The following is a 234,125-nucleotide window of genomic DNA, read 5'->3' on the forward strand; positions in this document are numbered from 1 at the left end:
GCATATTATTATTTATAATTTTACTTTGCTACCAACTAATTTATTCTTTGCCTTGTCCAGCAACCTCCCGATAAAACCCAAGTATGCTTTTGATTATAGTTTTTACTCAGCAAGAATTTAATTATACACAGCCTCTGGCTGTTCAATGAGCCACTTAAGCCACTTATCTGATTGATTCCTACACAGAAAAGCTTGTGGCCAGTGTATCCAATGTTTGTGGGCTCTGCCATTCGCTTCGTTCCCCGTTAAATCGTAAACAAAATTCCCGCCAATGTTTATGTTTCAATTTTGGAGCTATAAACGTATGACAGCTGCCAGAAGTATCTAGCGTAGAAACAGTGTTGAGACACGCGGTAAATCAACGCTGCATTGACGACCCACTTTGCCCAAGGCATCGACAGCTCATCATCTTGGGGATCGTTAGCATTAGCACGGTTTCAGCACATTGGCAGCAGCCTCAACTGGCATCGATAGCTCAATTCCATCCATGCCAGTGCAATGCGATGCTTCTAACCCAATTCACGGGGCCATGCAAAGTTTTTTTCTGACATCTGATTGAACCGGCTCAGTGCTGGCTCTGGATTTACGCTCCTCTAGCTGCCACATACACACATGCATGTGTAGGTTTATGCATGTATTTATAGGGTATGACCATTAAAAAAAGGTTTGCCCCGTTTTCGAGACGAGACTGCTACGCTCTGACATTTGTCAGCTGCCAGTTGACGGAACTTTTGGCTCGGAGTCAAACCACCCATATGGCAGTGCTGCTCCATCTCTGTCTCTGCTCTCAGCTGACCCTAATTACATTCAAAGCGTGCATGCATTAGAGACAACAAAGCGCCGGGTATTATAGATCTGAGTTATTAATGTACAACGAAAGCTCAGTTGACACCAAACTTTCAGCAGGCCAAATATTAACACTGTGCAACAAATTAAAGAAAATTTCCAATCAGATCTTTACTTTTTTCCTTACTTAACTTCATGAGAGGGGAATGAACTGAATATTCGATAGCATGTAAACGGTAATCTGCCACTCGTTTTGGTTGGACAGTGTTAATAACAAGAGTGTTGTGCAGCGTTTGTGTTTGTTTCGAGCCCGCTAGTTGAGTGATCGAGTTGCAATTTGCTCGTGTTTAATTGCACTTCTCAGCGATCGCACGTCGAAAATTAAAAGCAAACAATGGTAACTCCCTGGGGTTGCCGTGGCCATATCTCCGCCATAACGGTGCCTGGCCTCTGTGTGTATTGCGGTATGTAGAAGAAATTCGAAAAAGTGCAACGGCAAATTGCAATCCGCATGCTCTGCGATCATCGCTTTGCCTTTCCCCCACAACACTCCCCACTCCGCTTTGTATACCCGCTACATCGACAGCACTTTCATTTTCATGCTCACCCAACTCACTCACTCGTACACTCACAATGAATGGAGCTTATTAATCACATAATTATGTTGCACATACATACATACATATGTACATATGTGCACCTGTGTGAGTTGGGGCTCTTGATTAATGCGAGTTGTAGAATTAAGTTAGTAAAATGCTGCATTGTGCGCCTTCAGATGATGGCTCTGTTTCCCCGCCCCCCTGCCTGTATCATTTATTTGAATGGAAGTGGCTGGAGGGGCTTCGGCTCTCTAAAATCGGACACAGCTGGATACGGCTTAAAGATTTGATAGTGAAATGAGGGCTTGAGTAGGGCACTGAACAGTAGGAGAAGGAAAGGGCCTCTTGGGAATTCAAAGTGAAAATTCTTGGAAACCCAAGGCTTGAGAAAGTTAAAAGTTTGTTGGATTCAATATGCAACTAAATTGTGAGAAAAGGAACGTACATGCATTAATTGGTTAGTTAAGGGAAATTCTTGTTCTGGGAGAGCGATTCCTTCTAAGGTACATTAAAACTTAACCTCGAGTGCTGCTGCATTCAATATATTTCATTCCATATCTAGGAATAGCCTGCTTTGATCTGCTCAACATAAGCACGCTTAATTGTGCAGCTTTCGGCGATTATCTTGCTTTCAATGGCTCTCACGGCGCACGAGCACCCATTAAAGTGTGGGCCTGCCCCCCGCTTTTTGGAAATCGTTAGACTCCGAAAAAAACTACAAAAGTCTCAAATGAGATTCATCAGCGAACCAATTTAATAGCGCAGACCCATTTAAGGCGTACTACACTTTCGCCCTGAGCCCAATTCCGTTTGCTTTTCTTTACTTTTTGCGCAATTATGTTGCGGGGTCGGCGCTTCGGCGGAAGAACTGGAAATTGCAAGCAAATAAAAATTAGTAGTACCCAAACAAATATATAAATCGGGGGAGGAGAGGCAAAGGGAAGCACGAATACAAAGTAGAAGTCGGAGTCGGAGCATTTGTGTGGGAATCTGGAGCAACCTCAATGGGAAAATGACTTAATGTGGCCAGCGGCCCATCGCCCGCCGGAGGTACGAGAAATGGCACAAAGATCTCCCACAATTTGCACAGCTCGGGGCGGAGCGACGGCAATAATATGCTGAATCTAACGGGTGTCACATAACAATTAGAATTAACTAAAGTACGAGAGAACATTTCTCCTTTTGGCTATTCTTGTGCTGGTGCTGCTGCTGCGGATGCTGTTGCTGGCAATTCTTCGCTGTTCTTTTTCGGTTTTTTCCTTCCATATTTTTTAGCAACGGTAAATGGAAATACGCAGTTGATTAGCAGCGGCGGAGGAGGCGTGACTAGTCGGTCTCGCTGGCTAGCTGTTGCTGCTGTTGTCACTCAGCCCGCGCCCGGAACGCACATCGGCATTGGCCAGAGCAACTAATTTTCAAAGGTAAGCGCGTCAAGAACAGTTATGAGCTTCGAGCAGAAATGGAATGGCTATGGGATGGAATGGAATGGGATGGGGTCGGACGCTGCGTCTTGGGATGCGCAAAGAGAGAACAAGAAAGAGACAACAAGAAAATATGCCCAACAATGTGCGACAGCCAAAACTGAAACTGAGAGAAGAACAAGTGCGAATGGAACGAAGGCTGATCGACTGTTAAATGTCCTGCAATTCACCTAGAGAGCAAATTCTTTACATATTTAAACATTAACTAAAATAATGTTGTGGTGTGATTTTATGCATTAAAATATTTTGTATGTATGTGTATTTATGATCATAATTAAGTCTTTCAGTGAACATAAATCAATTGCGTACAGCTGCACATACCTCATATACCCTGTAATACGCTCTTGGAGATGGCTATATAAAGAGAGAGCCCAAGTTACACGCGCGACGCATTTCAACACCGGGAACGAAAGACGCGTTTTGGGAATGGGATGGGGATTGGGCTGGTTACGGTTACCACAGTTGCTGCAGTTGCACATAGTTTTGGCTGTACTTGTACTTGTACTTGTAGTACTTGTTGTGGCCAGCGTTGCGCTTCAACTACGGCCATACATCAAGCCGCCAGGTAATAGCGAATTCTGGTCGGCGTCAGATACAAATACTAAACTTGATAGAGACATAACTTGCATGCAGCGATGCAGGAAATCACCAGAAAGGCAGAGCAGTCCGTGGAAGACCATTACACTACCATAAATACCAATACCAATGCCCATTGCCATAGCCATACCCATACCAAGAGCCAGAGCAGGTGCAGGCGCATACATTAGAGCAGAGCCATGCCCAAGCCGAAGAACTTGTGGTTTCAGCCTGGGCCAGGCCTCAACACTTTTCCACTTCCACTTGTTATTCTCCGATTCTCTGATTCCCGCTGGAAAGCGTGAGGGGAATGGCTGAAAAGTGGAAAATAAAATTAACCGAATGGCAGGTTTTTATTTACGCTAAACTATTTCTCCCAGCCTGGACCAGGTCCATGAGCAAGTAGTTCTCTTGAGTTACACTTCATAAAGCCTGTGCGTAATGGTTATTGTCATGCTACGCTGTCTGACATAGTACACACTCGTCTGTTTATGTCTTTAATTTGCAAATTAGAAGGGTATTTTGCTGGTGATGTCATCAGGCATCTGCCAGTTACCATACCAGTTTCGGTAGAACAATTTCTGCATGCTCCAAGAGGCGTTTCCACTGAACTTAGTTGGGGTTCAACAGACAATGGCGAGTCCTCCATTATTTGCATTGCTTTTACCTAAGACATTTCTTGTGTGTTGTAATATTATACATTTATAGTTATCCAATTATTTTCTATAAAACTCTCATTCAAAGTAATTTCCATTGAAGCACAGGGAAAGACTGACTTGAACTTCCCCTATTTGACACCAATCTTTTACCATTTTACCCTTCCCCCCTGTGTCTACTCAATAACCGCACAACATTAATAATAATAATCATTAAAAGTGCGACTGCCATTAGCCCAGAATCGGAACCTAAAACCCAAAAGCAAAACCAAAGCCAGAGCCAAAACAAAACGTTCGCTGATGATGGTTTTGATACAGCGAAACAATGAGCTCGGCGGCTGTTCCAATTCCGTGGTTCTGCCAGATCACGATTGCCCAAAAGATAAACCAGTTGCCCGGGGCCGGGGCGAAAGACATTTGGCTGCAATTTGCCACAAGAACTTTCCTCACCCAGATGCACCCCAGATCTGGCAGATCTGACACAAATCTCCCCCCGCCATCTGAGGTTCAAATCGTAAATAATTAGATGTAAAATGGGTTTAGGACAGAGGGTTTCCCCCAAGCTGATCTTTTGAGCATTTTCAATTGTGTGGCTGATGGACGTTAATTATCCCCCCAGCCAGAAGAAAAATGATCTTGATGTGCATGGCTATGGTGCGAGTATGGTTTTTGGCAAGACGGAAAGAAATGAAAAACTTTCACAAAGCATTTTACTTTCGTCTTCGTCAGTTTTGCTCGCATTCTAATACAAGACAGCAGCAGAGCTCGAGGCCAGAGCTACTTGCTGGCTTGCTGCATGGTGGCTCATTAAGTTGTTTGGCTGGCTTCTTGCTGGCCAAGATCGTTGGCCTCATTATGCACGGGTCCAAGTCTCCCAGCTCTTCCAGTAATAAGTGCAGCGCCGAGCGTTATGCTCGCCTAAACAATCTCCCGACCGGCATCTGGAGTGCGTCAGAAAAGGGAAACGGAAGCCAAATCCACAAGATTTATGTATGCCACATGCTAATCAACGTCAAAACGCAGCTGTGGGTGAAATTTGATACACTGGAGGTGCCGCGGCTCAGTCTGCTGCAGTGGGTGAAGGTGAAGGCTTGGGCCTGGGCTTCGACTTGGACTTGGACTTGGCCTTTGTCTTGGCTTTGGTCTGCCTTGCAGATGAGAAAGTTTATTTATTTTTTGTTTTTGGTTTATGTTTTCGCGATCTTAACGCTTACTTGGCTTTTGTGTTCTAATAATACTCCAACGAACGACGAACAGCGAACAGCGAACAAAAGCCAAGACAAACCTTTTGTATCTGATGATGATGATGATGAAGAAATCCGGCCTAATGGCTTTTCTATGCAAAAATCCATTGAGCACTTCCCCTTTTCCTAAGCCAAGCTCCCAGCTCCGCGCTGGGTCCAGGCACTTCAATCAGAAAGTTTTCAGAACGCCTTTCGCCGGGGGTCTCCCACCGCAGGCACGTCCCATTGGAGTCGGAGCCCAGGTTCGGACTGTCTCTAGCCAGCTCTCCATATTGGGCAACCGACAACAATAACAAGACCCCGCGAACTGCAGTTGGAAGTTCAGTTGAATGTCTTGTGTCGGTTATTCTGTTTTATCTGCCGGCTTCCGTTCGAGAACGAACCCCCCGGCGAGTAGTCAAACGCCAAGAGGTGGAAGTCGCGTTGACAACTCTTTGTGCCACTTTCATGCAAATCGCTGTCGCAGTCCGACGACTCAACGTCTTAACACAGTTTCGTAATTCAACAGAAAAGAACATTCGGCACTCGATAGAAGCATTTAAAACCTATTTCTGAAAATAACGTGCTGCCAGTTATGATGGGTTCTTCAGCTGCTGATTATGATGATGATTTGGAGAGTTGAAGCTGAGGTAGGAAGCTGGAGCTTGAGTGCTTCCTATTTGGGCAGCTTGACCCATTGGTTGACATTCGTTGTGGGTCACGAACCAGTTAGCTGTCAAAGAAACAGCTTTCATTTCCAAAACTAAACTCATTTGCATTTCGGTTTTTAAAGTAGTTACACATACAAAATACTCGTATTTATTATTATTATTCTCTGGACATCATAAATAGTTTATACAAAAATAAGTACAGCTAAAGTCTACGAACTAATCTCGCTCTTAAAAGGAAGTCAGAATTGCACAGTTCCAAGTTAAAGCTTGGGGCAGAGACACAGACACAAGGATGGGCTTACAATTAGATGTTTAAATATTGAAGTTCAAGCTGGAGTTGGAGTTAATTTTGGCTCTGGCTATGCGCAGTCATCGGCAGCTAAATGAAGGTCTGTGCCATTCAGCAGGACAAGTGGGCATAGCCAGCTGGAAAGAGTGGGAGACACCTACAAGGTGCACTGATACTGCTGCTGCTGCAGGGCGCGGGGCAGCGTCTTGTGCGGCAGATGGGGCACCATCGAGGCTGTGGACGAGCGATGGCCTGCTGGGGTCTGGGGGCGCAGCCGCTGGCGCTGTCGCTGCAGCAGCACAAGGCAAATGCTGATGATTATCACAGATATGGAAACAGTTACCAGCACGCTGCTCAGATTCGAGCTTATGTAACGCAGTGTGGGGGCGAAAGCTGCGCAGAAAGGGGGTAATGGCTATCACGAATCACGATTGTCGCTGACAAGTTACTCACCCTCATCGCCATCGCCATCACCAACGTCTGGGCCAGCCTCGCGCTGGGCGTGTCTCGATCTGGCGGAGCTCCAGGAGTTGGCTGCCAGCTGCGGCGTCTGATCGACCACCAGCTTGGCATATTTGGTGTCCATCTGCTCCAGTGTCCGACCCTGAGCCGGCTCCTCTGCCAGACTGTTGACCTCTGTGAGGCTGGCCAGGCTCAAAGCTCGTCCCTGCTGGCGACTGTTATTATTGTGGACTGCTGGCAGGGTGGTCTCCTCCAGCGCCTCCTCCACCAGAGCAGCTTGCTCCACGGACTCAGACTCGGACTCGGACTCCCTGAGCACCAGCTCGCTCTTGTTAACGTAGCGCATCTGGCGCAGCTCCCTGCCCAGGCGCTGGTCATCGTCGGGCTCGAAGGGATCGTTGGGCTCGTAGGCGGCGGCCACTCCGTTCTTGCCGGGCACCGTGAAGCTGGCCCGCACGGTCTGCATGCCCGACTGATAGCTGCAGACCACCACAAAGCTGCAGGAGAGGAGAGCAGGGAATTGTCTCACAAGATCTGGTTGGGGTTAGATTCAAGTTACCGCCTCGTGCTGTGCGTGAAGATGCCCAGATTCTCCTGCACCGTGATGAAGGTCTCCACGGTGTTCGTCTCCGGCTTGACCATGCTGCCGCACTTCTTGTGATCGATCCGCATGGTGTACTTGTCGGCGGCATCGCTGGCATCTCCTTTCACGCCACAGTTGCCGCCATCCACGACGATGCGTCCGCCAAAGTAAGGGCCCGTCTCCACCTCAATCTCCGAGGCATGCGGCAGGCATTGCGTGGCATGAGCGGAGACTAGCGAAAAAGTATTGGCATAAAAGACAGAAGAGGGTCCAAGTCCAAGTCTACTTACAGCCCTTTGTGGGTATGATGATGCTCTGGCCGGGCAGGTGCCCCGAGCCGCCGCTGCTTTCGATCTCGTTCTCATCGTGCAGCTCGGCGCGTGCGTTCGACCTGCGAGCAGCGCCCGCATGGAGGCGTCTCTGTGTGGCAGGGCGTACGTGGAAGCTGTACCTAGTGGCCATCCTCAGGTTGTCCACGGCAGCGGCAAAGTGCTGTACTTGGAGGCTAGAGAGGCCAAATGGAAACTCACTCAGGGAGGAGACTTTCCCGGATGGTGAAACCACTTACCCCATGGGGACTTCGGCAGCCTGCTCCTCCGCCACCTCAGCGGCTGTGCTGTTCACCAACTTGACGCGGCAACGCTGCGGCCCATAGTTCTGCATCTCGCAATAGAAGATCTGGAATGCCTTGGGTGGTTCCACATCGATGCTCATATTTGTCACATTCACTGGGGACCCAGTGGCTCCAACTGCGACTCCATCTCCACTCGTATCTGTGTCAGCGTCCGACGGCACGAACTCCACTTCCCAGGTCAGATTCACCGATTTGTAATGTGGTTCACCAGCAACGCCGCGTATCTCTGTTGAAGGTTACCAAAGTAGGGGGAAATGGGGTTAGAGCCGAGCCACAGCAGCAGCAGATACTCGTGGCAGTTGCAGTTGCAGTTGCAGTTCAAGTCGCCTCTTGCATGCAAATCAACAGCCAGGGCAGAGTGTGGGCTTGGGGGGGGCAAAGAACTCGTTTCCAGGCACAGCCAGACACGCTTTTGGATTAGTTTTGTTTCATTTTCGAAGCTCTTTGCGGCACCCCAATGCGCCACTAAGTGGTTGTTTCCAAGCCAGCGAAGATCTGAGCTGGGGCTCGGATTCTCTGCACTTTTTCTACTTCAGTTGATGGAGGATCTGAGTGGAAGTGCGACGTGTATTAGCCAGGGGGAGCCAGCAAACTAGATTGAAGATGAGGCTGGGCAGATGGGACTGCGATGGATGGCGGCAATTGCGGCAGCAACGTGCGCTCAAAGTGAGACAAATGGAGACTCAGAAATGGAGACTTTGGTATTCGCAGAATCTGTAAGACTTGTGCTCATAATTCGAGATTAATTTGGACTCGTAGCAGTCGAAAATTGTAGCCTGGTTACGACTATTAGCTTGGAGATTGAACGTAAAATAGTAGTTATAGAAATAATATTATAGAAGGCTGCGGTTCCTGACATGCCGAAACATAAAGAATTTACTATTCTCCTTGCCCACTTAGCCTCGATTTCCCAACGATTTTCCCAGAGTCTGGCGCCTCTTTTCCTAAGCAGAACCTTGCATAATCCGCAATTAGAAATGCCATTTGCCGCAGCCAGGCAGCCAGGCGGCAACACAAGTTGTGGCTGCTGCAAGTTGTTGCAGGCTGCTTTTCCCATGTTCAAACCATTGACACCGATTTTTGTGGATTGCCGCTGCTGTGGCTTTTAGGCGAATTTCACACAGAGAACAGGGAAAAGTGAAAATTCTGCCATGGCACAAATTCTGACATCGGGGCTAGAGAGAGATGCGACTGCAGTCGCCTGGCCAAACACTGATTAGAAAATGCCACGGCCACGAGGGGGAATGACTCCAATTGCAGCATCAGTGAATAAATCGTTTTGATTGATGGACGTTTCACCGCCAGCTGAAGTCTTGGGAAGTCCATCGATGACACTGCACTCGACTCGGATATCTATTCTCAGCCAGTCATTGCCTGTTATGTAAGGAAATAAAACTAAAAGTCACACCAAGAATAATCTTCTCCGGGTTGTTCCATTGAACTTCCTCTGAGCGACAAATTGCCGCAATCTGCCGCAGATCCATCTTGATCTGTCATCGCTCGGGTTGTAATTGGGGGTCTTGGCAACGCTTTGGCTGATTTGATTAGCATAATTTGTGTGTGTGCATGCCACTTTTGCTCTCTCTCTCTCGAAAATCCTGATTTCCCAATGCAATTTCCGCTTTGCGGTGCTCTGACGGCAGTTCTGGGGCGGCTCTGTCTTTGACTCAGGACTGGCCGGGAGGAAATGTTTGCCCATTTACCGCTTGCCTACTTGCCCGCTTGATTGGCACTGAATGGGGGGACGGGGCAGGGACTGGGCAGCAGAAATTAGCTGCCGGACGAGTTCGTTGTCTAAGTCTTTAGATGCCAGAGCGTGAAACAATTTCACTGCCAAGGGCAGACCCTCAACGGCTAGGGAAAATACTGCTTTCAGGAGCAACCATAAATAGGTACAGCAGCAGCAGCAAAAAAAGAAAAAACTGCATACGTCGGGCAGCACAGATCGTGACCAAATGCAATTAGGCAGAGTCTCCGACTCAGGCTCAGACTGCAACTCCAACTGCGACTGCGACTTTGAGTCTGACAGAGGCAGAGAGGAAACCAAAGGAAGGAACGCCACAACTGGGCCCTGGCTAGGTCTGGCTTTGTCTTTACATATAGATACATGTAAGTTGCATTTATGCTCCTCTGCTTATAGGACTCACCATACTTGCTACCCGCTTTGTTGGCATTGTTGCCACGCTGCTTCTCGCTTCTGTTGCCTTCGAATGTTTTCCCTTCTGCGGCTGCTGCCTTTGACGTGGCCTCGACCAGCGATATCGATGCATTGTTGTCGCTGGAACTCTTCGCTATTCGGGCACTCTGTTTGGGGCCTGGAGATGCTGCCAGCAGCAATGCCGGCAGCAGCAGCAGCAACAGCAACAACTGGCTGCAGCTGCTGCCTTGTATTGATTTCGTTGACATTATTTTGGTTGATTTATTTCGCTTTGCTGTTTGTGCTCATCCAATGTGTGTCAGTCGGGAGCTGCGGCTGGGATAATACGTGGGGAAAATGCAAGTGTCGCTGGCGGTGGGCCCCACTGGTTCGAGGCACAGTTTGTCTTGTGGCTTGATGGTTATTTGATATTTTGATTTATGGAAATGTAACTGCTGCTTGAGTGTAGCTGAGTGTCCACCAATTGGTAGTTGCTTTGCGTACACTTTCTGGTTTCTGGTTCTGTTTTCTGTGGCAGAAGAACCGTTTCTGCTGGCTTTTATTACACTACGCTTGCCCACTAAATCCCATTTGTCACGGCACGAAATAAATAGAATCGTCCGCTGCGTTGGATGTTACTATTCCGCGTCGTTTGGTGCATGAACCGCGCGATGCCAACTCTTTTCTTCGACAGAAGAGCCGGTCTCGGCCGAGACCCGAAACCCGAAACCTGGCCAACCCAGCCCGGATCAGCTGTTCCCACGAACACACAAAGCCAAGGCCGACCAAGCGCCAGAGCTTTCGCAGCGAGAGAGCGCAAAAGCTCGCTCCCCAATCGCTCGCAGCTGGTGGGGCTTCTCCATTGGGGCCTTATGCTGTGCTTTAAATGCTTAATGGAAGGTTGGCTGGGGGTGGGCGGCCTTATCAGCTGTAGCTTATCAATTGATGAACGGATGGACAGTCTGTAAAATGTCTCTTTTGCTGCTGCTTCTGTTGTTTTTTTACAAAATTAGTTATCCACAGTTGGGCAAAGCTCTTTCGTAATTAAGGCCTATCCCAATGGAACCCCAATAAATTAAGCATTGTTGAAACCGTTAGTTCGGCTGCTTATTTTAAACCAGGTGTAACCCGAAGAGCTACATTTGGAGCAGGAGAAAGAGAGAACCACTTTCCCTTTTTCTCCGACAGCCCCGAATGCCCATTGTCCATTGTCTTTTGTTTTTATTTTTATTTTCTTTCTCTTTATCCCGTCCCCGCGTTGATTAATGCTTAATCAACAATATTATTGTTATTAGTTTTCTATAGTTTCCAATAGTTTTCCAAAGCGGGGGGCGGCGGCAGTTTCATAAATACATTTTTCGCTCATCGCTGCCTCCGAGCCGCGCTTCGAGTCCAACGAAAATCAATTATAAAGCCGCACAAAAAGTTTCTCCATCACAAACAACAGATCGAACAAAGAGCTGGCAGACACATTGACCATCTACGTACAATATCTTTCAATTATTACGAGTATTTGCACTCATTGCATAAGCGAACACTGAATAATGGCATTTTATAGCAGAAAATATTGAGTACATAGAGAGATATGGACATTTGGTACCTTTCGGTTGTTATTCAGCGGCAACAATATTACTACAATACATTGTAGATTATTATATGGTAATCTAATCCGAGACAGAGACCAAACACTTAAATGTCAATAAAAACACATTTCCATATTATTCTGTTGCTATATTAATTATCCAAATTTAATTAAATAATAACTAAATAATTTACTCTCTTGACATATAATTTCATTATCTTTGATGTGATAATCTATTCAAATTAGCTAACGTTTTTTTGCGCTAATTATCGCTTTTTAACAGCCTTTTATTTCGATCTTTCATAGGAGAAATAATTCTTGTGCAAAATTGTTCTAGCACATAAAATTATATAAATAAGAATATGGGGAAAATGGTTCAACCTCTGCTTGGCTGTATATTTTACCGAGGAATTTCTGAATCATATTTGCATAAAATTATAAATACAGAGACATAAATTCACAACCAATATACAATTAGCTGTAATTTCATTTTGAATTAAATGCCGGTAAATTGTAGTGACTCAAAAGAAAATATTGAAAATGAATGACACAAAAAGGTGCTTCAAACTGAGGGAATAGTTTGCAAAGAAAGAGTTAGATAGAAAGAGATAATATCTGCCGGCGCCTAGAAGTATGTATAATTTATTTAGTTTCTTGGGCACCTTTTTTGTGAATATACTTTGGTCATTTTTGCGTACCTCACTTGCGAGCATATAAAGCAAAACAGCACTTCGAGAGTCGCCAAAATTAATGTTCATAATTTGTTCTTCATTAGGGATAGTTTAGGGCTAATTTGTATCCAGCCAAAAAGGGCATGGTAATCGGGCACTTGCCCTTTGATCAAGCGAACCATTTAATATCGCCTCATTTGCATCAACTTCCGCTCCTAAAAAGGCATTAACCCAGCGACACGCATGGTCATTTCCTGTCTCATGAGGTACCTTTTCCCTGGCCAGCTATTCATATGTTAATTACACATTTGCGATGTGACATAAAGGACAGAAAGAAAACTATTTTTGAGGCCGTCAAGGCCAGCGTTAGTTAAATATTTCCTCTGGCATAACTGACATTAGTAATGAAGTGAGTCGAGGAGCCGTACTTTGTATCTACTTGTACTTGTACCTGTGCAGTGGTATCCTTAGACAGGCTGGACTGGTGGCCAGGTCCCAGCTCCATAAAAAGTCCCTCGACATTCGTGCGCACTCAGCGGCACAGTCCACTAATTTAGCTAATTAAAAATTTAATGAAGCTTTCCAAACTAAAAATACCTCCGACACGAAGGTGGATTCGAACACCTGTTGGCGCCGTAGAACTCTTTGTCTTGTTTCCCAGCGGCTTAATACCCCGAAAACGACCCAAAAAAGAAGTAGAGAGCCGGGGGCAGAAGTAGAGCCCAAAATCGAAATCGAAAACGTTTTTTCGGTGGCTTTTTAGTGGGTGCCTGGAAGAAGGCAAGAAAAGCCGTTTCCTGCGCTGCGCATAATTGAGTGGCGGCCATCATTGCGTCGACTAAGTGTCCCGATTTGCATACAACTGGCAGTCCATGCTGCCATGCGGCTCTTAGGAGGGTTTCGGCTCTCGCTCTTGTCATTAGCAGCGTGACGGGGGGAGCAAGGACAGGACTGCGTCGTGCCGGTTGGAGACGGAATTAACATGCCAGCGAGTGACACACACGAGGAGTATGCGCAACGTTCCTTGACGCCAGTTCGTAGCCTCCGCCTCCGCCTCCACTTTATTCCCGCCTGCTGCCACGCAGCGTTTGTTTGACTTGCCCTTCCTACCGCTCCTCCTCCGCCTGGATTACATGTCTAGAGCACATCAAACAAGCTTACTTACCAATGACCTCGTTAATGACGCACATAGACACACACACACAGTCACACACGCAAAGGACACACTCGCACTCGGGTGCTGCCCTGTGTGCGTTTGCCGTGCTGTTGAGTTTACTTTGTAATTTTCGCTTATCAGATTTTGCTTTTGTTTTCATTTTTGATTTTTTGTCAGCTGCTACACATTACGAGTCCAAGCGTGGTAGGGGAAAGCTATGGTTTTTGTGGGAAACGACATGGGAAATGCCCTGGCAACATGGAATAAAAGAGAATATAATAGAAATGTTAAGGAATTATTATTCTTATTATTCTATTTCCATTTCGAATTTCTAGTTGACTTTGCAGTCTTTAAATAGTGTCATTTGAATTTAAAATTACCTTTCTATGCAAGTATAAATTTAAATAATTATGATACAGAAATACATATACTGAGGCGATATTATTAATTATGATCGCAAATGGAATCTGCTCAGATGAGCAGCGCTGGCGTGACGGCAGCACTGTTAACAGCCCAGTTTAACAGCTCAATAGCTCACAGAGCTTGCAGCCCAATATAACAGCGCAGCTTAACAGCTCAGTTTAACAGCCTGCTTATGCTGCCCGCTAACAGCACCCACAGCGCACCCGTCTACAGTGCTGTAAGCGCTCTCCGGCTGCGCTCACGATCGATTCGGCTCGCGAGCGGCTTTACGCTGTAAGCTTTTTAGCATTGTTTCCACCCCCGCACTGTCACAGCAGCGACAATGCATTTCGCTGCGGCATTATTCCCACTGCAATACACAATAGCTCTTTCTATGCATTTAATTATCATTAAACTGTAGTTGACGAAATTTCGCGTCTCTAGTCGTTGCCCTTAAGCTCGGTTGCCCCATCCTCGATGCTCTGCAGAATGTTACGCGCAGTGGGACGATCCTCCATCGATGCATTCGTGCACAGAAAGAAGAGAGCGACGATGCTCTCCAGCTCCTCGCTCACCTGGAATGCCACTGGCAAAGCGGGACGCGTGCCGCAAGGCAGAATGAGGTTGCTCTTCGTAAAATCGGAGAGTTCTTCTATCAAGTCACCATCCGTCTGCTGGTTCTCCTTGTCATCAGCGAAATCCATATTCAGGGTGTGCGGCGGCACCAGTGCCAGCGTCTCGTAGATGACGAGGCCAAAGCTGAAGATGTCAGCCTTGCTGTTCAGGATCTTCGATTGCTGAATCACCTCCGGAGCCGACCACAGATCCGATCCCTCGTAGACGCGACTGCCATTCACCTGGCCATGCTCGTCCAGCGGTAGAGCCACACCAAAGTCACAGAGTTTGCAGTTCTCGAACTCCCCATTGATGAGCACATTAAAGGATTTCAGGTCGCCGTGCAGCACCCGTGCCTCGGTGTGTAGAAAGTCCAGGGCTCGGGCAACGTCCGTGATCACTTTTTTGGTGAGTTTGGCGGGCAGCGGCCCCAGATCCTCCTCGCGGCGCTCATCCAGCACGGAGCCCAATGAACTGCCGCACATCTCCAGGACCAGGGTGTTCAAGCCTTCGCCCGTGGTGACCAGCCCACAGAATCGGACAATGTTTGGGTGCTTGAGTTTCTTCAAGATTTCAGCCTCGTGCAGGATGCGCTCATTGAAGATCAAGTCCTTCTTCTCCCACGCATCCTGTGTGATTCTCTTGATGGCCCAAGGCGTGCGGATTTGGCCATGTCGTGGCGAACGGTCCAGGCGGTACACCTTCACTCCGCTGCCAAAGCCCAAGGTCTTCATCATTGGTGATGCCGGAATGCGAATCGGGGAGCTGATGTCCGTAGACAATTTGCGCGACTTACGTGGCGGCGTTTCCATCTTCAAGGGGAGGTTGGTTTTAGTTCAAGAATATTTATGGAAATATCGAAATTATTTACTCTTATTTGAAGGGTTACTAAGACGGAAATGAAAAGTTATTCGAGTTCCAAACTGACATAAATATCATGGCAAATCGGATCCAGAACTGGGCAAACCTTTGACTGCTGGGTATCGATACCCATTCTGCCTGCTGACGTAGTCCTGTTTCCCGGACCGAGGCACAATTAAAGTAATTGCCCATCCACTGTGGCAGCAGGCCATAAAAAATCGCTCGATTGTCTCTGGCTTCCATCGTTCCCATTGCGCGGGACGCGTCCTTTTAATGAACGCCTTTGCTAATAACTCTGACAATATGTTTGCTCGATAATTACCATTGACATCATTGCAGTGACGCTGCCATTTCCTCCATGTTACCTATTGTTACCATGTTACCTGCACCTATTTTCATACCCATTCGGGCTCCCTGTCTGCCACAATGAAACAATGCGCGGGCATAGCTTGTGTGTCATTTCGATACTGTATTTATCTCATCATCATATAACCATTAACACATGCTCTATTATAATTACAATACACTAGTTTAGTTAACTATTAGTTAATTGGTCGAGCGCTGGCCACGTTTCGTATTCGGTTTCGGGGATGTTCGCATTTCCTTCTCGTTTTCTCGTTTTTCTTTGATCTCTTTCAGGTCCCCCGAAAGTAGCCCCAAAAGTTCATACATTTAATATTCAGCGTGTACATTATAATTAAATAATACTTGTGTGTGTTTGGGTGTGTGTGTGTGGTTGCAACAAAGGAATCTTTTCTGGCATAACTTAACAGAGAACTACATGCTAGGGGTGACCATTAGGCTGGTCCTCAACAGGAGCCGATCTCAAGTAGCGCATAAAATGTGCGACTAAAAATAACTCGTAAATCAAATAATAATTATCGATTTCTGCTAAGGAGCAGACGAGTATCTAAACAAATAATTACAACAGCTCTGATGAGTTTTCACTTAAGCAACATTGTGGAGCTCCTAAAACGGATTTATGTGGATTTATTTACCTCGGGTTTCTGGCAATAAAGCGAAAACAAATCCAAATCAACTTCAAAACTAATTTCGTGCAGAAAAGGGAGAGGAGAGGACAATACTGCATGGCATTTACACACATTTAGGGCCACATCAAAGACATTATAATAAAAGGAAGATGGAAATAATGCAATGAAGTCCGAATAATAACAATAATGTCTAGGGAAACTTCACTTTTATGTGCCCTTCGTGGCAGCTGGGGGAATGGGCATGGAATACATTTTTCTAACAAAATCAAATCAACATTTATTTGGTGGAATTTCGTCTCTATCCTTCTGGGCGATAACAGGGACCAGCCTAATGCATTTTGCTATATTTTGGGGGAGGAATTTCATTTGCTTCGGCCCCATTATGTGTTTAAGGTGTAAACTGGAATTTGCTTTGCTATCAACTAAAACATTGACTAAATTTAATTGCACCTATGAGGTCCCATCCGGACCGATTCCGATTCTCTAGCTGTGCGTCTTGCACAATCGCAGCAGCTGCGGATAGTGCAGATCCTCGTCGTACAGGTCGGAGTCGGCCTTGAGCTGGAGGTGGCGCTGCCAGATGGTCTCGTTGTAGCGCGTGGCCAACTCCACCGTGAACCCGCGGGCAGTGCACTCCTCCTGGAACACGCTGAGAGTGCGACCGCGACTCGGGGCCATGATCAGGGCCACACCCTGGGGCGCCAGATAATACCAGATGGTGTCCACCAGCGCAGACCGTGCCTCGTCGAAGAACAGGCAGTCGGCGCACAGAATGAAGTCGAACTTGGCCTGCTCCGCCTGTGCACGAGCCGAGCACTCCTGCCACTTGAGCACCGAGCACTTGGTGTAGCAGCTCAGCTCGTTCAGGCAGACCGTCTTCCGCACATTCTCCACCGAGATCTCGTTGCCGTCGGTGAGGTGCACGGCATAGGGCTTGGCGTACTTGGCCAGCATGAGGCCGGCCAGGGAGGTGAAGCCGCCGCCCAGCTCCAGAATCCACTTGCCCCGATACGCCTCCACCTCGGACAGCACCAGGGCCGTGAGGGCCTCCTCCGAGGGCCACACACAGATGTTGCCCGTGTTGTTGAAGCCCATGAGATCGCTGGCGGTCAGCTGCCGCTCCATGTGGTGGATGTTGACGGAGTACTCCACGTCGTTGTCCAGCAGCATGCGGTACTTGTACCAGTTCTCCGTCTTGCCCAGGCACTTGAGGCTCACGTGATCCTCGAAGCTGTCCTGCCGCAGCAGGTCGAAGCTCTTGAAGCGCCGCACCGACGCGGTCTGCTCCTCGCTGAACTCGTCGCTGGAGGAGGACACAGTCTCCTCGGAGTCCTTGCGCAGCACCTTGGCCAGAATCTTCCAGCGCTTCTGGGCCGTGCTCTGCATATTGGGCGTGGCCGGCGGAGTGGGTGGCATCACAGCTGGGGGGCACAGTCCGATTTGCTCGACCTCTAGCTCGGAGGAGTCCCTTTGCCCAGCCGCAGTCATGTTCAGGTTCAGGTTCAGGTCTTTCTCTTGGTTGTTGTTGACTGACAGAGAACCCGCTGCTGCCACTCCCACTCCCATTCCCATTCCTCTGCCGTCCAGCGTCATCCTGCGGTGCTCCTTGAACGCATTCAGCGTGTTGTCAATGTCGTATTGCAGCAGCAGGGAAATGGTTGCCAGATGGCCCACTTCCACCTCAGGTGTCTGCTCTGCCTTCCGGCTTACTTGCTGTTGCTGTGCCTGGGAATTGAGTGGAGTTTCTGCTGGCAACTTTTGTACTAGGGTTGCTGACATTTTACTTCAGTTTCGGGTTGCTTTTCCGATCTATTTCCGGACTTGTTTCATATCTGAAAATGATGGGAGAGGCAACGGAATTAGTCAAAGTTTTTGCTCTCGTCTTCTTTCGGGCCCATTATTTTCCAATTGTGAATTTTTAATGGCATTCAAAATGCAAATTAGCCGACCATAAAATAAAACATATTATAATAAGCGAACCCAAAACAGTTTCCCAAACTCTTTGGCTACATTTTAATGGGCCAGACGGCAATGAGTGCTGCTCGTGCTTGTGCTGGGAAATTGGTAACGAATACGCTATACCCTGATAAATTTATTAAGCATAAGCATGCTGCTATGTGGATTGCATTCATATTTTCTCTGACTAATCTCTAAGGAATCTTCCATTTTCACTTTTCGCTTAATCAAAATTGTACAAAAGAAAGAGAGAAAGTTCATCGCGAGTAAACAGAGTTTATTTTTGAAGCACTAGCCATAATTTGATGTTGATAAAAACAACTAAAAAATGTACCAAGACGTAAATAAATCAGTAGAATATTCCCTCGTGCGTAGCTTGGCCTTTATTGTTTTGATTGTTGCACATTTTCCGTGTGTATATTTTGATTTTCTGTTGCTTGCCGTATAAATTCATCAAAATTAACAAATTTTACAGCTCATAAAAATGTTAATTGTGCTGACGCGAAAGCCAAAAACAAACAGACAGACACCTACTCATCGCACACGTACTCAGATGGGCGGGCGGTTTTCCAGCAAAGTTTTCCCGCCAGCGCATTGCCAGTCGACCCAGCAATCACCCACAATGCGAACAGCATATGGAGTCTGTCTGTGATAAGAGGGCGTTCAGTTCTGATTAAAGGCTTGTTTTGGCATTTGGCTATGTTGTGGGTGCGCCCATGGACCACTGGCACCTACTCCGGGCAGGCCACAGTGCGGCTGAGTAATTAAAGTTCAACCGAAAACATTCATCTTTCCTTACGAATATCTAATTTTGTGGGCATGGGTAATACACATGCGTATGCACCTCCCTCGTGTTGTATTCGCACTTGTGTTAATCAATCCAGTTGTCGCACAGCAAACAACAAATGTGCGCCCCAATGTTATCCGAGCATTGACAGCTGACACCTGTGCCGATAAGCTGCTTTGGACAAGGAAAGCTGTGTCTATTGGCTTCATTACGACCATTCGTGTGCACATTTTAATAATGTATCAAAATCCGAACAATGCTGAATGCTGGTAATAACAAAACTGACATAATTCCGAGCTTGATTAGATAAAACCAAATCTGACTTTGGGCAGAGATGAAGCCAACAAATGGGAGGAACAGCAGGCCAGCATTTGCGGTTAGCTACAGGGCGATATTATATGAACAAAATCCCCATTAGTTATTATGAATTGCACGAAAAATAAACATCAAAGTCGAAAGCAGATCAAAGAGGCGCCAGCGAAGCAGAAAATAATCAAATCTTCCTGTGTTGCCGGAGTGTATTCCAGAGGGTTATTTAACTTTATACATTTACATACAGAGATGTGGCAGCCCCAAGGCAGTAGCTCTCTAGTTTGATGAAGTACCAACCCTGGCGGACCATAATAAATGTCTTAATCAAACTGCAAGACCCTTTGTGAAATCACACTCCCAGTTGTCAGCATTCCATCACAGTCCACTTTCCTATCAAACATTAGCAACTTTGAGGAAACTTCTCAAACTACAGCCCCTCCCAGACTCCTATGCCAATGAAACTTTGCCCTGTCGAATGGCCAGCTGAAGAATGTGGATTTGCATTCGCCGAAAATGGGGGAATCATGAATATTGAGTGGGCTCTGGAAAACGTGCCCCGAAACCCGCAGCAAAAGTTTACTTCGCTCAAACTTTAAAGCCTGCCCTGCAGCTTCGACAATAAAAGCCGACAATGTTTGCAGGACGCCCGGGGAAAGCCCGCAAAAACACTCTCTGAAAACAGTGCTTCCCCTTGCTTCAGCTTGCGTGACCCTGGTCTTAGCTGTAGACCAAAATTCATTTGCAAGTGGTACACCGACCAGGGTCGGAGGAGGCGGGTTCAGTCATTGCAAAATTAAAGTTTTTCGCTAGCAAATTCAAGCAATTCGATTTGAATCAATCACTCGAGAAAGTTTTCTTTCATTGTGGCAACTGGAACCGTGCAAATAAAAAAAGTTGCCGAAGAACAAAGTGAAAAGCCACGCCCCCTGAAAGACAGCCGTGCGTGTGCTCCTGCATTTCGGTTTGCTCCCGAACGATGAGGGAGCACGCGATGCTCTGTGGGAGACACTCGTGCGTGTATCCTCCACACATCTGCGCGCTCATTGCTCGCATTAACTCTTATAATTTATTATTTATTGCAATCTACTGTCACAGCAATTTGCTTGGCTTTTCTTTTTATGTTTTCGCTGCGGGTTTTATTTTTCGACTCTGACCTTGGGGACACGAAGTGTCAACAGACACATGACTCGAGACAGACGGGTGCTGGTGCTGGTGCTGGTGCTCGAGCTCGAGCTCTCCTACTCGCATGATAAAGACTACCAACTGTGAAAAAGAGTTATGCCAGCGTCGCTGCCGAGATAATGAAGTCAAATTTAATTATGCCTGACTCGGTGGTGGTTGGGGGGGAACTTTTACCATCAACGATAATCTAATACACTGCCAAGATGGGGGGCAACACACTTTGCTTAAATAAATTCAATTTAGATAGAAGTTAGCTAGAAATGCTAACTAAAAACTAAGCCAGAAAACAGCCAGATAGACTCTTGCTAAGGTAACCAATAGAAAAGTGCTGTGGGCATATAGAAATGAATTAAGGTAGCCGAGAGCAATTAGCTCGACATACAAATGGTTTCCTGGAGTGACAAAAATCATCATTTTATTGACAAAATGATCGATAAATCAAACCAATGCTTCACTGTGACGACAGCCTTGATTGATTGATGGATTTGTGGCATTTATTTGACGTGGAACAGGAATGCGGCCTATGCCTGAGCACCACTCAGCGCTTAATTAAAGACAAATATAAGATAAAAATGTTGAGGTTTCTGAAGCTACAGCCTTAGATTGATAATTGAAGTGAGCAAAGACGCTCTTCAGCATACATTAATCATAATCTGTGCTCGCTCGACACTACGCCCGCTGATTGCCTGCCGCATACATGGCGTATGCGTAATCGTCAAAAACTTTCGAGCGCTTCCTCATTCATTCGCAGTGTACATATGTACATCCACATACACATACCTACATATGTACACATGTATATGTATATTTTTCTGCGCTAGTCTTAAAATTTTATTAGCGCACATAATCCCCATCGATTTATGGCCATCTAACTATCCGAAATGTCTATAATGTTTGCACAAATGTATGTATTTATGTATGTATTTGCATCTATGTGTGTGTGTGTGTTTGTTTGTGGCGATTTGTTTACTGTTTACAGGCTGTAAGTTGATGCCGACTCAACGTTTTTTTCATGTTTTCTAGATTTTTGACTGCAATTCAACGTTGGCGCATCTGCCTGCCCACCAACGAGCTCTACATACATAAATACATATGTATGTACATATGTATATGTACATGCACAACTGCTCGGATTTAATTTACGCTCGCATCTGTTTTTATTGGGCATTTTCTTCTCAATTCAATGCCCATTCAGAAATCTCTGCCCTGCCCGGCCCTGGCCTGCACCCGTCCTCAGGCGAGTTCAAGTAAGTGCAAAAATGTAAATAAAAATTCAATTTTCTTCCGCTTCTGGCGAGTGCACAGGGGACGCCGAACGGGACTCGGTCTGAAATAAAATATTAATTAAATTATTTGCATAGCCCAGGGCTGCTCCTTCGTTGCCACACCCGCGGCTCCCTCTCTGTCCAGCAACATTTCCGGCTCGGCCGGAAGTGGTCGGGCCAAGTGTCGCCTCCAATTTTTATTGCCTGTCACTCAACCAACAGCTCCACCCTTCCACCCTGCCGCAGTTCCTTAGCTCTACTGCGGACCGGCAGAGATATTTGTGGAGGGAACAGTGTGGGGGCTGCGTGCGAGAACTGGGAATCGAGGTGAAAGGGGAATTCCCTGATCCGCTGCACTGTGCTGCAGCCGAACAATAATGACGAGCTAACCACAGGGAACGGAGAATGAGTTGACAAAAAAGGGAGAGAACTTGCAAGAAACTGTAGGAAAAGGTTTATTGATTTATTTCTGCTTGAACTGAAGGAACTGTCACTCGTTTTTTGTTCAGCTAATTTGCTTTGTACATTTATTTGAGCAAATAATTGGGTAAAGTTGAGACAGTTCAGCCTGCTGCCAAACCTGCTTTTATCTGAGTTCCTCGACTCTAAGTGGGTTAATCTTCGTAGTCAGGCAAAGGCCATGAAACGAAATATCCAGCATATGCAGAGTGCATGCAGAGTTCCCAGCTTAAGCAGGAATAGCATTTCTGATCCCTTTTGGCTTTGGTTTCTGGCATCTGCAAGCTATTCTGAAATTGTGATAACAATTTAAGCCACGTACCACAGGAAAATTTACATATTATGCCAAGGGGCTCCCCTTCCTGCCCTGCCCTTCCCCTGCCGAACCATATGACATAATTTTCCTGCATACACAGAGACACGGAGGATGCAAAAATGGCAAATATGTAAAACATTTTGTGCAAATGTGTAGCTGGAAGTCGCCAACTTGCCAAAAGCCATGGAAGGGCTCCCTCTAGAGCTGGGTTTTCCAAGAGATGTTGAGCAAAAATTGGATTATCTACTCAAGAAACTGACCACACCGTAGCAGGAACACTTTCCTAGAGTCATTGCAGGGCTCTTAATCATCGAAGAACTTAAAAATAACAGAACAACGCCTGAACGAACATTAGAGACGAAAAGGACAAATCCTGATGACCCTTGTTTAGCATAACAAATCCGAAAGACAGAACAAAAGCAAAGTTAAGAATATGGATAAATAGAATAAAATGAGAAAGTGAAACGAAGCTCCACGTATCATCCACTTTGCGGGACTCAAACGGGAAAGCGGGAGGAGCATGGAGCACGGGAGAAAAGGGCAGAGCCAATTAGAAGCACATCCGGCACATAGAGGACCCAGAAGCACCATCAAGGACTGACCCACTGTTAAGTGTTTTTTAGCCGAAAACTAAAAAACTGCAAAATCTAATTTCCCCTTGCCCCTTGCCCCTTGCCGATCACAAGGCAACAATAACAATTGGACGCTACGCTTCAATAAATAAACAGGAAAATAGTTTGCGCCATAAGCAGCGACACAAACATTTCGTGTAGTTGATATATGTACAGTGCAGAACAGTGCTGTATGTCTGTGTGTGGCATGGAGACAGCTCTCGCTTCAGCTAGCAACTCAGTCAAATGTCTGGGCCAGAGGCATCCTGGGGGGCAGCAGCGACAAGGGTGTACGTGGCAACATGGCACACACACGGACACTCGGGCCAGTCTATAAATAGTCAGCCACCCGTCCTGTGTGTGTGTCACAAGAACAGGAGCAGGAGGGGAGAGGAGAGGAGAGCGGCAGGTGCAACCCCATGCCCTACAGCCCAACCGCAAGGCAACATTCTGACGTGTGTCAACGCTGGGATTCTGCTTCAACTTAAGCCCCAAAAAATACACAATTCCCGGAGAAGCAGGAGCAAAGCACATGCCAAGAGGTGGCCAAGGGTAGAAGTAGAAATAATAATTCTAAAACAAAAACCCACGAGGTATCAGCTAGTTGCTACCACACAGTGGCAGCCATTGCTCTGGCTGTCTCTGGTTAGGTACTGCTGGGGTGGAGAGGGGCCCAAAGGATGCCAATGTCGATGCCGGAGAGCTGCCTCTGCGTGCCGCATAAGTGGTCCTTTGCCGAGCACAAACTGGATGGCACAGCGTGGGCCTGGCTGGCGGAGGGACATGACGGAGTCTGCCTAAATGCTTTCATCACTCAGCTGGAAAGGCGCACGCACGCCTCAGTGCCTGCACGCACAGCTACCAGAGGGGAGAGAGGAGAGGCAGAGCCAGAGCCAGAGCCAGAGACAGGGTCAACTGACTGGGTAAACATTGGGCTGGAGGTTGCTGCTAATTTGACTCAAAGCATGCTCCCAAATCAATCTCCTCAAGTGTCTACTGATTGACCCACTGCCACCGGACAACCACTAAGCTTATCTTGATTTTGATGTCGTTGTAGTACCAAGAGTCGGCCCCTAATCTAGACACTCTTTTTGGGGCTCTAACGCTGACAATGTAATACATTTTTTGATGACGATAATATGTGAGGCAATGGGAGATATTTTTAGAAAATCGCGTCAGCTATCAGCGATAATATGACGGTAATCGAACATGATAATTCCAATTGAAATATTATTGCTGTAGATTTTGATTTGTGGGCGGGGCGATAATTTGAATGAAATTGTCAGCGGTGCACTGAAAAAAGTATTTTTTCTTGAAATTATTCCATTGAACTTTAAATTAAAAATAACTTCTCTATGCTTACTCGATGGTAAGGGAAATTTCTTTAGATTTAAATATTTTAATGTTAACCCAAGAACCAAGTTCTCCATTAGAAGAAATGCATCCAAATGCTTGAGGTAAATGTCAATTCATTGGTAATTCTCTTCCCTGCAATCCATCATACCTGGAGGCAGGAAAGCAATCACCTATCGCATCGGGTAAAAGTTCAAATGGCCATCCGAGCAGCCAGCAGACAGCCAACAAGCATTGGCCCTGCCATAAATCTCTGAACAGTAAAATATAATATTGAAAAACAAAGAACAAACCCTGTGCTGTCCATAAATCAAATCACAATGCACAATGCTCCAACTCGTACTCGTGCAGTAATCTTTGCCCATTGAGGCAGAGCTCTGATCCCTTGCATTTTATGTGCAGGAAATTCAATTTATTTTTTGGTGTCCGATTTTATTTGCAATCTCAAATGTAACAGAGGTGAAAATTGGAGCAGCAACGAAATACATTTATTTGAATTTGTACATTTTGCACAGATACAATTCCTAATGAACTTTGACACATGGCTGAGGGTGGGCTAGATGTCCGTGGATGCCCGCTGAACCCGTTCGCGTGTCCGTGTCAGAAGTCAAGAGGAAAAGCAGCGACAACAGAGTGCCCCCAGCTGCAATGAATGAAAAATCAGCTTGACGCATGCAACTTTTTTGCAAAGGGCACTCTGGGGGGGCCGCTGAGCGACAGGGTAGCTGACTGTTAGATCAGCTAACTGACGGACAGAGTGACTCACTGACTGAAGCCACAAGAGCAGCTTCAGCTGGAACTTGGCCTTACACTAATTTAAATTATCAATCAATCAAAAAAATATTTTAACCAATTATTCACGTACATAATAAGCAAATGTTCAAGGGATAAATCCATCCACACCCTGACTCATTATATCCCTTAAGCTGCGAAACTTTTGTTATTTTACTCCTGCTGAACTTGGCTAAGTTTAGGCTAAGGATAATTAATTATCGATCAGCTAAGCCCTTAACATTTCCCACACAAATGTCACCAGGCACACATGTAATTTCCGCCCCAAACCAACCCTCAGCATGACTGCGGCAAGGGCGACCACAGAAAGTAAAACCGCAGGTCCGTGCCAAGGCTTATCGCCAAATCAGAACTGCAGCAGTGCAGAAGTTTAGCTGCAGCAGAAAATAGAAAGAGTTAGTTGGTTCGTTGGCTGATTATTATGTGTCCTGTCACGCGGCGACTGTCCTTTTTGCGATGCAGCACTGCAGTTGCTTATCGCCGCTTAATGGGTTTATATTTTGAGCTGACGCTGCGTATGCGCAATTCTCTGTGATTACGTGTGCGCCGCACCAGACGGGGATGGATGCCGTGCCCCAAATACACTCCAGTTTCGAGGCGGCTCACATTATGCAAACTTGGCAATAAAAATTCAATTAAGTTACAAGGACGCGCTGTCAAGTGCCCTCACCCCCCATGGCAGTGAGGCACAGGGACAGGGACAGGGCAGAGTCATGGATGATAGCGCTGACTTTGCCGATAAATCAAAAATGTTTTGCCAGCGGTAGCAACAATGGGCGAGGCAGAGGCAGCAGCAACAACAAATTGTGACATGCTGTGCGGCCGTTTATGACTTTGATGCACGTTTTAATTATAATTTTGACGCCAACTGTTTAAACACAGTTGCCGCCGCAAATATTCGAGACACATGTGCGAGCCAGGCAGGGCGATAACAAAGCCAGGGCCAGGGCCTATGGGTAATTGCGTCTCGCCTGCACCAGACCCCAGTGGAATGGGATCTGCCCGAGGCAGGACATGCAAACCCCACACGAAGGCACACAAAGAGCTCACATGGTCAACATAAGTCACGAAACCATCAGCCGTCAGGCCCCAAAGGCAGGAGAATGCAGAAAGCGGGAGAAATTCTCGGAAAATTGAAATGAAACCAAAGCAAGCCAATGGATAAAAGGGAACTCTTTGGCCATTTTGTTGTCAAAGTTTGCATCCACTTCAATTTGCAGCTCAAATTCATTTCGGTTTCTGGCTGTCAAAGCTAACCTACAACTCACCCAACCAACACATGACAACTATAACGACACGGAGGTGGCTCAGAGTCAGCTCTTTTTTATATCGTTGCTTCTTCAGGTGTTGCCAACTACAGCACACATCAAGAGCAAAGGGAAGAACAACACTTTGGAGCTCTTCTCCTTTAGTTCTTTTACTTAAACAGCTACAAATGTAGAGCTCTGGGCTGCTTAGTCCATTAAGCACTCCTCCAATGGCCAGCTCTTGAAAATTCTCTATCATTCGCGGATCCCATTTGAGCCACCCCTTTTCGCTTGATGTCCCACTGTGCAACGGCAAATATCAAACTGGTCTCAATGCACATAACTCTCACCCCAAAAATGTGATTAATCACGGATTGCACCTCTAATCTGTCCCCTCACTTTTCACAGTGCATTCAAAAGACGGCTGGCACATTTTTAATACCTGGCACACGAAGAGTTCGAGGGGTATATACGATTTTTGCTCGAAGTGGATGCATTTAATGCATAATTTGCAGTAGCTACTTCCCTCCTCTTGCTGCACTGCTTGCTCATTCTCGCTCGCACTCTCTCCTAATAGATTAATATATCCAAGACGGTACGATAAAGCTAGAAGGTGTTCAGGTAGAACCTATGGCCCCATTTAATCAGTTTTAAGATACCTTAAAATCGTTAAATTAAACTCCTTTTCAGCGGGGATGAAAGATTCTTAGAATTCTTCGTTTATCCCGATTCTGGTGCACGCTTCCACTTATAAATACATATACCCTGCCTGAGTACCGTGTATAAAAGTAGTGACGCGTTCAAGCACTCCCCACAACGTTCCTTCTGGTTTCGGCTTGGGGTCAGACGTATGTATACCGTATGCCGTTTGCCGAATACCACTTGCCGCATGCCATGTCTGTGGCTGTGTCTGTGTACGTTCCGGCGACAGCGACAGCGACTGTGACGTCGGCTTAGCCACGTGTTTATGTGGGGTGTTGGGGGTGGCCGACTAGATTTATAGTCCTCAAAGCTGTAGATCCGTGGATAGGTGTGGGGGCGAGAGAGAATGTGCCTATGCCTGTGCGGCTGTGCATTCTGTACTCAATTAATACTCATCTGCGTGACATTAGTGGCATGTGCAGATGAGAAGCGGAAGCAGATGAGAAGAGAGGAAATCAGCGGGGACAAGTGCAGGAAAAAGCAAAGATACTCGTACACAGAAAAGACAGTTGAACACGTGCAGCGGCCAATTATTCGGCATACTCAAAGGACATACATAATAGCCCCTCCCACCTATTGGTGTTTCGCTCGCTCAATCAAAGCTATTTTGCGAGACGTCTTCTTCAGTCCATCAACGAATCAGGGCCATAAATCTCTTTCAAGTGCGCTCGTCATCATCAACAGACATTTTTATACCTTGCCTGAACTTTAAACTAAATAAATAGAAAATGGTTCTGGCTCCTCTGCTCTTGCAGCTTTTTATGGCACAGCAAAATTTAATGCGACATTCGACTTTAATTAGCCCATAAAACTGGGACTGGGACTGGGTCGGGACTGGAGCGATAGCAGCAAGAAAACTTTAAACAGTGGCCAAGACTTGAGCAAACAGAAGCAGCCAAAGAAGGTCCACGAAAAGGGAGGAAAACCGCAGCATAAAGGTTGACCAAATGCGAAATGCCTGCAAATCATTGAGCGTAAATTAAATGTAATTGAAAGCGATTGACAAATGGAATCTAGCTCTGGCAGACCACAAGCAAAGTGGAATCCGGAATAAGAGGGGATTTGTGTGGTGGCTACCAAGCTCAATTGAACTCTGAAGCAAAAATCTAAATATGTTTCTATAGCCTCAAAAAAGAGGCTTCCAAGCTGCGAGTACTTATGAGAGATGCAAAACAATAGAAAAGTTTTGCAAAGTGAATTGCTTCCTATGTACGAGTATCAGTAGATCCTTCTGCCTATAAACTTTAGATGGAAGACAAATGATTAAAAAGGTTCCCATAAATACTTGGAATTACTCAAAAAAAACGTTCTATAAGTTATTTATTTTATTCTTCTGCCTCAAGGCATTCTGTTGGGATTATTCGACTAGCACAAGACTCGGATGCAAACTCTCCAAAGTCAGGGAGTGTGAAATTAATTAACCTTTAAAGTTTTTTGACAAAAACAAAGCGGACTTGCCACCAGCTACCAGCAAGTGAAAAGTGCTCTCAAGGTAAATATTTATTTTAGTGCAAAGTAATGCCTAAAGCGTTGGCCTTACGTTCGGCTTCACTAAAAGTCAGCTGTAGTTAGATAAGTAAAATTATGCTCCACTGATATTGATAACGAAATGGCATTTGGGGGGCATGAGATAAGTGTGTACCTAGCATGGGAAATATTCTAAAATTCAGTTGTGCTCCGACACATTTCTCAGTTCCCAAGCGAAACGTTTGTTAACCTGTCGAAAAGTTTCACAAACAAATCAAAATGCAGACAATAAATGCAACACATATTGATGAGCTGCAAAATATTGCTTACAGAATGTTCACACAAAAGATTCGAAATGCTTACGTTGAAAAATTGTAAATATATTCTCGGCTGGGCCATTAAATCGCGAACACTATTCAAACTCTAAATGTTTGGAATCTCTTCATTAACGATATGTTTTGTCTATGCTTTAGTGTTTTTTAATGTATTTAATACTCAACAAATAGCACATTCACTTTTATAAGTTACTTTCTGAAACTTTATTTACATAATTTTGTATTTATTTATTTGTTGTAGTCGTTCATGGCTTTGCTTCAGTATTTTTGAAACCACGCACCATATTTTCCAAGCACACGCGCCCCGAAGGCAACAACAAATGCCGAAACTGAAGCCGCCAACGGAAAAACGGGAAAAGCTATATATTTTAACTTTTCGCACGGCCAACGCTGCGTATGAGCAACGACTGAAATTGAAATTGAGCGCACAAAAACTTCTCTGCCGAAAAATACGTTCGAACACGTTCGCGCTCAGCCTCGAACCTCGAACTTCGAACCACGAACCTCACCTTCGAACTAGTTAGAAGTAGAATAAATGTGGTGGAGAGAGGGTAACAATGTATTTACATACATATTTAGGCATGATTATGAGTGTGGGAGTATGCGTAAAAATTGGTCATCAGAAATTAATTTCTATGCTGCAGATAAATAATGAATCTGAACACAAATGCTGATCCTACCGAGTTGAGTTGTAAGTACAAAGAAATAAAAAGTGCGTCCCTTGTTCGATGGTTCAACCTTCGTATGGCAATGACCAATAAGAGATGAACATATAAGAACAACTCTCTATCTGCGATCAGCAACTGTCTCAGACAGTATTAGCTAATAAAAGGGGTTACAAATCATGTAATCTGGAATGCCTTCCAGTGCTATTATGCATAAATCCACAACAGAATCTGGATAAAGTCAGAGGAAGTGGCAAGCAACTTTAACTATTTGAGAATGTGACATTCAGTTCCCCTTTCAGCCACTTTTCCCATACCAGAAGGTGTCCCCGAATATCTGTTGGTTATTTTAGACATTTTCCTGGCTTGGCAGAGTTTGAAACAACAAAAAGATATCGAGATAGTTTCGCACGACTTTGGAAACTGTTGCCATAATGTATCTCCTGTTACCAATTCCAACTATTCCTTCCCCCTCTGGGCAGCTCCTAGAATAAAACTAACAGAAAAAACAGAAGTGCAGTGGGTGGATGGTCGCGTGGGCGTTTTGACGTGTTAATGTTTCTTTTTGCTAACGATTTGCGACGCAAGCTTGAAGCTTGAGCTGTGTCCTAGGACACCAATACTCACTCGCTCTCTCTTTCCCTCTCACTGATTTGTTGCTTATAAATGATTTTCCATTTGCACATTTCACGCGTCTAAATGTTTGTCTTCTGCTTGGCGCTGTTGTTGCTTTTTCCTATTTGCTTTTGTGTTTGATTTTTATTTTTGCGACTTTTCTTTTTGCCTTTTTCCCGAACGCCGCTGGCAAAATTCACATTCATTCATAAAAAAAAGGAGGTGGATGGGCAGGGGGGTGCGACTTGTGGTCGTGGAGAACAGAAAACAATAAAGGCCAGAGAACCAGCGCCGGCAGAGCAGCGAGCCAGAGACTGGCCAGACAAACAGGCGGGAAAAGTGAATGGGAAAGGACTGGAAAACCATTCGGGATGGGGTACTCGCAGAGGAGGAGGTTCTCTTGGCTCTTTACTCTTGGTTTTATTTATAATAATATATGTGTTATCTGTGTATGACTGTGTTTGTGTCTTATTTTTATTTATTTTCCTTTTACTCAACGCTTCTGACAAACAAAACACAAAACGAGGAACAATTCTGTCCGATTTTTGTTACTTTTTACGGCAAAACAAAAGCAAAAAAGAAATTTTCAAGAAGAAGAACCTTAAAAAGCGAAAGCTGTGGCCTAACGACTGATAAAATTCGACTCGACACTGAGAGAAAATGTAGGCAACAATTTGGGAACCCAACCCTCTTCGTTGAATCTTTTTATCAGCATTTATTAGCACTTTATCCATTTACTTTTTAAATAAAATAATAAATTAACCCGAGCAAAAGAGACCGTTATGGGCAGGCCAAGATTTTCCTCCAGATACCCAGAACCAGATTCCACTTTTCACACAAAGTTTTCTGGCAATGTATGTACAAGGCGCCCCCTCAGCCAGTTCCCGTGTTCTGCATTTTCTGTGGTTTTTTCTTCGGGTCTACCCGCCGCTGTAACGGAAAGAACAAAACAAAAATATTCCAGCTGAAAATGTCAACCGAAGGGGAAGAAAGGAAGGCCAAACTTTCAGTCGATAAGGTCGTCCAAATCAGAGCACACACAGGAATCGGGTTATAGAACTGACAGAAAATCTGCCAGAGGTCAGAGGGAGTTGGAAAAGGGTGGAGGAGAGACAATGGTGATACCACAGCAGCGATTACCCTAATTCCTTGGCAGGATTCAGAGTGGCTTTAAAGCTGGAGAGTTCTGTCACCCTACCACGAAATTGGGAATTGGTTTTCCCATGATTTATCTGTGCCACTGGCGGTTGAAGGCAGCGAACATGACACGATGCCGATGAGGATGATGTAAAGTAAAAGCAGGGAACGGGCATGGCAGGACTGTGGATAAGGGTCTCGGATTAACTGCATTAGAACATACAAGGATGAACACTGGGAGGTTGCTCCACCCAAAAGAAACCAAGGAACACATTTATTACTCCTTCTTAGAGACTTTAGCTAACAACTAGTACGAGTCCCAGGCGCTTGCTTTTAACCTTTCCAAGGTCCCCACTTACATAATCATCCAAGGGCTGCCTGATGCTTGATCTTTCACCACATAATTCGAGCCAAAAACTGGGGTTTATTTATAAACGAAAAACGCTAACCGAAATTACAATTATTTATGTGAGAGGCAAATAATTCATGGCTCATTTGGCGCTGCACCTGAAGGCTTATTAAAATAGAGCGAACGAACCCGAGAACCCCAAGCAGCATAAATAGAAGTGAACCTTCGAGTGTTGCGACTACGGGATACCCACGCTATGAAGACCCATTTGATAGCCAAGGATTGGGAAATTATTTTGGATATTATTTTTCAAGTAAACCTTCCTCCACACAACTCTCCTATGTTACCCAGAGCCAAAAATCACACCAAAGGGGAGACGCAAGTCATACGCTCCCCGTCTGATATTGTTGCTGCTGTCTCTGTGGCCGTTGACAGGCAAACAGCAAAACCAGATAAAAGACAGCAGCAACGGCAATGGCAACGGCAACGCAAAAGTGAAATAATGATACCACAAGTCGGGGAGGAGCAACAAACCGAGCGAACAGTTGGCATTTTCGATTTGCGTCAACTCTGGTTCCTCGTTTCTCGTTCCTCGCTCGTCGTTCCTCGCTCGTCCGACCCGAAGACTGGGCGCTGGGCGGAGGGCGGGCAGACCGCTCATGTAAAATTGATGCACACAACGATTCGCTGTCGCTCTGTGCCGTCTGGTGTGCATGTGAAATAATTATTAATAAAAATAATGTGCCATGAAATGTTTTCGTTGTCGTCCTAGCAGATGCACTTCCGCCTGCTGTGCTGCGGCTGGGCTCCTTGGATGTCAGTGGGGGTGAAGGGCAGGCAGACAATTAACACACAACGGGACACAGAAGCCAGAAGAAAACCTTTTAGTTTTTGTGTTAGCAGCAGCAAAAGTAAATGCTTGAAATAGGAAGAAGTTTCTCACAATTTTCCTGCTCGTTTTAGGAGATGAAGCAGATACAACGCTCAACTTCTAGTATCCACATTGAAATACTTTGAACAGAAGCCCTGCCATGGATTATTGCTAATCTTCCCTTCACGCTTTCCCCTCTTAATCTGAAATATTTCTTCGTGCAATTACTGCCAAATGCTTGGGAACGGACAAGCGGACAGCAAGTAGCTGATTAGCCATTGCGCCTGCCACTTCAATTAGCATTGAATGTGATTTCGAATTCAACTAAATTGGTTATTTTTAAGCAGCCAGTATAACTACATTTTATTTGGCATTAATCGCTCGCTGCCTGCCTGCCTGTATGTATCTTACATTTGCTTATATCTTGAAAAACTTGGCACAAGGCGAAGCCCCACAATGTGCAGTGCATGACGCAAGTGACACGACGACGACACCCGAAAGTCCGAGACATGCCCGTATGCGCGGGATCTCCTCTCAGTTTTGTTTGCCAACAAATTGAATATCGTCTGCACACAAAGTTGGGGTAGCGCAGAATGTTTCGGTTAACGTTTGGATTGCAGTCATTTGAAGTCATTTTAATTACTTGCAAATTAATGGCGCATATTGTACGCTCTCCCCCGCCCCGTCAAAGTCCCCGCTGATAGTTGAAGATTAAACAAAAACCACTCATAATTATGCGAATGTGGCTCATAAATTTTTCAGGCTGCCAGGGAGCAGGGGCCGTTGGCTGTTGGCCGTTTGTCGTGTGCTCAGCGCATAATGTCACGAGGGAACTTAGCCGTGAGCAGACGCTAAACATAGATGCCCGAATAAACAAAGTCAAAAACGTTCACCGAGTGGACTACCTTTTAAAAGCTTCGTTCCTTTGCAAGGGTAAACATTATGGGAAATGATCGCATGCGGAAAACGAACAGCAGCAGCTTTGTGGGCGATAAATGTTGGTGAAGGAAAGGGAACAAACATTGACACTACGATTTGTGGAAATAGCTAATTAATATGCTCTATAATGCGTTGCTCTACAAATCAGAAGTACTCCAAAATCACATGTCCGAATGCCACAGAATGCAGCACACAATTCCAATCCGAAAATTGTTTAAAAAGCAGCGCCGAAGGCAGGCATCATTTGGCTGCCCAAAAAGTTGGCAGCAAATTCTCGCGCCGTTTTTCAAGTACCTTTTTGGCCGCTGTCCCTGTATCTAGCCGTACCCTGCATCGATGCCCCCCGCTTTGCTGCCTTTGCTTGCTTTTTGGTGAAGTGCTCGCACTCGACTATATTTTTTTTGCAGGCGCTGGACGCCCCATCGACAGTGTTTGTGCCATAACTATGGCAGCTTGGGCATGGCCCAAGTGTATCTGTGTGTCAGCTGTGTGTTGGAGTCACTGCGTGAGTTTGCACATTTCATTATAAAATATGCAGTAATAATATTCGACTTGACCCTGTCGCAAACGCCAAGTGCCACACGAAACTGCCGGAGGTTTGCATTTAAGGACAAATACGAGAAGAGAAGAAGCTCATTTAAATTCTGGAAAAATAAATAAAAGTGTATAGAAATCATTGAAAAATATTTGGACATGTTACGTTTTTTATGACATAACAACACATCCATGTAGCTCAACTTTTAAAACCGCTCATCAATTATTTGTCAAGTCTTCACTTGAAATTCCAGGAGAATATTTTAATATATTTGTTCAGGCTTCTCTGCTTTATCTCTCTGCATCTCTCCCCTGGGATTTAAATATAATAAAAACCACAACAAAATCGGAGCATCTGCAGTTCACTGGCCGTTCCGTCTCCGCGAAACTTTTGCCATAAACATTGTACAATATTTCTCTTTATTGTCTGCATGAATTTGATTAATTTATTTTTCTCTTGTGCATACATTTGCCTTGTTAGCCATTTTCTTTTAGCGCCTTTGTCAGAGCACTTGAAATGCTTTTTTATATCAGCCAGACAGCGGCTAGCTACAGATTTATGTACTCTCAATTCAGTATTGTGTTTGCTGTGTCGAAAATGTCGAAAACAGTTGGCCATTAAATGGACAGTTGGCCATTAAATGGCCCCGTGCTTGCTGTGTGCTCATCGTATTTCATTTTTCTCAGCTTACATTCAATTTGCTCTCGGACATTTGGCCGAGAAGTCGCTTGAGCCAAAACATTTGGTTTCACTTTGCGCATAATTAACTTTTTTCATTTGGCCGCCCAGCAATCAAATGCGGAAAATAGGCAAAAATTCGGTGTACATTCTGCAGTGCTTCTGCCTTCAATTGAATATTTCGGGGATTATTTTGAATGGCTGCGATAATTATGCATAAATCTCGCTTATAATGTGCGCGCGGGGTGAGACACATTCTGAGTTATGTAATTTATGTACTTTTGCCGCTTTTTGGCGCTTGGTTGGATGAATTCAATGTTGATTGGGGGGGGAATCACAATGTTGCATGGCGTAATGGCAATTGCGTATGATTCGAGGAAGTTAAAAGGCTAATCCGTAAATTAATTTGGGATTGAACCCTGGGGGTGTTTGCTTAAGCTGAATTGTTGCAAGCCGATTTATCCGCGATATCAGAAAATATCCCCAAAAATGGAGTCAAAAGTAACAGCAAAGAAAAGTAAGTTTTTTTTTGGTACAAAAGTTCTTCCATTACTTTGGTACACTGGGAACCAATATTTAAAGTTTATTTTTGTGTGTTTTCTTCCCCCGCAGCGTTGATGGCGCACACGCTGCGTATGAGTAATGAGCAGAGAGGCGTTGGATTTCTTGCTCTTGAAACGATGCCAAGCGTGCTCAGACAATGGACCATAGACTGGCAGCAGACGCCGACTTTTCATTGAAAATGTGTGTGTGTGGCACGTAGGGAGCGTGGGGCGCAGTCAAAGAGATAGACAAAGACACAGACGCAGCGACAGCGACAGCGAAAGAGAAAATCCATTTCCAAATCGTACAACTTATGCAGGCAGATCGAAAAATAGTACATAAATATGTACATACATATTTACATATTTACATACATGCATGCCCATGCCTTAGTGTTGTACATATGTAAATAAGCTTTCATTTTCTTGTTTCCTTTGTTGACAGCAGAACTCGCACGCCGAGGTCTGATGAGGCTGCCGCTGCTAGTTCGCATTTGGGTGGATCCTGCCCCGCCCCAGTTGCATGTTTGTGTGTGTTTGTGTGTGGCTAATTGTCAGCCAAGTGCACTCCTTTCAGTTACTTAAATGTAATTGCACACAAGTGCAATTAAGCAGCTTGACACACGCGGCGCAAATTTCCACGCCAGCAAGGGGGCCTGGGCCCGCTGTCATTCCAGGGCATGCCCAACAGTGCTGTCCGCTTGGCTTTTATTGGCTCACTTTATAAGACACCCCCAGCAGCTCATTAACAGCGTGAAAAAGTGCAAAAACTATGCAAAAATGTCACCTGTTTTGCGGGTATGATTAAACTTCCAATGGGAGTCAAAAGGTGTGACTTAAGTGCCACTGCTGAACCGCCACTAAATTCGAGTTCATCTTCCTTTTGATTCAATTGCTTGGCATCGCTGTTGCCCAGCCACTACTCAGGCCGCTCCTGCACTTTATCTTCATTCATTTCGAGGCTGATTCGCCTTCAAGTCGTAAATTTTAACTGCTTTTGTAGGTCATTGCTGCCAAAAGGGGAGGGAACAACGTAAAAGCGCCAAGAAAATAAACGAAACGAAACGAAACGAGAAAAGAGCAAAGCGAAAGGACGCTTGTAAGACGAAAGTTTGATCTGAACTTTTGGCAAGCGAGTCTTTTGAACTGCAGTCTCCCTTTAGAAGGGAAATTTATGCGCACGACTGCGTTGGGCAGCGACGGAGATGGCGGCGCCAAAGTTCAAAGCTCTGGCCAAAGGTTGAGCAGAAAAGAAGACGAATTCGGGTGCCACACGTGGCCCTGCCAGAGCCACTTAGTGGCCTACTCTCCCTGCTGCATGATTGACTTTTGGCCATGGCTGTTGCTGTTGCTGCCTGCTGCCCCTTTCTGCATTCAATTTTATTGCAAATTGCTGGCAACAGTGTTTGAGGCCCTGTAGCTTGGACATGCAGAACATGTCGCAACGTTCGAGGCACTACAAAAAAAATGCTGCTGCCGCTGCTGCAGTGCAGTCTGGCACCAGAGCCCATCGGCAAGGATATGGACACGCACACAAGGAAGCAATCAGAGAGCGTGGGGAGGAGCGCAGGGTGCAGAGCGGAAAAGTGAAAAAGTGCTTGCCCATCGCTATGTACAATGTGTGTGAAATGTGTTATGTGAACGTAACACAAACGAGGGCTGCCAATAAAGTTGTGCTGCGGTAATGAGGCTTCAACTGATGCAGCTGCAACTGCAGCTTATAAGTCCTCCTGAAACTATTTGTAAATATCTTTCAAAGAAGAGAGGAGCAGCGGAGGTTGGCCTTGATCTATCGAGTTCATGGAGTTCATTCGTAACTAAAATATAATTCATGCCTTCCAGCAATTTCTTTACCATTTATCATAATTAAGAGCAATCTACCAAGTGCATTGTTCTCCCATTCAGCCAGAGGAACTTTACTCATGAATGGGTTGTGCAGACAACTTTTCAGCCCTCGCTGCAGACACACAGCAAAGAGATTTGTACACACATTGCAATGCACGACGGCAAGCATGCAGGCATGTACACATGTACACATGTGCATACATATTTATATATTTACATATGCCAAAAAACAATGCAGACACACCAACACTCTAACACACAAAGCCGCACACACACAAATGTACAGACAACTCGAATCGCTCCTCCAAATGCAAAGCGGCGAACCGAATGTGGTTTGGATTTATTGTTATGCGAATCTAGCCTCTAAATATATATATATATATTTCTATACGTGCATTGCATTTGTGTGTCCGTTGGCACTGCAGCGGCAATGCTTTACAATTAATTTGGCACACACGACGTATGCGGAATATTATTTGGTGCATCGTCTGTAGCGTCTCTGCAATCGAGTAAATCCGTGGCAATTGGCAATTACACAAATTTTCTTCATACACAATTGCCACTGCAAGTGGAAAATAGACCAAGGAGTGCTGTGTGCTGTAGGATGCGGCACCAGGAGGGGTGCCTGTCCTGCCGCACGTTTCCGCCGTTGCCACGTCCACGGTGATTGATGGTTTGACCTCCTGCAATGATGCGACAAAGTGGCAGTTCTATAAATGTTTCAGGCCATAGAAGGCGTGACACATGTGCAAGAAGAAGTAGAAGTTGAGCGGCGTGGAAATGGATCGGGTTGCAGGTCAAAGGTCGGCTGAACTTTAAATGTTTCAGTGACATTTATCAACATCGGTGACAAAGAATTCTGCAAAACTATGAGTTGATGGTCTGCCAGTGCACTTACCAAGTTCCCACTTTAAAAGAGACAGCAGCAAAGGGTAGAAACAATCAGGAATCACTTACTTCCTGGCCGCCGCTCATTGACACAAGCAGGGGGAAAACACGCACAAAAATGTGAAAGAAAAAGAAGGAAGTTCCAGCAGGTGTCACAACATTGGCGCACTTTTTTCATGTATCAAGCGACTCATCGCATTCCATTAACACCATTGAAACACACACAAAATCCCGAAATATTATAACTTCAAACGATTGGCCGGCTCGTTTATTTATACAAAATTAGTTTATGCCCCACGGGGTGGAGGGGAACAGCACAAAATCATTTGCAGACACTTAAAAAGCGCTTTTGTGCGGCTGCTGCTCGGGTCTGGTCTGGTCTGGTCTGGCCTGGCCCCCGTTTATTATTTCAATAATTCTTAATGTTTTTGGCTGCTCTTTGACGCACAAGGAGGAGAGGAGAACAGCGCAGAGCGGAGCGGACCGACCAGCCAACAACTGCAGCGTGCGAATAGAGCGTGGAAACTAAACGAATTCAAATCATTGCATGCCCAGAGATTTGTTTAAGCATTTTTTGAGTGTCTGCTGTGTGTGTGCGTGTGCGTGTGTGTTATTAATTGCAATTAATGTTCGAGCGTGGGTGTTATTGTTTTTCTGTGCGTAACGTCTCGTTTAAATTGCTTCAACGCCCTCTGGCGGATATCGACGCAAGCAGCTGGCATTCGATAACAATAATTCAAAATTCCAACAATAAATCGATAATTCATTTCTTATTCATACTTATGATAATACCCTTCCGAACCCTTCTTAACAATTAAACACTTGATATGGAGTGAGATCTTCGATCACCTCTCCCTCCAGTGCCTTGATCTGGCAGTGATGCACGAACTGTCCTATCTTTCGCATCGCACTCGACCGTTGATCTGGGCTGAGTCCGTCCAGCAGCATCTGTGCCTTGTCCAACAGGCTTCTAATGGCGGGTGGTTGTTGCTGCTCGTGTTGCAGCTGCGTTTGTAGCTCCCGTGACTGCTGCAGTACAGTCTCCATGTTGGCTATAACATGAACGAGCAGCTTATCCGATGTGGGGGCGGGCGTCTCATCCTCTGATATGCCGGCCACGTTCCGCACAGCGCTACTCTCGCTGTGCAGGTCAAAGCTCTCATTGTATGGTAAGAGCTCAACGCTGACATCTTGCGCCATCTGCTGCGAGGGAGCTGCTGTCTGGGTGAGAATGAAATCGTAGGCTGTTGTTTGCTCCGGTTCCGGTGCGAACTCAATATCTTCCGGTTCATCGTAGCACAGCTCCAGATCGTTCTCCTGCTCGTCATTATCTGTGCTATAGGGATAGTCGGCGCCCCATATCTGTTCGCCATTTACAATGCTGACGCTAGTGGGCTGCTTAATAGGACTGCCGGTCTGATTGCTCGCCTTGGGTGGGCGTCCTCGTTTCTTGATGTTCTCTATGACCAAGGGAACTCCCTTACGAAAATGCTTGTCCAAGAAGAGCAAATCATTGAAATACTTCCAGGTAATAGGCGTCGAATGATTAATCTGCTGGTTGCGGTACTCTCGCGCAAATCGTTCACGCAACTTCTTCCAACGATTGAAACAGACCACCTCTATAAGTGGGTTATATTAGTACCAATTTACTTGTAGGCGCATCCAGCCACTTACCCGACACATTCAAGCTCTCTGAGATTTCCCGCCAAGCTTCGTTTTTGGCAGACAGGTTTTTGGAAATGCGTATCTGGTCTTTATCATAGAGAACGGGATGCATTTTGACCAGCTCAATCAGCTCGTTCAGCATATCACCCTTGCAGTCGTCCTCCTCCTCCTTAGGATTTTTCTCGTGTTCCGCATACAATCTGTTGCGCCTTCTCCTCACTTTGGGCTCAAATTTGATACCCTCCAGACTATCGTGCCTGACCTGGCCATGCTTGTAGTGGTCCTTGAGAAACAACAGGTGCGGAAACATGTCCCAGTACGTAGGTACGTCAGGGTTTTCCTGGAAACGACGAAACTCCTTGCCGAAGCGGTCCCGAATACTCTTCCATCGCGTGATGCAGGCTCTTTCCGAGGCACCAATCTTCTGGGATATGGACTTCCATGCTGCGTCTTTTAGCGCTGCATTCTTCACGCTGCGTGCACTGTCCTTATCGTACAGGATGGGGCAGCTCTTTATTAATTTGATTAGTTCGCTTTCATCCATTTGCGGTAAATAATAATATAAGAATACTAGTGTTGGGCAATGAATTAATCTAGTTCCATGAACTTTACCGAAATATACCTTTTCGTTTTTTAAATATACCGTCACAATACCAAGGAAAAATATGAACTAGCCCGCTTAACACCCCTCCTTAAACCGGCCTAACTCAGATGTGCAAAGCTTAGTATTGGGCTTTGCTCTTTAATTGACTATTTTATTAATAGATAAACCCTTGATTGTGTGGACAAAATTAGCCTATTTTAGCTGATCGCTTTATATACGGTATATTTTGAAAATGAAAAAGTGTATTTCGGTATATTTTCGAGGCCCTGACGGGTATATTTGATCGATAAATCCGCGGTCACACTGAACAAGACTTACTCCCACGACGTTTTCTTAAATTATTTTTAATACAAGGTACTAAAGCTCAGGACCCATTCTATAAACGAGTAAATTGTACAACTAAACTCTTAAACCATTTCACGGGGTAGCAGAGAAAGAGCGAAGCGTTTTTTTCCACTTTGAGAGTGCTGCGATTGTGTGTGCGTGTGTTGGAATTTAATAGTGTGCGTGTGTGTGTGTGACACGACCAAAAAAGCCGACATCAGCGCCCATTTTTTGTTGTTGATTCATTTAATACGCTGCGCGCACACACGTACACAGCTCACACGCGGAATCTGCCTGTGTTGGTGAGTTGGAGCAGCTCCCCATACACAGCGCCACTGGCAGAGAAACAGTTACCGCACGAAGAACCACCGCAATCGCAACTCGAGAGCGGCGAAAGACGTCGACGCCATACCATTTGTCATCGCTTTGCATTTGAGCAACCTAATTCTGCAAAAATATCGTCTATAGGCAGCCGCTCATCATGATCTTGCTGGAAATCAATAATCGGATTATAGAGGAGACACTCCTGGTCAAATACCGCAACGCCCAGGCCGGGTGAGTGTTCCATCTAACTGTAACGCAGTAATGTGACCTTATTGCTCCACCATTTTGGTTTATCTATGTATATATGTGCTTACACTACCCCTGCACTCCCTACCGCGTGTTATCAGCACCTATTTCTTTATCAGTCCGTACATATTCTATTCTCTCTTTCCCTGAAGTAAAGTTTCGGGTGTTGCTCGAATGCTGAACACTCATCCACTCGTCATGCAAGCTCTCTCTCCTACATGCACAATCCAACGTTCTTACGTGCCATGGCCCGATCCCCTCTCACTCTCGGTATCCGGGCAACGCATTTGTTAATTCATTACAGCTCATTTATCGCATCATTTGTGCATCATATGCGGCAATGCCTTGACCCCGCTAAACCTGACTCATCGCTGCTAGCAAAACAAAATACAACGATACTCGTTTTAAAGTCGCTTGAAAACTCAATAATAATACATGAGACCTGGTTAAGGCCGTTAAATTTGGTAAAGCCTTTCAGGTCGAATTAGAATCGTCCACCTGTAAGTTCTAGAATCTATCGAGCAGCCAATAGATTTTATTCTCTTATACAGTATTGTTTTCCGGGAGCCAAAGTGGCATATTTATGAACGAATCTTCAGATTTGTTCTCCGATAATAATACGATAGACGAACGGCATCCTGAATAATCCATTATATTATAACAGACGACTTGTGTTCATGTACAATTGATTTTATTCTCTTATACACATAGTTTTCTGGAGCAAAAGTGGCATATTTATGAGAAAAACTTCATTTTTGTGTCTCAAATACTCCAATAATAACACGATAGACGAACGGCATCCTGAATAATCCATTATATTATAACAGACGACTTGTGTTCGTGTACAATAGATTTTATATTCTTACACAGTATTGTTTTCCTGGAGCAAAAGTGGCATATTTATATGAAAACCTTCAGATTTGTGTCTCAAATACTCCGATAATGAGACGATAGACGAACGGCATCCTGAATAATCCATTATATTATAACAGACGACTTGTGTTCGTGTACAATAGATTTTATATTCTTACACAGTATTGTTTTCCTAGAGCAAAAGTGGCATATTTATATGAAAACCTTCAGATTTGTGTCTCAAATACTCCGATAATAACACGATAGACGAACGGCATCCTGAATAATCCATTATATTATAACAGACGACTTGTGTTCGTGTACAATAGATTTTATATTCTTACACAGTATTGTTTTCCTGGAGCAAAAGTGGCATATTTATATGAAAACCTTCAGATTTGTGTCTCAAATACTCCGATAATGAGACGATAGACGAACGGCATCCTGAATAATCCATTATATTATAACAGACGACTTGTGTTCGTGTACAATAGATTTTATTCTCCTATAAATTATTGTTTTCCTGGAGCCAAAGTGGCATATTTATGAAAAAAAACTTCAGATTTGTGTCTCAAATACTCCGATAATAACACGATAGACGAACGGCATCCTGAATAATCCATTATATTATAACAGACGACTTGTGTTCGTGTACAATAGATTTTAGGGTGTTAAACAAATTCGTTTTCCTCTAGCCTATGTTTCAAACAAATAAAATTTCAAATGGAAAACTATTTATATATGTACATACATAGTATATTTGAATATATATTTTGTTTTAGCTGATAATGGACTGCTTGGTGTGTGGTAGCAATGACTAACACTTAGTAGTAATCAACCTGAATGTTATCTTTGAAATTCTTCTTTCAGACTGAAGCCAGAATCGATAGACATACGAATAGCAGACTTCGATGGCGTACTCTACCACATTTCGAATGTGAATAACGATAAAACAAAAGTGAGGGTAAGTATTCCTAGTCATTCGGCTAAGAGAAAACTATAGTGATCGCTGTTTTCACCCACTAAAATAGATCAGCATATCGCTAAAGTTCTACAAACAGCTTCAAGAGCATGGGGCTGATGAGCTGCTGAAGCGTGAATATGGCAGTCTGCTAACTGACACAGAAGAAGGTTGGTGCACGCAACCGAGCTGAAGTTCTTTGTTCCTATGGAATTAATTGGTTTGCGTTTTTTAGGCTACAATGTTTCTGTACTTATAAATCTGGAGGAAATTCCCGAGGACTGGGAGCAACTTGCAAAGAGAATTGGACTGCTGAAGCGCAACTGTTTTGCCTCTGTCTTTGAAAAGTATTTCGACTTCCAGGAGCAAGGAGAAGAGGGACAGAAGCGTGCCGTAATTAACTACCGCAACGATGAGACTTTGTAAGAAGCATTCGATAGCCAATGAAAAGCTTGACCAATGGCCAACTACATTTCATCCATAGGTACGTGGAGGCCAAGCCAGATCGGGTCACCGTTGTTTTTAGCACTATATTCCGTGATGAGGACGACGTTATAATTGGAAAAGTATTTATGCAGGAATTGAGAGAAGGGCGACGTGCTTCTCACACAGCCCCACAAGTGCTCTTCACGCACCGAGAACCGCCACTGGAATTGGCCAACACGGATGCCAGAGTGGGTGACAACATTGGCTATGTCACATTTGGTAGGTTGAGCTCATGCGGCCCTATTTTTTCGTTAAAATTATTTTTAGAATTATTTTGTCGAGTAGTGGGATTTGTGGCGCTACAGCGTTGTCTTGTGGCCTTGTCGCTGCCAACAGCAGTATCAATATTCTTGTAGCAGATATGTAACTTATTTGTATTACTCCCAAATCAATTTGTGGAGTCAAAGTGGCATATTTCTAAACAAACCTTCAGATTTGTGTCTCAAATACTCCAATAATACCACGATAGACGAACGGCATCCTGAATAATCCATTATATTATAACAGACGACTTGTGTTCGTGTACAATAGATTTAATACTCTAATACTGTACTGTTTTCCTGGAGCAAAAGTGGCATATTTATATAAAAACCTTCAGATTTGTGTCTCAAATACTCCAATAATAACACGATAGACGAACGGCATCCTGAATAATCCATTATATTATAACAGACGACTTGTGTTCGCGTACAATAGATTTTATTCTCTTATACACATAGTTTTCTGGAGCAAAAGTGGCATATTTATGAGAAAACCTTCAGATTTGTGTCTCAAATACTCCAATAATAACTCGATAGACGAACGGCATCCTGAATAATCCATTATATTATAACAGACGACTTGTGTTCGTGTACAATAGATTTTATTCTCTTATACACATAGTTTTCTGGAGCAAAAGTGGCATATTTATGAGAAAACCTTCAGATTTGTGTCTCAAATACTCCAATAATAACTCGATAGACGAACGGCATCCTGAATAATCCATTATATTATAACAGACGACTTGTGTTCGCGTACAATAGATTTTATTCTCCTATAAATTATTGTTTTCCTGGAGCCAAAGTGGCATATTTATGAAAAAAACTTCAGATTTGTGTCTCAAATACTCCGATAATAACACGATAGACGAACGGCATCCTGAATAATCCATTATATTATAACAGACGACTTGTGTTCGCGTACAATAGATTTTATTCTCTTATACACATAGTTTTCTGGAGCAAAAGTGGCATATTTATGAGAGAACCTTCAGATTTGTGTCTCAAATACTCCAATAATAACTCGATAGACGAACGGCATCCTGAATAATACCTCATATTATAGCAGACTACTTGTGTTCGTATACATTTGAACTTCAATTGTTATACCGTATCTTGGCAAAACATCTGTAATATCTTAAGAACTATTTGAATTCCGAATAATATACCATTACCCTTGTATTTTTATTTCACAGTGCTCTTCCCTCGGCATACCAACAAAGAAACGAGGGACAATACCATCAATCTAATACATATGTTCAGAGATTATTTGCATTACCACATCAAGGTGCGTATGATCCGAGTTTGTTGGAAGTTACCAGGCACTGACCGTTTTATTTTTCAATAGTGTTCAAAGGCCTACATTCATTCCCGCATGCGTGCAAAAACCTCGGATTTCCTCAAGGTGCTAAATCGGGCAAGGCCTGAGCCCAAGAATATTGAGAAGAAAACCATAACGTGAGTGACAACAGGTCCGAGATGTGCTGGGGCTGTACTAATTTCAACGTTTCTTTTGCAGGGGGAGAACATTTAAACGAATGGAATGATGCGTGCAGTATGTTTAGTTGTTTTTATATACATAAATATAAAAAAATAATAATTGTCTATTAAAATGCAAGAAGTGAATGCAACGCGTTGCTTTGCAGCAGAGACAAATATGTAGAGAAAAGAAAGTATTCCAAACTGAAAGTTAAGGCTAAATGTAAGCTCAGCAAAATAATGAACAAAGAATTAATAGTTATTCGTAAATAATTGATAAACTTGTGAGTGTTTTGTGTCGAGCCAATGTCAGTGTCAGCCTCGGCAAACTTGTTACAGTCATTAGCCAGGTCGAAGCAAATTTTAAACTAATAAATGAACTAAACTTAAGTGCAAAACGCAATGAAAAATATCATGACATAACAGATCAAACGAGTGCGTTGCGATATTCCAACAACTTGTTAAATAGTCTCAATTGCGGGAAACAATTTCCCCAACAGGAAGAGAAGCCCTAAATAGCCAACTATGTATGTATTTATGTGTAGAAAACGCATTTAAAAAACATAATCCTGCAAACAAACAAATTATTAACGATCCTTTGATACCACAAAAAAAAGAAGAAAGCAAACAGAATTAATAAAACCAGCAGTCCAAATTGCAATTAATATAACTTTTGTTTTATTGTTTGCATAGTCGTATAACAGGATGAGGAGACGTATGATTAATGTTCTTCAATATGAAAATTCACTGTTTGTCTAGTTTATAAGCTTTAATCTTTCTAGAATTATATAGTATAGGATACCAACACACTTGACTGCACATCATATCTCATAGTATAACAGTTCCGTGTCTAGATCTTAAACTTAACATTTTGCTTCTCGTTCATGCTCTCCACGCTGGCCTGGAGATTCAGTAAATCGCTTTGAATTCGAGCACAAACTGCAATCGGAAGGAAGAGAAATATTGCTGATGGCATTAGTTAAACGAGCTGTGGTTGGATGTGCTACTTACATTGGCAGTGTTCTTTGGGATACAGAGGCTAGTTCTTGGGTACTTCCAATAGTTTGTACAGTGTGCTAGTGAATTTACAAGCCCTTAGGGATCATCGTACTGTTCCAGTTTGATGTAAGCAAGTGCTGTGATAGAGAAGTGGCAGCGAGATAGAGGAGACAGAGTGAGTATAAAGTATAACATGCTCGTAACTAGCGTGCAAGCAGGTCCAGCTCAAGGAATCGTTTATCATTTTCATTTTTTTGTATATACAAATGCGTGAGTTCGTGTGGGAGGACGAAAATGAGGCAGAGGCAGAGACCAGACAGACACAGGAAAAGGGCTTGGCCGCATAAGGGTGACAACAAAACTGGGACAGTTGGTACACAAAACTTCTACGCTATGTATATGGATGTGTATATACAAGTGGAGTGTGTGTATTTAGAGCAGATTTAGATTTAGAGTAGCGAGTGCTCCTCACCCTTCTGTAGGTCCATGTCGTCCATTTCCGAGTTCTTAATTTGCTGTAGCTTCTCGCGAAACTTTTTTGTGATTTGCTTGCGCTGATAGTCCGCCTCGATCTCCTGTTTGGTGCGCGGTATGCGGAATCGTATGCAACAGCAGACCATAATCACTGAGAGAGATAAAGATACGACAATATGCTCAAGCTTTTATTAGCAAGCACGGCATTGTTCACTCACTGATTCCCATAAGTATGCCCAGGACAGCGGCTATTATGTGCCAAACACGAAACCCCCCAATGGTCACCGTCTCCAGCCAAACGTCACGGAAGTCTGTATTGTCATCCATTTTTCGGATGATTTATGAACTGCTGCAGGCTCGAATCCTACGCCCGAATACGTCTGGCTGCTTTGCCAATCCAGTGCAGACTGCTGTCCATGGACAGAGCTAGACAGCTCGATCCCTGGAATCCACGCAAGGTATTCAAATAAGTGGAACGGGAGTGGGACACTCACCCTGTATGGGGCAAAATGGCAAACTTGTAAAAAAACAAACAAAGAAATAGAATAACCTCCCCTTGACACCGCCCCAATGAAAGCTGGAACGTTAAAATGTAATGCTAGATATTTCACTAGCAGGTCCTCCCTTGGTGGATGTGGCTGTGGCTGTGGATATGGATATGAAAGCGAAAATGACAACAAACTCGAGTCTAGACCAAGAAACTGGGTGCGGCTCCGCGTGCCTCAACAGCACGACACAGTAAAGTAATTTTTGCTCTGGTGCCACAAGCTGGTGCTAGGCAAAGCGAAGAAAACATGCATATGTACATACATATATGTATATGGTTAGTTAGGCGGCCACCTGCTGGTCACACCCAATTTGATGGGATCCTTGGACGATGGGTTGGTATCTTCGGAGGTATGGGCGGGATCCGGAGACGCCAGAATTTAGTCTAATGACTGTGACATTTAGCGGTTGGCGTGCTTCGGGAGGGCGTTTGGAATTACATATGTGTGTGATTGCAATTACTTGAATTGCGTTAAGGGAGAGTGTCCCTTCGGATGACTGTATACAAAATAAATTAAAGGGAATTCATTAAAAGTGTAGCACTTATAGAACTGGAGAAATCAACATTTACACGAATGGTTAATATTGTGTTAAACTGTCCCTTCTTACGAGTATAAACGAAAACAAATTTAAATTCAAACTAACATTTTATCGGAATATCGACAGTCGACACTCACTGGAACATCGCCTACAAATGGCAACACCATTGCCAAAGATTGTGCGCAGGTGCGGGAACATTACCGTTAAGAGAACGAGTGAGCCAAACTCATTCAACAAAAATATATCTTAATATCATATATAATTTAAGGTGTATTTTATACTTTTCAGGATATTTTGTCATCCGTCTATTAAATTCCATTTTTAAGTTCTATTCAATAATAAAGGGGATCCAAATTCTAAAAGGTTAGAAGGTTGATGTTGATCGATGTCTAAGAAAACCATGTTGCTAAGGTATGTACATGAACCATGAACTAAGGTTTCAGTTATAGCGATAGCGTCAAATTTAAAAGAGGCACTTTTGGAGAAATGGAGAAATTAAATATATTTTAATGGAATTCTTTAGTTTTTTTAAATCTTAAGGACAGTAACTCTAGGATTCTGGGTAGAATCTCTAGGCAGAAATTCATGCATTATAGTGTGCTCAGGCCATGCAGGCGGTTCCAAAGCATTGGATACAAGAGAATCGGGATGGCAAATGATATTTTATTAGGCGTGAGAAAGGCTTTCCATTTTCTTTTCTCTTTTGTTGCGCGCGCTATTTTTCAATCATTTTCAATGTTATCTGTTAACATGGCTCATCCAAATGTTTCTCTGCTAATAGTTTACATACTAAAGACGAATAACAAAATACAAAAATATACTGAAAAATCCATCTTAAAATGCGACCGTGCGAAAGTCCAGTTACTTGAAATCGTCGCAGAAAAGTATCCGAATATAGCAGAAAACATAACGAAAAAAAAAGAAAAAAATTGAAAAAGCAAAGAGAAAAAGTCAACACACACAGGCAAAGTTCTGTTGGTTAGAAGAGGACGTCAAATTGTGTGCTGTTTTATCCTCGCATCGGTCTCGTGTGTATGTGTGAGTGTGCACGGAGTACATATGTAATAGGGCCATGAAGTTTTATTGAAAACCGGAGCAGAGACAAGGGTAAAGGCAGGAATATCGGGAATCCATTCCGCCCCTTCCGAATGCACCCAAATTGGTATTGAAAACGGGCTGAAGGCAGTGAAAAATGTTTCATGCGAAAACTGTGCCCATGTGGCCCATGTTGATGGGAGTCACCCATTTGGTAACATGCAGCTGCTGCGGATGAATGCAGCAGGAAAATCCCCCACAAGCATCCGTCAAGCAGCAATCAAGAAAATAGGATATGGAGCTAACCTACATTACCAAAAAAAAAATCTCTATGGTGTACCACTAAAAACAAAAACAACGGGCAACGCTCCCGAAATTGCTGTCGAGAAGGAGGAGAGGAAAGGAAGTGTGCGAGAAGCGAAAAAGAAAAGAGGAAAACGTGCCAGTGTGTGCGAGCGTGAGCGTAAAGCCCGTGGGTGTATGTGAAAGGTGTAAAAAATGTACATTTTGTGAATTGGCCACATAAAAAACGAGTAACGAGTGTAGCGCCAAAGCCAAACGTTATATTTAGCCGCCGCACGCAGAACGCAGCATTATTCGACCTACTAACGACCATATCTCCGTAGTTGTTGTTGCATTCGCATTGCCACTCCAAAATGCACAAAGATCCCGATATCGGCTTCGACAATAGCTTCAGCCACAAACTAATAATCCCCAGCAAAAGTAAGCACCGCTTTTTGGTTCGTTTAAACACACATGCAAAATCAGAACACATTTTAAATGTAAATAAAATTCACAAAAGCGCTTTTACTTGCACGCCTATCGCCGCCAAGGTATCGATATCCAAGTGAAAGAAAGCTGAAATTGCATTAAATTAGATTTATTTCATTTGTATTTAATTTCATTAAATATTTTCATCATTCGCAAGATAACGGTATCAAAATTTATCTGATAGTTTATTTCTTTTTGCTTAAGAAATTTCTATCGATTGTCCCGATATTAAAGATGCAGTGATTTTTTTTGTAACTTGTGTGAAATACGTACAAGACGTGTGCTAAAGTGTTTGTGTAAATCACGAAAATTCAACATAAATACATTTAAAATTGACTCCCTACGAAATATGATGTTACACAATATACGACAGTTTTGTTAGCCAATGGCAATTGGTTTGAAATTTAATTGAATATAATTGTTTAAAGTTCTCCGGATACTCTGTAGATAATTCAATAAATAAAACTGTGATTTGTTTGGCAAGCAACTCAGATCCGTGACTCGCTACTTTAAAATACATGACCCGGCTATCGCTCATCTCTAGCTTCACGGTTTGCAGCAGCGGCACTCTTGCCATAAAGTTACAAAAGCAAAACACGAATTAGATGTAATTAAGTGCATTTAAATTTTATGCCTAACGTGATTTACGTGTGCTGCCGATTCCCTGTGCTGAAGGTGTACGTACATACATGAGTTCGTTCGAAGAATCGCCAGGAAGCAAAGCAGAGCAGAGCGCCAACGGTGGAAAATTATAAGCTCTAGTTTCGGTCTGTTTGTGTTATTCTCCTCTTTATTTAAGCAATTTCGCGTGTGCTGCTGTCAACGTTGCCGTCATCAGAAGGCGGAGTGAGTGCGCGGAAAGAGCGACGGAGACTTCCCATTTGTTATGTCAATAATTAACAGTGTAAAAATAAAAGGCCGAAAGGCTGCAAAAAACTGCGTTCGCCCGAAGGTGTTTCCCAGAGCGCGTCTAAAGTTAAATTATGCTTTGTGCTTTTTGCTGGATCTTCTGCTTTGCATGTTCTCTTCTCCGCCTTGATTCCTTTGCAATTGTATTTGGCAATCACACGGAAAATTGATTTTTTGCCAAATGCGCGAACAATTCTGTGTGTTGCCTTGATGGCAGTCCCCTTGCTATGCCTCTGGCTCCATCTCATGGTGTCGGGAAGTCCAATTGGACTCCGAGAGGGCAAGCCTTGTCCAATTGCTGCTGCTGCTGCTTCTGCTGCTGCGGCTGGCACGATACTTGTCTCCTCTTTTTGAATTACATTAAATATTTAAAGCATATGCAAATTTGAACAGTGGCCCCGTAAAAAGTATAAAGTACCTGGCTGCGGCCTTAACGCGCTTCTCATTGTAGTTGTTGGTTGCCCGCCCATGACGGGAGAGAGAGAAGCTTTGCTTCCCTCTTTCGGCTTGCGATCCCAAGTTTCGTGAACATTTCGTGATTATACAAGAGCCAACTGAATGGAGCCTTTCTACAGCATGAATTCAGGATAAATGTTTGCTGATCCAGATATGTACTCGTGTCGCCTCAGTTTTCCATCAGCTCATCTCCATCTTGCACCTCTTTGGCCTCCACCCCACCCCGCCCATGCACACTTCCCACTTGTCGAGTTCTTGGCGTGTGGCCGCCTTTAGTGTCGTGTAAATCGTTTGTGTGGCAAGTGCTGCCTTTTTTTTTTGAGGGCTGCTCGTGTGTGTGAACTTTTTTTTTGTTACTACTGCTACTAATACTACAGGCGTACGAACCCATAGAGGGTTTCCATGTGCTCTGGCAGCGCCTTCAATCTTCCTTCAATTCAAATGCATTTCGATTGCTTTTCGGTTGTATTTGTGAGAGCACTCAACTCGTAAGCCACGAGAGTGTACCAGAGTGTAGAGAGAACATAGGAAAAGAGGGACTTTTAAACACCATTTTCCTTGATTCCGCTCTATATTTCTTTTCCTTTTTTTTGGCTTCTGTTTCCCACTCGCACGAGCGCGCTCCTAGGCCAACAATCCTAGGCCTGTCTCCCCTCTGGCCCACTTGGCGACACGTGCTCATTATTCCGTTTCGAATGGTATTACACATTTTGTACTCTTCCCAACTCTTTTTCTTCACACGAGCCGAAACATTCCCTTTGAGATGAACAGACTAAGAATTTTTTTCTTTGGTTTTTCATACACAATAGACTAAAAGTCTGTTTTATATTTCTTTTATATTTATATTTGAGAAAATTTAACACCAGCCGCACACTTTTCATTCAAGCTAAGTTCGTTATTTATTCTAATTAAGGCAACTTTATTTATTATGACTAAAATTAGGCCTACATTTTGCACTGAACACTTAAAGCAACACAGAAACATATGTATGTACATACATATGTACATACATACAACATATGTATATAGTACATGTGTAGACTTCCAGAAGGTCACCCCTGGCGTTCTGATAACTATAATAGTTGCTGGCTGGACGTGTTTGCTGTTTACGTTTGGCAATTAATAACTTGTTGATTGTGGGCGCTTCTCCCTGGCTGAATATACTAATTGAGATGTAGAAACAACGCCTAAGCAATAATATGAGTATTTGACTTATGTAGTCAGTAGACCGGTGAATGGGAGGGAAGTCAACGATAGATAGTACTGCCTTATAAGGTGACTCTGGTAATTAAACTACTTGAAGTTGGCTGGACATAAAAAGCAACCAAAATAAATTGGTAATTGGACGCTCAATGATGTCACGTCTTTCTAAGGAAAGCCTGTACGACACTGACGTAAAAATGTACTCTGGATTGGACTAATCGGTTTTATTTGGAGTTCTTTAGATGAAATATGTGAAACTGTTAAGGCCTTACAAATGCTTTAAATAACATTTAAAAATTTCAAAACTCATTTCCTGAGCTACTTTATCAGTTTACTGATGTCACACAAGCAAAGCGGATTTTAAACACCGTGTCGCATCTGGTCACACTGGGACATTGTTTTAATTTCCATTAATTCTCCTGCAAACGAACGGTTCTACTAACACCCTCTCTTTTCTCTCTCTTGTACTCTTGCAGGTGCTGATAACGGTAACAAGTGGCAATAATAGAGAATAAATTAATACAAAGAAGGGCTTGGCCTGGCGGAAAAAGGAAAAGTAAATATCCGGAAAAGTGAAACAAGTACAGAGCCAGCCAGCCAGTCAAGAGCACAAGCTTGTGGCATATCGAGTCCTGCCACTTCGAAAGCGAGTAGCAGTGCCAGTGCCAGTGAAAGTGTGTTAGTGCGCGAGTTTCCTGAGAAGCCACAACGTCGTCCTCCAAACCAACGACGTCGTCTGCTGCCGCCGCCGCCGCTGCACGCCAGAGCCCACCGACAGGAGCAGGAGCGGGAGCAGCTGCAGGGAACAATCAACGCAGCGGCGGACGCAGCGGCCAGCGACGTCGCAGTAGCAGCAGTAATCCCCACGCCGGCACAACGAAAGCGACTAGCGGCAGCGGTGGAGCTGGCAGCGCCGGCGGAGGCGGTGGCGGCGTCAAGCAGAGCGTCAGTCGCAACAGCAACATCCGGAGCAGCAGCTCCAACAGCACCATGGCCTCAGCCAACCATCGGAGCGGGCGCGCTGGCGGGGCCGTGGCCGGCGCTGGCGACGGCAACGCCATCGTGGGCCTGCAGATCGGCTCAGCGTGGTTTCAGCGCAAAATCAATCTAAGGCCACAGCACCGCGGCGTCCATCTGGTAACCGAGGAGATACTCAGACAGATGCCGGAGCTGGCTCACTTCTCCGTGGGACTATGTCATATGCAGAGTGAGTAGAATACAGCAACACATCCCCCCAAGAGGTTATTGATGGTTTACCGAGTGCATATGTCAATTAATTGTGAACTACATCTGTAGCTGTTTTCCCTACACATCTCACACTCCCCCTCCATAACGATTTATGCTCTTCAGTCTGTCGAGCAGCTGGCTCGGCAATCGGAAAGTTTTACGGCACAGTTCGGGTTCCCACTGTCACTCGTTTTGGCATCACATTTCCTTTGTCCATGCTCCCCCCAAATATCTCTGGGATTGGATTACTCTCGGGGAATCTCGGCACGGCCAAGGCGTCCACATTTAGTGCAAAGTTCACTTGTACAAACAGCAGAATGTGGGGCTTGCATAGCAAATCAGAAGTGTACACCAAAAATAGTAGCTGAAACTTTCATTTCGTTTAAATTGGGAGACCAGAACAGGGTGAGCGAATGGAGGGTATGTTAGGGGCTGCAGCTCATCCATATTACTGAGTAACTGGGTTAAACTACAGTTGGTCATCTATTGCACTCCTTATGGTCAGTCTCCTTGGATAGATGCCGAAAATTACGATTGACATTCGACGGAATTACGAAAGGAACGAGTCCTCTGACTATGACCAAACATGGCTAAACTGTGTGGACTAACTGCGTTGACCCTCATGGCAAGGAGACAGAAGTTTTCTCAAATTAAATGGGAGATGTCGTGTTGAGGCTTATTAAGATGCTCGGAGTAGAGATGTGACAAACGGAGGATCGATGGAACGAAACCCCAACAAGGGGTGTCCTAAAATAAAGATTGAAGTTAATATCGGATGAGAAGTACATAGTTTCTGAACGGTTGAGGATGTACTCTAAATAAATGTATATACTTGGAGCAACTAGCAAAGTGGGTTCCTTGGTTTTTTGATCCTTGCATTCCGCAACCGAAATGCATTCGCAATAACCTCTGGTTTGCAGTTATCCAAAGTATTTTGTTTTGTTGTGCTCTCTTCTCCATGCACACTAATTCTCGTGCGTAATCCTTGCTTTGCACTACTTCTGACATCCCCCAAAACGCACACGAAACACGAAGCAGTGGCACTGGATGATGGGGGAGGAATCACGGCAATCTGAGAAGAACCTCCACAGTTGCCTGCCTCTCTGCCTTCGGGGCAGCTTCTTGTTGACAGTTCGTATTACAATGCCAGGACGCGAGTTCGGTGCTGCGGCTTCTATCGCCCTCTTTCTTTTTCTCTCTCTCTATCCATTCATTCGTGGGCAAATAAATAAAATCGTATCATAAAACGGCAGTAGACGCGCGAGGCCAGGGGCGCTGGTTCAGGGGTCGCTGGAAGGCTGAAAGGGAGTTGGAGCTAAAGTTGACTAAAGTGAAAAGCAATCGCCGTCGTCTTCATGTCATGGTCTGTGGCTATGGCGTGTGAATACTCGGGGCGAACCCCTGCCTCTCCCTTCAGATACCCCATTGCCACGTCTCTGCCCTACAAATCGTCTTAGCCAGCACATTGCAGGCAGGCAGGAAGGCAGGTCTTTATTATTCTGTGCCCTCTCTTTCTCTCTCTCTCTCTCTGTATCTCTGTTCCGTCTCGTTTTTACGTTCTCTCTTTCGCTTCGCCTTTTGGCCAAATCAAAAGCACGTGTGTCCCTCAATGGCCCCTGTTCAGTGCCTCCCTTCGTTTCTTATTTCTGTAAGATCTCTTGTGCGTGTTTGTTGTCTGGGGTGCTCACTGTAATACGTGTATTGTTTTGTGAACTGTAAGCGGATTCTAATTGAGGTCAAGACATGTTTATTGATTTTCTTAAAAGGACTTCCTAATTAGACACACTTTACTGTGAGGATACTATGCAAGGGGCGAAAGGGAAAGGGAAGTCTCAGACGATTACTACCATCCAAAAAAATAAATGCAATCTTTCCATTTTCAATCGTGCTGTTCCTAGCAGAGGCGGAAAAAAGTTAATTTCGAAAAAAAGGAAAAAATAATTTCAGAGCAACCTTGCCATATGCTGTTGTCTTTTACTATTGACCTGAATACCCTACCCTCCCTTTCCTTCTTCTCTGTCTCTGTCGAGCCGCCCGTGTCCTCCATTGTTTCTATGGGGAAATGCACAAACAATGGAAAGAACGGATCGGGCGATGAGGTATGGAGAAGAGGTGCCAGAGAACACACAAATCACAAATACTGAAAATATAAGCCAAAAGTAACGGTAACTTGTTAAACACAAAAAAATGAACGAATAAAAACGAGAATTAGAAATACGAAACACAAACAAACGAGAAATATGGCGGTGTAACGGAATGCGGGGAAATATTAAAATATGATATGTACATACATACAAACAAATGTACATATGTACATACATACATATGTATATCCACCAGAGTAGAGTTCGACTTCCACATGGATTGGATGGAGAATACATACTACTTACATATGTACATATGTAGTTCCCCGCAGTGACTTGCTTCCTTTTTCGCTTTATTATTGTATTATTAAAATTCATATGTGCCGTGTTTGAGGAAAGGAAAGGTCGGGTGCCACAGCGGAGCAAATACTTATGAAGTCTCTTACTTGTTTGGCCACACAATGACCATTAATTTGGATGCATACACTCGAGTACTGGTATATGTAGAAAGAATCTCGCCATTTCCATGAAAAACAGATAGAAATTGTGCATGCTCCCGTATAGAAAAACCAATTGGTCTGGTTGCACTCTAAACTTTGGCTTGGTCTTTTATTTAAATCTTATCTTCAGAAAAGTTAAACTGGTATGGGGCCTGGCAACTATAATAATAATGTTCATAATCGCAAAATCATAGGAAGATTCATACGTACATACATATATACATATGTATTTATTTATGTACATTTACATACATATGGTATGTACATACATACATACATATGTACAATTTAGCTGTGCAACAGCGAAACGCTGCAAAAGAACAACACGGAAAGAACTCCCTCATTCAAAGAATGTTCTTTGCGGGTGGATGTGTGCGTGTGGCGAAAAAGGAACCACACACCAAATAAATCAACAGAAAGCGAAACCAATTTGTGGATTAGAGCAGCAGAGAGGCAGAGAAGAGGTGCCGAATGAAGTAAGGATTTTCGGTGGAGCCTTCAGCATTAGGAACATACATACATACATATTTGTGTGGGCGTCCTCCGCCATTTCGCTTTCTGTTTGGCTACAATTTCGTGACGAAAACGCCAAACGAGAATGAGAACGAGAATGCATAGAGAAAGAACAAACAGACGAAAGCACTCCAAAAGGAGGCAGCTAAAAAACGTGCCATGTGTGTGTCATACTTTTGGCTTCCGTTGTGTGCGTTTTGTTCCGTTTTGTTTCATTCCTTACTGTTCTTCTGTTCTGCCGGTGTTGGTGGCTTTCTTAGCATTAAAATGGTTCGCTTATGAACCGCAAATGCTCTGCCACCAATAAATCAATATTATTTATGCAAAAAGGTCTGTACCTGATTTCGGGTGCAGCAGCACCTGCCACTGGGATTTTGCGTGTTTCCTGTTCTGCCACCTCTGCAGAAGGAAAATTTGGACTGGAAGGAATTTGAACTAGTTCCGATCAGGAGCAACTCCACTCATCGCTGCGAGCTGCTCCGTGATTCCTGCCTCTCGCAACCATGCTGCAAGACGGTTGACGGTTCACCAAGCTAATATACCCTATTTATGCGTTGAGTACCGTCACTAAGCAAACAACACATAGAGACTGCAAACTTAGATAAAACTGGCTGCCTAATCAGTATAGTGGATCGGCTCCCATTGGCTTCGGCTCTTGGTGAGAGAGCCTTCGGCTGAGAGAATTTGGCGTTGGCTCTCTTGAACATTGAACCCAAAGCGACTCTCGCAAAAACAAAGTTTTGTTTCCTCTTGAAGTCTGCTTCGCAATTTCATGTGTGCGGTGACACATATGTACATATGTACATACATACATGATGGCAATGCGTGTATCCATTCTCGACTTCAATTTTTAGCGTTTGAGCAGACGTTTGGCATTTTTCTGTTGTTCTGAGATCACATACCCTTTCTTTCAAACTTGCGACTTTATGAAGCAGCTTGCCCCAAATAAAAATAAATTGATTTTGAGTATCCCTCTATGCTCATATATTTCTTAAGTACATTTAGGACGAAAGGGATAAACGGTTATAAACATCTAAATATGTATACATATAACAACAATTGACTTGGCGTTGCAAATATTTTCCATTAGAGTATTCAGCGTACACTGTGTGAATAAACATAGATAGACACACACGAGACTGCGAAAGCGAGTCATGGCAGCTGTGCCGAAAAAGAATTTATTTGTTTATCTTTTCAAGTCGCTTTCGCAGTCTCGTGTGTGTCTATCTATGTTTATTCACACAGTGTACGCTGAATACTCTAATGGAAAATATTTGCAACGCCAAGTCAATTGTTGTTATATGTATACATATTTAGATGTTTATAACCGTTTATCCCTTTCGTCCTAAATGTACTTAAGAAATATATGAGCATAGAGGGGATACTCAAAATCAATTTATTTTTATTTGGGGCAAGCTGCTTCATAAGGTCGCAAGTTTGAAAGAAAGGGTATGTGATCTCAGAACAACAGAAAAATGCCAAACGTCTAGACGCGTCTCCTCAAACGCTAAAAATTGAAGTCGAGAATGGATACACGCATTGCCATCATGTATGTATGTATGTACATATGTACATATGTGTCACCGCACACATGAAATTGCGCTAAAAATTGAAGTCGAGAATGGATACACGCATTGCCATCATGTATGTATGTACATATGTACATATGTGTCACCGCACACATGAAATTGCGAAGCAGACTTCAAGAGGAAACAAAACTTTGTTTTTGCGAGAGTCGCTTTGGGTTCAATGTTCAAGAGAGCCAACGCCAAATTCTCTCAGCCGAAGGCTCTCTCACCAAGAGCCGAAGCCAATGGGAGCCGATCCACTATACTGATTAGGCAGCCAGTTTTATCTAAGTTTGCAGTCTCTATGTGTTGTTTGCTTAGTGGTACCGTGTATAAAAATACATCCATATATGTATATGTGCATATGTATGTATGGCTAAATATGAGATTATTGCGGTTGTGTGTTTGTGTACGTGTGTGCTTTGTGCTTGTGTTTGCGCCGTCAGAATGTTTGACTTTGTATAATAAAAAGGCCTCTTTAAAAACATTAGCAACTTTTGTAGTGCCTAACCGCCTGCTACATGTGCCCGGAACACAGACAAACCATCCCCTCCTTCAGCACCCAGCCTGTTAACCCCACCCGGAACACACAACCCGACACAGTCGAACAGCCGGCAAAAACGATGGCACCTGCTACTTAACGATGTCTTTTCTACACTGAAACAAAATATTGAGGTGCAGAAAATCTGGACCATATTACAGATTATCGAATTGAGCGACTCTCACTCTTCGGAGCAGTAAGGATAATGATAAACCACAGATGGACCAATATTCAGAATTCCGTATGGTAAAAACGTACGTCAACGTACTTGACTATTTTGTTCAGCGCACAAACGTTTATTAGCCTCCGAGCCATGGCTGTGGTCTGCCGTGGGCAAGCAGAGCCTCTGTTCTGCAGGACCAGGGCTAAATCATATTAGAGGCAAACCTCGACCGACAGTCAACCACCGCTTACCACTCTTCCGCTTCGTGCCCTGCATTCCGTTTATGGTTTGGTGCAATGGAAAAAAGTGTCACTCGAGCACTATTCCAGGCGGTTGCGCCGTTTAAGCGAAGAATGAATGTGCACGAAGCTCCTGCTCCTGCTCCAATGCCACTCAAACGCCGCAGCGCAGACAGACACACAGAATTATGTTTAGGCCATTAACTTATTTAAAGCGATGCGAAGGGGTGATATATGCTGTGATGCGATGGGGAATGGTGTCATCGTGGACATTTATGGATGTTTAGGCAAGGTTTTGAGACCGACTTAAGCGTTGGGGCTTGTTCCCCTTTTCTAAATCCTTTCCACCGCTTTTCTGCAATAATTTTGTACACTTTTTGCTGACAGAAATTTACTCATGTTCAACATGACTTAATCGTTTCTCGAAATTTAAAACGAAAGAACGTTGGTTTGCACGTAAACATTGACAAAGGGAATGTGGCAGTGGGCCATACAATTTATCTCGGGGACTTGACTAATCTAATTCACTCTTCTTGTGTCTCTATCTTTTATTCATGAATACGCAATTAATTTGGAAAACTTAAGTGTTTTTGTGTGGCTCTTCCACTGATATTTATTATTAACACTAAACTCAGTTTAAACTATTAAATTTCGACTCTGCTTGACATTTTCGGCGTTGGCAGTTGGCCAATTCCGGCCACGAGTGTAGGCAATTGTTGTTCGATTCCGATTCCAATGTCCACACATGCTCATGTCAGGCTCTACCTGGGCAATACCCCGACATGAGGACGATAAATGTGTCGGAAGAGAAAGTGATTCGAAATAAGACATGGACATTGGTTACGTAGAGAAGAGGGGACTGTGAGGAATTGATTTAGGGTTTGAGATGATTATAAATTTGTTTGAAAGCTTACAGTCCAGATTACAGTCGACTGTTGAAAGTAAAACCCAAATCCACGCACATCCACCCAAATGGTAATAAAATTCATTGAAGCTTACACTCAAAAATGAATTCGAAATCCTCACGGCATACGTGATCTTGCCTTGTCATATAATTGATGTGGACTATCCATGAATATCCATTAACATTCCCTGACTGACTTTCATTAGCTGGCCTCCCACTGCAGTGGGTCCGCTGCTGGGTGCAAGTGTGAGGACTAATTGGCGTTGCAACTCAATTGGAAATGCATTGGGAGCCGAGCCGAACCAACGCCTGCCTCGTGCTGGTCTAATAACCAGGAGGCCAATCACTCCGCACAGATTATGATTATGATTACGATTAGTCGCAGAGCACACACACTAATTGACTTTGTTTCTCCTCTGCCTTGCAGTTCTTCACACCTCGGCGAGTTTGGCGTTAAACGAAAGCTGGGATCCAGACGTCAGGTGAGTGAATAGCATCTTAAAAATCTATAAATGAATATCAAATGACAATCTGCATTTGCAGAGACGATATGGAGATGATGTTGAACAAAATAGTTCCCGAAGGCTTGCCCTACAGACACTCGTGCGAGGGACCCGACGACATGGTGAGTGAATCGGAATCTCGGAAGCCGCACATTAACCTAATGAACCTCCTTTATTTCTGTTAGCCCGCACACGTGAAGGCCTGCTTTCTGGGCAGCTCACTGACAATCCCCATTACGGACGGCAAGCTGTCGCTGGGCACGTGGCAGGGCGTCTGGCTGTGCGAGCATCGGGACCAGGCCGGCTCCCGCAAGCTGGTGATCACGCTGACTGGCTGCCCGCGCGAGCAGGCCCGCAGCCCGCTGTCACCCGTCTCGCCCATCGCCAGCACGTCCAGTTAGGGGCGGCCTCGCTCCACCCGCGACAGCCGGTAATCGCGGGGGAGCGACAATAATGACATCATTTCGTCGAGGAGGTTGATACTACAAAAGAATTTAGCTAAGGCAACGGCACAGCAGAGGGCAGCGGCTGTCATAGCCGCCGGCCGTGGATTGGGAGGAGGAGCGGGCGCACCACCAAATGTGCCTGGCATCGAGACAAAGACGAGCCGCCTGCTGCTACGGCAGCAGCTCCACCTCAATCTCAATTTGAATGTGCAAGAGACGTTGCAGGATGGCGTTGATATTGATGATGTTGATGAGGATGTCTGCGATGACGATGAGGCTGATGCTGAGTACCAACTCAATGAGGAGGAGGAGGAGGAGGAGGAGGAACAGCTTAGCTCAGCTCTCTCAGTCGTCGCTGATAATGGTCAGGGCAGTAGTGGGCGTTGCCATCGTGCTGGTGATAATCTACGAACCGTCACAACAGTGCCTCAACTTAACGAACAACCTACAACTAAGATCACCGCAACCAGAACATCATCGGCAGCATCCAGTTCATCGGCAGCCGCAGCATCAACAGCATTAGCTAAATTCAATCGCATCATTGACTCAACACTGGAGAGGCCCCAAATGGCGGCACTGCCAACGCTGCCACAGCTGAGCAGTGCCACACTGCAGCAGCGCTTCAATTTGGCCTATCCAGAGTTGATTCCCCAACAGCAGCAACAGCATGATGCGATCAGGACGATCAACAGCCTCAAGGGGACACCAAGAATAGATCGTGGCTCAGGCGCCGTTGCCAGCACTCCATTAACATTTGCAGCACACAAATCGATAGCAACGGCGCAGGAGGAAGAACAGGAAGTAGCAGCAGAATCAGCTGCTGAATCAGGAGAGGAAGATAACGAAGCGGTCGCCCTTCACGACGATGATCATCCCCACCACGACGAGGATAATCAAATGAAACGAAATGATGTGCATTATTTGTTGAAACAGTTAAATAGTTTTAGTGATATAGAAGAAATAGAAATTGTTGATATGAAGCAAAGACAACAGCGTCCGCCTCCGCGTCCACGTCCACCCATGGCGTCGAGCTCGCTGATAATGATGCCTGCGTCGCCGCCATCACCATCCACGCAGTCCCACAAGCAGGGACAGCGTTTTGCCTCTGGCGGTCATAACTCCAGTACCGCCAGCTCGGTGCGGCTGCAGCAGTTCGACGATTATCTGTTCGAGTCCTGCCACTATCTGGAGACTAACTACTTTGCCGCTACCTATCGCACTGCCATGGTCGAGAGCAGCTCGCACGAGTTTCGGCCCTCGACCAACAGCAGCTCAAACAGCTTTGAGCTGCACGAGATGGAGCCGCCCAGTGTCATCTGCAAGGCGGGTGCGCCCCTGGCCACGACTCCGCCGCCCCAGTACCAATACCAGTACCAGGCGGAGTCGCGGCTGACCACCAGTGGCGTGCAGACGGAGCTGACCGTGGAGTCGCTGGCCAAACTCAGCAACAGTGCCAGCAGCTCGTCCAGCACGCGGGCGCCCCCCTTCTTCAGGTGCTGCTACACGCCCATCGATCGCTGGCGGGAGCGTCGACTGGTGGCGCGCCAGCAGAAGACCTCCGCACCCTCGAAAAACGGGCAGGCGAGCCAGAGTCATCCAGTCTGACACTGGGACACAGGCTCTTGTTCAGAGATTGAGATTCAACATGTGCCTGGCTAATTTATTTTGGTCGCTGTTCTCATTTGCGATATCAACAAGAGATTCCATTTCGAACGACAGTCGTTACACGAGCACCCCAAACCCAATTACAGTCCCAAATCCAATTATTCGCTGGAACGTCATTCCGCTAAACGTAAACAATTAAAGTAACCATTTTTTATACGCCAGCAGACAGCAGACACGAGCCACACACAGATAGACATAAACATATGCACATTTTTGCGACACACGGGAAAACTGCGTAAAAACTGCAAACAAAGTTTTGTTCACATAAATGAAATGTTTAACAGAAAATTTAAAAACGAAGAAAATTATTACTAAATGTGAAAACTGTTCAATCGCTTTCCCAAACTTCAGCAGATGCTTTGAAGGATTTTGTAAATTCTCTGTCAGAGATTTCTTTCAAGTGAACGCACCTTGGGCCGATTTGGGAATGTTTCAGTACACAGATTACAGATTATTGTTAAAAGAATTAAGCAAAGCGTAGACGAGAGAGAGAGAGAGAGAGAGCTTGTATAGTAAAATGATAACTAAAGAAATTGTGAATAATGTTAATTAAAGCAGAAGGAACGCGCACGCTGTACATTTATTTGTGTTCAAACCTTTCCTGTCCGTTTGTCTGTCTATTTTACTCGTAGAGTTTTAAACCCCTGGCGTGCGCGTCATAATTGTTGATACATAAACCAAACAAAAGCAATTGTTACATCAATTAGACACAATTTTATTGATTTACACTCTAAGCAACCGACCGAAAATCGTTCTGTTTATGTTTGAACTAGACCTTCGTTTTGGACTTGTAAGCTTATAAGGAATTGTTGTTACAGCACAAGAGAAGTAAACCACAAAAAGTACGACTAGACACAAAGGATCGCTTAACACTTAACTCGTTTAACCAAGAGCAATATTAGTTTTTAAACCAGTTCGAAAAATGTCAATTTATGTTTGGAGCACGAGTGAATCGAAATATATCATGCGCCTCAGATCACGCTTTAGTTTAACAAATAAATACAACACATGGATTTTGTTTCGCTCCCTGACTGAGGTGCTGGGTTTTCGGCAGAGTTGAGTTCTTCCAACGGAAAAGTAAGCCCCCTAGGACCCTCGTCTATAAACATACAAAAGTGCGAGCATGTAACCAACCGAATGTTTAAAATACAAAAATAATTTTAGAAAGAGAAATCACAGAAACCGAACAAATGCCTTTTACATGCCCACACACGTACACTAACGAAAAGTCTCCCGAGAATGGTAAATGATCAAATGAAAATTAATTAATAAAAAAGAGGCGTTACTGCTTACATGATGATATGATAGAGATATTCGTAATGTCTGCGAAACTACAAGCGAAGCTAACAATTTGTTTAGAATATATATCAACCTGTTGATTATGTTAATCATTAACGAAAGACATAACAAGATATGTTTGTTAGGGTCGATGAACCATAACCGCCAGTAAAACGGCCCATTGTTGTATGTTTTATTCGAAGCGCACGAAATGAACTAAACATAAAGAGTTTTATGATAAAACATAAAAGGAGAAGAAAAGGATGAAGAAATACTAGCTAAAGTGAAAATTTTTGTAAACTTTTTGATATGTGATGATGATTTGGATAAAATTAGAGCCACAAAGGAAAGAATTATTACCTTAACATAGCCCTAGATATCTAAACTAATTACAAATGTGTAGCGCAAACGCATGTAGGCAAAGCAAAGCAAAGCAGAGCCAACAGAGCTAAGATGGATGATAATATTGTTATGCAATAAGTAGTCTCGGCCAGCCGAAGCACCAATCAGGGTTCCTTTCGGGATGGAATGGGATGGGATGGTAGAAGATGGTAGAAGAATGGTAATGGATGGCAGGTCTATTGATCTGGCCTTGGATGATCCTTGGAAGGAACTATATTAGCAATATATTCATGGCAATTCAATTGTATTAACGACATTGATAAATCTGATGTGTAAGCAAAATAGTGAATGCATGTAGGAGCCTAGTTAAATGGTTAATGAAGATGATGAGAGAGCAACTCAATTCGATCAAATTGAAATGAATACTAAACGTAGTTAAGCGATTAAGTAGTAAATTATCCAATTGTAAATAGGATTTAATTTACACTTTCTTTGAGTTTTGATTTTTGGTTTTGGTTTGTTGAATGTTTTTTGGATTCGATTCGGATAAAATTCAGTTTTCTCATTACAAATATAAACAATTTATTAGAATCAAGATTTAAAACACACACAAACACAGACACACACACACACACGAAAAAGCTTTAATTAATTTAATTACAAGACGAAAGAAAAAGAAAACCAAAAGGAATGTAATGTAAGAATAATCAATTTTGATATCATTCCCATTGATAGCGAATTTCCATTGTAGATACCTATTGAGCAGCGATAATTAATTATTTCATTAATTAATTAGCTAAACATGTCAGCTATGTCGTCAATGTCAACGCCTATTGTGAGTTCTAAATATTCGCATCTGATAAAACAATAACGAAGCATAAGTAGATATAAATCCAACAAAATAAAATGCAAATAAAAATACCAAACAGAAGCGAACAGGAACTACGAACCGAACACCACGTACATACATAAATACATACATTACATAACATTGCATACATAATCCACGACAGAACCACAAACACACAACTCGAATACAAAAGCTTTTATAAAACTATTTAACAACAAAAATATATTATATATATATGTACTATGGAAAATAATAATCCTGCCAAGTAACATTCGAATACCTGCTTGAAGAAGATACACCCGCTTTTGCTAAGAAAAACGAAAAAAAAACAAATAACAGAGATTTAATAAACAAAAAACAGAGAAAGAAAGGAAAAAAAACTAAAATAAAAATTAAATATGAGAGAAACGAGAGAAAAGAAAGAGTGCATACATATGTACGGCAAATACGATTTTTATACTTTCGATATAATGATTTTTTATACTAAACGTAAAACTCTTTGAACGAGAGAACGCAGAACTTTTGAACTCGAAGCTGAGAATTGTTTGGGGTATGGTATTGATTTTGAGATCGCATTGATTTGAGTCAAACAAATGTACGTCATACCTTTAGCTACATATAATAGTATATATGGTATATACATATGTAAACCCTAACTGCAACTATGGAACGAGAGCACAAATTTTGTTGAACAAAGACAAACACCCAAAATCAAATACTAACAAAAACATTTTTTAAATGCAACTCTCAACAGACTCACAACAGAGACACACTTTACAACACTGACACACGCAGGAACATAAAATCAAATATATACCAAAATACTTAACGGTGTATGTATATATTTAGACAAAATCAGTAAAAGTAAAGGACACCCGCACAAATTGATCACCTAACGAAATATAAAAAGAAGAATAAAATAATATACGAGTAATATGCTTTGCAAGCCCCCAGAGGAGAGAGCGAGAGCCCAGCCCGCAGGCAGCCACAATTTCAACGGAAAATGTCCACACTTTAGCATAAAAAGCTCAGCGGTTTTTGTATGAGAAGGAGACAATTTGTAAATATACATGCATATTTCTTGATTTTATCTAAAAGCCACGTGTAGGACACGCAAATCATTCAAAAAAACTTTAGTTTTCTCCTAAACGCAAGGGAACCAGCTTCCCCCCTTTGAGCACATGCTGTCCGCGGACACTTTTCTCAAGTACCCGACCCAGAAGCGTGCATAAGTGCATAGAGCATACCTTAAATGGATATATACCAAGAGTAAACAACAATGTCAACTACAATAAATTAGCAAAGGTGGAGGGGAAAGTGAGAGAATTAAATACTAGTGCAATAAAAACAAATTATTCGGTACGATTAAATGGAAAAAATATGTACATCTAAGTAAACGCTTTGTAAAATACATATAAACAAATGATCTATTAAAAATGAACATGAAAAACAATAAAAAACTAAGCCAGAAATGAAATGAAATGAAAAAACGATGAACACTAATGAGTAATAAAGAGCGTTATACATTGACATTAACATTAACACGTGATTCGATATCTCATCTTATAAGCATACATCAATAAGATAACAATAAAGAATAAATTAAAGAAAATGCAAGTTGCAGGACTCGTTGCGGGAGGGATGGAGAGCGAACAACTCTTTTCGACTTTGTGCTACTTAAGCAATCACATTTATTTAACATTAAAATTGGCATTAATTTGTTCGTAACTTTGAAACACTTCAACTTCACTGTCTGACTACGGCTGCGAAATGACAGTGCGAACGTATTGGAGAACATCTTCATGTGATAGAATCTTCATGTGGTCCACTCCTTGCAGTGCCAGTGTCGATATGGGTGAGCTCGTGTAGCCCGACCAGTAGTTGCACGCACGTAGGGAGCGTTGGTTTACAGTGCCATCACCTGCGCCCATCACTAGCTTGGGCGTTTCTCCAGCAATATCGTTCTTTTTGTACTGCAATCTGTTGAATATAAAATTGTTTTAGAATTCTTTAAAAATCTGCTGCCAGAGACAGCGTACCTCTCCACTGTGTCTATGCCATCGCCGTAGAGGCAGTGCAGCTCCACATCGGGTGGACTAAAGTTTTGTGTATAGCGCAACGTGTCCTTGCGCATTTCCCAGCCCGTCATGTAGTCAATGTCGTTGAAGAACTCCTTGAGCTGTGCCATTGTATAGTTTCGAGAGGGTGTCGAGGCCAGCACATCCGAAGGCTTCCAGAACAAGGGCGATGGCAACAGCCAGGCTGACGATGGATGTGTAATCTGCTCAGCCCTCAGGATCTTGGCACTCAGAGCGAACGAGTCCAGATCATCGCCCATGGCAAAGACTTTTACCGCCTTTATGCTGCCAGCCCAAGCGCCGGCCAAACTTATTTGCCGTCTCACATATTTATTCTTCCACTCCAGCGTCTGTTGCTGCAGGAAAACAAGTGTCATGGGACTGCCCATGCTGTGCGATATGAAGGTGACGGCTGACTGGTTGTTCGCCTCATAGGTCTCCTCGACAAGCTGCTTCAGGTCGATGAAGAATTGTTTGTTCTCATCTGCAGAGATGTTTTCAGTTGTTTAACAAAGTGCACTTGGAGTTTGCATACAAAAATTAACTCACTTGGTGCTTTGCGGAAGTCGTAGGGTGCTCCGTGTATGTTCAAATTCCGCACATAGCCCATGTTCACGAGCACGTTAGCGATGTCCTTGAAATACGCTCCAGCACTGTTCTTCGTCGGATCGATCCACTCCACCACCTCGGGATTGCCCCAGCCAGGTATGCGGATCTCCACACCCGGGGTGTTGTGCGTCGTTCGTGTGGCCTTGTCGTAGTACAGCTTGACATTGTCTATCCAGCAGTACACCATGGGCACCACCAGCTGCTCCAGATCGAGCCAGAGATTGAACCAGTCGTGGGTCTTCTCGCACACGAAGTAGGGAGCACTCGACTTGTTCAAGCGCGCGTCGAGCTGGGAGCCGCCATCGCCAGGCACTACAAGACACCGAAGAGAAGGTCAGCCTTGGTCATCCTTGGGCAGAAAATCAATAAACTCACCAAATATTACTGGAGACATTTTGGGCTCTGGCGGTGGCGTTGGTGGCGGCGGTGGCAAGTTCTGCTTGTGCTTCCTGGTAAAAGGCCAGGGCCAAGAGCATTCCGCCGTTTCCAAAAGGATGGCCAGGAACAGCACCAGGAAGATTCCCGAAGTGAGTCTCATGGTGCGATGGTTCTTGTGCGTTGCAGAGTTTGCGGCGATTGCTGACTGTCCAATCGAAAAATCGCGCCACTGACTCGTTCACAGATAAAGGTCTTAGCAAGTAAACAACATCAGTCGGTAATAAATGAATCAGCCAATAACGATCCGCAGTTATAATTCATTTAAATATTGTTGTTTGTTTGCGCAGTTTCAAGTTTCACATAAACAGGAGAGGGAAAGAGAGGGAATTCGGGCAACAAAGAAGTGCTGACCTTTCACACTGGCCGTGATGCGTGTGCAGGGGAGCTTTGGTTATTTGATTCTCTTCCTCGATGACACTGGACTGCGCGTTTGTATGACAATATAATATTATTAAACAAAGAGACAGTTTTTAATAATATTTGTTGTTGTTCCTTATCGTTAAATTCTATTTTTCTTTTTGTAATGGAATTACTGCACACTGAACGAATAGGTGCAGTGATGTTATTTTAGCTTATTTCGGGCTAAGTCTAGCCTTTTTTTTGGCTGAAACCGGTTGACAAGCAACAAATTGTCAACGTTTTATGCTATTTTTGTTGACATTACAACAAAAAGAAGTCTTGAAAACTAGCCAACCTTGTGGATACCTGATTGATAAATCGGATCAAATTATTGTTGTTGCGCGGAGACTCCTAACTAGTTGGTAATGTCAAATAGAAGATCAATATCGAGTAATATGTTTTAAGACTACGATATATTTACAGTACATTTTTAAAAGGTATTTTGTGGTATATTCGATAGCTCGATAGCTCGTTATTGCACCGCACTCATCACTACGGCCACCTAAATTTTTAAATTTTGTTTACTAAATTACTATAAAAAGAGTTTAGCGACTTGTGGTTCATCCAATTCGCTATAGCGATTAAATACAAAAATCAAAACAAAACACACAAGTTAAAATGCAGGATTTCTTTAGCGTGCTGTTGCCGGATGTCAAAAAGGAGTTGCGGCGCGGGATTATCGAGTGCTCCAAGCGAGGGCTGCTGCACAGCACCAAGTGGCTGGCCGAGATGCACCATGGGCTGAATGATGTACAAATTGATAACGAGGCGCCCGATGACGACCACACATTCAGCCAGTGCCAGCTGGAGGGCATAGCTCCTGCGGAGTACAGTGACTACTTCCTGGCCAAAAGCTACTACGATGTGCGCGAGTACGAGCGGGCAGCACATGCCGTGAGGAACTGCGAGTCGAGTGTGCCGCGCTTTCTGCACTTTTACTCGACCTATTTGGCGCGTGAGAAGCGACGCCTGGACTCCACAACCGATCAGGCGAATCTCAATGAGCCAAACCAGATGCGTGACCTGGCCGATCTGCTCGCGACACTGAGAGCGGAGTACGGCAAGAGCCGCCTGGATGGATACGGAATTTATCTCTATGGCGTGGTGCTGAAGGCCCTCAATCTGAACCAAGCAGCTGAGCAAATGCTGGTCCATGCCATTCGTCTGGTGCCCATGCTATGGAGTGCCTACCTGGAGCTCTCCCCGCTGATAATGGAGAAGAAAAAGCTGCTCGGCCTGCAGCTTGGCGGCCACTGGATGCGACACTTTTTCATGGCTCACACCTACCTCGAGTTGTACCTCAACGATGATGGCCTGAAGATCTACGAGGATCTGCAGACTTCGGGCTTTGGCAAGAGCATTTATTTGATTGCACAAATGGCGCTGGTCTATCACAATAAGCGGGATGTGGACAAGGCCATCGAGCTGTATCAGGCACTGCTGGAGAGCGATCCCTACCGACTGGACAACGTGGATACTTACTCAAATTTGCTGTTTGTCAAAGAAATGAAAACCGAAATGGCACAGCTGGCACACAAGGCTGTCAGCATAAATAAATACAGACCGGAGACGTGCTGTGTGATAGGTAAGAGCATCTCGGACGCATCACATTGAAGTTATCCATTCATAATCCATCCATAACCATTCCCCAGGCAACTACTACAGCATACGCTGCGACCATCAGGTGGCCATTTCCTACTTTCAGCGCGCTTTGAAGCTGAATCCCAAGTACCTCGCTGCCTGGACACTGATGGGGCACGAGTTTATGGAACTGAAAAACACAAATGCTGCGATACAAAGCTACCGCAAAGCGGTGGAAGTAAACAAGCGCGACTATCGGGCATGGTATGGCCTGGGGCAGGCCTATGAGATCATTAAAATGCATTACTACAGCTTGTACTACTTCAAAATCGCCCATCAACTACGCCCCTATGACTCCCGCATGCTGGTTGCCTTGGGCGAGACGTACGAGAAGCTGGACAAGTGTGAGAACGCTGTGAAGTGCTACTGGAAGGCCATCGACGTTGGCGACATCGAGGGCATAGCCATGTACAAGCTGGCCAGTCTGCACGAGAAGCTGGGCGACCACGAGACGGCGGTCCATTGCTACATCATGTACTGCGAGGATGAGCGGGCAGCCACAGACAAGCAGAGTCTGTACCAAGGCTTCATGACGCTTGCGAACTACTACGAGAAGAAAGGAGACTACGAAAGGGCAGCCTACTATGCGTACAAGTGCTTGGACTCTGATGAGGTGGGTAGAGCCCTTAAAGTGGGAACAATACGAATAATTTCAACTGTTTGCCTTTCAGCGTAAAACGGAGGCCAAGGCGCTGCTGAAGACAATCGACTTGAGGCGCAGTGCCGAGTGGCAAAAGAAGTCCAAGACTCCGTCTGCAGTGGCCACTGCCGAGACGAGCTCCGAGGAAGAGGAGGAGGAGGATATGGAATGGGAGCTGCCAGATATGCGTGTACGCGTGCCCTTCACCTCCATAGCAACAACAACCACCTCCACGACGGCTACGGCTGCTTCAAGCAGCTTACGTGCGGGCCGAGCTCTGTCGGAGGGTATGCGTCGATCGCAATCCAACCGTGCAAGCCTGACCTCAGCAGCGAGCAGCAGTACCACCACAACGACAGCCACTGTGACCACACCGACGGTTGGGGAGACGCCTGGAACGTCGAACCTTGCAGCCAATCCCACCGAGCGGCCACCCTCGGATGATGCCAGTTCCATGGACATATCCAGTGTGTCTATTGATTAGGTACCAGCTCCTGTAGAAATACTTTATTTACATGAATTACATTGAAAAATCCAAGAAAATTGTCACCTCAGTGCACGCCTTATGCAAACGTTTAGAGTCACATAAAATGAAAGCAAAAGCAGCAGGACATACACCGCCAGCACAGCGAGATCCCAGCCGAACTCATCGCCACCCATGGCAAAGTCTGTGAGAAATTGATCTGCTGTTCTGTAGTAGCAAAATGTCGCATGGCAGTCCAGTTCGCCGCGGCCATAGCCATAGATGGCTCGCAGCAGACCCTCGAATATGTAGCGAAAGAAGGAGACATCGCAGATGGGACGCAGGAACCAGGAGAGCTCATTCAAGCGAATGAAGAACCCAGAGAAGAGGAGAAACGGAATCGTACAGCTGGGCACCAGGAAGATGGCCAGCTGCATAGGGAACAGCGTGCCGGCCACCACGCCTATGAAGTGGCCAATAAAGGCGGTCATCAGGCAGATGGCCCAGCTCATGGCAAAGCGATTGAACTCCGGCGGCTGGCCAGTCATGAAGTAGCTGATGCTGATGAACATTGTGGGGCAGGTGAGCTGCAGGGGTAGATCCGCCAGCACTTTGGATATGTAGTAGGCTCGCAGGGAGTACCAGCCGTTGTAGTATTCCCTGATAAACACCGCAGAGTCCTGCAGGCACAGCAGGATCGAGGGCATGGCATTGCCCGTGAACACAAAGAGAATGATGAAGAACAGACAAGAGACATTGGACACAATTTTGGCGGCATCGCTGCCTATTTGCCAGTACACAACGCCAAGCAGCAGACCGATCACCACATGCATAATAAGTCGCAGCTGGACGGCAAACTGCGTGGAGAAGAAAGGGTTAATTGATGTAAATACAGAGAGATTGATGTGCACCCACCATATCCCTGGACATGGACCGCAGATGCCGCCGCAGCAGCACTCGCAGCTGGAAGCAGAAGCCAACCTGCTCCTTGACCCTCAGCTGGCTCTGATCCAGCCAGGCAGCTTGTTGTGGCATCTCAATGAGCGCTGCTGAAATGGAAGATAGCCAGGCAAAAAAGTGCAACAGGTAGAGCAGTGGAAAGGACAGAGAAAGTGGGGCAGAAAGTGTGCAATGTGGAGGGGTCTGTTTAAGACATGCTTAGCTTCCGGTATACCCTGTGCCACTTACCCTCCTCAGCCACATTGAGCTTCTCGAAGTTGGTGCCGTTGCTGTGGCAATGCCTGCCTTTATTCTGAGAGATCAGCGTATCGCAACGCTGCGTGGTGGAGGACTCGCTGCACACTTCCAGCACTGTGGCCAGAGACTTGAGTTAGATTTCCCAATAGAGAATTGTAATCTATAAGTTAACGTTACCAAAGTCTCCTGGATTATAGTACTGTGGACAGGTGAAGCCAGCACCTTCAAAACTGTCCAGCATATGTCGCTGCTCGCCGGCGTACAAAACCTCGCCATGAGCCAGAACCAGAACATCGTCGAACAGTTGCATCAAACGCGAGCCTGGCTGGTGCACCACGCACACCACAATTCTGCCATCATGGGCGAGCCGTTGCAGGTGACAAATCACCTGATAGCTGGCCACACAATCCAAGCCACTGGTGGGCTCATCGAAGAACATGATGGGCGGATTCGTAACGAGCTCAATGCCAATGGACAGCCGCTTGTGCTCACCGCCTGAGATGTTGCCCACTAAAGTCTTTCGGCAGGACTGCAGCTGCAGTATGTCTATGATGTCATCTATCTAGGGAGTATTTTTGATGAACGTAATTAGCAGGGAGTCTGCCTGTCGATCTTTGCTTCTACTAACAATCTTTTGCTTCTCCTGCGCGGCTGTTGCACTGGGCGTCTTCAGGTCTACCGATACCCACAGGGTTTCCTCGACAGTCAGCAGATTCAGCATTACAAAGTCTTGGGGAATGTAGGCCGACATTTTTCTGAATGCCATCAGATCTCTGGGCCGACCATTCAATAGAAACTGCCCCGAAACTCCTCTAATTCTGTTGGATTAATCATGATTGTGCTCAGTCAGCTGCAGCTGGATTGTTTAATTGGTTTACTCACTTGAAACCCGCCAAAGCATTGAGCAATGTGGATTTACCAGCACCTGATGGACCCAGAATGGCCGTCAGTCTGCCAGATTTGAAGCTGCCGCATGCCTCGTTCAGTATCTGCGTGCAGCCATTTGTGGCTAATGAAAGAGACACCAAATTGTGATGAGTGGATAGATGCTTGATGGCTGCAACTTACCACTCTTCAGGTTGTAGCTAACTTGGCTGAAATGCAGCTCCAATGCCTGCTGTCTGGCGTGGGCCAAGCCATTTGTCTGCCCTGCGCCAACATTGTCGTCGTTATCGGGCATTGTACGCCAGCTGCTCTTTATTTATGATCGATGCGATCCAGTTACTCATGGAATTCTGTATAGAATGCAAAAGTTTGTTTAGAGAGATTGCAAGCTCAACAAACCACCAAAACTGAGCATCCGTCTGCTTGTATCAACTCTTATTGAGTGAAAAGTTATTTTTTTTAAATTCCGTTGCCTGTGAGCTTCGGTAGATAACATAACGACTGCGACGCTCATGGGTAGGGAATTATGGATAATCTTATCGCCCGAGTTTGATTTAATCAAGGTCGTCCAACCCGGCTAGACCTGTTGCCCAGGAACCAGACTGAGCCTCGCCTGCAATTGGATCTGCAGCAGTGTTCTAGGCTTAAGTTTGTGGATCTTGTGGATCGTGTGGATCTTGTGGATTAGCTGTTGGCTAATCGGAATGCATGCTCACTGGTGGCAGCCACTGCATTGACACACTTGCACTATCAGCGAAAAAGTATTTACCCTTCGTGAAACGAATAATTATTCCCTTTGTCGCTATCATACATAAAAAGCCCGGCAACATGCGAGTAACCCGGGTGTTACAATTAATTGGGTAATTGATACAATTTGTCCAACAAGAAACAAAGACCGCTAAATTTGTGAGTGTGTGTGTGTGTCCAGATCAAACTGCGTAATATACAAAATGAAAATTGCACTTGGGAACGGATCGGAACTTTTTAGCTGTGCATAAGCAGTGCCAGCAACTGCTTATCAGTGAATACTTTCGTGCAAGGCAATGAGCTATTCCCATTGCTCTTATGCATTTCCACACAAAATATTTGCAGCGTTTGCAGTTGGTCATTAAAACTGGTTTTTGCTCATTGGCCCAAAAGGTTTTCCCAACGGATGCAAATTTGTGTACTTATAGACATACGGTGTAAGCATTTAAACACCTCCAGGTTTGCACTTTTATTGCTTTTGGATATGGTCATGGAAGCTTAAGTAAACAAATCAACTTCGTATCACTATTTGCTGTGCCCCGTAAGCATCAGCTTCAGTCAATTAAGTTTCCCGAGAGAGAGACGCGACGCACTCCCGATGGCCAGCGGGCGAACTTTTCATTGAAATTCAAAACACAGCACAACTCGCAACGTTTTTTCGATGACTTTCAGTTGGCATTTTGACCACTGTGCAACGCGGGTTTTTGCCGTCAGGTGCCGCCGTGACAAATGCATCTTTGTGTAGTTGCTATGTAGCAGCATTAATTCAGAGCTGATATTAGCTAAATCGGACTCAGTCGTATATTTGCAACTGCCGATCTAGCGGATAAATTTCAAACTTGAAATCTCGCTAAATTTGAACTAAAAATCTCTAAATTAAACAATTTATTTAATTAATTTAGAGATTATAAAAGCTTTCCCTTTTATGTAAATTCAAACAGTAGTAAATTCAAAATCATTACATTTTTTCAGAAAGTATTTTAATAAGGTCTGAAAATCAGACTCACATTAAAACTAGTCAATAAATCGTTCATTAATACAATACAAAAATACAATTGTGTGTACACTATGTATGTATGTATGTCATAAAAATTGTATACGTATATACAGACAGTATTGATCTCTGTGATGTATATTTGTATGGGCATGGGTGTATGGGAGGAGGTGGCGTTATTTTCAGTAAAATGTATCACGATTTCCTTACGATCTACTCTAGACTTCTTCAATCTTTGGCACAAAAGTTCCTTTCAAATAAACGCTTCAAAAGAAACCATAAATTTAAATCCAGCTTCAATCTGTCATCGGAATGTGGCAGGAGGAGTTTTCCATTCTCTTCTGCAAGCTCTCATCTAAACAGTCGGAGTCGAAACGACATAATGTAGAAGGCAATGATGCGGAGGAAGATCAACAGGCAGAGTAGAAATATTATGGCTAACTCGTAGTTGGCCTCGGCCATGTCCAAGTTCTTGAGTATATATTTGGGACGCGTCAGATGGCAGTACATCTCCTGGCAGTCGAGACGCTCTCGACCATACCCGAAAATGGCCATCATAGCTCCATCAAGACTGTATTTAAGAAACGATATGTCAAACATCCAGCGCATATAGCTGGGAGCATCCTTCTCCATCAAGAAGAAGCCGCTGAACTGAAGAAACGGGCAAATGAAGAACGGTCCCAGAATGGAGCCCAATTTCAGGCTCAACGCAGCGCCCACCGCCAGTCCAATGCTCTGGGCCACCAGAGCTGTGAGGAACACAACCAGGAAGAACAGACCAAACCTCCACAACTCCATGGGCTGATGGGTCATCAGATATGTGGGCACTATGAACAATGCGCTGCATATGATCTGTATGGGCAGATCAGCCACAGTAATGGCCACGTAGTAGGCACGCAGGGAGTACCAGCGGTTAAAGTGTTCCCTGGAAACAATCGGGAACTCCAAGGGAACTAGAAATTATAAAAGAATTAGTACAAAAGTTTACACAATAAATTGGCATGGGTGGGGCCTTACATTTTACGAGTATTCCGGAGAAGGCGCAGTACATGATAAACATAATCGTGTAGAACACATAACGAAAGATGTTCAGCGTGTGTGCGGCATCATTGCCGATTCCGAAATACAAAGTTCCTATCAGCAGGCCGGTAATCAGGTGTATCCCAAACCGCATCGTGGTTAACGAACTGTCCCGCCAAATGAGCAGAAAGGCTCTGAGCAGCAGTATGCTGAGCTGTCGATAGAAGGGCGTCGCATAGATATTATCACGGTTGCATAGATGACTTGGATCTAGCTCTAGCGCTGGCTTCGTCTTCTTTTTGTTTTTCTTTGGCTTTGACTTGCTGCCGACATCGCCGCTGCCAATGCCCGGGGCCGTTTGGCCATCCCAGACCCGCGAGGAGAGCTCCTTTATAGGCGTCAGCGGCCTAAAGCTGTGCGACTGTTGGTGCTGGTAGTGTGCGGGAATGCCAGAGGTTGCCATTATAGATGCTGTGACGGGTGTGATCAGTCCAGCTGCCATTAGTTGATCTGAAATACAGTAAAGAGATTTAGTGAAGAGCTGTTTCCTTATAGATTTTATTGAATATTCTTACCAACTTTTTTCATGGCCGCCAATTGAGCAACGCGTGCGGTTTTGTTCTGTCTGTAGTCCTCATTTCGTCCATTGTCTATGAGCGCCACAAGCTTGTCCACCTGATTCTCATCTTCCGTATCATAGTCATGCGTTGCTATCTCCATTACTAAAAGAGATTACACTGATTAGGCTTAAACTTATAATACAATGGGACAGGAGTGTTACAGTAGTCCGCTGGATTGTAATACTCCGGGCAATGCATATTGAGGGCACCCAGGAAGGGCAGGAGGTTCTGTGAGCCGCCCGCGTAGATGCACTTTCCCTCGGCAATGGCATACAGATAGTCGAACATGGCAAAGGTCAGCGCTGTCGGCTGGTGTATGGTACAGATGACAGTGCGTCCCTCGATGGCTAGTTTCTTCAGCAGATTAATCAGCTGATTGGAGGTAAAGCTGTCCAAGCCGCTGCAAAGTTAATTCCGCTGGATTATGGTGTCTGATTTGAGGTCTGTTATCCAACTTACGTGGTTGGTTCGTCTAGTATTAGCACAGGTGGATTGTTCACTAGCTCTAAAGCAATAGCCAGACGCTTCTTTTGTCCTCCGCTCAGCTGGCCTGTCCTTGTGTGTCGATTCTCATACATCCCAATGGCCTCCAGAATGCTCTTCACTCGCTCTCGCTTCTCGCCATCCGTCATGTGTGTGCCAATCTTGAGGTTTGCCGCAAAATGCATGGCCTCCTTCACACTTAGAAAGGCCTGCAGACTCGTGTCCTGCCTGATGAACGCCACATTTTGCTTGAACGCCTTCAGGTCCCTGCGGTTGCCATTGATGCGAAAGTCTCCCGTGTAGCCAAATGTGCTAGAGTGGGGATAGAAAACGTATACTGATGAGCATGGATGCAAGGAAGGTTAAGGTGCGGGGTTACATTACGTGTAGCCTGAGAGTACGTTAAGCAGCGAGCTCTTGCCAGCACCAGAGGGTCCAATGATGGCACTCAGCTCACCAGACTTAAAGTAACCCGTCGGACCCACGAGTACGTCTTTGGTTTCTGCAAGCAAATGAGAATCAATGTTAATTCATTAATTATGTATTATGTATGTATATTCCCTGAGTTCCATATAATCAATAGGGGCAAGAACAACCAAGAAATTAGGAGCGAGATTAGTGCTTATGATACAGCTGCGCCCCAGAATCTCTCTCGTCTCTGTTCTCCCACTGATAAGCGCAGCGAATCTCATTCATTTACGCCTTCAAGGTGCTGGCTAATCGCCTTTTGCATGCGTTTCATGGTGTTTCCATTTGGCTTATGGGAATTTAAGTTCAATTGTCGAGTAGTGGATCATATCGGGATCCGCATTGGCAGGCTGCCACATAGGGCAGACTACATTGTAGTCGACTTAATCTACCGATTAGCCATGGCTACTGGCCAATTTAGATTCCAGGGGTCTGGTGGGGATACTTATCAATCAATTTCTCGTCAAATCTTATCGCAACACTTCCACGAGTATGACTAAAAGTCGTTTTATTTCTTCGCTGTTATGGGCGCTTGGCCAGATGGTAAGCCAATAGCCAACCATGGAACAGGTGTCCCGCAGCCACATTTATTGCAATCCCCCACACTGCGCTCGAACTGACTTATTCTTATCGGTGTCATGCGGCTGGCCTTGTACTTGGTAATGCATTTTCCAATTGGGATTGGGATTATGGGCATATGACAGACACAAAGCAGTGAATTAGTTCGTCAACTATGTAAGTGTGCACACAGTGCGGTTCGGAAGTATAAGGTAGTTCAAGGTTTAAGGTTTATCCGCTGTCACGATGAATGAGCAACAAATAATCGTGGCTATTGATTGAAAGTCTGTAATGTGCAAGGAGAACCTTTGGCCTCTTCTTCCTCAAAACTTAGCAGCCATAAAAAATATAAATTATATATGCTATGTGGGTTGTTTGTTAATTAATTTGAACCATCTTCTTGTGCATTAGACTTGTATTTGTTGAATTAGATAAATTATAGCTACTGAGGGTCTCTTTCTTGTCGAGTGAGAACAGATTTAAAAGAGAATTTCAGCAAGCATGAGTAATTGTCACGCTCTTGTAATCATAAATGCTTCAAATGCCCCCGTCCCTGTCTCAAATTTTGAAATTAAGTCGCACAGCAAATCTTCCAAAGCAATCTAAAATCTTTCCTCTAGATCACGCAAACTTCAAACAGTGCAGCGGAAGCCTCAGCTGTCCACGTCAATTCAATGTTGGATTCAAAATCTGCTTTGTAAGTGCGAATGTAAAGCTATATTTTTGATGGAATATAATAAAATCATAGAAAGGGAAAGCTTGGAAAATGCACACACACACAGACAGACACACAGAGAACGACGACAATGACGACACGACACTGAAAACTAGAATCAAATCCATTTAATGGATCTCAAGTGATATCAATTAAAACGTTTGCGCCTTTTTCATGTAGCTTAGAATACTGTTTTATCGGTAGGTCAACAGATCCTCCCAAGTCATTTGGTCAAGCTGATCTCTAATGTTTCCATCAAGTGCGTGCAAGTCATTGTGTCGTACTTCCGTTTTCGACATTGCGTTACGTATTACATACGTATGTATTTACATATGTGTTCATGTATGTAAAACACATCTCCAACATGTGTCGAAAAGTTTAAACAGCAATCGCTTGAAGCTTGAAACAATTTTTACGTTACCAAACCTATTGACTTATTTTCGCACGCTTTTTCTATTAATTAATGTGAATAAAATTAATAGTAGTGTACATATGTACATACATACATATTTTGAAGCATTCATTATCAATTCCCACAGCTGTTGGCTAGGTGATTAAAAAAATCTATAGATATGGAATACGAGCAACATTGTACCTCAAATGTTTCAAATGTTGTCGGATAGGTAGGGGAATACAGTTGTTCTAAATGGCCTCGGTCAAAGTTTTCTGGTTGATTAGAGTGGAGAAGTCAGGGAATAAAAAGAGCCCGAGTATATGTGATTTGTTTGGTAACACCTCAAAGGGTATTTTATGAAGAGTTCTAGTTGGATTCATATTATATCTCGTTTACAATTTCAAGGCTCGAGCAACCTTCAACGAAATACCATGCATATCTACATACACGCAGACATACAAACATACAACATACAACATGTACAACGTATAATCAGGGTTTGTCGCGTGTCATAATTCGTATTAGGACACCAATGAAATGAGTCAACCCATGAGTCATTTGGGAGTTTATTGCCTGCGGGTCTACCTGTATCACTTAAATGTCCATTAAAGAACATTTATCTATCGAAACTGCACACGAATGATTCATTCGAACGAGTTCACATAACTATTCAAATCGCTGTCCGCTTAGTTGTTTGAGCACCAAAAAGATAAGCGCAAACATTTATTGTATGCAGTACGTAAAAACGATATCTACTATGTTGTAAGCGTCAGTTCCTATCGTTACTGGGAACTGAGGGACTGTCAATGGTATACAAATAAGACATTTACACCCAGAGAACTTATGCAAATACATAAAAGTTCTACACACTATACATGCGTACATATGTACATATGTATGTACATATTTCTCAATTATAATAGTAACCTCCATATTTGGCCCTGACCATGTAAGTAATTGAAAACTATACTTCCTTTATTTCTGCAAGCATTTTGTTTAATTGAATTTAAAAAGCTCTTTGAACTCTCGTGATTCGCTCAATCAGTAACTTGTCAATACATGTACATATGATGACTGCTGCTGAATACAGATGTACATATGTATGCATGTACATATGTATGTATTGTGTTGTAAGCACTGATTGAGCCTCCCAAGTAGATTCATTGAAATTAACCGCTGGTTCTTCGTACCTGTCTTAAGCATACATATGTACATATGTATGTATGTACATACACATGTATACGGTTTGTGTTCCTATTTCAAATTCCAAGTATGAGGAAGGCCTACAACCTAATTTTCGTCTCGTGCAAAAGTACAAAATAACTGTCTGTCCATCTGTTCAAGGCTGTTTAGGTCACACTTTAAAAATTGATGAGCCGAGACTCTCGGAAATTGCATTTTATTGCCAGGTGATGGTTCAGATAATTATAACTTAATTCGGAGTTTTATGATGTCTAAATGAACACGCTTTTAACAGTCCATAGAAAAAAGCTCTCTACACATTATACATTGTACATATGTATGTACATATTTACATATATTCAAATTGTCGACGAATAATTATAACTTCTAACAATGCGTAACTGCGGCTTGGCAATCAAATATATGTAGATATTTACATGTAAACGTACGAGTATGTACATATGTATGTATGTATCTATAACCTTGGGGATGTCCCTCTTGATTGTATCAAGAGTAATTCGAAATAAAGCACAGAATGAATCCTCTATGATCGATTATCCGCTTACCCCTCTTGAAGACACCAAACTTGGTGCTGTAGCGAACGTTCTCAAAGCCCATATTGATCTTCTTGATGGCTTTATACTGCTCGTGCGGGAATATGGACCCGCTCGTGCTGCTGCTGCTGCGATGGCTGGTACTGCTGGCGGGAGAAGCAGCCGATATTGAGGCAGGCGTCGCACCCAGAGGCGTGCCGTAGATGGATGGGCCCCCGTCCGACAGAGCACTGTTCTCGGTCTCGGCCAGCGGCGCATCGTGGGACTGGGGCGGGGCAGCAGCTGTGGGTCGAATGTGCAGCGTCAGATGTGGGGGACGCTTGGAGGCCAACTTCTTGGCGGGCACAGGGGTCGTTGGACGGGATGGTGCTGTCAGGTTTGAGTCGGAGCGCGAGTTGAGGTTGCTTAGCCGGATGACGTCAGAACCTGTTACATTCGGGGAGACGGCACTGGCCAAGCTCCAGCTGGACATGGTTTCAACGGTGTGTGTATGTGTGTGTGTGAGGAGTATGTGGTATCACTTTTGATCTTTGGGCCTTCCCAACCTTCACATTAACGGTACTAAGGTTCACTTTTACTTCTCAAATTTTTAATTCACTTGCAGCCTAATTCGTGCTGTTAAACATTTTTGTTGTTTTCACTTAAATTCCCTTTTCGTTTTTGCTTCTCGTCTCGCATAGGCCTGTATTCGGGAGCGGCGTCAACAATTAAAATAAGTTAGATTTCAGCGTCGCGGTTGTGTTTGCGTGTGTGCGTGTTGTGTTGAGTTCTCATTTGAATTTTAATTTCGCTCTTTAACTGGGTCTGTGTGTGTGAGTGAGTTCATTCGCTTATTGAAATGGGGAATGGGAACAGAGTGGGGAGCAGACATCTCATATAATAAAAAGTCGAACAAGAGAATAATACATATGTATGTATGATGTCGGGGGCGGAGGTTGTTTCTTGTTGCTAATCAGACCATGCCCCAAACAAACCAGAACATCCACTGTGAGGGTAGTTGAGAGCTACAAAAACGCATGCATATGTACATACATACATATGTATGTATGTATGTTTGCATGTATTTTTCTTCTTATATTTCTTCTGTTTATATCTATTTCACTGTCTCTCTCTTTGCTACACGTGTTGCTTTGCCCAGACAGCTGTCCCACATGGAGAGCGAAAGAGGGAGATACATAGACAAATCTACTTGCTCTCTTGTGGTATAACGCTAATGGTGACAGTTGAATGCCCTGCAAGTACACCACTCTAATAAAAGTTTTCCGCTTTTAATGCTAGAACAAATTTATATACTCTTCAAAATAAAATTATAATCGTTCAATTCATTAACAGCACTTGGGGCGCGTCTGAAAATTTCTTCACATTCGCAATGTATTGGTCGCGTCACAAAGATTTTCACAAAGTAAATATGCCTCAGATTTTTGTTTTGTTTTGTAGCGTACGCCGAATGCACTTAAAACCTCATTTTTAATGCAAATTCATATATGTATGTATGTATGTACATATATGTGTACACATCTAGAACCGCGTTGTTCTCTCTCGCCTTTGTTTCGACTCAGCTCATCTTCTCCTGGGACGCGAGTACAATTACAGCACGAATATTAATTAATTGATTAATTACACATAGCTTTTGTTAAAGTCTTAGCTTATACGCGCACATTCGTTAATAGTTTTAACATATGTACATTTGTTTCCAAAAGCAAAACGATCGAGCCTACAAAGGCCAGCTGATATTTCTTTCGGTGTATGAGTGTTGGCCTATCCATCGTCTTATTTTCCCCTTTGCCTGCTCCAACGTTCGCGATTTATAGTGCTTTTGTGGGTTCCGTTCCTCCTACTAAGTAGTTAGTATGTAGTTCTCAAGTGTCAGGGTCTAACGCTCCCCTCTCCGTTGTTTGCGGCTTATCAACACATGTGATAATAGGAGTGGGGAGCGCTCCGTGGAAAGGGGTTGTCTGAGGGGACAAAGGCTAAGTCAAAACCCTCAACTCAATGTAAACCACAAAATATTTTGTTCGATTGACGAAAGGTATACTGATTAGCTCTATATGTAATAGCTGCTCTTGATAAGAGCGCATAGAGCTGCAAACACAAACACACACCCGCACTGCACATTGCAAAAATTAACGGTTGAGCATACCGCGCGTAATTATATGTACATACATACATGCATACATGCATATGTATGTATGTCTCTTTAGAACACAACAAACGAAAATAGGAAAACGCGCGTTGGGTTGGACCGCAGGCACGAAATGTTTTTTTCCAACTGAATTGTGAATCCAATTGTGGGGTGCCGCGAAAGAAAACTGAAAAATATGAACGCTTGACTAACTGATATATTCTCACTTTTCAGATAGGCGCGAGAGAGAGAGCGCGCGCCAGAAGAGCATAATGTTATCAGCAGCTGTCTGCCATTCCACTCCCTTTTGGGTTTGGTAATGATTCTTGCCACTGCTCACAGTGGTGGGCTGTGTGCATTGTGCTCAATGCATTTCGCTGTTATTGCTCTCTTGCTGCTGCCACCCTCAGAGGGTGGCCTGTAACGACTCCTTTGTGCCACGGACCACTTACAATCGGACTTCCTTTGTATTCAAAGCCCAGAAAACAAAGGCAGGCTAAAACTAGTCAAACCAGTTTCCCTGATGACTACTGTTGTGCCATGAAAAGCCATTACAAAAGTACACGCCCAAATGGTAGGATATGAACGGATATATACATATTACCACAAAATCGGCTAAAAGTTTATAAAGCGAAACGTTACGGTTATAGAATGTTTTTGTGTAATTTGAATTAAATCGCTTAAATGGCATCACAACAATCTGGCAGCACTGCATATCGTTTCGATAGCGATCTTAGGTTTATTTTAAAAAATAATAAGGGTGCTCACGTAAATACATTTGGTGGGTTCGCATTTTTTGATAAAAAACCCCGTTCACCGCCGGTTTATCCCATGGACGCCAAATTCCTCGTACTCGTCGCGCGTGTAGACTAATTCTTCGAAATTGGCACTCTTGGCCACCTTCCTGCCGCCGTACCAGGCATAGCGGACTGGATCCTTGGGGCAGATGTACGACACCTCCAGATCGTGGGGCACCAGGGCGCGCAGATCCTTCTTGAGTCGAGGCAGGAAGCCGGGAAACTGAGCACTGCCGCCCACAATCAGAATGTTGAGCAAGAGCTCGCGATGGGCCCGCCAGGGACAGGCCTTGAGGCAATCGACCACCGCCTCCGGTATGCCCACCTGTTTGATGCCAATGTTCGAAGGATTGAAGAGCAGCTCGGGCACGGTGAATCGTTCGTTGCAGAGCGGCACCGTCTGCATTGTTTCCTCGTCCATGCGTGGCTGTCCCGGTATCCGGACATAGCCACGCTTGTTAGTCGTAAAGTCGGGCAGGACATAGTCGACGGCCACCTCCTTGCGCTTCTGCTCGCACTGATGCACCCGCATGGCCTCCTTGAAGTCCTCGGCCACAAAGCAGACATCCTCCTTGATCTGGTTCACCACGTGGCTCTCGTCCATCATGTTCAGCTGCCTGTAGGAGATGAGTTCCTTCAGGTGATTAGTCAGCGCCTTGCCACCCAAGTCTATGCGACGAATGCCCTCGAGCACGCGCCTGCCCAGCACAAACGGCACAATGTGGGTGAAGCTGTAGCCCACATCAATGATAATGCAGTTGAGGGTCTGCATCGTGATGCGCTCCTTGCTGTCGGCGACATAGTTAAAGGCCGCCAGATCGGCTGCCGTCGTCTTATATACACCGGCCACATCAAATTGCTCGAAGAGCATCTCCAGCATTGCCTCCTGCACGCTGGGAAAGTTCATCTGCGGTTCCGTTATGACTATGCTCCGATTGTTTAGGCTGCATCCGATGCCCTCCTTGCTGAAGATGTAGTCCCACACCGTCTTCTGGTTCTCCCAGTTCAGCAGGTAGCCACGCTGAAAGGCCAGGATGTAGAACAGGGCCGAGGTATCGAGGCAGTCTTCGATTTGATTACCCACAAACGCCCGCCGTCGCTCGCTCTTGGCTTTCATAATGCAATTTGGGACAACTCGCGGCTCCTCCTGGTTGGCCAAGCCCACCTTGGCTGTGTATGCTCCATTGTCAAGCACAACAACTGCGCTAGCCATATCTTGTTATGGACGTCTTTCCACAGTAGCCGATAGCCTACAGGGCTGGAGAAGAAGAGCAGACAGCGGCCTCTGGTGTGGATCCTGGGAGGCTGGAAAAGGGTTGCAAGGTGGCAAGGAGGAGGAGAGAAGGAAACGTGGCCGTGGAGGTAAGATTGCGACAGGCAGTTTCCGGGAAGAAGGGAGATAGACCAGGGAAGTCGCAGGCAACACTAAAAAAAAAAGATAAAAAAAAAGAATTAAAATAAAAAAATAAAGAAGAGAAGAGCCCACTACACCAAGGGACGACAACGAGGCGACGGCGGCTCAGCGGATTCCAGGCAAGGAGCCGACAGCTGGGTCAGCGCCAAGACTGGCCCGGCCGGAGCATCTCTGGAGGAGCACGGCAGGGAGCTGCAACTAGCGCGAACGGAGGCCACATCCATGGGAGGACCCCTGCACACCACACCGCATCATCGCACACCCCGTACACACACATTATACACATCGTATACATCATACACAGCCCCATCACATATTCACACACCATACCCATTCTTTCTCTTCAACCTCCTCCGCACTTCATATATTTATTCCCGGAAACAATTATCACTTTACTCTTAGCCCACATACATCTATTTTTTTGGATGCAATATTCCATACACAACTCATATCACATATGCTTTCTCAGACTGAACAGTCCACAGCACATGAATTAAAATAAAATACAATTTAACAATTTAATTTAAAAACACCTAGTGTTCGTTCGGCAAACAACTCTTTTTTGAGTTCAAAATTTTCAGTAACTTTTTTATAATATTCAACACAAAACTGAAGTACCTGGTCAATGCGGACTCATCTCTGCGACCAACCAATTTCGCAGTAGCGATTAAATATCAAAAAAAAAAAAAAAAATAAAATAAAATAAAAGAAAAACAACAACATGAAGTATTTTAGGATAGTTTTTTTGTTCATTTTGTTAGGTCCTGTTTCGTTAATCTATGTAAGCGGAGTCTACTCCCCCCCCGCCCCCGAACGACACACCACTTTCTAATTTATACACATGCAATAACTACTAACAAGAGCTCTTTTAGTTTAAGTTAACCATTTAAATTTGCATTTCAATTACAGCCGGTTTGTTTACATTAATTTGGGGATGCCACCTCGGGCAAAAAAATAGAATCCGTCAGTATTTTTCTTTGAATGTCAGTATTTTTTTGTTAGTATTTATTTATTCCGCAAGGTAAAAGTCTGTCAAGGTGAAAATGTTTTAGGAATTAAGTAAATTTATAAGATGAAAGGAATAATTAATTATATATGAAGAATTGAAAAGAAAATGAAAATGGAGTAGAAGTCCTTAGTTTGGGTGGGACGAGAGTGAACCAAAGGTTTTGTAATGGGAGCGCTCAACAGGTAGAAGTAGGTTGTTTTTGTTAAATCCGTCCCCTGGCTATCGGGTCGGAAACACCCTGACTTCCCCGAGAGCTAGCTGGGAACGATAGACCAGGGCGGCAAAAAGGTGGATCTTAACATTCTATAAACATTATCTTTCAAATTTTGTTGTCTTTCAATGGTTTACGATTCGGTATATTTTGAAAATGAGTTGGTATATTTCGGTATATTCTTGTGCCGATATATTTTATCGATAAATCCATCTCGTAACAAATTGTTAAAATTGGCTAAAAATGAATAAAATTACGCGTGCATTTATAAGCGTGCTGCGGCAAAACAGCTCAACTTGCACCAGCTCCACACTCCTGGGTCGCCAGTTGTCCTACAAAAGCGACTTGTCCCTGGACAAAATTTACCCAAGTGCACGCCTGCAGCTCTATACGCCGCCCCCGCCGGTAAGTGTTAGATTTATTTATTTCCTCGAGTGCTTGCTAATAGCGTTGTATTACAGCCCCCAGGGAGTGCAAACAAGTTCAATGGCTACATACCCATGGATAAGCTGGAGATTACCTATAGTCGCAGCTCTGGACCTGGGGGCCAGCACGTAAACACCGTGAACACCAAAGTGGACGTTCGCTTCAAGCTGGCCGAGGCGCAGTGGATACCAGAGGATACGCGCCAGAAGCTGCTCAAGGTGCTGGCCAACAAGATCACCAAGGAGGGCTACTACTACATCAAGAGCGACGTCAGCCGTTCCCAGCAGCTGAATCTGGCTGATGCCTTGGAGAAGCTGCGCACCATCATCCGGGCCCAGGAGGTTGAGGTGGCAGCGCCCAGCGAGGAGTCCCTAGAAAGAGTGCGCCGGCGACAAGAGCGGGCAGCACGCGAGCGTCTGCAGCTCAAACGGGGTCGCGCTCAGGTCAAGGCGGATCGACAAGGCCCAGGGGGTGTGGACTTTTAATTGTTATTGGAAATTGTTGCACAAAGATTCATCATTACACGTAGACATTTAACACAAAAAAAAAACTATAAATTCTCAGCGCTCCTCTCGGGCAGGCGTGACTGTAAAGCGCTTGGAGCTGGCCACCTGGATGATGGTCTCTTCTGGCAGCTCGTTCTTCCTCACGCTCGAGGGCATACTGGCAAAGCGAGGACGCTGGCATCGACATCGAAAGAAGTGAGAAATTATTTAACGGGCCAGCAAGAAGTATGAAAGACTCACGGGCTGTGGTGGGCTCAGATGGTGGCTGTTTTCGTTGCTTCTCTGCGATGGCCGGCTTGTGACGCTGTGGCGCTGGCGACGCTCTGCGGGAGGATTCCCCATTCGATTCGTGTATAGCTGCTCCAGCCGATGGATGGTGGAGAAGCCAGGGGGATGAATAGAGCTGTGACGATTGCTGAGCGGCGACCATGTGTGCTGGTAACGTGTTTCATCGAGGTGACGCAGGATGTCCCTGTTGAGGCCCATCGCTTGCTTGTCCTCCGTGGCCAGGTTGGCCAGCAGCTCGTCTATTATTTCAGCATCCGTTTCCACCTTGCACTGACGCGCCAGCTTGATGTCGTGCTTCCAGAATTGCCTGTTCTTGCGTCCTATGACCGGCGCTATCTCCTTTACCTTCAGCACCAAAATACCCACCGAGTAAACGCACAGAACGTTGGAGAGGGTCAGGCACATGCTGATGCTGCCCAGCACAGCCAGCTCCTTCGCTTGGTTCTCCGAGTACTTCCTTGACTTTATCACGTCCACATAGAGCGAGTCGTCGTTCTCAAAGAACTTGTAAATGCAGGCCAGGGCCCACAGTAGACCAGAGTTCACGGCAGGTGGCAGCAGCGAGGCAGATATGGCCACGCCCACCAGGGAGCCAATATTCCCGCCGAGTATGGCAATGGCTGCCGCTGCTCCAGATGGAATCGCTGTGAAGACGCCGACGATCAGCGAGTGCAGGTCACAGCGCGACAGCATCTCCTCGGTGAGACCTTCCCCAATGCCGTACTTCTTGTCCGTGGTGCAGACGACCAGGCCAAAGAGGAAGCCCACAAGTGTGGCTATCAATATGCCAATCAGTTCGTTCAGCATGCCCAGGCGACGCAGCGAACGATCCTCGATTACCGTGCCAAAGATAGCGGCAATAATGGGACCCATAAGCGGCGAAATCAGCATGCTGGAAGCCAGAAAGATGGTGCTGTTCTCCACCAAGCCGAAGCTGGCCAGAATTCTGAAACGATTTGTAAAAAGGTCACCGAACGGCATTTCAACAATCAATCAACAGTTTCTCACGCTGCCGAAACGAGAAGTACGCAAAAGTCGAAGGTTATCGCCGCATCCTGACGAACGTCTCGCAGTATCTGGGCCACATTCAGGCGAGACCGCACAGAGTTCATAAAACGATTCCAGGCACCAGTCTTCTGGGCATTTATGTTTCTAAAACGAAGACAGGGGAGTTGTATTACTATGATCCGTCCATTGCCTATGCGGAGGTTATTACTCGCCGCTGCTCGTGGTGGAGTCCGCCTCCTCGAGCTGCTCGCGCTGCACATAAGATCTGTTGGCCAGACAGCTGACCACAGACACCGTGGAGCCCTCACGATCGCCTATGCCCCACTCCTGTAGCGCCTCGTAAAGATTCTCAAACTGCTCATCGAAATCCATCGAAAAGCTGACGTGATATCGGGTGCCCTCGATGCTGCTCAGCCACACGGCATGGCTGATGTGAAATTTGCGAAGAATCTGCTGCAGCACGTGCTCCTGGGCGGTGTCCAGTGGCATGTCCAGCAGCTGATCGGCGGACCCCGCATTTACCGTCTCGATTTGAATGGTGGGCAAGACGTCGCTGCGTCTCTTGTAAAAGCTGTCCATTTGTCTCGGCGTCTCATTCCGCGAGTCGCTGATGGGAATGGTGGACAAGGTCTCCACGGTCGAGACGGAGGATGTGGCCCCTGCGGTAGCTGTATGTGCATCCCTTTTCGGTCCTTGGGAGTGGGCATCTCTGAGACGCTCCTCTTCCGCCTTTGTGGGAATGGTAATCGAGAAGAGCACCGCGGCAACAGTCATCGTTGCAGTTGAAACAAATTTTGTTATTGCAGCTGACTTTGTGCCTGCTTCGAAATCGAAATAATAATGCACACGGCAGTACGTCAGATCAGATGCATAATCTGTTGCCCAGACACAGAGACACACACACAAACACACGTGTAGAAATGCAACTGCAGACGAGTGCGTTTCAAAGCCTCGCTTGTTGTTGCCTTTCGCTTGGCTGAACTGATAACGGTTCTTGGCTTGGGCTTGCTGGAAGTGCTTTCCGGTATTATTTAGGGTATTGGCAGTTGGAAGCTTTTAAAGCTCGCGGCTTATTCAAGCTTATAACTTAAATCTCCGTTGGATGTCAGTGAAAATCTGGCGAAAGTCCGAAATCCGTGCGAAATCTGTTGCTTTTCTCAAATTAAAACTTTTTGGCGGCAGAGTCGTGAGTGGTTTGTTAGTCAACACAGAAACCCAAAACGATACCAATCGGTCGTCATATCGATATTAATCGGTCGAGACTTTAAATTAACACCTAAATGGTCATCCGTCATAAAAGCGACTACTCTTTCAACTGCTGCCACCCAAGCCACCCCCACACGAGGGGACCTTTGGCGGGAAAAAAGTGGGATATATTCACACGTCCCCCGACGTTGGGGGCAATCTTTAATGTACCGCTAGATGCCGATGGATACCTGGACTACCAGAGCCTTACTTCAACTCCACTTGGCAAACCTCTCTCTGGTTGGACAACATAAGAAACGGTGAGAAAACCGAACCGGAACCCACCTCAAGCAGTGCACAATGAAATATTACTATTTGAGTCTATAATAATTATGTATATTCGTTATAAGACGTACATAAGACGTTCGTGAAAAGGCGTACATAAATACATATGTACATATTTTAATACATACATATGTACATATGTATGTACGCACTTCTGATCTAAAAAGTGCCAAATAAGATGGAATTAATATGTTAATAGAGCTTCCTACTTAGTACGATACAAATCTGATTGACTTTCCCATTAATGGGGCGTGAATATCTTGTTTGGGTCATACTATTTTATTAAAAATAATTACTACTTGATTGCCGGTTGTTTCGTTGCGGGTTTCGCTACGATCGTTTAGCGATTACGCTGGAATAAATTGAGGAGTTCTATGCTATGATATTATCGTATATTATTTAATCAACTTAACCGAGACTAGAACTTTGTTCTAGAGTGGTACTATCAAAACTATGCATGAATCACAGGTGCGGATTATACAATCGTCTCATTAGCGGGGATGCCTTGGCTGCACTCTAAAGCTGAATGCCAGCAGAGTTCAAGTTTCCCACTCACACAAGCACACCAATATGAACAGTATGTGTGTGTGAGTGTGTGCTTGTGTGCGCATTGTCAACGCATTCGCCTCTACAGCTGTCTGGCGCTGCCAATTGAGCAGCGCATTTGTATGCAGGTGGGGAAGCAGTTCCCCCCTGATCATTTAAATACAATCATTATTGAAGAAAAAAACTTTATTTGATACACAAGCATCAGAGGCGTTCGCCATTGACAAAGCTTCTCTCGTATGTACAGAGGCAAAAGGCGAAAAGCAGCGCAAATGGAAGTGTGTAATGCCACTAAAACTGACTAATAATAAGAGACGAACGAACGAGAATTGCACTTAACAAGGTTCTTTTAGCAGGCTAAAAGCATTCAAAATGCGTATACCAGACTCAGACTCAGACTACGATTTACTATAATATATAAAAGATTTGCCTACAACAAAGTGCAAGTTGGCCTGGAAGAGGAGTGAGTGCCTGGGGAGTGAGTGAAAGACTACAATTTACTCGCCTAGTGGCCCATCTCCAGTGCTGGGTTTTCAACTAAAAACTAAGTCGACTCGCGGGAAGCTTACATATTAATTAACAGCATATCGGCAAAAGGCAAAACAGACACACTAAAAGCGAATCTCGTTGCTCTGCACCTGCGCATAAACTTGCGGCGTGAGCAGCTCGTAGCGTCCCTTGGACGTCTGGTAGTACAGCGCGTCCTTGACCACACTGGGATCGTAGCCCTCCTTCTGCAGATCCACCTTGCGCAGCTTGAACGTGCCAGTCAGATCCACTTTGGTCAGCAATCGTATAATCTGGGGCCGCGCATATGCGGGCAGAGTTTTGGCAAGATTGGCGGCAAAGACGTCCAGATCGAGTTCCCTTTGGGGATCGTAGATGGCAGCCATGCCAGCCCTGCCTTCGGTATGGGGAATGGTTACGCCGTACACAACCGTGTCCTTGTAGCCAGCCACATTGCTGACCTGAGCCTCCACCTCACTGGTGGACACGTTTTCGCCCTTCCAGCGGAAGGTGTCGCCGGTGCGGTCCTTGAAGTACAAATAGCCCTTCTCGTCGGCCACCAGCAGGTCACCGGAAAGGAAGGCCATGTCGCCGTGCTTGAAGACATCCTTGACAATCTTCTTGGCTGAGGCCTTGGCGTCCACATAGCCCAGAAACTCACGCGACGGATTGCCCTTGACAATCTTTCCAATGAAGACGCCCGGCTCGTTGGGTGCGCACAGCTCGCAGAGCCCGTCCTTGTTCCTTATGGGCTCGCCAGTGTCGGGATCAGCGCGAATGATGGAGATCGGATAGATTTTCGGCAGAATTCGCGAGACGAATCCAATGGCGCCCACAGTGTTGTCGTGGTTCATAATGTTCGCATTTCCCTCGGTGGCTCCGTAGAACTCTCCCACCTTGGCGATGCCGAAGCGCTCGACAAACTGCGGCCAGATCTGCGGCCGCAGTCCATTGCCAAAGACGAGGCGCACACGATGCTTCTGATCGTAGTCCGAGGGCTTGGTGGCCAGTATATAGCGAGCCATTTCCCCAATGTACTGACCAATCTGGAGAACATAATACAGAGGTGTAAATTATAGCCGTGAAATTATGCTTAAGTGAAGGACTTACTGTGGCATTGAACTTGGCGCAATCAGCGAAGTAGTTGGAGGCCGAGAACTTCTTGCGAATGGAAACGGTTGAGCCAAAAAGCACGGACTGGCCCATGCACATGATGCCGCCAGCGGTGTGGTACAGCGGCAGCGGCGTGTAAAAAGTGTCGTCATCCTGGAAGCCCATGGTGTAGTGTATGCCAGCGGCAATGAACAGATAGCTACAAAAGTATTTATGAAAATATGAAACAGGAGACAAGCAGGCAAAGCAGACGGGCTACCCACCGTGAATGGGAGATGACAGCCGCCTTGGGCAGTCCTGTGGTGCCGGAGGTGTAGATGTAAACCAATTTATCGTGATGATTAACTTGCGTCTTGTTGGGCTTCTCCTTGCTGGCCGTGGCCAACATAACATTGAGATTTTTGGCCTGCTTGATGTCCGTTTGCGCCTGGCTGTTGTTGTTCTCGTTGTTGTATTGGAACAGCGTCAGATCAGAGGGCAAATCCTTGGCAACATCAGCCAACGCCTCCACGAAATCCTCGCCGTAGATCAGTGCCGAGCAGTGGGCCACTGTGATGCTGTGCAGCAGCGAGGGTCCGCGTAGATTCGTGTTGATTAGCGGCGTGATCACGCCGATCTTTGACAGACCCAGCCAGGTGGCCACATACTCGGCGCGGTTCTCCAGCAGCAGGGCCACCACATCGCCCTTCTTGTAACCTTGCGCCTGCAGCACATTTGCCACCTTGTTGGCGTGCTCGTTCACCTGCCGGAAGGTCCATCGCTGGGTCTCGCTAACGACGGCCACCTTCTCGGGATGCGCTCTCACATTCCGCTCGAATACGTCCGCTACCGTGTAGTTGAGTCGCTCATGTCGCTTCGTGTACCGCAGCAGTTTGATGTAGGCCCACAAAGCACTGGAGTGGGATTTTAAAGGGGGAAAAAAGCCGATTAGCAAACGATAAGCAATGACATGGCCGCTCGTATCTCCTCCTATCGATCGCAATGTTTTATGGTCAATGGTTGAAAGTACTAAAAATAGAGCAAACAACGAAATCGCAGCGGCATTTCACACGAGATAAATCGCCGCGATAAACCCAATCCCCAATACTTAACCCCGGACTATCCGCCGTGGCACGAGGTTGCCAGACAGATGCAAAGCTCAAAATGATGTCGAGGCTACAGTGGGAAGGGGGCCTTTAACATGTCTGATATCAAAAGGCAGACTGTAATTATGAATCCATAAAAGATTCAGGCCAGAGTGTGATACGATCAAGACACACGTAAACCTTTCTACAGAAGAAATGCACAACTAAGGCTTCCCAGACAATCATTCGGAGCTGCAACTAGCGCTTGGCTTAGGGGAAATCTTTCATATTGAACTTTGCACTTGATACCTAAAGCGACCCAAGCCAAACTGGTCTAAATTTTAATCAATGAAGCGGCATTTCGTATAGGAACTATAAAGTACTCCAAGCAAGTAACGTGTCCGGTCTGAAACTCAAAACTAATGATATAAAAGCAATTCGATGTGCTCTATATGCAAACGTTAAGGTATTTATTTTAATTTATGGCTTAGGCTCGCAAAGAACACTATCCAAAAGGTAGGTGAGGGCACTACTCTGCACTCGACTTGGGACTCGGAACGCTTAGGCGATCTCAATTTGAATTTGCTGTGCACTCGACGTACTTTGCACTGCTTGAGAGGCAGCAGCATATCGATAAGATTGTCAGCCAAACGATGGGGATTACTTGCGTTTGTTGGCCATGTTTTCAATGGGCTTTAATCAGGCCTTATGACCCCCCTCGAGTGGCTAGTTTTGGTATTTTTGGCATTGCTGAGCATGTTTGTTCGGAGATAACTTCGACAGCAATCCAAAAACTTGCCAAGGTTGTCCAGCCCGACTTGAAGTTGATCTTAAGAATCTGCTGTGTCGGTTCCAGCATGCTGGCCTTGTCATGGAACTCGATCTGAGACTCGGCTAAAGCGAAATACGCTGAGTAAACTACATGTGAACAAAATGACTAAAAGATTTTCACGGCTGAGTCCGAAATTTCCACCGATCGCAGCTGGAATTTGACCTGCCAGCCCCTAGCCCTAGACATTCAAAACAAAGACAACAACCGAAAAGCTAAGCTTGAGGCGACACTTCCGCCATTTTAATTGACTTTGCACGAGTATTAGTTGGCTACGTTTTCAAGAACAGCCGCTGATATATCGAATGGGTCGAAGGCGGTAACTGTGCCAGTGAGGCTTCCGCCTGACGCACCCGACAAATTAGTATGCGCCAGCGCCACTCGATGACGATCGTATTGGATACGATGGTAAATAAAAGTGAGTTTTGTTGCTGTGGCTACCTACACATATCGACCTTGAACCTGAAGAAGTCAATGGACTTGTTGGTACCAACGTGTAATGCGTATTATTAGCGAATCTATGGAAAATCCATAATTTACTAAGCAAACAGACAATGAAATCAACTTCAGACTAGCGGAGTTTTAGTTTTCTCTTTACAGTTTTTCCGTGAAAACTTGATCTGGCTGCTGGAGACGGGCGACCTAGATACACGGGAAACAAGTTTTCTGTGTGTGGCCAGCAGGCGGGGTACAAATGAGCAAAGTACTCGACACTCGGCTGATTTCTCAGGCGTTCGGTCTTGCGGTTAGACAGCGCCTCGATTCAATGGATTCACAAAGGAAAAACACACATGTGAAATATGTGAATTGTGTTGAAATGCACACCAGTTGGGGAGGTATTGTAAACTTATCATCAGCATCAGAGGCTGCGACCACTACGATTTAGACTCACATTAAATCTCGTTGGGCTGTGGCTCCCGCTATGTAGAACCAGCGCCAGCCTGGCCGCGTCAGCAGCAGGGCGACGAGCGCCAAGACCACCGCAAAAATCCAGCCCATTGTTTGTAGCGCGAAGATGACGCAGGCTAAAGCCAGACCAAAAGCGAACGTCGCGCGAAAAAGCCGAAAGATGAATAAAAAGCGTTCGCGTCGTTGTTGCTGGCGCTGGTGCTGCAGCGATCGATGGAGCAGCGAACGATCAGCTGTGCGCTGTGTGGTTGGGTTGCCACATCAGCGGAAAAAGAAGATCAGTTGTCAAGCGTTTAATCATTTTGAATAAATTTCCACTTACACTGGTACTGTACGGAGCGCAGTTATCTATATTTATTATCACGTTGCTGTTTACATAGTTGTCCAGTGCGCTGTTGTGCTAGTGCAAGCAAGTAAAGGCAGAGTTAAAGGCAGTCCAAGCTGCTGTTGCTGCAATCTGCACTTACCATGAGCTCTCGCCTCTGATTTCCATTACTGCTGTTGTAGTTGTTATAACGCAAGAGTTGGTAACGGTGTTCGTTGCGTTGTCACAAGAACCCGTTGAACATGTAGAACGGAAGAAAGTGTCGGCGAACCTTGCGGAATAACATTTTCTTGTGCCTAAAGAGTAGTTACGTCCCTCTTTAGCAATTATTGCAACAAATACTGCCTACAATGCAATCCTTTGTTTTGGTTTTGTAACTTTTGCGAAATGTAGGCTGGCTTTGAGCTTTTATGCTGCATCTGAGCTTTTCTGTAGAAGTAAACCAGCTCCACAGAGCATGCGCCAAAGCAAAGACAAAAAGTCAGCAGTGGCAATCCGTCCAGCTGATCTACAACCAGCCTGGCAACTCCAGCAACAAGCAATTCACAAATTCCAAATGCTGTTTTGACGCCAAATTAAGTTTTTCTGTTTGTTTACTCACTCGCCATGAAAATATTATGCGAGGTGCAGGTGGTGAACCGCACAACACAGGCGAACCGGACTCCTAGGCCCGTAAAGTCGACACTTGCCATTGGCTACAAGCAGAGCGCGTCGGACTCCAATGGAACAACGAAAAAAGAGCTGGAAATGCTGCTGTTCAGTGGCCAGGCCAAGACCGGCACCCGGTACAAGGTGCGGGACAATGTACAAGCCGTGCACACAAAGTTTATCTTGGACGGAAAGGCCACTATTGGCTTCCACCAGCCTGCGGATAACTTGCTCATCAAATGTGATCCCATCCAGCTGAAGGGATTTCTACAGACCTTGAAGCTGGGCATGGAGGGCAAAGATGCCATTAACCTAAGACTGAACATAGCGGCCGCCACGGCCATACCCCAGAAGTCGCAGCCACAACAGAGGATGGTCATCAGCAAGCGCAGCGAATATCCCATCAAGGGCTTCCCGCGCACCCTCAAGTCGCTGACCATTAACAACAGCCAGTTGGTTAAACTCAGCTTTGAGATCTGCACGCTACGCAACCTCACAACTCTGGATGTCGGGGGCAACAAGTTGACCAAGGTGGGTGAATGGACTTCACATTGCGTGCAGATTCTAAATTATGCTTATTTTATTGTCAGATTCCGCCAGAGCTAGGCCGCCTGTCCCTGACCACGCTGCACTTGAGTGGAAACTCTCTGGGCGAGTTGAATGACTGGTGTTGGATGCGTGGAACGAAGCTAAGTCAGTCTCTACGCGAGCTGGACTTGTCGAGCAATGGATTGACCTACTTCCCACCCGCTCTGGTTAAGTTTGAACGTTTGGTCACGCTCAAACTGAATCACAACCAGCTGACCCGACTGCCTTTCGCCATTAGGAGGCTGCAGGGTCTGCGCTCGTTGCACGTGTGCAGCAACAAACTGGAATCCCTGCCCGCAGCAATTGAGGATCTCCACATAGACCAGCTGGACGTGTGGGGCAACTGCTTCGGGGCCTTCAATGTCGAAGCTGCTCAGCTACAGGCCCAGCGATTGTCAGCGAGCAACATCCCACAGCCGCTCTGGCTGCAAGCAGCTCGAGCCGTCGCCAACTACAAACTGCCCCTGTCGGCAGACTCTTTGCCTGCCATTCTCATCGAACTCATCTCGGAGTCTCCCAAATGCTTATGTGGAAAGCTCTGCTTTGCCCTGCGCAAGGAAGATGTCCTCCAGCGCGTTGTCCAGCCGAAATTCACCAACATCAAGAACCTCACTTACAGCCGCGAGCACCAGATCTACGCGGACGTGGTCATATGTGGGCCCAACTGCAGCGCCTCGCAACAGCTGAAGGCACTCTTTGCTTTAATGTTTCCTGTCCATTAATGGTTTTTATTATTTACCTTTTTTTATTTTTATATTTCGTTTTCAAAGAATTTTTTAATTTATTATCCTCCCACACAATCCCATTGTTAAGCTAAGTGTCAATAAATCGCATTTAAATAGAATTTAACATTTTGTTAGCTAACAATCTGTCTCATATTTATAAAATATCTGAAAATGACCCACAAATATAAAGGATCCATATGTACATTTATATTTACATATATTATATAAATCAGCCTTCATTTAGCGAAAACATTTGCCCCACTCTTGCCGCTACTTGTTGTCTCGTACCTGCTGCAGGGTGGGGCTACGTGACGTGCAAATCAATGGAGCCATTGCTTCTGGTATGGTCCTCATTAAGCTCAGCTCTCTCTTCCAGGAGAGTGTTACATTTGAAACACACGAAGAGTAATACATAAACATTTTATTCCCTTACTTTTAAAGTCAATTTCAATTTGGTTCTAATTTTCCTCGAATATTAGTCAAACATCTATCTGTCCTGCATTTCCGGGCTCGCAAATTATCTTATGAGTTTAAATCTGTGGTGGCTCTCGCTAGGAAACCCTTCCTTTAAGGAAAGTGCTAAGGACTATGGACTATGGGACACTTTGTGGCCCAGTCCTGGACCCTTTCACTTTCAGAGAGTCATTCGCACGCACATTCACGTCGCTGGGTTTGTTTTCATATTACACACGCTTGTTGTTTTTATTATTAAAAGCTCGCTGCGTATGTGACTTGCATAAATGATTATTTTTTATCAGCCAGCGCGCCTACTCACCCCACTGTGTTTGTTTCTGCAACTCTCACCCACCTACCCACACATACACATAATGTGGCCTCTTCCTTTTCTTTTTATTTCTCTGCTCCTCTTACGCTTTATCAAATCAAAACTTGGCAGCGCTGCCACTTTTTTAAATAAGCATAAACAGTGATACTTTCTTTTTTCTGCTTTTTTTTCTCTCTGTGCTGCTGAGCTTTAATGTGCAGCTTGGGAATAGGAGGAAAAAGAAGAGGTTGGAAGGAGAGTTTAGGAGATGGAGAGATAGCGACAGAAAAGGATGAGCCATGACTTGTGGCAATGTTGGGCCTAACTATAAAACTGTTTATCAGCATTTGTGAGTGCAAAAAGCGGGGGCAGCGGTCGTATTCCAAATCCAATTTTGAGCAGCATTTGAGCATGGTCCCTCTCCTCTCCACCACCTATCTTCCTTCGTGCCATCGTTTTTGTTTGCTATGCAGATGTGTGTATGAGAGAGACAGCGTCTGTATGGACATGTGCGTGCGTGTTTGCCCTCAAACGTTGTGCTTTTGCCGGCCCTGACTTTGTCGCTTTGCGTCTGTGAAAATGTGTGTCTACTCGAACTCGTAAATGTGTGGGCAAATATTTGGCGTGACTTTGGTTTACTTGTCGAATTGCCAAAGTCTCCCTATGGCCCCTGAAAACACATTAATGGAAGGACATTGATATAATTGGTGGAGATACTACACACAATTGATCGAAATGAATACTGAACAATGGAAAGGAGCTTGGTTGCTGGTTATCAAAATTTATTTTACTGGTAACATTAAAAAAACAACAAGCTTTGCTTTTTCGAAAAAACATTAGAATTAAGATTTTGTTACGCAGTTTGGAAATATCTTCATAAAATTTCAAGATTTTTTGTTCCCCTACAAGCTTCAACCTCTGAAAAGCGTGCTACAAATTTGTATATTTTATGTGGGCATAAATGAAGAGTACGTCTCATAACGCGCAATAAGCCATCCAGACCATATAAAAACGTTTCAAAAATTTTGCATGTCTGCGCTCCGACCCCAAAACGTCTAATAAAATAAACCAACCCCCAATCATTGGCACTGGGACCAGCCCAGCCTAAAACAAAAAGGACCCAGCCAAAAAAAAAATGTGCCAAGTCAGGCCAGGGAATGGAAGTTTAACAAGTCCCCCAGCAAGTCCTTCCCATAAAGTCCACGCTCAGAGACAGTAAAAACTCCATTAACCGTCATCAAAAATGCATTTCGCATGCATCAAACCAAAAATGGTTGGGCCAAGCCACCATCAAATAGAATAGGATGAAATGGCTCGAATCAAAGCACATTGGAATAAATCAAAGAGGTCAGAGAGCAGCGGGGTGGAGAGGGAGAAGAGAATTCTGCGAAAAACATTTTTATGGCTAATCAACAAAGAAGAGGACCAGAGTCTGATCCGAAACAGACCCCAACAGATGACTCCCCTGGCAACATTTTTATGCACAAATTAACTTTGCAATTGCTGGAATGAGTAGGAAAGCGGACGGGGTGGGGGGTGGGATGGGGCAGGATGGTGGATCACTGGGTGTTGCTGCTGTGCTGCGTCACTCCCCCTGCATTAAGGAGACGAATCGGGGAGTGAATTTATCCCCAATTTGCGTGCAGCGGGTAAACATTTTATGTGCCCCGTCTGGCTCTCTGCTCCACTTTGGCTTATCAAATTTTATTAGCAGGCCGGCAAATTGTGCAACAACAACAGTAACAGCAACAACAACAACAAAAGCCACCACATTAGCAGGACAAACAAGGTTCGGGACTCTTGGAGCCACCCTCAGAGTGCAGCCCCAGCACCGAATCTGACTCCGTCTCAAGGTATGATTTGTCGTCCGCTATCAATTTCTGTGGCACAATGCCACAACATCCCCCAAATGGCGTCAGGCAGGCAATCAGAGGCCTAGAAGTCGCTTTCAAAGCTAGAAAAACGACCGGAAAAGTGCAAACACACGCGAAACTGTCGTCGACACCGTGGGGGAAACGAATCTCAAAAGGAACTCCCGACTATCCTTTGGGGGCTTGTCGCCCGCCCCAGACGCGTGCAGGGCGCTAATAAAAACGTTTTCACAGGCTTATGACTGGCTGCCATGAGGCAAGGTTTGTGTTTGTGTTTGTGCCTCTGTTTTCGTATTTGTCTTAATATTATTTCAAATTTACTCGCTAACTGGTACGGCAAAAATTAAGATAAGGAATAAGAAAAATCAAAAGAAACTCTTAAAGACTTTTGGGCAGTGCGGTAAATTAAATGTTAGGTTAAAGGTTTGCTGCGTGAAAGGGGAATTATGCCATGAAACTTGAAGGAGCATTCTGGGAAGAGCTAATCATGGGGGATGTAACCATAACATTTGAGTTTCAGTAAGACGCACTTATGTACCTGCATACATGCATACATAAATAAATACATATGTATGTATGTACATTTACATTGGGTTCCTTGGAGAAACCTTATTTAAATCCCACTCCTTCCTTCCCCCAACGTTTATCATAAAAAACGCTTCCGGGCAGCGCTTTCCAATCTGTCCGCTGGGCAGAAACGAAATCAATCGCAAAAAATTGACCAGCCAACGCAAAGCAAATCAAAATCTAGTCAAGCAACAAGGAATTGCGAATACATTCGGAAAAATCAATTTTCAATTTTAAATGTAGATGCCTTTCCCTCCGCTCCGCTCCAATCCAAACCCCTCATCCGCAGCCACTCGCCTGCCACGAGAGATAAAGATACAAATGCGTTCGAGCGCAAAATGTAAATACAACTCAAGTTTAACCGAGGACCCAGAGATGCGAATGGATGCCACAGGTTGTACGTATATTTGTATTTGTCTTTGTGCCAGCCCTGCTCGGTGGAGGCTGGTGGCTGCTGGCTGCTGGCTGGGCCACGAGCCGATTTCAAAGCAAAGCAAAATATTGCCGCATAAATCTAACGCAAAAAGTTTGTTTTGCGGTCAGCAGAGGCGAGTTTCCGTATATACTAATGGGTGGACAGCAAGTGAAGGGTACCATCGACCCATCGACCCATTTGCTGTCGCATTTATAAAGATTTCTGTTGCTGTTTGTCATCCCAAACTACATTAATCTCTGTACAAAGGTTTAGCAAAATAATTTCTCAAGAGATTTCTGAGAAGAGTTTCGCTGTTCCCAAAATTACAAGAGGTAGCCATCAGTCGACTCGATTTAGTGTCTGACTCTTAACACATTGTATTGAATTTCTGCTGGGATGATTCTTCTCTTTGATTTTTATCGTTTGGTGAGTTTTTTACGAGCTCCTTTGCCGGCGGTACGTTTGTTTCAATGGCCCCCCTTATTGTTGATGTTTCAGAGTTGATTATTTGCCAAGCCCTGCCCCGGCAGGCCCTGTGGCCCACTCGGGAAGGGCATAGCGTGCATTTCATTAGCCGAATGTATCTCTGGGTTACATCTCAGCGCTGTGGCATTCGGCATTTGGCAAACGATTTCATGCCGCATCGCTTGGGCAAACAAAATCAAATCTGTGACTAGGAAATTGCTTTTGCCTGCTTCCGACTGCGACTCTGGCTCCCCATCTGTAACTGCCTCTCAAAGGGACCGGCCACCCCTTCGAAATATTTGTTAAATGCAACTATTTAGGGAATGTATTCAATTCGAAGAGCTCCTCCCCTGTGTAAACGGAGCAGCAAAAACGATTAAAATGTAACCATATCAAATATCTGGAGTTGGCTTTGATGGGTTTGCCAGAATGTTTAATAATAATATTAAATGCATAATTCATTTTGCAGCTCCAACCTAATAAGAGTTCATTCAATTTAATGCACTTGCCCGAATGTCTTTGGGCCAATGAAGATATTTAATATTTTAAGTAACAGCAGCAGTTCAGGCAGGACGACATGCCAGGGAAGGAGCAAAGTAACTTTATTGCAAAGTTCTAGCGAAAATTAATTCATTAGCATCTTATTACTCCCTCACAGTGAGACGACAGCAGCAGATGACGAAGATTCTCCCACAGGTCCATTGATTGCAAAGACAGTCAGCCACCCACCCAGCCCCCCTGTTGATCGTCTTTGCTGCTTTGATGTGTAATTAAATCAATAATCACTTTGGAGTCTCCGCCGGCATCGGGGAGTTTATTAGTTGATTGTGCCAGCAGGCGACACAGGTGGAAAGACAATGCCCCCGATGGTGGGTGCGCAACATCACTTCTGGGCGGAACTTTGGATGGGGGAATTGCTTTTTGGGGTTGCGACGCTTAAAGTGGAGTTCAGGAAACAGTTTTTGGCGGAAACTAAATTTATATTTTTATAAATTTTATAAAGACAGACACAGAATCATCAAATAAAATAAGAAAAACATTTACCATTGGCCCCAACCCTGAAAGATCCATTTAATGGCCAATTAACGTATTTGCCACTTAACATTCAGCGAAGCAAGACCTTTGTATACCTTTAAAGAACACGGGAAAAAATGGGACCATGAACGTGCCACAAAGCAGAAGAGGCTGCAGAGCGTGATGCCCGCAGAAGGGTACGGGAGAGCAGGTTTAGGTCCCAGTGTCGCAGCCACCGCAAGAGCTGGCGAGACGTTTGTGGAAATGAGAATGCGCGGCATTTGTCGCTCGGCTGCAGTTGCAAGCGGAGAGAGTGGCTGGGGAGGGGCCATTGCAGAAACAGGAGCTGCACTTCATTAAAAATATAAGCAGAACGGTGCAGCGGTGCGGAGTGAGGAAGTGGGGAACAGGAATGGAGAAGCAAGTTGGTCGTTAGGAAGCTCCTGACTTACAATTACAAACACACATACAGGCACGGACATGCACGGCAAGCCTGCTTCAAAATGAGTGATGTAATGTGCCTAACAAGAATAACTCTCCCTCTTCCCCTCTTCCCCTCTTCCACTCCCTCTCAGCAGTCTCTCAGTCGCTCCCTCTCTCTGACTCCCTCTCTTATTGTTGCTTGTTGACATAACGAATGCCTTAACATTTTTCGAGTTGCCTTTGCCTCACCGCTTCCCCCGCCCCATCCCACAAAGGCTGTGTGTATGCTGTGTGTGCACTTCCGCTCCACTTACACATAACTCGCCTCTGCCAGCATCGACGTGCCCACGTCAGTGATGCGAATGTAACGCTGACGATATGTGTTCGATATAGCGATTATTACGATAATTCCTACATAAACATATGTATGTACTTGGGTATTCACATGGGTATGACATTTACTTATTAAGATATTCCAGTAAACTTACAATTTGGTTGCTTACGTTTCGTTTTCTTTCGGATCAGACAGCGCCCGAAATTCTACACTCAACTGGCAAAATCTCACGAATTCCGTCTGCCATCACTGGCTGCTAGGCTAACGGCAACGCGGTTTGTCGAGTTAATGACTTCGGCAGCCGAGAGAGGAGCCAGCAGTGGATGATGGCTCGGGGCTCTCGGCTCCTGGATGATGGCTGGTTGATGGTTGAGCCTGTCAACTGCTCTGAGGCGTGCAAAAATCATTTTTCTCGCACATTTTTACAAATCACCCCTGTCCCTCCGCCCCTCCGTAACTCTAGCTGCCACCCATGGCTGCCAAACAATCATCAACATTTATTTATATTTTTCATTTTTCACATTTTTCGGAATGCCAAACGAAAATTGCCTATAATTTCAACAGAGTTGAGTCGTGGGGAGTGGTTCGTGTTGTTGCTGATCCCTCAAGGTGTCGCTTAGCCGGAAGGAAGGGGAAGGTATGCGGAAAATTCCGCCAGCGGACTGCTGCCTGCAGTTGACAGTTAATTATTTGTATAAATCGCTGGGAGATGTTGCGGCCACTGAAGGGTTAACGCAAGCTCAGACACATTGAAGAGGAAACAAAATTTGAATGTGAAACATGTGTGCGGGAAATTTACACGTTGCAAAAAGAGAGCAGTTACCTGAATAGCAAAGAATTTCCAGGTTTTGGTCATCAATTGGGTTTTATGAGGGAATCTACTGTGATAGTGCCATTAACTGTAGACAAATGATCAACATAAAGCAAGTTTAATTGAACTTCTCTACGTGCCTGTTTATAAACCTTGAAAGCCAATCCAAAAATCCTTTCTTCTTTGATTGCTCTTTTGAAATTGAAATTGATTTCTGTGTTCGCCTTTATGCTCCAGGAATAGACGGGATATGCAGCGTATTCTCATTTAAATTTCGAATTTAGCATGAAAATAAATTCTTATTTAAAGGTAATATTTCACGGTTCTGCTCTGCCCTGGCTCACCCAACTCGTATCGCATTACAGGATAAGAAGCCGGAGCCGTGTCCTGGTGTGCGCCACTTAGCCCCTTGTTCCTGTTGCTCTTTGTTCAGCTTCTCGACTGGCCCCTCACGAGTATCCTTGGGCCTGCCCTCATGCTTATCGGGATGCTGCTGCTGCTTATCAGGGCCGTGCAACTCGAAAACAATAAATATTTTATGGCCCCCTTTTTGGCAAGCGCATAAATCTTGTGCTGAAAATTGATCCGAGCAAGCAGCGAGCGCCGGGCGTCGAGTACGTGTTCGGAGGGTTAGCAACGAGGTGAATATACACAAAGATACATTTGCCACATTGACACACTGAGCACTTACAGCTCAGACTCGCATATTTGCTAAATTTTTCTTCTCTCACACGACTCCCAGGGGCCTCAGACGCCCGCATCCCACATTGATTTCTTTTCCCCCTTCCAGCTGTTGAGTGTTTAGTAGGTTGCCCGCCCTTTGAAGGCTTTCAAGTGGCCGATTTTCCGGTGTTTTGCCACGAAACTTATCCTTGTTAAAGTATTGGATATTAAAGCTAAGAAAATAAACTTGTTGCTGGAAATTCTGATAGATTTTATAGGTGTAGTTAAGAAAATACCACAATAAATAATCGTCTCAGTTGGTTGGCTATGTCCTTGATGGAATATCGTTAAATATGAATTTGATTTGTTCGGATTTAAGTTATCTCAAATCTCTATCAGGCTGAAAATTATTTTCAAAGAATATTTGACTTAAAATCTCACCAGCTCCCTGGCCCCTTCTCTCTCTCTACGTTCAACTTCCGCAACTATTAAAAGTTTGAATAGAACTTTTGGTGGCAACATGCCACTCTTTGCGTCAGTCGATTGTTTGCGGCCTGCGGTGACGACCCCCCCAAATGCCCAGATGGCTATTTGAAAGGCTAAAAATGTCATAGATTCGAGTGGTTAGCTTGGGAATTCGGATATTTGCATTCGATTGCTAACCGCAGTGTAAATAATGTGAAAATCTATTTCAAATGTCATCGGATTGTCCAGAAGGGAGTTTGATTAACTCTCAGCAACATCGCTGGGTGGGCAGCATGTTGCCAGACCCGAAAACAAGTTTCAAGCCGAAACGCTGTTGATATGATAATGCTGCAGTCCGTAGGAACGAAGCGGCTGACATTGCAAAGGTTGATTGGGTGAGGGGAAATAATATGCATATTTATGCTCAACAGCTCATTTAATGAACTGCACATTGTTTGTGCTATTTTGCATATGGATGGCAGAGCAGAGAAGTCGCTGCTGCCACCATAAACATGCATACATACATGTGTATGTATACAATGTATGTATGTATGTACATGTGTATATACATATCTCTGGCTATGCTTGGGCATGCGTTTGTTTGCTCGTTAAATGCAGAATAAGCCACACTTAATAATTGAATAACGCTCGGTTCGGGTTCGGGCTCGGGGTCGGGTTCGGGCTTAGCTCCACTCAACTCCCCCCTGCTGTGCAGTGCGATAAGCCGACTCTCAATCCAACTGTGGTTCTCTCTCGTACTATCTCCGGCTCATCTATTATTGCATTATTGTTTGCAGTCAGAAAATGAAATATGTCTAAAATTAAATTCGTTTGTCAAGCTCCTATTAAAGTGCGATAAATTGTGCACAAACATGTGTACAAAACTGTATGTATGTAAATATTTATTAATGACTGGAAATAATACCTACACGGCTTCCATTCTAGCGTAGTTAATTGAACTTTGATCAGGAAATAATCACCAAGTAATCTTTTTTATTTTGTGGGCAATAAATGAGTAATTTAATGAGTGGACTGCACAGCGACATTCATACACGATTGCGGGAGGTTCCGCTTCAGTGAGTAAATAAACAAGTTGGATAATATGCGAGCTTAAGAATAAAAATAAAAACTATTAATGGGACCTTTCAATCAAATTCAATTAGCACTAAATTTTAGTTGCAAACTATTGAGAATAAATAATTTGGCTCAATTTCAAGGCATTATAGCCTCAGCTGCGAACTTTGTTTTCTTTCGAGTGAATTTACTCACTACTAAAACATTTGACCTTATTAATCATTTTTCTAATCAGCTGGGAATGGGTTTATTCAAGATTATAATTATTAGGTCAAGTGTTGGGCAGGCTGCAGCAATTCCATTTATATGCGGAATTATATGTACCCTATAATAAATACTCGTACCCTAGACATAATCAATTAAAAAAACGAATACACTTATAAGCGAGTTTGTAATAAATATAAAAAATACAACTTGTTACCGTCCAGCAACAACAAATGTCTATGCATCGGTATAGGTAGCTGATCGGGAGAGCTGCTTAGGGCAAAACACAAATATTACAAAATCAATTGGCTTGGCAACATGTTGAGTTGTTTGTTTATAGATTTTGTTTATAGGTCGGGGCAAGGTAGCCAAGGTAGACTGCCAAAAAAAATAACATCTTCAGTTTTTGTTGATTGTCGAGAGGCGGCTTGACATCTCGTGCGTAAGCGGAGTCAAAGTCAAGATCGTCGAATCCGAAGCCGGACTCTTCGGCGCGGCTTATCAGCAAGTGACGAAGGCAGCCAAGGCAGGGGTTATCGCTGAGCCTGACCAATATTTTACTGTTTCGGTGATTCAATTCAATTGAAAAAAGTATTGTACATATGTACATACATACATACATCAGCAAGTACAAGTACAAATATTCAATCGTGTGTGTAAGTGTCGAATTTCTCTCTCCCGCAGAAAGTTTCTTTGTCGCTTGCAAATTGAAACTGCCGCCAGTCGACACTTGTGACTCGAACCGAGCGCAGCTAACACATCCCACAACGAGAGGGAGCACAGAGTACAGTTACAAATATGTCATTATCATCGTCAGCGAATCTGCTCATCAGCGCCCTGTGCCTGTGCCTGCTGCAGCGGGAGATCAGCGCTGGTTTGTCCATGGTGCTGGGCAACCTCACCCTCTTCAATGTCCAATTCAAGTCCCCCAGCTGGCTGGGACGCTCGATAGTCGGCGACAGCAACTTGCGCATAGAGAGCGATGTGGATCCAAATATTTTGGAAGATTCGCACTTGGACACGGTAAGCAAACTGAAGTGAAACTAACTTTAAACAGTAGCTAAAATAGTGTTGAACATCTCGTTGTGCGCATCTGATTTGTTTGATCAATCATCGTTATATTTACGTCGAAAGTATTTATTATTAACTGCCATTATGACGCCATAGCTGTGGGAATTTGTAAAAATTTCAAGTCTAAAGTACAGCGACAGTTATTTGCCTCAAAAAAAGTACTCAAATATTCGAATATATTTTAATTTATTTGTATATATTGATTTTTATGGCCTAGTCTAAAGGTGAGGACGTGACAAAGAGCAATGTTCCTCCGACTTGGAGTTAAAGATTAATCTGCAATAGTCATTCACTGATAATTTATATTCACAGTCACTTGGCAATCGATTTAGAGGAATATTTTATAATTGCAGCAATTATCACATAATTCTCACAAAATTTACACACTTTTCAGCTCCATTTGATACAAAAGTATGGCTACCCCGCGGAGAATCATACCGTGCAGACCGACGATGGCTACATACTCACTCTGCACAGAATCGCGCGGCCTGGCGCAATGCCCGTGCTCCTGGTGCACGGCCTGCTGGACAGTTCGGCCACTTGGGTGATGATGGGACCCAACAAAGGCTTGGGTAAGCGGCCAGCACTTTGCTCCATCCAACATTCAGATATAACTGTTCTCTCCCCACCCAAAGGTTACCTGCTCTATGAGCAGGGCTACGATGTTTGGATGGCCAACGTGCGCGGCAATACGTACTCCAGGAAGCACGTGAAGTACAGTACGCGCCATGCCAAGTTCTGGGACTTTACGTTCCATGAGATGGGCAAGCACGACATACCCAGCACAATAGACTTTGTGCTCAACCACACGGATGTCAGCCAATTGCATTACATTGGCCACTCGCAGGGCTCGGTTGTGTTCTGGATCATGGCCAGTGAGAAGCCCGAGTACATGGATAAGATCGTGTTTATGCAGGCTCTGGCACCGGTGGCCTTCCTCAAGCATTGCCGCAGTCCTGTCGTCAACTTCTTGGCCGAGTGGCATTTATCGGTGAGCGTAAGTTACCCCTTCCTATTCCTGTTCCTTATCCTATCCACAAACCACTTCGAAATTCGAAATTCGAACTCACTTTTCGACTCGCTCCCTCTCCCTTTCAGGTGGTCCTCAAGCTGATTGGCGTCCACGAGTTTCTGCCCAAGAACGAGTTCATCAGCATGTTCAATCGCTTCATTTGCGACGAGACAACCATTACCAAGGAGATCTGCTCGAATGTGATCTTCCTCACCACTGGCTTCGACAAGCTGCAACTGAACGAGACGATGCTGCCTGTGATTGTGGGCCACTCCCCGGCCGGCGCTTCCACCAAGCAAATGCAACACTTTGGCCAACTGAACAGATCGGGCGCCTTCAGACAGTTCGACTATGGCTGGCTGCGGAATCATTGGCGTTATGGCCACATAGATCCCCCCTCATACAAGCTGGAGAATGTGCGGGCCAAGGTGGCGCTTTATTATGGCAAAAACGATTGGCTGGCGCCGCCCGAAGATGTGGAAATGCTGCACAGCAAGCTGCCCAATGTGGTGACAAAGTATTTGGTGGACGATCCGGAGTTCAATCACCTGGACTTCATATGGGCCATCAATGGCAGGGAATTGCTGTGGGACCGCATGCTGGAGAATATGCGAAATCAGGAGAACTCGGTTATATGAGGGGTGGAAACAAAGCTAGAAGTAAAAGTAGAAGTAGAAATTATAGTCTAAATAATTACAATATAAGCAGCGTACAGTTAGGTATTTATTTGGATTTACTTTACTTTGGCTAACTTGTGTACATACATATATAAAAATATAAATAAACGAACGTTTACCCATCAATTCTGATCATTTTCTGTGCTGTAAAATTGGGAAAGAGTTTCCCCAAGTAAAAGTCTCCCCAGCAGCGTTCATGCAACTCAATTGGCAGCAGCTTCCATCAGTAATAAATGTAGAAATAAATGCTGAGAATCTGTTACAGATATTTCTCGCCGCAACCTCCATAATATAAGCCTAATAATAGCTTCAATTTAGTGTTAGTAGCAGCTCTAGTAGCAGCTTCAATTGCATCACACATCCAGTGCCAGTGTCATAGCCGTCAGCTTTGCACAATTATTTGTGATTTACTCGTTGATTGGAGATTTTGCCCGCTTTCGCCCAACAATTTCGCCCCGACCTTAGGCGACTGTTAACTTGTTCTACTGCCGCTTCCAGCTACCCCACTGGGTGGCAAACAAAACTTGTTTAATGCATTCCAAACAATCAGAATTAACAATATTATGCATATTAATTGCCCTGATTTGCTCGTGAGCAGTCGGCAATGCAATGCGGGTCAAGGAGGGGAGAGAGAGACTTAATAAGCCTCGACAACTAAAATTAGTTGGCATCAAATAAGGCATCCCACTGGATACGAGCGCTCAGTGGCAGTCGATCGCGCAGCGGGAATAGTTCTGATTCCAAAATAAAAGCAACGCTTAAAAAGTGAACACTCCAGATGTAGAAAAGGATATTGGAGACAGGCAAAAATATTTCATTATTTTGGTACATCAAAAAGTACTGATAACCGAATGAAGTTCACTTTTCAACGATTTATTTGCAGCATAATTGAATCAAATAGCAATAAATATTTCAAGTGAAACAAGCAAGTGCAAACACAGATGTGGCATGCAACGTTAATAGAAATAGATCTTGACTCTAGCACTTGATTGGCCAATTAATTGTGCTCTGCCACAAACTCTATTCCGGCTGCCGCTCTCTCGGTTGACAGTGCATGTGGAAAATTGCACCAACTGAAGGTTTTCCACAGACCAAAAAAATGATAGCCAGCAGCGGGAATTTAATGTTATTTTGTGCTACTTTGTGCTGGCTTTGCTTGAGCGTCACTTCGGATATCATCAAATATGATAAAACCATTTTAGAGGATGCCAACTTGCCGGCGGTAAAGCGAAGAGGATAGAAACCTGCGATCCGCTAATAACATTTCCCCTTTTAGCCAGATCTGATCCGGAAGTATGGCTACAGCGCGGAAATACACAAAATAACGACCAAGGATGGCTTTGTGCTCACGGCACATCGCATACCGAAGCCGGGCGCGCAGCCCGTGCTGATGGTCCATGGGCTGGAGGACAGCTCGGTGGGATATCTCATACTGGGACCCAAGAAGTCGCTGGCCTACAGGCTGAGCGATCTGGGCTATGACGTTTGGCTGCTCAACACGCGGGGCAATCGCTACTCGCGGAAGCACAAGCGCTACCAGCGGAATATGCGCGAGTTCTGGGACTTTTCCTTCCACGAGGTCGGGCTGTACGACCTGCCGGCCGCGATTGACTATGTTCTGGCCATGACCAAGGGCTACGAGCAGCTGCACTACATTGGCCACTCGCAGGGCACGACATCCTTTATGGTAATGGGCAGTGAGCGGCCCAGCTACATGAAGAAGATCAAACTGATGCAGGCGCTGGCTCCGGTCGTGTTTTGCGATTATGTGGGGTCACCCTTTGTCCTGTTTGCCTCGAAATACGTGCGACCTTTGACAGTAAGTAGAATCATCCATCCAACCCTTACTTACCATACATCTATGACTATTTTCCAGTTCTATGCCAGAGCTCTCGGCATCTACGATTTCCCTCCTGAGGGCGAAGTCTTTCAAAGACTTTTCTATCAGATTTGCAGCTTTGCCTTCCGCAACACCTGCAACTACTTCCTTTTGCAGCTGATGGGCGTCGATGCCCAGCAACTGAATGCCACACTCGTGCCGCTATTTGTGCGACACGTCGCTGGCTCCTCGCTCAAGTCCCTGGGGCACTACACACAGCTGGTCCACAGCGGTGGCTTCTACAAGTACGACTACTACAGCGCTGTGGAGAATCGTCGCCGGCACGGCTCCGACACCCCGCCACAGTATAATCTGTCCAATGTCGACTGCAAGGTGGCTCTGTACTACAGCAAGAACGATCTCCTCACAGCGGTCAGGGATGTGGAACGCCTGCGCGACGCGCTGCCCAATGTGGTGCACGACGGTCTGATTCCATACGAGAAGTTCAATCACGTGGATTTCATTTGGGCAAATGACATCAACAGCCTGCTCTACGACGGCATGGTGGAGAATATGAAGAGGTCCGATAGGGGAGAGTTGTAGGGTGGCCGTTGGTATGGGCAAAGGGAATTTGAGGCTTTATTTTGTGTAGTAAATTAATTAGCAAATAAATAATAGTAATAATAATTTAAGAATATCAAGGAACAAGCGAATCTTGATGCAGATACTTGAAGAAGTTCCAACAAATTTGGTCTAAAATGTAGTGAATAATATTCCAATATTGCTGCCAATCTTCGCTTAAATTGTATGCAAAACGTGGCCTAAAATCCCTGTGATAGACACAGTTTCAATTTACTTTTAAAGTGAACTTTAAATACATTGGAAATAAATGACTTCTCTTGTTAATGCTCTACTCAGAGCCCCAAAGTGGCCATTCATTAGAAATTTGTAATTATGAGTGCTTCAAATATTTGCCGTAAATTCCACATACGCTTGGCCATAATTTCCCGAGCAAGCCGCTTTATTCCAGAGTGTTTTAGGTGCAATTCAAGTGGCTACCAGAAGACACTTGAGGGAGCTGCAACAGCATTGCAAAGGCTCTTGTACTCAGCATTATTGTGAGTTTGCATTGCAACGCATTGAAACATGAAATCAGATTAAATATTTAAATCGGACGAGTGCCTTGTGGCTGGCCAAAAAAAGGAAACAGGAGCTGCATCTGTGAAGCTGTGGCAAATTTATTGCAAGTACATTTTATTCAAGTTGCCACTGCAACTGACAGCCGCGGGCAGGGGGAAAGTCTCTGTGGAATTGTGTGTGTGGAGTTGCCAAAAAACTGAAAATTGCCACTGACATGGGGCACATGTTTTTGTACGTGTCTGCTCCATTTTTTGGGTGTGCCTTTGGCCAGCCACAAGCAAATAAAAGTGTCAAGCCACGGATGCAAACTTAATTGTTTGCAGTCTGAGCCCGAGCCTCAAACAAACGCATTTCAGTTGTGGCTGGCACAGCCTTTATGCGCAATGAAAGCCACACAAAATGCAGATATGGAACACACACTTTGATGGCACAAAAGTGGGTGTATTGCCCGTAATGGGTAACCGATGCTTCCGCACATCTTTTTCCTTGGCTCACAAGTTCCCAGAGTCTCGAGCAGACTTTAAGCGCCGTTGAGGCTGCTGTTCGGTTCTGCAACGGATTTAAGCTTAAGCCTTTGCCGCCTCTGGCCTCAAAAATCATTTTACAAACTTTTGTGTGCGCTGCAATGTGTTCCATATCTCAGCGCTGTCTACTCCACCTCTGTCGCCAGCTCACATATATGTAATGCTTCCATCTAGCTCCGTTGCATGTCCTTGTGCCGCTTGTGGTTCGTGTCGCCGTCTCCTGCTGCTCGTTTCGGCGTGTCAAAGCTTCTGGTGTTGTTCTTACGCCCTGCTCCAGCCCCGAGGCAACAGGCTTGGCAATGCCCAGGAATCAACCAGACGCCCGACGCCCCAGAGTATCAATCATGTCACTTGACCAAGCGGAAATCGAATTCCCACACACAAAATGCAAATGGAAGCTTCGCTCATAAAGTTTTCGAGCCCGAACAAGGCACCCAGACACTTGGCTCCAAATTAAATTTCTCCTCAATTCTGTTTTGGGAGAATTCGTTAAAATGCTGTGCGGTCTGCCGGTCTGGCCATTGTTTTAATGCATTTACATGTTTGCCCTGAACTCTGATTAGGAGTGCTCCAAGAGACCCAGCGGCAGTGTCCTCAGCCACAAACAAAAGCCGAAACCAGAAAACCAATCGAAGTCATTTGAAGATTTGCGCACGGATTTGCATTTGAATGGGGCGAATGGGTAAAGTTTGTGTGCCTGCCTCTTTTTTTCCCCCCCCAGTTAGGCTTAAGTTAAGGCCCAGGAGTCTTCACACGCCCACCGCATTGTTATGCAATTGTTTGGGGAACAAACAAAAACTACAACCCGAGAGGGACCACCGCCAGTGCACTGGGCCGCTGCCTGCTTTTGGGGTTTCAGATAATCGAATCCAATTGAGATTTGAGCACGGCACAAAACGGGCTTTTTAATGCAAAAAAGTGTATAAATAGACAGAAAACTAAGTAACCAACTAATTGATATTGGAAAAAGTGTCAGCTTTGGACATCGCTCATTCGAAATGCGTTCAGTCAATAAACATGTTTGGCAAACAAAGCTCCGATATGCCTATGCCTGGTCACAGCATGTGTGCGCATAATTTGTTGGGGAATTATTAAAACATTCAATCAGAACTTTGGCACACTAAGCAACAAGTTTTTGGCTACCAAAGAAGCTTGCATTCTGCAACGAAATATTTATTTTATTGCCTAAATTTCCTCTTCGAAATTGATTGGCTCTATGTAAAAATTGCATTTGAATGCAATAATTGTATTAAAAGCAATAATAAATGTTTCTAAATGGATATTCGGTAGAGCTATTACTGAGCATATTTCCAGCAGAGTTCAGAGTTCTGCAGGGTTAGACATTTTGTTGCGCAGTTTAGAAAATAATTTCAGTTTTTGACCAATAGGTTTTTGGGCTTTTTATCACAAACAAAATACATGTGCACATAATAATATTTGTTTTGGCTTCAAGGAACTAAAAGTAAATGCATTCGAAACCAGAAAAAACATCTTCGATGTTTGCTTTGGCTATTTGCTATTTTTTATGCATTTTAATACCCAAAGCCACTGAGAAAATAAGAAAAATGGCAAGGAAAAGAAGCAAGCGTAAGACTGTGGCCCATCAATTTGGCTGCTCCGCAGTCATGTTGCCGGCTAATTGAAAATAATTCTTACTAACGATACCCAGAAAAAGAGGAAAAAACTTACGCTGGTGCTTCAACAGGGAACTTAATGAAAAATCAAACAGCGAAGAGAGAAAGGAGAGGGAGAGGAAACACGGAGTGAGAACTGTCAGAAGCCAAAAGGTGCCAGTGCTGGTGGAAGCCACAGAGGTCTCGCAGGTGGCCAGGAAACGCATGTCGGGCAGGAGCCGAGCAGACCAAGCGGCAGTGCTTAATGCCAACACGAACAGGAGCAGCTGCAAGTCCCGCAGCATGAAAGTAAGCAAAAATGGGAGAACACAAAGCTCTCAAGCAGGAGAAGCTTCCTGCCCGTCTTCGATGGAAAACTTGCTACAAACTGAAGCAAACAAAAATTATTTTGTAAATACACGAAAGGTGGCTTAAGCTTACATATGTATTCGTACACATATGTATACATAAATCAGGTCTGTGTGTGTGTGCTTTGCCACCTGTCCTGATGCTGCTGCTGCTGCTGTTGAAGTGCCGTAAAGCCAAGTTAATACTTGGAAATAATTTATCGAGTGCATTTATAATTGATGCTGTGTGGTTGCTGCCGGAGCCAACTCCACTCTTGGTTTTTCAATATTGTTGTTCTATTTGTCAGTCGCCGAAGGATACACAAGGGCTGCTGTGAAACGTACTTTCAATTACATTTCTAAGGGAATTTATACTCATTCATTCAATTAAGTTTTATGGCTTATTGCTAGTTGCAGGAAAAGCGGCTTTAATGGCTGACAAATTTTAAGAGCAAATCGAGGCAGCTTTCAAGTAACTTTAGGACCCAATTCGAAGTAGAATACAATAAGCTAAAGTACAAAAAAAAGGAGCGGCTACAACCCTCAACAATTATCGAAATTTAATGTGTTTTGGCTGCACTTAGCCATCTCTGCCACAAAAAAAAGGCATCTGATTTCATAATCAAAAGCGCAATTTGATTTCAGGACAAACCTCCCCAGGCCAGAGTAGAAACCTCCCCAAGCAGCCGCATTTACATGTTCCATGAGAGTATTCCCATATCATGGACACTCGTCTCATGTTCTGCAAGCCAAAACAAAACTTTTCTGGCCACCAGCCATCACATTGTGGACAACAAAAGGAGGGAGAGAGTGAGAGACAGTGCATAGAGGGTTGTGGCTGAAATGTCTGAAATTTCATAATTGCAGCAACGTTTTCTCCCTTGCCGAGCCGAGCCCCGAGAAGCGAGTCTTTTTTTGGGCCGTGGTTTGGTTCGCTCCCCCGCAATGGGCTGCACGGAATGTATTTAATTATACGAGCACTACGAGTATAGGATTCTTTTCTTTTCTTTTATGTTATGCTGAGGTTGGCCAAGAACTTGCAGCAGCTGTTTGCGGTCTGTGTATCTTTTCATTTGATTCATTTAATTTCAAATCTTCTCCAGCGATCACACATAAAATTTGGTCTTTAAAACCAACTTTGGGCTGTTAAAATGAGTTGCCCTTAAAGTTACCTTTTTCTGGAAATGTTTTACCAAGTTTTAGTCAAAAACTTTGCCTCTGTCTGTGACCAAAAGAAATCGCTTCTCTCCGTATCTGAGCTGAATCTTTCCCCCGCCCCAAAATAACCATCGAACAATTTGTCAAGGCCCATAACTTGCTCTTTATCTTCGCTTTAACTCGTTAACAAATGTGTTTGTCGAAGGACCAGCCAGCCGGGCCCAAGTTGAGGCGAGTGTCGGAACACAGAAAACCTCAGGCGCTGGACACGAAAAAAATCTCCATGCAAATGGTAGAAAAAAAATCAAAAAATCTAATTAGAAATTTGCAGCACAGCCCGCGTCCCAGCCTCGTCTCGTGGCTCGCGGGGACAAACAAAAAAGCAATTACAATGCCTCAAACTGTTGCAGCTTCCTGCAATGACAACAGAGGCGCTAAGCGCGGTACACAATATTAGCAGGCAGGACCCAGTCGCTCCCTCCTCCTCCCCCACTCATATATGTATTCCCCTGTTGAACATTTTGGCGAAAAACCCCACCGAATGGACCCCCTGTGGAGGGTCTGTACTGTGCGACTGTCTAACAGGCAGTCAGGATATCCTACTGGTTACCAGCTACACAGACTCTCCTCTCCTCTCCCACTCGGGTCTCTGTGTCTCCCTTCGAGTGCAGCTGCGGACTCCCATTGGGTAGCAGTTTCAGTCTCTGTCGGTCTGCCCGTGTTAAATACGCGAATGTCCTTCCTAATCTCATTTGCTGATGTTATCCTGAATGAGTGAACGGAGCAAGGACTCGCAGAAGCAACAACTGTGCGGCTGTAGTTCCTTCTCCCCCATGCAAACTCCAGTCTGCATTTCACTTAAACTTTACACATATTGTTCGCAAGTTAAAAAGAAAACTGTAGAGATACCCTGCCAGTATTTGCAGACAATTTCGGGAGTTCTAGAGGAATGTTGCATGAGGTTTATGCCAAAATATTCGTAATTTTGTGGTTCTACTTCCAGCAGCACCTAAAAGATGGCAGCTAATCGCTTGGAAGTCAGTTTCTACATCTAAATCCGAATATCCTTTAGGTTTTAGGACATTTTTCACAGCTCTGCACACAGGGAACTCCCCGAGTCCATGCCAGTTTCGGGATACTCAGCGTTATTATAGCCGAAACATTTCTTTCTCCTGTTTATATTCCTCTTTGCGTGTAGGTGGATGAGTGGATGAATTGGGTTTGGTTTTGCTTGTGTTTGTTAACCCGACAATGACGATGGATACCGAATCCCCCAGCTTGCTCTTGCGTCCGTCGCGGCCGTTGCAGCCACACTTGCCGCACTTGCCGCACGACAAAACGCATGAAAGAGACTTTCGGCCGGATGGGAGTTGCCTTGAATGGCTCGCAGCGCAAAAGAGAGTGGAGTGGAGTGGAGTGGAGACAAACACACTCACAGCAAAAGCCAGGCTAAAGCGCCCCCAGTCCAAAAATGTGCTGCTTTTTCTGGCTTTTCCCTTTTTGCTTCAGCTTTTCCCCGCAAAAAAAAGAAGGGAAAAGTGCAAAAAAATGTTTCGCACCCGCGGTGACCAAAGTATTTCTGCTATTTCGGATGCTTCTACCCAAAGCCAAGGGGCGGCAGCGGGGTGGGTCTGTTATTATTGCGTTTTTATGCATGCTCGCATATGGTGAATGTCCTTGGCCATGGTTACACCACATGATATACGGCATTAAAGTAGACCAGAACCAGTAGACCAGCCGGAATGAGTGCGGATTTTGGGGGTGCTAAAGGGTTTTTGGCTGTATTTGGGTGGTGCTGGTCTTAGTGCGGGATAAACGTGTCGAAAGTTTTTAAATATTTTAAACTGCAGTGAATTATGGACTCGCCAACGAAAAAATGCGTAACGTAAAAGTATTCCAAAATTTAGATAAGGAAAATTAACGCAGATCAAAACTAAATGTTGGGTGGGGATTGGGATAGAACTGGAATACCCTTGGTCGTGGAATGCATCTGCAAATTTTCTTTTTGGAGAATTTATTGGCTTCGTTTTGGTTGTTTTTTTTTTTAGGGACTTTGAAACTGAAATTAAAGCCTTCTAAAGTCCGAATGGAATTTATAATCTGTGTATGATGATATTCCGCTCTTAAAGCATTCCATCAAGTGTACAAATGTATGTCCATAATCGCATATAACATTTCAGCTCTCCAACCCGATAAGCTGATAGTTTTATTTTTCCCGTTTGGCGCCATCCCAACGCACCTCCTCCCGTCTCGCCATAATTCACACTTAGAGGCCGTAAGGAAAAAACAAAAATCAATACACCAATTAGGCGATATTCTCTCCCTCCCTCCCTCTCTCTATGCCTCTCTCTTCCCAGCACTCTGTCTAATTTTGTGATTTATTACGGAACCAGAAAAGGAGAAAAAGTATGTTGAAGAGAAAGAGAGAAGGAGAGAAAGGGGGGGTGCCTAAAGACAGATAGAAATGCATGGGGGAAAACGTTGAGCAAACAACAATAAATTGAGGCAAATTACGCACACGAATGGGCCGCCTGTCAATATTTGCATAGGGAAGTGAGACGTTCGTTAGGGGGGGTGTTGGGGAGGGGCACTTAACACCTACCGATTCCAAATCCAGATCAAATAGTTGGACAGAAACGTGGCTTATTAAGTCGAAGGGATTACGCATAGCTTGGGAGTCAGGCGGTGGGTAGAGGGAGAGGGTGGAGTCGCCACTTAGATGGAGCCACTCTGAACGTTGCACGATTTGCTTGTTCTGCCCCTCGCTGCACCGCTGCAGATAGATAAACAAATAGAGCAGGTCACCTTATTGTTTTTGTTTTGCTTTCGGATACGTATCAGGTATCGGATATCGAACTGTGCGCGGGCCATTGGCCGCTCCCGCCCCTCCTCCTACCGCTTCTCGATGCCCGCCCGATGGCCCGATTGGATATCTAAACAAACAACCAGCAGTGGAGTTATTCAGAGCCGGGTTCTAGCCATACATATTTGTTGATCGTAGGAACTTCGACACTCTGGAATGTCGCCATGTGCGTGCTGGTCTTATCAGCGGTGCACCGTGGGGACATTTGGAACCTAAGCAAGCTAAAGTAGAATTATTTTTTCTTGAAGTACACTGAGGTTGAATGAGGATTGGTGCTTGCAACTCGAACCAATTCGCTCATTCAAGTCTTTTGCTTTTTGCCACCTCTTTTCTCGCTGGCAGCCCACTGTGCGGCGGTTCACGTTGACTGCCGTTACCTGTTGCCTTTCGGTGGATGTACCTGAGTATGTGTGAAAGTTAGCTCTGCGTTATCGGGTGCAAGAGGCTTGTTCTACAGTTGTGGGGGAAGTCTCCGATAAGGCAGTGTCTCTGCAAAGGTAAAAGTAGTTTTGTTTTCTTGAGTTGTGCATTGGTATATGGGTGCGATTGGTTCAGGAAACCCATACATTATGTTCATATTTGTTTCTATAGATAAACTATTACCCAATTGCCTTTTCTACCTTTAAATAGGCTTGGTAATATTTCGGATTCATGCCGTTAATGTGGCGAAGCATCATTACCGGCTACAAGTATTTTAATATTTAATTTAATGGGCCGTAAGAGCTCGAATTATTAACTTTTTCAATAATGTCAATTTATTTCCTTGAATTTTGATGTTGCAAGCAGCCCGGTTTGAGTTCGCTGTGTTTCCCGCCAAGCATGTTGGATGTTGTATCAAACGAATCTCGAACTCCTGTATATGCCATGGAGGGGTATGGACAATGAGGAAGTACGCCCCAGCAACATTTCAAAGTCAGATGTACCCAACCTCACCACAGCAACACGCGTTTGTTGCCGAGCAACATTTGAAGGCGAGCCGAGTTTGTTTCTGTGAGACACTCTTATAACTGGATATATTTTCATATATCTTAACTGAAATACACACATATTTGATATTTTTTATGTCCATAAATATGTATTGTTTATTATAAAACTACGGGCTTTTTCATCAACTTGTCAATGCAAATCAGAATTTGTATCTTCAATAACGTACGAGTGCCGTAGTGGGTTAAGAACCACAAACCAACTGAAAACTCAACTCAGCAATGCAACGCAAAAATGAGCACAAACATGTCCAGACATGTCGCGTTCAAAGCAAAAACAAACACAAAATTTCTCACGCAAAGCGGTTGTGCAGCGGGGGCTCGATTCAATTTCAAATCGTCGTGTTTACCGTATCGTATCGTGAATTGGCTTGTGCGGACAAATTCGTGAATGAATATTAATAAATAAAAACTAAAAAATAAATACGTTAAAGGGACAATTTTTTAAAAAGTGGGAACTTGGATCAATGTGGATAATTATTAAAATAAATCAAGCAAAAAGTGAAAAGATTTAAACCAAAGAACGAACCTAAGAAAGTGTTTCAAGCCCATCAAACATATTCGAGCCCAAGAGCAAAGCTTAAAAAAAATTCTAAAAATTCAACCTGATTGTGAGGAAATTTGTGCAATTTGTGAAATTAAAATTGAAACTGAAAAAGTACCAGAAAGGGCATAAAAAGGACTCAAAATAAAAGTGAATTACGGACATTACAAATTCGAAATAACAGAAATACCAGAAAAGTGAAAAGTGAAGCCGTGAAAGTCATTTGCCAAACATGCTCCTCCAGTGCCCCAATCCCCACTAAGTGACCAACTCGAAGACCCAGAGAGAGACCAGCAGAGATCTCAGAACTCAAGCGAAAAGCGCATCGACAGAGCAGAGCCACTGCGGAAATGGAGGACGAGCTACGTTGTCCCACCTGCAAGCAGCTGTACGCCAATCCCGTGCTGCTGCCCTGCTTCCACGCCCTGTGCCTGGGCTGTGCCCTGGACATCCAGACGCCGTACACGCCGGGAGTGGCTCTGGCCGTGACCGGGGGATCGGGCTCCAACGCCAGCGGCGGACACAACGGACTGCACAGCCAGGCCAACGGTGGCCCAGGATCGGTAACTGGAGTGGGTGCAGCCAACGGGGTGGCCAACGGGGCAGGGCCGGGCACCCGCCACAGTTCCCACAGCTCGGCCGCCAGCACGGCCAGCTCCAACACGGGCAGCGAGAGCGTCACCTCCGACCAGGACCAGTCCGACAAAGTGAGCATCTTCAGCGAGGCCGACTCCGGCGTCGTCTGCTGCTCGAACACATCCCGCCCGGTCTCGTACGCCGGCACCGGACAGCTCCAGGGACTGCTCCAAGGATCCGTGGTAGCGCCTCCCGGCGCCGCCTACTGCCTCACCTGTCCCCTGTGCCGGAAGCTCGTGTTCTTCGACGACGGCGGAGTCCGCAATCTGCCCACATACCGCGCCATGGAGGCCATCGTGGACCGCTTCTGCGCGCGCGAGGCGCTCCGCTGCCAGATGTGCGAGACGGACCCCAAGGTGGCGTCGCTGATCTGCGAGCAGTGCGAGATTCGCTACTGCGAGCCCTGCCGGGAGCTCTGCCACCCGGCGCGCGGGCCCCTGGCCAAGCACACGCTGGTCAAGCCGCGCGGCGCCGCCCAGCAGCGGGAGTCGGTCTGCGGCGAGCACGAGGAGACGCTCTCCCAGTACTGCCTCAACTGCAAGATCCCGGCATGCGGCCAGTGCATCGGCGAGCAGCGACACCAAACACACGAGGTGCAGTCCATAAACGTGACTTGCAAGGCTCAAAAGGTGAGTCGAGCTCTAACAAACTTTTAGCCCGGCAACCGACGAGCCAAAGAAGTCTCCGCAGCTACAGATATATCGTGTGCTGCGCCATCGTATGTCCTGACCACATCCTGACTCGCCTCCACCCTGCCTTCTCCTTCCTTTTTATTGTATTTCGTGTTTTCCTTTTGGGGTTCGTCTGCTGTTTTGGGCGAATATTTATGGCTTTTCGCTAGCAGCGAACATTTCCCATGCAGCATTTTGTTTTCCGAGGGTAGAAATTCGAATGGGAAATATTGTGGAATATTGCTGGCGGTTGCCACTGCTCGTTGGAGTTATTTTGAAGGTAAATTCAATGGCAACAAGCTGCCATCGATTTATGCCATAATTTTCCACTGTCAGCGCTCACTCGAGAGGTATTTAAATACTCGCTAAACATTTCATTTGTCAGATTTCTTGCACAACTTCAAAGCCCTTTCCCCGCCTCTCGCTTTTGCACGCTAATTCCGGGCTAAGTTTTGTGAGTTGGGTTGACTCCTTCGGAATTTAATTTCACAGAATTCTGCTACCTTTGCCTGGCTCTCTCTCACCTGTAGTCGTTGTTCGCTCTTGGAATGCCTCGACTGCCGCCTCGACTGTCAAATCACTGGCAATTGTCAGCGCCATGCAATTTTAATATGGCAAATGCCTGAAGTGCCTGCACTTGCCGTCATCTCAGGCAGCCAAGACAGGAACAAGGACAACAAACAGACACGGCCAGAACACAGGACAGTGCTGGACGGACGGACAGTGCTGGACGGACGGACAGTGCTGGACGGACGGACAGTGCTGGACGGACGGACAGTGCTGGACGGACGGACAGTGCGAAAAGTGACAAATTGCAGCGGCTGCCAGAACAAAGGAGCGGACAAAACTGCCATCAACTGTCGGGTCAAGGAGGATATTGCTCGGAAAAAAAACAAGCCAAACGCTTGGCATTTCTTGTGTAGAGAAATAAAGGCGACAAATGTATTTTACAGTGGCTGGGTTTATGCAGTGAAAGTGTACAACTTGGGGGAGAGAAATGCTCAACTGAAAGCAATTTAAACGCTTTGAAATAACTGCTGGAAAAGGCCAAGAAATAGCTCGAAAATGGATAATTTCTCATTGAAAATGTTCATATTTATGCACACAAAAAGCTGTGTTAGTTGTTCCTTTAGCAGCTGGATGGAGTCTCGAATCGATATGGAAAATGTTTGCCACACAACACACAAAAATATCTGCAGACTTATCTGTGGCATATTGCGCCCTATTTTGTATCTACGTATCTATGTGGGTTGCGTTCTCCTCTATCTATCAATTACGCATTCTGTTATCTGTTATCAGCATTGGAAGTCGCCTTGTATTTTTGAGGGAATAACATTTGCCATTTCCTGTCTGCTTAAATAATTGTCTGGCCTCCACCCCTGACGCATCATGCCATCAGCTGGCTGGCTGGCATTCGATTTTGGCATTTCATTGTGCTGCTCCTTCGCCTCAGAACAAAAGACAACAAATCTGTGTCCGCAGGCAGCTGGCAGTAGCATCGCAGCATCGTCGGGGCAGCTGCATGTCGGATAATGGCACACGCCAGGTGAGAAGTCCATGCGGGATGACACACGCAGTCCGCGGTGACGCCTCCCAGCCGATCGACTCCACTCTGGATTCGCGCCACAGAACTTGATAAGATAAGCGAGTGGTAGTCATCGAGTCATCCAGCCAGGTTCAAGACTCGTTTTCGATTGGATTTTGGCCTTTTTCACACCCACTGGGTCGGGTCTACCTGTCGCTACCTGTGGGACGGCACTCGCTCCTCGCTCCTCGCGTACTTTCCCAACCTGTTTTCGCAGAGCTCGAGAGCTGCCCTGCCCGTAAATCATTAATTTAGCTGTTTATTATGCAGTGTCTTATGTTGTGCTCTGTCCCGAATCCTGGCAGCGCATCCTTGGCCTGCTTTGCCGCACCTTGGCAGCCATTCTTCATTGTCGCTTTTCTCGCTCTCTGTTTTTCCGTTCCTCTGAGATTTATGACACCATCCGAGTGCAGTTGTCGCTCTGAAATATTTTGCAACATGTTTCGTGTTGTACCCACCACCACCGCCATCCCTTGCCACCCCGTCTGCCCCTCACCCAGTACTGGCAGATCCTGCCAGTTGATTTCACTGCATTTGTTCCGCTTAATGTGGCAGCATTCCTTTGTTGCTCAACCCTGGGGCAACGTGCTTTTTGGATGGATGGATGGATGGATGGATGGATGGATGTATGTCGAATCCATTGGGAACCGCCCAGAGTTCGAGTTGCTCTGTGGATCTTTTAGGTGCTCAACAATGGAGAGGCCACAAAATGGGTTATACACAAACGTATTTGGCTCTGATTCGCGGTTCTGTTGTGTAAACTTGGAGCGAAAAATATTATACAAATTCCAACTTAAGTCAGGGTGTGCCTCAGTATTTTATGCATATTATTTTGAAGGGTAGTCAACAGCATTCCCTTTGCTTAGCTTAAACTGCCCCTCATGCCACATATGTACTTCCCCTTCAAATTGTTTATGTATCCCCAGTCCCCACTCTACCAATAATTATGTGTGTGTTTTTCCTACCTCACATTATTTCCCTCAGCCAAAGTCTTCCATTTATTTAGACACAAATTCCTGTATCTATGCGGGAGTCACCTGCCGGGAGTACTTCCTCCTGGCCCCAAGAGTCTGTCCCGTCAGGCTGTTCAGTTAATTACGGTCCAATTACAGGACTTTTATATGTAGATGTATGTGTTGTATCCTGATGTTGGCAGCAGGCACGCGGCGGCGCCTTTCTCAATATAATTAAGCAGAAAAATGGATTACATAATTAATAAACGAAATTCGGCGGCAGACTAATTAACAGAACAACCAGAGTCTCCCCAGCAAGTGGGAGAAATTAGAGCCCGAGGCAAGGCAAAGGAAGAGCTCGAAGCAAACAAAGCCCGCAACACGACAGGATAACGCGTGGGAGGCAGAAAACATGCCAAATGCTAAAGTTAATTGCAGAAAGAGAGAGTGGGAGAGAGAGTAGAATAAATAAGGCAGACATACAAATAAATAGAAGAAAATGCGTGGCAATAAAATGAAATAAAATCGCAGAAAAAGCAGAAAGCAAAATGAAAATGCTGCTTCCAAAATATACAATAAAATGGAATAAAAAGGGTTCGAGTACCATTTGCACTCTCCTTAATTCGTTTGCCCCCTTTTCGGTGGTGCTAGAGTTAGTTTGTCACTAGGAAACTTTAATAATAATAATAACAGACCAGAAACAGAACCCCAAAGATAATTTTTACCTGTCTGCTGTTGTGTTTTTCCACAAAAAACGAACGAGTTTTCCCCAGCGGATAATTTACAGGCGTTTCCCAATGCTTTCTTGGGTGTGTTTTCCACCAAAAAAAGGGAAACGAAAACTGTTCGAAATAGGGCATAATGGGGAAAGGAAGCAGCGCTGAGTGGCAGCAAATGTTGCAGACATATGCAGGATACAGAGTCACGTGTCCAGCGCCAGCACAAGTTTAATGGCCAAAACCCCTGACCAGAGAGTGGTTCACACATTCCCAAGGGTCTTACATGGGCACAACTTGTCCTTAGGCCGTCAGCGTTGTCATCATTCCCTCGTCCTCGTCAGCACATGCATAATTGGCACGCACTCGTCGAACGGATAAAGCCCTGGATAATTGATATGGCCAGATCTTGATAAGGCTTGTTGGCAAATGGGAATAAGGAAAGAGCTTGGATGAACAGGCAGCTTTCATATATTTAAACGAGCCTTTCTTTGTGTTCCCAAAAGGGCAAAGGAAAGGCCGCATTGATGGCTGCAAGAGGAAATGGGCATAGAATAAATTGTGTTATTCCGAAAGCTAAAATATCGAAGTTCCTTGTTCAGTTTACTAGCATATGTACACAGTTATGATATACATAACCACGCGCATATGTTATGTATTTGTACATTTCCCTAAATAACATTTTCCCTTACCCCACGAGGCTCCCAACCACTTTCACGCCGCATGCCGCGCTGCCCTCCTGGCACGACCCGCTGTGAAAGCTTCTAATTACTTCGACAATAAATGCCAAAGCAGCTGTGTTGCCATGGCAGTTGGCAGTTGGCAGTGGGAGTTCCTCTCCACTCCCGCGTATCTGGAAAATTACATTACTTCGCCGCCAAAGCGCCAAGTGGGAAAAATTTCCACATCTCATTTTTGTGGCTCTTGCTGTAGTTGATGTGCGTTTTGCATGTGCCCGCGCCATTGTCAAGGTTCTTTTTTGTGCAAATGGAATTTTGCGTTATAATTACTTTTGTTTTTACACCCGCCCATCCCCGCACCAGCCACCGGCGGAGCAGAACTTTGACCGCAAAACTTTTCTGGTTGTTAAAAAATTATTGGATTTTGTGGCTCATTTTTAGTGTCAGTGACAGCGCGGGAGGGACGGGACACTCTTTGAGCCGCGTAATTGTGAGGGCATGGCCGAGGGCAGCCCGTATCACGCCTTCGATGTGGTGTCTGACCCCCCGCCCCATATTGATTTAATTTAATTAGTTTTCATTGCCGCTGACCACTTCTCTGATTTCGGATTTCGTTTGTTTGTCCGTCTGCGTTTTTGGTGTTTAAAATTCTCCGTTTTGATTTGGGCGCTGAGCGATGAGGGCTCTGGGGTGACCCGCCCAAAAATGGTTATAAACATTTTATTGCCACTGCCTGGAACTTTCCCATTTTCGAGTGCAGTTTGTGGAGTAGTTTTTATGGGTTTTCCTTTGAGTATATTTTCCATTTTGTGGCCTCGTGTGACTTCTGTTGATTGCCTTTGAATGCGTTTCTGGTGCTCTGGAAGTAAATTGAATTCTATTTGGTTTTCTCGAACAATCAGTGCTGCCCGAGAGACTGCAGCTTTAAAGTACAATATTTAAAACATTCTCCTGCAGAGTGAAGTGTGCAAATATTTAGAAACAAATATCTGGCACAATAAACAACAAAGTGGCAACATATTGCCCACTCGACACAGCCATAAATAAACCCGATTCGAGGCAGGACAGCTGAAACCGAGTGCAAACTGCACTTAATTTATGCAAATTCCATTCCGCACTCTGCACCCCCACAAAGAGCAGATTTCCACGTATTTTAATTGCAGAGCATCGCTAAATGTTTATTCTTCTGTTTGTTTAAGCACTAATTCGAATGATGAATAAATAAATAATGCGGCCAGCGAGTGCTGCTCGTTGGCTGAGGCTTTTTCAATATAAATAAATTATAGTTTCGGGTTGGAGTTTATAGTGTGCGAATGCGGTGCCAATCGGTGTGTGTTTTTTATGTAAAAATATATGCACAATAAATATTAATTGACTACAAATTAAAACACAATTGGCTGGCACTTCGATTCGCTGATAAAAACAGCTTTAAACCAATAACAAGTAAATATTCCGCGTCAAAATGTGCTCTGAGTGGTAAATACTTTTATTAATCGAACGGCAAGGTCGCCGTTGTAGCATTAGTAATTTGCAAAGTCGCGTCTTATCAGCCGGCCATCCATTGTAGTGAAAGTTGCAGCGCTATCAGCTCACAGCTGGCGATAAGGTCTCTGCCCGACTGCCCGACTGCCGCTGCCTCCCCCCGATGGTGTTTGCTTTTGCAGTCAATGCCTTTCCCTCTGTGGCTGTGTTTGCTCTTCTGATTTCTTGAGGTGGAACTCAATTTGCTGATTGATTTCTTCGATTGCCAGCCCGGGCTTAAAATCAAATTAGAACATTGCCCATAGTTCTATAATTACTGTAATTAGCAAAATGTAGCAAAATTGCTTAAAGAATTTCGATAATTTATTCTGCAATAATTCAATGAAGCTGCAGCCAGCTGTGCTGAACGATTTCTCTGGCCGTAAATTAAAATCAAAGATTGCCCGCAGGCCAGCAACATTTACAAGCGATTTGGCAATAACATTTTCCAACCATTTTCACACATGCGTTCGGTATGCAAATTAATGGAAATAATATGCAAACAATTCAATCTCCGGTGGGGGTTGAAAATCGAAAAGTGCCCAAATTGTTTTTAATTATCTGTAAAAAAAACAAATACGACAAAAAATCAATGCACAATTTTTGCATTTTTGCATTTTTGCATTTTCCAGCTCCTTTGAGTGTCAAAACGGAAGTTTTTCATTTACATTCAAATAGCAAATTTTCCAGCCAAATGAACTGCGAAAATTCCAGCAGTCAAATAAAATGTTTAAAGTGAAATTACATCAATTACATTACATAAAACTCTTTGTTTAAACTTTAAGCACATTCAATTGCTGTGTGGGGTTGGTGGTTGGTGGGGTGTGGATTGGGGGGTGGGTGATTGGGGGGGGGGGGTCACTTTTATGACTGTTAAACGCTTGACGCTCGCTCTCATTGCGCCGCTTAATGGGGCAGTAAAAAAATAAATATTCTCGCTGTTCTTTTTTCAGGGTTTCATTTTTTAATTAGCCACCACATAAAAAGTCACCCCAGCAGCCAGCCGCCAGCATGCCACATGTGGCACGAGCAGCAGTTGTAAGGTGTCGTTAAAAACTACAATGTGCGCACTCGGTAGGGGATAAAAATTGTACAAACACATAGCCCATCCCTCCATAAGGTGCTCCATCCATGCGGCGGCATTTTTCCTTTTTTTTTTACGAGTCCTGCACAGCGCCAACTGTCAACGGGCTGGTTGACGTTTTGAATTTCCTTGCACGCTGCGTGTGTGGCCTGCGCATGAAAGGACAGCCAGGAGCCAAGGACTGAGCGGCGCCCGAGCGTCTGGTCAAGTGTTAATGGCATAGTTAGCCGGGGGGGTACTTATGCCAAGAGCGATTTGTGGCTGGAACAAGAGCCAAAGAGGTGCACAGACATAGAATGGGCATTAAGGGAGCTCCAATTAATAGAAAAGATCAACAGCAGCCACTACAAGTCCAGCCATTTGTGCTCCCAATTCAATAGTTCTACTTCAGAGCGCTGCACGTAGACCATTAAATATATTTGACACTCCCAAACTCCTCCTTCCATCTGTCCAGATGTTTATCAACTGCGGATTTTATTACATTTCACGTGAAGCAAACCATAAAACTGATAAGGTGACAAGCTCCCATGGTTGGGAGCAATGGAAAAGCAAAGAGCGAGCTAAATCGGAGCAGCAATCGATAGCGAGTGCAGCCAACTTTAAGGTTTCAATGGAAAACATTCGAGTGCTGCCACAGTTATTATGTGGCGGAGATAAACAGACACTTTGTCATGCCGGACACGTAGCGGCAGAAGGGTTACCAGAACTTGCCCACCGTCTCGAACGCATTACCTGAACCAGTGTCAATCGAAGTGTCAATCGATGGAGTGGCAGTCGATGGGCGGGGCACGATGTCAGACACCTAACAGGCTGGCTGTCTGTCGCAGGGAAGGGCAACTTCAAGACTCTGCAAGGACCACAATTGCCTCGCTGCTAGTTGGTGGAAGAACTTGTTACTGTTACCCACAACGACACTGTCCTGCACTACACTGCACAACACAACACAACACGAGACACTGTGACAACTTCATGAACTATTCAATGTGCCTGGACTTGGCACTGGCTTTGGCTCCGGCTCCGGCTCCTGCTTTGACTCTGCTCCACTCAGGCCCCGAGCTGGGCCACTCACTGCCTCTGCTGCTGGCCAGCAATCCATTTCCCCCCCAGTCCTCCGCCTCCGCCTCCGCCTGCGCCCTGTTGCTGGCTTGTCCTGTGGCCAGCGGGCGTGAAGCCCTCTACGGATTGCGGCTTGTCAGCTGTCAGCGTTTTGTTGACCGTCTCTGGACATTGGTCGGGCGGGGCTTAAGTCCGCTTACGGTCGAGCCATCTCCGTTCCATTAGCATGTTCCACTTGTGCCGAGGCACAGGCTGCATTAATAATTCAATGCCGCTGATTTCGAATGCAATAACAATTTGATTTATTTACAGATAGGACCAACTTGCTAGCCGTTAACGTCTGGCCCATGGGCTGGGGTTGGAGTATCAGAAATTGTTGGCGAAATTCAGAAATTAAATAGTTCAGAGCATAAAACTTTGCCTGCAATTTGCTGTAAATATCCCTTAAAGTCGTAACTCTCAAAAGGTTTCCCTCTTTTCCAGCATTCCATTTCAATAATTTATTTTTTTAAGCCACCAAAACGAATTTCAATTATATTAATATTCCCTTTTCTCTTTCTCTTTCTCTTTTCAGGTACGTAAATCCCCTGTCCTCCCCCTCTCCCTTTGGCCACTTCCTTTGCTTTGATTCGTGAACCGCAAGTAAGTCCCCGTTTGCCTTTTGGTCATTTTGGTTTCCTGAAAGCCTGCGCCAAAGCTTTTGAGTGTCATCATAATCAGATTTCCAACACGTGGCTGAGAGCTTGACAACAACAAAAAAGCTTATTAATCCCCACGACAAAAACTGCAAAATAATTTTCATTAATTAAATGTTGGTGCGGCTTCCTCTGTGGCCAAAGCGGCTTAAAATCAGAATTTTTGTAAAGTTTTTCCCGCCACATCGAGGCGGCCTTTGAACTGAAATGATGGCCCGGGGCGTGGGGCTGTCAACAAGTGCATGTGGACCGGGAGGGACAGGACCGACCCATGCTCAGCTTTCGACATTTTTAATCAATACACGACCTGCGGCCATTGTTGATAAACATTATGACGTGCCCTCTGCAGCAGATACGAATTTATATCCATTCCATTGCCGGCAGCAGTTTCTGTTAATATGCGCCCAAAAAGCAGCAGGACGGCGGCTGCAAATGGAAGGAGCGTGGGTAGAAATGAATCTGGATACATATGAAAATAAATACATGTAAAAATATGAAAAGATCGAAAAGAATGATGAGAGATTTCTGATTGAAATTGATGAATAAGAAGTGGAATGATTCTTGCCTCAAGTGCAGCAAGCTTCCACCTTCAACCATGCCCACAAATTCATTAAGAAACAGAAACATTTGTCAATTTATTACAATGCTTTCCTTGGACAGAGCACAACTTTGAGCTGGCAAAATGTTTTTCATTAGCTAATTTATGGCAAACCTTTTTATAATTTGAATTTATCTAAGCAAAACTGACTTCAACTTGCCAGCTAAAGCCACTTTTGCATCCTTTTACTTCCCCGTAAGTGAACTCCAACGCTGGAGAGTCGGCTCGAATTTATTTCCAAGTACACTTAATAAAGCAATTGGTTTGGGGTTTGACGTTTGCCACAGCCCCAGCCCCAAGACCAAACAATGCGTTAAAAATAAACACGAAAAACCTTTTTGCCAAACACCTGCCCAAGCCCAAGCCCTTACCCCGAGCACCGTGCCCCTTTTTGTAGCTTTGCCAAAGGTCAAACATTTTTTAATTTGTTGACTTTCGTGCGAACCTTTGACAAACATTTATTTTAATTTGTTTGCCCAGGCCAACGAAATAATTTAGATAAATGCGGCGAAAGGTTGCACCCCCCGGACATGAGATCTAATTAAGCGAATCCATGCCTTGGGATTTCCTTGGGTCTAAGAGTGTGCCTGCCACCAGGATTGATTACCCGTTGACCCGTTTCGGCTTGACAATTTCTTTGAAAATTGCCCCAAAACATTTTAACTGTTTTTTCACCATTTTTATCAGCTCTCCCCAGTCCGGCAGTCTTTTTGCTCTTCGCTTATTGCTGTCCTTTCATTCTGTCCTTTTATGTCGTTCCTTTATTCTGTGCCATGTGACAAAATGTAATAACATTTTTTATTTATGTCGACCGCTTGACACATTCAGCCACGACAGAGAAAAGGTCAATGCGGCTGGGGGAAACTTTCCTTATTAAATTATTTGCCATTTTTTGCCTTCCCACCCTGGGCTAGTTGTTGCCTTATCTCTGGCCCCTAAAGCGACCAGCGTAATGTGAGTGATCTGAGGAGGTTGGGGAGAGCTCCGACAGGAAAGCCTCAGGACAATGGGCGAGGAGAATGACAGCGGGAAAACTAACGAAAGTATTTTAATGGTGGGTTTAAGGATTAACATTTAACACAATATTATTTGATTTAAACTCTATAAACGCCGCCGATTTGTTTGCTTCAGAGCATAAAGCTTCATTTAAAATTAGTTTCTCGGGAATTTAAATTTTACTTTTCGCAGATTTTTATGCAGCAACTGGAGAAAACATTTCGGTAAACTTTTCGCCTCGTTTATGCTAGCCAAATAATTTTATTTTTATATTTTTTGCTGCCCACTGAAAGCCTTTCAACTATTTTACTTTCTGCTGACTCGAATTTGGAAGGAGTTTTGCCGGGATAGACAGACCAGACTCACACGCAATTAGCCAGAGAGGGAATGGCATCAAAGAGTTTGTGGCATGGAAATGCAAATAAATGCGCATAAAAGATGAGGGTGGCCGAAAACAAGCCGCGTGCCATTCAATTAAAAACTGCTGACCCCGAGGAAGTTGAGTGAACAAAAGGATTCGACGGGGAGCAACGGAAGAGTGCTGCTGACATGACAGAGAGCGGAGGCACGACTCGAGCTCTGTCTTCAAGTGCCCGACAATTTCTCTCTAATTATATGTATAATAAAAGCCAGGAGGGGCTCGGCAAGGGCCATAACAACAAATGGGCTTGGAGCTGATTAGGCTGTGATAGGAGCACACAAATTACATGAAGGCCAAGCTGATGTATCGACTGAGGACTTGGACTTGGACTTGGACTTGGACCTACATGCGAGTCCCTTGATTATGCAATTTTAATTAAAGCCAAAGAATTCGTGGAGAGTACGAGCTAGCTGCCGACATGTTGATGTTTGGGACAAAAGCTGAGCCCCAAACTTCCCTTTGTCCGGGCAGCCACTTTTAATTCAATTACGTTTTTCCTGCCATCGAGCAGAATGGAGCGCTGGAAATTAATGAGCGCTAAATTAGTGGAGATTATGCCATTAGGGGTTGGTGCACCCCGCTACCCGCTACACCCCGCCACTTCTGTATCTCCGATGTCCTTTTGGCAGCATTGTTCCCAGGCTGCGCAGCGGAGGAGCTCATCAAGTCTCGGCCTTGTCTGATGATTTTTATTGTTTGCCTGACCCAATTTTCGCCAGCGCCGCCTTTCATTTCCGGCCATTGCTGCTTGGCCTATCTCTAATGTCTGAATTGCCCACAAAAGAGGAAAGAAAGACATTCCAGAATGCTTTCCTTTTACCCCCACTCCCCCCCCACACACACACACACAAATGTTTATGAACAAAAAGCTTCGGCATCCCTTTGTGGCCGCCTCCAGCCATCGAAATTTAATATGAAAAATAGCCAAGAACTAACACAATATGGACTGCAGATACATTCCTGAAGCTGAACCTGCTGCAGCTGGCAAAGTGCCTGGCTCCATGCGAAAATATTTTAATTTGCTGCATTTTGGAACTAGACGCAAAGGTGAAATTGAAGCTGACAGCCAGAGTGTGTGCGGGGGAATTTTCGGGGGCTAACAAAGGAAGTGGAAGAGGTGGAATATTGCTTGGAAATGTTTGCTGAAAGTAAATGGAAAATATTTCAGCAAGAGTAAAAATGAATTCGATTTTGTTTAGGTATTTTGTTCATTAAAGTTTCATAATTATTTTTACTTTTTGTACAGGAATTTCCTGAGCGAACCGCAAAGATTCTTTGGAGCTTCACATTTCCATCAACCTGGCAGCTCCCCTTGCTCCATTTCCCAGTATCCCCAAGCCCATTTATCAAGCGCCTGCACAGGGAATTCTGCCTGCAACTTTACATGCGAAGTTCATTGACAAAGTTCATGTTTTGATCTCTCCGAAGGGGGCCTGCATTTCCCGGCAAGCAACCCCTGACAGGAACAACAATGAAAGGCAAAGCCAAAGCCAAAGCCAAAGCCAGAGCCTTAACCCATTGTTCTGCCTGCAAAGTCGCAGTTAACATTTGAACCTTTAATTTTCGAAACAATTGCGTCTGCTTATAAAAAATAGATGCGAAACGAAGCGAAGTGCCAGGAGACATCTCTCCGGCGGAGTCTGGAATGGAGTCCCATGGTGTGGGAGAGAGGGAGAGAGGAGCAAAGACAGGCAGGAGCCCCATGCGGTGTGCCAGGACTCGCTCACTCAAATTAAAATGTATAAAACAGAGCACAAGACTGATTCGAGTTGTGGCATGCAAATGGAAAGAGGAACTGGTCGAGGGAGAGGCGAGTGTTTGGCATGCCGTTCTGCCTCGCATTCGCATTCGCATTCGCATTCGTATTCCCAAAAGCAATAACGATGACAGTCGAGCAGCAGCTTAAGCTCCGTGTAGCCACGGTTAACGATGGAGAGCAAACACAGAGAGAAACATTTTGGGGAGCAACTAAAGTCAAAGATCTGGGATAAACTTTGCGGGAAAGAAGGTGCGGAATGTGGAGCATTTTTGGTTTCAAATTGATGTTGATAAATTGCATCGGTAAGGGGTCTGAAGTTTCTCGCAGTGCAGCGATGATTTACTCGACTGTGGAGCCACCTTTGACTGCCGATTCCCCACGCCATCCGACTGTCTCTGTCTCTGTGTCTCTCCTGCTCTGTGGGTTATGTGCATGCCATTGCTCTGTGGCTAACATTTCAATGCATTTCATTTCATTCCACAGCAGATGTGAAAATTTGATTTCGAGTCGCAGTGTCTCCAGGTTGGGCCTCAGATATGGATACTTATTACTCGTACGCACGCCCTCCGTTGACATATTTCCAGCTGGATGCGGGCCGGAGCCCACCTGGGTCCCTGCCCTGGCATGCCTTTGTAGGCGAAAGACAGAATGCATTTCGCACAAGCATAAGGATGATGCTGATGCTGATGCTGATGATGCTGCTGATGGTTCATCCTTTCCTTCTTTCCTCCTGCTCTCCCGCTCTCCCGCTCCTTGTTACTTGGCTGTTTTCATTTGCGCTTTGGCACAAAAACTTTGCATACTTTGTGGCGTCTGTGCCACTGCCTGTGGAATGTTCATCTGTGCTACATGCACGTCGAGTATCTGTGTGTGTGTGGGTGTGTGCGCTGCGTCTGTGCCTGACAAGTGCAATAATATCATAAGCACAGCGGCAACACAACACGTCGTCCCCCTGCCGCTCCCCCTGCCGCTGCCCGACTTCTGTTTTTCTGCATTGTTTGTTGTTATTTTGAGCTTGTTTTTTGTGCTGCCCCTGGCTGCCGTGTGGTGCCACAAGTTCACAAAACCCACAAGTGCAGAAATCTTCAGTCAACCCCACGTTTGGGCCCTGCTTGAGCCTCTGCGTTATGTGATTAAGGATTAAATGCATTGCCGGCCCCAAGTGGAACCGCAAATTAAGCGACTGACTTGAAACGCTCTCTCCTTGGTGAGGAAACTGACAAAGGAAAGGATAATGATGAAGGTAGAAATGATTTAAAGGCAATCACCAAAGTTCTAGTTTGTATTTATGTGCTGAGAATTTATCCACAAATGCTGCTAGAGTATTTCTACAGTTGCCAAAGAATTATGTTGAAAACTGCCCACTAAGTTTATTCTGTTTCTATTTTCCTTCCAACTGCTAGCCTTTGCTATGCTCTCCATGGAGTCTGGAGAGCATCGGAAAACAACAAACTGCACACCGAATATACTCTTTGAAGAATCCAAAAGGGACTGGCGCTCTTTCCCAATTGATTTAGGCCAAAACTAAACCAGTTAGTTGGCCATCTTCCACTACATAAACTTTGCCAGCAGCCAAGGTGGATGCTGGCAAGGCATTTTAATTGAATTTTACTCGTGTCGCAGTGCATTTAAATTTACATTTAGCTACCATCATCATCATCATCATCATCATCTTCATCCTTGCTGGTGTTGAGTCACTCTGCTGCAAGTGTAACTCCAGACCCTGACGCCGACGCCAAATTGTTGTCAAGTCACCTTCCGACATGGTAAACTGCAGGCGGGGGCAGGTCGCTCGTCCGCCCCCTTTTAAGCGCTTTTAAATTTATTTACTAGCAGCAAGTGGCCGTTGTAGCTGTGGCAGACCCCACGGCAAGCGGCAAAAAAGCCCAGACACAGACGACACATAAATTGCTGGCATATGTGTGCGATGACAGGAACGAATGAATGAACGAATGGACGCGTGGACGGGTGGACGGATGAATGAATGAACGGAGACTGGACTGAGGGACGGTCAACGCCCCAGACATACATATGTGGCCGTGTAACGACGCTGCCGACACCATTGTGGGCCAGAGACGTTGACAAATTGATTGCATTCTTTTATTTTCAATGCACTACACGGCGTATGCGTTACGGGTCTAGGGTCTAGGGTCTCCTGCCGGTGTCAACTCCTGGCCCTGTGCTGGAGGTTCCTTTTAATATGGTTAGATGCAGTTGATTGAGTTTTAAGTGCCGTTCCAGGACAACATGTGCCCTGCCTGCAATTAGGATGCAACAAAATAACCCATAAAATGCCTGAAAGGATGCAATTAAGTTGCAGAGTCCTTGAAGACACACAACAGACACGGCATAGAAGCTGTGATTGGAATAATAATATAATTATGACTGCAAAACCTCAAAAGTCATTCCTCACACAAGGGGAAGCAGCTGCCACATGTTTCTGACAAGTTCTCAAAAGAAAAGCGACGGATCCATCCAGCTCACATTTTCATTTAATATATCATTAATAATTTATAAGTGAATGCACTGCTTGAAAGGCAGAAGGCGAGCCTCGAGTACTTTTCTTCCAGCTCAATTCACAATTGAAAAATCTCAAGGAACAGCCACGGACTTCAGTGGGGAGTCGGGGGAAAATCCGCTAAACTGTGTGATTAATTCGTTGTTTATTTATGACATTTACAGATGGCGGGCAGAAATAGAAAATCCTTGTCAAATCCCGACCCACTGCTGCGCTGTCAGCGGCTGTTCAAGGACCAAGAAAAACAGCAAAAAAAATACAAGAGAATTCTCCAATCTTTTGGCCTCGACCTCGGCACGCATCATCTGACGGAGGCGCCCATCTCCCATCTCCCCGCTCTCACGTTAATGTTATGCAAGCAAAGAGCACCTCCATCACTCCCCCTCGAACACCCCCATAAATATGCATAGAAAATGCCTAAAAGTTAATTACCGTCAACATTGTGAGTGGCGGCTGCTGGGCGCAGCGTCGGAGGCAGAGACTGGCAGGCAGGGGCGGGCGTTGATTTTAATTTATGGCAGGCAAACTTTTCTTCACACACCCACACACACACCACACACCCACCCACACCACAGATTGGGTGGCTGGTTGTGGGCTGTGGGCTGGTAATTTAATATTCATGACCGTGTTAAAATCAATGCGCAAGATGGAGTCGAAGCTGTGGGATGGGATGTGGTCGTAGCTGGTGCTGCTGGCTCTGGGCCTCCACCAATCTAATTAGCAATATTTTATATTAACGACCATAAGTGCTAATTTTAATTGAAACTCCACACTTGGGCCTCACATTTTTTCTTATCTTACCCCTTTTTGGGTGTAGCCCACCAGTACTCGTAATTACCCACATCAAATTGCCGTACTTTCAACTTCTAATACCGAGAATCGTGTGCCCCTATAAGGGAAGCCTAAGGGGGGTTTCAAATGGGATATGCTGCAGGCCAGGACATGCCTCAATCGATCCTTTTTGGCTCCATGTGGGCGCCCGTAGGGATGGTCTGCCCTTAAGTTAGAGCATTCAAGGTTCGTCCTGCAGCTCGTTCCCTTTATGTTTTTTTGGTTGCTCTTTTTGCTTGTGTAAATCCTCCCACATACACACTCGTGGGGAGCACTCCCCCGCACTCAGACTCTTACACATTTTCCCATTATGCCATTTGACATTTGCATTTCAAATGATTTTGCTTGTTGACTTTAATTAGCTGAGATTTGTGTTGTTCTTCCCATGGCCACACCCATCCATGGACCCGCCTCCTCCTTGCCATCATGCTAATAGCTTTTTCCATTCCGTTTACCCCAAGAGAGGAGTCTTCCCAGCTCCTATCTCTTTTTTCTGTGCTTCTTCGGGTAATTGAACCAAAGGACTAAGCTCTGGCATTTGCCTAGAATTTGCATAGTTGCGAATTCCACGAAACGAACATGCAAAAAAAAAGATACACTGGAAAATGGTGTTTTCCCCCCGTTTACGTCGCGTGGCCTGGCCCGGGGATGTCTCATTACCAGAGCAACAACCACAACACATCGATTTCCTGGGTTTCTGCTCTCTCCCGGCCACACGCCCAAAGCTCATACAGGTGGAAAATGCGCAAAAATTCATTGTGCAGAAAAAGTTGTTACCTAAAAAACAGGGCGGCAAAACTTCGCCTGCCATCGGCTGCTGCTTTTTGCTGTTTCTTCTCTCCGTGCCGCGGGCGGTGTGGCGGGAGGCCAGAAAAGTGTATTAAAATGTAAGGAAATGCTGTCTTCTTTTTACCGCCACCCTCCCCACAGCTGTGCCCAGCTGCGTGGAAACAAACATAGCCGACAGCAACTCCAGCAAGAGGTACCCACCGTTCCGGGTACGGTTGGAGTTCCAGGTGGAGCCCCTTCTCAGAACAGCCTGGGGACTCGCCCCTTTCCCTGTTCTGCGGTGAGGCTGAGCAATAAAATTCTTTAAAATTGGACTTCAAATATTTAAATTCAAATTGTTTCAGCTTTAAGGCAGCTTTTTTTTGTGCTTCCATTTAGATTTGCATTTCATTGCAATTTGTTTGATATTTGCTGCTGCTGCTTCTGCTCTTATCCTGCACATAAATTCCCCGTTTTATTTTATGGTATTTTATGCATTTGCCTTTTATTACCCTCCCCTAGCAACAGTCATTGGAGGGGGCCCCACTTGCCCCTCCGGGCTACTCCTCGATCTGTCGAAGGTATTCCTTTTCCTTGCTGTTTCGGCTCAACAAATGATAATTTATGCAAATGTCGGCAGTCCCGTAGAACAAGACACAGCGGAAAAAAAATCGCTGAGGGTTGCAACAAAAAGCCTCCCAAATTTCAGAGAGGGAGTCCCACTCCCATTCCCATTGTCGATCCCATTTTCCATTTCCATTACCACTGCCCGAATTTTGCCATTTTAGTTTGCTTTTTGCCTGCTCCGCTTGACTACACCACTGCGGCGGGTTCTCCTTTGGTCCTCTTTGTGCTGACATGCTTTTGTCATTTATTTTGTTTATCTCTTTTACGCTCTGCTCTTTTACATACAAGAATAACAAATTATTATTATGTTTTAGCCGTTTCTCGCTGATCCAAGCGATTCCAGGGGCCGGTAAATCACAAACAGTCGGAGGGGCGGTCGACCCTTTGGACCTGACATTTGCGGGCTTCCCATTCTCCACTGAGCTGCATTTGAGTAATGAACTGCTTATCGAGATGGAGGGCCAGAGGGTACTATATTCTTGTACTGTACATCCCTGCTCCGGAAAGTTAATGATACGACTTCATCTTCTTTTACGCTCGTCCTGTTATTCCTGAGAGCTTGGCATTTGTAATAAGTAGGGGAAATGCTCATAAAGCTGAGCTCAGGGATCGAATCGGAACAAAGGTGTTCGCTTCCGATAAAGTTGTGAGTTATTCAACTAGCCGCTGCATAATGTGTATTCACTACGAAATTGCTTGCAGTGTTACCTTTCGCTGTCTTCTTTGCCATTTACCGTTTGTTATTGATCACAGCTTTTACCGTTGCTATGCACGCACCGTCTTGTCCACTGCAGTGGACAGAGCACTGTCTGCGCTCATAGCTGCGTTGGCGTTAGTGTTTCAGAGAGCGAGCAGAGTGAGAGCGATGATGTTCAAGTACAGATCAAAAGGGAGACGGTAATTAGAGTGCGTCGTACGAACGTGCGAACGCCAAGAGAGAGAGGTAGGGAGGGAGATGACTTGAGAGAAAGCTTCAAGCTACACAGCTACAAGCTGCAGGCAATGAGAGTTTGAAATTGATGGTTCTCGATGCTCTCAGAACAGTTATGTTATGGAAGCTTGCAGATGCTCGCAGGGGAACTTTGCTAATTGTATGATCTCAAAAAAGGGGAGAGAAACGAAAGCTTGAATTAATTCACTTATGTAATTGTATGTGCAAATAATGATATTTTGCATGGCTTGGACACAGCACTTAGCATTGGTGCTGTTAGTAATAGTCTTAAAAGGATTATTTGTATTAACATATGAACGCATGCTGAGTCCATCCATGAGAGAGAACTCAGACAGAAAATCTCTCCCTTTCAGGGAACTTGCTGCCAGCTTCCATCAGTGGCACTCTGCCAAATTCTTACATTAGTTTCGTTTACTTTTCAATTGCTACTCCATTTCCCATTTCGCCTGTTCGCTGTAAGCTCTCTTACCCGTTGCACTGAGTAGCCAATTGACAACTACAAATTGAACATTTATTTTGCCAGCTCAAAGTGCAGGGGCGGCAGCGTGCAGAGGAGAAGGTTCTGCATAGTTGGGCAGAAGAAAAACAGAGCCCAAAGGTCCCAAGTCCCAAGTGGTTGGCTGTTGGTTGGTCACCAGCCGAAAAAGTGAACAACTTACTCTCAGAAACTACTATCAACACGACAACTGCAGCCGGAAGGACTTTGAGCGAGCAGCAGCTAAAATAATAGAATTTTCCTCTAAATTTAGTCAAAGATGCCACAAAAATAAAAAGCAAAAAGCGAACCGACCGACCGACCGACCGACCCCCGTATGAGCGCTTCAAGACTCTATGCAAATGTCTTAAACTTGGGAGAAGGACTATCATTGTCGTCGTCATCCAGGCAGTTTCCCCACTCCTGAAGTAGACTGTGAACGAAAGGACCCTCGTCATACTCGAATCCTTTGTTTATTTGTTTACTTTTTGCCATTTTCCTGCATGCAAGTTTTCCCCATCCATTGCCATGATTTCTTTTTCTCTTTGGTTGTCATTATTTTTTTGGGTTTTCCCTCTTTGCCATGAATATTTCCATATTTTCATGTGACCACTTCAAGTTTTCCTGCATGTTACTGACTTTCCACTAAGGCTCCTGCCCGGCCCTTATCCCGGCAATTGTGTGGAAAACTTTCGGCTGCTGCTGCTGCTGCTTCTGCTGCTTCCTTCCTTCCTTGCTCAAGAGGACGCATGTGTAAGGCCATGTTATTTAATAGGCTTTTGTGACTTGAAAGACGAGCACAACGAAGCACCAAATGGCTGGCAATGCGGCACAGTGGGAGACATCAAGCCAAATGGCTCACAATGTTGCAGCGACCACAACAGGGATTGTTCTATGCTGCATTTTGGGAGTAATTTTCAAAGAGGTTAAACGTATTCCTGTGTTATGTTTAGCAGCTGAAACATTGCCATGTTTCGATCTATTTTTCCCACTGTATCTCCTCTCCTATGTTTGCCCAGCACAACTCTCGCTTATTCCCTCTCTCTCTCTCTCTGAATCTCAACACCCCATGTTTGTTTTGTGTCTGCCTTTTGGAGTCTTCTACATGTGTCTGCCGTTTTCTTTCGAGCCGCGCAGACAGACATAGACCCCGACCCTAGTGCTCCCCCTTTTGTATGCACAGTGGCTGCTGTTTTGGTAATGCGTTTAGATTATTAAACATATTTTCTGATGCCTGACAAATGGCAGGACAAACGATGGAAAACTTTCAACATGAAGATGCCGCAAGAGCAAACACAGAACGACTTTCGCTTCCCTCAAATATTTACGGCTGTTTCGGTCTTCTTTTGGCAATTAAAAAGAATAGAATTTCTTCTCGCTTAAGGAGCAACTTTCTTGGCTTTAGGTGTTCGATAAAGTGGAGTAACAGTAGCAGTCGGCTGTAAGTAGGTCAGGCCATTAAAATTGCCACAAAATATATCCACAACACGAGAATATCTACAGCACACCCCCAAAGGCAGATTTATGTGTACAATGTGGATGTGGCTGCCTGTTCCTTGTTTAATCGTTAAAGGTCTCATGCTTTGTGTGTGGCTTTTCTTTTGGTGCGTAGTTAAAGTGGGACACACAATCCCATACACATACACACGTTGGTAGGGAGCCAGCCACCTGCTGCCCACCCGACAAGGAAACACACTTTGGCTGGCGCTCCCGTACTCCCGCACTCTCGGGACTCCCCCTGGCTGGCAGAGGCGGGTTAGAAGTTGTTGCTAAATGCTTTCTGATTGTTATTTTTCGTGTTCTCCCCCTTTCCGCTTTACTGCCTCGATGTAGCTGCGAAATTACAATTATTACATGGCCCAATCCAAGTTTTCCGCTCTCTTGCAGTTTGCTTTCGCTTCTCCTCCTCCTCCGAGAACATCCGAGCAAAACTTTGCTTCTTGCTGCTTGCTCCTCGTACAAATGCAAAATCTGGTAATGTAGGCGTGTTTAACACAAAACTTAAGTTGTTCGTAATGACTTTGCAGCGTTTTTTGGCAGGAATGGCATTGAATCAGATGGAATGAAATGAAACGGGAGGGCAGACTGGGGAAAGTGAAACTTTTGTGGGCGTTCTTAAAGCTGTGGTCCGAGGCGGGACTTAATGAAAAAAGTTTGCAACTGAAAATGGACAACACCCAAGCAGAGAGTGGTCAAGGGATAAGCTGAAACCAAATAACAAGTGAGTGGCAAAGCTCCGAAAGCGCTAAACCAATTTCCATTATGAGAACAAAAGTTTTTAGATTTATTTCATTATACTCACAAGATCGTGTTGGGCATTGATATTCGTTTCATTCGCCAAAGGTTTCCAGTTCATAGTCAAAACCAAAGCTAGACAAGAGCTTTCCTTGTTCAAAATTCTCATTTCCTGACAGCACCCATGGACATGGAAGACGACATAGAGTTCCTCATAGGCGCCTTATCCAAGCCGAACGCATCGCAGGCCATGCCTTATAGCGGCGAGAAGCTGCAGGAGATGCGGGACGCGTTCGTTGCCCTGCGGCAGCTGCTCCGCAATAAGCCATTGCAGGTGCGCTCCATTCCGCGCTCCACAGCAGGCGGAGAGGTGCCACGGATATTGCAGGGGATGCATCCGTCCACTCTGACCACTGACAGCGAGCTGGACAGCATTGCCGTGGAGTGCAGCTCAACGGAAAACGAAGCCAAAACAACTGTCAGCCTCTCCAGCAGCGACTCGTTGAATCTGGAGTGCAAGGAAACAAAGTTTGAAATGATTCGGTGCAGGGATATCTCCAATTCCCAGCCGGCGGCAACACTCTTTGCCCAGAGGCTGCACACCTCCACGGTGTCCATCAGCCTGCCCGTGAAATTGGTTTGTCACAGCCACAGCCACATCCCAAATAGTGATACCACGATAACAGCCGATGGCATTCGGTATAGCCTCACGGAATAGGCCACAGCCAGAAGTGACAAACTGAATTTATTCCGACACATAAGTTCTACATTTTCAGTACTCAAAGGGAAAACTTTTCTGTAATTTTGGTAAAAAATTAAATTTAATTCATAAAAAAACAATCAGCAAGCATGGAGGCAGATTTAGCGTTTGTCATCAACGCCTTGTCCATGCCGAACACTCAGCTGACGAGGCCTTATAGCGCGGTGGAGCTACAGGAGATACGCGAGTCCTTCCTTTCCCTGCAGAGACTGCTGCGCCATAAAGCTTTGCCAGTCACAGAGACATCCCTGTGCATGCCGCGCTCCAAGGCTGGCGGAAACCTACCGCGGCTACCAAAGGATAAGGTCTACCCTGCGATGCGGGTGTCCCTTGAGCAGTCGCCTGCTCCTACCAGCAGCGACGAGGAGCACAAACAGACTGTGAGCCGGATTATCCGGGGCAGTGACACTTTCAGCTTCTGGAGCCTCAATGAGGACACCTACGAAACGAGAACGACTTTGTCCGGTGACGGCAGCTCGGAGGTGGTCGTTACCAGGCGGAAGACACACACCTCCACGGTCTCCAAGGGCGCTGCGCCAATGGAGTTGGTTTGGAGCAACAGTGGCTACACATCGCAGAGCACGGACAGCGACACGACAATCAGGCCTGATGGACACCGGTTCAGTCTTCGCCAATAATAGTCAGAAAAATTGAGAATTATATGTGTCGAAATTCTATCAATAATCAACTGTTGGCGGGAGGGTTCCCTCGTTATTTTTAGATTTATTTTAGCAGCCTCTTTTGGATCTAGGGATCAGCGTCATCAAATTAGAACACATGACCTGGCGCCAGACGACCTTTTAATGAGCGCGTAAGTCGCAGAGTTTGCTGGCATAAAACTTGTAAAAGTGATTAAAACGCAAATGTAATTGAAATGCGCACATTTGCGTAGGCATTTGCCCATTTCCGCCTGGCTGGGCTCCACAAAACACTCTCGAAAACACTCCCACTCACAGATAGAAAGTGCCTGCGGTCATTTGGCATGTACATAAGCCCCCTGTCCGTGAGGTCGGCCTTTTGACTACCATCAGATGGAGCAGATACTCGTCCGTTTGCGCAGATATTTTTGTTTTGAATACTACAATCCTGTGTGTGTAATTTCAATATTTTTTGTGGCTGGCTCTGGCAGTTGTTTGCGTGCGTGCAGCAATTTCCTCGACTACCGAAAAATCTAATTTAATTTCGAATGAAATTTGCCTTTGCCTTTGCCTTTGCATTTGCCCTTTTGCCACTAACAGGCATAGGGGAGGCCTGGCAGTTTTCCATTTACATTTCCATTTCCACTTCCATTTATATTTCTATTGAAATGTTCTCTCGGCACAGGTGGGTTGTGGCCTTCGAGCAATTGGCTTTCGCTTTTGCCGCTTTTGATTTTTGTTTTAGTGTCGTTTTAGTGTGGGTCCAAAAGCTCTTTTATCAAGTTTATTTTTGGGGTTGAGTGTCTCTCCATGAGCATTTATTGTTATGCATATTTGGCAGCGCCATCGGCATGTGCGGAATGCAATAACCAGCAAAAGGAGTCGCCAATGCAATAAAAATGTTGTATGGCCAGCAATTAGTTTGATAGTCGAAGTGGGTATGAAATTCTCAAGTGGGATCCACTCTTTTAGCTGCTTTGGATTGGGTTTATATATTTCCATGGCGAATGCCTCTTCCTTTTATTTCTTCTTTCATTCATTCAACTTTTGTACCCCCAGTCTGCCCACATTCTGCCCTGCAGTGGGTTAGACTTTGGCTTGTTCGGGCCATGTAGCTGCAAATCCAATTAATTTACGAACTAGTCACAGCAAATGTGCCACTAAGTAAGACATAAATAGCACAAGCAAATGCACGTGTCGCTGCCTTGGCTCGATGTCTGACGGAGAGTGTCTCTCGAGTTGGGTTTTGTCGTTGGTTGGTGGTTGGGGGTTGTAGGTGCTTCGGGTGTAAGTCGATGCCAGCGCTGCTTGACAAATGCCCAACAATTAAACCGAGTAGTTCCTGGAAATTTATGTTGATGAAGATGCTGCTGCTGCTGTCATGGAAATTGAAAAGCGAAACTTCGAGCGGGTTCCCTGTTGGTTTCCCTGCTGCGACTAGATGAACATCAATTTCACTTTAATGTTTCCGTGCAGCGCATTAAAAACAAAATGCAAAAAACTTGAGCAAGAGAAATTATGCTAATAAATCGCAGCGACACGTGTCGTTGTACTCGCAGTCCTCCGCTCAGCTCGGTCTCGTGTCCTGGCCCCACTAATGGACCTGCGCCACGAAATATGCATCGAATATTCTTCAAACTGCCACATTGTTGCACTGCGCTGGATTATCGGCATGAGCTGGGAGGAGGCTCGGCAGCACGTGGTGTTTGCACATCATTTACATAAAACGGGCAACAACATTCTTTGCAATTTCTTAACGAACAGCGAGCGAGGAGCAGGAACGAGAAAAAACGAGCACAACAAACTTGTTAATTATACTTGACTGGACGACACGGCGCTTGGGCCTTTGGGCGTTTGTGTTTCCCTCACTAAAAAAAGGCAGCTCTAGTCCTCGCTCTGCTCAGTCAAGCTTTGATAATGGCTGAGGGCTGGGATTTCCCAGGACCTGCCCGTTTATGACGTGCACGAAGAAACCATTAATCAAAGCTGCACGGCAGTTCTCCATATTCCATATACATTTATTCTTTGAGCACTTTTAACGACTCCAAAATGGGAAGTTGTTGTGTCCGTTGTTCCGGGTTGGGGCGCTGGTCGCGTGCGTAACATTTATCCACGAAAGCGGGAGGAATACCCCCGAATGGGAGTGCGACCCTGAAATGATTTGCAGATTAAACAATATGAGGCAAAGCGGAAAAAAATGAGTATTGCCTAATTGTAGTAATTAATGGGTTTAGTTTACGGTTTTCGATGGCGTCTGGAGGCGAAATTATGCGATGATTAATAGCGACAAAGAAATACGTTACAGGTTCTATTCGATCGGTTGCTTTGCTTTGACTCATCGTCCCATCGCTCTTTGGCACTCACCGTTCTCGCGCATAATCCGGTGCACTGCCTTACTCTCACTCTTGCTCTCACTCTCACCATACGCCGCCTGCACTCTTCGTTTGTGGACCAATATCTCGGCGTCTCTGCTTTGCTTTATTGGCGTTCGCCGTTAGCTTTCGTCACTTCGCTGCGCCGCCTGCCCTTTATATATGTACATACATACATACATACATACATACATATGTAAATACTCAACTGCTGATCATCGTGCTCGTTCTGCTCGTTCTGATCAAAACGGCAAAAACGAATGGAATAACATATTGAAATTCCATAGAGGCAGAGGAGAAAGAAGTTGACTCTAATTTAAGCTCAGGAGAATGTTGCTTTCAATTTGCTCAAATAATGGTAGAAAATCGACCGACACTATAAACACAATGTTAGCCATCAAGCCACAGCCCTTACGTTACCCATAAGGGGATTACAAGTTACTCCGTCAGATGGAGAACCCTTCCAGACAGTGCGCCGGAAAAGGTACAATCCAAAATTTTAATTACACGCCCCAACGAATCGTAAATAAATGCCACAGCGAGGGTGAGAGTGAGAGCGAGAGCGAGAGTGAGTGTCCACAGACAATGCACGCTGCAGATACGGATGCGGATATATGTAGACAAATATTTTTAATAAGTGGATAGAGCAGCCCAGAGGGCCAGCACGTGCGTCGTAGTCCCTGGCAACCTTGGGGTTCTGTTCCGCATTTTTCACAAATTTTGCAATAAAACGTATGGCTGAGCAATTGCGCTGCGGACGAGTAATTTATAAACACTCTCGCCACCCGGGAAACTGTAAGCTGCCGCTAAACAGAAAATCCTTTATTCTTGTGATGATGCTGCTGTTGTGCTGTACTAATTTCCCGTACAAACATGAAACAGCCCGCGACTGCAACCCCCTCGCAAGGTGAGTCTGCGAATCGCTTTTAATTCCTGCGATATTTCGGGGGTTGCTGCCGGGATGCGTTGCCATGGAGGGTACGACGAGTTTTCCCTCTTACTAAAGATTTGTTTTTTTTGTCCAGCTCGCTTAGTTAATTTCCACTGCAGCGCAAGTTGAGGCACTGCATTCAAAATGAAATGAAATGAAATCCCCGACGGGCTATTTGTCATTTTTGACAGTTCAAACTGTTTTTCCGAGGGGAGTTCCGCAGTTCAGTTGACTTTTCCGCAGAAATTGTGGCTTATGGTGGGACATTTATTTGCTGTCCCTCCGCGTCGCAACTTCTGTTGTCAACGCGATCTGTTGTTGTTTGTAATTAGAGCGGCATCAGAAGACGTGAAAGTTCTTTGGAAAGTTTGCAGATTTAAAATTAGACAAAATAAGCGGAAAAGGTTGTTTTTCCATGTGAAATATGAAGGAAGTTTGGGCAAACTTTTGATTAGATTTAATGTCAACTAATCTTAGATACATTTTGGTACAAGTCTTTGGATTTCTTTCTGCCTAAACACGCTCAATGTGTAAGCTGCACGACCTCTGCCTTGGTGCGCATTTAATCTGCGTAATTTCCAAATATTTGCCAACTAATCTCTTCCGTTTTTGTGTGCGCATTTTCCCAGGGGGTTGTGTGGAAGATTCAAAGCAAATCAGGCCACAACTCTTTACTGCCAGCAAAGGATATTAACGCCTTGAGTCTATCTAATGCCCCTGTTCGGGGCAGTCATAAATCACATATAATAGACAGGGGCGGGCATAAAAAATGAAATTGAAAACGAAATTTGCATTCAGCATTCCGCCTTGAAGTGCGCCACAATCAAAAATTATGGTTTTATATATTGGGAGAGGAGAACCCTTCTTCTTTGAGAGGATTACGAGCCCTCGAAGCTGGCAACAGTTGCGAATCGAAACGAAACGAGTCGTAGGGCAGGGCGCGGCCACAAATGTTCTCCATTTCTATTGTCAATTGTTGAATGGAACGGGGGCTGGGCTCCCCAGTGACGCCGGCACTGCCATTGGCCATTAAAAACTTTTCTGTCAAGTTAAATTGCCAAAAATTGCAAATTGCTTGGATTAAACACGAAAACGAACACGGACAAGGACATGGCCACTTTCACTTCCTGCTGTGGACCAATCCAGACACCAGGCCAGACCAGACCAGACCAGACCATTGTGTGGCCAAAGGATTCCATACACTCAATATAATTAAGGGTTTGAGCGCCCCCAGCCTTGGGCCTTGAGCCTTCTCCTGCCCAGAAAACTTTGTGTCCAGGCAACAATTTTTGTCGGATGAGTTTGGGCATTGTGTGGTGTGGTCCGAGTTGTTGCCTGATTTTGTCGCTGGGCATTCCGAATTGTATGTTAAATTAAATTCTACCACAGAGACCACTGGACAGCCAGGGTTGGCTTCACTGGCTTCCCTGGCTTGACTGGCTTGTGGCATTAAGTTGTCTGTTTGTTGAGCTTGACAGATTTTCCAACTGATGAGGTCAACGGGGATGGCTGCCAGAAGTTTGTTGGCTCCTGGTCATAGATACAGCCATATGGAATTAATAGCATATAATTTCGAGATGTTTTGGGGCTGCTTTTCACACTCCCAAGTACAAGTTGGGAGTCCCTTTTTGCTTTACTAAAGATTTTACTTCCCTCTTTTCATTGCAGGTAATTACTTTGCGACTATTCCGATCCGATCCGCATTCGAGTGCGTAAGTAAAACGTCTCAAGTGGCTGCCCCCATTCATTGCAATCAGCTGTGCGCCTAGTGCGCTCCTATAAATCAATAAAACAATGAAAGAGAAGATGCTCTCCTCCCCAGGCTGTAATGCTCTGCAATTTATTCGGCTGATTGTCATCGGAGCAGAGCATTTTATTTAACTGCCAACAGTCGCAGGCAATCCACTGAGTAGTACAGACTGCGGCACTGTAGTTCCATATGTGAAATTGATGTCGAGTGCGGTCGGCCCAGGAGTAAATAGGAGGCAGCGCTTTAATTTAATAGGCGCACATGAGACTCCCTCCCCGGCACATAAGAACCAATTTCGCGCAAGTGATAAAAATGCAATGAGCATTCGCATTCGGGTCCAAGTCCCACACGAGACCAAAGATGATGATGGGGCTTGGGAGTGTGATTGCGATGGCGATGGCGATGGCAATGATGAGGAGTACAATCATCATCAGCTGGTGACGCAGACAGTTCCGACTATGAATTTAATTTACGATTGCCCAGAAGTAGTTGTGACACACATTTGCTAAAGCGAGAGTCGGCGCCATTAAACACTTCTTGTCTTTCTTTTTAATTGCTTAATTTCAGCAAGCAAATTCCGAGCAGAGTCAGTGGAAAGTGCGGGGAAATTACGAACGATGTAAATGTGATTCGAGTGACCGAAATTGCACCTCCTTGGCGAGCATCTTCTTGAACACTTTATGATGATGACGAGTTCGATAGCTCAGACGCGTCGTGAGTGTCACGCTGCCATGTCTAGGAATGTTTCGCTCTGCCAACCCATCCAGCTTTCAATCATCATCAATTTCCCATAAAAGTGTCGCCCACTCGTAGCAGTGACTGGCGGACAGGCTCCATTCCGCTTCTGTCTGCCTCGGGTCTGTAGCCTGTGGCCTTCTGGCGACGTAATGACGAGATCATATCGACAACGGGGAGTCGACGCTCTTCGGAGTCCCTCTGCCAGTCGTGTGTTTCCCGGGTGCTGCCGCTGGCTTTTGTGTAATCGTGAGAGCCTTGTCATTGTCATTTGCTGATGTGGTGTCTGCGCACTTTTCAAGTTCAATTCCAATTCCAGCTCACCCGCTTCCAGTTGCAAATCAATCGGGAGGTGGAGCGGGGGAAGAGCGCCTCCAGTCAGTCAGTCAGTTGGAAATGGCAAATGACCAGCATGGAGTGGAAGACGATGGTGGCGGAGACTTGCTTGTCATATTTCCTGTCTGCAAAGTGTTGAATGAAAGTTTTATGGCCTTTTGATAGTACTCGCTGATAAGAATAATATATTGAAGTTGGGTTTATGCCACAGGAAATTCACACCGTCTCTCGTTAGCTATTTCTGCAAAGTTTTGCCCTGCAGCTCTTCGATTTCCGGCAATCTTTTGTTTACTTAATCAATGCCCAATATCGCCGACTGCACAATCCCGCCTCGGGGCACCAGTCCGACAACTGTCAACAATTTGACACTGAAAACATGCGCCGCAACCACTGTAATTACCCAGTTGTCAGTTGGCTCAGTCGTAGCAGGAATCGATGAAGAGGTTTACATGGAAAGTGACACATTTGTGCGAAATGTTGAAATACATTTGGCCACACTCCTGCGAGCCGCTGGGGGGGAGGGCGTGCCGCTGACATAATTGAAATTGACATATTTCATTGTCGAAAACGGAGAGCTGCAAGTGAAATTGCCAAAGTAAATTTTCAATTTTCATCAAATTTGTATACGGGATTGGGGGCGCGGGGCAGACGCATTGATTTGCTTTGATTCTGATTGTGATTTGAATTCAAATTCAGTTTGGGCTTCGGCTCGGATTCCATTCTGCTTTCCGTTTCATCGCCCGCTGCCAATGCTTTAGGCTTTTATTTGCCATTTGGCTTTGTTGTAAGTCGCCGCAGGGAGCAGGGAGCAGGGTGCAGGGAGCAGGGATGTTGCAACAGCTCTGCCCTGCCACGAGTGTCCGTCACTTCAGCCTTCGGGCCTCACACTTTTTCTGTGTCTGTGCCGCCGTCGAACGCGTTGAGCCTTGGCGGGGATTTTTGGCAGCTTTGAACGGATTAGCCGCCCCGGGGAGCGATTCACTTCCTCACTCACTGATGATGATGATGATCGAATTTTGGGCAAAAGTTTGAAGTTTTCTTAAAGCGGAAATGTCGGCAAATATTTCCATTTTCGTAAGATTCAGCTTTGAATTGGTTTCGCGCTCCTTTTTGCCGCTCGACTGGTTGCAGCCATTTCCCTTTTTGCAGTCAAACAATTTCCACCGCCCTGGGAGGGTCCATAAATTACAATGCCCAAAGAGTGGACAGTGGCGGGAGGAGGCGCTGGAGGGTCAGGTATCTGGGTCAGCGTTTCATTGTCTATGGGCTTGGGTGGTATTTTTATTATTTTGTTTCTTTTCAACGTGCAAAAACAGAAGTGGCACAAATTTAAATTTTGCTCCGCAAAAGTCAGCGGACAAAGCTGTTGCATACCACCGGGAACTGGCTGTAGTCCGGTTGTTTCATTACAACGAAAGTGGGTTGCAGCACTCCTAATGAGATGCAAGCTGAGTGTTGTGGCAAGTGTAAGCGGCGGAGCAAATGCAAAATGAAATGCGCATTTTAAATGAAAGTAAGTCGGGCCAATTCCCATTGTTCGGTCAAGAGCTGAAATGAAAGTTATTCAGGGGCTGAAACGGGTTGTGTTTCCACGCTAGGATCTTCCATAAATTCTCCGATCTTCATTTAACTTTGAGTCTTAAAGAATTTTCAGAGCTTTGGAGGTCTCATCTGTTTGTACGCCTTGCGGAGCTCTTCGGCCTCGCTCTTGTAATTCGATTTCATGTCCTGCTTGAGCTTCAGCAGCAGAAGTTTACGATAGTTGTAGGTCTCCTTGAGCACTTGCAGCTGATTCTTGTACTCCATTTTGGCCGAGCGACGCAGAATGGCGCGCACCACCGTTCTGGGCTCCGAGGAGAGTTGGGATGAGCTGAGGCTATCGGGGGATAGGAATTTAAGTGTTATTTGTGCCCCAAGGAACTGTCAGCACTTACCTTGCGGTGGCCACCGAGAATGTGGACGTTTGGCTCAAATCCCTCAACAAGGCTCTCCAGGACGTCATATTTTCATCATTCAAGACAATGTCAAGCGCCTCTTCGGCTTCCTGTCTGTCCTCCCCGCGTTGCTTCGTGTCCAGCGACTCGATTCCGCTTAGAAATTGTTGCAGATCCTCTTTCATTTTGACACTGTCCACTTTCCACTTGGCTGCCTTGGCCTTTTTTGGCTTTTTCAGATATTTCGCTATCCAGTTGGGCGTTCTAATCGTGTCCTGTGCTGCCTGCACCTTGGGTTCAGCTGTGATTTCGCTGTCTTTGATCTCTGTCTTGGGGCTCTTGAGACTGGATTCGTTTCCTCTTCGAGCCTCTTCCATTAAAACGTTTAGCTGTGCTCTTTGCCTCTCCTCTTTGGTTTGCTTCTCTTTTAGTTTTCTTTCCTCCTTGGCCTCTTTCTCCTTTACTTTTGCCTTGTCCATGCCTGTCAAAGATTGTTCGCTCAATGTTTCCTCAAATCGTTCCTCGGTGGCCTCTTCGTTCTCGATCATTGTGCTGGATTCTTCTTTGTTGGGTTCGGGGGTTTCTGTGTCGTCCTTTGTTTGAGCATTTTCATCATTTGTGTTCGTTTCTGCTGGGGCGTTCCTTACACAGTCCTGTCCTATCTGCTGGGAGAGAACTCCTGTTGCAGTTTTTGTTTCTGCCGCTATTCTTCCATTCTCCAAGTGTTGGACCCTGTCTCGGGACTGTTCCTGCATCGTCCTTGGACTTTTCTCCATTAATGTGCTTGTGTCTTGCATTGCGTTGCCCATTCCTCTCACAAAGTCTTCCATTCCTGCGGCACTCTGCTTTGCCAATTGAATGCATTCCTTTGAGATTTCCATGCCCATGGCATGTGCCTTCGCCTGGCCATCGCGAAGTGCGCGCGCTTCCATCTTGCAAGTTGATTTTCTGTGTGTGTTTTGTCTGTGTGAAAAATTAACCTTGATTTACATTACACAAAAGAGACTGGGGATTTGGAATGTGAGTTGAGTAGCAGCTCAAAGGCTCTGCTGTGGCCTTTGACATTGGGCTATTTGTTTGTTGTTTTTGAGAATGAAATGAATGTCTACTTAGCCGGTCTATCTTCAAAGGGAAAACCAAACTTGTACACGCCTGAGGCGTTTGGGATACGAGGCTCCTAGTACCCAACAAAAATCAAGGCTCGGGAAATATTTTCTCCAACTAAGACCCAAATTCCTTTGGAGGCAGCAGAGGGTTGGAGTCATAATCGGAAGGGAGCGAGGTCCACTCTTATCGTATTCATTTATTATGCAAAGTTTTCCCGCTGTCCAACTGCATTCGAGCTGCCTTCAAGCTGATACGCAGATGGGAGGGCAGGACCTGGAAGGACACTCATCAAAGTGGCACGAAACATGAGGCACGCAATTCATTTCCCATATCCCATGCAGAATTAGTTGGCTTGGATTTTCCAATTTTCAAAGCTGAAATTGTGTTTTTGCGGCTTCGGCTGTAAAATATTAATAAGTTTCGTTTTTGGGCAACTGCTGCTGCTGGCTCGCAACTCTTCCTCGTACTCGTGCTCGTCCGCACCATCTGCCACACTCCGGAGGAGTTTATAATGCAACACTTGCGCAACGAGCACCATTTTTTGGAGGAATAGAATGGTTTTGCGTCTAGACAACGCCCGGGGCGGAGCTTGGACTGGGTAGGAGGGAAGCGGGGGGAGCTGGTGATGCGGCAATTTCGCCACACGTATCAGCCTGTGTCTGGACGATCCGCGTGAGCACGGACTGAGATTTGGAGAACAGTCTGCTGTCACTTTCGGGTTTCGTACATTGCTTAGCAGGGCTCCAAGAAACATGGTCTGCATCTGTAATAAGCCTCGCCTGGTCGTGGTTCTGGTCCTGGGCCTAAGCCGGGGGCTTGGCTGCAGTGCTGCAGGGGAGCATGAGCGGAGATGTACTTGTATATGTGAATATATGCAGTGCTCGCATATGTACATATATAAATCTAAATTTGAAACAGAATTACAGGCTTTCCAAACCATATGTACATGTGGACTCTCAATGCAAAAATACAATATGTAAATACTTTGTATATTGGATTATTGTTTGCATTGTATGCTTGGTGATTCACTTCGAAAAAGCTTGCGGTGTTCCCTCTCATTGTCTTCTTTGCACTTTACCGTTTGTTTTTGGTCACTGCTTGTACCGTTGCAATGCACGCACCGACTTGTACACTGCAGTGGACAGTGCACTGTCTGCACTCATAGCTGCGTTGTTGTTAGTGTTTGAGAGAGCAGGAGTTGAGAGAGCGATGATGTTCAAGTACAGATCAAAAGGGAGACGATAATTAGAGACCAACGTGCGAGCGTGTTGCTCTGCAGCAAGCTGCTTGGGTGAAGAGAGAGAGAGAGATAGAGATATGCATTGAGAGAGAGCTTCAAGCTACATAGCGACAAGCTACAGGCAATAAGGTGGATGGTTCTCGATGCTCTCAGAACAGTTGTGTGTGGCTCCCGTCAAGCGATTCCTGCATTTGAATGCCAATTGCATTGGTGGTACAGTGACAAAGTTAATTTTGGTCTTTGATTAGCATACCCGTTTAAGCCGCCACACTAACCGCGCTAACCCCTAAGCTCATCACACATCCAACTGCAACTCAACCGATCAATGGCAGGAATCAATGTGCCCATGAACTCGTCAATGAACTCGTTATTTATCAACGCTTTCTGGCAGCTAATGGAATGGCTTTTCCAACATTATCCGACATGCAACCGATGGCAGAGTACGCGCACGCGAACCGAAAAGTTTCAACAGCCATGCAATCCGTGCTCCAAGGCCCGCCCACCAAGCTGTCGGCGCTGCTAACCGTACTCCGATGGGGCGTACGAAATTATTACAATTATTATTATTTTTTTTCTGTGTTTATGCTTATATTTGGAGTCACGCACGATGCGGCAAACTGTCAGCCGGAAACGGAATTGATTATCGGCGCTACTGAATCCGGCTTTTAGCTCCAAACCTTCATATCTATCCTTCTACATACATAATACATACATTTGTACATAAATACGTCTTCTGTTTCGTTCTCTTCCACTCCGTTCTTGTCCCACCCCCCGCCACTGCTCCATCCTGCTGCGGCAACCTCTTTTATCTGTTTGCGTGCCGTGCTGCCGTTTGCCTACTATGCATTTCAAATTCGGTGGCATTTAATGACTCAATTTGGTGCCCCGTTTTTCGGCTCTGCTGCAGTGCAAAACGAGAGCTGCCGGCGGAGAAAGCGCTCTGTAATTAGTTCACAGAGGGTGCAGGCTCTGGTTCCGGGTTTTGCTTTGGTTCGTGTGGAGTTCGATCTAGATTGCTATGAGTTTGCCTGTTCTCGAGCTGGGTTCTATTTCAGTCTACAAAATTTACTCAACATTTTAACATAAGAAATTTATTTTAGTTTTGGGCAAAGCTGCTCGCTCGGTGTTCCTTAATGAGTATCAAAAAGGAGTAAGTTAACGAAGAATGCCATCACATCCAGCACACTTTTTACCCTTTTCTCTACGAAGCTCTTCGCGCGGTGCTCCGCCCGGCATACAGTTCAGCACGCCCGTCGGCGCACCCGAAACCAAACGCAAGATGCTGCTCTACAAGCGGCTTCTGTGCAGGGAGCTGCTCCGCGCTGAGCGAACTCCCCAGCAGATCCGTTCGGCCCGGTGGCGGAGAGAGCAGCAGGAGGCGGAAGGAATGTTTCCAACCTCTTGATCAATGCAACACCCAACAGGAGCCGGGCAACTGTGATTTGGCCATTACTCAATTTTATTTCATTATTCAAAATTAATATGCAAAACGAGAAGGGACGTGTGAGACGCTTCTTACGCGTCACAACTTTTATACCCGGCACTCAGTACTACATCTGCAACTTAGCGGTTATTTGTCAAATTTTACATTTTTTCTTCATCTGTCATCTACATCAACAAGACTGCTCACGCCAACACGCTCCTTTAGCTCGCCACCCTCCCCTATAGACACACACTGCAGAGTCGCGGCAGAGGCAGCGGCAGAGGCAGAGGCAGAGACGTGTCAGGGGGAGAGGCCATAAACAGCGCTTAAGCAGGACGGGGTGGGTTTGGCCACTGATAAATTATTATCATTGCGGCTATAATAATGATCCAATCGGATCCCAATTTGGTGATCTGATAGATATGGTCATTCCCTAAGGAATGGCGTTTTTAGTTTTCTGCTATCTTCAAAATTGTAGATTTGGGAGGTTTTCGCCCTTTTGCGGAGGCGGAAGGGGGCGTGGCTCATTTTTGAAATACACTTGTAACAGTGTGAGCATACAGAAGTCTGGATGCAAAATTTGGTGGCTCTAGCTCTTATGGTCTCTGAGATCCAGGCGCTCATAAGGACGGACGGACGGACGGACGGACGGACGGACGGACGGACGGACGGACGGACGGACGGACGGACGGACAGACAGACATGGCTCAATCGACTCGGCTATTGATGCTGATCAAGAATATATATACTTTATGGGGTCGGAAACGTTTCCTTCTGTGCGTTACATACAACCGTTATCCGCACAAATACAATATACCCTATTTACTCTTCGAGTACCGGGTATAAAAACTGGAAACTAATGAACTGCCAATTAGCTCAACAATAGGTTTGATTAAATTTAAAGGTGAATGCCAATTAAATTGTTGTTGCACTCATAATAATTCGGTATTACAATCGCCCGTGAAAAGTTAAGCTTCAAATTTAGCGAAATCAATTTGGACAACGGCTCGAACCGGTCGAAGCGCCAAATGGGCAACCAAAACAATTTGTTTAGCCCGTGCACTTCTGCGGTTTCAGCAGTTTATAATAAAGTGTTTGCCAGACACACACAGAACAATCAAAATAAATACCAACAAGAGCAGCAGCAACAACAGCAACAAAGTCTGCCAGAGGACAGCTCCTCCCATCCCCAAAACAGGGCAAAAAACAAACCTTTGGAGTGGCATGGCACAGAGGCTTTTAATTGCCATCAGGCGCCAACTGTTACCATTGTGAACTCAGTCAACTTTTATTTACTTATGCAAATTCGTTTTTGGCTTTTTTCGGTATGCAAAATATTTGTCGCAAAATTGGCAAAAGCGAGCCGAAACTTTTCCCCGTTTCGGGGTGGGCAAAACGCAAACATTTTGACGACTGGAACAAAAATAAATTGAAATTGTTTTGACAATTGGCAGGACGCTCGCTGGCTCGGTGTAAAAATGGACAGAAAAATGTTAGGACTGGCAATTTATTTTGGCTCATGGCCTAACTAATTGGCTCTCCAGCGGACATCCCCTGGAGGGATACTTTTCGACAGAGAAACTTTTGGCCCAACTTTGGCCATTTGTGGCTTACACATTATCGCAATTGTTTAGCGAGCCCATCGAGGATGGTCGCAACGTGCTTCCAGCAATTGTCACGTAGGTCACAGAGAACTCTCTTTTTGTTCTTATAATTATGGGCCAGAACTATTGCCGGACTCTGTGCGAGGGACTGCATCAGCGTCGTATTGAGAAAGTCTCGAAGTTGGAGCTGACCAAAGGCTCGTTCGCCGAGAAGACAGCCTTTTGGATCACTGAACGAGGACTGCCCTTGTGCTGCAGCCAGTGCTTCCTGCGGGAGAAGGAAAATTAGGAAAGTCTTTCCACCGTTTCTGCTCACATTTCAATTATGTTCTCCAAACTTCCTTCCATGACACCCTTTACCGAACCCTCATCAGTATTCATGCACCACCCGACCAGTGCCAGCTGTTTTGCCTTGTTATTTGTGTGCTGGAAAGGCTGACAAATAGTGCCATTAGGTAATTAAAAGTGTACTCAATAAATTACCTTCCTAAAGTAGACGCCTGGAGGGAAAGATTTAGACAAAAGTTAGAGTCAAAGAGTTGCATTTTCGGGCTCTTCGCTTACCCTGAACCTTCCCAAAGACTTCGAACTTGCAACCAAAAATGTTCTCCTCGTCGGTGCGCTGCTTGGCTGCGGCTGTTTTTCCCTTTAGAGGAGGTGTCACAGGGGGCGTAAATTTGGACTTTGTAATTTTGTTATTCATTTTGGAAGAAATATATTTTGGGCTCACAGAAAACTGATGGAAATCTCAACGATTCCTGGATTATGGATTCCGTAGAGCCTGAAACGGTGCACCCCTTAGTGCCTACTTGTGGATAAGTTTTTCCTGGCATTTCCCCCGCTATGCAAATTGAATTTCTGCGTCCATTAAAATTAACAACAATTTTTCATGGCAATTTGACAGCGCAGAGTACGATTCTGCAGCGCACTCGTATCAGCTCGAGCACTCGAACACGAGGACCTTTAGCTGCCGCTCCTTTCTCGCCTTTGCCACTTCCGGTTCGTTAAGTTTAACGGCTGCCCAGCAGAAAAGAAGCTGCAAAAGGTACACCAAGATGACGCACATTTCAGAGTGTATTCCGAGACAAACTCCCCGTGCCTCAGTCAGTGAAAACTTCAATAAAACGCTTGACGCCAGAGGCGAACTGACATTTTCCATTAAGTGCAGACAGCTCCGAAGCGGAGAAAACAGAGAAGCAGAATGCCAGCGGCTCATTTGCCAAAGGGCAGGGGGGGCAGACTTTTATTTCCCTGGGAGTTTCGTGGCGTAGTCACGTGTGGGTCGTTCTTTTTGTGGACTGTTGATTATGATGATGCCCTGCCACTGACCGACTCAGTCCACAAATGCTTCCAGGTCACGGAAGACGAAAATTTGGGATGGAAACTATCAGCGAGGATCCCGGTAATAGAAGCCGACCAAAACTCTTCCTCCGACAACATCAAAGTGCCATCAACAGGCACCGCCGAGGGCAGCACTTCCCTCAAGACTCTGTCCCAACTTTTCTTCTCCCACAATAACATTTATTTCGAAGATATTCCGCGCTGCCCCTCTGCCTGCTGGTCTTCTTATCTTTGAGGACATTGTGAAGTGTTGCCAGTGTGGAAAAGTAATCAAAAGATATTTTGTCAGCTTCAGCGGCAGACTGCAGACGCTGCTGACAAAACTTTCCACTTGCCTCTGCGCAATTCTTTAAAGAGAATTCCCACTGCTGACGAGCGGCTTTTGGCACAACTTTGAGTCAAATATTGGATTAGAGAATTGACATTTATGCAATTTGATTCTACCACTCCAGATCGCCCTGCGGCGGCTTTTTCCAAACAGTTTCACATCTCAAATTCGTTACAAATTGCTGACACAATGGCAATTTGCATAACATTTCCATATGCATTTGTCGAGAGCGAACGCAGAACGGGAACCCCGCATAAATTTGGCCCAGCCTCCGCAGCAAAAAAAGGTGAAAACGAGTACGAGTATTCCCGTGTGTGGCATTAAAACTCGGCCAGTCCAAGGTGGCTAGAACAGGGCTCTGTTTGGGGTTGGGTTTTCACTAAGGGTTAGGGCAGAGCAGAGTTAATTTATTTCAAACTCCGTCTCAGCAGTCGGCACCTTCTTTTCGCCACCCTCAGTTTATCAACCAATTTCCATTAAAGCTTATAAATTGTTGTTTACGACTGGCGGCCCATGCCACAGACAAACGAAAACCCATAGCCCCAAAGGGATCTCTGGCCATGTCTCGCCGTCGGCTTTTGACTTCATTTCATATTCATGGACGCCAAATTTTCATTCCGCATACTCCGGGCTGCAGTCGGGTCCTTTGTCCTTTCGTTTTTTTGCTGGCGCTAATAAACTTTGGCAATTATCTTGGCTGCCTGTTGCTGTAAATTACAGGGATTTGCTGCGGAAAAGTTTAGAAGGCAGAGGAAAGGGCAGTCATAGATTAGATAGCGCTTTCAGTTTCATTGTGCAAAGATTTTGCCAGAGTTTTGAGTGTGTATTATGTACACCATTAAGGTTGTCGGAGCTTGCTGCCTCCGTTTACCTTTTTTATTTCATTTAGCAGTCAGATTTCGATTTCATAAAGCGACAAATATGTGCAGGAAAAGTGAAAGAGAGTGTGACACAAAGCCTGCCTCAATATAATTGCATTACACGTGGCTGTCAGGAGCAAATGGGAAAAACCAAACCAAACCAACAGGATGTGCGGAGGGACCGCAAGGACCGCACAACCGCAGAGAGACCACAATCCTCACCTTCGCAGGAGATTTCCAGCTCGGATGTGAACATTCTTTGGCAGGACGACTTTTCATATTTTCAACAACCCGTCAAGGCGTGAATCTCCCCTCTATGTGCGGTGTGTGGCTGCCTCGAACAGAGTGGGGAGGAGGCGGGATTTTCTTGGAGCTGGAAAATCCTTTTTCTTAACCCAAGCGTGCACATACTTCAAGTGTGCTTAACCCACACTTAGTCTCTGTCTGAGCAACTCCACACCCACTCTCCAGTCCCCTTTCTTGTCGCCATCTCCCATGTTTGATGTGGTCTCTGCACCACAAATCACCGGGGCGGCAGTGTCTGGAGTTTATGCTCCTTCTTGGGGAGCTGCGCTGAGTGCAGGAACAACTCTGTGACTGTCCCTGTCCCTGTCCCCCTCCCAGGGTTAGTGTTTGTGAGTTGTGAGTGCCGGTTATGGCTGTGATTTGGCCCTGCCACGCCCTAATCTGACACTGATGTACACCATTTGGTGTGGGAGGCGAGCAACCATTCAAGCGCAACGCAACGAAACGCGATGAGTCGGGACATCTTCCACTCTGAAGAGCCAGCCAGTCCCTGGACTGAACCATTAGCTTTTTCCCCATTTGCTTGCTTCGTTTTTTGGGTCTCGATCTGGGTAAATATTTTCACAAAATTATTTCACGCTTGATTGGAACGTGAAGCGGAACAGGAAATCACTTATGACATTTTGTGCTGTTCTATTGATTTTTGATTTGGGGTTCAAATTTGTTGCCAAATAATGCTCGAATGGGAATTGACTTTAAATTACAAATATTTCATGCGACTATTTCGGTGCACAACGGCAATGAATAATGGATGAATGTGAACGCCTTTCCATGTGTCGATAACGTTTCCAAATTTAAGTTTTAGCATGCTCCAATAGGAAGGACTTTGAGGTCTGCAGCCTCCATTGTACGCCACAGCTGGATAGCCGCTACAAAGTCCCAGCTTTTGCCATGTTACATGTTAGTCAGGATACAAGGTAGCACATCTGGTGGTAGTGGCTGGGGGGTGAATCTATCCTGCAGCAGGCCCATACAATAAACTGATTGTAACTGCATTCAGTTAGCAGACAAAAGCTGGAGCACTCGGCTGGAGCCAACTACAAAGGCGACGACTGTTTGCCAAGTTGTAATAAAGTTTGGTAAACAAGTTGCCAACAAAGCAGAAGGAGTCGAGTGCAATGGAAACCGAGTATCCCAATTCTGTAGCTGCAGCTCTCTGCTCCTTTCCCATTTCGATTCCCCACTGCCATTACTCACACTCTCTCCCGGTTGCTGCCAACTTCGAACTTATCTTAAATTCTAATGCAATTGCAGCAAGCAGGAGCAAATTTTCAGGTGTGCTCTGCAAAGATTTCCCACTAAAGCTAACTCTCTTCCTTTTTGTTGTCTATTTGCAGGTATGTGTATCCGCCATTTTGTTATTCCTTTGTGTTACGTGCACGTGTGTGTGTGTGTGTGCTTGCGGGTGAGTGTGAGTGGCAAACAAATGCAACGTTCTACTCCATAGATAATAAAGTAGATACTCGGCACCCGGTTGGCCCAGCTCTTCGCTCGAAAAATGGCATAGCACACTTTTTGGCGTGCGGTACGTGCCGCTTATCAAATGCATCGGACACAGACCCAAAGCGGCAAAAAGGCACAAAGCACAAACAGTGAGAGAACTACAGCAACAATGAGGATGTAGAGCTTACACTTTCCCTGGATTTGTAGGGCATGGCAGACAGGTTGCACGAGCAACACAGGACAGTCGTGTCTCTCTTCTAACTCGTCGATAAGATCGATGTATCTTTTGCCATTTTAAATGGATTACTCAGAATGAATTGTGCTCTCCTTTTGCAACTTTTGATACATGTTAAGTCTGAAAGAGTATTTTGTATGTTGTCTGAAAGTTGTGCCCAAGCAAATTCCGACATTTTGCTGCGCAGTGCATCAGTCCTGTAGCTGTTGCTCCTGCCGGCGTTGTTTGCTGGTTGCTCAGCTTGCTCCTCAGTTTGTTTATTTAATGTTATTCACTTATCCTGCATGTGCAGGCTGTCGAAGCAGCCAACTGGCTGACTCACTGACTCACTGACTCTCTGACTGACTGACTGCTCAGTGATGTTGAAACGTGCAGCTCTCCATAGCCCTACTCAGGGCTCCTTCGGCTGACTGGCCGTTGTCTGATGCTCATTTCGATGGCCGCATTCATTAGCCAACTTAACGCCTCTAATTAAATGCCTCCAGACGGAAGTTCTTCCTCTCCCCCCTACCTACCATAGATAAGTGTCTCAGTCACCTCTTCTAATCCGACGATTACACGATGAGGGCATCCGTAATTATGCTCTGGCCTTTAATTCCTTGCCCATATTTGCTAATGCAATTATTGCGGATAATTATGCGTTTATTGAACAAATGAAATCAGTGCAAGGCGTGGGAGGGGAGCAGCCCAAACCCGTCTGCTCCCGATGGGCAGACTGCCAGCCCAGCCATGGTCCATCGTCCATCGTCAGTCCTGTTTGAAATTCCATTTAATAGGCCCTCCAGGCTGCTGCTTCTGTTTTGCCAGCCGTGGGACCTCCTCCCTCTGATTCGTCCCATCTGCCTGGCCATTGTGTCTGTCTAGCTGCCTGGCGGATTGTCGGCCGCAACCGAAATTGCATTATTGGTTAAATATTTTCGGGGCACCCAAAACTTGCCTGTAAGCTGGGCAAGCGTGGGCGAACGTGGAGCACATTGTCGGACCAACTCTGTTGTTCCCCCTATTGGCAAATTGCATATTAATCGCGTTGCTTTTTCGCAGAAGAATGGGCAGAGATCTGTTAATGAAGTGGCAGCAAAGTGGAGCAACAACAATGATGCGGCGGGTAACATTTTTGGGAAGAGAAGTATCAAACAGCAAAGAGAGGGCCGGAAATGTGGCTAAACATTTTGGGTATTGATATTTTGGAACCATTTGTGTGCGTTTTCGTGGATGCATAATTCTAAAAATTGTTCTTCCATTTATGAAAATTGTTTGAAGGTGAATATTTTAATTAGTCAGAGATTAGTTGCACCATACAAGCGATTCTAAGCAATATATTTCCTGAGCGGAAGGTCCATTTTTGTATACTTATGTACATATTTATGTACATACTCTGTACTATGTAATGTAATTTAATGCAATGTATTATTGCTTGCAGTGCATTCTCTGGTGACTCACTACGATATTGCTTGCGGTGTTCCCTTTCGTTGTCTGCTTTGCACTTTACCGTTTGTTATTGGTCGCTGCCAATACCATCGCTATGCACGCACCGACTTGTCCACAGCACTGTCTGCGCTCATAGCTGCGTTGTTGTTGGTGTAAGCGAGAGCGAGCGTAGATAGAGCGAAGATGTTCAAGGAAAGATCAAAAGGGAGACGGTAATTAGAGACCAACGTGCGAGCGTGTTGCTTTGCTGAAGCTGCTTGGGTAGAGAGAGAGAGAGAGAGAGATGTGATTTTGAGAGAGAGCTTCAAAGCTACAAGCTGCAGTCAATGAGAGAATGAATGAAAGCTTGCCCAAGCAGTTGCTTGCAGGGGAATTCTGCTAACTGTACGAACATATAAAATGTAGAACAACGAAAGCGCGAACCCTGGAGGGAACCCTGTCAATTATTCTATTCCCACATGTACATATGTACATATGTACATACATAACAAAAGTACATACATATATATGTAAGCCTTTACTTCTGATATCTCTGACAGAAAACATTCACTCGTAGAATACTCTTAGCATTACGAGTAGTTCAAAGTTCAACCGAAGAGGATACCTTGGGAGATCATCAAAAATGCATTACTTGGCACATTGGCAGATTGCAGCAGCAGACTCCACTGGCACCATTCCGACCACCTTCCGACTGCCAACAGCCTCTCCTCTTTGGATGTGTAGCCAAAGAATATTCTTTTTTTTTTTTTTTTTTCCTGCCGCAGCCACATGTGGAGCAAATTTCCTTGGGCAGAGCCCATTAAACGGTCAACGGCGAAACGGAAGTTTATTTTGTGCATCAATCGGATCATTTTGCGCAGTGGGGGGCAAAGTGTTGGATAGTCTGCACTTGGATGGACTCCAGCTGAACGGCAGACATGGGTAGGTCTTCGGAGACAGATGTGAAAATTGTCTAATGGAGCAGCATTTGGTGTGCTCTCTCTCTCTCTCCCCATCCATGGCTCCTCCGCTATCTTGTATTCATGAAGTGCAAATTGTGAGGAGAAGGAAAAATCAACGCGAATTGAAGATTTGTGTGGTGCAGAGGGGAGGCAGTTGTGTGAAACATGCGGAAATAACATGAATTTAAGTGAATTTAGTGAAAGAACACATCAGCAACAAATCAAGAGACAGACACAGACAGAGACACACAAAGAGACCAAAATAAAACTGCAGTTAGTCGACGAGACCTTCACTTCACTTCACTTAGCCGAGACTTGCAGAAGTGTTGCCAATGCTCCTCCTCTGGGTAAAGGCAAAGATAAATCTTTTCTGGCCCCAAAAAACACTCCAATTGGATTTGGTCTTTTGGCTTTTGGGCTCTCCATCTCCGTATCCGGGCTAATATTTAAACATGTAAGTGGGGATAAGGATGAAGCTAATTGTTTTGCAGGTGATTGAGTGGGTCATGGGACTTGCGTTGAAAGCGCCTGGATTATGGCCAGCAATTAGTCAAAGGGGAAAATGCTGCAGGAATATGGAAAGTTATGAATGATGGCAACAGCAGAGAGAGAGAGAGAGAGTGAATTCAAGGATGAAGGAAGTTCCACCTATATTTTCTACACACACCAAAATAATAACTGAAAAACATATTGGGCACTTGCTGTGTTGTCAATATTATAATATCTCTGTGCATGTTGCTGTTGGTCATATTTCAAGAAAGTTCTCATTTCCACACATTAAAACTGCTGCTGCTGGCCATAAATATCCGAAAGTGCCGAGAAGGGTACGAAGAGAGAAGGAAAAGGAATGAGGGGTGCGGACGAACACCACAAGCAAATGGCAAAAATGTTTTTGGCAAACTGCAATTTACTGAAAATATCGCATCATCCATCCCATGTGTCTATGCCTCGACTATTGTCCATCCGCCCCATTGAAATTTACATATTTTTCCACTCAAAAGGCAATTGAAATGGAAAATGCAGTGCATTTCCATACAAATATATGTATATATATTGGCCACAGTTCCTCGTTATTTATTTACTGACTCCCAAAAACCGAACAACAAAGCCAAATCCCCCCTCCCACTTGGCACAAGTTCCGTCTGCATTTTGCTTTTTTCTGCTGCTGCTGCCGCTACTGCTGCTGCTGCTGCTGCTGCACATTGGTCTTTGGGCATTGGGCAGCAACTGATTCATGTGACCCACTAAAGCAAAAAAGAAACAGAAAAGGAACACGCTTATCACTCCGACAACAAAAGGAGTCGATTGCTGGACACCAAATCAGTGCCAGATTTATGAGCCTCGATTATTCATGCGAAGTTTTTGTTTTGAACAATCGGGCGGTTACCATTCACCGATGCGTAGCAGATCCAAGCTGCTGGCTTTAGCTGTTCGCTAAGTGGATTATATTTATAGTAATTTTAGTTTTTAATATTTTGAGGAGTAGTAAGAAAATAATTTAGGTGATTTTCAGTGCTTTTGGGGTTGTCTGCATAGTTAATAGTCCCACTGCAATCTTCCATCTATCGAGCTTGACTGCATTTGGAGGTGTGTCCATGCCTAGAAGTGCATACGTCATCACCGGCGTGACAAGTTTGGGCCGCCACGCATGACTTGCCAAAGCTGCTCCGACACAACACGACACGACGCGTCGTCGTCGTCAGCTGAAGCTAATGCATCCGATGCAGCAGCAGCAGCAGCAGCAGCAGCAGCAGAGCTGACAGTGGGGAGCCCGCACCCTGCTGCACACGTACACAGCACACAGCTCACAGCTCACAGCCGATATGTGTCGATACTCTCGTAGGAAATGTCATTAAAATTGCTCTTCATAAATCACCCACAGAAGCGCACTCACAGAGACTTTGGGCGAGTAAGAAGTGCTCCATGTTCCATGTTCCAATCGCAGCAGCAAGACGAGGCAGCGGCCCGAGCATAACCTCATTTTACGGTCCATGAACGGCAACGGCCACGGCAACGGCAAACTAGAAAATGGAACGATATGAGTCAAGACTCCACCTTAGAGACATCGAGTGCTCACAGATTTTGGGGTTTTTTGTTACATGACTGAATGTCTGCCATTGCAGTTTGGCATTGAAGTGCAGTTTGATTGTGGCACATGTACAGAGTGCGTTATGATTTTTTGGAGAGGCTGCCAGGGTCCAAAAGAACTGGAGACCGGAGAGCCAGCTGCAGCAGAGACAGCTTGGAGGGGGAGCACAAAGCTCCAGTTGGACATGGCAACGGTGGCCAACTGGTACTTGGAAATCGCACTCAAGAGTGCAGGAAAAAGCGATACGTAAAGCCAAATGAGCTAAGAAGCAAGGAGGAAAAAGTTACTCCTCAATGCTCGAACTTTATTTCAATGGCAATTCCATTATTTACCCTCCCACAGGTTGCCAGCTATGTTTCGCACTTAAATGTTGCTCTGAAAATGTCTTAAATGAAATGTCTCGCAGAACAATAAATAACAATCGATGTTCTTATCGCATTATACGGGAGCAGCCCCCCAGCCAGCAGGGCGATAAATCAAGTGGAAGCCATCGCTCCGCTCACACTCTCCGCAGACTGTTTTGTATTGTAAAATCCAAGAGTTTGTTGCGTGAATAATTAAAATGAATGGCCGCATTATAGATTTTTAAAGTTATCTAGGGGGAAAAGTTTTTGTCTTCCACAATATTTTGATGGCCCCAATGCCGGAGCAATAAATAAATTAACACCAGGGAGCGGGCCTGATTTGCATCTCCCCTCTGCCGAATATTCTCAAGATGAATGGAATATTTGACAGCTAGCAGAGAGCGGAGAGCCGACCGCATTTAATAAGCTTTTTGATCTCTGGATTTCGTTCGCATTGAACGAATTCCGCAGAGAGCGGAGAGCCGACCGCATTTAATAAGCTTTTTGATCTCTGGATTTCGTTCGTTCTGTTCGTTGTTCGATCTACCCGTCAACCCCATCGAGAGTCACCCAAACAGTGGCTGCAATTTGTTTCGTGATTGACTTTCCTTCTGGTTCCCATTTGGTACTCTTTCCCCCCCTGCCATTGAACCCCATTAATCAATGGTCGCATTTTGTCTCGCTTTGCATATTGCAATTTGTGCCGCCTGTGCGGGGGGAGTGTGGGACTGAATGCCTCGGTTGTGCGTAGTTTTTCGGCTGCCACTGTGTGAGATTTATGACCCTTCAAAATGCAATTAAATTTAATTGAAGCGCGAACAAAAAGAAAGCAAAGAACTCCACGTTTTTCACACTTGCCCAGGGCAACGCCCAACCAGGTCCTTTGGCCCTTTAACTAGTGGGTTGGGCTCTGGGAAACCAGCCTCAAAAAAACAACAACACAAATAGACAAATTTAACAATACAATTCAATAAGCAAATATTCCCTTTCCCTTCCATTTCTCTTCCTTAACTTTTGTTTGTCTTTCCTCTCTCTTATCGCTTATCATCCATGGAAGTAAATGCTCTTCCTATCTTTCTGCGCTAGTTTCCCCATTCATCCGCTCACTTTATCAAACCGCTAAGAGCTGCAATGTTACATTCATGTCTGGCGCTCTGGGGAAAGCAGAAGAATGTCCAAAAATGTACCTCCCCATCATCCCGTGCCAGCAGTTTCGTTCATGCAGCGGCCGCATTGAAGTCTTGTGTCAATATTGACGCACAAAATCCTTTTAATTTTTCGAAAAATATTCCCTTTTTCGGGGAGTTTGAGTGGGGATGCGGAAGAGCTTTTTTGTTTAATTGAGAACTCTGCAAATAGTGGCAGAGGAGTGGAGAGGGCGCCAGACACAGCCGGTGGCTTGTCTAAGCCTGTAAACTGATTAAGTTTTGATTGCAATTTGCAATTCGATTTTGCCAGGCCCCAAACTTTGCCCAGTTTGAAGCTAGCTCCCGCCTTTGTGTAACAATAATGCTGAAGGTCATTAATATTTCAATAATACTGTCTGGAGTCCGGAGACTCCGCTCAGCTCTGCGGATGGCAGTTCGAGTTTATTAAAGCATAACGCAGGGCGCTGTGGCCCCGTTGTGTTTTCCACTTTTCCATTTTCCTGTTGCCTGCATAATTGACTTTGTCGCTTTTTCTTTGCGCTATTATTTCTCATCAGGGTCTCTCGGTTTTCCCTTGCTATTTCCTGTATTTATTTAGCTGGTTTTTATGATAAAGCGAATGTCCTGCCATGCCCTGATCCTGTTTCTGCTCCAAGTAGTCGGCCATGATTTATTATGCTGCTTTTCCTTGTGCTCTTGTGCGTCTTATTTCCCGCATTTCCTTTTTCTATTAGCCATGTTTTCCCCCATCTCTCTCTTTGTCACTGTGGTCCCGGCCGCTTAACTTGTCCTTTTCAATTTCGTAGACTCCAACCTCAACTGCACGTGGGTTTTCCTGTAGCTCCAACCCATGGCTGCCTTACCTTTGCTCACTTTTCCGGCTGAGGGCGTGTTTTTCTGATATTTATTTATATTTGCTCTATTTTCTTTACATTCATTTCTACATTCAGTTCTGATCACGCGCTTTTCTCTCTTCATTTCAATTCGAATATTGACTGCCAGAAATAATTCAAATAATTCCGAGCTTCAATCCTTGCATCCCATAAATAATTCTAATTGTATCTTTATGTATTTTTGGAGTATCGAAGAGCTCCTAATTTATGGCTTCAGCGGCAGCAGATATTTCGCATGAAGCACAAGGCCCAAGCTGCACTCGTTCCTCCATTGACACCTGTCAGTTCTGATTCCAAGCGAAATCCCTTTGGAAGCTCAGAGAGCAAATCTCTCACTAAATCGCATTTATCCAGCTGGCTCACACTCCCCGCTCCCCCCACAGCACACACAGACGTGGGCTTTTCGTAGTACATTTTCCACCACATTATTTACAAGAAAAAACAGCAGCGACGTGATGCGATTTTTTAATATCAATATTTGGGGAGCGAAGCGCAGAATAAACACGGAACCATTTGCCGCCAAGAAGGCCAATTGGGGTATGAGCAGAGGCTCCTGTTTGACTTTGACTTTGACTGTGACGAAAGTCGGCGGCGGGGCTCAAATGAGTCAATGAGGAGCTGGAGATGGAGTTGGAGGCGTCACATGTGGCGCTTGGCTGCACGTTCGGCACTCCCGCCCTCCCGCCTTCTGTTCGCTGTCAAAGGAAAACTGTCGCGGGTTTTCAGTTCCTTATTTTATTTGTTCCTCGCACGTTTGCCACTCTACCCATTGATTCATTCACTCACTCACTCATTCATTTATTGATTCGGCTGGGGCTTCCGAGAGCCGCTTCAGTTCCGCTCTGCCGCTGCCTGAATATTATTTCACGTCCAGACAACGACATCGAAGGTCTACCCCTGCCCGCAACGTCTGCCACTTTTTGGGTCATTTATCAAATTTTCAAAGTCACATTTGGTATTGTCACGCTCGTTTTTTGTTCGGCGCAAAATCGAAAAGGCTTTTCAGAGTGGCGTGAGGATTCCGATAAAAGTGAGACGTAAAGCGAGACAGAAATGGGTTCGGGTTTGGGCTTGGGGGAAACGGCACGGAGCTCGGTCTAGGGTCACATAATGAGTTTTCATTTCAGTTTTTTCTCTGTTTTGATTAGGGTAAAACGAATTCGAAGGTTCGCAGTGCCAATAAAGTGAAACTGAAGAGTCACACACTCCCACCAGCTAATAGATTAAAAGTTTTGCACAGTGACACGTTCGAAAAGTGGGCCAGGGATGAGGAAAGGAAAGAGATGCCTTGAATTAGGGAACTTTATTTAAGATCCGCTGAACAAATAGGCTCTCAGCAGTGTATCTGCAGAGCTAGACATGTCCCTGCATAAATTGTCTGGACCTTCAAGTCTCTTCTTGCGCTGCGGAATGAATAATGGAGCAACTTTATCACCTGCGCGAATGGCGGACATTAACATAAAATGGCACAGCACAAAAAATTAAGCTATATAAGAACAAAAGCGGGACAGCGGCAGCAATAATTTTTAATTTATTGCAGAATTTTCATAAAAATGACAGCGGAGCAGGGGCTGGCAGCTGATGACTGCCGGAACCCAAAACAAATTATGAACGCGTGTTCCTCCTCCCTGGGTGGTACTTTTATGAGCTGCTCCTCGGGGTGCGCGTTAATTACCTGGGGAGTGGGCCAAGAATGCGCCAAGGATGTGCTGTTGTCAGGCAGCTGGATGGACGTAATAAGTATTGTAATTAGTTGACAAGTCACGTAACCACGTTGCTCGGCTGTCGCTCATTTTTTAGACGCCACAAGGCAGTATTTGGCTGACTTCAATGATTGTTTTCCCTGACTCGGGAGGTCGATCGTTGAGTGTTCAGCTGATGGCTGAATTATCTTTAAAATTCAGGCTACTGCGACATTACTTTGGCCACTTAAAATGCCAGTCACAGAGCAGAGAAAAAATTAATTTCTCCCTTTTGCTGGGACCTAAACTTTTTGCTCCCTCTTCAAGGCCTCGCTGGCCTGGCCTGGCACCCTCATCAATATAATTACACTGGCTATTCCGAAATGTCGCACACGTATTGCTGCAGGGGGGAGATTGGCCAGAACCAAGTGGGGAGCACGTAGCAAAAGGAAATAATACACATACGCACTGTGAGCAGTTGAGCCAAATTGTAGGCAAACATTTAGCCAGGAGACAGGAGACAGGCAGACAGGCAACAGAAAGATGGAGAGATATTCAATGAAGAGGGGCGCGGGACAGCAACTGCTGTGTCAAGTAATTGGCAAACAGGCCACATGCCACTAAACACAAATTAGAGGCCCTGCCAGAAAGGACTCGGCAATCAATTGATTTTGCTGAAGGAACGAAGGAAGGAAGGATCATTCGCCGCTGCAAATGGACCTGCCATTGGGTCGCAAATGTCAATTAGGAGGCAGCAGCCACAGATACGGATACGCGTGTTGCATTTACATTTTTGTCAGTTCTTTATGGCGGGGCCAGAATGGCCGCTCAAAATGAATTTTATGCAAATTGTATTTCCTGTTTCCGCTGCTGCTGCTGCTGCTGCCTCCAGTGTGCAATTTGATTTAAATGTCCTCAAACATTATCATTCTGCCAAATGTGCGCCATTTCGTTGCTCCATAAAGACATTACGCGCCATCAAATAATTCATTGTGCGTCGGCGGGCGCCCATTGTACATGGCTGCTGCTGCTGCCAAGATCCTCCTGCTCCTCTCGGCATTTGTCTGGTTTTTTTTCCCCTCGAGCAGAGCCTGAAGTCCGAGCGGCTCGTTTGTCAAGGGGAGCGGCGCAGCGGAGTGGGTAATCGACCCTCCGTTGACCCGAGTTGTGGCGCTGCCAAATTGCAATATGTCGTCGTGGCCTGCATATCCGGCCAGCTCGACAAACGTGTTTGTCCAGTCACCAACATTTCCAAACAGAGCCAGATAAATGTGCCTGTTTGGGGCTGGCCGAGAGGGGTGCCTCCCGGTGGGTAGACTGCAACTAATATCCGCTTCCGCTGTAGACAAAATGTGTTGCCATTTGTAGTGGCAAAGTGTTTTGGTGGAGAGCGGAACTAGGGCCAAGTTTGGTTAAGGAGCAGCATAAATAAATGCGAAAATAGTTGGGCCTTCGATTGAGGCAAAGCGGACACGGAGGATTCCCAGTTGTAGTTTGATTTTTTCCCAGCTAAAACGGGAAACATTTGAGAGGGATTTGTACCTTGCTCTCTTTGAAGTTTCATCTATTTATTTCGCTTACCTTAAAGCCCGTTTTAATATAACTCCCACAGTGATTCCCTCTCTGGTTTTGCCCACTTATCAGCAGCTGCTTGCACAGACACTTGCTGGGATATCCCAGACAAATCTGCCGGAGACAGAGACAAATGGAGTTATTGAAACCTCATTACAATGGAGCGAAGAACGAAATGAAAACGAATAGCAGCGCAGACGCGAGGGAGGGCAAATTCAAAGCGGAAAGTGTGGAGCAATGCAATGCATCAAATGTCAAAATGCACTCGAAAATCAACAGCCATGATCGGAGCATTAATCACCCAATACAATTGGCCAAAGAGTCGGAGAGCGGAGAGCGGAGAGCGGAGAGAGAGAATAACTTTGCGAGGAGATGCGCTGCCGTCCGCCCACCGTCTGCCACTTTGTTGAACAATTTCTCAAAATTAGCCAAAGAGTCTCGCCGACGCCGTCGGAGTTTGGCCAGACAAGATGTTACCGTGCGGCGGAGGCTGAGGGACCGACCAATCGAGCACGTCGAAATCTAATTTCTCTTGATTACGCGCTGTCTGGGGGATATGCGGATCCAAATTGGCTTTGCCGCTGTGTCTGCTGGCGCTTGAGTTGCACTGCGAGCGGCCTCTTCTCCCTGCCAGCGCCTGCTCTGCTCCACCAGCACTCGTCATAATGTCACTTGCGGCGTCAGACGCGACACGCGGCCCGGCCCGTTCCCCCCACTTAGCGACTGTCGCCACGGGCACAGGCAGGGGCACAGCTGCAGCGGCAGCGGCAGCACTTTAAATGTATTAAGGAAAATATGAAAAATCATTGGGAGTCGGTCTGCCATCCTCGAGTGTCTGTCAAAATAATTAAATGGAATGGAATGGCCCCAAGACAAAACGCAGCCAACGACTGCGCGCATCTCATCTAATCAAGGTCTTTGGCTTGACTAATGCTGCACTCAAGTTGGGAGCCATTCAAGTGCGGAAATGCCAGTTAATAGCCATAAGGAACGGGAGCAGAGCTACAATTTTGTATGACTGCGCCTTGATTAATGGAGGGTTACGTGATTTCTGGCATAGTTTGGCGATTAGCTCCAGCCCGGCGCTGCATGCGGGACCGTCGGCTGCCTCTTGACTCCGCCACCGGTTTAACGAACTTTTGGCAGCCCGACATGTGGGTGGGCAAGTGACTTTTAATAATAGTTATGCAGATGAGACGCGCCCGAGGCTGCAGCCACTTAATTGAAAACTCTGGGAGCAGAAATCTGTGATCTTAGGGCTCGGGTGTTTAGTGATTTAATGACAAGGCCCTGGGGCGGAGCTTCTGTAGGGTTCTGCTGTGTGCTCATTATGAAAGGAAACAGACTCATTGGCAGCTCCATAAACTTCAACTTTGAGGGATCAAACAGTCAGGAGGAGTTTAGAGCTGCCAAAGCTATCGCTAACACAGTCCCCAATTATTACTAAGTAGCGTCAGCCCTGCACGAACATTCCTTAATCGCAACCTTCTCTTATTTCTTTGCAGGTACATTTTGGCAGACAAAACTAAGCTTGAACCCACGATACAAAGATCAGACTTCGACTGGCACCTGCAGTGCCAATGTTTACACTTCTCCCACCTGCCAAAGCGTCGCAGAACAAACAGAAAGGGGTGACAAGGTTCACCCTTGCAGGCTACACTTTGACCCCCCGTCGTCCGGGCAGCTGTTAAGCTGTGCGTTAAATTGCTAAAAGCCTTTTGCGGAGCTTCAACTAAAGGCTTACCGGATGGCCAGACTCAATTCTGAGGCATTACCCTTCGCTTTTTTGTCGTTTGCTGTTTCTGTTGCTGTTGCTGTTGCTGCCGCTCTGTGGCTATTAATCAACTAAACGTTGCAACTATTTGGAAACGGTAAACACAGACACACACACAGGGAGACGGGCACAGTCTGGTCAAAGTTGAAAATAATCAAAATTTGAGGACGGGGGCCAAGCCAGCCAACGGCAGATTGTCAACTGAAACGAATTTTCAACTGAATTTTTCATGCAGTCTGCCGAAGGAAAACAAGGACTGTCAGGACTCCCAAAAAACAAAGAGAGGCGGCAAAAAAGTCATCCCAAAATGCGTTGCACATGTTCATCAATCAAAGCTATAGCCAGTTGTTTCAACCCGACTCCCCGCTGGTCGAATATGCAAATATAGTTAAATATTTGTTGCTGTCTGGTAGATGGCAGACAAATCTTCTACTGGTATCCGTCCTCTCTGCTGTTGGGCAATTCCCCGGCGATTTGTTGGCGTAGTTTGCTGATGCGAACTATTTGAAAGGCGCAAACCGAGATTTGGCTGGCACTGGCACAAAGGACAAAGAACGCTTGTTAAAAGCCGCTGCCACTTCCTGCACTGCCCCAGAGTCGCAGTGCTTTGTCGCGTTTTTGTGTCATTGTCACCGCACTCTAATTGCGCCAACCATCAGCACACCTCCGCTCTCGTGTTTCCATCACATCACGGCACAAAAGCGAAGCAAAAAAGTGTTGAAAAGCACTTGAGTATCGGGGAATAGTTCCCTCCGCTCCGCTCCGCCACGGAGCAAAAGCGGAACAATGCGAACGTAATTGTGTGCGGTTAGTGTGTGTTTAGTGGCCATTGTACTCCCCTCGGAGTACCCCCTTCGGGGTCAGCATATTGTTCTTCGAGTCTCTCGACATTCTCTCTGTGTGTAGCTGTGAGTGTCTGTGAGTTTTATCGGCTATTAAATCACTTTAATGGCTTTCCCCTGTTCGAGCATTTTCCCTGCTCTCTTCGGAATTGATATGATTAAGTGGCAATCCAATTGAGCTTGAGATGGGCGATATCTATCCCCGATGAACGTAGAACTTTTATAGTGCGGGTTCTTTATGGCAATAGGTTGAAAGATATGTTTTAAAACATTTAAAATCTCCTCCAAGCAGAACAAGCCACAACTTTTCTGCAGGTAAAGCCTAATCCCATCACAATTACAGTCCCAGAGCTAGCATATGCTCCTCTGCTCCTCCTCTGCTTTTGCACCTTTCCGTTCTGACAAATCTAAAAGTTTCCTCCACCATTATCCCGGCTGCCACTCGGTGGAGTCCCTCCCCGACCGCACAGCACTCACACACATAATCCCTTCTTATCTTTGTGCGTGTGTGTGTGCGTGTTGGGATGTGCCACAACTATGACAGGCCGGGGCACAAAAATATAATCCACGCGGCACATTCTGCTGCTCAGCAACAATGGACAGGCAGCAGAGACAAGCCATAAATGAAAAATTATGAAAACACACAAAACACAAAACACATAATTCATAATTCGTTTTTAATAACACGAAATTTCAGCACACGTGCAGAGGGGAGAGAACTCAGTCCGCTCCTGGCACAACTTTAATCCGTTATCTTTGAGCGTTGCCAGATGGGTGGAGGTGGCAGAGAGGAATAAGAAATGATTATGAGGAGTTTTGCTTGTCTTTCTTGCCATACATCTTGCGTCACAGGAGCTGCCTCTACAGTAACTTCTTGGATGGCGTTCCCTTCTGCTCAGTCTTGCTCCGCGGCTAGACACATTTGTCATTTTGTTTGCTTTGTCTGTAGCTGTAGCTGCTGTGGCGTTGCCACCTCAGACGCCAGTCCGCCCAGTTTGCATTTTCCGTATTATTTCGCTATTTTTGCATATGTTTTGTCGACTCCGACTCGTACGATGTTGGCGTCAGTTGGTGTTTATGGCGTCTTGCAGATTGTTTATGGCACTAACCACAAAGGAACACCCAGAAGGCAGTCCGTCTTGCTCCCTGTGCTGATTATTCTTACACATAATCGATCGGCTTCCTGTAAGTTTGGTGTGGGATAGATGTGGGGCAGTTATTGAGTTAGTGTCCGAGTCTCAATCAACCCCAGTGCGGTGGTTCCTCCTCTGGATAATCTATATTTAATCTTTCAATATCGTTAACTGCACAATGGATTTTCCCGTAAAAGTGCTGCACTTTGGCACACCCTCGTCTGGAATGGTTCACTTTATGCATCATCCACATCGTCATTCAATAGCTAACTGTTCAGCATCCCCGCTCCGCCCTCAATCTAATCAATTTGGTAAACATCTGTCGATGTCGCTGCTACCTCTCCCCAGCCACTGCTGGCGCACGCGTTCGCTGCTACTGCGCGGCGCTGGCTGCACATTATCCCGTTACGAAATGCACACGCTGCCGATGCCGTTGCCGATTCCGATTCCGATTCCGACTTCAATTCCCAGATGTGGCCCGTTTCGGATCGGCTTCTGTCTCGAGCGGTGATGGAGGAGGGTTGATGACAAAACGCTGGCCGCACATTTTTCAATGCTTCTCTCCCCGCTGTCGCTGCCGCTGTCGCTGTCGCTTCCTCTGCCACGGATCTGTGGTCCCTCGTCATCGCTCCCTCTCCAAGATTTTAGTTTCTCAGCGTGTCCCATTAACACTTCGGTTAACTATGCACTTTCCTCTGCTCCTTCTGCTTCCCTTTCGAGGGTTGTTTTTGAGAACCACGCACTATGCCACTCTTACCTTCTAGTTGGCAGCGCATTCTTGTGTCTAGGTAAATATATTTAACGACCTTTCCTGTTATGAAATGTTTAATGAGGCCTGACATGTGTGCGCGGGGAACGCCGAAAAATATTTCAGTTTCAATTAGTTGAATTTATGGGTTATGCCGTGTAATTATTCTGCTCCAGGAACTGTCGGAAAGGAACTACGAGTATGACTTGAATTTTTACTTGCATTTTCATAAATATTCTGTGTATTTTTCTTTAATTAAAACAAATTGCTTGTGGCTGTGTGGTGGGTAGGCAGCAATTTGTAAACGTAATTAGTGATATCTGACTGAATTTCCCCTAAAAATACAAAATAATTAAAGACTGAAATGAGAAAGAGAGATTGAACAGCCTCGAATATCACTTTCGTTTGATTACAATGAGTGAACACAGCGGCTCAGAACTCAGTGCTTCGATTACACATCAGCTGCCCGTCCATCAATATCATTTTACATACCTCTCCAGCTACACCCCCCCAGATCGAAACCCATGGGCTATAAATCCATAAGTCTAGCAACACGCGCCTCCAAACCAAATCGCATTTGGCTGATCTGCCCAATGGCCCAAGCACGGACTCTGCCAGGTCACGTGGCGCACGAAATGAACTGCAACTGCAGCGATGAGGCATGAAAAATTGCAACATCCCAGCATGAGTTACGAGTGAGAGCCAGTGGAGAGCAGCGAACGGCACAGCAGGCCAGCCATGGGGGTCAGGATTTTTGGACTCGAAATGCGAACTCGTCTTGACAGCTGCGTCACCTTTTCCCCTGATTTGTGATATGCCCACAGTTTTAATTAAAGTTCAGCAAAAATCACACACACACAGGACAAAGGCAGCAAAAATGAAGTTTACTGCAGGCGAGGCAGTCAAAAGTGTCTGTCAGTCAGTATCTGCCGACGGTTGGATGGATGGTAATTATCTTACATGTTTGTATAATTGGTCGGGCAAGACTTAATGGAATGCTTCTGGATGCTGACACTATGCCAAAATGTTCAATTAACTGGAGCCTGGAGGGCATGCGGAATGTGGAGCGAAACCGTTTTGTCATTTGTCAGTCAAACGGCTTTGGCCCAGTTCTGCCACGAAGATACATCTTCATGTCCACCTTCATTCATGACTGATTTATGGCCTATTAAATTGCAGTTGTTGTCTGTTGGCCCTGCGGTGTTCTGCGGCTGGCTCGTATTTCCAAATTTCCCACGACGCAAACGTAACCAATTCAATGTCACGTTAAGAAGTAAAAGAAAACCTTTAAAAGTGCAGCCTAACAAGCAGAGGAAAATGAAACTTTGCAACATTGTTCCTGCGGGTGCCAACAACATTCGTACATAAGCCAAGGCGGCGCACCATTATTGGCCCTGTTTTTGTAGCTGCTGATGGTTGTTGGTGTTGCCCACGCAACCGCAAAATGGAAACATGAGGCAGACATGGCCTCGACATGGTCTGGGCCCCAGTCTCTGTCTCTGTTTGCTGTTGGCATTCGTCACCCATGACGCCGGTATTTATGCTCCCTGGAATGGCATAAAGTAATTTGCACATCGCGTTAATATTACAGGCACAATAAATGTCGTATTTAAATGCAATTAAAATTGTTTACTTGGCTGCATTCTGCACTGCGATCCCCCAAGAAGAGTGTGTGTACATTTCCTTCGACTGGCATGCCTTTGCGTGGACAATCTGGGCGCTGACTTGAGGGACTTTCCCTGTGAGAAACGCAGCACGTGCCTCTCTGAGTGTGTGTGGGCAGAAGCATTACTTTACTCCTTAATTTATGATGCCGCATAATGGAAAATATCTGAAAAACGGAGAACAGAATGCTCCCATTATCAACACCGTTAAAACAAGTGGCAGCAGGATGTTGAATTGATGTCTTGGAAATGGAATGGAGAGCCCAACAGCAGCCTCTCTACGTTCCAAATATTATTTCTGACTCATGCGACAGCTGGAATCATAAAGAACCATCTGTGTGAGTTCATCTGTGAGTCAGTCGTCAGACCCAATCAGTGCCAAATTACGAGTATCGGCGGCATTCAGATTTCTCCTCTTGATGACAAATTCTCTTCTCGAGCGAAATCGCTGCAACAAAATATTTATTTACCAAATTAAAGCTTACCTGGAATCCAATCTCTATGTTAGGTACGAGTCCACTTGTTGCTTTTCTGTTGTCAGCTCTTTTGTTGTTGCATTTGTGTGTTTGCTGCTGTTGCAGCTGTTCGTGGCATAAGGCATGTGGCATGTGTGTCGCAGGGTTGACGTCAATCGAACAATTCTCGTCGCACAACAACACAGATTTCGATGTCGGGTGTCGTTGTCGTTGTCGAAATACGTGAAATTTTTTACAGCCACTTGACAAATTTTGGCTGCTGTTGCCCGATGCTTTGTAGTCGAGTGTGTACACTGTGCTACGTAGGTGGCATTGCCAGCAACAGCAGCAGCAGCAGCAGCAGCTCTTTGCCATCGGATCCAAGGTATTCGGCCACTTGACATTCTGCCAAATTAGTTGCGCCTCGACTTTCAGCGCCGCCGTCGATGTCATGGCATGCCGTTGGGTGTGAAGTGGATTGCTGTAAGTATTCGTGGGATACTCTGGAAGTAATGCCACGACTGGGGGTGGTACACACGGAGTGTATTTAATGTATCAATTTGCAAGTGAGAATCAGCAGAATGAGGAAAAATCAATATAGTCCAGTCTTCTGCGGTATCCACCTGCATTATCCGTGTTTTGACGCCCTTCTTCGACCATGTTTGTTTTCACTCCCAATCTCCACTTCTGCACTGCAATCTCGGTTCAATTAACATGTTTTCCCGCTTTATGGCAGTCGCTGGGGGACGGTGGAACCTGCGGCTCCACTTTCCAAGAGCAGCTCCGGAGGCAGCCAGAGCCAGCACTTAACCCGTCGCCTCGCCCATAACATAACAAGTCACATTTCGCTGCAGTTGCAGTCCAGAGTGGAAGCCGAGACCACTTTGTGGGACATTTAGTGCAAAATGCCGATGCGAGCAGGCAAATTATGGCAACCATCAATCGGGTATCGGGAGTGGCCAGAAAATCAGTGTAAATATTAATTTTTAAACGAGGCAAGCAGTTAGGGGAACGCTTTTATCGTTGGGTGGGCAGCTTAGTATATACTTTTGAATATTCAGCAGTTGAGCTGCCCAGCTGGCAGCTTATACCAAACCTATGCACGCACCGTTATGTCCCCTGCAGTGGGCAGTGCACTCTCTGGCTCATAGTTGCGTTGTTGTTAGTGTTTGAGAGAGCAAGAGTTGAGAGAGCGCTGATGTTCAAGAACAGATCAAAAGGGAGACGATAATTAGAGCGCATCGTGTGAGCAGCAAGCTGCTTGGTTAGAAAGAGAGGGAGAGACAGATGAATTGAGAGAGAGCTTCAAGCTGCAGACAATAAGAGTCTGAAATGGATGGTTCTCGATGCTCTCAGAACAGTTATCTAATGGAAGCTTGCTCGAAGGGGAAATCTATATTGTGTGACGAGGTTCAATGCAACCGAATGGTATAACAATAATTGGGAAAAGAACGATAAAATGTTCCGAAATGCACCCATCATGGCAGTCCCATCGTTGATCAGACCAAAAGGGAGTGCCACAATGGAATGCCGGCTAATTATCGCAGGGCGACTCCACTCCCGTTTTAGTAGCAAATTGATGGCTCACGACATATTGGGTAAATTTATACAAATTAAATTATTAAGCAGAGCAAACGGAGACTGAGTGCGGACTTCCCTGGCTCAGCGATGGTTTGTCAGGCTGTCAGCATTCTGTTTGTGGCTCCTGGTATGCGGCTTGTCACTGCCAGATCGGTTTTCCCCCAAGTTCGTGCAGGCTGGCTCTGACTGAACTCTGCAGCGGCGGCGTCACTGCTGCTGTTTGTTTTTTTTTTATACCCGGTACTCGAAGAGTAAATAGGGTATATTGTATTTGTGCACATAACGGTTGTATGTAACGCACAGAAGGAAACGTCTCCGACCCCATAAAGTATATATATTCTTGATCAGCATCAATAGCCGAGTCGATTGAGCCATGTCTGTCTGTCCGTCCGTCTGTCCGTCTGTCCGTCTGTCCGTCTGTCCGTCTGTCCGTCCGTCTTGTTGAGCGCCTGGATCTCAGAGACCATAAAAGCTAGAGCCACCAAATTTTGCATCCAGACTTCTGTATGCTCACACTGTTACAAGTGTATTTCAAAAATCAGCCACGCCCTCTTCCGCCCCCGCAAAAGGGCGAAAACCTCCCAAATCTACAATTTTAAAGATAAAAGAAAACTAAAAACGCCATTCCGTAGGGAATGACCATATCTATCTGATCACCAAATTGGGATCCGATTGGATCATTATTATGGCCACAATGAAGAAATTAAGTTGCAGTGGCTAAACCCACCCTGTCCAGCAGCTTTTGTTGCTTTTACACATTCTCTCATTCACACTCTGCTTCGCGCAGTGGCAGAGGCCTCTTCCCCTGACACGTCTCTGACTCATCCTCTGCCACGACTCTGCCGCTGCCTCTGCCCTGACTCTGCAGTGTGTGTCTCTAGGGGAGGGTGGCGAGCTAAAGGAGCGTGTTGGCGTGAGTAGTGTTGTTGATGTAGATGACAGATGAAGAGAAAATGTAAAATTTGACAAATAACCGCTAAGGTGCAGATGTAGTACTGAGTACCGGGTATAAGAGTTGTGACGCGGCTTAAGACGCGTCTCACAACGTTCCTCCTCGTTCCTCTTTGCGTTGCGGACGAGGGAGAATCTGCGGGCCGCAGCAGCTCACACAACCAGATAAATATAGCGTCTCGTATATTGTGTAGGGGATCGGGGGATATCCCATGGGAGTCCGTGTCAAACATGTTTAACAGAGGACTACCGCAACAGCAACAATGCATCCGACAACAATAAGAATAACAAATAAACAGAGAACTGGTTTGGGCTCTCCACTCTCTCCGCTTCTCTTCGCTGTTCGTATCGTATCTGCTTTTCTCTCTCCACAATGTTGTGACAACCAAAATAAAAATACGAAATTCAAATTATAAAAACACAAACCAAGCCCGCAAAAAGAAAACCAAATGTTTGAAACTGTCACAGGAACAACGCAAAAAGTTCCCCGAGTTTTGTTCTCGGTTTGGTGTCTATGTTTGTCTCTCTTTTATGCATATATTTAAAGATTAGAAAAATGGTTTAAACAATAGGAGCGTAGATAACAATTCTTTCGTTGAATTTGCAATCCAGTCAGAGTGTTTCCTCTCCTTCATTTCCTCTAAACATTCATAAATAAGTACTTATGCATGTATCATGCTTATGCTTAAGAACAACTTCAGAAGGATCCCTCGAACATGTCTGTGTGCTCTTTGCATCATTCGTTAATCTTCTTAGCAGCGTCAAATGCTTGTGACAACCCTCCGACAGAGTTTACTTTGGAATCCTCTCTGCTCCCCCCACAGCCTCTGTGCAAATTTGCGCATTTTTCTGACATTAAATGTCACTAATTTGACACAAACTGTCAGCGCTGATAATGCGCATATGGAATGTGTTGGAAATATGGATAGCTCGAGAGAGATTCCGCCACAATTTGTCGCATTTCGAGTAGATCTGGAAGAGGGAAGAGCAAAATATGGATAGCTATCGTTAGGGTCTTGCAAATTGTTGCTGAATATAACGAAGCGAAATTAACGAAGAGAAACGGACAGCGGAGAGTTGCTGGAGCTGGAAATGTCTCTTAGTTGGTCCCTGAGTGACCGTCCGTATATGGCTGGACATTCTGCAGAAACCCAAAGCCAAATAAGGTCAAAATTGAGAATATGAGTTCCGAGGAAGTGTCTGGGCCTCCTCCCTCTCTCTCTCTCTCTCTGTGGCTGTGCTCTGGCCGCCTTAATCCTAATTTATGCGTAAATAATGATGAAGTCTTGTTACCCTTTCAGCCTGCATTTGGCGAGTCTTTCTGCCGCCCGACCAGAAGATTAAGTAGCTTACAGCCAGATGCCGTTATGCATCTTGAGTCGCCCCTCAGCCAGTCAGTCGTCCCCGGGGTTGACAATGTAGTTCCCCACTGAAATTGACTTTGGGTCAGCCAGAGAGCAAAGTCAATGTCGGGGTTTAAGTTTGAGGCGTTCGTAATGAATTGTAAACGCGGACACGTGTGCCACTTCTTGAGTTCAGGGTCTTAGCAGGGTTTCCGCAGGAGGGGGGATTATATCTCAGTAGTACTTGGCTTTGATGGGTTCAAACTTTTCTACCCCTCTGCAATGTCTTCCCACATGTCTGATTCCGCTCGGTTGCACGCCGCAAAAACTTGCTTCCCACACACACAACTGTTCCCAGTTCCCTGTTGCATGAAGTACTTCTGACCAAATGCTTGCAACGTGTTCCACTTCATGGCTCTGTTGTTTTAAATTTGTTATGAAAATATTTGGATTGTTGCGTGGGTCCCTGCTGTCGCTGCTGCATCCACCTTTCATTTTCTTTTTTCCTTCTCCAGTTCAAATATTGTTTTACACACCCGCCAAATAGACATTTGTTGACTCGAACATACATGCTCTTCCCCCTTGCCAGATGACTCCACATGCTCTGCAGACATGTTCGGAATTAGATTCTGCGGTTTGTCCCAGTTCTCCCTCTCCCTCTCCCTCTCCCTCACCCTGTCCTGTTATAGCTGGGGTGAGCGCCACAGCAAAATCGCAATCAAACGAAATGGAATGGAATGGAACACTCCCCTCATTTGTTTATTTGCTGTTTCGTCTGCGGTTCCCTGTTCCCAGTTCCCTTTTTGTTTCGCTTTCTGCTGGTTTCCATATTGGCTTTGGATCTTTTCTGATATTAGCACAAGTCGCTAATTAATTAGACGAATCAGTAGCTCGATAAGCTGTCGTCTTGACTTATTTTTAATCGGCTAACACAGCCACTCAGCCACGCAGCCACGCAGCCACACTTGGCATGCAAATCAGCGACGGGCAGAGACAAGCAGCTCGTAATCCAATTTAAAAAACCATCGCCGTCAGTTGCTTCCTTTCGACTGCCACATAAATCAATGCGATGTGCGCTTTATATTCATATCTTGGCAGCATTGTAAGTTGTATTTTAAGCTTTTTATCGTGCCTCAAAGGCGACTGCAGCGCGCCACGCATTACTCATGCCTCAAGTGTGCCCATCCCCGCGCCCATATCCTGCTGCCATCACAGATCCCAATGAATGGAAGAAGAGCTGAGTGCGGCAGGTAAGCTCAGGGCAGACACAAGTCAAATTATTGGGTTCCAGTGCGGTTGATCGCCAGCTCATTGTGCAAAACTAATTAGGGCCAAGGTGGCTCCAAGCACTAAACAGAAGGTCTTCGCTCTAACGATCGTTAAGGAAAAGTCAAGCAACAGCTCCATTTTGTTAATGTTGAAAATCAATCATAAATACACAATTTACGAGTGCAACATTTAGGCTCTCCACCGCAAAATATGTAAATACATTTCCGCGGCTATTTGTTATCGTTGCTGAGCAGAAGACATCACAATTTTTATGGCTGTGCCCAAATCTGTGGGCAAACTGCAGCCGAGCGGGGAATGGCCATTGCCATAGCCACGTGTTGCATGTGCAACACGAAATGGCGGTAAATGATATTTATGTGCGCGGTCTGAGTGAATGGAAGTGCCGCGCTAACTGCCAAATGCCATATTCGGGGGGCCGCAACACGAGCTACTTAGGCTCGTTCCATATGTCGCTGGCTTTATGGCTGCAATGCGTTATAATTCAAGCCCGATTGGCCTGGCCACCTGCTCGAGAGACATTCGAGTCGAGCCGTCACGTCTCTCTCTCTCTCTCTCTCTCTCATGATATATCATCTTTTTACGATCTGCCGTCTCGTGCACATCATTTCTGAAAAGTTGCCACTCTTCGGGTGAGTTTTTGGTGGCTCCAACTAAATGTTGCACAACTAAAATTTGGGCACGCTTAACGAGCTTTTGGCTACCATTAAATATGCATCTACCGCAGACACGCACGTAATGAGAATCAGACCAGACACGACTGGGAGGGAGCTGCGAGCTGAGGCTGTTTATTTATAGCAAGCTGCATCGTGGAGGCCCTAAATTATGGGCAACATTCTGTTGATAATCAGCGCCAGGCACACAGTAGCTAGCTGGCAACTTGTTGCTGACTCGACGCTGGCGCCCGGCAGCACGACAACGGCGACGCCGCCAAGTCTGCGATTTTATCTGCGTTCCGCTGTCCACTCTCTGTCCTATCCCTTGGAGTGCAGCCTACAAGCTGTGGATTGTCGTGTGGGGTGCGGTGGGGGGTTGTGCTGTCAACGCTGTGCTGTCTGCCACTTGGCAAAGATCAAATCTTGCGTCGCTTTGGCTTTAAGTGGCAGAGCAGACACTCGTAATACTCGTGATACTCGCCAGAATAATCATGCTAAATGTCAGCGTAAATAGCTGCAGCAGTTGAGATTCGAAACTTAATTGCTGATATTTGAGTTGGGTCCACCCTAATTAGTTGGCACTCAGCTTTCTCCCGCATTTTAAATCATATTTTTTCCCACCTGAATTTCTAATGTCTGCTCCCATCTGGCAGCGACTTCCTACAGCACTTTGTTGCAACGTTTAGCGTATTAATATGAGTGACTGCCACTGCCACTGCTGCCGCGGTTGGAGTTGCTTTAACAACTTAATAATTTATTTGTCTCTCCCGCGGGCACATGTGTCACGGCCGCGTCAGTGTCACACAAAAGGGACAGCGAAGAAGACGCCGCAGCGCCGCCGCCTGACGGCAGGAGGAGCTCTTGAATTATTTACACGATTTGCATGCGTAGAAACTTTAAAGGCGTCTTCGGTGTCGCCCTCTCCCTCTCACCCTCTCTCCCTTTGCGTCTGCGGCGCATAAACATGTCATATTATTATTATTTTTTTCCGTCTGATAAAAGTTTCTACGCTCTGCCCCGAGGGGAGCTTTTTATTCGGACTGCGCACTTGATATATTTTTTATTTTTATGGCAATGTGTCATAAAAAAACAGACAGCGGAGGGGAGGGGAGATCACAGCTCAGAGAAATGTTTTCTAAAGGATTGGTGGAGGGAGAGGGAGGGGGAGAGGAGTGGAGCTTATCAATGCAAAACAGACTCTCGGCATTAGCCAGCCAGCCAGCCAGCCAGCCAGTCAGCCCTTCACTTCATATTCAAAATCACTCCCCACACCCCCCACTTCTCCCCAGAGTGGGCATTGCACGGGAAGCGTTGAAGCAACCCTCGAGGGATTATATTTCAACAGTTTGCTCTGTCTCTGTCCGCGTTGCGCATTCTTGGCCGGCACTTAGCCGCCCGCCGTCCCCCCGCTACACTATCAGAGATCTCTCTCTCTCTCTCTCTCCCTCTCTTCCTCTCTCTCCCTTTCCGACTTCTCGGCGCTTAGCCATCTGTCCGTCTGTTTGGCTGTGGAAGGATTGGAGCTGGGACTGGAAGCTGGAAGCTGGAAGCATTCAGCTAATGAATGTAATCGTCATAAGCCGCCTTGTTCGAGGGGTCTGCTCATTGCGGGGGCACTGGCTGCTGAAATATTTCCCAGTAATTGGGCCCCGTTCCGAATACTTTTTGCAAGTGCTGTGGGTTGCTGCGTTGAAGAATTACGAAAGCAGGGAAAATGCACTCACTTATTTGGCAAAGAGATTTCGGTACAGGAAGTGAAAGAGCAACAGGGGGGAATGGTGATAAGGCAGACTTCAATGCTTGGGTTAGAATGGTTTCCCAGTTAAAGTTCTCTCTTGGGGATCTTCCCCCTGTGCACCGGCAGCTACTTTGATTTGATAAACAAAACATTGGCAGAACAGCAGCAGCAGCAGCAGCCACAGTGTGAGGATGGCGACGACTGGCAAATGGAATAAAATAATCAGAAAACAAATGCCAAAAGTGGTAATGAGTGTTCGCCGTGTCTGACAAAGGCAGCGAAGGGAGCGAAGACAGGGAGCGATGCGATACGGGAATGGGACTGCTTCTTATCCGTTTGCTGTTTTTCCGTTTGTCTAGAAAAGTGAAAAGCATGTAGATGGCCCGAGGCGAGCATTACGAGGGTGCACTCCACTCCTCCGTGTCTCGCTCTTGGAGTCGTCTGGCTCCTCGACAGCCAGCCGGACAATTATGGTGGCAATGCCAGAGTGTCCTGCGGGCACAACAACATGTCGGCCGGGGCAGACAAAGATACCAAATGGGGGGGTTGGGGTTCCATTTTAATGCTAATGAATTGCAATTGTTAAAGAGGAGGCCGGTGGGTGGTGGCCCTGCGTATGAGCAATTTAATTGTTCAACAAATTTCCCAATGATGATGAAAATTGAATTGTCCCAGTCCTGCGCCCTGTCGTGTCGTGTCATGTCAGTGTCAAGCGCAAATGCTTGCCTCTGCCGCAACACAAACATTGTCTGTCTGTCTGTCTGTCAGTTTTATGTTTTGGCACAAAACATTCAACAAATGAGTTTTGGTTTGGCAAATGTCGAGCAAACGAGTGTGGCAAATGGTTCGCGTGCTGTTCTGTTCCACCCGTAATTGAGGCAGCAAATTTTTAACTGATTTCCTTGGAACTATGAAAAACAGAAGTGAGCTGTCACCGCGAGGCGTGACTGAAAGTGTTCCGAGCACTTCATAAAAAGCAACTCGTAAACCGTAGACTGTAAACTTTTATTACTGCATTCCGGGTTTTGTTTTTTAATCATTTGCGCTGATGTCATTGTCCTTGCAGACGGAGCTCTCGCACAATCTGCAACAATTGTCGGAGAAGGCACGTTCCACAACCGAATTCATTCAGCGCCTCAAAGGCATGAGCGACAAAGTGACGGTAAGTGTGCCTCCACAACGAGACTCCCAAGCATCCGAAGCTGTTCTCAACTCCGGTTTTAATCAGGAATCCTGCATGGAGTTCGAGCGCTTGGTGCACGCCCAGTGCGAGGCCCTCATCCAGGCCATTCACGACCGTCGCGAGTACTTGCTGGAGGCCATTCGCATGGACAAGGACACCAAAATCAGGATACTGAAGGTACACTCTACCCCCCCTGCTCTGCTTTGTAGACTGACGAAGGCTTTCCCTCCATTCCAGGACCAGCAATCGAATTGCACTGGCAAGCTGCAGCAGACCACGGGCCTCATCCAGTTCTGCATCGAGGCACTGAAAGAGACTGACAGCGCGGCATTTCTACAGGTTTGTTTGCCTTTAACATTTGTATACATATTTATTTACAATTGTTGCTTCTTTGTAGGTGGGCTCCATGCTCATCAATCGTGTGGCAAACACCGACATGACCTGGCACCAGGAGGTCACCAATGCAGCGCCGCGGGTCTCCCCCATCGTGGACTTGACGCTGGACGACGCCGCACTCGCACGGGCCATCGACAACTTGAACTTCATTCAAATGAAAGGTTCGTTGGAGTAGCAACGAGACTAAGTCTAAGACTAATCAATTTGCCAGCCAAACCCTCGGGCAAGACACAATCAACAGCTAGAGTTGGACTTAGTTGTAGGGATCATTCTCAGCCACACTTTGTAGCCTTCCTATAGATCTTCCACATATTAATAGCTCCATTTGATTGGTAAATTATTGGGCTCACGCCCACCTCATAGATACTGTCACTAATTAAGCACAGGCACCAACACATTGGTGCCACTCCCTGTAAACATAAACCAAACCCCCGCACTCAACCCTTGCAACAATTCCGGGAAGAGCTCTTCAATCGAGAGCCCTTGGAGAGGTGGAACTGAAGGGGCTTCGAAAATAGTTCGAAAATAGCCACTCCCAGGAGGAAAACATTAAAAATAGAGAACAGATGCCTGGGGCAAGTGTGTAACGAGAGACGACAGCGAAGGAGCCCCCAAAAACTACAATTTACGGGAGACAATTAAAGCGAAAGTGTTGAAATCAGATCCACCTCTTTCTCTCCAGCCCACACAAAGTCACAGCTAGGAAATAAAATAGTAAATAAATTGTGTCTCCATGTCATGTGTCTAACCTTTGTCGCCTTCTCTCGCATCTCCCCCTCTCCATTTTGAATGTTTGCTGCTTTGCCTTCATAAACACATGAAAATCGCGCTCATCCAATAAACCAATAATCATCTAAAGCCCTCAAAGACGGAGATGAAAGGTGTCCGGCAGGTGAGCAACAAACCAAAACCACAAAACAAATTCAATCAATTCCAAAATATTCGACAAAAACTAAAGACAAATTCTCATGAAATTTAGTGCCATAATTCCATAATTTTTATTCATTTGGGTTCTTCGTTTGGGCAAAACTCATTCTTTGGTGCTTTCACTTTTCACTCACACACTCACACACACACACACACACACACATATGTATATGCCTGGTTCATTTTCGGCCATTTTGTTTTGGTGAATTTTTTTGTTGGCCTTTTGTTCGCTGTGTTCCGACGGGCACACGCCCACGCATAATAATTTTGTGTTTTTTGTGTCACGCCAGCCGCAAAAGAGAAAATAAAGTAAAATACCCGAAAAATTCCTTACAAATATTTTCACTTCCGTTTCCCAGCAAAAGGCGGAGATGCCAGCCGGCCAGGGGAACATTTTTGTGTCCGTCGCTTTTCATTTGATTTCTAACTTTCAGCTCTTTCGCTCTGTCGCTCCTTCTTTTTCTGTTCATTATTCAATGCTTAAGCTTTTATTTTTTTACTATAAGCGGGATATTATTTTTAAGCATTTTCGGGGAGCACTAACTTAGGCTTAGGCTTAGGCTTAGGCTCTACACTTTTTTCCACTGCTGTCAAGATTCAAACTTTTTACCTTTTACCTTTCTGTCCTGCCCCTGCCTCTGCCCCGGGGCCTTTGTTTCGTTGACGCTTGACAGTTTTGGCGCCTTTTTAATGTCAAAGAGCGGAAACAGCAGCCGAAAGTGTCGTCATTTTTATGCCCTTTTTGTGGCATAATTGTAGGCGTTGTGCTCCGCTTCTCTTGTGCCATTGCCATTTGTGTTGTGTCGTGAATTTTTATCACGTCGCAGCCTTTATGGCTTTTTACACTTTTACGGGGAGCAGGCGGCAGGCGGCAGGCACTGCCACTCCTTCAGGCAATTAATAAGAAATTAAGGCACAAAGCCAGAACGGTGACACTTTATTCCGTTTTTTGCACCCGCATCAAGGGAGCACTTTGCTGTCCATTGGTTGTGGGTTTCCATTTATTTATTCTATTTCCTTTTATTTATTGTTGATTTTGGTGGTCTTCCTCTGTATTTCGACACTCTTTTGGCACGCATTTGCATATTAATTTCGCTTTTATTGGCTGGGGACTCTTTTCCGTTTGCCACACAATAATTTATTGAGGAATTTCCCTGTTTTCCCCCCACACAGCACCCATGACTCCGACCATTCTGCCGACGGATTGCTCGGCGGAGAATAATTCCGTGACAGTTGCGTGGCAGCCACCGAATCATTCCACTGTGGAGGGATATGTCCTCGAACTGGACGATGGCAGCGGCGGAGAGTTTCGAGTGAGTCAAAGGCTGATTTAGTGGCTGTCATTCCTCAATTTATTAACGATGAAAACTTTAATTCGGATTCCTCCTCCTTCTCTTTGCCGTTTGCCGTGCAGGAAGTCTACTGCGGCAAGGAAACAATTTGCACCGTCGACGGACTCCACTTCAATTCCATGTACAATGCCCGGGTGAAGGCCTTCAATAGCGCCGGAGAGGGTGAATACTCGGAGCTGATTGGACTGCAGACTGCCGAAGGTGAGAGCGAGGGAGAGAGCGAGAGCGAGCCTGGTGCCGTCGGACTAGCTTTTTCAATTAACCTCCTCCCGACTGAAATATTTGCTTGGGAGCCACTTTTCCAACTGCTTTATAATTTAATACTTTTCGGTCATGCGCCGTCCCCGTGCCCGTCCCCGTCCGCCTCCTTCCGTTCGTGCTTTGCATGTCAAACAGCCATTGACCCCTTTACGCCTGCCGGGCAGGAAAACGTGCACCAGCAGGGGGACAGGAACAGGAACAGGTACAGGGGGGGAAGCTATCCCTGGGAATGTCTTTTGCAATCCAATTCGCGCTTGATTGATGCATGCGCCACCTGACAGGAGGCAGCTCCTCCGGCTCCTCCCTGACCGCATGGCAAATGAAACGCCGCGTAAAGTTATTTCATTTATTAAATTGCCAGAGCGCGGTCCATAAAGCACTCTGCCACGGCTCGCTGCTGCAGCTGCTATTCCTTTATTAGTTGGGCGCCATTAATTCGCAACTTTTAATTGATTATTTGCCAAGAGCCCGCGAGTTGTCTTGCAAGACGCGGGGGTGGGTTCCACACGGTTTAAGCGGACTCGGGACCCTGCAAATTGTTGCTTTATAAAGTGTTTACACTGAGCGCGTGCCCCTAAGTAATTAACGGAGAACCAGTTAACCGTTGATGGCTCGTGACGACTGCGGGCGGTGCGCGCTAATGGGTTCGGTCTGGGCTAACACCTAACACCACAGACAATTCTTAGGGCAGAAACCCTTTTTATGTCGCCTCAAAATTAATGTAGAAAAACATTTAAAGACTCCAAGAACAGAAGAACTCGTAGGAGCAGGAAGAACCCATCGAAATTCTACATCCAAGTGCCAGCTAATTAAAGGAACTCCATTATGGTCTATAGTTTATATTGCTTGCCGCAAATCTCTCATTCGACATAAACAGGGCAGTGGATGGCCAGGAGACCTCTAGTCCCAGCTGCTTGCTTTGTGGCTTGTGTTTGGCCACACAATTGCCTTTGGTGGCTAATAAAACAGGAAAATGGCAGCGGCAGAGGCAACGTTGCAGCGTCATCATCGCCAGTCCGAGTCGGAGCTGGTGCCAGCAGGTCTCCAGAGGGTCCCAGAGTGTCTCGGCTGATCTGGGACCAACGTCGGCCACTTAATGCGGCCACAACAATAAAAAGGAAATTTAATAAAGTACTCGACTCGACTCGACTCAACTTGAGGCTGCCACTGCCGCTGCTGCTGCTGCCGCTGCTCGTTGCATACTTTGTGGGGCATAACAGCATAAACTATGCGGCACGAGGACTGGACGCTGACTTGGCTGGCACTGGCACTGGCCACTTGAGCTTTGACAATAGAGCAAATTGCAACCAGTCTGACTTTGTTTTCGTTTCCACTTTTCACTTGCTTCTCCACTCATCTCTTTCCTCTTCTCTTCTCTTCTCCTTTGCAGTGGCCTGGTTCACGTTTGATCCAGTTCTGAGCGGCGGCGCCGGCTCTGGCTTAATCTTTAGCAAAAATAACGCCACCGTCAGTGTCGAGGGCTGGGAGCACCGTGTGGCCCTCGGCTCGGTGGGCTTCTCGCGCGGCGTCCACTACTGGGAGTTCACCATCGACAACTACACGGCGGACACGGATCCGGCCTTCGGAGTGGCACGTATCGATGTGGCGCGCAACAAAATGTTGGGTGAGTACGCCGCAAATGTGGCAAGAGAAAATGCACTTCACTGGGTTACTGGTTGCATTGGAAATTCAATTAAAAATTCAGGGCAGCAACAGAAAGTTTCGTGGGGAAAACTAAAACTAAAAGTGGGAGATCTGCACAACAAATAGATTCTGGCGTGTGACAAAAGACCCGATACGTATGCGGGGACTTCCATAGAGGGAGAGGGGGTGCAATGGCGCTCGAAACTTTGCCATTTGGCCGCCCAGCCAATAAAATCGAGCGCCGACTGTGGGGGGTGGGGGCGTGAACAAACTTTTGCCACTTCTCTTGTTGCGTGTGCGTGTGCGAGTGCGAGGAGCGGAGCGTAACGGAACTTTTAAGCGAGTTTCAGTTACGAACGCGGAGAGGAGAGGACCACTGCGGAGACAAACACAAACAAAGGAACGAAAAAGGCGACGCGTCGCCTCAAAAGAACGATTCGGCAAATTGATTGAAAAAGTGCGTGGCTGGGGAGAGCGAGGTGTGGGCTGGGCTGGGACTTCTTCTAAGTGCAGACAAAAGTAATTAAAAGTGCGGCACTCTAACTTTTGTCAAATGCAAAAGTTTATTTGCGGCAATCGGCAGGCATCATTCTTTTCCAGTCTGGAAGAAAGGAAGGGAGGGAGAGACCGAACCATGACCGTGTATCTCTTTCACTTTGCAGAATTGACTCTCTCTTCAAGCAGCTCACGCGCCATTTAACACGTGCCCCGAAGGAGCAGCAGCAGCAGGACTAGGACTCCCTCGATGCTCGATGCTCAAGTTTTCGAATTAAATTTTCATACGCAAAATGCTTCAGCGTGAAGTGGAGCAGGTGGCGCTGCCTCTGACACTGACACTGACACCAACAGCTGCAGTTTTCCAAGTTGTTAGACGACTTTCGTGTGTCTCCTCCTGCTCCTGTTGCATTTGTCGCTTAAAGTTGGGGTTTAAGATGGGATTGCGATAACTTTTATTCTAATCACTGAACTAATCCCAATCTCTCCGCTTTCTGCCATCCCATAGGTAAAGACGAGAAGTCCTTTGCCATGTACATCGATCGGCAGCGCTCCTGGTTCCAGCACAACTCCATTCATGAGCGACGCGTCGAGGGCGGCATCACAACTGGCAGCACCATTGGAGTGCTGCTCGATCTGGAGCGGCACACACTCAGCTTCCTGGTGAACGAAATGCCGCAGGGATCGGTGGCGTTCCGAGATCTGTACGGAGTGTTCTACCCGGCTGTGAGCATTAACCGAGGCGTCACGCTGACCATGCACACGGCCATGGATGCGCCCAAGATGGACTACTTTTAGGGTGTGTGCCGTGCAGAGGGGAGTAGGAGTAGGAGTAGCGAATTGTGTAAATAAATAGCTTGGCGTTCAGCAGTTATCGGTGTCTACGTAGCGTATAAAAAGCACATTTTACTCATGCAGCTTACCATATTTATGTGTGTGTAGTTTCGGGCAAGGTTCAGCGGACATATCTCCATTTATTCGTATCTCTACTCGTAGTTTTAGGCAAATGTTTGTGAAACGCTGCGCCAAACGGGGCGTAAATTATTCAAAATAATCGAAAGCAGCCAGCGGTAATATTATGTAAAATAAAATAATAAAAATCTTTGATGTTTGTCAGTGAAAACAAAGCCAAAAATCATGCACCGTGCAACAACCAAAAACCAAATTAAATTTAAACGCATGCGAATGAAAAAACTAAAGCTAAAAATCCAATTAGCAATTAGGGTAGCTACGAAATTTGCATCTGTATTGGGTCTTCTTGTATTTTCACTAGTGGGTGTAACTACACACATTTGATCGAGGCTAAAAAATTAATTAATATCAGCTGAGCGGAGGAGTTTTTATTTTATTTAAAGACTGAATTCAAACGTGTTTTTTATAAGAAAAAAGTTATTATGAAAGAAATATTTGTAACAGAAAAAGGCCTCATCAAATGTGCGGACTGCCAAGCATCAAATTTCGAGAAAAATCTTATTCAAAACCGCGGAAATTGAGAGGAAAATTTAAACATAAACTCTGCACCCTGCAAATTATTGCACGAAACTTAAAGCCACCAAAAAATGAATACCAATTGGAAGCCAACCAATTTGCTTATGAAAATTCAATATGCGTCTGAATATTAATATTAAATAAATCACTAAGTTCCCTGTAAATATTTATACATATACTTTTAAATACATTTCGGCTACTCTAGTTCTGTCCTACGTACTCGTACTTACAGTAAGGTGTAATGCATACAAATTAATTCCCGTGTACTCGTATGTAGAGACTATGGATACTCTTCAATTTACGGCGAGCAGCAACAACAATTAAAGTTAATTACCAGTACTATGCATGTTTAAATATTTAAAATTGTAATAATATACGAACATTTAATTGCATAGCGCCAACAACAGCACACACGTAAATGAGTTTATTTCAACAAAAAAAAAGAGAATCGAAATAAAAAACATATGAAAAAAACGCGTAATAAAACTTAATCGAATTTTTGCTCTCAAATGAATTGTTGGTAATGCGAGCGAAAGAAAATCCTTTACCGCGAGAGTTAGTTTCCAATTTTGTGGAGCGTGGAACGCTTTTTAATTAATAAGTTGCAAAGCGGTGGCCCAATAAACGGTTTCTTGCACACCATTTTCGCTTTTGCCAGCCGTTTCCATTTGCAGGGGAGAAACCCTCACACAGGTGAGAGAGAGAGAGAGAGAGAGAGAGAGAGTTCATTGTGCCAATTTCTGTTCGGATTTCGCGCTGTGTGTTCCAAAATGGATTTCTGTTACGCTGTTTTGTTGTGCGCTGCCTTTCAGGAGTGAAATGTGTCGCCAACAATACTCCTCGTACTCTCATGAATTCCGTTGTTGCGTTTCGGCATTTGTTCGCACACCTCCCGTGGTCTCGTACAAAGCCTGGCTGTACTAGATCCCACACGACAAACACTCTTATAAATTACACACTTAGCTCCAGAGCCACGTTTGCTTAGAGAGCAGCATGTCCCAGCAAACCAACGCACGAGCTTTTTGCTGCTCGCAAGCAAGCGCAAAAATGAGCGTTTAACAATACAAATGCGAGAGACACGATGTCCAAACGGAGACAACAATACTTTAACTATCACAATCTAAGCGAGAAACGTATTATATACATATGTATATGTATATATATATATATATTGTTCGGAAAAAGTCTCGCATCTGAGTCGCATAGAAAATCATTTGCAAGCTTTTTGTTTGCTGGGTATGCCTGCATATTCTGCATACATATTGTAACGGCATATCCATTCTCGTGTGTGAGGCTTTCATTGTTTTGTGTTTGTGTTTGACAAAAGCAGGTCCACGAGTAGCTCTATGCAGCACTAAGCGAACATTTTAATGAGCACAGCGGAGAGAGGAGAAACCGCCAAAGAAACTTTTGTTATTTCGGCTACACATTGTTTACAGTTTCAGCATTTTAGTTGGAGTTGCAGTTGTGTGGCTCTGTGCAAGGAAAACGCATCAAAGTGCAATTTTTATATCCGGGTTTTGGGTGGAGGGAGACTGAGCTCTGCTCTTTGCTGTTGGGGAAACTGACACGGGAAAGCGCTTAGCCACCGCATCCGCACCCGTCCTGGGAGCCTGCCATTTCCGCATCCGCCACGACAGCAGACATCAGGACCTCCAGCAGCGGCCCCTCAGCCTCATCCTCGTCGTCTGCTTCATAAATCATAAAAAACTTTCGCCGCACGTCGCCGGCAAAAACCAACCAACAGCTGCTAAGTGTTGAGTAAATGTTTTTGCGCCTCGTTGCGCTCCGCTCCCAAATTCCCAAAGCGTTTCTGCTGCTCCGCTGCTAATGCGGCAATGTGGCGGATGTGGCACGTGATTGTTGTAGTTTAGTTACGAGTCAAGTGATACGACTGTGGCACACCCCTACCCCGAATTATGTTTTATATATTATAAATGGGTATTTTGCTATTCATTCTGTATCAATATTCAGGTGGTAATACAGCGGAACGAAACAGTTGGCCACGCCAAAAGGGCAGAACAGTTTGTGCTTTTAGCTAGAAAAATATCTAAAATATCTACAGAAACGTGAAGGCAACTCTTAGTTTTATTGAAATATTTCGGAGATAACAGAAGGCTTCAATTAAATGCAACTTTAGTCCTCCGGCGGTGACTCCACATCCGCATTCTGCTGTTGATCCTCATCCCTTGCAGCTTCCTGCTCTTTCCCACTTTGTGCTTCGTCAGGGCTTTCTGTGGCAGCTTCGGTTACCGGCTCAGCAATCTCTTCCTCGACCACACAACTAGTGGTGGCTTCCGCATGCTTCCTGCCTCCAGCTGCTGACTCCCAGTACCTCATTGCCTCGAGCATCTTGGGCTGCATCGAGTGCCGTGCACTAATGGCCCAGATCATGTCCATGTGGTTCCACTTCTTGTACAGATGATTCTCCACTACATTTGGCAGCAACTTGGCCAGACGCTGAACGTCCTCGACAGCGGAAAGATAGTCGTTGCTGCCATAATACAGCGCGATCGGGGCAGAAATCCTCTCCAGTCGGTAATCGGGGGGCGAGCTACGCCCATAGATCTTCTGATTCTCCTTCGCCTCGTAGTCGTACTGGCAGAACCGATCAGAGCTCCGCAGCTGCAGGTAGTGCACGGGCTGCTTAACATTGCAGCCACCTGGGATGTGGCCAAGCACCACAGGGAACATGGTCTAAAAGGACACTAACAATTATGAGTTAGGGATATATTTGTGGTACCCACCATGTTGAATTCCTCGCGATTCTTTCCCACAATCTGCCAGTAGAATCGAAGGCAGGTCTTGAGCATGCCGGCCGATTGCATGCACTGGTTGAGGTACATGAAAGAGTGTGGAAGCAGCTCCAAGGACTCGCCCAGCATGTTCATGCCCACTCTGGCTATGCCCAACAGAGGAGCCTTCACGTGGGCCATAAAAGCCACAGGCGCCAGAGCACTCATCAGGTGGATCTTGGCGTTGTACTCCGGGCGACTGGAGGCCAACACAAAGAACGAAGTCGTACCCTGGGAGTGCCCGAAGTAGCTGAGCTTCTCATATCCTGTCTTGGCCAGGACACCGTCTATCATGGCGGGCAGGTCGTACACCCCGATCTCGTGCCAGGAAAAGCTCCAGTAGGCCCGGTCCGAGTTGGCGTTTAGCTGCTGGTGGCCCCGCGAGTAGCGGTTGCCGCGCACATTGCCCATCCATACGTCGTAGCCGTGGCCATACAGAAAGTAGCCCAGACCGCTCTGCGGTCCCATCACAATCCAAGTGGAGGAGGTGTCCTCGAGGCCGTGCACGAGCAGCACGGGCTGGGCCCCTGGTCGTGGAATTCGGTGAAGCGTCAAGATGTAGTTGTCCTCGGTGGTCACCTGATGGGCCTCCGCCGGATACTTGTACTTCTCCAAGAGTTGCAGCTGCAACAAAAGAGATTTTTGATCGGCTCTAAGCTCTCTTCACATTCTTACCGTGCTCAGGTGGGCATCCTCTATCACGCTCGCTGGAAAGTTATCCTCCAGATAGCCCCCGTCCACCCACAGCCACTGAAGCGTGAGCCCGAGCAGGCAGAGAATCCATTTAGCGTGTGGCATGCCGAACGTTCCTGACCAAAGCATTTGCGGGCCGTGACTAAACCCGATCCCAAACGACCCAGCAACCATGCCCATTAATGAGTGATAATTAGTAGCGTCCAGAACCCGGACTGTTCGAATGTTTTTGTCAAGCTTATCGGGGAATCATCGCCAGCTGTATAAATGTTAAATATAATTCGCGCAAATTACATCGAACGAAAGTGCAGTCGGACTCCGCAAGGGCAGAGTTCATGTTGGGGGTAAATCAGTTGGAACGGCGAGACGAGATGCCCATCGATCGCTTATTGAACTGGCCCAAAATCCACAAGGCAAATATACAAAGTACAAACAGTTAAAAGTGCTAAAATATACATTAAAAGTTGTTCTCGATTTTTATCAGCAATTTGGTAAATTTGTTTGTGTCCATTTGGGCCGTGGAATGAGGCAAAGAGTTGAATATTGAGCTCATCCGAAAGTGATGATTGTGGAAATGGAATAGAGCTCCTCCTTGCATTCTTGGAATATTTATTGCTGAAGGTTTCTACATTGATAGACCCTAAAGGATCTCCAATCTCTCTTCCAATCACAGGGCCAACTCTCACGCTAATGCAAATGCACTTCTGGCCAAATCACAGTCTGTTTTCCGTATACTGAAATTGACTTTTGCCACTGCCTGTCCAAGGTAAATCGAAGAAATGTTTGCCCTGCTAATTGGAAAATTTAATATTTCATTTCGTTGCGCAGTGGAACTCGTCCTGTGTCCGCTTAGCAAACATTTGAATCGGCCCCAAACAGTGCCCCATGTCATCGTCTCCTCTGCTTTTTTTTACAATGGATTGGCAAAAATTGATGCCGGCTTTTGCATAAAGTATTTGCCGTTCCTTTTATTTGCAGCAACTGCTGTCGTCGCCGATGGCTGACAGGCGGCAAGGGCGGGGCGAAGTGGGGCTGCGGGTCCATTCAATCAGTTCCAGGCTAGGCCTCTGGCCTGGTCTGCTCGTTCTGGCCCGATATGCTGGCCATGCATTGGCAAATAACTTAATTCGGCGTTGTCACCACATGTTGGTGCTGCCAGTAGCCGGCAGTCAGCCGGAGACAACTTGACAGGCCATCGGAGTGGATGCTGTGTGGGTGTCTTGGTTTCATGCTTGACAAGCGTGAACTTCGGGGAATAGCTCTTGAATGCCTTTAAAATTACATCCGGAGCAGGGTCAATTCGCCAAGAAACTTCTTCTTGGTGTCGGGGAATCGTTGCCCTTTTGACCCACATCCCGGAGCGGAGACTCTCAGCTTGAATTAACCAATTTCCTGGTTAAACCCTAAAAGGTGAACCCATTTTGGACGCGGTGCCTTTCAGGATCGGCGCTTGCCGCTGCAATTAGCAATTTGCTGGCTCCGCTCACCGGAGCGATGCCAGCTGCCAATCACACGACAATCGAACCCAGAGCCAGAGCCAGAGCAAGAGCAAGAGAGAGTGGAGCAGCAGTGGGAGAAACCCGCTTGGACCACAATGGAAGGAGAGAGACCAATCGATTGGCTAGCCTTCAGTTGGAGCGGAGTAGAAACAATGGGAGCAAAGTCTGCTGCTAGGCTGGCTCGTTAGCAGCAGCATCTATGCTGCCACAGATTGCGATCAGCATTGTTCGACTCTGCGGCGGGGCGTCAGCGGGGGCACACAGTAGAGGCAGAAGCTGGAGCCCAGCACGTGACTTTTAATCACGCGCGCATTAAATTTCATGCGAAATGTTAGACGCTTCCAAAAGGAGTTCTCCCCCTTCGGCGGAGGCTGCTTTATGGCCTGGCCAGAGTCGCCTCATTATGGCCCAACAGAAACAGGAGTGCGTGAAGTCCAAGTGAAAGAGTGGCCCGAAGTTTGGGGCTGCTTAAACTGTCGGGCGGAACTTTACGACTTTGGCAACTTTGGACCGGAGCCAGCACTCCACTCGCTTCTCCTGGCTAGTCAGAGGCACAACTTCAGCAAAGGTTAAAGTCAAGTGCAAGGACAGGCAGCGGATCCCCCCCGCACCTACAGACTCGGGGCTGGTGCCAGACTTGACTCGCAGCCAACTGGATGCCAATTACAATTCGTTTCTAGCTGCCAGCTGCCAGCTCCCTGCGAGGCCCCATGCCTCATGCTGTACGCTCCCATTTGTCTGCATTTTTTAATTACTTTTGGGTGCACGTGCCGCACTACATCTGCAGGGAAGCGCCTCTAAAGTGTTGCGACAAGTTCAGGGTCAGGGTCAGGGTCCTCTGCCACATTCGGAGCCTTAAAGCACAGAATATAATGACACAAAAATATGCAAAATAATGCTGCATTTAAGTTCATTAATTGTGATATTTAATGCCATTTTGAAGTTGATTTAACTAGCAGAATTGAGGGGGACTGTGGCCCGCTGGCCTGCTCTTCTTGTCATGCTTCGGCGACTGACAACTGACGTGTCGACTGCTTGTTAATTTCGCTCGATAAAAAATGATTATGCTCGTTCATTAATTACGTCATTATTTGCCCCTGGCAGCGCGTTGCAACTGAGAAGGAATGCCGCCGAAGGCTGACCATCCGTATCCATGTCCGTGTCCGTGTCCGTGTCCGCCAGGCACATCCTTGTGGCCCGAACATCCTGATTGGCGGCCATCAATAAAATAAGCGACAGATAAAGGATTACAATGGATGGCGGCACTGGCGCAGGAATTGATTAATTTATGGAAAACGAGAAGACAGTCAGCTGCGGGGCAAGTAGAGCGTAAAAAACGTGATTTTTACACAGTCCTACAGCAGTGGGAACACAGTGATGAACGAATGACTTATTTGTGGGACTTGCAACAGTCTCTCCTGCGGCTTAGTGCTCCCTTTGCGAGTCTTTTGGGAGCTGCATCGTTATTTAATTTAATATGATTTGTAATTTTCAGTCATAAATTAATTGAATTAAAATCCAGTCGAACGAAAGTCGCTTTTCCTCACTAATTGCACAGCGAAAGGCATTGATTTGAGCTTCATTTGTGGCGAATATGAAGCGTGGGTGTGGGCAACACTAATTAAATTCCACGCTGTCATAAGTAGTTTCTATAATTAATATTTTCTTCGTTCATCTGTCACTTGTCAAGCCCCGCATTAATGTGAAAAATCCCACATAAGTCTCTGGGGTAATGGCGAAACACTTGGCCCATTTCATTATCAATAACCTTAACCACGACAAGCACTTCCAGAGTCCCTTTCATTACGATAATGAAATATTTCAGGGCCAGTTTATGTGGATTATTTACTTAGATGCAAAAAGCGGAGCCCCTTGCACGGACATTATCCGCGATTGGCAGCGTACAGGACATGCGTGCAAATATAATCGTTGGGGCACAACGACCGCAGCCAGAACAGCGTCGGGCACGCCAAGGCTGGAGGCATAATTATGGCGTTATCACACACGAACCCCGAGCCAGGCACGGCACACACTCGCGAACCTACCCGTGGCAAAAACTAACGATAATCAATTGAGAAATGTTTATAATGAAGTGGAGCCAGCCAAAGGGTTCCGCCTCATGCTGCTTCACCCTTACACTGAGGAGTATTGGAAGATGGGTTGATAAACAGAAAGATTTACTTGCTAAAAACTGTGGAAAATGGGAACCAAAGTTAAAGAAACCAATTCTAAATGCAATAACATTTATCCACTTTCGTATTGTGTGGATTTCCTTTGTAGTCCCATTCCGAAATTCCCATTCAATGGTCCAATTTCTCTCAGTGTTATGCTCCCGAATGAGTAGCCCAGCGCTAGGCACTTCATTTCTGCCCCCGCTCTTCTTGAAAGGCGTGTCGGAAGGGCAAAAACGCCTAGCCAGCCATCTCCGGATAGCGTGCACCCCACACCACCCCCCTGGCAATGTGCTAAGTATACGTTGGCGATAGATAAACACGGACAACACACACGCAGAGCCGCAGGCCGCAGGCCACTCGCCGCTGACCGCATACTGTGTCCATTCATGACAACGTCCATCATAATTCATTGGGCATTGAGAAGGGTCCTGGCCTGGCAAAGGCTTGCAGAGGAGTGGAGAGCCTGCCAGCTGCATTGTAATGAAATTAGCATACACAAGACAAAGTTGCCAGCCGCGCACTCAGCGATTATTGAGTTTAGAGCAGCCAGCGAAGGCTCCTCAATGGCAGAAGATGCGATGGGAGTTCATTTGGCGCCTTGAAATGCAAATGCAGTGGGCCATGCCCCACCCAGCTGGCACTTCCAGGTTCAGGCCAGGTTAGCTCTCGGTGACACACCGCAGACGAAACAAATGCCAGCCCTCAGGGCGAGACCCATACAACCAGGAGGGGCCAGGCAGCAGCAGCTGCCAAATGGCAACCTATTTTCATGGCAAATGCGCTTCGCGCTTCTAATTTATGCTAAGAGCAATCACAACTGCATCGGACCAAGTGCCAGAGCTGCCTTAGAGCCGAGGTGAACTTCCCGCGCTCTCTACCGAAGTTCAAAGTGCAACAAACCTGGTGGGTCGCTCGTTTACTGTTTGCTGCCACCAGCAAATGAGCCAAACGGAAGTTCAAGGCAGGAACGGAGCCGACAATAAGCCCAAAGGAGCTTAAAGCAAGCTCCAGTCTGGAATAAAATGTGTTTGCCTGAAAGGGTTTGAGTGCAGCGGAGAATATATGGAACGGACGAGCTCTAGAGAATATTTTGAGATGGAAAACATTCAATATTATTATTACTTTTAGGCAATTTGGTAAAATTATGAAACTTGGAGAATTTAAATAGTAAATTTGTATTTATATATGTACCAGAAATTGTATTCACGCGTTCCCTCCAACTCCCTCTCAATAGTTGAGTGGAAAAGCGTTTGCCAAAGCAGCTGAACGGAACGGCAGCCACCTCTGCGCCACACGAAGCCCCTACGGCAAGTGTCACTTAAAGGCATTTCGCTTTGTGTTTCTTCCTTTTTGCTTTGCGAGGAATGCAGCCAACTTTTTGAAGCGACCAACAGAATTTCTCTCATTCATTTTGGCACCCAGCGGCTGCTCCACACCACCCCTCAGTGCATTCAATTTGTGTGTATATAAATTTCGAAATGGACTTTTCGTGTTGGTTCGCCCGACAGCAGGGCAGGAGACAGAAATATATGGACTCCCGAGGAGGCACGCGAAAGAAATGGCGAGCGGAAGCGAGTGGCCCCGAAGGCAGCTGGCAGATAGTGGCAGTTCCACAAGGCAGTTGCATAAACAATCATCAAAAGTTCTGCAGAAGCGACAATCGAATGTCGCCGTTGGATTCCTGAAGAAGATATCCGAAAATTTGGATTCGCCAAATTACTAGCCTTTATTTCAATTGGACAACTTAAAACTTAAAGTCCAAGGGTAGAAGCATTCCATTGAATGCTCAGCGATGTCACTGTCCAATGAAGCATGAAATTACTGATAGAGAGGGCGTGGAGTGGTCTGGTATGACGAGAACATAAGCAGGTCGACATGTAAACTCTCCTGAAACATTTCAAGACGGGAGAGGTTCCGAAGTTAAAGTTCTGCTTGACTAGGAAGGGGTCCGAGGATGGTCTTTAAACGATGTTGTAGACATGGGAGCAGACACCTAAGGCTGGTTCCCATACTAGTATTTGTGGGTGCCTATCTGTCGAGCGTGAAGGAGGTGCTAAAAACAATCAAGCCGAACATAATTTAAAACTTTCAACTCTATGATGGAATATTTGTATTATTTGTTTGGGGAGAACGCAAGTTTTCGTCCATCTAAAGGAAGAGAGACGGAGGCACTTTAAAGACTTTAAATCTACTTTGATTTTCATTGCGAAAGTCTGCGAAAAGTTCTGTGGAAACAGTGTTAACATTCATGGTTGGATAAAACAGTGTAACGAAAGCAGAAAGCAGTTAAAGGGTGAAAATCGTTAACCGTCCGTGGCTAACCGTTATGCCGTTAACACGACCTGACTCCATGTGCCGTAATGGCAAGCCCCAACATATGCTTATATGGGTGTCGGCTCCAGTGTCATCATTATCATGACTAGGATTACGATTACTGTCATCGTCATGTCATGCCGTGCACTCAGGCACACATCCACAGCCACATCCACAGCCACAGCCACATGCATACTTAGCCAACGTCTTTATGACTTTTTGCGCAGAAATGATAAGGAAAAGTTTTTTCTGAATCATTTCTCGGGCATGATCCCAGACCGAAGGCTTATGTCCTGGTGGAAACATATGGCATGTTGCCAGGCAGAACATTTAATGGTCTGCCAAATGGCTGGGACCAGGACATTAAAAGTTGCTTAACCTTCATTAGGCGCCCGATTCTTATTCCAACTGCCAGCGAAATGAAATTTAATATGTGTCAAGCTCTTCAGTACAGAGTTTGACCAAAGGATGGCCAAGGATAATCAGGGTTTTCTCCCTCCAGCCTTGGCAGCTTAATATCCCATTTGTCCAAGGCTGCACTGAATTTCGATGATACCCTTGGAAACAAATTACAAATCACCGCAAATGTTGGCATGAAGACTAAAGTAAATCATGGCTTAAATCCTCCACAGCAGCCAGCCTTGGCAGCCAAACTAAATTTCGAGTTTGCTGCTTCTAACCAAGGCACCATGCACTATGGAAATATCCCTTTTCTTATAACTTATTCTCTTGTATTTTCACTATAATTTTAGATCACTACAGTTTGAGGATATTCCGAATCCGGGTCCAAATACTGTTTTAAAATTATTTTGCCGGACGGGATTAGTTATGATTTTCGTTGCTTGGGAAGGACTTTTCGGGCCTTCCCCTTCCCCTTAACTTTCTGCTGCGTGTCATTCATTGCAATTCCATTGTCAGCCTTCTGGCGTTCTTGTTGCTCGTTGGCCTGGGGGAAAGGGATCACATTTGTGTATTGGCAAAGACTACAATACAAAGACATTGCATGAGCGACCAAATAACTGTTCAATGGCGTGCTTTAATTTTACGCCCCATAGACAGAGGGGCGCGCGGGGTCTCAATTCTCTCTTCGCCTATGCTTCGTCTCCGCTGATGCACTGCTGCTGCAGGTAGAAGCTTCAACTCACAAGCCTCATCCCCGTCGCACTCTGGGCACAATTTCAGCTTACGAAATTAATAAGTGAATGACAGCTCAATGCATTTTTGTACACTGAAACAATTTTCTACTTTAAGGTATTTTGAAAATTCGATAATTGAAAGCTTTGAAAAGTTCTCTATTAGATGCGTACATTCATTATATCCAAAACTTTTCGACATATGCCAATTATTATTGGCTGCGTGCCCACTGTGCCGCGCCAAAGACTTCAGCGCTGGCCAAAGAATTGTCAAAGCCGAGAAGCGAAGCGGAGGCGAAGGATAGCACAAAAGAGAATTGCGGTACTAAGCAAACGAAAATTGAAGAAGCTTTTGCCCCTCATGCAATTTCTTTGTACATATGTACTTATGTATTGTTTAGTCTTTGCTGGGACATAGGACAAGTATGTATGTGCATACCACTCGGTCGATCTCCGCCTGTTGCTCTGCCTGTATCAAAGCTTGAACTTCGTTAATACGGCGGCGCATAAAGCTCACATTATCATTTGCTTCTTTTAAGTCATCGCGTTCTTTGGCCAGGCGAAAGTTGGTTTGAAGTATTTCGTTCTCCCAGTGTTCCATGTCCCTATAGTATTTATCACTGAGTGCGCTTAATCGATTACGGTAGTCCTGTTATGGATGAACAATAAGTGATGAGTGTGGTTGCGAAAGAGACAGGATGATTACAGTTACCTCGATGATCACGAAGTAGGTATTGAGGGAGGCTTGCGTGGTTTCGTTACTCTGCTGGATCCACCTCCTGACGTCATCGAGCTCCTTCTGTAGCTGGCGGGTGCGCACGTTGTCCTTCATCTCCTGCATCTCCACTTCGGTGGCGTAGTAGGCACAGAGGTAACGGCACTCGATGGGAATCGTCACAGTTGCCTCCATGAGGTGCTGCTGGAGCTCTTCGACCAAGTTGCCCTTGTAGCCCTCCCACCAGGCATTCGAGTAGCGACGAGCCTTGAGATTTGTGGACTCCAAGGAGGCCTTCGACTTTTCCAGGTCCACCTCCAAAGCCTTGTCGATGATCAGCATTTGCTTCTGCTCCCAGATCAGGGCCAGCAGTTTGCGGTAGCCGGCGCCCCTGAAGATCTCTGAGTAGAAATACCTATAGAAACGCTCGGTCTCCTGCAGATCCACCCGGTACTTCGCCCAACCCAGGGTGTTGGCGGTGTGATCCCTCACCAGAACGTCCAAGTAGACAAAGTCCTTAAGCTCGCGCCGTCGAAAAAAATCCTCCAATGACCAGGAGAACATGTTGTGGGGCAGCTCCTTCACATCCATCTCCTCTTTCTGGACACAAGCCTTCTCGAGCACCTGCAGCTGGTAGCATGTTCGCCGAAACATAAAGAACAACGACGACCGCTGCATGGACTCCAGCAGCTCATCATATCGACCCATTTTCGTGGCCAGCGGAAGGAGCTTTTCCCCTATCTGGATGCCGCTGGCCTGTGGCATGAGGGTGTCGAAAGTCTCCTTTTGTTTCAACTTGCGCAAGAAGCTATCGAGGGTCCAATTCGGGGGTCGAGTGGATTGAGGGTCCAACGAATATGCACTAAAGGCAGAGCCCATCGGGGATCCCTCAGGAACTTCTTCATTCGAATTGCCGATACCCAGATCCTCAAATAAGGTCTGCAGGAACTGATCCCGACATTGTGCCGGATCGTAGTTGGGGTCTATAGGCATTATCCTCCTGTATAATTCCTCCATGTCCTCATCGAGTGCGTCCTGCTGCTGGGGTACACCCGATTTGTGCACCCCGCCATATTGCACACTGGCAACGGAATCCATCGATCCCTCCGACATAATTGTGTGGATGGACATGTTGAGGGTCGCCTTGGTGCGTGTAAAGAAAAATAACAAAGGAGCAAAATAATTCAACAAAATGTGAAGGAAGTGAACAATGTGTTGGGAAAACGAATGAAAACAGGAGCAACAGAGCCTATCTACAAGGTAATAGAAAAGGTTCCGTAGCCATTGATAATGACGTCAGTTACGTAAACCCCTCATTCGTAACGCCCATTTCCACGGCTTAGTCTATTTCACACTAGAAATCCGTCTCGACACGCCACATTCCAGAGGGGTCCTATATAAGGCGGATCTCCCAAGTAGCCTGCACTGTAAGCCATCCACTATCAGGATGCGGATCGTTTACTGTAACGCGCTGTTCGCGCTTCTACTCCTCCAGGCCAGCGTCATCATCGAGGCAAGGGATTGCGTGCTCTGCAATATTCTACAACACGGGAAGGAGCGGCTCGCAAATATTCCTCGAATATCTGCCAACCTCAGCATCAATGGGGGGCTTCACATTTCCGGAGGACTCGAGTCACAGTCCTCCAACCAGCCCCAAGCCATCCAATTTCCTGCACGGGAAATCCAATATCCAAGTTTACAGCGGTCAGCTCAGCGCTCGCTTCAAGTAGAGGCCAAGATTGAAATTAGACACTTCACTGAGGCCGACATTGAAATCGATGCGAAGCTTAAGACGGTGAGTCGGATATAAGAATAGGGATAATATAACAAGAATTTGCTCTCTTTAAACATAAAATATTTCTTACAGGTTGAGCTCATCAAAAAGTATGGATTCCCAGTAGAGACCCACTTCGTGACCACTGAGGATGGCTACAAGCTGTGTCTGCACCGCATGCCTCGTCCGGGTGCTCAACCCATTTTGCTAGTCCATGGCCTCATGTCCAGCTCAGCTGCCTTTGTGATGTTGGGGCCGTCAAATGGGTTAGCCTACATCCTGTATCTGCAGGGCTACGATGTCTGGATGCTGAACACGCGCGGAAATATTTACTCCATGGAGCACACAAAGAAGTTTATCAGCATGAAGGACTACTGGGACTTCTCCTTCCATGACATTGGTGTTAAAGATCTGCCACCGTCCATCGACTTGATCCTGGAGCGCACGAACTACCAGCAGATTCAGTACATTGGCCACTCCCAGGGATCGACCGTGTTCTTTGTAATGTGCAGCGAACTGCCTAGCTACTCCAGCAAAGTAATCATCATGCAGGCCCTCTCCCCGCCGGTGTTCATGAAGGAGACTCGCAGTCCAGTGCTCAAGTTTATGAGCTTTTTCAAGGGATCTCTGGCGGTGAGTCTTAGGAATATTTGATGACGTACTTGCCATGACTTACAGGGCGCACTTACAGGTACTATTCCAACAACTAGGAGGCTACGCTGTCTCCCTTACCACAAAGCTCATCGACAAGTTTAGGCACCACATCTGCCCGGCCAACAGGCTCACGAGTAAAATTTGCGGAATGTTTGACTTTGTTCTATGTGGCTTCAATTGGTTAAGCTTTAATATGGTATGAATCTGGCTTGACCTGGTCCAAGAGCAGATGTGGATTAACCCTTTCAATCTTCCTCTCTCCTCTCAGACTCTGACTCCAATCATCATTGGTCACGGTTCCCAGGGATCCGCCACCAAGCTGATCCACCACTATGCCCAGCTGCACACGAAGCTCTTGCTCCACTTCCGTCGCTACGATTACGGTCCGACCATAAACCTCATTCGCTACAAATCCCTTTCCCCACCATCCTATAACCTGTCGCAGACGCAGTGCAAGGTTGTACTGCATCATGGGGAAGACGATTGGCTGGCATCTGGCTCGGACGTCGAAAAACTTCAGGAACGTTTGCCCAACTGCATCGAGAGTCGGAAAGTGGAATTCAAGAGCTTTTCACACTTCGACTTTATCATATCAAAGGATGTGCGGTCCCTGGTCTACGATCGTGTTGTAAACGTGGTTGTCACCAACAAAATTGAGCGAATTGAGCCAAAAACACGGCAGTGGAGTCAAGTGCAATCACCGAATCAGATCAGTTATCAGGGCGATAAAGCTCAAAACACTCTAAGATATCCCGACTCAGACAGCTCAGTTCAGCACACGATTCATATAAGGCGCCAGGGAGATTTGCAGCTGGGAACTAATTCGAATAAGCAGATTCAATATCAGAGACAAGCCCAACTTGAAATATCTAGAAACTCCCATAATCCAATAATGCAAAGCCAAAATAGACCGCAGTGGAGGCAAGTGCATTCAGATAATCAGATCAGTTTGGATGGCGATGAAGCTCAAAACCCTCAAGGATATCCCGAGTCAGACACGCCGGTTCAGCACACAATTCACATCAAGCGCCAGGGAGATTTGCAGCTGGGAACATCCTTCCAACCATCTTCGAATAAGCAGATTCAATATCAGAGACAAGGCCAACTTGAAATATCTAGAGACTCCTCCTATAATCCTATAATTCAAAGCCAAAATATTCCGCAGTGGAGTCAAGGTCAAGTTGTAAACGTTCAACCATTTCCTAACCCAGACAATTCGGTTCAGAACTCGATTCACATAAAGCGCCAGGGAGATTTGCAGCTGGGAACATCCTTCCAACCATCTTCGAATAAGCAGATTAAATATCAGAGACAAGGCCAACTTGAAATATCAAAAGGCTCCTATAATCCAAGCCAAAATATACCGCAGTGGAGTCAAGGTCAAGTTGTAAACGTTCAACCATTTCCTAACCCAGACAGTTCGGTTCAGAACTCGATTCATATAAAGCGCCAGGGAGATTTGCAGCTGGGAACATCCTTCCAACCATCTTCGAATAAGCAGATTCAATATCAGAGACAAGGCCACCTTGAAATATCTAGAGACTCCTCCTATAATCCCATAATTCAAAGCCAAAATATACCGCAGTGGAGTCAAGGTCAAGTTCAAGACATTCAACCAAATCGTAACACAGACAATTCGGTTCAGAACTCGATTCAAATAGAGAAACCGATTCAAATTAATCACTTCACTGAGGCTGACATTGAAACCGATGGGAAGCTTGATACGGTGAGTCGGATATAAGAACATCTTTTATATTATGATTTGCTCTTTTTAAACATAAACTATTTCTTGCAGGTTGAGCTCATCAAAAAGTATGGATTTCCTGTGGAGACCCACTTCGTGACCACTGAAGATGGCTACAAGCTGTGCCTGCACCGCATGCCGCGACCAGGTGCTCAGCCCATTTTGCTGGTCCATGGCCTCATGTCCAGCTCAGCTGCCTGGGTGATGTTGGGCCCGTCAAATGGGTTAGCCTACATCCTGTATCTGCAGGGCTACGATGTCTGGATGCTGAACACGCGCGGAAATATTTACTCCAGGGAACATACGAACAAGTTTATCAGTATGATGGACTACTGGGACTTCTCCTTCCATGACATTGGTGTTAAAGATCTGCCACCGTCCATCGACTTGATCCTGGAGCGCACGAACTACCAGCAGATTCAGTACATTGGCCACTCCCAGGGATCGACCGTGTTCTTTGTAATGTGCAGCGAACTGCCTAGCTACTCCAGCAAAGTAATCATCATGCAGGCCCTCTCCCCGTCGGTGTTCATGAAGGACACTCGCAGTCCAGTGCTCAAGTTTATGGGCTTTTTCAGGGGACCTCTCACGGTAAGTCTTATATGCTTTTTATGACTCAGGTTCCATAACTTCCATGGCGCATTTACAGATGCTGCTTGTAAGACTAGGAGGCTACGCTGTCTCCATTACCACAAAGCTCATCCAGCAGTTTAGGCACCACATCTGCCCGGCCAACAAGATCACGAGTCAAATTTGCGGAGTGTTTGACTTTGTCCTATGCGGCTTCAATTGGTTTGGCTTTAATATGGTATGAATCTGGCTTGACCTGGTCCAGAGCAGATTTGGATTCACGCTTCCTTTCTCTTCTCAGACTCTGACTCCCATCATCGTTGGTCACTCTTCCCAGGGATCCTCCACCAAGCAGATCCACCACTATGCCCAGCTGCAGAAGAAGCTCAACTTCCGTCGCTACGACCTCGGTCCGACTAGAAACCTCATTCGCTACAAATCCCTTTCCCCACCATCCTATAACCTGTCGCAGACGCAGTGCAAGGTTGTACTGCATCATGGAGAAGACGATTGGCTGTCATCTGGCTCGGACGTCGCCAATCTGCAGGAACGTTTGCCCAACTGCATCGAGAGTCGGAAAGTGGAACTCAAGTTCTTTACGCACTTTGACTTTATCATATCTAAGGATGTGCGGCCCCTGGTCTACGATCGTGTTGTAAACTTGGCTGTCACCAACAAATAAGGTTTTGTGGGAGATCCGCAGTATTGATTTTTTTGGGAGACAGTGGATTTCAACACGAAACTTGAATAAACGAGAAGGAACGTTGTGAGTCTAGTTCAAAAGCGACTCTACTTTTTTATCCGGCTGACTTTATACCTGACTGAGCAGTCAGTATAAATGTACATAAATAAGTAGATATGTTTGTAACCATATGATTTATTCGAGGTACTCGAAAGGACTCAAAGAGCAATACCCTATTTAGGGTATTTATGTATTTTTATCGTTTGGGAACCCATAGAGTACATATGTATATATTCTTGATCAGCTTAAAAGCCGAGTCGATATAGCCATGTTTGTCTGTCTGTCCGTCTTGTTTAAAGCTTGTTTCTCAGAAACTATACGAGCTAGAACTATATTTTGCGTGCAGACTCATGTGATATCACGAGAATCAAGTTTTTATTTAAAAGACGCCGAAGTACTGCATCTATACAGAAACAAAAAAGGACTCAGGACTTAATAATTTTTCGACTTTTCTTGAGAGTTTGGGTCCAATTTATGGCTGCATCAATTAGCTTTTTAGAAGGGCAAAGCTCATGAAAAAATGTGGCACAGAGAAACGCTGTGAAAAAAGCATACAAAATAACAGTTTTTAAAAACGATTTCTAAGACCCAAATCTTTCAGAAAAAGTTTGTTTAAAACTTTGATAAAAAGTCGTGACGGGTAGTGTTATCCAAGTTTACTGAAAGGTTTACCAAAACTAATTTACCCAATTAATTTAATTTACTTAGCTTTGATGTGAAAACTCATATTTTATTTTACTATTATATTCTATAAGAAAAATGGTTAATGGTAAAAGTTCTCCACAATGAAATTCTAACTTTATTTGCAAATGTTAAAAACTTTCGAATATTTTAGGAATCAAGTTATTAAGACCATCGATAGGACCGGCTTGCAGAAAAATATCGATACCATCGATAGTGTTCTCGATGGTTTGTACCGATTGTGTGTTTCGGCACGCGTCTCACGCAGTGCTGCCAACTCTTCGGATCATAAAAATGCTTAACTTGATGTAAATAGCCGACAAATGTTTATGGCAGCAAAAAGAAAAAAAGGCTAGAGTAGTGAGACGATATTTTTATTGATTTAATGCAGAACTTTTGAGAATACTCAAAGAGTATATGAATACAGAATAATTTAGATTGGTTAAAATATAATTTACATTTACAACAGTTTACATATGTTACAGCCAGAGAGATGCTTTTCCGACAGCCATTGCTGTTAGTTAGAGTTTTGTATGGCTCGAGGGCATACAATTATTCACCAAAGAAAATCAATGCAGACACCAAAAATTTACATGTTTTCGGTTGGAAGCGTTTCCATCAACTTCGCACTCATTCTGCACCCGCCTTTTACACGCCAAGAGCTCCAGTTTTTAAATTAAGTTTGCAATTGAAATGATGCCAAGGAAGCTAAGGGAATACGGCTGGATACGCCCTTAAATTGATCACGTGTGTGGCATATTTTCATGTTTTGGTGCGAGAAACTGTCACGACAATGCCGAACAAGCGGAAGCGGAAACGCGAAATGTGAAAAATGTGCAGAGGAAACAGAGAAAACAAAGCGGTGACGGGAGGCAGCGTGGCAAAAAGGAGATGGGAACGTGTCGCTTAACAGCCACACGTACGCCGCCACGCCCACAAAGTATGCCTCAGGGGCCCAGGCAGCTCCCCACGACCTCCATTCACATCTCACATGGTATACCGTATACCCATAGGCCTGACTGGCTAAACTCGCTAGGGGAGGGCCCACCATAAGCCCCAAAACGCCGGGAGTACGTGTGTTATTTAATGCTTATCTTTATCCTTTTCCCATTAGTGTTATTGATGGTGGCAGTGGCAATGGCAGTTGCTGTCATTCCAGCTCCCTACAGGTGCGGCCTTGTCCGATGAACTTGTCCTTCGGCTCAACGCTGACAATTGATGCCATGGATACCCGGCAAGGAGGGCAAATCACGCGCTCAGCATTATGTTAATATCCCACGACAGCCATGCATATGGAGCACTTTATATGAATGAGAGTTAAAGCCCTGCCGAATCATTTCCTGGAATTTCCATGAGTGACAAAGGAACCTTTAGAGATTGTTAACTTTCTGAATGAAATCACGGCAAAGATGGGGTTCGATGTGGACTTGAAAATTGTAGCTCTGATTGTGTGTGTTTTCCAACACACCCTTGCAGGACTTTTCCAACACTCAATCTATCGATAGACCTCTGAAAATGCAACCCTATCGAAGTAACTTTCATTTCTAGTCACACACACACGAAGAATAACTTTTTTTTGCCTTGACAATTCCATCACGTCGCTCGGTCTGTCAGTAATTGTGTTTTGTAATGTAGTTTTCGACTGGTGGAGAAACAGTTCACACATTTTTTAACACCATTCCCAACAAATTCAAATGTTTTGGCAACATTTCGTATTAGCATAGCACATAAAAGAGAAGTGGCCGTGGATTTTGCGCTGCTCCAACGACTTCACGAGTTCTATTATCTATTTAAAGCAGCGATCTACAAGAAGCAACATCAGCAGAAAGATGTTGGAATTGAAGTACAACGTGAATCCATATCGCCGGCAGCTGCTGGTCCACGAGGAGGCTGCCATAGAGAGTGCCAAAAAAATATTCAAGGCTGCTGCCGGCCTTCCCAAGCCACTCACTCCGTCCGGTCATGTGCCGGTGCTGGTGGACGTGCGATGCATGGACTCGAAGGCCGTATATCACGTCCATGTGAATATACCTCCAAACGGCTGGTCATCAGAAGAACAAGATGGAGCAAAGTGTCAACCTCTGCAGCTGATGTACCCAAGCGATCAGCGTGACACCGACCTTGATGTGACGACAAATACAATGGGTGGCTGGCACGACCCAAACTGCGCCGACAAGTCTCTGCTGGTGGTCGCTCAGAGGGAGGTTCACGAGATGCTTCCAGGCCCAGTTCGACTTTCCACAAATACCGGGTCTCCCACTGCCCATCAGGCGGACGAGAAGATCAAGGCCCACTTCATGGCGGCCTTGCACCAACAGCAGTCCAGTCCCCTTTACCACTCGGTGCTGTGGCTGAATGAGTGCAAGGAGACTGTGGGGACACACCAGCCGCCTCCCTTGCAGATTGAGGAGCTCCTGCAGGACAAGGCTGAAGATTTTGAGACTAAACCGGAGACCCCACAGAGCGATAATGGTCCGATCTCAAGCCCCCTGAATGGTTACAAGCCAGTCCAGCAGCAGCACTCGCCGAGCCATGACCCTGACCAAGTTCTGGTTCCGGAACTCTGCCTCGACAGCCGTGGTGTTTACGTGCCAAACAAACTGCTACAGGTGCAGCAAGCACAAAAACCCATCAATGGCTTTCGCAAGCAGCTCCAGCAGTCAGATTCGTATCCCTCGATCTACCCGAACGAGCTTCAACCACTGCCCAGAGACGCGTTGCTGCCAAAGAATGGCTTTAAAGCTGGCACCACCAATCAGCATCAGCACAGTTACAGCTCAAGAAAGATTTGGCCACCGCCCAAAGCTAAGTTTGCACACAAAAATGGATTTAAATCATTTGCTCAAATGCGCAATCAGAAGTATTCGTCGCCCCGCTCCCGGGGTGAGCGCCACATGGAACAGGAGATGCAGATCGAAAAGCAGTGGAGTCAGAAGCCACCAAACACGGATGCTGGTGAGTATGCTGACACGCCGCCTTGCATTGACCTTTCCGTTCATGCTGAGCAGTCTTCCATAATTCAGATGAGCCGACTGAGGAGCAGGCCTTCTATCCGAACTTTCCCCCGGAGTGGCGCAATCTGTTCCGGTGGAACAACTGCAGCCTGTGCCATAAGACCATGCGGACCATTCGCAACGCCGTGGAACACTACAGCTCAAAGGAGCACGATCGCCGGATGACGATGCGCACATTGCGTATGCCAGACGGCGGCTTCAATCAGTCCGTCAACCCGTCGGCTGAGTCGCTGCAGGAGCAGCGCAGCGCCAGATCTATCGATTTTTACTGCGAGCTCTGCGATCTGATGCTCACATCGAATGCGCACGCGGACCAGCACTTCCAGGGACGCCGCCACCGGATGGTGGCCAACAAACTCTCCAAGCCCAATGGGTTGGGCCACTACAACGCGGAGGGGCGCTGGGTGCGCACCGACAACAAGTGGATGAACTGCGAGCTCTGCGATGTGAGCATCACTTCCGATTCCCAGATGGCCATGCACATGGCGGGGGCCAAACATCGCAAGCGCGTCGTCGACTGCTACATCAGCGGACACATGGAGGTGCCTTTTGACGGCCACCACGTCTCCACCGACTCGATGTCCGCCCTCCAGCCACTGGGTCCCCACATTCGCAAGTCTGATATTTTCGACATCAATTCAGGCTACTATTGCGACGTGTGCGAGGTACCGCTGAACCATCGGAAGTCGGCGAAGCAGCACATGAAGGGGCGCTTGCACAAGAGGAATATTCATCAGTTGGCAACTGATGACTGACTGAGTGCCTGAGTGGCGGAAGATGATCAGAGAGCGAGCTGCGACCCCATGTTGGGGCGTGTTTCTTTTTTTGCAATTTATTTTTGATCCATTTAATTGTATAAGTATGTTTTATATCTGGATGTTTAATATAATTAGTATAGATAATCATGTAAAAATGGGACACAATTAGTTCTGAAAAATGTTTTATTTTCCATGAAGATATGAAATTGATATTCCACACCCGAAAATATGCTATGGAATTTTGTGAATTAGTTACTTAAACGCCTTTATGCATCTCTACGACACAGCTCCAGCTGTGCAGATTCTACTATAATTTCTAGCAAACCATTTTAAAATATATTAAATAAATTTACAAATAGTTTCAGCGATTCCATGAGGCGGCCCTGACTGTATCAGCACCTAATTAATAATGTGCTGCAAGCCCACCCTGGACCACCTCTGGAATGGCTAAAATGTCTGGAATCTTGTGCTTTTAATTGCCTGCCTGCTTATGCAGAGGCACGCTTCTTCGGCTGTGGCTGTGGCTGTGGCTTGCTGGGAGGGTGCCAGACGGAAATAGCATATAATCTGGTAGTGTCAGTGTCACTGCTCGTGCTGCTGCAGACAATGGGTGACCATAAAACAGGAGTTATCGCTCAACAAATATCAGAGAGTGCCTGCCGCCTGGCCACAATGTCAGTCAGTGCCGAGAGTCTAGACAAAACACGGCGTTAAATAAATACATGACGCTGGCAAAAAAAAAACAACACTCATTGACGCGTCCGCAAAAGCAGAAAAGAGAATCCCGATAAATTTATGGCCATTTTTTTTGCTGCTGTTCGCATTTGTTTGGGTTTGAAGCTCGCTCTGCTGCAAGGTCAACAGCAACGGGGTGTGAAGTAGGGGCATGAACGAACGGGTCTGGACAAGGCCCATTCTGGATCACAGTGGGCGCTGCTATCTATCTACACTCATGTACCCGAATATCCCGACCATTCGGTGTGTCTGGCCAGCAGACGGGAGAAGCCTCAAACATGTTTTCGCATAAATTAAACTTCTTATCTGGCAGTAAAACATTTGACGCCTTTCCTGATGTTGTTCCTGCAGCAATCGCCTCGAATGCACGGAAGTGCATAAACAGCAGCAACAACAAAGGGCTCTGAAAGCAAATGGCGCAAATATAAACAAATATATGGAACGGAAATGGACATTTTATCGATGATATAGTTAATTATACTTACATATGGCACTTGTCGAAGTATCGAATGGATCTTCCCTCTGTTGAAGTGCATATTCCTTTGCATTGGCATTCAACAGTGAATTGAAAAGCAAAAGAATAATGAAAGCAATTCACTTTAAGAGGAGACACAAAAACTGTTTAATGTTCCAGTGTTGAAGATTATGAGAATGCAGAAAGTTGCGAAATTCCCCTGCGAACAACTGCTTGGGCAAGCTAACTGTTCTGCGAGCATCGAGACTCTCATTGTCTGAAGCTCTCTCTCAATGCATCTCGCTCTCCCTCTCCCTACCCACGCCGTTTGCTGCAGCGCAACACGCTCGCATGACGCTCTCTAGTTACCGTCTCCCTTTTGATCTGTACTTGAACAGCATCGCTCTCCCTCTGCTCGCTCTCTCAAACACTAACGCCAACGCAGCTGTGAGCGCAGACAGTGCACTGTCCACTGCAGTGGACAAGTCGGTGCGTGCATGGCAACGGTAAAAGCTGTGACCAATAACAAACGGTAAAGTGCAAAGAAGACAATGAAAGGTAACACCGCAGGCAATTTAGTTATGAATCGCCAAGAATACACGGCACATAAATTAATATCCGGCTTTAAATACCTTTATATTTATGATAAATTGAAATCCTTTAGGTGCAGTTCTTACCGCACGCTGCAACCGCTGCTTCACTTTAATTAGAAGCTCTTTAAAATTCGGGGCACTCCCCCACGGCGATGTTGCACATGTTTACATTGCACATTACACGGCGACCCCAGAAAATTGCGTTGCGTTGAGTTTGTGTACAACTGTGTAAACAAATTAATTATGCAACTTTGTGGCTGAACAAACTGATCTCCTGCCCTCGGCCTGTTCCTCTCGCTCAATAAAGTATCCTTTCAACGTATTTCCCCTTTTTCCCCCTTCGAAACGGGGAACCACAGGCTCAGCCCCAAACCACTCCCCACTGGCATGCTGCAAAATGGTCGCTGTAGCCGCTCAGGCGTAAGAAAATTTATGCGTGGTAATGCCAAAACCAAAACCAAAACACATTCTCCCGGGCAAACTCTTGGCTCTGACGACTAATTTGCATGCGCATAGCCCCCAGATACAGATACATTTACAGCGAGAGCTACAGACTCCCAGATATTCAGGAGCAAAGAGCCTGCAGCTGTGCAATAAGCATTATTTTTGGCCAAATGCTCGCTCCGGTTAAGCACTGAGGTAATTTCAAATATCAAGTATAATAACTCACTTAATTCCTTTACTAACTCGACCGTAATGTGTAACAAGTTTCTAACACTTTTGTGTTTAGATCCAAAGTAACAAAAAAGTGAAAAGTAATTTCTTCTAATTTACGATCAGACTGTTATGTGTTATGTGATAAACATTTCTTTATTTCTCAGTGCTGGCTGTCATTTGTCGTCGTCTTTATAGCACTTACGCTGTGTTACGCGCTCTTTCAGCGTTATGTGTCAAAGGTAGATTCAAATTTCATAAAGGGTGTGTTGGGGATCAAGCGGAGAGGTTCAAAGCGTGTGAAGTGCGCTTTGTTTTTTGCTGGATTATATAAAAAGGCTTTTAATGTTTTTAATTGTTACGTGTTTGGCGTGCTTTCTGTGCCACACGAAGCACGTTCAGCAGTCGGAGACAGACAGAGAGAGAGAGAGTCTAAGCTGTGGGGCAGGTTCTCTAGAGACCAACTCATCATCATCCAAACACTTTGCGCGTCAAATGTAAAATTGAACAAGACGTTTGATTAGAATTCATATTAAGCGACACAAACATTGACAGTTACAACCCAAAACCACTGGGACCAGCCCGACAACCAGGAGGACAGGGGAAGAGAGACAGAGAAACATTTTTATTTTTTTTTGGGATATGTGTGGGATATGTGTCAATTGAACGAATCGAAGCGATGCCAGAGACAAGCCCAAAACCGCACCAAACCGGCTTTTGCATAAAGTTGTATTATTTACGTTTCAAAATATTGCCAGAAATGTAAACAGGAACACACGTCCACAGCCATGGCTTGAGGCACAGTGCCAGCAGCAGCGTGCAAAAGCTGCTCCTGCTACCATGACACATTTACCAATATTTTCGCTGTTGTTGCTGTGCCTGGCGATTGACAAATCTGGAGAGGCATTTGGTTCGGTCTCGTGTTGCTGTTGTTGTGACAAGTCCACCTGCAAGCAAAAGCAAACAAACAACGCCACCATGGCTCCATCTCGCGGCTCGTGTCTACCTGCAACAATCCAAAAACTCAACAAAAGTTGTCTCAAAAAAACAAGACTTTTGGCAAATGAAAGTACTGCGAAGCAGATATGCCCTTTATCAACTGAAATAGTATCCATAATTCAAAGTTAAACTAATCTTTGGACTAAATCCGCAGAGTTAGTTCCCAAATAATCGTTACTTTGGCCACCTGCATCTGATGTTCGGACAGCCTTTTGCCACTTGCAGTGTACACTTAAAACGCCTTACTATGTCGCCATTAGCAGAGTTTTCTTAGTTTGCAGAGCTGTGCATGCAGCGAAAGAGAGGTAGCAGCCTGACTGGCAGATTATATAATGCCAGGCGAACCGATAGAGAGAAGAGACTGCTGATACAGTGACTGCGCCTGCATTTGGAACTGCTAGGCAATCAACCTGAATGCAATTGGAATTGGTATGCCATGGCATAGGAATTTGTTACCAAATATTGATGACATCAACGGCAGCCACATCAAAAATCCTGCTCAGCTGCTGCTTATCAGCGAAAGAAAACGAAAACCCGAAAGCTGCCAGCTACCACGATACGCAGTCTGAGCAGTCGGGGTGCTGTCGGGGCGCTGTCGGGTTGCCGTTAAACGCCCCTGCATTGGATTGGCGTTGTTGCGACTGTTTGTAATCATAGTGATTTGGTTCCATGGTTTGGCTCCTTGGGCGTGGGCGTGGGTAGCAGGTGACAGGCGTCGCAATTAAATGGCATCTTAAAATTTCCATAAAACGCAATCTCTGGCGGAATGTCCTGGGGGACAGGTGTGGGCTATAGGCATGAGTACATAGTTCATTTATTTATTTTTATGCACCAGTACAGTATTTAGCCTTGGTTGTTGCTGTCGTTTTATTCTGGTTTTGTTTCAGTTGAGTAAACCTCTAGGAAATAACAGCTAACACAGGTTATCTCCCAGGTTAAAGTATTGTTTAAAAATTGTTCTCCAAATCGGGATCATGTGTTAAGTGCAATTAAAATATTAGCGCAACAATAAAGCTTCTGCCGTGCAGCTTCACGCAGCACAGAGCGACGTGAACTGTGATTAACTTCTGGAACTTATGTATATGTAAGTATTTACGTATGAACATACATATGTATGCATGTACATATTTATGTACTCCCAATTTGGGATAATGTGGAAATGAGATGAGCCACTCAACCCGAAAGTGTGTCAAGCAGAGAGTAAACGCAGACAACGATAAACACTTTTGTCAAGGTCGCAGCGAAGTACGTGACGAAGAACCAGAGGAGGACGACAGGGACAGCAGAGAAATGAACGACCAAGCTGGGACGTCAAGCCTCTGACTCTTTCACTCTTTTTTTTACCACATAAAATGTTCAGCGTGTCACGCTCGCTTTTAGTGCAACAACTAAAATTACCTCGCGCCTGGAGACCTTCGGTTTGGCTGCATTAACCCCTTGCGACACAACGTCCAATTTTCAGCTAATAGAAATAACATAAAATAAATTATGGTTACATTTTTGTGGTTGCAATTGGAAATTTGTGCTGCCAAAAATTCCAAAAATACTGAAGTTGTAGGCATCTGTGTGAAGCCAGCAAAACGCCACAGATAATTGTCTCTGAAACCGAAGCAATTCACAGCTGCCGGACGTGAGGCAAAGAAGTGGACGACCCTGCCCGCCCCATCACCATCTTTGCCGCCTGTGATTGCATGTGGCACGTGTTCATGACATTCTAGCAAGTGCAAATCTGTTGCTCATAATGGAGTTTCAATGCATTATCTCACCTTGAGATGTGGCCGAGTGATCTTAGCCTTGGGCAGTGACAAATTGCCCGGACTCGTACACAAACGTCGATCAGAAATCGGTGATCAATTCGGTTTGTTTTCATGCAGTCCATGTTGTAAAATTTCTTACGTTTATTTTCAAGGGTATTCAACATTTCGCGTTCGCTTCTTCTTTGCAGCTTCTTCCCCACTTCGTGGCCTTTTCCTCTTATTTCTTTCCGACTCTCCCGATGTGGAAAGAATGCATGTAAAAATGGTGATTGAATTTATGATTAATGTGGGTACCGGCTGTCATTGTGGCCTGTGCTTGGTCGCGGCAAATTGGCCCGGCCAAGGTTAACAACTGAGACAAGAAATAAAAGACAAGCGGGAGGAGACCATTGTAAGATCGGCTGGGAACTCAGCGATTAAGACTAAGTATCCAACGACACAATACTCGCACACAAGGCCCCAAGTGCGCGGGCAAGCAGAAATAATGGCAATAATAGGCGGAAGGGTGATCAAATGTTTGGGGGAGCTCGCTCGAGTTTTGTGAAAATTGGGATATGGGGCATGGGAAATGGCAGGGGAGTGGAGTGCAACTCCTGAAACTTCAGCGAGGCGTGGCCCATAGGAAAATTATGCATAATTTGGCTTGCAGTTTCGTTAGAGCCAATTGCAAACGTAACCGGCTGCATGGGCCAAACATTTCAACAGTCAGCATGCGGCGTTGCGTCGGAGGCATCAGGCACCAAGAGACGAACCACCATAACCGAAGCAAGCCAAAACAACCCGAATGCCAAACGATCGAGCCTCTAATCGCGCCTCTTGTCTACTCCGAAATAAAACGAAACGAATGACTTAAGCCAGAAACTAGTTGGGCACGCGCCAGCAACTGTGCGCAGAGTTGTAGGAGGGGGGAGTGCTTAGGTACTGAGATGGAACACTGAGATGGGTCGGAAAAGGGACTACCACTGGTATAGCTGTGCTATATCCATCCTTCCTAGTTTTCAACCTACCCATACGTAACATGCAGCACAATATTGTGACTTACCTTCCATTGAGTGTATGGTATGGAACTTAGCTTCCACAAGTAAATGCAATCCACAGACAGTCGGTGGTGCGGCTCAAACAAGTTCGCTGGCATGCAAGGTGTGTTATAAAGTGAGGTGAGGTAAAATTCAGTTGATTTCAGCCACGAACGAGCGGAATGAGCGTCATTTAAAGCGTTGTGTATTTTAAAAAATTGAAAAAAACGATGTAGGCAACGGCGGAGAGACTTGGCATGGCAAATGCAAGCAAATGATCGTCGTGAACGCACCTGTAGCGCTCGTTGTAATTTTTTGTTGAAACTGTCGTGCCAAACGCGTGTCGTGTGAAGACGGATGAATAGCCTAAGCCGCAGCTGAAGGTTCTACAGACTTTGTGGTGTGCCGAATGGGATAGGGAGCTGCTTTGAAAGTGAAATTAACAAACAAACCCGAAACAATATTCAGCTCTCTCAGAGTAAACTAAGCAGAAAGTGTGATTTAAGCAAGTGCAAAATTTTGCGGAGAGTAAACTCCCATATCAGATAAATAAATCTTTATGGTACACTAAATATCAAGACCCGGCTGAATAACCTACGGAATACCCAAATATCAGCTGTGAATACTGTGCTTCAAGTGCAAAATTTAACCAAAAGGATACCCAGCCAACCAGCGGCCAAACACAAACACATAACAGCTGGCAAGTCGATCTGTGACGAAAGCGGGAGAGAGAGAGAGAGCTAGAGACAGTCGCGACGACGTAACCGTTACGCTTAGATGCAAGCCTGGGTGCTGCATTAGCCAATTTGCCCCATTTCGAGTGTCTGAGCGCAATTGTCAGCTGTGAGCGCGAGAGTTGTGCGAGACTGTGAGAGTGAGTGCTTTGCATTTTCGATCTGTGAGTGCCACTGGAGCCCCTTTTGCAATGCGGGCAAGCGACTTTGCTTGCGGCCGCCTGCTGGTGGCCCTGCTACTGCATTGCCTGGTGGCTCTGCAGGTGTGCGGTCGGGCCGGTGCCTTCACCCTCCTCTCGCCCTTCAGCTATAGCTCGCTGAGCTTCAAGAATCTCCTGAACTCGGTGCTGCTCTCGAGCAACGCAAACCTGGCCGGTGGGGGTAGGAACCTCAAGTCCGACGTGCTCGAGGATGCATCTCTCATAACGGTAAGTCTCTCTCTGGTTCCATTCTCCTCCACATTTGTTTTTGGTCTGTTTTTCTGTGTTATTGTTTTCGGTTTTCGCTGTTGTTGTTTTGTCACGGCATTACATTTGTATCTACATTTATCTTTCGTTTCTCATATTTTGTTTTGGCTGGACAACTTTTCTATGTCAAATAAATTTACACTGCCGCGGTGGTTCGAAAGAAAGTTTCCGTTCTCGGGGTTCGTTGACATCGACGCTCACGTGAAACGGGCAGAACTATTTACAGTTTAATGATGTCTTGTAAAGGTTGGGGTAGGGGGCACGGGCACTTTGTAACGGTGGGCTCACATGATGCGCTGCAGTTCGTGTGCACCAAAGAGAGAGGTGGAGAGTGCGCAATTACCGTACTCTGTGATGCCATTGAGTGGAGTAATTGATGGAGAGCTTTAAAGCTTGACCAAAAATATTACGTTGTTGTTTACGGGACTAAGTAGAGCATTCTTCAGTTTGTTGGAATATGAAATTATATTTTTAGTCTGCGTCTGAAAGTAATCAATTCTCTGATTGAATTTACTTCGATTTGTACTCTAAACTAATTTACAACCAAAACACAAGCTTTGATTTTTCTTCACTTCACGCATGAGAGTTGTTACACACAAAATAGAAGTGTAACCTCCAAGTTCACTGAATGCCAGCGATCTTAGATTCAATAAGCAACTGCTGGCCGCACTGACCTTGAGCTCATTTACCCCATTCACGTGCCCCACAATTGGATCACATTTTCATTCAGTTCTCGTGCACATCGAAGCCTGGGGCCTGGCTTGCAGCAATTTTCTTGTGGAATTCCCAGCAACTCCCAAGGTTAACCGATTGGCACTCGAAGAAAACAGAAGTTTGGGAAAATCTCACAGTAATCGTGGACTTGGGGTGGGGTCAACAAACAGATGGGCGAAAATAAACAAAGCCAAAGGAAAGGCAAAGGTACGCTTATTATTAACCAGTGTCTATGTGCAGAGAAATGATAACGTAACGACTTTATGGGACCTACGTGATCCGTTGTTGTTATGCAGACCCCAAAACTATTGTCACCGAACTGTCACCGAACTGAACCCAGTATCTACTTCAGTTAGGGCCCAGTCAAGTGGATCTTATGCAAAGTCATTGCTGGGCTTACAAACGCGTCCACGGGCGCGTGTCTGCACTGTAATCACGTCGAAGTTTGAATAAAGCAGTGGGGCTCTTTGGCTCTTTGGGCTCTTTGGGCTCTTTGGCTCCTCGGCAATTTCTGCACGTTGCCAATTGCATAATCGGCGGCGGGGCGAGGGAGATGGCAGCCAGGTTCCCATTGTGTATGGCGGGAGACACCTTTCATGGTGCACAATAACAAATTGAAATTGTCAAAGCCACACAATCGTCAGTCTGCAATTAGGCTAACCTGTCCACGTCCACGTCCACGTTCAGGTGCAGGTGCAGGTCCACGTTCCCGTCCACGCTTATGCCGCTTGACTGACTTTGAAATATGGGTTAGCAGTCTCCGCCAGCACAGCCTCAGATGTCACCGAAGTAAGACTCTGGCACTGGCCACAACAAGGAAATAGTTTTGCCATTTGGCTCGGCATGGATCTCTGTTGTTCCTCCTTTGTTTTGCCAAAAGCAAAAGCAAAACATTTTCATTTTGGTTTTTGCTTTAATTTGAATTTAAATATTTCCGCGTTGTGCTCCTTTTGGAACGACATGCCAAGGGTCTGATTCAAACGAAGGTGCTGGAACTCTGATAGTAAAATACTTAGATATTCGATAACACTAAAAGGGAGTCAAGTTCAAGCGAAAAGTTTCAATTAAGATGCTTAAACTGAGTGGATCAATGTATCATCTGTAAACCTTCATCAATCTGTTTTTCCCTTTGTTGGAGCCCAAACATTTGCATATCTTATAAGGCAGACTGCTCCAAATGATCAGCATCTTGGGCGAGAAGTTCAAATGTGATTAACCCTCTGCATTTCGATGTCATCAAATGATGTCAGTGAGGCACAAAGAAGTCAACGAGCGGCCAACGCCAATCATAAATACAACCATCGATAGGACAGGGGAGCCTCTGGCTCCGACTTGACACCAAATTGAGGTGGAAAACTGGTTGGCCACTCGCATAATGACAGTGTTAAGAGACGAACAGAGAGAAGTCAATATCAAGGTCAGTTACAAAATGAGCGATGTGCCCAAGTGGAGACGAGACGAGCTCTGAAATCCATCCAGCCAACGAAAACAAAAGTGATGTCTGAGCTCTGGCTCCGGTCTCCGCCGGAATCGAATCGAAAGCGCTGACGAGCGCCCTCAAGTTCGACGAGCAAAAGTGTTTTATGCAAATGAACCAAAAGGCGCGCCACTAAACATAACCGGCAGACGTTGACACTAAAAATTTGCATTGATATTTCAAACGTAAAAATACACAGCGAAAAAAAAACAAAAAACATTGAAGTGAAGCTACAAAAGCCCAAAAGGCCCATGCAACGCACCAAGTACAGTAAACGCAGGCTAGGTGGAACCTCGAATAAGTAAAGAAATAAATAAATACAGCAGGGAAGGAGCAGGCTATGGGCAATTGTGGTTCAGGCAGTAGCAGAAGCTACTGCAGATATTTAATACAATTTGCGGAAACGATTCCTAAAGCAAAAAATGACAACTAAATGGGGATCCCAACTCGACTTGCTCATAGACAATGCGCACTGTGAAGACACACACAAAGCTCCATTGCCAATTAGCGTGGACCCGAACCATCGGCAGCAGCCAAACACAAAAAACAAAAATTAGTGGGTCATGATGAGCGCATTATGGTAATCGCGATCCGAGTCGCTGCTGCATGCTGTATGCTCTACGGTGTACGCTGTATGTTGTAGGTGCTAATGAAGTTTCCGTGGCTGTGAGCCAAACGAAAAATGTTCAGTTAGTAAAACAGTAAGCACACATCCAGCGCACAGTGCACACACAAAAAAAACATATTGCGGTCAGACAGCAAATGAGAAACGAGTCCGAAAATCAACTGACAGCCAGCCACAATTCGTTTTTATTTTCACATTGGGCCAAGCTGCAGACCACTGGGTCCCGTCCGACATTTACCTATTTCTCTATTTCTCTATTTCTATTTCTCTGCGGGGTTTTGGCATTTAATTATGGTTTTCCAACCTTTACACAGCTCGCTTTTGCCTTGCAATTTGCTTGATTTATTTACGAGCTGCGTGTCTGTGTGTGTTTTTGCCACAAAGCAAACATTTCCATATGCGAGCAACGAGGGTGAGGTTTTCCATCTTCAGTTTTTATCAATTGAATTTCGAGCGATGGATGTGCATGGAGCGCGGATCTATATTGATTTTCAACACATATAACTCTGTCTTTAGCCTGTTTGTAGGACACAGAAATATGTTTGATTGTGAAGCACCATTGGGCCTCCAACTTTATTAGCATGGCCATTTCTAGGCCACAATCAATTTGATTTCGGCTAATTGCAGTGCTTAAATGGGCATAAAAAAGCAAACCACAACTTGAATTGTTTATGCAATAAGTTTTATTAATTGCAAAGACCATAAGTTGTGTTCCCCGGCAGAGACATAAAAACATTTCTTCACTTTGTCTTACCGCAGAGGTTGGCAAACATTTTGGCGCCGTGTCCCAACGCTGTCAGCAGGGAGAGACGGACCCCGGGCGGTGCGGTGGCACTTTGTTGCACTTTGCGCCTCTGTGCAATGCCTTCAATATTTGCCAGATGCGGCGCAAAGTGTGTCAAGCCAAGAAAAACAAACTTCAGCTCAGCTGTTGCAATTTTTGTAGCGGCATGTCCAAGCGGCTTTCTGCGGCTGCCGCTCTTCGCAGCTCGTTCGCTCGTTCATTCTTTCATTCGAACAAAGAAGTGATGTAAGCCGGGAAAGAGCCAGGGAAACTGCCGAAAATGTATGCCTAAACATTTGCCAAAATCCACTCGAAACCCAAACAAAACCGAAACCGAAACCGAAAGAGTAGGAAAAGTATTTCACTGGCGCACTTCGGGTACCACTTCCTCGTGTTGTCCAACCAGCCGGCAAGTCAGTTGGCCAATTGCAATGTTTAATACGAGTGCGAGTAGTATTTTGTTGTTGCTTCTGCCGCTGGTCATTCGCTGCCAAGGTTAATTAAAATTCCGGCCAGCTCCCATCGCCTCATTTCAGTATCTTTTCATTCATTTGTTTGTGCACTTTGTGTGTAATCGCGTGTTTGTGGCTCCGTTTCAACAACTGTGTTATAAGTACACTTACATAAGTACACTCCCAAATAGTCGAAACCTATCAAAGATATCACGGACTACAAATCTCCACGAGCAGGAAGAAGAAATATGAATTTCAGACGGTGCGTACGGGCAATACGTGACTGGGTTGAGCTATGGCCCCTAGAGAATCCCCCCAATGATCATTGTCAATTTATAGTTTTGCGGTGTCAATAAAGAAATTCTATAAGGCTGTGAGTGCTTCGTCATACCCAAGCTGACAGTCAGAATAGTTGTGCCAGGGGGAAGGCAGTGCCAAATTCCCTGAATGCAAAGAGCAAAGAAATTTGTGCCCAGTTCTGCCACTGGCTGGCTGGAACTTTATTAGCTTGTTGATGCCGCAAATTGAAATTCATTAGCTGAAAATGACTGCTGCTGCTGCTGCTCTCCACGCCAAGTATGCAAATGGCAGCCACAGAAAAAGAGGCAGAGGAGCAGGGAGCCACAAGGCCAGTCTGCGGCCAGCGACAACTCAATTTCACACTGCCATGACTCGCACTGCTAACACCTTTCCAACTGCCTCGTTCTTTCAGCCCAAATTGATACGCAAATATGGCTATCCCTCGGAGACACACACCGTGGTGACGAAGGATGGCTACATCCTGGAAATGCATCGCATACCGAAGAAGGGCGCGCAGCCGGTGCTGCTGATGCACGGCATCCTGGACACATCGGCTACGTGGGTGCTCATGGGTCCCAAGTCGGGTTTGGGTGAGTCAAGGAACAGAACGGACTCCACACAGAAGTGAAACCCTTTCTCCCCTCCAGGTTACATGCTCTCCGACCTGGGCTACGATGTCTGGATGGGCAACTCGCGCGGCAATCGCTACTCGAAGAACCACACCAGCTTGAACAGCGACTACCAGGAGTTCTGGGACTTCACCTTCCACGAGATGGGAAAGTACGATCTGCCGGCGAACATCGACTACATCCTGAGCAAAACGGGCCACGAGCAGCTGCACTACGTCGGGCACTCCCAGGGCACGGCCATCTTCTGGGTGCTGTGCTCGGAGCAGCCCGCGTACACGCAGAAAATTACCTCCATGCACGCTCTGGCACCCATTGCCTACATCCACGACATGAAGAGCCCGCTCTTCCGCACGCTGGTGCTCTTCCTCGACTTTCTAACAGTAGGTGCGAGTCCCTCCCAACTTCCCTGCTCTGACTCCGCTCTGTTTCTCGCCACAGGCCGCCACACGAATGCTGCGCATCACGGAGTTCATGCCCAACACAAAGTTCCTGGTGGACCACAGTCAGGTTGTGTGCCACGACAATGCCATGACGCAGGACGTCTGCTCCAACATCCTCTTTCTGGTGGCCGGCTACAACTCCGAGCAGCTGAACAAAGTGAGTGGCAGTCGGCGGTGTCGCCATGCGGCGGCCATCGATTCGGTGTCGCTGGCCTTCCGGCAGATTCTCTCCATTGAGCCTGGCACTTAATTAAGCCGCCACAAGTCGATTGTTGTTGCTGGGTTCGGGCTGCGTGGCTTCAGCAGAGCCAACAATCTGCAATTGTCACATAATTTAGTTTACTTTATTTGAATTCAAACTCCAGCCAGCCTGCAATCGGGTCTTGGTTCAAGCCACTATCTTAATCCCGCCTGCAGCCACGATGTTTGCATTAAGTAAAGCCGTCTCCCCCCCTGCATAACTTGCACGTTAATCGACCGCAAGTTAAACGCCCGCAGAGTGGAAATTATGGCGCACAGCTCGCAGGGGGGAGTACATTGCCAGGGTGTCATTATCTATTGTGTCAGTGCACGGCCAGAGGGTCGGGTGTCGCCGCTTGTTGCTGGCAATTGGCATAATTAACCGGCACACTCGGGCAGCTGCAGAGCCCCCGACAATGCATGCAAATTAGGCGCGCGACTCGCTGGGCCGAACATGAACCCAGAAACATATCCTCCCAGCACCCAGCACCCAGCAACCGCCTCCAACACGGTCCAGGCCGTGTAGCATTGTGTTCTGCGGACAGGTGTGGGGGTGGAACAACATTTTGTGGAGTTTCCAACTGAATTTATCTTCTCTCTCCTGCAGACAATGCTGCCCGTGATGCTGAGCCACACGCCCTCGGGCGCTTCCATCAAGCAGCTGGAGCACTTTGGGCAGCTGATGAAGTCCGGGCACTTCCGCAAGTTCGATCGGGGATACCTGAGGAATCAGCTGGAGTACAACCGGATTACGCCGCCGGACTACGACCTGTCGCGGGTCAAGGTGCCAGTGGCCCTGTACTACTCGGTGAACGATCTGCTGGTGTCCACCACGGGCGTGGACCGGCTGGCCAGGGAGCTGCCCAACGTCATCGACAAGTACTTGGTGCCCATGGAGCGCTTCAACCACTTGGACTTCCTGTGGGCCATCGACGTGAAGCCTTTGGTCTACAACCGCCTCGTGCGGAACATTCGGCGCGTGGAGAACCACAAGGCAAAGCTGACGGCCAACCTGGCCAGCTTCTTGGCCATGCAGCTGCAGCGGCAGCAGCTGCAGAACCAAATTCAAATGCAAATGTCGCAGCTGCCCCACGGCCTGGGACTGGAGCTGATCGCGACGACGACTCCGGCCACTACGGGCACCACGACTACTCCGGGCACGACCACATCCACGGAGGATGAGCTGGAGGCGGGATTCGGAACCACCAGCACCCCTTTGGAGCCACTTTACGCGAGAGTTTGACGGCAAAGCATTGACTCCCTCTCGCTCCCAATTTCATATGACTGTGATGACATTTTAACACTTACGCTCCAAACGCAGCTCCTCGGTCCAAGCAGGGACCCTCCGCTCAATTCATCCACTCAGGCATCACCTTTCCAATCATTTGATAACTTTGCTTGAACGCTTTCAATGTTGAGCCCCGAAACTGTTTATCAGATTCACTTTCATCCCGATTGTGGCACCCATTTTTGCTCTTTGCTTCCCGCAATACTTTAATTTATGCGTACAAATTAATGAGTAAATCGGAACGTATGTTTATGTTATATAATAAATAAATATTATAAGAGAAAATGAGAGTTCTTTTGTTGTTATAAATATCTATAAATGCCATACAAATACTCGTAGAGGGGACCCCAAGAGCTGGGCTGTTTATTCCGCTCGAACGGGTTGTAGGTCCTTGAATTGGGATTCAGGACAGACAGTGGAAGGAATTTAAATTGAATTCGACACTGCCCTGCGATAAAAGAGTATGCGTATTATTGTTATTGATTCGAAACACATTTATTTGTCGCTTGGAATAAGGCAAGGATGTAACATCCGCAACGCAGATTAAACAACTTTTTTACTATGCCCAAACCAATGTTTCAAAGTCTTCAAAACTCCCAAACAAACCTCTGAAAAACACACACAAAATACAATTTGTAACTTCAAAATAAGCCTTAACTATGAACCACAAAATTCACTGACGAAAAGTTGTGTTTGATGCCAGGTGAATCCAGGGCGAGATCGTCTGCGCCGGACATCGCGAGGTCGGAGTCGAACTCTCACACTTTACAGCTGAGCAACTCAAACTTGCTGCACACTTTTGAGCTGCAAAATAAAAATGTCAAACTGTAATGTAGTTGTGTGCAGCATGTCGAATGTAGATCTTGGATGAATGTACATGAATTTACATGCATTTCTACACATAAAACGATACGCGATTAAATAATACAAGCGCGAAAAATAGAAATACATTTTGAGAGCATCTAAAATGGAACTGAACAACCAATTCCTGCAATCATCACAATGAGAAGTAAACTGTTAAAACTATTTATCGCAGTCTGAAGATATCTCAACCTTATGCGTCTGTCCCCTGATGAGCATTCTGGCTCCACGCAACGCAAACAATAAATTTCTGTAAGGCAAACCCGGGTGAAACCACAGAGAAATTCATTGGACTCCAGTGGCCTCGGCAGGTGCATAAATGGCGAGAGAAAAGTCGAAGCAAGCAGCGCTAACGTTTAATTTAAACTGAAAAGTCAACTCCCTTGGACAGGAATCGAAGGAAATTGTAGGACGGTGGAGCAGGGAGGAGCCTGGAGCCTGCAGGAAGCCTCCAGAGCCGCAGTTGTGCACTTTCAGCGACAAGTGGAAGCCGCGTGCCCAACGAATTGCCTTCATTTGTCGTTGGCTGGCGTCTCGGCGACTGCTGACAGAAGCAATGAAGCAGGAAGCAGGGGAAACGCAGTTGGCGGCTCTCCGGAGGACCAACTGTGAGCAAACTTTCAGCTCTTACTGTCGCTGAATAAACAAACAAACACAAACAGGAAGCAATGGCTTTTCGGGCAGGAGTGGCAGAAAGGACTGCCAAAGAGTTTCGACTTGCAGGTGATATTTCCCCAGTGGCAGCAGCGTTCCCGCGGCTCAATCTCTATTGAAGCTTTACATAAAATGAATGGACAGTAGAGTAAGCGATTGAAAACTCATTAGCACTCGTAGATGCATTTATTTTGACAATCTTTAAGAGCTCTCCACATGGCAGGTTGTACTTTCTCGCTTATCCTTGTCGCCGATGCCACAAACAACAGCCAAACATGCAACCGCAGTGGCAGGCACACAACTGACACAAATTCAACTTTAATTAAAGTTCCACCGTGTGGAGGATGGAGGATGGAGGAGCTGGGATCCCACATGTTTGCACTTTGCTTTTAACTAACTTTGACTCAGGCTCTGCTGTTCGCCAGCTGTTAGCTGCCATTATACCCTGTAATTTTTAGAGGTATTTGGGCTACAACTGCAAAATTAGATTAAGAAAGTTTGAAGCGTTGAAGATTGTGGGAGAGAATAAATCTTTTTCTTCATTAAACAAATTTTTACTTGTAATTTTCATTGAAAATCCTAGAAAAATTAAATGCAACAAAAGCTTAAAAGTACTTAGGAGGTATCTAAAAGTCGAGTATCTCGACCAAGTATCTCCTACTATTTTTTTGCTGCTGTTCATTTGCCCTGCCAGGGAGCACAAGTGACTTGGAATTGTCTGTGCGCCGCCCCCTAATGCCATCCTCTCTCTCACTCACTCTCTCTGTCCCACGCTCTCTTCTCTACACATCTCTTGCTCTTTATTCCTTGTGTAAACAAGACATTTAGTACAACAAAATAATTAAAGTCAATTAGTGGCTCGGCATCTACTGTGAGGCTCCAGTCTGCATCCTGCTGCCAGCTCTTTGGCAGTTGTTGTCTTGCTGTGTGTTCGAGCTGCTGTTGACTTAGTTCTGGCTTATAATGATATTGTAGGGCTGCTTCAGAGACTGTCATTAGCTTCGTGGATGCATCATAATTTATTGAGTCAACTTATTCTTGTGGCAAAGTGAAACTTTGCTCCGTGGCCCACCGCTAACACGCCTTTAATGTGCAGCAGTTTTAATGCAATTTCACCAAGATAAACGCAAGTTAAGTCTGCAAATAAATAACCGACAATAAGCTGAAGCCTTTTAAATATGGATAAATAAATATTAAGCACACGGAATACTGTTCGCAGTTTCTCCTGCCAGTCCTTGATATTTATGCATTATAATTCGATAACTGAATCCCCCGCAACGGCAAAGGACAATGCAACGGGCGGTTCTTTTCCCCCGCATTTTCCCATTTATAAAATAATTATTTTTTAATACAATTGCAATGCTCGTCTCGTTTGCCGTTTCTATTGTTTCCTCTCCGAACAATGGCAGCATAAACTCTTGGCCGATGGCAGATGAAATTATAAAATAAACAGAGTTGCAGAGTTTCAAGTTCCTTTGGTTCTGTGCGGTTGATCTGAAGAGCCATTGAAAGTCAGTCATGGCCGGAGCCTGCTGCAAGATAGCAGCTTCTTGAGAGCTCCTGGACTACGAGTTAAATAAATTCGCAGCACTTGACTCCAGGCCCCAGTAATTGATTTTGCTCTGCCCACCCATCGAAGCTCTCAGTTCCATTCAAAGCAATTTCGAAATGAGCATTAGCATCAGGGGCCATAATCGTTGAGCAATAAAGTGCCACGCCCCCAGGACAAACTGCCACTGACGCGCCACTTCAAAGTCCAAGGCAACTTTCCAGCAGAAATTACATTTGTTGCCAACCAAATTTGCATTCAAAATGTTTTCCTAATGGTTCCCCCAGCATTAGGGCCACAGTTTGCCCCCACCCCATTCTCCATCAGGAAGGAAACTCATTTCGTTCTGCATTTAAATTATATTTCTCGTTGGCAGGCATTGATTTTGCTTCAATAATAAATGCCACGATATTTCCGAGATTTAATGACTGCTCAGCAGAGGCTGCTGAAGGCTTCGTTTACACTCGGACAAGTGGCCAGCGTTGTCCTTCGGCCGCAGCGAATATCTGCATAAATATTCCAGCAGAGTGCTAATAGTTTCCTTGCTGGAAATCATCAGTTGGGCCAACGACTTCGCTTGCCAAAAAGTGTCTCTCCCTGGAGCATTCTGAGGCATATTTTTGTTGGCCGCCTGCCAAGTGCTCAATCCAAATGAGTGCCGCCGTCGCCACCTCCTTCCCGCTCCTGTTCGAGCTGTGCTTAATGTTGTTATTGAAGTTTCTTGAAGGTGTTCCCCGTGTCAGCCTCCAAGTCCCAGCAAAAGTCGCACAAAAAGCGTTTATTATATAAATCATAATGCATAGAACCACACTCGTAGGCGTTCTTCGGGTCGTTTGCTTTCCGCTGAGCTCGGCAAACCCCGCAGCTCAAGTGTACCAAAATGTGTGTCAATAGTTCCCCCAGTTCATTGTTATGGCCACTCGTTGTGGTACGCATCGTTATCATTCTATTGGCCCACAAGACGTTTCTGCCGAGTTGACACAAAACTATCTTTATTTCTGTTGTTGTTCAACTTTGCCGCGGGATGAGGCAGTTTTGTGGTCAGTTTTCTGCCTCGATAAGAGCTAATTATGAAGGTTCTTGCTGGTTATGGGACGTGGAATTGCTTTAGGTCGATGCTGCCATGAATCAATTTGCGAGGTCAAAGTTTCTAAGTACAGTCAGATCAGATCGGCAACGGTAAGATAAGAAAAAGAATTGAACTTTAAATTTCTTTGTGCTTTTTTTCAGAAGTAGCGGTTTGTTTTTTCACATAACTCAAATATCTTACAACTGATTGTTAAGAACTTGGCCATTCTGAAAAGCTTATTGATGCAGCTAAATATTTTAAGCACACGCTTTCTGGTTTTAGCTTACCGTCTGTGAAATATTAGGCTTGCAAGTGTAAAATCTATGATTTTTGTGCCTTGTATTTTATGAATTTTTGACTTTGAAAACTTGAGAAAAATCGAAACGAAATTATAACCTGTGGCCTATATTTTTTGGTGTATAGCTGCAACAATTCGCCGTCGTTTAAGATATTGCCTATTAAAATCTATGGAGAGACGGCTGAGCTGAGCATAAGTTTATACAGACGGAGTAACGGGTATAAAAGTTGCGACGCCCGCAATCAAAATGTTCCCAGAAAGAGAAACTGTGGCTGGTTCTGATAGAATGATTCA

General features: G+C 45.6%; 28 protein-coding genes across 42 annotated transcripts; 13 read left to right on the top strand and 15 right to left on the bottom strand.

The window, feature by feature from the left end:
• Positions 1 to 6,165: 6,165 nt before the first annotated feature.
• LOC117900521 lies at positions 6,166 to 10,777 on the bottom strand. Of its 2 annotated transcripts, none has more exons than XM_034810918.1 (6): positions 10,108 to 10,777; positions 7,895 to 8,186; positions 7,617 to 7,831; positions 7,303 to 7,558; positions 6,730 to 7,240; positions 6,166 to 6,678 (listed from the first exon to the last, which is right to left on the bottom strand). In XM_034810918.1, the coding sequence occupies exons 1-6, from the start codon at positions 10,364 to 10,366 to the stop codon at positions 6,439 to 6,441; spliced, it is 1,773 nt and encodes a 590-aa protein (XP_034666809.1). In that variant the 5' UTR covers positions 10,367 to 10,777; the 3' UTR covers positions 6,166 to 6,438. The 2 variants fall into 2 exon arrangements, with proteins under 2 accessions (XP_034666809.1, XP_034666810.1); XM_034810919.1 differs by having other exon boundaries at positions 6,167 to 6,675.
• Positions 10,778 to 14,345: 3,568 nt separating this feature from the next.
• LOC117900524 (lymphokine-activated killer T-cell-originated protein kinase-like) lies at positions 14,346 to 15,350 on the bottom strand. Its single transcript, XM_034810922.1, has one exon. The coding sequence runs from the start codon at positions 15,333 to 15,335 to the stop codon at positions 14,349 to 14,351; it is 987 nt and encodes a 328-aa protein (XP_034666813.1). The 5' UTR covers positions 15,336 to 15,350; the 3' UTR covers positions 14,346 to 14,348.
• A 484-nt stretch (positions 15,351 to 15,834) lies between these two features.
• LOC117900523 (calmodulin-lysine N-methyltransferase) lies at positions 15,835 to 18,208 on the bottom strand. Its single transcript, XM_034810921.1, has one exon. It carries the CDS (start codon positions 18,153 to 18,155, stop codon positions 16,860 to 16,862), a length of 1,296 nt encoding a protein of 431 aa, XP_034666812.1. The 5' UTR covers positions 18,156 to 18,208; the 3' UTR covers positions 15,835 to 16,859.
• A 20,115-nt stretch (positions 18,209 to 38,323) lies between these two features.
• Positions 38,324 to 40,456, bottom strand: LOC117900522. The gene is made up of 2 exons (XM_034810920.1): positions 39,899 to 40,456; positions 38,324 to 39,843 (listed from the first exon to the last, which is right to left on the bottom strand). Exons 1-2 carry the CDS (start codon positions 40,431 to 40,433, stop codon positions 39,032 to 39,034), a joined length of 1,347 nt encoding a protein of 448 aa, XP_034666811.1. The 5' UTR covers positions 40,434 to 40,456; the 3' UTR covers positions 38,324 to 39,031.
• Positions 40,457 to 40,774: 318 nt separating this feature from the next.
• LOC117901027 (actin-related protein 2/3 complex subunit 2) lies at positions 40,775 to 46,068 on the top strand. The gene is made up of 9 exons (XM_034811630.1): positions 40,775 to 40,847; positions 41,286 to 41,372; positions 43,110 to 43,203; positions 43,271 to 43,370; positions 43,436 to 43,622; positions 43,685 to 43,905; positions 45,140 to 45,231; positions 45,292 to 45,401; positions 45,463 to 46,068. The coding sequence occupies exons 2-9, from the start codon at positions 41,299 to 41,301 to the stop codon at positions 45,488 to 45,490; spliced, it is 906 nt and encodes a 301-aa protein (XP_034667521.1). The 5' UTR covers positions 40,775 to 40,847; positions 41,286 to 41,298; the 3' UTR covers positions 45,491 to 46,068.
• A 59-nt stretch (positions 46,069 to 46,127) lies between these two features.
• Positions 46,128 to 47,882, bottom strand: LOC117901028 (transmembrane inner ear expressed protein). 2 transcript variants are annotated; one of them, XR_004649306.1, is made up of 4 exons: positions 47,114 to 47,865; positions 46,894 to 47,046; positions 46,434 to 46,558; positions 46,128 to 46,361 (listed from the first exon to the last, which is right to left on the bottom strand). XR_004649306.1 is itself a non-coding variant. In XM_034811631.1 (3 exons), exons 1-3 carry the CDS (start codon positions 47,220 to 47,222, stop codon positions 46,273 to 46,275), a joined length of 351 nt encoding a protein of 116 aa, XP_034667522.1. In that variant the 5' UTR covers positions 47,223 to 47,882; the 3' UTR covers positions 46,128 to 46,272. The 2 variants fall into 2 exon arrangements, 1 of the variants encoding a protein (XP_034667522.1); XM_034811631.1 differs by lacking the exon at positions 46,434 to 46,558 and having other exon boundaries at positions 47,114 to 47,882.
• A 975-nt stretch (positions 47,883 to 48,857) lies between these two features.
• LOC117902652 lies at positions 48,858 to 64,256 on the top strand. The gene is given in 5 exon segments (XM_034814178.1): positions 48,858 to 49,019; positions 52,832 to 53,562; positions 60,522 to 60,576; positions 60,638 to 60,719; positions 60,783 to 64,256. Coding segments are annotated over 4 exon segments (2,220 nt in total). The 5' UTR covers positions 48,858 to 49,019; positions 52,832 to 53,345; the 3' UTR covers positions 62,649 to 64,256.
• A 2,581-nt stretch (positions 64,257 to 66,837) lies between these two features.
• On the bottom strand, positions 66,838 to 68,767 carry LOC117902653 (phospholipase A2 group XV-like). Of its 2 annotated transcripts, XM_034814181.1 has the most exons (5): positions 68,483 to 68,767; positions 68,241 to 68,424; positions 67,806 to 68,177; positions 67,218 to 67,740; positions 66,838 to 67,158 (listed from the first exon to the last, which is right to left on the bottom strand). In XM_034814181.1, the coding sequence occupies exons 2-5, from the start codon at positions 68,401 to 68,403 to the stop codon at positions 66,936 to 66,938; spliced, it is 1,281 nt and encodes a 426-aa protein (XP_034670072.1). In that variant the 5' UTR covers positions 68,404 to 68,424; positions 68,483 to 68,767; the 3' UTR covers positions 66,838 to 66,935. The 2 variants fall into 2 exon arrangements, with proteins under 2 accessions (XP_034670072.1, XP_034670070.1); XM_034814179.1 differs by having other exon boundaries at positions 68,241 to 68,766.
• A 553-nt stretch (positions 68,768 to 69,320) lies between these two features.
• On the top strand, positions 69,321 to 71,535 carry LOC117902700 (cell division cycle protein 23 homolog). The gene is made up of 3 exons (XM_034814246.1): positions 69,321 to 70,287; positions 70,355 to 70,956; positions 71,015 to 71,535. The coding sequence occupies exons 1-3, from the start codon at positions 69,321 to 69,323 to the stop codon at positions 71,465 to 71,467; spliced, it is 2,022 nt and encodes a 673-aa protein (XP_034670137.1). The 3' UTR covers positions 71,468 to 71,535.
• LOC117902701 (ATP-binding cassette sub-family G member 4) lies at positions 71,475 to 74,902 on the bottom strand. 2 transcript variants are annotated; one of them, XM_034814248.1, is made up of 8 exons: positions 74,710 to 74,902; positions 73,712 to 73,878; positions 73,526 to 73,652; positions 73,272 to 73,461; positions 72,821 to 73,205; positions 72,635 to 72,757; positions 72,362 to 72,492; positions 71,475 to 72,303 (listed from the first exon to the last, which is right to left on the bottom strand). In XM_034814248.1, exons 2-8 carry the CDS (start codon positions 73,821 to 73,823, stop codon positions 71,530 to 71,532), a joined length of 1,842 nt encoding a protein of 613 aa, XP_034670139.1. In that variant the 5' UTR covers positions 73,824 to 73,878; positions 74,710 to 74,902; the 3' UTR covers positions 71,475 to 71,529. The 2 variants fall into 2 exon arrangements, with proteins under 2 accessions (XP_034670139.1, XP_034670138.1); XM_034814247.1 differs by having other exon boundaries at positions 72,362 to 72,495.
• A 318-nt stretch (positions 74,903 to 75,220) lies between these two features.
• On the bottom strand, positions 75,221 to 83,548 carry LOC117902699 (ATP-binding cassette sub-family G member 1). The gene is made up of 8 exons (XM_034814245.1): positions 83,404 to 83,548; positions 81,276 to 81,945; positions 77,777 to 77,894; positions 77,369 to 77,704; positions 77,071 to 77,309; positions 76,865 to 77,011; positions 76,287 to 76,799; positions 75,221 to 76,222 (listed from the first exon to the last, which is right to left on the bottom strand). Exons 2-8 carry the CDS (start codon positions 81,733 to 81,735, stop codon positions 75,621 to 75,623), a joined length of 2,415 nt encoding a protein of 804 aa, XP_034670136.1. The 5' UTR covers positions 81,736 to 81,945; positions 83,404 to 83,548; the 3' UTR covers positions 75,221 to 75,620.
• Positions 83,549 to 84,132: 584 nt separating this feature from the next.
• On the bottom strand, positions 84,133 to 86,532 carry LOC117902703 (actin-related protein 6-like). Of its 2 annotated transcripts, none has more exons than XM_034814249.1 (2): positions 86,480 to 86,532; positions 84,133 to 85,607 (listed from the first exon to the last, which is right to left on the bottom strand). In XM_034814249.1, exon 2 carries the CDS (start codon positions 85,393 to 85,395, stop codon positions 84,199 to 84,201), a length of 1,197 nt encoding a protein of 398 aa, XP_034670140.1. In that variant the 5' UTR covers positions 85,396 to 85,607; positions 86,480 to 86,532; the 3' UTR covers positions 84,133 to 84,198. The 2 variants fall into 2 exon arrangements, with proteins under 2 accessions (XP_034670140.1, XP_034670141.1); XM_034814250.1 differs by having other exon boundaries at positions 86,455 to 86,530.
• Positions 86,533 to 87,010: 478 nt separating this feature from the next.
• Positions 87,011 to 87,940, top strand: LOC117900006 (peptidyl-tRNA hydrolase ICT1, mitochondrial). Of its 2 annotated transcripts, none has more exons than XM_034810180.1 (2): positions 87,011 to 87,227; positions 87,278 to 87,940. In XM_034810180.1, exons 1-2 carry the CDS (start codon positions 87,060 to 87,062, stop codon positions 87,725 to 87,727), a joined length of 618 nt encoding a protein of 205 aa, XP_034666071.1. In that variant the 5' UTR covers positions 87,011 to 87,059; the 3' UTR covers positions 87,728 to 87,940. The 2 variants fall into 2 exon arrangements, with proteins under 2 accessions (XP_034666071.1, XP_034666072.1); XM_034810181.1 differs by having other exon boundaries at positions 87,013 to 87,221.
• Positions 87,717 to 90,007, bottom strand: LOC117900004. Its single transcript, XM_034810178.1, has 4 exons — positions 89,253 to 90,007; positions 89,045 to 89,188; positions 87,989 to 88,982; positions 87,717 to 87,922 (listed from the first exon to the last, which is right to left on the bottom strand). The coding sequence occupies exons 1-4, from the start codon at positions 89,816 to 89,818 to the stop codon at positions 87,803 to 87,805; spliced, it is 1,824 nt and encodes a 607-aa protein (XP_034666069.1). The 5' UTR covers positions 89,819 to 90,007; the 3' UTR covers positions 87,717 to 87,802.
• A 1,281-nt stretch (positions 90,008 to 91,288) lies between these two features.
• Positions 91,289 to 95,715, bottom strand: LOC117900003 (long-chain fatty acid transport protein 4). Its single transcript, XM_034810177.1, has 4 exons — positions 95,526 to 95,715; positions 93,004 to 93,633; positions 92,738 to 92,939; positions 91,289 to 92,673 (listed from the first exon to the last, which is right to left on the bottom strand). The coding sequence occupies exons 1-4, from the start codon at positions 95,630 to 95,632 to the stop codon at positions 91,732 to 91,734; spliced, it is 1,881 nt and encodes a 626-aa protein (XP_034666068.1). The 5' UTR covers positions 95,633 to 95,715; the 3' UTR covers positions 91,289 to 91,731.
• Positions 95,716 to 96,385: 670 nt separating this feature from the next.
• LOC117900005 (leucine-rich repeat protein 1) lies at positions 96,386 to 97,943 on the top strand. Its single transcript, XM_034810179.1, has 2 exons — positions 96,386 to 97,046; positions 97,106 to 97,943. Exons 1-2 carry the CDS (start codon positions 96,474 to 96,476, stop codon positions 97,823 to 97,825), a joined length of 1,293 nt encoding a protein of 430 aa, XP_034666070.1. The 5' UTR covers positions 96,386 to 96,473; the 3' UTR covers positions 97,826 to 97,943.
• Positions 97,944 to 107,609: 9,666 nt separating this feature from the next.
• On the top strand, positions 107,610 to 109,744 carry LOC117901646 (lipase 3-like). Of its 2 annotated transcripts, none has more exons than XM_034812482.1 (4): positions 107,610 to 107,920; positions 108,363 to 108,540; positions 108,604 to 108,959; positions 109,067 to 109,744. In XM_034812482.1, the coding sequence occupies exons 1-4, from the start codon at positions 107,696 to 107,698 to the stop codon at positions 109,616 to 109,618; spliced, it is 1,311 nt and encodes a 436-aa protein (XP_034668373.1). In that variant the 5' UTR covers positions 107,610 to 107,695; the 3' UTR covers positions 109,619 to 109,744. The 2 variants fall into 2 exon arrangements, with proteins under 2 accessions (XP_034668373.1, XP_034668372.1); XM_034812481.1 differs by having other exon boundaries at positions 107,611 to 107,920; positions 108,604 to 108,965; positions 109,067 to 109,743.
• Positions 109,745 to 110,569: 825 nt separating this feature from the next.
• Positions 110,570 to 112,369, top strand: LOC117900280 (lipase 1). The gene is made up of 4 exons (XM_034810593.1): positions 110,570 to 110,656; positions 110,700 to 110,879; positions 110,934 to 111,476; positions 111,534 to 112,369. Exons 2-4 carry the CDS (start codon positions 110,712 to 110,714, stop codon positions 112,077 to 112,079), a joined length of 1,257 nt encoding a protein of 418 aa, XP_034666484.1. The 5' UTR covers positions 110,570 to 110,656; positions 110,700 to 110,711; the 3' UTR covers positions 112,080 to 112,369.
• Positions 112,370 to 120,556: 8,187 nt separating this feature from the next.
• LOC117900279 (E3 ubiquitin-protein ligase TRIM9) lies at positions 120,557 to 194,155 on the top strand. 2 transcript variants are annotated; one of them, XM_034810591.1, is made up of 10 exons: positions 120,557 to 121,913; positions 187,104 to 187,199; positions 187,266 to 187,397; positions 187,458 to 187,559; positions 187,618 to 187,777; positions 188,476 to 188,508; positions 189,717 to 189,856; positions 189,958 to 190,096; positions 191,547 to 191,780; positions 192,804 to 194,155. In XM_034810591.1, the coding sequence occupies exons 1-10, from the start codon at positions 120,999 to 121,001 to the stop codon at positions 193,091 to 193,093; spliced, it is 2,241 nt and encodes a 746-aa protein (XP_034666482.1). In that variant the 5' UTR covers positions 120,557 to 120,998; the 3' UTR covers positions 193,094 to 194,155. The 2 variants fall into 2 exon arrangements, with proteins under 2 accessions (XP_034666482.1, XP_034666483.1); XM_034810592.1 differs by lacking the exon at positions 188,476 to 188,508 and having other exon boundaries at positions 120,558 to 121,913.
• LOC117900282 lies at positions 143,231 to 143,835 on the top strand. Its single transcript, XM_034810595.1, has one exon. The coding sequence runs from the start codon at positions 143,275 to 143,277 to the stop codon at positions 143,821 to 143,823; it is 549 nt and encodes a 182-aa protein (XP_034666486.1). The 5' UTR covers positions 143,231 to 143,274; the 3' UTR covers positions 143,824 to 143,835.
• Positions 151,245 to 152,974, bottom strand: LOC117900281. The gene is made up of 2 exons (XM_034810594.1): positions 151,882 to 152,974; positions 151,245 to 151,823 (listed from the first exon to the last, which is right to left on the bottom strand). The coding sequence occupies exons 1-2, from the start codon at positions 152,811 to 152,813 to the stop codon at positions 151,598 to 151,600; spliced, it is 1,158 nt and encodes a 385-aa protein (XP_034666485.1). The 5' UTR covers positions 152,814 to 152,974; the 3' UTR covers positions 151,245 to 151,597.
• Positions 155,379 to 155,671, top strand: LOC117900286. The gene has a single exon (XM_034810597.1). It carries the CDS (start codon positions 155,394 to 155,396, stop codon positions 155,631 to 155,633), a length of 240 nt encoding a protein of 79 aa, XP_034666488.1. The 5' UTR covers positions 155,379 to 155,393; the 3' UTR covers positions 155,634 to 155,671.
• Positions 157,366 to 158,255, bottom strand: LOC117900285 (acylphosphatase-2). Its single transcript, XM_034810596.1, has 5 exons — positions 158,250 to 158,255; positions 157,820 to 157,980; positions 157,739 to 157,755; positions 157,572 to 157,681; positions 157,366 to 157,523 (listed from the first exon to the last, which is right to left on the bottom strand). Exons 2-5 carry the CDS (start codon positions 157,956 to 157,958, stop codon positions 157,409 to 157,411), a joined length of 381 nt encoding a protein of 126 aa, XP_034666487.1. The 5' UTR covers positions 157,959 to 157,980; positions 158,250 to 158,255; the 3' UTR covers positions 157,366 to 157,408.
• A 1,764-nt stretch (positions 194,156 to 195,919) lies between the features above and the next one.
• LOC117901286 (lipase 1) lies at positions 195,920 to 197,479 on the bottom strand. Its single transcript, XM_034811979.1, has 3 exons — positions 197,254 to 197,479; positions 196,531 to 197,202; positions 195,920 to 196,480 (listed from the first exon to the last, which is right to left on the bottom strand). Exons 1-3 carry the CDS (start codon positions 197,449 to 197,451, stop codon positions 195,920 to 195,922), a joined length of 1,431 nt encoding a protein of 476 aa, XP_034667870.1. The 5' UTR covers positions 197,452 to 197,479.
• Positions 197,480 to 204,068: 6,589 nt separating this feature from the next.
• On the bottom strand, positions 204,069 to 206,320 carry LOC117900349. The gene is made up of 3 exons (XM_034810694.1): positions 205,103 to 206,320; positions 204,830 to 205,039; positions 204,069 to 204,203 (listed from the first exon to the last, which is right to left on the bottom strand). Exons 1-3 carry the CDS (start codon positions 206,234 to 206,236, stop codon positions 204,084 to 204,086), a joined length of 1,464 nt encoding a protein of 487 aa, XP_034666585.1. The 5' UTR covers positions 206,237 to 206,320; the 3' UTR covers positions 204,069 to 204,083.
• A 205-nt stretch (positions 206,321 to 206,525) lies between these two features.
• Positions 206,526 to 210,541, top strand: LOC117901386 (lipase 1-like). Of its 7 annotated transcripts, none has more exons than XM_034812117.1 (8): positions 206,526 to 206,900; positions 206,973 to 207,512; positions 207,571 to 207,729; positions 207,802 to 208,803; positions 209,023 to 209,259; positions 209,329 to 209,868; positions 209,927 to 210,085; positions 210,149 to 210,529. In XM_034812117.1, the coding sequence occupies exons 1-8, from the start codon at positions 206,553 to 206,555 to the stop codon at positions 210,527 to 210,529; spliced, it is 3,366 nt and encodes a 1,121-aa protein (XP_034668008.1). In that variant the 5' UTR covers positions 206,526 to 206,552. The 7 variants fall into 7 exon arrangements, with proteins under 7 accessions (XP_034668008.1, XP_034668005.1, XP_034668007.1 ...); XM_034812114.1 differs by having other exon boundaries at positions 207,802 to 208,708; positions 208,913 to 209,259; XM_034812116.1 differs by having other exon boundaries at positions 207,802 to 208,633; positions 208,850 to 209,259.
• Positions 210,542 to 212,834: 2,293 nt separating this feature from the next.
• On the top strand, positions 212,835 to 215,221 carry LOC117901916. The gene is made up of 3 exons (XM_034812885.1): positions 212,835 to 214,156; positions 214,190 to 214,225; positions 214,294 to 215,221. The coding sequence occupies exons 1-3, from the start codon at positions 213,100 to 213,102 to the stop codon at positions 215,037 to 215,039; spliced, it is 1,839 nt and encodes a 612-aa protein (XP_034668776.1). The 5' UTR covers positions 212,835 to 213,099; the 3' UTR covers positions 215,040 to 215,221.
• Positions 215,222 to 221,477: 6,256 nt separating this feature from the next.
• Positions 221,478 to 229,690, top strand: LOC117900252 (lipase 3). Its single transcript, XM_034810551.1, has 5 exons — positions 221,478 to 222,412; positions 227,216 to 227,393; positions 227,451 to 227,812; positions 227,871 to 228,029; positions 228,720 to 229,690. The coding sequence occupies exons 1-5, from the start codon at positions 222,176 to 222,178 to the stop codon at positions 229,353 to 229,355; spliced, it is 1,572 nt and encodes a 523-aa protein (XP_034666442.1). The 5' UTR covers positions 221,478 to 222,175; the 3' UTR covers positions 229,356 to 229,690.
• Positions 229,691 to 234,125: the final 4,435 nt, after the last annotated feature.

Source organism: Drosophila subobscura, chromosome U, assembly GCF_008121235.1.
Source record: "Drosophila subobscura isolate 14011-0131.10 chromosome U, UCBerk_Dsub_1.0, whole genome shotgun sequence".
Classification (NCBI taxonomy): Eukaryota; Metazoa; Arthropoda; class Insecta; order Diptera; family Drosophilidae; genus Drosophila; species Drosophila subobscura.

What these genes read in the sequence shown, in the direction of transcription:
- LOC117900521 (XM_034810918.1), bottom strand. Translation starts at nt 10,366, where the DNA reads ATGTCAACGAAATCAATACAAGGCAGCAGCTGCAGCCAGTTGTTGCTG. An exon ending in CATCATACCCACAAAGGGCT is followed by an intron (nt 7,559 to 7,616) that starts GTAAGTAGACTT and finishes CTTTTTCGCTAG; the next exon opens with TCTCCGCTCATGCCACGCAA. An exon ending in GCGATGGCGATGAGGGTGAG is followed by an intron (nt 6,679 to 6,729) that starts TAACTTGTCAGC and finishes CCCCCTTTCTGC; the next exon opens with GCAGCTTTCGCCCCCACACT.
- LOC117900524 (XM_034810922.1), bottom strand. Translation starts at nt 15,335, where the DNA reads ATGGAAACGCCGCCACGTAAGTCGCGCAAATTGTCTACGGACATCAGC.
- LOC117900523 (XM_034810921.1), bottom strand. Translation starts at nt 18,155, where the DNA reads ATGTCAGCAACCCTAGTACAAAAGTTGCCAGCAGAAACTCCACTCAAT.
- LOC117900522 (XM_034810920.1), bottom strand. Translation starts at nt 40,433, where the DNA reads ATGGATGAAAGCGAACTAATCAAATTAATAAAGAGCTGCCCCATCCTG. An exon ending in AGAGAGCTTGAATGTGTCGG is followed by an intron (nt 39,844 to 39,898) that starts GTAAGTGGCTGG and finishes ACCCACTTATAG; the next exon opens with AGGTGGTCTGTTTCAATCGT.
- LOC117901027 (XM_034811630.1), top strand. Translation starts at nt 41,299, where the DNA reads ATGATCTTGCTGGAAATCAATAATCGGATTATAGAGGAGACACTCCTG. An exon ending in TACCGCAACGCCCAGGCCGG is followed by an intron (nt 41,373 to 43,109) that starts GTGAGTGTTCCA and finishes TTCTTCTTTCAG; the next exon opens with ACTGAAGCCAGAATCGATAG. An exon ending in CATTGGCTATGTCACATTTG is followed by an intron (nt 43,906 to 45,139) that starts GTAGGTTGAGCT and finishes TTTATTTCACAG; the next exon opens with TGCTCTTCCCTCGGCATACC.
- LOC117901028 (XM_034811631.1), bottom strand. Translation starts at nt 47,222, where the DNA reads ATGGATGACAATACAGACTTCCGTGACGTTTGGCTGGAGACGGTGACC. An exon ending in GGGCATACTTATGGGAATCA is followed by an intron (nt 47,047 to 47,113) that starts GTGAGTGAACAA and finishes TATCTCTCTCAG; the next exon opens with TGATTATGGTCTGCTGTTGC. An exon ending in CGACATGGACCTACAGAAGG is followed by an intron (nt 46,362 to 46,893) that starts GTGAGGAGCACT and finishes TTCCGATTGCAG; the next exon opens with TTTGTGCTCGAATTCAAAGC.
- LOC117902653 (XM_034814181.1), bottom strand. Translation starts at nt 68,403, where the DNA reads ATGAGACTCACTTCGGGAATCTTCCTGGTGCTGTTCCTGGCCATCCTT. An exon ending in AATGTCTCCAGTAATATTTG is followed by an intron (nt 68,178 to 68,240) that starts GTGAGTTTATTG and finishes GGTGTCTTGTAG; the next exon opens with TGCCTGGCGATGGCGGCTCC. An exon ending in CGACTTCCGCAAAGCACCAA is followed by an intron (nt 67,741 to 67,805) that starts GTGAGTTAATTT and finishes ACATCTCTGCAG; the next exon opens with ATGAGAACAAACAATTCTTC.
- LOC117902700 (XM_034814246.1), top strand. Translation starts at nt 69,321, where the DNA reads ATGCAGGATTTCTTTAGCGTGCTGTTGCCGGATGTCAAAAAGGAGTTG. An exon ending in GGAGACGTGCTGTGTGATAG is followed by an intron (nt 70,288 to 70,354) that starts GTAAGAGCATCT and finishes ACCATTCCCCAG; the next exon opens with GCAACTACTACAGCATACGC. An exon ending in AGTGCTTGGACTCTGATGAG is followed by an intron (nt 70,957 to 71,014) that starts GTGGGTAGAGCC and finishes TTTGCCTTTCAG; the next exon opens with CGTAAAACGGAGGCCAAGGC.
- LOC117902701 (XM_034814247.1), bottom strand. Translation starts at nt 73,823, where the DNA reads ATGCCCGATAACGACGACAATGTTGGCGCAGGGCAGACAAATGGCTTG. An exon ending in TAGCTACAACCTGAAGAGTG is followed by an intron (nt 73,653 to 73,711) that starts GTAAGTTGCAGC and finishes CTCTTTCATTAG; the next exon opens with CCACAAATGGCTGCACGCAG. An exon ending in CGCAGGAGAAGCAAAAGATT is followed by an intron (nt 73,206 to 73,271) that starts GTTAGTAGAAGC and finishes AATACTCCCTAG; the next exon opens with ATAGATGACATCATAGACAT.
- LOC117902699 (XM_034814245.1), bottom strand. Translation starts at nt 81,735, where the DNA reads ATGTCCAGCTGGAGCTTGGCCAGTGCCGTCTCCCCGAATGTAACAGGT. An exon ending in AACGTACTCTCAGGCTACAC is followed by an intron (nt 77,705 to 77,776) that starts GTAATGTAACCC and finishes TCCCCACTCTAG; the next exon opens with CACATTTGGCTACACGGGAG. An exon ending in GGCGGCCATGAAAAAAGTTG is followed by an intron (nt 76,800 to 76,864) that starts GTAAGAATATTC and finishes ACTGTATTTCAG; the next exon opens with ATCAACTAATGGCAGCTGGA.
- LOC117902703 (XM_034814249.1), bottom strand. Translation starts at nt 85,395, where the DNA reads ATGGCTAGCGCAGTTGTTGTGCTTGACAATGGAGCATACACAGCCAAG.
- LOC117900006 (XM_034810180.1), top strand. Translation starts at nt 87,060, where the DNA reads ATGAATAAAATTACGCGTGCATTTATAAGCGTGCTGCGGCAAAACAGC. An exon ending in CGCCGCCCCCGCCGGTAAGT is followed by an intron (nt 87,228 to 87,277) that starts GTTAGATTTATT and finishes GTTGTATTACAG; the next exon opens with CCCCCAGGGAGTGCAAACAA.
- LOC117900004 (XM_034810178.1), bottom strand. Translation starts at nt 89,818, where the DNA reads ATGACTGTTGCCGCGGTGCTCTTCTCGATTACCATTCCCACAAAGGCG. An exon ending in GTACTTCTCGTTTCGGCAGC is followed by an intron (nt 88,983 to 89,044) that starts GTGAGAAACTGT and finishes AAATCGTTTCAG; the next exon opens with AATTCTGGCCAGCTTCGGCT. An exon ending in ATCTGAGCCCACCACAGCCC is followed by an intron (nt 87,923 to 87,988) that starts GTGAGTCTTTCA and finishes TGTCGATGCCAG; the next exon opens with CGTCCTCGCTTTGCCAGTAT.
- LOC117900003 (XM_034810177.1), bottom strand. Translation starts at nt 95,632, where the DNA reads ATGGGCTGGATTTTTGCGGTGGTCTTGGCGCTCGTCGCCCTGCTGCTG. An exon ending in GCTGTCATCTCCCATTCACG is followed by an intron (nt 92,940 to 93,003) that starts GTGGGTAGCCCG and finishes ATACTTTTGTAG; the next exon opens with CTATCTGTTCATTGCCGCTG. An exon ending in GCGCCAAGTTCAATGCCACA is followed by an intron (nt 92,674 to 92,737) that starts GTAAGTCCTTCA and finishes TATGTTCTCCAG; the next exon opens with ATTGGTCAGTACATTGGGGA.
- LOC117900005 (XM_034810179.1), top strand. Translation starts at nt 96,474, where the DNA reads ATGAAAATATTATGCGAGGTGCAGGTGGTGAACCGCACAACACAGGCG. An exon ending in GGGGCAACAAGTTGACCAAG is followed by an intron (nt 97,047 to 97,105) that starts GTGGGTGAATGG and finishes TTTTATTGTCAG; the next exon opens with ATTCCGCCAGAGCTAGGCCG.
- LOC117901646 (XM_034812481.1), top strand. Translation starts at nt 107,696, where the DNA reads ATGTCATTATCATCGTCAGCGAATCTGCTCATCAGCGCCCTGTGCCTG. An exon ending in AAGATTCGCACTTGGACACG is followed by an intron (nt 107,921 to 108,362) that starts GTAAGCAAACTG and finishes CACACTTTTCAG; the next exon opens with CTCCATTTGATACAAAAGTA. An exon ending in GGGACCCAACAAAGGCTTGG is followed by an intron (nt 108,541 to 108,603) that starts GTAAGCGGCCAG and finishes CCCCACCCAAAG; the next exon opens with GTTACCTGCTCTATGAGCAG.
- LOC117900280 (XM_034810593.1), top strand. Translation starts at nt 110,712, where the DNA reads ATGTGGAAAATTGCACCAACTGAAGGTTTTCCACAGACCAAAAAAATG. An exon ending in AGGATGCCAACTTGCCGGCG is followed by an intron (nt 110,880 to 110,933) that starts GTAAAGCGAAGA and finishes TTCCCCTTTTAG; the next exon opens with CCAGATCTGATCCGGAAGTA. An exon ending in AATACGTGCGACCTTTGACA is followed by an intron (nt 111,477 to 111,533) that starts GTAAGTAGAATC and finishes ACTATTTTCCAG; the next exon opens with TTCTATGCCAGAGCTCTCGG.
- LOC117900279 (XM_034810591.1), top strand. Translation starts at nt 120,999, where the DNA reads ATGGAGGACGAGCTACGTTGTCCCACCTGCAAGCAGCTGTACGCCAAT. An exon ending in TGACTTGCAAGGCTCAAAAG is followed by an intron (nt 121,914 to 187,103) that starts GTGAGTCGAGCT and finishes TTGTCCTTGCAG; the next exon opens with ACGGAGCTCTCGCACAATCT. An exon ending in TGGACTGCAGACTGCCGAAG is followed by an intron (nt 190,097 to 191,546) that starts GTGAGAGCGAGG and finishes TCTCCTTTGCAG; the next exon opens with TGGCCTGGTTCACGTTTGAT.
- LOC117900282 (XM_034810595.1), top strand. Translation starts at nt 143,275, where the DNA reads ATGGAGGCAGATTTAGCGTTTGTCATCAACGCCTTGTCCATGCCGAAC.
- LOC117900281 (XM_034810594.1), bottom strand. Translation starts at nt 152,813, where the DNA reads ATGGAAGCGCGCGCACTTCGCGATGGCCAGGCGAAGGCACATGCCATG. An exon ending in TTCTCGGTGGCCACCGCAAG is followed by an intron (nt 151,824 to 151,881) that starts GTAAGTGCTGAC and finishes ATCCCCCGATAG; the next exon opens with CCTCAGCTCATCCCAACTCT.
- LOC117900286 (XM_034810597.1), top strand. Translation starts at nt 155,394, where the DNA reads ATGCCATCACATCCAGCACACTTTTTACCCTTTTCTCTACGAAGCTCT.
- LOC117900285 (XM_034810596.1), bottom strand. Translation starts at nt 157,958, where the DNA reads ATGAATAACAAAATTACAAAGTCCAAATTTACGCCCCCTGTGACACCT. An exon ending in TTGGAGAACATAATTGAAAT is followed by an intron (nt 157,524 to 157,571) that starts GTGAGCAGAAAC and finishes CTTCTCCCGCAG; the next exon opens with GAAGCACTGGCTGCAGCACA.
- LOC117901286 (XM_034811979.1), bottom strand. Translation starts at nt 197,451, where the DNA reads ATGGGCATGGTTGCTGGGTCGTTTGGGATCGGGTTTAGTCACGGCCCG. An exon ending in AGGATGCCCACCTGAGCACG is followed by an intron (nt 197,203 to 197,253) that starts GTAAGAATGTGA and finishes CTTTTGTTGCAG; the next exon opens with CTGCAACTCTTGGAGAAGTA. An exon ending in ATCGCGAGGAATTCAACATG is followed by an intron (nt 196,481 to 196,530) that starts GTGGGTACCACA and finishes GTGTCCTTTTAG; the next exon opens with ACCATGTTCCCTGTGGTGCT.
- LOC117900349 (XM_034810694.1), bottom strand. Translation starts at nt 206,236, where the DNA reads ATGTCCATCCACACAATTATGTCGGAGGGATCGATGGATTCCGTTGCC. An exon ending in CCTACTTCGTGATCATCGAG is followed by an intron (nt 205,040 to 205,102) that starts GTAACTGTAATC and finishes CATCCATAACAG; the next exon opens with GACTACCGTAATCGATTAAG. An exon ending in AGGCGGAGATCGACCGAGTG is followed by an intron (nt 204,204 to 204,829) that starts GTATGCACATAC and finishes CCTTTCCCCCAG; the next exon opens with GCCAACGAGCAACAAGAACG.
- LOC117901386 (XM_034812112.1), top strand. Translation starts at nt 206,553, where the DNA reads ATGCGGATCGTTTACTGTAACGCGCTGTTCGCGCTTCTACTCCTCCAG. An exon ending in TTTTCAGGGGACCTCTCACG is followed by an intron (nt 209,869 to 209,926) that starts GTAAGTCTTATA and finishes GCGCATTTACAG; the next exon opens with ATGCTGCTTGTAAGACTAGG. An exon ending in ATTGGTTTGGCTTTAATATG is followed by an intron (nt 210,086 to 210,148) that starts GTATGAATCTGG and finishes TTCTCTTCTCAG; the next exon opens with ACTCTGACTCCCATCATCGT.
- LOC117901916 (XM_034812885.1), top strand. Translation starts at nt 213,100, where the DNA reads ATGTTGGAATTGAAGTACAACGTGAATCCATATCGCCGGCAGCTGCTG. An exon ending in GTCGCCCCGCTCCCGGGGTG is followed by an intron (nt 214,157 to 214,189) that starts AGCGCCACATGG and finishes TGCAGATCGAAA; the next exon opens with AGCAGTGGAGTCAGAAGCCA. An exon ending in GCCACCAAACACGGATGCTG is followed by an intron (nt 214,226 to 214,293) that starts GTGAGTATGCTG and finishes TCCATAATTCAG; the next exon opens with ATGAGCCGACTGAGGAGCAG.
- LOC117900252 (XM_034810551.1), top strand. Translation starts at nt 222,176, where the DNA reads ATGCGGGCAAGCGACTTTGCTTGCGGCCGCCTGCTGGTGGCCCTGCTA. An exon ending in GGGTCCCAAGTCGGGTTTGG is followed by an intron (nt 227,394 to 227,450) that starts GTGAGTCAAGGA and finishes TCTCCCCTCCAG; the next exon opens with GTTACATGCTCTCCGACCTG. An exon ending in ACTCCGAGCAGCTGAACAAA is followed by an intron (nt 228,030 to 228,719) that starts GTGAGTGGCAGT and finishes TCTCTCCTGCAG; the next exon opens with ACAATGCTGCCCGTGATGCT.